The following is a 229427-nucleotide window of genomic DNA, read 5'->3' as shown; positions in this document are numbered from 1 at the left end:
GAAATAAAGTAGAATACAGACACAAAGCGAACGCTGCAACACACATTTATAGATCATTTGAATTTATTAATTAATTAGAATAGATTTTTAATTTATTGTCCTCAATTCTGATGAATTAACTATTTTTTAGAAAAGTTATTAATTAGCAACCTTTATTTATAAATGGAAAAAATCATGTATTAATGAATTACTGATAATTTATAGTCTGTGTTTAATAATCATTAATAAACTGCTTCTAAATCATTTTTAAAAGGTAAATCGATCATATTGCCCTGCAATGTTTACAGAAAAACAAATGAAAGATTTCGTTATAACCTAAAAATCTTAGTTACCCACGGCGCAGAGAGCAAATGAAGGGTCTGTTTAGAATAAAAAGTCTTTAAAATATTCTTTAAATTGCGATGATGATGAAACCATTTTAACCAGCAGGAAAATCTTAACTCTGTTTATCTAATTTCTGCAAGACTGAAGCTACAATCTTTGGTTGTGCGAAGCAGTGAAGGTGTCCCTGAAACATGCAGTCAGTCTTTTTACTGATGATGATGATCAGCATCATATCGATGTTTCTGGGTTTGTTTTACCTGGAGGAGAGCAGGACGATTTTTAAATAATAAAGTTATTTTAGGTTAGACTCTGAAACCATTAATGCCTTTAATGGTTGAGAATAGTTTAAAATGTAAAAAAATCTTTAAGTTTCTTAAGCCTGTTTAAATGACTGATGACATGAAGCCTCTCCTGCTCATTGCTACATGTCTCATAACTAAAGGTTCAGCTTTTTAGATATTTATTGTCTCTGTGGTCAATAAAAGGAGTTAAATATTAGATCATACAAAAGCCTTACGTCTTTACTCTTTAAGATAAAAGGGATTTTAGATGTAGGTTAATGTAGATTCTCTGTTCATAATATTACATTTATTTAACTTCCAGTGTAGTCCTGTTTCTCTGACTGTGACTAACTGGATGTGCTCTCTTCATCCTCTGACATGGGAGCTGGCTCGGAGCTCGTCTGCCTGGCTGTGTGTTTCCTGGACGGGGCCGCCTGTGGAGCTGGTTGACAGTTGCCTTTTGTATCTATGCTTCTTTTTCTATGTCTGCTTCTGTCTCCTTGAACCCCAGTGGGCCTCAGCAGATGGCCGCTCACACTGAGCCTGGTTCTGCTGGAGGTTTCTTCCTGTTCAAAGGGAGTTTTTCCTCTCCACTGTCGCTACAAGCATGCTTAGTGTGAGGGATTGCTGAAGAGTCAATGAGTCGATGCAATCAGCTGGTTTTCCTTAGATAGAAAACTTTGAATCAATCTGACTGGATGATCTGATGAATTGGAAAGTGACCTGAGATGACATGATGTGAATTGGAGCTATAGAAATAAACTGAATAGAATTGAATTAGAAAGACTGGTTTAAATCAAATCAATGTTAGAGCCTGACTCATCCTGATAATCTGGAACCAAGGAAACGGAAGTTTTCCTCCTCTTGAACTTTGCTTTTTGTCATTTTCTTAGTTTTGGGCTAATTCGCCTGCCTTACTCGCTGCTGTGTTTTTCTGGATGCCGATGAAGGTTCTCAGTCATCCAGGTCATAGTCATTCCATAAAAGTTAAAAAAAATATCCACTGGACTTGGTTTCCAAGATTTGAAGACGTTTCGCTTCCCCTCCAGGAAGCTTTCTCCATTCAAATGTTTTTCTGGATGTTCTTGTCTCCACAGCTGCTCCACGCTGACCCGTCTGTAAACGTGTTCCTCTGGTTCCTTTATTAAATCCCCTCTGGGTGATCATGCTGGTTCCATCAGAGGTTAATCCTGACCAGCAGTTATAGATTGTATGTTTTCACTCCTCACCAGTTAAAGCCAACCACCATTTCCAAAATGTTTCTTCCTTCACAGTATTTTCTTTTATGGTTGGAAGGAAATAAGTTACCAGAATAAAGCAGCTCTTATATTTGTAATCTAATATTCTTGTCTGTTGAAGGTTTTCTCAGTGCGCTTCTAGAGGATGAAAGTTTCTCTGAACGGCTGTGAATCCCTTTGCTGTGATCTCATTCACTCACTTTTCCAATAAGAAACAGATTTTTTCCTAACTGTGACTTCCAGCGATGACCTCCATGCACGTTTAATCTAAACGCATGAGAAGTTCATCTTCTGATGATTTCTGTAAAGTTGTAAAGTTGATTGATTACACGTCCTCACAGCCGCTCTTCTTCTTCTGCTGTTCAAATAAATAAAATCAGACGTCAACAGCAAAACAAACACAGTCGACTTAAACTCAGCCAGTGATATTATTATCAATATTAATAACGGCTCCTTCGCCTCCTCCTCCATTGTCCCGGCGGAGCTGCGCCTCCTTTTATTACCCTGCAGGGTCATTTACAAGCCCATCCTGTCCATTCATTGGTGGAGGAGATAATCCTGGGATAAATCCTTCTCCGTGCCCTTCACAGTTGTCATAGCAGGACCATAAACAGCATTTATAACAATGTGAGCCTGGGGGGGGGGGGGGGGTTCTGCTTAGCATGCAGAACAGATTAAGATGGGCCCATGCTTGTAGACCCCCCCCCTCCATCAGTGACAGACGGACTCCTGGGAAATGTTCCTGCGCCGCCCCGTTTATTCCCACCAGGAAAACCGGTTTTCCTTCAGCGAGAGAAAAAAAAGATTTTTACCTTCAAGAAAAAGGGAGAAAAATTCATGTTTGAGGCTCTAAATAAAGCAGAAATTATTATTTGTGAGCAGAAATTATTAAGCTTTGATTATTAGAGAGAAAAATATTTCTATCAAAGCTGAAAATATAGACAAATAAAATAGACTGAAATGTTTATAAATGACTGAAATAGATAAAGTTGATTAAATGAACAGGGATGTTAGGAGGCCTTTGATGCTACTTTAAATCCAATGTTTTCATTATTTAATGTTTTTTCTCTAAATAAAATGACATAAAGCCAGTTTGGCTTTATTCTAATATTTCTCTCTCTATGATGGAGCTGCTGTTGAGCAAACTGGGGTTCTCCACTGATGGTTGCGGGTTTGAATAAATCTTTCAGTCTCATTGGTTCCGGCTGACGTTTCCTTTGTGACGTTCCTGCAGCCGTCCGACTGAAACGGCGGCGGCCTTCAGCTCAGTAATTCATCTTAATTAAAGCAGACGGAGGTTCAAAGCGACGGCAGCTCTGTTCCGGTCCGGATCCCAGCGGGCCAAAGTCCAAACTTTACGTCTCTATGAAGGTGAACATCTGTGAGCTGAAAGCATCAGAACTGCTGACTAAAGCTGCTGGAAGCTTCAATTCACTCAGAAAACACAAAACTTTCCTCTCCTGCTTAAAACAAGGATTACAGAGATTATCAGCTTCAGCTTGTTCTTCATAAGAATAAAGTTTCTTCTTCCCATCAAAGTCAGGAATCTGAAAAATAAAATCTAGATTTGATCATATAGTAGAAAATCCAGCAGACTGAAGCGGTTTTAGGAGTAAACAGAGAAGAACTGTGTCCTCGCTGGGAAGCTGTTGACCCCCATGCTCCAAAAACAAAACTGAGGACGAAAAAGCAATTAGTCTGAGCAGTTAAAGCTAAAGCATCATAACATGCTGCATTAACCATCTATTTAGCTCCATAAATTAACTCCAGCAGCTTCTCAGCCTCTGTGGGCGGCTGGACAGACAAACCTGCGGGAGAAGTTGGGTTGAGAACGCGATCCGCCATCAGATGGTCCAGACAGTAGTGAGTTCTGGTGAGCTGTGGTGAGGTCCATGACTGCTGGGGCTTTGAACCCGGTGGAGCCTGAAACACAGATACATGAACCCAGAATAAAACTCACATTTTAGCTGCAGCCCTATTGGACACATTTAGCTGTTTTTAAAGCTGCTGTAATCAGCTTCAAAGTGATCAACAACAAAAAACATGAAATTTAACATCAAATCAATATTTAATACTTAGCTTTTCTTTTTTTTTTATAGAATCTGGAAATGATGTGTAATCGGGCCTTTGTTTATAAATGCAGTCCAGGGAAGCAGGTTTCTTACGGATCTTATAGCTCCAGAGTTCTTCTTCTTCTCTTTAAATGGATCCGCAGAAGTTAAACTGAATAAACTGATTATTCACCTTCATCTGCCTCCATGAAAGCCAATCAGCTTCGATAAAGCTCAGCAGACCGTCTCTCCAACCAGCAGTCTACAGACTGACCAACTCCATCTATCTCCACTCCACCACCAGTTTCAGGCCTGGGGGGGAAACAGCCCTGTTCTTTACTCTGTTCATGCATATCTATCATATTTCAGCGCTAATGTTTGCTGCCGAGGTCTGAGCGCCAAAGACTAAAGTCATTGTATCAATAAATTTCTCCTAATTGTCGTTTCTCTCCCTGTGAGGTTTTTAGATTGAAATTCTTCCGTCAAGACAGAAAATCCAGGTTAGAAAAATCTTCAGTGTTAAGAACTAATCTTTTATTTTGTCAGAGTTAAATAAACGTTCACCTTACCGTGTCATTCTTATATGTATTTAAATCAGTGGTAATTTACATACTTTTATGATTTTAGAAAATGTAAAATTCATACAGAAAAACAAATTCATAAAGCACTTAGGTAGAGTCAGCTGACCTACGCCGACAAAAGGTCTCTAGTGGAGAAGATGTAGGATGGAACCACCAGGCTGATGAAGCACCAGGATGGTGAACCACCAGGCTGTTGAAGCACCAGGCTGGTGAACACCAGGCTGGAACCACCAGGCTGGTGAAGCACCAGGCTGGTCAACCACCAGGCTGGAACCACCAGGATGGTGAAGCACCAGGCTGGTGAAGCACCAGGATGGTGAACCACCAGGCTGGAACCACCAGGCTGGTGAAGCACCAGGATCGTGAACCACCAGGATGGTGAACCACCAGGCTGGAACCACCAGGCTGGTGAAGCACCAGGATGGTGAAGCACCAGGATGGTGAACCACCAGGCTGGTGAACCACCAGGATGGTGAACCACCAGAATGGAACCACCAGGCTGGTGAACCACCAGGCTGGAACCACCAGGATGGTGAACCACCAGGCTGGTGAAGCACCAGGATGGTGAACCACCAGGCTGGTGAACCACCAGGATGGTGAACCACCAGAATGGAACCACCAGGCTGGAACCACCAGGATGGTGAAGCACCAGGCTGGTGAAGCACCAGGATGGTGAACCACCAGGCTGGTGAACCACCAGGATGGTGAACCACCAGAATGGAACCACCAGGCTGGTGAACCACCAGGATGGTGAACCACCAGGCTGGAACCACCAGGCTGGTGAAGCACCAGGATGGTGAACCACCAGGCTGGTGAACCACCAGGCTGGAACCACCAGGCTGGTGAAGCACCAGGATGGTGAAGCACCAGGATGGTGAACCACCAGGCTGGTGAACCACCAGGATGGTGAACCACCAGAATGGAACCACCAGGCTGGTGAACCACCAGGCTGGAACCACCAGGCTGGTGAAGCACCAGGATGGTGAAGCACCAGGATGGTGAACCACCAGGCTGGTGAACCACCAGGATGGTGAACCACCAGAATGGAACCACCAGGCTGGTGAACCACCAGGCTGGAACCACCAGGATGGTGAACCACCAGGCTGGTGAAGCACCAGGATGGTGAACCACCAGGCTGGTGAACCACCAGGATGGTGAACCACCAGAATGGAACCACCAGGCTGGAACCACCAGGCTGGTGAAGCACCAGGATGGTGAAGCACCAGGATGGTGAACCACCAGGCTGGTGAACCACCAGGATGGTGAACCACCAGAATGGAACCACCAGGCTGGTGAACCACCAGGCTGGAACCACCAGGATGGTGAACCACCAGGCTGGTGAAGCACCAGGATGGTGAACCACCAGGCTGGTGAACCACCAGGATGGTGAACCACCAGAATGGAACCACCAGGCTGGAACCACCAGGATGGTGAAGCACCAGGCTGGTGAAGCACCAGGATGGTGAACCACCAGGCTGGTGAACCACCAGGATGGTGAACCACCAGAATGGAACCACCAGGCTGGTGAACCACCAGGATGGTGAACCACCAGGCTGGAACCACCAGGCTGGTGAAGCACCAGGATGGTGAACCACCAGGCTGGTGAACCACCAGGCTGGTGAACCACCAGGATGGTGAACCACCAGGCTGGAACCACCAGAATGGAACCACCAGGCTGGTGAAGCACCAGGCTGGAACCACCAGGCTGGTGAAGCACCAGGATGGTGAACCACCAGGCTGGAACCACCAGGCTGGTGAAGCACCAGGATGGTGAACCACCAGAATGGAACCACCAGGCTGGTGAAGCACCAGGATGGTGAAGCACCAGGCTGGTGAAGCACCAGGATGGTGAACCACCAGGCTGGAACCACCAGGCTGGTGAACCACCAGGATGGTGAACCACCAGAATGGAACCACCAGGCTGGAACCACCAGGCTGGTGAAGCACCAGGATGGTGAACCACCAGGCTGGTGAAGCACCAGGCTGGTGAACCACCAGGATGGTGAACCACCAGGCTGGAACCACCAGGCTGGTGAAGCACCAGGATGGTGAACCACCAGGCTGGTGAAGCACCAGGATGGTGAACCACCAGGCTGGAACCACCAGGCTGGTGAACCACCAGGATGGTGAACCACCAGGCTGGAACCACCAGGCTGGTGAAGCACCAGGATGGTGAACCACCATCCTGGTGCTTCACCAGCCTGGTGGTTCCAGCCTGGTGGTTCCATCCTGGTGGTTCCAGGCTGGTGAACCACCAGGCTGGAACCACCAGGCTGGAACCACCAGGCTGGTGAAGCACCAGGATGGTGAACCACCAGGCTGGAACCACCAGGCTGGTGAAGCACCAGGATGGTGAACCACTAGGATGGTGAACCACCAGGCTGGAACCACCAGGCTGGTGAAGCACCAGGATGGTGAACCACCAGGCTGGAACCACCAGGCTGGTGAAGCAACAAGATGGTGAACCACCAGGATGGTGAACCACCAGGCTGGAACCACCAGGCTGGTGAGGCACCAGGATGGTGAACCACCAGGCTGGAACCACCAGGCTGGTGAAGCACCAGGATCGTGAACCACCAGGATGGTGAACCACCAGGCTGGAACCACCAGGCTGGTGAAGCACCAGGATCGTGAACCACCAGGATGGTGAACCACCAGAATGGAACCACCAGGCTGGTGAAGCACCAGGATGGTGAACCACCAGGCTGGAACCACCAGGCTGGTGAAGCACCAGGATGGTGAACCACCAGGCTGGAACCACCAGGATGGTGAAGCACCAGGCTGGTGAAGCACCAGGATGGTGAACCACCAGGCTGGAACCACCAGGCTGGTGAAGCCCCAGGATGGTGAACCACCAGGCTGGAACCACCAGGATGGTGAAGCACCAGGCTGGTGAAGCACCAGGCTGGTGAAGCACCAGGCTGGTGAACCACCAGGCTGGAACCACCAGGCTGGAACCACCAGGATGGTGAAGCACCAGGCTGGTGAAGCACCAGGATGGTGAACCACCAGGCTGGAACCACCAGGCTGGTGAAGCACCAGGCTGGTGAAGCACCAGGCTGGAACCACCAGGCTGGTGAACCACCAGGCTGGAACCACCAGGATGGTGAAGCACCAGGCTGGTGAAGCACCAGGATGGTGAACCACCAGGATGGAACCACCAGGCTGGAACCACCAGGCTGGTGAAGCACCAGGATGGTGAACCACCAGGCTGGAACCACCAGGCTGGTGAAGCACCAGGATGGTGAACCACCAGGCTGGAACCACCAGGCTGGTGAAGCACCAGGATGGTGAACCACCAGGCTGGTGAACCACCAGGCTGGTGAACCACCAGGATGGTGAACCACCAGGCTGGAACCACCAGAATGGAACCACCAGGCTGGTGAACCACCAGGCTGGTGAACCACCAGGATGGTGAACCACCAGGATGGTGAAGCACCAGGCTGGTGAAGCACCAGGCTGGAACCACCAGAATGGAACCACCAGGCTGGTGAAGCACCAGGATGGTGAAGCACCAGGCTGGAACCACCAGGCTGGTGAACCACCAGGCTGGTGAACCACCAGGATGGTGAACCACCAGGCTGGAACCACCAGAATGGAACCACCAGGCTGGTGAAGCACCAGGCTGGAACCACCAGGCTGGAACCACCAGGCTGGTGAAGCACCAGGCTGGAACCACCAGGCTGGAACCACCAGGCTGGTGAAGCACCAGGATGGTGAACCACCAGGCTGGAACCACCAGGCTGGAACCACCAGGCTGGAACCACCAGGCTGGAACCACCAGGCTGGAACCACCAGGCTGGTGAAGCACCAGGATGGTGAACCACCAGGCTGGAACCACCAGGCTGGAACCACCAGGCTGGAACCACCAGGCTGGAACCACCAGGCTGGAACCACCAGGCTGGTGAAGCACCAGGATGGTGAACCACCAGGCTGGAACCACCAGAATGGAACCACCAGGCTGGTGAAGCACCAGGCTGGAACCACCAGGCTGGTGAAGCACCAGGATGGTGAACCACCAGGCTGGAACCACCAGGCTGGTGAAGCACCAGGCTGGAACCACCAGAATGGAACCACCAGGCTGGTGAAGCACCAGGATGATGAACCACCAGGCTGGAACCACCAGGCTGGTGAAGCACCAGGATGGTGAACCACCAGGCTGGTGAACACCAGCGGCGGCTGCTGCGTGTTTCTTCGGGGGGGGGGGGCTATAAATTTAAATAGACGTTTTACCAAAAACCAATCAAAGATATTCTAAATTATCACACCAGTATATTTATATGAAAGCCAACAACAAAAATCCTTCTAAAAACAAAACATGATTTCATGTAAAGTGAAAAACCATGCAACCGCTTTTGGCGTTTACTTGATCATATTTAGTTACTTTAACACAATAATTTAATGTTTTATGTCCTAACCTGCTAACAGAGACACACCTTTGTTTCTAGATGTTGGTTGACAGTTGCTTTTTGTATCTATGCTTCTTTTTCTATGTCTGCTTAAAGGCTTTAATGCTTTTTATGATTTGAGGAAATTCTCTATAAATGATTAAAAAGGAAGAGTTCTGGTGAGTTCTGTGAGGGTAACCCTTGTGGGCCTTAAGGGCCCCTTGGGCCTCACAGCCCCCCTCGTTGGTGACCCCTATTCTGAACAGTACTGGATAGAAAGTGCTTTCAGAGTTAATATCACGTTCAAATGATTCGTTATCCGTTACTTGCTGTGTCTAAATAAGGACCACAGTTTCCTGGTGTTGCACGTGTAAGTCTTCATCTTCAGCAGGAGTGCAGAGGAGTGACGATGGTGCAGAGCCACTGATTCAATCAGTGTTCCTGCAGTGAAGCGCTCACTGAAGGCCAAATATTGCTGGGATTTGCTCATTATGTACAGAAACTTCATTGTAATCTAAAGAAGCTGCTCATTTTACCGCTGACTGACAGCTGCTGCCTTGAATCAACACATTTTTTACTTTCTCACACTTTACCTGCATGGTTAACATTTCTCACACAAAAATATTGGGATCATATAGTCCTGCTAATATTTTTTTCTGGAATAGTGTAACGCTTGTTTATTTCTATTACAAAGTATATATATTATTTCTGAAAAGCATAATTTTCATGCATATTAAAGCTCCAAATGAAGGCTGCCTGTCAGGGTTCCTGGGTGCGAGTTAGGCATCTCTACCAGAGAGGATCTTTGGGTAGAACCTGGGCGGCCTGCACAGGTGAAGGTAATGTTTCTAATCAGAGAGCTGGGCTGAAAAGAGCAGCAGATCTTCACTCAGTGGTTGCATTTAAAATTCCAATAAAAAGAAAGTTTTCCAAATTCTTTCAGACTTTAGATCATAAAATGTAATTGCATAGTTACTTTGGCTTATGAGATATTTTCACTGAGCAGTAACTGACTCAGTAACTATAACTAGTTACAACCAGATGACTAATAACAGGAAACATATTTATTGTGTTTAATTATTTTCAGTAAAATTTAATAAAATAACACACCGAGATAAACAGTAGGAGCCATTTAAAATTTCCCAACATTCCTTGGATGGTCCTTGGATGGTCCTTGGATGGTCCTTGGATGGTCCTTGGTTGGTCCTTGGTTGGTCCTTGGATGGTCCTTGGTTGGTCCTTGGTTGGTCCTTGGTTGGTCCTTGGATGGTCCTTGGATGGTCCTTGGTTGGTCCTTGGTTGGTCCTTGGATGGTCCTTGGTTGGTCCTTGGATGGTCCTTGGTTGGTCCTTGGTTGGTCCTTGGTTGGTCCTTGGATGGTCCTTGGTTGGTCCTTGGTTGGTCCTTGGATGGTCCTTGGATGGTCCTTGGATGGTCCTTGGTTGGTCCTTGGTTGGTCCTTGGATGGTCCTTGGATGGTCCTTGGTTGGTCCTTGGACGGTCCTTGGACGGTCCTTGGTTGGTCCTTGGTTGGTCCTTGGATGGTCCTTGGATGGTCCTTGGTTGGTCCTTGGATGGTCCTTGGTTGGTCCTTGGTTGGTCCTTGGATGGTCCTTGGATGGTCCTTGGATGGTCCTTGGTTGGTCCTTGGATGGTCCTTGGATGGTCCTTGGTTGGTCCTTGGATGGTCCTTGGATGGTCCTTGGATGGTCCTTGGTTGGTCCTTGGATGGTCCTTGGTTGGTCCTTGGATGGTCCTTGGATGGTCCTTGGATGGTCCTTGGTTGGTCCTTGGTTGGTCCTTGGATGGTCCTTGGTTGGTCCTTGGATGGTCCTTGGATGGTCCTTGGATGGTCCTTGGATGGTCCTTGGATGGTCCTTGGATGGTCCTTGGATGGTCCTTGGTTGGTCCTTGGACGGTCCTTGGATGGTCCTTGGTTGGTCCTTGGTTGGTCCTTGGATGGTCCTTGGATGGTCCTTGGTTGGTCCTTGGATGGTCCTTGGTTGGTCCTTGGTTGGTCCTTGGATGGTCCTTGGATGGTCCTTGGATGGTCCTTGGTTGGTCCTTGGATGGTCCTTGGATGGTCCTTGGTTGGTCCTTGGATGGTCCTTGGATGGTCCTTGGTTGGTCCTTGGATGGTCCTTGGATGGTCCTTGGTTGGTCCTTGGATGGTCCTTGGATGGTCCTTGGTTGGTCCTTTGATGGTCCTTGGTTGGTCCTTGGATGGTCCTTGGATGGTCCTTGGTTGGTCCTTGGTTGGTCCTTGGATGGTCCTTGGATGGTCCTTGGTTGGTTCCCCTTTATCTCCTTTTTCAAGCATCAATCTTTGTACTAAAATATTCTTCCTATCATGATTTGTGGACATTAAGATCTAAAGAGAAGCGCCATCTGCTGGTCAGACCCTGTAATTCAGTCAAAGGGTGGAATCAGACTAAAAAAAGATGCCAGAGGGGGCGGGGGTCACTGCAGCGGCTGGAAATTGGAGGGGATATTGCTGGGAGTTGCAGGGAAGATGGTGGCCATTCGGCTGGCGGTTGACTGGGGACGGCCATTTTGAACGGCTGCTACTGTAAATGTCCTGTTATTATTATTATTATTATTATTATTATTAGTTTATTATGAGTGTTTTTATTGCCACCATGTTTAAAGCCATTTGTTTGGTAAAAATAAATTTTTTCATGTTACAGATGGGATATTTTTTATGTTCTATTTATAAAATCAGTTTTCTAAAGTTTTATTACTTTATGATATTTATGTTGTTTTTTAACCTTTATGCCTGTTGTTGCTAATTTGCTACATGCCTACATTTCTGTGTATTTTGTTCAATAGTCAAAGGAACAAACTCAACTCAACTTGTCTTTAACCTACAGACAAAAAACCTACATTATGAATGTTGATGTAAATAAATTAAGTCTTTAAATGTTTAAATATTTAGCACTCAGAGTCAAATTTAAACCCTGTTTAATTAAACCTCCCAGATTTTACATCCATTTATTCGCTGATGCTGCAGTTTCCTCCTGAATAGGAAATAAAAGTGAAACTAAAGCAGAGATGTTTCTGTGGTGGAGCAGAAATGTGAAAAGCTCTGGTAGCCGGTCTGAACCAGCGACTCTGACCAGCAGCTGACTGGTCTGACCTGCGGCTGACTGGTCTGACCTGCGGCTCCAGTCTGGCTGTTTATTTTCCCAGTGATGGATCAGTGTATGTTCTGGGTTCCTGGTCTCCAAACGAGGTATTTGCAGCAGAACTTTTGGCTCCACCTCCGAGAACAAACAGCTCTTTAGGAACCAAGCCGCCGTCTCTGATGAATCGGACTCCCGGTCCACGTGCCTCATTTCGGTGGCGTTTGGCCGCCATTATAGCCGCCATCATCAGATAAATAAGCTCCTCTCCGGAGCGGCGCGGCGATTCAGCCGTGGGTTAATTAAACATTTACATACAGATGCGTGGGTATGTATTGTAGCAGGAGATGATTTACACGGCGAGCGCCGGCGTTAATCAGAGGCTGCAGGAGGCCGAGTGCCGGCGAGCTCCGTGCTAATTGGCACCATGCTGCTCGACGTTTCCTCCCCCGTTTCCTCTCTAATGTACCTTTTTCCTGCCCGGGCCTCTCCTGGTCCCCACATGGCCCCTGAATGAACCAAAACCTGCTACTTTCCACATTAACTGTCCTTAATTTCTTCATTAAATCCAGACGGACTCTTCATGGATCAGCCGCCGAGGTGCAGTGGAGCTCCGTCTCCACCTTTCCAAGGGATTTATTTATGGATGCTGCAGCAATTAGAGGAACTTTTCCAGACGTTTTGCTGAGTTATTCCTTCTTCCTGATGAGAGAGGAGGCATTAAAAGAGCCCTGAATGACCTGATGAGCTAAACCACTCACTTAAATGAGTTTAGTTTAATTTGTAAACGAGGAATAATTGTGTTTGAGATCATTTTCCGCCTCAGATTCCTGCCTCCTGCTAATGATCCCGGTTTGATGGGATGTTGGAGGAGCAGCGGCTCAGTGGGCCTCCGCTTCTTGTTCAGGTTGTTTGTTGGCATTTTGCTGTTTTTCTTTGCATCATTCGTCTCACGTCCAACATGACGTTCTGCAGACAGAAAGTTCCCCTAAATGTCCCCTGGAGCTGCTGGTTCTGATGCGGCTGATCAGCGGCGTTCTGATTGGGATGGATTAGGAGGAGCGAAGGTAGGAGATCTGCAGACGAACAGAGCTGGGATAATAACACTCCGTGGGATTAATCTGGGCCTCGCCACGCCGCCGCCGCCGCTCCAACACTACCTGTTAATGATGTTCTGGCATCTCGCTCCATACGAACATCAACAGACGGCGGTGCCTGATTGCTACGCTCTGCAGCGGTGGCGCCTGTGCATTAACCCCCCCCCCTCCTTGGGGACGGCCGGGTGGGATTACAGCAGCGCTCCTCACATGGAAGCGTGCAGGATGCAGGTTGATGGGACTGATCGTGGAGAGAAGCGCTAATGAAGACCTGCCGATGGGACGAACCGTCAAACTGTTTAGAACTTTCAGAATCTGACAGAGAGCAATGAGATCCATTCAGAACAGCAGAACTGACCTGCAGGCTTATGACCCGGACATGCTGGTTCTTCCTCTCAAAGCGCTGAACTCTGGCTGCTACCAGATGGTGTCAGGAAGAGCGTCCAGGGCTTAGATGATTTCCCCTCCGCTGTCCGGATCTAAAACTGAATCTTGGTATGAAACTGGACCCTGATCTGGTCTTGATCTATGGATCTGGGCTTGGCTCTGGTTCTGGGTATGATTGTGGATCTGAGTCTTGATTCTGGATCAGGATCAGGATCTGAGTATAATCTGGATCTGGGATTAGTTTCTGCGTATGAATCAGGGACCAGGTTTGGGTTTAGGGTTGATTTTACTTTGATTGCTTAAGGTGCTGGAAGTTTCTGCAAATGTTGGTTCCAGTACGAAGCCTTCCTCCTCCTCTTCCTCCTCCTCTGAAAGTCTCTCAGATGAATTTTTGATTTTTTCCTGCCTTTAACTCCGACTCTCAGCAGAAAGATTTGTTCTGTAATTCAAAGCGATGGCTGCAGGAAGGAGAATGAAAAAGAATAATGTAGCAGCGCCGCTGCTGCTTCTTTATTCTGGTTCTGTTCGCAGGAGAGAAAACTGTCAAGTGCGTCTCTTTCTCTTTCTTTTTTGATTAGTTCAGTTTCTTTCTCCCCGTCTGGCTTTTTGTTCTTGACCCAGGAGTCCCAGGGAGGCGGCTGTGTCTTCTTCTGTGGTGAAGCTGGGAATAATGATGTTCTCCTCAGGGCGAGATCCACCTTTCTCTTTGGGTCAATGCCACCTCTCCTCTGATCACAGCGCCGCCACTCAGCCGAGCTGCTGCTGGATTAATCCCAATTAGACAGGCTGTCACTTTCCTGCAGAGCTCATGGGGTGGGTGGGGCTCTTTTTAAGGAAAAGGGAGTTTTCCTCGTCTTTTCCTCTGCAGAGATAAACGCTTTTCTCCTCATTGAGCCGTGGTGCGTTCAGGAACCCCAGTGCTTCACACATGATGTTGACCTCAGAATGTGCAGGAAAAAAACCCAACATGCATGAAGAGAACTTCACAGAGATGCTGCAGCATAAAGTCATTAAAACTATTATAAATGTTTTCCCTTTTTACTATTTATTTGTTTTTATTTCAATTTTCCCTCTCAGCCAATCAGGCTTAACCTTCAGTCTGATCTGTGGGGGGGGGGGGGGGGGGGGGGGAGCGCTTCCTGAACCCACTGCATGTGTTAAACCTGCAGAACCAGTTGGCTCTGATTGGATCCAACCCAGAAATAATGAGCACAAAAATGAAGAACATAGAAATAGAAGCGGTTAGAAAATAAAACTAGTTAGAATAAAATCTATTAATGTATTTAAAGGAAGGCAACAGAAGAAAAGAAACCAAATGTTTTCCTGTTTGGGGTAAACAGTCTCCAGATCCCCCTCCTGATGTGTTTACCTCCCCGCTGACGACGCGTTCACCTGCAGGAACGGCGGCTCGCATGCGAGGCATCAGAGCCAAGCCGCCGTCGCCTTTATTTGCCGTCTTGTTTCGGTGTGATGAACTGAGCAGGCGGCCCCCAGCTCAGCTTTCATGTTCCTGCCGTTCCTCAGGCTGTAAACAGCTCTCACTCTTTATTCCCCCCCCCCCCTAAATATTCAGCAGCTTCTGCTCTGAGTCAACAGGCTGTTTGCATTTTAACAGCAACATGGCAAATATTGAAAGCTGCACTCAGACGTGTTAATGAGCCAAACTGCCTCTTCCAGGAGACCCCGGCGTGGGGGGGGGGGGCAGCCTATCGGGGCTCTGGGCTGCTAACCCCTCTGCCCTTCATGGACCCGTTGGGGTCATGACCTCATAAGAACAGGAGAACAGGCCCTGATGGACCCAAACCAGCAGCTTCAGATTCCAGTGTCTCTTATTGAATAGAAAGTGAGGAAATGTGTGAAATTAAACCCTCCTTCCTGCTGAGTTACTCCTGCAGAACTTTGACTCCGTTCATTTTGGAGGAAACCTGCGGTAAAGAAATGTTTCTCTCTTCAGTTTCTGATTTAAAACCAGTGGTTTCTGTGACTGAATCTGAACTTATTCTGTGTGGAAGTTCACATCAACTTAAAGGGAGAGAAAATCTGGTTTTTGTTGCATTTAGGGAAATCTGACTAAAAGTGTCTTTATGCAAAGATTTTAACAACTTCACACAGAGGCTGAGTTTATTCAGAACTTTGTCATATTGAGGACAACTTTTGATCATATATGCTAGCACGCTAGCACCTCTCCTCTCAAACAGATAGGGGATTTGATCTTGGAGAAGCTGGTTTGCTTGATCTTAACACCATAAATTTTAAGTTTCTACTGTATTCCATGCAATCTAATCATAACCACAACCTGACAACGAGTGAAAAGTAAAAGGAAACTAAAAATCTGATTATTTTGGTTCACGCGGTACCGCAGCCGCACAACTAGCGGCCCGCAGGCATGGATGGACTGGGAATCCAGGGCTGCTGGTCAGCCTCCTTCATTACTTATTATTATTACATTACAGGTTAATTATGTTGTTATCTTGAGAAATCAACAACAATTTTCTCGTGATAATGAGCTAATGATCTCGTTATCTCGTTAAGGAGATATTTATGTCATTATCTCAAGAGGGCAAATGAGAAAAAAAAGTTAACTATGACCACTCTCGGCTTCCGTAGAAAAGTTTTAACATTTCTCATTTCTGCTTTGGTTTGATGGAGTTAGCGCTACAGGAGCTAGCATGTGTCATTTACCCAGAATACTTGCAGCTGAAATAACAACTTCTGTTAAAAAATATCGTATTTAGATTTATGAAAACTAAACAGTCTACAGTAAATTCCACTGTGTTTTATTTACATCGAAATAAATATTTCTCAAGTAAAGTCTGTTCATTAAACTAATTGTTAATCTGTTTTAGTTAAAAAAAGATAGCAATTTCCCTTTTTATCTGAAAGCAATTAAATCCTTCAGGTTATTTTTTAAAAGAATATAATCACTGCTGTAATTAATCTGACTATGAGTCATAAGAATAAGAAGACAAATCAATGGATATTTGTAAAACAGCCTGAATGACTATCAGAGACCTTAACCGTCACCAAACCCACTGAACCAAAGAGGTATTAAAGGCCGCATGTTATCAGTCACCACTAGATGGCAGTAACTCCTGACGTCTGCACCTTTAAGGATTTGTTAGAGATGCACTCAAAACATTGTATTTATATGAGAACAGTCCTACTTTTCTGATTATAAAAGATTTTGAATTAATAAAAAGTTTTTTGTGAGCAAGAAATACTGAGCTGATATTAATTTTTGAGGTTTAGAAGAGTCTGTAAGCTGAATTAACCCGGAAGAAAAAACCTTCCTGATAACTTGGGTTCAGATATGAGTTCATCCTTTGCTGCTTCTCTTTCCTGGTAATTTCCTAAAAATGACAAATAATAATATCCTCCGGAGGAAAAACAATTAAAGGCAAGGAAAAGAAGAGCGCATCTTCACGGCTGTCAGTGAGAAAATGAATATTTGTGGAGAAAAAGCAAAGACTGAGGCAGCGTTTCCCATCCATCAGCAGAGCTAATTCTCTGGGAGGCGCGGCAGCTGAAAAACAGCCATAATTTAGAGCGTCCTTATGTATTTATCAAGATGAATAATCAGGAGGAAGAAGCTGAGGAGCCTTCAGCACGGATCGCTCCGCCACATCAATATTCCCGCCATCAGCGGCCCGTGAGCAAACAGGAAGAAGCGCTGGCCTCGGCACATTTCAACGCAGCCAGTTTAACGCGGCAGCTATTAACGGACGTCCCATTATTTATTTCCTCTTCTTGTTATTAACGCCGGACGTGATATTATTCTAATTATATCGGCCCAATCAGCAGAGTGCGCTGTCTCTGGCTCATTTCCATTAGCTTTGTCTTTCACACTGTGATACTAATTCAATGAGACATCAAACATTTAAATGGAGGCGAGATGCAGAGGTCAGGAGTTTCTCTGTAATTGTGTTTGTCCCCCGCCGGATGAGCGATCGCACCGAGACGCCCGTCCCAACACGTCAGCTGCACGCTCATCTGCTCCCTAATGCTAATATGTGTTTAGATGTGGAGCTCCGTGCACGTTGGGGTCGCGGTGTGCGCTGCACGCTGCACGCTGCATCCACTCAGGCAGAAGAGAGAGAAAAAAACACTCTGAGGAATCAGCAAGAAACTCCTAAAGTCCAGCTTCATGATTTGAGCCTGAAAATCTGCAAGAAGTTTCAGCAAAGATCTTAAAGAGAAGCGTCCTAGTCTGCTGCTCTGGGAGTTTGATCCTGTGTGTCCTGCAGCAATGAAGCACCAGAGGAGGAGGAGGAGGCCTAGTTAAAGTGTTTAATTTATCACTGGGAGTGGAGGGCGACCTCTGGGCGTCCCTCCTTCCATCACCTCCTCAGCTGCTCCAGTTAATTGTGGGAGCTCCCAGTAAATGAAAATCAGCTGGGCTCATAATGAATGGAGCTCATTACTCAGAACCGCAGAGGTTCTCCATCAGAGAACGTTGACTGAAACTCCGGAGGACGGAACCAGAGAGCTTCCTGTCGTACTTCCTGCTACAGAACTCAGGAACATTTAAGACAATAAGACAAAGCAGCTCCAGATGGAAACTTGTTCCATATTCCCAGAAGATCAACGTTTTTCCAGGCTGCCAGAATCTGGTGGAGTTTGGAAGAACCAGAACAGGAACATCATGACCCAACTCGGCTTCATACAGTTTCAGTCTTTTATTTCAGGGATTTCTGCTTTTTCATACTAAGTCTTTCAGAACCGCTGGGATGGATCCAGAACTCAGTCCTCAGGGTCTGGGGTGGTCGGCTTCAGGACAAATGATAAATTAGTCCATCCCTCCATCATGTATCTGTTGTCCATCCATCCTCTTCTGCTTATCAGCAGACTAATATCTCCTCCAGAGTTCTGGTCTGTTCCAGAATCTTCTTCAACTTTAAAGTAAAAAACCTCTAAAAACGGAGATCTGCTGATCCAAAGAACAAACTGAGCTGAATCCTTTTAATGTGGAGAAGTTTACCTCAATGAAGGACTCATGGACAACAGCTCAGTAGAAAGAACTTCCTCCTTAACGCTGGGTTGCTGGTTCCAACCCCCACTCAGTCTCTCTGTCTGTAGCTCATTTCCACAAAACCGTGCAGAGATCGGTCCGAGCACTAAGTGAGAGTAAATGGCACACGCAACTGAACCGGACCGCGCCGGACACAACTGAACCGGACCGCGCCGGACACAACCGGACCGCGCCGGACACAACTGAACCGGACCGCGCCGTACACAACTGAACCGGACCGCGCCGGACACAACCGAACCAGACCGCGCCGGACACAACTGAACCAGACCGCGCCGGACACAACTGAACCGGACCGCGCCGGACACAACCGGACCGCGCCGGACACAACTGAACCAGACCGCGCCGGACACAACTGAACCGGACCGCGCCGGACACAACTGAACCGGACCGCGCCTGACACAACCGGACCACGCCGGACACAACCGGACCGCGCGGGACACAACTGAACCGGACCGCGCCGGACACAACCGAACCGCGCCGGACACAACTGAACCGGACCGCGCCGGACACAACCGAACCGGACCGCGCCGGACACCACTGAACCGGACCGCGCCGGACACAACCGGACCGCGCCGGACACAACTGAACCGGACCGCGCCGGACACAACCGAACCGCGCCGGACACAACTGAACCGGACCGCGCCGGACACAACTGAACCGGACCGCGCCGGACACAACTGAACCGAACCGCGCCGGACACAACTGAACCGGACCGCGCCGGACACAACTGAACCGGACCGCGCCGGACACAACCGGACCGCGCCGGACACAACTGAACCGGACCGCGCCGGACACAACTGAACCGGACCGCGCCGGACACAACCGGACCACGCCGGACACAACCGGACCGCGCCGGACACAACTGAACCGGACCACGCCGGACAACTGAACTGGACCGCGCGGGACACAACTGAACCGGACCGCGCCGGACACAACCGAACCGCGCCGGACACAACTGAACCGGACCGCGCTCGACACAACCGAACCGGACCGCGCCGGACACAACTGAACCTGACCGCGCCGGACAGTTGTGAACCGGACCGCGCCGGACACAACTGAACCGAACCGCGCCGGACACAACTGAACCGGACCGCGCCGGACACAACCGAACCGCGCCGGACACAACTGAACCGGACCGCGCTCGACACAACCGAACCGGACCGCGCCGGACACAACTGAACCTGACCGCGCCGGACAGTTGTGAACCGGACCGCGCCGGACACAACTGAACCGGACCGCGCCGGACACAACTGAACCGGACCGCGCCGGACACAACTGAACCGGACCGCGCCGGACACAACCGAACCGGACCGCGCCGGACACAACTGAACCGGACCGCGCCGGACACAACCGGACCGCGCCGGACACAACTGAACCGGATCGCGCCGGACACAACCGAACCGCGCCGGACACAACTGAACCGGACCGCGCCGGACACAACTGAACCGGACCGCGCCGGACACAACTGAACCGGACCACGCCGGACACAACCGGACCGCGCCGGACACAACTGAACCGGACCGCGCCGGACACAACCGGACCGCGCCGGACACAACTGAACCGGACCGCGCCGGACACAACCGAACCGGACCGCGCCGGACACCACTGAACCGGACCGCGCCGGACACAACCGGACCGCGCCGGACACAACTGAACCGGACCGCGCCGGACACAACCGAACCGCGCCGGACACAACTGAACCGGACCGCGCCGGACACAACTGAACCGGACCGCGCCGGACACAACTGAACCGAACCGCGCCGGACACAACTGAACCGGACCGCGCCGGACACAACTGAACCGGACCGCGCCGGACACAACCGGACCGCGCCGGACACAACTGAACCGGACCGCGCCGGACACAACTGAACCGGACCGCGCCGGACACAACCGGACCACGCCGGACACAACCGGACCGCGCCGGACACAACTGAACCGGACCACGCCGGACAACTGAACTGAACCGCGCGGGACACAACTGAACCGGACCGCGCCGGACACAACCGAACCGCGCCGGACACAACTGAACCGGACCGCGCTGGACACAACCGAACCGGACCGCGCCGGACACAACTGAACCTGACCGCGCCGGACAGTTGTGAACCGGACCGCGCCGGACACAACTGAACCGAACCGCGCCGGACACAACTGAACCGGACCGCGCCGGACACAACTGAACCGGACCGCGCCGGACACAACCGAACCGGACCGCGCCGGACACAACTGAACCGGACCGCGCCGGACACAACCGGACCGCGCCGGACACAACTGAACCGGACCGCGCCGGACACAACCGAACCGCGCCGGACACAACTGAACCGGACCGCGCCGGACACAACTGAACCGGACCGCGCCGGACACAACTGAACCGGACCACGCCGGACACAACCGGACCGCGCCGGACACAACTGAACCGGACCGCGCCGGACACAACCGGACCGCGCCGGACACAACTGAACCGGACCGCGCCGGACACAACCGGACCGCGCCGGACCACAACCGGACCGCGCAGGACACAACTGAACCGGACCGCGCCGGACACAACTGAACCGGACCGCGCCGGACACAACTGAACCGGACCGCGCCGGACACAACTGAACCGGACCGCGCCGGACACAACCGGACCGCGCCGGACACAACCGGACCGCGCCGGACACAACTGAACCGGACCGCGCCGGACACAACTGAACCGGACCGCGCCGGACACAACCGGACCGCGCCGGACACAACTGAACCGGACCGCGCCGGACACAACTGAACCGGACCGCGCCGGACACAACTGAACCGGACCGCGCCGGACACAACCGAACCGGACCGCGCCGGACACAACCGGACCGCGCCGGACACAACTGAACCGGACCGCGCCGGACACAACCGAACCGCGCCGGACACAACTGAACCGGACCGCGCCGGACACAACTGAACCGGACCGCGCCGGACACAACCGGACCGCGCCGGACACAACCGGACCGCGCCGGACACAAAATGGACCGCGCCGGACACAACTGAACCGGACCGCGCCGGACACAACCGGACCGCGCCGGACACAACTGAACCGGACCGCGCCGGACACAACTGAACCGGACCGCGCCGGACACAACTGAACCGGACCGCGCCGGACACAACCGGACCGCGCCGGACACAACTGAACCGGACCGCGCCGGACACAACCGGACCGCGCCGGACACAACTGAACCGGACCGCGCCGGACACAACTGAACCGGACCGCGCCGGACACAACCGAACCGGACCGCGCCGGACACAACTGAACCAGACCGCGCCGGACACAACTGAACCGGACCGCGCCGGACACAACCGGACCGCGCCGGACACAACTGATCCGGACCGCGCCGGACACAACTGAACCGGACCGCGCCGGACACAACCGGACCGCGCCGGACACAACCAGACCGCGCCGGACACAACTGAACCGGACCGCGCCGGACACAACCGAACCGCGCCGGACACAACTGAACCGGACCGCGCCGGACACAACCGAACCGGACCGCGCCGGACACAACCGGACCGCGCCGGACACAACTGAACCGGACTGCGCCGGACACAACTGAACCGGACTGCGCCGGACACAACTGAACCGGACCGCGCCGGACACAACCGGACCGCGCCGGACACAACTGAACCGGACCGCGCCGGACACAACTGAACCGGACCGCGCCGGACACAACCGGACCGCGCCGGACACAACCGGACCGCGCCGGACACAACTGAACCGGACCGCGCCGGACACAACCGGACCGCGCCGGACACAACCGGACCGCGCCGGACACAACTGAACCGGACCGCGCCGGACACAACTGAACCGGACCGCGCCGGACACAACCGAACCGGACCGCGCCGGACACAACCGGACCACGCCGGACACAACTGAACCGGACCGCGCCGGACACAACCGAACCGCGCCGGACACAACTGAACCGGACCGCGCCGGACACAACTGAACCGGACCGCGCCGGACACAACTGAACCGGACCGCGCCGGACACAACCGGACCGCGCCGGACACAACCGGACCGCGCCGGACACAACTGAACCGGACCGCGCCGGACACAACTGAACCGGACCGCGCCGGACACAACCGAACCGGACCGCGCCGGACACAACCGGACCGCGCCGGACACAACTGAACCGGACCGCGCCGGACACAACCGAACCGCGCCGGACACAACTGAACCGGACCGCGCCGGACACAACTGAACCGGACCGCGCCGGACACAACTGAACCGGACCGCGCCGGACACAACCGAACCGCGCCGGACACAACTGAACCAGACCGCGCTGGACACAACCGGACCGCGCCGGACACAAAATTGACCGCGCCGGACACAACTGAACCGGACCGCGCCGGACACAACTGAACCGGACCGAGCCGGACACAACTGAACCACACCGCGCCGGACACAACTGAACCGGACCGCGCCGGACACAACTGAACCGGACCGCGCCGGACACAACTGAACCGGACCGCGCCGGACACAACCGGACCGCGCCGGACACAACTGAACCGGACCGCGTCGGACACAACTGAACCGGACCGCGCCGGACACAACCGGACCGCGCCGGACACAACTGAACCGGACCGCGCCGGACACAACTGAACCGGACCGCGCCGGACACAACTGAACCGAACCGCGCCGGACACAACTGAACCGGACCGCGCTAACATGGTAGTAGTTCATTAGTAGGGCTCGGTTCGGTTCAGTTCTGGCTTCGTTCTCAGATAATCAAGAGTGCGTCTTGAAGCCGTGATTAGACGATCGTTTGTCATATCCACTTCCCAAACATCCACTCTGTCAAGTGAATTTACCAAAGGCTGCCTTCATTACCTGACTCTCCATAAAAAAACAACAAAATATCACAATTATAATCAAACTTCATAGATCGCCACTAGGAGGCGAGGAACCGGGCTAGCTTAATGTGGTTACAGTCATAAGGAACAGAGCTTAACTGATCCAAGCTTGAACTCGGCAAGCATCGGTTTCAGAGGGAAGAGGAAACGGTGCTTCTGTGTCCTCGGTCAAAACTCTTCAGTTGTCTTGCCTGCTGTCGTCGGTCTGGATGAAGATCTTCAAACTCCTTAGATTTAAAAAAAAAGAACTATATAATCCATTAAACAGATTTTCAGAAATTCCTAATTGTGGGCGTGCAGTTGGAGCAGTGGTTAGTGAGCACGCCCCACGTAGCCTTAGTTCCCGCTGCGGCCGACCCAGGTTCCAATCCGACCTCTGGTCCTTTGCCGCATGTCTCTCCCCCCCCCCTCATACCAACTTTCCTCTCAGTCCACTGTCCAAAAAAAAAAAGCCTCTAGTGCTGTAAAAACTAAAAAAAAAATCCTAATAGTAAAGTGAAAACCTTTGTCCACAGAAGAAAGCCTCCTGTTACCATCTGCTGCTTCAAGAGAAGCCAAAGCAGAAAGAAACCAGTCTGCTTAAAGTGGCAATAATGGAAACCATTCAGTCCAACTGGAAACAGAAATATTAACCAGTTCATGATGTCGATAAACATTTGGAGCTGCTTTTATTTTCTGTTTCTCTCTGTTGTTTTTTCCATCAGTTGGACCTGAGTCTCATTTCCACAGAATCCCAAAACACAGATCAGGTCCAGATCAGGTCCAGTTCAGAGCCCGGATGGGCCGGTAGTAAAACCTCTGACCCATTTGGACCGGATCCCTGGTCCTGAACCTGCTCTGCTCTGCAGGGTTTGGTTCTGTCAGCTTTAGGGAGGCTGTGATAAAGAAGGCGGGTGTGTTAAGGAGCTCATTACAGGCCGTCATCAATCCTTCGGCTTTAAGAAGACCAACATTCATCAGGAAAATTAAAAAGTGTCATGTCTGCTGTGATTTGTATTCCTCCATCAAAAACACACATGGCAGCGCTGATCCAATCTGCATACTCTCAGGACCTAATAATAACTCACCTGGGCCAGAATCAGGCTGATGAGCAGCGTGACGAACAGACGAAGGAAAGAAGGAACCGGATCCTACGGAACCCACAGAAACCAGCAGAACTTCCCAGAACCAACAAGGCAAGTTTATTTCAGTAGCACCGTTCAGGAAAAAGGAAAATTCAAAGTCTTTTACATGAATTAAACAAAACAAAAAAAAAAATAGAAGAAAAATAAAAACAGAATAAAAGGAAATGAAGATCAAAACATGATAAAAGCAAAACAATTAGACCGCAGCCTGAAACTAATAATACCTCAGTTAACATTTACCTTCTACAGTCAAAGAAACAAATAGATTTATAACTTTGAATTAAAAGAACTTTCAGCTTTTCGTCTTCTGGGAGTTTGTTCCAGATCAGTGGAATCAGGAATTAAACGCTGCTTCTCTGCAGCTGTCTGATGGAGTCTTTAGGCAAAGACACTGTCATCAATTCTACTAAAGATTAATGCATGATTGAGTTTTTTAGATCCTGCCAGACCTCCGTCCTTTAATCCTAGAAATGTTCTTCAGGTGATGAAAGGCGACTTTATGTTCCTCTGAAGGTTCAGGTCCATCAGGACACCAAGATTTCAGCCATAAGTTCTTTCTGGCTGCAGTAGCTGAAGCTGAGACAAACTTCATGGTCATCTGTAAACAGAGTGCATAAAAACTGAATTTGGTTTTATACAGCTCTTATAACATTTCCATAGTGCAACAGGAATCCAATGTAAACAAGACTGAGATGTGATTTACAGTTTTTTCTAAATTCCTGGCGGTGGGGAAGAAGCTGCTGCAGAAGCTGCTGGTCCTGCATTGAATGCTGGGAAGCCTCTTCATGGTGGGGGGGTGAGGGGTCATTGATGATATCACGGGCTCGGGACGCGCAGCGCTGGGATGAAATGTCTTTAATGGAGGGAAGAGGAGCCCCCATGATCCTCTCTGCTGTTCTCACCTTGTTCCAGTCTGAGGCGCTGCAGCCTCCACACCACACAGTGAGACAGCTGTATGGTTAGCTGTGTGGTTAGCTGTATGGTTAGCTGTATGGTTAGCTGTGTGGTTAGCTGTATGGTTAGCTGTATGGTTAGCTGTGTGGTTAGCTGTGTGGTTAGCTGTATGGTTAGCTGTGTGGTTAGCTGTGTGGTTAGCTGTGTGGTTAGCTGTATGGTTAGCTGTGTGGTTAGCTGTATGGTTAGCTGTATGGTTAGCTGTGTGGTTAGCTGTATGGTTAGCTGTATGGTTAGCTGTATGGTTAGCTGTGTGGTTAGGTGTATGGTTAGCTGTATGGTTAGCTGTGTGGTTAGCTGTATGGTTAGCTGTATGGTTAGCTGTGTGGTTAGCTGTATGGTTAGCTGTATGGTTAGCTGTGTGGTTAGCTGTGTGGTTAGCTGTATGGTTAGCTGTGTGGTTAGCTGTGTGGTTAGCTGTGTGGTTAGCTGTATGGTTAGCTGTGTGGTTAGCTGTATGGTTAGCTGTATGGTTAGCTGTGTGGTTAGCTGTATGGTTAGCTGTATGGTTAGCTGTGTGGTTAGCTGTGTGGTTAGCTGTATGGTTAGCTGTGTGGTTAGCTGTGTGGTTAGCTGTGTGGTTAGCTGTATGGTTAGCTGTGTGGTTAGCTGTATGGTTAGCTGTGTGGTTAGCTGTGTGGTTAGCTGTATGGTTAGCTGTGTGGTTAGCTGTGTGGTTAGCTGTATGGTTAGGTGTGGTTAGCTGTGTGGTTAGCTGTGTGGTTAGCTGTATGGTTAGCTGTATGGTTAGCTGTGTGGTTAGCTGTGTGGTTAGCTGTATGGTTAGCTGTGTGGTTAGCTGTGTGGTTAGCTGTATGGTTAGCTGTGTGGTTAGCTGTATGGTTAGCTGTGTGGTTAGCTGTATGGTTAGCTGTATGGTTAGCTGTGTGGTTAGCTGTATGGTTAGCTGTGTGGTTAGCTGTATGGTTAGCTGTATGGTTAGCTGTATGGTTAGCTGTGTGGTTAGCTGTGTGGTTAGCTGTGTGGTTAGCTGTATGGTTAGCTGTGTGGTTAGCTGTATGGTTAGCTGTGTGGTTAGCTGTATGGTTAGCTGTATGGTTAGCTGTGTGGTTAGCTGTATGGTTAGCTGTGTGGTTAGCTGTATGGTTAGCTGTGTGGTTAGCTGTATGGTTAGCTGTATGGTTAGCTGTGTGGTTAGCTGTATGGTTAGCTGTGTGGTTAGCTGTATGGTTAGCTGTGTGGTTAGCTGTATGGTTAGCTGTATGGTTAGCTGTGTGGTTAGCTGTGTGGTTAGCTGTATGGTTAGCTGTGTGGTTAGCTGTGTGGTTAGCTGCATGGTTAGCTGTGTGCTTAGCTGTGTGGTTAGCTGTATGGTTAGCTGTATGGTTAGCTGTATGGTTAGCTGTGTGGTTAGCTGTGTGGTTAGCTGTATGGTTAGCTGTGTGGTTAGCTGTGTGGTTAGCTGTGTGGTTAGCTGTGTGGTTAGCTGTACGGTTAGCTGTGTGGTTAGCTGTGTGGTTAGCTGTGTGGTTAGCTGTATGGTTAGCTGTGTGGTTAGCTGTGTGGTTAGCTGTATGGTTAGCTGTGTGGTTAGCTGTGTGGTTAGCTGTGTGGTTAGCTGTATGGTTAGCTGTGTGGTTAGCTGTGTGGTTAGCTGTATGGTTAGCTGTATGGTTAGCTGTGTGCTAACTCTGGATCTCTCCTCCTTTGTTGCAAAGATTATTACTTTGTTGGTTTTTTCTGTATTCAGTTGTAGAAATGTATCCTGCATCTACATCTAAACATCTAGGCAACACTCTCAGGGGTTCATAGTCAGCGGGTGACATTGTGATGTAAAGCTGTGTGTCGTCTACATAGTGATGGTAACTGATCTGGTTGAGCCTGGGGGAGCATGTAGAATTTGAATAGGAGTGGTCCCAGAATGGAGCCTTGAGGAACCTCGCTGGTCTGGTCTCTGATTTAAACCAGTTTGGTGCGGTCCCAGAAAGGCCGACCCAGTTCTCTAGACGCTCTAAGAAAATCCAATGATAAACAGGGTCCAATAAAAGCACCACTGTCTACATTTATAGAAATGTCAGTGAACAGATTAATCAGTCTAAGTTCTGTGGTTGGCATGGAAACCTGACTGGAAGATATCAGACTTGTTAGGAGGCCATTTAAATTAAATTAAAAACCTTTTAAAATCATTTTACTAATGAATGAGACGTTTGAGATGGCCCTGTAGTTCTGCAGGACCAATCGGTCCAAGTTTCTCTTTTTCAACAATGTTTTAATAATTGCTGTTTTTAAGGTTTGAGGGAAACACCCGACATGAAGGATGATTTATGATTTAATCAAATCAGACTCTAAAAACGGTAAAACCTTCTTTCTAAAACCTGTGGGTTAAACATCAAGACAGCAAGAATAGGAACTTAGCTGATGAATTTATCTAAACTTTTGCAGTATTTTTAGCAGAATTAAGGAAATATAAGGGAGTTTATTTTAATTGGTGACAGCATTGGTATCTGAGTACAGCAACAACAGAGCTAAGACTGTAAACATAGATCTGGTCCATTTAAAAGTGTTCAGCAGCTGTGGTTCTGGTCATTTAAGGTGGTTGGTACTGGTTCTGATCCATTTCTTCTCTAATCTTCTAGGTACACTGTTTTAACATTAGCATTTCTAACATAAGCCAGAGGTTGGATCAAGTAATTACTTCCCAATTTTTTAATTAGTTTTAAAGTCAAGTCAGAGTCCTTATGATACGTTCACATTGAGAGCAGCAGGAGCAGCGAAAACGTGCGCATTGCATGCTTCGTGCTTCGTGCTGCATGCTTCATGCTGCTTCATTTTTTATGCTTGTGTAAGTTTAGTTCTGACACATGGCGGAAGCATCTCTGCTGCTCTAGCTGCGCGGTGGAAAAGTGGGTTTGATGCGCGGTGGGCGGAGCTACTCTATCCTTTCTCTGCCTGGAACAATGGCAGCTATATTAGCTGTGATCAGCGGGTAGAAAGTAGTTAGAATCTATGTTGAAGTGAGAAAGTCCTCCTGAAAACATGGTCAGTGCAGTCAGTTCATCCAGATTACCATCCTGCCTTCAAAGATTATTTCTCTGTGGGAGCCGCTCAGACCCCCACATACCGGCGCTGCGCTGTCACTGGGAATCCCCAGCAGCAGCTGCCTCAGGCCCGCTCGCCTCTCCAGGGTTTTCCCCTCCTGTTGGAGGCGGCTGGAAGTAGATGTTAGCGTTTTTCAGGTCTGTGCTACAAACTGCAGGCAGCAGGATAATAAAAGCCAACATATTCTGCCGGCAGGTTTCTACATTTGAAGTTAATTTAGGCGTTAATAAACTGTTTCAGAGGAGTGATCATAGCGCTCTGCATCAGCAGTGCTGCGTCTGACTCCCTGCCAGCTCCCAGATCAGCTGCTCTCATTGGTTGATGCGGCGCGTCCAGCAGCTAAAGGTCAATGTTTCCAACTCCAGCAGCTGCTGATGGTGAAGCTCCTCAGAAGCTCACGACACGCTGCTCCTCTGCTCTAGATGCGCTGTGGGACCTTTTGCTGCGCCTTGATGTGCATCAACCATTAACTTTGCACGGAAACCAGCTGCTTCTGCAGCCTGTGCCTCTTGCGGTCTGAACGTAGCGTTAGGTTTCAATTAAATTCTATTCAGTTTATTTCTATAGCTCCAATTCACATCATGTCATCTCAGGTCACTTTCCAATTCATCAGATCATCCAGTCAGATTGATTCAAAGTTTTCTATCTAAGGAAAACCAGCTGATTGCATCGACTCATTGACTCTTCAGCAATCCCTCACACTAAGCATGCTTGTAGCGACAGTGGAGAGGAAAAACTCCCTTTGAACAGGAAGAAACCTCCAGCAGGACCAGGCTCAGTGTGAGCGGCCATCTGCTGAGGCCCACTGGGGTTCAAGGAGACAGAAGCAGACATAGAAAAAGTTTTATCTTTCACATTTACTGAAGGAAAGTCTGCTGATGGACACACTGATTCCACACCTATAAAATAATTATGCTTTCCATGGTGCTGAACCTGGAGAACCGTGTCCCGCTGGGGCGACAGTGGCATCGGAGGAAGGAGTTTGCTCTGCAACCAGAGGGTTGTCAGTTCAATCCCCGGCTCTGCCTTTCAGTGCGTCCTGGTTGGAGGGAGTGGTGGTGCCAATGTCCGGCTTCTGTCGGTGAACCCCAGGGCAGCTGTGGCTACATGTGGTAAATGTTTAGCAAAGTCCTCTGACTTGATCAAAGCGCTATATAAGTACAGGCCATTATACTGGGTTATTCCTCCATGGAGGTTTATTCTCCCTGGTTTATCCTTTATCAATGCTTTTTGCTTCCTGGTACAGAAACTGAACTGAACCCGACTGGGACTTTCTGAAGTTTTCCAATATGAACCAATAGTTTAGATTCCTGAAGCTGAGCTCCAGTCTTCATCTGTCAGGTCAGAGGTCATGGACCTGCTAAATAAAGCATATTCTCACCATGATCTCACAATTATCTGATATTGTCCTGCTTTAATGTTTCTGAGCATCAATTTTAGATGTTTTACTTCAATCCTGGACCCAAAAAGCAAATAAAGCATGATCTAAATAATATAAGGAAAATAAACAGAATAAATCTGATATTTGGCCTTTAGAGAGACCCTGCTGACCCCGTGGGGTTCACATCTTCTCTCTGTCGATTGGAGGATTATCTTCAGATTTACTCACCAATATGCAGATTGGAGCGACTGATGGTTTTGGGCGAAGTGTTTCCTGATTATGTGGTGGACTGGAGGCCGGTCCAGGTGTACTCGGCTTCTCACCTGCAGGGTTCAGCCTGGTGTTGGATTAGGGTCAGTCTTTGCATCAGCCGGCAGCTTCTGAAGTGTCCTCGACCATAAATACCTGTGGACACCTGGAGGTGGGTGGGGCCTATGCCCTTTTTAACAGCCAACAGTGTCAGACCCATGGTTTAACGTAGTTTATGATGTTTTCTCTTGAAGCAGCCTGAGGGAAAACCATCCACTGTCAGCTTCAGCCTTTTAAAGCAAACCTTAATCCTGTCTCTTTCTCCATGGAGTTCTGCTTTGTTTGTTGGAACCCCTGCTCCTCCTTTTTCTTTCCCACAATCTTTAAACCTCACAACCGCAACCACAAACCGCAGCTTTATTTGATTGTAAACTGATGAGAAATGTTTGCTCCTCAGGATATTTATTTCTATTGTAGAGACAATTTTGTGAGCTTTGTAAATGTGTAGACTGAGAGCGAATGGTTCTGTTAGGAACATGAGCAACAATCAGATATCGGATATAAGATGAGGCTCCGTTATTTATGTCTTTATAAGAAGGAGGAGTCCAGTTTCAAGCCCCTGAAAAGTGTGGATGGGTTTATAAATAAATATAAATACTAATGGAAGATGACAGATACTGAGCATCATTAAAGGAAAACATTAAAATGTAAAAACAAGAACATATGTTAGACATTTAGTAATTACATAACATGCAGCTTATGTTGAAACAGTTGATGAAACAGGCTGGAGATTTCTGCCTGCAGAAGGGAGATTGCTTCCACAGGGATGTAACCTTCCTGCACTGGTTTCCTGTTGGAGGTGAGTGGATGGGATCTGGACTCATGCATCTGGACCTTTTCTAGACTCAAAACCAGGTCCAGATCCAGTGCGTTCTCCACCACCCTTGCTTTGCCTTCCTCTGTTCCGTCTAACAGGCCAGGAAGTCAGAGATGTGAACGCAGCCCGTTTTTATTCAGAAAACAGACAGTGGAACGTTCTCCTTGCATCCATCGGATCTTAACTTCACTCTTCCTCAGATGAAGAGGAGTCAGACGGTTTTATTCAGTTGCTGGAAGAGCTGACAGGAACATTGATATCATCTCCTTACCGAGGCAAACGGGCAACTGAAGCTAAAGTTGCCTCACGACTTTTCTGCTCTACTTACCTGGAAGTTGGAGCGTCAGCAGGGAGCTGCCGTCCCCTCGGTAAACCGCTCCATCTCAAATGTAAATAAGTTGCTGTGAAATAAATGATGGGAACAAGTGTGGAGATTTACTCTCGCTGAATCAAACTCTGCAGTCTTTGCTCCCAAATATGTTCAATAAAAGATTCCACAAAGGGAACATATGTTTGGCTGTTTGCCTGCTCCGCTTCATCTCTGAGAGAAAAGTACACTTTACAAAGGTTCGTCGCCTTCCAGCCCTGCAGCCGCATCCTGCTCCTGCAGCATGGGGCGACGCGGGGCGCAGCCGCATCAAACATTTATGCTAATTGTTGCAAAACTTCCCACAAAAGAGGCAAGAGGCTTCGGAGCAGAGCTGAGAGCGGAGCTGTCAGGATGAGGAGCAGGAATCAAAGGTCGCAGCATCTTTAGAGGTGCTTCTAACAACGCGCTGGCATCAGGAGCACGTCAGGATACATTAGCAGAGACGGGCGTCACTCAGCCCTGCAGGCGAGCGCCGCCGCCACCCGACTCCTCAATCTCTGCCTGTCTCTGTGTCACAAAGCAGAGGCTGACATGAAAGCCGGATGCAGCTCCGGAAAGTCTGCGTGCTCCCACAACGAAAAAGAGATGAGTGCGGCTCAGTCGGCGGCCATGATTCCAGGCTTCAAAGCTGCAGAAAAGCAACGCTGCTCTTTGTTTCTGCTCACAAACAAGTGTTTTTGGTCTTCATCTGAGTAATGATGATTCAACAAGCTGCAGCTTTCAGCAGGAAATATTTGCTGTGTTTCCTGCTTCTGTCAGTTTTTGGTTGAGCTGCGTGGAGCGCAGCGCTGATCTGCGTTTAGCCACAGGAAACTGGACCGCCGCTGAAGGTCCGACTTTGATCCGAGGCCCGTTGGAGAGGAAAGATCTTCCTTCAGGCCAAAAACACCGACGGCGCTTGATCTCCGAGCTTAATTAGAGAGGCGCTGCTTAATTGTTCATTTTCCAGATCGAGCTGCAGCCTCCTGGTGAGCTCATCACCGCTCGGCTTTGATTGGAGCCGCAGCTGCTGGGAGGTTTAACTGGGGGAGAAAAGGACTGCTGAGCAAAACTTATGACTGATCAGTGACTAATCTTCATTTTCTACTCAGACAAAACCGCACGACACTCTCAGTTCCAGCTGATGGTAGGAAACGCAGCCAAGGGCCTCGTCTCTGTTTAAACCAAACCTAAAGCGGGGGCCATGATGGGGCCCCATCCATCACTATTCTCCCCTGGGTTCACCTGTGGGGTCGGTTAAGTCACTGATCAACACGTTCACAGTGATTTAATGAATTCAGCGTTAATCAGGAAAAAAATGAAAATAATAATTTTCATGGCGGTCTGGGAGCGGCCATTTTTGCCCAAATATAGTAACCAGTACAAAACTTTGTTACTGTACTTAAGTACACTTTTTAGGTATCTATACTTTACTCCATTAATTATTTTTCCTCCTACTTCTGACTCATTACATTTTCACAGAATCTCTACTTTCTATTACTTTCATTTTTAAAACAAACGTTACTCGTTAGGCTTCGGTTTAATGCTGAGGTCACGGATTAGCGGAGCGCGGTCCGGATCCGGATCCACCTGCTGGCTAATCCGGACCCAACCTGATTTAAAACATTTATAAATGACCGCATGTTGTCTGACGACAGTGTTTACAGTAACTTCACTTGTGCCGCTTCTCCTGTTACCCAGAAATCCCTCATCCTCCGTCACTGCTCCGCCTCGCAGCGCTCCGCCCCCACAGCACTCCGCCCCCGCAGCGCTCCGCCCCCACAGCGCTCCGCCCCGCAGCATCCAGACCTCCTGCAAAGCAAAGCCTCCAGCCTCTGCTGTTCCTCCCGTATCGCTGCGCTCCGACTGATCCTCGGAGCTCCAGGAGAGCATGCTCCATATTATCATTAAATTAATAGGAGCAAAACATGCAGAAATGAACGTTTAATTAATATGACAGATTAAAATAATCCCCATCAGCATCCAGCAGATGTTCAGTTTCTGATGGAGATGAGAAATCTGCTTCCTGGTCGGTTGAAGGACCAATAGTTTTGTGTCCGTTTTTTTTTTTATTATTATTTATAAGAATTATGCTCTAATTAGTAGTTACTGATCTGTTGTTACTATATTTTAATTTGACAAACCGGATCTTCTCTCCGTTGTTTCTCCTGTTTGGTGCGATTGCAAAGCAGATCCTGACCTGGCCGGACCGGAGCGGAGCCTGAACATTTAGAGGATGTTTGGCTCAACCTGCTGCTGTGAAGCAGGATTCTCCACCATGAACAGAATCAACAATAAATCTGGATCCAGGCTCAAAATGAGCTCCTTGATATGTGCTTGAGAATGGCTTAGTCTCTGGTTAAACCCAGGTTTAAAGCCTTGCAGGGCAGCCTAAAGCCCACTGCCAACATTAAGACAGAAAAAAGAAAGAAAAGAACAAACCATCAGTTCAGGGGTTTGAGAAAATATGGGAATCAGGAAATTATCTATAAACCAAACTGAACGATTGTTGTTCTTTACTTTAAAAATCACTTTAGATTTACATTTTTATATATATATATATACTACTGTTCAAAAGTTTGGGGTCACATTGAAATGTCCTTATTTTTGAAGGAAAAGCTCTGTACTTTTCAATGAAGATAACTTTAAACTAGTCTTAACTTTAAATAAATACACTGTATACATCGCTAAATTAAAGTCTGTTCCAGAAAAAATTAGAAGTGGTTTTAGTTGTCAGACAGTGAGGATGATGTAAAGCCCTCAGTAGGCGATAACTTCACCCTTCATTCAGAATTCCCCCTGAATTCTGTCTGCTGTGCCTCTGCTGCCCCCTGCTGCTCATCAACGACAAACTACAGCAAGTTTTTACAATATTTATTGAAGAATCTGAATTCATCATCAACAGGTCACATAAAGAAGTGTTGATCAGCTGTGGTTCTGCCGCACTGCCTGCTGGGAAACGTAGTACTTTCAGTCATCTCCTCCACAGAGGCTCAGCAGGGCCTTCTGGTAGTCTCCTTTGGTGTGTTCCTGAAACAGAACCATCAGTTTAGATACAGAAACAAGCTGAATGTTTTCATTTGATTGATAACTCTGACCACTGCAATCCTTAAGCCCTAAGAACCTAATTGATGCTGTTAAATTATGAATTTATAACATTTAAATCATCTTAAAAACAAAACAAAAAGGCTGGAAATGGCCACCAATTAAATTCTATTCAGTGTATTTCTATAGCTCCAATTCACATCATGTCATCTCAGGTCACTTTCCAGTTCACCAGATCATCCAGTCAGATTGATTCAAAGTTTTCTATCTAAGGAAAACCAGCTGATTGCATCGACTCATTGACTCTTCAGCAATCCCTCACACTAAGCATGCTTGTAGCGACAGTGGAGAGGAAAAACTCCCTTTGAACAGGAAGAAACCTCCAGCAGAACCAGGCTCAGTGTGAGCGGCCATCTGCTGAGGCCCACTGGGGTTCAAGGAGACAGAAGCAGACATAGAAAAAGAAGCATAGATACAAAAGGCAACTTGCAACCGGCTCCACAGGCGGCCCCGTCCAGGAAACACACAGCCAGGCAGACGAGCTCCGAGCCAGCTCCCATGTCAGAGGATGAAGAGAGCACATCCAGTTAGTCACAGTCAGAGAAACAGGACTACACTGGAAAACAGGCCAAGCTCCAACATCTAGAAACAAAGGTGTTGATGGCAGCAGCACAGCTGATATTTCTCTCCAGGATGGAGTCACAGCCAAACAGGAACAGACCAGATTAAGCTACTATGAGAAAAAGCAGAGAGAGCAGAACGTTAGAGATTGAACTAACAGATTCTGCAGAGTGGGAGAATAGAGATAGAATGAAGCAGAATGATGAAAAAGGGGTCCCTATGTCCTCCAGCAGTCTAAGCCTATAGCAGCAGATCTATAGAGATAGATCAGGATAACCTGAGCCACTCTAACTAGAAGCTTTATCAAAAAGGAAAGTTTTAAGCCTAGCCTTAAAAGTAGACAGGGTGTCTGCCTCACGGACTAAAACTGGTAGTTGGTTCCACAGGAGAGGAGCCTGAGAACTAAAAGATCTGCCTCCCATTCTACTTTTAGAAATTCTAGGAACCACTAGTAAACCTGCAGATTGAGAGCGAAGTGCTCTGTTAGGAACATAAGGAACAATCAGATCTCTGATATCAGATGGAGCTTGGCCATTTAAGGCTTTATATGTGAGAAGGAGGATTTTAAATTCTATTCTGGATTTAACAGGAAGCAAATGAAGAGAAGCCAGGATAGGAGAGATATGATCTCTCTTTTTCATTTTCATTAGAACTCTGGCTGCAGCATTTTGGATCAGCTGAAGGCTTTTAACTACAGTTTGTGGACTTCCTGATAGTAAAGAATTACAATAGTCCAGCCTTGAAGTAACAAATGCATGGACTAGTTTCTCAGCATCTTTTATCAGAGTGGATCTAAAGGAGGATTCAGATTTGGACTAAAGCCTTTATGGGTGTCAAGATACTGGAACACATAGCTGGCTGCTTCAGAACAAGTATGATTTTTAAGTCATAAACTGGTATTTTACTCAAACATTCTTAAATAGATTTTAAATGTTTGTTTTTATCATTTTTTTAGAGAAACAAAATTAAACAGAACTCCTTTTCATAACCCTTTATTTTCCTGAGGGCAAACGGGAGGCTTTGACTGTATGTATGCAGGTTCATGTAGATGTAGCGTTAGCAACATTAGCAGTTAGCCATGGTTTGTTAACCATCACTTCCTGCTCTTTTAAACAATAGGTAGAAAGTTACATAAGTGTCAATATTTCCTGACTGCCTGCTGTTAAGTCCCTGATTGGTGCAATGCAGGTGGTTTAGGTGATAGCATGGTGGGCTAATGTTAGCAGTGTTTCCAACTACGCCTTGAAATGATTTTCTGCAAAGCTGCTCATCATCCCACCTTAGATTGCAAATTAAATCATGAAAACAGTTTTAACTGAAAGAGTTTTCTCACATAAAATAACAGCATTTTCCCTCTAAAGCCTCATTCTCTGTCCTGCTCATCCAGTCTCTGTGTGTCTTTGCAGTGCTGCTTCTTTCCTCTGGATGGTAAACATCTAACGGTGCGTTCATCAAACCAACTGGAACTAAATGGCTGAATTATATTGATTTTTCTTGATCTGTTCCTGTAAAAGTCTTTATAAAATCCCAACGTTTCTTCTTCCTATCCTCCTGCTCAGCTTCGACAGAGAGCGAATAAAACTACTGGAAGGACTGAGAATCTCCTGCAGCCTGACAGGACATCCAGTTTGGTGATGATGTCATCCAGCGTTTCTATCGTCAAATACAGGGCGACCAAATGAAGTCTGCATTTAATCCTTCCCCTTTAGGAGCTCGCCACCATCAGCGGGTGATTGGATCCATGTCGTCTGCAGTGTTTGATGTAACCCTAAAATCATTGCTTGCTGTGATGCATTCACTGTGCCAGGCTTTGTGTGGGACACTGCAGTGACTTACGGCGATGGTCTGGTATAGAGACTTCTTGTGCTGCCTCTTGAACTCGCTCCTGATCTTCATTAGGTCAACTTCACAGCGGGACACCATGATCCTGGTCACCACCTTCTCCTTGGCTCCTTTGTTCTGATAAAAGCAGCAGCCAATCATCACAAAGGTCCAGAAACGCGGCGTGCTACAGAACGCATCGTTACCTTCATGGCTTCAAAGAGTCTGTTGGCGAAGTACAGCTGGCGGTTCTCGAAGCACTCCACTGAAAAGGCAGGACTCTCATTTACTGCAAGTGATTCAGTTTGAGCCAGTTTTCTCTGACTGAAGCTGAAGCTGAACTGAAGCTGAAGCTGAACTGAAGCTGAACTGAAGCTGAACCTGAACTGAAGCTGAACTGAAGCTGAAGCTGAACTGAAGCTGAACTGAAGCTGAACCTGAACTGAAGCTGAAGCTGAAGCTGAACTGAACCTGAACTGAAGCTGAACCTGAACTGAAGCTGAACTGAAGCTGAGCTGAAGCTGAACTGAAGCTGAACTGAAGCTGAAGCTGAACTGAAGCTGAACTGAAGCTGAAGCTGAAACTGAACTGAAGCTGAACTGAAGCTGAAGCTGAAGCTGAACTGAAGCTGAACTGAAGCTGAACTGAAGCTGAACTGAAGCTGAAGCTGAACTGAAGCTGAACTGAAGCTGAACTGAAGCTGAAGCTGAACTGAAGCTGAAACTGAACTGAAGCTGAACTGAAGCTGAAGCTGAAGCTGAACTGAAGCTGAACTGAAGCTGAAGCTGAACTGAAGCTGAACCTGAACTGAAGCTGAACTGAAGCTGAAGCTGAACTGAAGCTGAACTGAAGCTGAAGCTGAACTGAAGCTGAAGCTGAACTGAAGCTGAACTGAAGCTGAACCTGAACTGAAGCTGAACTGAAGCTGAACTGAAGCTGAACCTGAACTGAAGCTGAACTGAAGCTGAACTGAAGCTGAACCTGAACTGAAGCTGAACTGAAGCTGAACCTGAACTGAAGCTGAACTGAAGCTGAACTGAAGCTGAACTGAAGCTGAACCTGAACTGAAGCTGAACTGAAGCTGAAGCTGAACTGAAGCTGAACCTGAACTGAAGCTGAAGCTGAACTGAAGCTGAACTGAAGCTGAACCTGAACTGAAGCTGAACTGAAGCTGAGCTGAAGCTGAACTGAAGCTGAACTGAAGCTGAACTGAAGCTGAAGCTGAAGCTGAACTGAAGCTGAACTGAAGCTGAACTGAAGCTGAAGCTGAACTGAAGCTGAACTGAAGCTGAAGCTGAAGCTGAACTGAAGCTGAACTGAAGCTGAAGCTGAACTGAAGCTGAACTGAAGCTGAAGCTGAACTGAAGCTGAAGCTGAACTGAAGCTGAAACTGAACTGAAGCTGAACTGAAGCTGAAGCTGAACTGAAGCTGAACTGAAGCTGAACTGAAGCTGAAGCTGAACCTGAACTGAAGCTGAACTGAAGCTGAAGCTGAACTGAAGCTGAACTGAAGCTGAAGCTGAACTGAAACTGAACTGAAGCTGAACTGAAGCTGAAGCTGAACTGAAGCTGAACTGAAGCTGAAGCTGAACTGAAGCTGAAGCTGAACTGAAGCTGAGCTGAACTGAAGCTGAACTGAAGCTGAACCTGAACTGAAGCTGAACTGAAGCTGAACCTGAACTGAAGCTGAACTGAAGCTGAACCTGAACTGAAGCTGAACTGAAGCTGAACTGAAGCTGAACTGAAGCTGAACTGAAGCTGAAACTGAACTGAAGCTGAACTTAAGCTGAACTGAAGCTGAAGCTGAAGCTGAACTGAAGCTGAACTGAAGCTGAAACTGAACTGAAGCTGAACTGAAGCTGAAGCTGAACTGAAGCTGAACTGAAGCTGAAGCTAAACTGAAGCTGAACTGAAGCTGAACTGAAGCTGAAGCTGAACTGAAGCTGAAGCTAAACTGAAGCTGAACTGAAGCTGAAGCTGAACCGAAGCTGAACTGAAGCTGAACTGAAGCTGAAGCTGAACTGAAGCTGAAGCTGAACTGAAGCTGAACTGAAGCTGAAGCTGAACTGAAGCTGAAGCTGAAACTGAACTGAAGCTGAACTGAAGCTGAAGCTGAACTGAAGCTGAACTGAAGCTGAACTGAAGCCGAAGCTGAAGCCGAAGCTGAACTGAAGCTGAACTGAAGCTGAAGCGGAACTGAAGCTGAACTGAAGCTGAACCTGAACTGAAGCTGAACTGAAGCTGAAGCTGAGCTGAAGCTGAACTGAAGCTGAAGCTGAACTGAAGCTGAACTGAAGCTGAACCTGAACTGAAGCTGAACTGAAGCTGAGCTGAAGCTGAACTGAAGCTGAACTGAAGCTGAACTGAAGCTGAAGCTGAAGCTGAACTGAAGCTGAACTGAAGCTGAAGCTGAACTGAAGCTGAACTGAAGCTGAAGCTGAACTGAAGCTGAAGCTGAAACTGAACTGAAGCTGAACTGAAGCTGAACTGAAGCTGAAGCTGAGCTTAAGCTGAACTGAAGCTGAACTGAAGCTGAACTGAAGCCGAAGCTGAAGCCGAAGCTGAAGCTGAACTGAAGCTGAACTGAAGCTGAAGCTGAAGCTGAACTGAAGCTGAACTGAAGCTGAACCTGAACTGAAGCTGAACTGAAGCTGAACTGAAGCTGAACTGAAGCTGAACTGAAGCCGAAGCTGAAGCCGAAGCTGAACTGAAGCTGAACTGAAGCTGAGCTGAAGCTGAACTGAAGCTGAACTGAAGCTGAACTGAAGCTTAAGCTGAACTGAAGCTGAAGCTGAAGCTGAACTGAAGCTGAACTGAAGCTGAAGCTGAACTGAAGCTGAAACTGAACTGAAGCTGAACTGAAGCTGAACTGAAGCTGAAGCTGAACTTAAGCTGAACTGAAGCTGAAGCTGAAGCTGAACTGAAGCTGAACTGAAGCTGAAACTGAACTGAAGCTGAACTGAAGCTGAAGCTGAACTGAAGCTGAACTGAAGCTGAAGCTGAACTGAAGCTGAACTGAAGCTGAAGCTGAACTGAAGCTGAACTGAAGCTGAAGCTGAACTGAAGCTGAACTGAAGCCGAAGCTGAACTGAAGCTGAACTGAAGCCGAAGCTGAACTGAAGCTGAACTGAAGCTGAAACTGAACTGAAGCTGAACTGAAGCTGAAGCTGAACTGAAGCTGAACTGAAGCTGAAGCTGAACTGAAGCTGAACTGAAGCTGAAGCTGAACTGAAGCTGAACTGAAGCTGAGCTGAAGCTGAACTGAAGCTGAACTGAAGCCGAAGCTGAACTGAAGCTGAACTGAAGCTGAAGCTGAACTGAAGCTGAACTGAAGCTGAACTGAAGCTGAAGCTGAAGCTGAAGCTGAACTGAAGCTGAAGCTGAAACTGAACTGAAGCTGAACTGAAGCTGAACTGAAGCTGAAGCTGAAGCTGAACTGAAGCTGAAGCTGAAGCTGAACTGAAGCTGAACTGAAGCTGAACTGAAGCTGAAGCTGAAGCTGAACTGAAGCTGAAACATACCCAGAGTGAGGAAGGACTTCTCCATGTCGCCCTTCACCTCCTTCCTGATGCTCTCCTTCATGTCGTACGGACTGTAGCTCTTATAGCGCTCAAACACTGAAACGCAGAACAGGAAGAAAACCTCAGGCTGAAAAAAGACAAACGCTCACATGGACCGAGCAGAACTGTGTTATCTAGATACGCCACTGGCCATTCCCTGAACAAAGATTAGAAATGTAGATCTGCATCATCAGGTGTTGGCAGCAGGGTAAAGATGATCCTCCTCACCTTTCTGCAGGTGAGGGATGCTCCTCTGGGACATAATGGAGATCCAGGTGGCCACGTCTGTCCCCTTCCTCTTCACGCCGGCTTTGTACAGAGCCTGAGCAGAAAGCATAGAAATACAGAAACAGATGTTCCCACTTAATGGCTCAGAACCGGACTCTGATAAACATGGAGGGTCCAAATAAAACCAAACGGGTCAAAACCGACTCTGAGACAGAAGGTTAAAGTTAGATATGACAAATGATGCTTTTAAACATTAAAATCATAGTAGAAATAATAACATTAAAACTAGTAATATTAATTATAATCAGACTATTACTAATAATAATAAAAATGATAATAATAAAATGAATCCTCGTAGTAAGTGTTGCTGACCTTGGCGTCATCGTCGATCTTCTGGTAGTCCACCACGCTGCTCGGATCGTCTCTTTTGGTCTGTGGTTCGAGAAATAAAGAATAAAGAATCAGAAGTTCTCGGTTCTGTCGGTGCTTCGCAGAAACACGACCCATTTAGAAAAATAACCCCACAGGAAGACTAACAATAATGATACCAATCAGGGATTTCTACCAAGTCTGATCCTCCATTTCTCTCCTTTCTTGTCTCTTCCTGTCATCTTTGCTTTTACTCATTTTAGGAAATTCTCACCTGTTTTTATTCCCTAATGTAAAAGCAAATAACTGAGGAACTGTTAGTCCAAACTACATGTTTCATGCATGATTTGAAAGCAAACACATTCTAGTTTCTGAATATATAAATGAAAATTGGGTGAGTAAAGCACAGCCAAAGCTGCAGCAGTTTTATTTAGAAAATATTGGTCTTTTTTGAACAGCAGTAATAAAAACATTCTTGCTTATAGAACCAAACTTTGTTCTCCAGGAGGGAAATGCTTCGCTTTGTGGGCAGGATTTAGATTTGATTGGAAGCTTGGCGTCCGTAGACCTTTAGTGTTGCTCATATATAATGTTTTATAGTGGGACACCTGATCTTTACCTTGTTTCTTTCACTAAAGTTCCACCTTAAGAACCACTTAGGTCACGGGTCACCAATTAATAATCAGCGGGGTCAAAATAAAGGAAATCATCAACCATTAAAGGTCCAGAGACATTTTTAATTATAATCTGTTATTTTAAAACAATTTAAAATTAAAAATTAAATAGAGAATTTTTCCATTTTAAAATCTACAGTGTTTTTTGAAGTAGAGAGCAACAATCGTTCAGTTTGGTATATAGACAATTTCCTGATTCACATATTTTATAAATCACCTGCCATCACAGACAGAGGGCAGTAAATTAAAATAAAATCTAAATTAAAGCCACAAGTGGCATTGAGCGGCCCTCGCAGCTCGCACCGCCTGGTATGTTGCGACCGCGGGAACCAAGCAACCTCCACCTCCACGCTCCTTCCCAGCCTATGCTCCTGCTCTTCAGCCACGCTTCACCTCTGGACCAGCCGGAGAAAACCACAGCTTTGGTCAGGAAGGGTTAAACTAGGGATAAAATATAATATCTGGGATGAATCTCATCTGTGAGATAGATGCTGCGGCCATCTCAGGAGGTGGGTCAAAAGTATATGTTCAAAAGATGGAGAAACAGCACCGCCAAACTCCTGGGTTAGCGGTAATACACCCTACTCAAAACAAAAAAAATCATTAAAAATCCATAGTTTGCAATAAAATCTCGAAAAAATCACAAATGTCAAGGAACACATCTTGCATGTCCTAGATTTTTTTTAGATGATTTATTAAATAATTTAAAGAAAGAAAAATCTTTAAACTTGAATGCCATATACTGCGGCAGTTGAAAACCCCATAAGATGCTCAAACATGCATAGATTCATGCCAAACTTGGCAGTCTTTTCTATAATCAAAGGATAAATAACTGTTCCAAATTTGGCTAGGATTGCTATAAAACTTTTTGAGATACAACAATTTCCTGTTAACACAAACTTTTGAAAAATCAGAGTGACGGACTTTAAAGAAGCGCTTTGCTATTGTAACCAGCTTACAGCAGGCTTTGTAAAGAACGTATTTTGAAAGTTTTAGCTCATTTGGATAAAAGGCTGATTTTATACAATTTTTTGAAAAGAGGTCCGTGATTTCACAACAGGGTAAAATGTAATTCAAAATGGCCGACTCTACTCAAAACAAAAAAAAATCATTAAAAATCCATAGTTTGCAATAAAATCCCGAAAAAAAATCACAAATGTCAAGGAACACATCTTGCATGTCCTAGATTTTTTTTAGATGATTTATTAAATAATTTAAAGAAAGAAAAATCTTTAAACTTGAATGCCATATACTGCAGCAGTTGAAAACCCCATAAGATACTCACACATGCATGGATTCACGCCACACTTGGCAGTCTTTTCTATAATCAAAGGATAAATAACTGTTCCAAATTTGGCTAGGGTTGCTATAAAACTTTTTGAGATACAACAATTTCCTCTTAACACAAACTTTTGAGAAATCAGAGTGACGGACTTTTAAAGAGAGCTATGCTGTGTTTACCATCAAACAAGTAGCGAATAGAGAAATATATTCCAAAAGTCCTAGCTCTTTTGGCAAAACGACTGATTTTTTAGAAATATTTTAACATAGTGATTCTATTTTCATAAGGGTGCCGTTTGATTCAAAATGGCCGATTTCATGAGAGGTTTAGACCATGGCTCCAATGAAACTTTTTGTAGGTGGAGAGCTCATACAGATGTGTGCCAAGTTTCATTATCCTAGGAACAAGCATGACTAGGGGCTGAATTATTTCCTGGCATTATCTGTCCACTTGACCAACTATTAGGCGAGAACGCAAACTTTTGAAAAATCAGAGTGACGGACTTTAAAGAAGCGCTTTGCTATTGTAACCAGCTCACAGCAGGCTTTGTAAAGAACGTATTTTGAAAGTTTTAGCTTATTTGGATAAAAGGCTGATTTTATAAAAATTTTTGAACAGAGGTCCGTGATTTCACAACAGGGTAAAATGTAATTCAAAATGGCCGACTTCCGGTGGGGTTTAGACCATGGCTCCAAGAGGCGTTTAGTTAGGGCCTGATGAGATGCAAATGTGTTCAAAGTTTCAATATTCTTGGACTAAAAACGGCTTGGGGCTGGTTGTCTGAAGTTTGTTATTTCTAGGGGGCGCTGTAGGAAAATTAAGCCCCGCCCACAAAATATTGCTCTGGATTCCTGTTTGGAGTTGGACTAGGATCATCTCTTGTGATTTTGGTGCAGATCTGATTATTAATGAGGAAATGAGAGCCAATCGTATTTTCATGGCGAAACGCCTCACTTCGCCATGGCGCCACGGCAACACCATTTAACTCAGACTCTCTGTGCTTTAAACGAAGTTAGACCAACATGTTTTCTATCATCTGACAAAGTTTCAAGGTGCTGGTGTTTAAAATGACTGAAAGGGACCCTCCCAAGTGAAAAAAGTTACTTTCTTCCCTTAGGGGGCGGGGCTTAGATGATGTCATCATTTGACCATCCATTATGGTCAAGCACCCAAAGGGGCTCCTTACTGCCAAACTTGGTTTGATTTGAACTTTTTTTGTAAAAGTTATTCCACTTTGAAATTCTTCAAAAGTACCCTAACTTTGGGGCCCCTGGGGACCCCTTAAACATGCTCAAAAACGAAAACCTTTGATAACTTTTAATCTCCAATGCCTTAACTGCATAATGACCGAGTTTGAAGCCGATAGCTCATAATCCCTAGGAGGAGTTCGTTAAAGTTCGACATGAGCGAAAATGAAAAATGGCCAAAAATCGCACTTTGAGCCAAAATGGCTGACTTCCTGTGGGTTTTAGGGCATACCTCCAAGAGACTTTTTTTCATGATTTGATGAGATCTACCTGGGTGCCAAAGTTCAAATCTCTGTGACTTACAGTTTCCCCCAACTCACGTTAGGTGGCGCTGTGGCGTAATTTGGGGGCGGCCATTTTGGATTCCATTACAGTCCGGCTATTTCACGCGGGGGACAATTTACTGCCACGTTTTCCTGAGTTTTTGAATATGCGAAGTCTCCGTAAAATGCGTTCGAAGTGAGAAAAGAATAATAAAAAGAAACTTTCGAAATACAATAGGCTCTTGCAGCCTTCGCTGCTCGGGCCTAATTAGAAAAATTAGAAGTGGTTTTAGTTGTTAGACAGTGAGGATGATGTAAAGCCCTCAGTAGGCATAACTTCACCCTTCATTCAGCCTCTGCTGCCCCCTGCTGCTCATCAACAACAAACTACAGCAAGTTTTTACATTTTTTATTGAAGCATTGATCAGCTGTGGTTCTGCCCCACTGCCTGCTGGGAAACGTAGTACTCTCAGTCTTCTCCTTCTTTCCCATCGCCCGGCTTGCCACAGGTTTGCCTGCTGTGTCTAAAAGTAGCAGCAGCAGCAACCCAGACTGACAGCTCATTGGCTCATTTGGATCATGTGCAGCCTGGAGCCGGACGCTCCCCAGGGCTTTACCGTATTAACAGCAGAAGAGGCGCAAGGGAAATTAGACAACATGCAGGGATTTATAAATGTTTTAAATCAGGTTGGGTCCGGATTAGCCAGCAGGTGGATCTGGATTCGGACCACGGTCCAGTCCGCTAATCCGTGACCTCCAGTATAGACCATTAAGAATCTTCTGAGGAGGAATCATAAATGGTAAATGTCCTGTACTTATAAAGCGCCTTTATTCAAGTCAGGAGACTTGACCAAAGCGCTTTCCACTACATTCATTCAGTCACACACTGAGTCATAGTGGTCTCCTGAGAGAACCTGGTGAGTAAAGACGCTGCAGAGGGAAACCTGCTGGTATACATGAACACCTGGACCAGAGTCCCTGTCTTGGTTTTGTGGTACCTGAACCAGAGCCAGCAGCAGCTTTTCAAAGTTCCCAGACGTGTCTCCTGTGATGTCCTTCTCCAGCTCCTTCTTAAACACTGCAGAGAGGAGAAAGTTCAATATAAACCAACTATTAAAGATGTTAGAACATCAGAGGCTGAGGACAGATGGTCCATCACATCCTTTAGAAAAGGTCTGACTGAAACCTCAATGATCTGAATATTTCTCATTCTAAAGATTTTTGGAGGAATCAGAAACAGATATTTAGTTGCTTCTCCTTTTCCCTCTAAAAACTTAAAACGTCTCCATGACTCACTCTCTCTGTAAACCTTCTTGATCTCTGTCAGTTCTTCGTTGTTTCTGGAGCAGACGAGCTCGATCAGGGCCTCCTCATCGGTTCCCAGACCCTGCAGAGCCAGAAACCGCCATTAAAACACCTTGAGGAGAACCTGCTCAGGCTGCTGGTGGGAACCTTTCATTCTACTGGTTTCCATCCAGTTTGCAGCGCCTGGCTTCATGCAGCTGAACGTTTCATTCCTGGAAGGATCCTTGAACCGCGATCATTGCAAGGTTCCTACGGCTGGCTTTACAAGGAGCCCAGTTTTAGTGGGATGATACAGTTTGACTTGATCTTTCTGATGCCCAGAGATTCTAAATCACTTTAACACGAGCAGCGCCACCTGCTGGTCTGTCCAGATGCAGGACTCTGACCTTCATGGAGGATTTTAGCTCCGATGCATCAAACTGGGCGGTGCTCTTCATCAGACCCAACATCAGAGATTCCAGAGAGCCGGAGAGCGCCCCCTTCAGGGCAGCATTCAGATCCTGAAAGACATCAGCAGACGCAGTTATATTCAGTTCTTTACACGGCCTACAGGGGGCGCCGATTCACAGAATATTTCACGCAGTTATGAGATTTAAAGCTATAGTGGAGGATGTTCTTTTTCTGGGTGGGTCATCAAATAAGTGGTCCTCCTAACTTTCAATCATTCTGACAGTGGAAACATTGCAGTTCGTCTTTTTGGTAGTAAGTTTGTATGAGTGATGCAACAGCAACTTTTAAACAGAGTGTGCACGAGGAGGAAAGGGCTCGTGCACGCCTCGCACGCATTCCCTCTCTAAATGGAGAGCGCAGGTCTTTTCAAAAAAAATTGTGAAGATCATCCATTAAACCTTTAAAGTGCGGCTTAAACTGTGCGATTTTCGAGGTGATTTTCCAGCCGTGTGAGAATCTTTCGTTCGACCTTCAGCCTGATCGTGCGTCATGAGTCATATAGTGTACAGGGGGTTATGAGCAGCGATCAGCCTCTCACGACCACCTCCCCATCAGGAATCGTGAGTTTGGGAGAAAATCAAAAATTTTTAATTTTCTCCCAACCATCGTGGGCAGATCACTCAGGGCGCAAACAAGGATTCTTCTTCTTCTTCCTCTCAGATGTAAACCCAGCAGCATGGCGGGGGGGCAATGAGTGAAATGGAGTTCTTTCTGTCAAACTGTCAGACCGTAGTAGCCACGTTAGCTCAGCCATGTCTTTGTCCAAATACGTCGTCTCCTTTTCTTTTTAGGGCTTTCAGCACTAAATTGCCCAAATATCCAAGGCAGCGCGTTTCACTCTAGTGAGCTTCATGTTCCTCTGCTACTGGTTTGGCTTCCAGATAGACGAGTCTGAGTAGCGCCATCTCACTGCGGAGCTGAGTCCCACCTGGTTTATAGACGTGAGCAGGTAGATTGCATCAGAGCGTCGGGCTGAATATTAATCGTGAGCTGTGAGCTCACACTGTACGACTGAAAAAAATCACAGAGTGTACGCCTGGCTTTAGTGGTCCTCTCTTTGCATTCAAACACAGAGGCTAAAGAGGGACCAAATAGATGACTAATAGGGGCCAAATAGGGGCCAAAGACACTGAGGGCCATCAGTCCCCTAATGAAGTAAAGAGACTTTAAACACAAGAGGAAGAGTTTAGTCAGTGATTGACCTGAGACACGTCTACATGATACTGCTCAACAAAAGGCATATCAACATGATGAACAGAACATTTGAATTCTGATGTGAAGCGTGTGGATCAGGACCGGATGGTTTGATCTGAGCTACAGGAAACCATTTTGTCTGTAATCAAAGGACCACTGATGGTTACTGACAGAAGTTATTGGTTAAAAAGACTAGAATCAGAGCTTTTAAACATGTTTTCTTTCTCATTTCTTTCTCTGGAATCAGTTTTCTACCTTCTTAGCGATGCGTTCGTACTCAAAGGCAATCTCTCTGCGCTGCTCGTAGCTCCGTCTGGTCAGGATGTCGATGATGGTCTGTTCATCCACTCCTGAAAGGAAAAGGTCAGATCAGGCTGATGGAATGAGAAGCATTTTTACTTTGATGGCCTGCAGGAAGGAGGATATGCCTGGCTCATGGGCTCCTCGGTTTCTGCTCTCCTGAAATCCTCACCTTTGGTCTTAATGGCCGTTTCAATCCTGGCGGCGTCCTGACCCGGGTCAAAGTCTTTAGCCGGCACCACGGTGGGGAACTTTGTCTGCTCTTCCTGCAGCAGACAGAGAAACAGTTTAAGAAAAGAAGCTTCTGTGGATCTTATCTATAAAAACAAAGACATCCGTAAGAAAAAGAACGTTTTATCTGGAAGCAGTTGTTGCGGGGAACTGGTCTGATGTGAGATTAGAAACCATGTTGGTTCTGGAGCAGGTCTACCCGTCTCCCATGTAGCTTTCTGGGCTTAGATTCTGGACGTCAGACCCTCTGCTGACCCGACCTGAACGCTACAGGAAACCGATCAAGTCTTGATCTCTTCCTGTAGTTTGCTGATTCAGACCTCAAAGCTCTTCTCTTTGTTTTTAGGGACTTAGTGAAACTTTAATCTGGCAGAAAAAGATTTTGTTCTCCTTTGCAAGGAGAAATAAATGCTGTCTGATTTAAGCACATAAACCTGCAGGAAACAGAAAGGGGCGGGGTCAGACCACGCCAGGGCCGGATTTACCTTCAGGCAAAACTAGGCAGCTGCCTGGGGCCCCTAGTTCCTGGGGGCCCCATAAAACTCCTTTAACATGGTTGATACAGCTATTCTGATGAAGAGTCTCGGTCATCCAGCTCAGAGACGTTTCAAAAAAGTAACAAAAAAATCCTCTGGACTTTGATTCCAGGTTTGAAGACATTTTTCTTTCCATACAGGAAGATTTTTCAGTTCAAAATGAATTAAAACGATTTATTTTGAAATGAAAAAGCTTCCTGGATGGGAAGCGAAACGTCTGCAAACCTGGAAACAAAGTCCAGTGGATGTTTTTTAAATTAATTAATACAGCACAATATTTGTGCACAATAGTGTTTTTGATTAAAAAAAAAACTTTCATTAAAATGCTATCAGAATGCTTATAATATTAGATGTGTCTCTACTTTTATTTAAAAAAAGCGCCAAATCTAGCAACTTTTTCTGTTACTGTCCATTTTCAGACTGCAGTATGAATCTTTTAAGTTTTCATCATAAAGACATAAAGAAACATGCAGGGCTGAATTATTAAACCTTCAGAGGGAAGCTTTTAGTCAGGGGTTTGTCTCTTCATAGAAGTTCTCACACGTTACTCGATTGTTTCATTTTTCTGTCATTAACAAATATTTTAGATCAAATTTGAGGTTGTTTGATAAATTCAAAGAACTTCAGGTGTGTCATAAACAGAGAAATAAACAGAGAAAATGGTTGGATCCTGTCTGGCTACATCTCACAGGCTGATTTTACCAAACCAAACATGATTCTCACCCCTCCATACGACAGAGTCAGCTGACCCAGGAACTCTGACACCAGCGCCATGATGGATTCACCTGCACAGCACAGAACCGATGGTTACAACCTGAGACGAGGTTAGCCGACAACCTGCAGAGACTTCAAGCTTCTGAACACAACAGACTCTGATCCATAGAAACACAATCTGCTTTTAGGACACGTTGTCCTCATGTGTCCTCATGTGTTGGACTTTGTTTCATGTAGCTAATTAGCACACTTTGGTCGACTAATCTTTGCATTCATAAAAGCAGGAGAAACTTGATAGCGAGCTGAAAGCTTAATAAAATAAGTGCAATGGGAGGCGTAAACATTTAGCCTGTTTGCCTTCATTCATAAGTAAACATATGCTGATCATCAGAAAATGCTAAATACTGGGAGGCAGATTTGCAAACGTCTACTTAACACTATGTGATTGATCAAAACTGAAAAAAAAGTATGGGGGCAGTTTGTATATATATATTTATGGAGAGAAATTTATTTCAGTATTATTGAAAGTAAAGAACGCTTTTCAAACAGGAAATGTGAAGAAAATGCATTTCAGAAATGGAATTTAAAGAAAAACATCTTAATCAAAAAAGCTTTTCAAGGTAATATATAATGGGTTTACATCTGAGAGGAAGAAGAAGAATCCTTGTTTGCCCACTGAGCGATTTACTCACGACGATTGGGAGAAGATCCCAACCTCCCGATTCCAGACCAGGAGGCGGTCGTGAGAGGCTGATCGCCGCTCATAATCCCATGTACACTAGAGACTGACACGGGAGTGGATTTTCACTCCTGTCCCGTCCCACTCCCACAGAAAAAAATTGTGTCCCGTGACGATCCCGGGCCAGAGTAGAAATCTAAATCCTGTCCCGTCCCACTCCTGGTGAAATTACTCCCGCTCCCATTCAGAATGACTCCCGCTCCTGCACCACTCCCATTCTTGTTTTTTTTTTTTTTGAGCGCGGGTGAAAAACTCAGAGCAGAAGCACTGTTGGTTTTTGGGTCGTGTAGTTTTTTTGACTCGCATTATAGTGTAGGCTTCAAGGAAAAAAACTACAAAATGGCGGCGCCAGTACTGGATTTTTTTTTCTTTCTATTTTCTTTTATTTTTTGGCATCGATCCTAGTTTTTTTTTTAGTTATTATTGGTTTGCTCCCGCTCCCGTCTGCTCCCGTTAATGTTTAATCCTGTACCGTCCCAATCCCGTGATCGTTACTAATACTGACTCCCATCCCTCGGGAATCCCACGGGAATCCCGTGACCCGTGGGATTCCCAAAAAAATGTCAGTCTCTAATGTACACTACCCGACTCACAACCCACGATCAGGCTGAAGGCCGGCCCGGTCAAAACATTCTCGCACGACTGGAAAATCACCTGAAAAATCGCCCAGTGTACGCCCGGCTTAGCCTCGGAGCTCCGCTGGTTTCCGAGGTCCTCTCAACTTTGCATCCAAAAATTCAAAACACATCTCTGCGTTGTGATTGGCCCGCCAGTTCTAGGGCCTGGGGCACTGATGGAGGCTAGACCACTGAGAGCTAAAAATGATTTTGGCCCCTCAGAGGCAAAAACTAGCCCCACCCACCAGATCAGGTCCTTCAGCTTTAGTCTTTAGCTTCAGAGTTCGCTGTTTTAGTTTTAGTTTTGTATTCCTGTTTCTATCCCTCTCAGGTTTTCTTTACTTCCTGTTTTTCTATTTTTATCTTTGTATTTTAGTCCCCTTTATGTTTAATTCCCTTTGGTCTGTGTTTGATTTCCCTCCATCAGAGCGTCTCTGGTTATCGTGCTGCAGACCCTCATCTCCTGTCTGCAGCATTTCCTCCCTTTAGTTGTTCGGTCTCAGTTTGTTCCTCCTGTCATTCCATCATGTCTCTCCTAGTTTCTCTTTTTCTTCATGTTTTGGATGTTTGACTTCTATTTCTTCAGTGTTGGGTCCATCTTTTCTCCCTGTCTGCCTGGAGCTGAACCTGAACGATCTTTTCTCTGGTGTTAAAGTGGAAACAGTTTAAGGCTAATCTGCCCTTTAAACGTATGGAGTGAACTTTGTTCCATAATTATTGCTTTAATTTTGATTTTGTATCCAGAAATACAACTTACAACCTACAAAAATATTATTCAGAAAATGTTTTGGGACTAACTTTGCTTTTTCTCTCAGATTTTGGTTTTTCAAAATATATTTTCTCAAACTTTGAATATATATATATATATATTTTTATATTTTACATATTCTATCTTCTAAAATATAATCTTTCAAATAACATTTTTTGAAAAACTTGTTTTACAGATTTTAAACTGTTTCTTACAGATTTTTTATATTGAATTGGAAAATAAATGCAATCAATTTTGATTAAAAAAATGTAACTGTTTTCTCAGATATTTTATTTTTTTCTATTATATATATTTAAGTTACTGAAATTTTGTTTTTCAGTTTTTTTAAAGATGTTATTGTTCTAATTTTTGTTTTACAGTCTTTTAATATTGTGTTCTACAATCACCTGGAATGAGGGGCTTATTTCTATTATTTCTAACAGCATTGCATCGGTCGATGCGTTTCTATTGGATCCGTAAATCTCAATTCAAAACAGAAAAGCAATTCATAATAGACATCAGTTTGAAAAATTGACATTTTTCAAATTCTCAGAAAATGTTCTTTTCATAACATTTTTGAAAAATTTCTCACATTCTGCACATTTTTTATGTTTTCTTTTTGTTTTCCAAACTCAAACATCTTCTATAAAAAGCATGATGGTGAGGAGCTGGAAAACAGGAAGAGATTCCAGATAATTCAATGATGGAGACCAGAGGAGTCCAGCTGATGGTGAACTGTGCAGCTATAAGATGAAAACCGAGCGCTTTACTCTACATTCAGACATCCACATGGTACAGGGTCGCCCTGGGTTTTATTTATTGAAGGTGTGTCTGCAGATAAGAAGCAGTGAGCTGCAGGAATGTTAGCAGACACCTTTGACCATGAAACAATCTGTAAACGTCCAGCAGGAAGCGTCATCACTCAGTAACCGAGCTGCAGCTCCGACCGCTTAAAGGCCTCGCCTGCCTTTCTGCAGCGATCAGATTGGATCATCCTTCCGTCTGGAAACGAGACAAACGGCTGAGCAGAAGTTTATTCACTCTGCATTTTTAATCCAGGCAGAAACATTTTTCTCTCATTTAAACCTAAAAGCACCTTCTCTCTCCTGCTTAGTGAGCTCTTAAAAGGAGCACTTTTAAAACTTTTTGTCTACATTCAACCCTCCGCTAAGAACAGATTACATATATACTCTGTGACAGATTATCTATCTTCAGATTAAATCCTTCATGTTGATGAGAAAGATTCAGACTCTTATTTTGAAGGTCTTCACAGACACATTTTTCAGAGTGAAAGGTCACAGATCCACGCTCTGGTTGATTAACTGGTGAAGGATCAACTCTACAGGTTAATGAAAAAGATTCAGAGAGAAATCCTGAGAAACGAGCTGAAGTTTCACAGAAAAGCAGAAGACGAGACGCAGTCCTACCTGTAGAGAAGCAGCAGCTCCGTTATGATCCAGGACTGAACAGGGTGTGGTGTTTATACCCCACCGCTGTCCACACACACACACACACACACACACACACACACACGCTCAGCTGCATGAGTCAGCGAGCAGAGTTTTCCACCTCAGCATCAACAGAGGCAGGAATTCCTCGCCAAGGCTCAGATCAGTCAGAGGAGACTCTGGTTCCTGATTGGCTAACTGTTGGAGTCCAGCTTGTTCCAGAGCCCCGCCTCCTTCTGGAGCAGGAACTTCTCAGATTGGGGTTATGGGCTCTTTCACACAGGTTGGGTTCATGACTCCAGGATCTGTAGAGGATGTGTCTAAACTGATGGAGTTAGAGCTTCTAAAAGTTCTTTCTTTGGACCAAAACACGATCTAAGGATAAAAAGCTGCTGAACGTTGTTCTGGTGGCTACAGCTGCTCCTGATGGACTTTTAGATCTATGAAAGTTTAATTTGAATCACTCAATCCGTACTTCTTCAGCTTGTTACACTTTGAAGAAAAGACTAATCTAACCTGCAAATATTTCAATTTATGTAAGTTAATTTCTAGCCACAACTTCTATTCAGTTTATTTCTATAGCTCCAATTCACATCATGTCATCTCAGGTCACTTTCCAGTTCACCCAGATCATCCAGTCAGATTGATTCAAAGTTTTCTATCTAAGGAAAACCAGCTGATTGCATCGACTCATTGACTTTTTTAGGCTTCACTCCTCCTGGATGAGCATTTAGAGATGCATGGTCATCCCTCACACTGACCATGCATGCACCAACAGTGGAGAGGAAAAACTCCCTTTGAACAGGAAGAAACCTCCAGCAGAACCAGAACCAGGCTCAGTGTGAGCAACCTTCTGCTAAGGTCAACTGAGGGTTTAAAGAGAACGAAGGAGACGTAGAAAAGGAACATAGAAGCAGGATGCTGTCACAGCTAATAATGATCAGACCAGGTGTAGCAAAAAGCAGAGAGAGCATTAAGTTAGGGGTTGAAGTAGAAAATACAACAGAATGGAAGATCAGATAGAATGAAGCAGAATGATGAAAAAGGGGTCCCTATGTCCTCCAGCAGTCTAAGCCTATAGCAGCAGAACTATAGAGATAGCTCAGGATAACCTGAGCCACTCTAACTAGAAGCTTTATCAAAAAGGAAAGTTTTAAGCCTAGCCTTAAAAGTAGACAGGGTGTTAGAGTGAAGCCCTGTAGTTGGTTCCACAGGAGAGGAACCTGATAAATACAGTAGCAGCCATTGAAGATGACCCTTCCGAGTCAAACGCCAGTCAGATACCCATTTCAAAGCACTGGAGTAACTCTGTCCTTTCACTGAATTCCAGGGTCTGACCAGGAGATGGTGCTTCTCTTTAATAATTTATTCTGTGTGTATGAATGGTAGCGCGCCGGCTACCGTTCATTCTTCCTGTCCGCTGAACAGCTGCTAGTTTTCCTCACATGCCTGGAAGATGTCTAGTGCTGCTACCACTGATGATCTCGCTCTCCAGATGAACGATTCAGATGAGCTAGAATGAATAGAAGGGGTAGAGTGTAGCCGCCTGTGGCCCGGGCTGCTTGTCACTACTACAGTCCACTGCGCGGATGATGTCATACACGCGCCGCTTCGTTTTTAAAAGATATAAATAGAAAAAATCTATTCTGGGGGACAGTGATTGGCCTCCATGTTCTGAATGCTGGCGTTCCATAAAGAATAAATGATGAACAGTTTAGTTTGTGCCTTCAAGTCGTTGCCCATAGGAAGACGATACTGGATATAACCTAACGGAATATCTTCAGAACGGCTCCAAATGACACTAAACTAGTTTCCTCTGACATGGGAGCTGGCTCGGAGCTCGTCTGCCTGGCTGTGTGTTTCCTGGACGGGGCCGCCTGTGGAGCTGGTTGACAGTTGCCTTTTGTATCTATGCTTCTTTTTCTATGTCTGCTTCTGTCTCCTTGAACCCCAGTGGGCCTCAGCAGATGGCCGCTCACACTGAGCCTGGTTCTGCTGGAGGTTTCTTCCTGTTCAAAGGGAGTTTTTCTTCTCCACTGTCGCTACAAGCATGCTTAGTGTGAGGGATTGCTGAAGAGTCAATGAGTCGATGCAATCAGCTGGTTTTCCTTAGATAGAAAACTTTGTATCAATTTGACTGTATGATCTGGTTGAACTGTAAAGTGCCTTGAGATGACATGTGTTGTGAATTTGGCGCTATAAAAATAAACTGAATTGAATTGAATTAAACTCAGATGGGAGAGTAGAACATAATGGAATAACAGAAAATCAAGGAGCCAATGGAAAAAAAACGGCGTTCCCCTTTAATCGGAACTCATTTATATCAGAAGTCATTTATGATAAGAAACGTCCTGCAGCTACAGGCCCTCTTTCTTCTTCCTTTGCTTCAGGATTGTATCAGATCTTTGGATTAAATCAGTTGTGGCTCATAAGAAATAGTCCCTGTTGCCGACACCATAGAGGGCAATGTGCCTAAGAAATAGTCCCTGTTGCTGAGACCATAGACGGCAATCTGCCTAAGAAATAGTCCCTGTTGCCGACACCACAGAGGGCAATCTGCCTAAGAAATAGTCCCTGTTGCCATAGAGGGCAATCTGCCTAAGAAATAGTCCCTGTTGCCGACACCATAGAGGGCAATCTGCCTAAGAAATAGTCCCTGTTGCCATAGAGGGCAATCTGCCTAAGAAATAGTCCCTGTTGCCATAGAGGGCAATCTGCCTAAGAAATAGTCCCTGTTGCCGACACCATAGAGGGCAATCTGCCTAAGAAAAAGTCCCTGTTGCCATAGAGGGCAATCTGCCTAAGAAATAGTCCCTGTTGCCATAGAGGGCAATCTGCCTAAGAAATAGTCCCTGTTGCCGACACCATAGAGGGCAATCTGCCTAAGAAATAGTCCCTGTTGCCATAGAGGGCAATCTGCCTAAGAAATAGTCCCTGTTGCCATAGAGGGCAATCTGCCTAAGAAATAGTCCCTGTTGCCGACACCATAGAGGGCAATCTGCCTAAGAAATAGTCCCTGTTGCTGAGACCATAGAGGGCAATCTGCCTAAGAAATAGTCCCTGTTGCTGAGACCATAGAGGGCAATCTGCCTAAGAAATAGTCCCTGTTGCTGAGACCATAGAGGGCAATCTGCCTAAGAAATAGTCCCTGTTGCCATAGAGGGCAATCTGCCTAAGAAATAGTCCCTGTTGCCGACACCATAGAGGGCAATCTGCCTAAGAAATAGTCCCTGTTGCCATATAGGGCAATCTGCCTAAGAAATAGTCCCTGTTGCCATAGAGGGCAATCTGCCTAAGAAATAGTCCCTGTTGCCATAGAGGGCAATCTGCCTAAGAAATAGTCCCTGTTGCCATAGAGGGCAATCTGCCTAAGAAATAGTCCCTGTTGCCGACACCATAGAGGGCAATCTGCCTAAGAAATAGTCCCTGTTGCCATAGAGGGCAATCTGCCTAAGAAATAGTCCCTGTTGCCATAGAGGGCAATCTGCCTAAGAAATAGTCCCTGTTGCTGACACCATAGAGGGCAATCTGCCTAAGAAATAGTCCCTGTTGCCATAGAGGGCAATCTGCCTAAGAAATAGTCCCTGTTGCCATAGAGGGCAATCTGCCTAAGAAATAGTCCCTGTTGCTGAGACCATAGACGGCAATCTGCCTAAGAAATAGTCCCTGTTGCCGACACCATAGACGGCAATCTGCCTAAGAAATAGTCCCTGTTGCTGAGACCATAGACGGCAATCTGCCTAAGAAATAGTCCCTGTTGTTTAGACCATAGACGGCAATCTGCCTAAGAAATAGTCCCTGTTGCCGACACCATAGAGGGCAATCTGCCTAAGAAATAGTCCCTTTTGCTGAGACCATAGAGGGCAATCTGCCTAAGAAATAGTCCCTGTTGCTGAGACCATAGACGGCAATCTGCCTAAGAAATAGTCCCTGTTGCCGACACCATAGAGGGCAATCTGCCTAAGAAATAGTCCCTGTTGCCATAGAGGGCAATCTGCCTAAGAAATAGTCCCTGTTGCCATAGAGGGCAATCTGCCTAAGAAATAGTCCCTGTTGCCATAGAGGGCAATCTGCCTAAGAAATAGTCCCTGTTGCCATAGAGGGCAATCTGCCTAAGAAATAGTCCCTGTTGCCATAGAGGGCAATCTGCCTAAGAAATAGTCCCTATTGCCGACACCATAGAGGGCAATCTGCCTAAGAAATAGTCCCTGTTGCCGACACCACAGAGGGCAATCTGCCTAAGAAATAGTCCCTGTTGCCATAGAGGGCAATCAGCTTAAGAAATAGTCCCTGTTGCCATAGAGGGCAATCTGCCTAAGAAATAGTCCCTGTTGCCATAGAGGGCAATCTGCCTAAGAAATAGTCCCTGTTGCCGACACCATAGAGGGCAATCTGCCTAAGAAATAGTCCCTGTTGCCATAGAGGGCAATCTGCCTAAGAAATAGTCCCTGTTGCCATAGAGGGCAATCTGCCTAAGAAATAGTCCCTGTTGACGACACCATAGAGGGCAATCTGCCTAAGAAATAGTCCCTGTTGCCATAGAGGGCAATCTGCCTAAGAAATAGTCCCTGTTGCCGACACCATAGAGGGCAATCTGCCTAAGAAATAGTCCCTGTTGCCATAGAGGGCAATCTGCCTAAGAAATAGTCCCTGTTGCCATAGAGGGCAATCTGCCTACGAAATAGTCCCTGTTGCCATAGAGGGCAATCTGCCTAAGAAATAGTCCCTGTTGCCATAGAGGGCAATCTGCCTAAGAAATAGTCCCTGTTGCCATAGAGGGAAATCTGCCTAAGAAATAGTCCCTGTTGCCATAGAGGGCAATCTGCCTAAGAAATAGTCCCTGTTGCCATAGAGGGCAATCTGCCTAAGAAATAGTCCCTGTTGCCATAGAGGGCAATCTGCCTAAGAAATAGTCCCTGTTGCCATAGAGGGCAATCTGCCTAAGAAATAGTCCCTGTTGCCATAGAGGGCAATCTGCCTAAGAAATAGTCCCTGTTGCCATAGAGGGCAATCTGCCTAAGAAATAGTCCCTGTTGCCATAGAGGGCAATCTGCCTAAGAAATAGTCCCTGTTGCCGACACCATAGAGGGCAATCTGCCTAAGAAATAGTCCCTGTTGCCATAGAGGGCAATCTGCCTAAGAAATAGTCCCTGTTGCCATAGAGGGCAATCTGCCTAAGAAATAGTCCCTGTTGCCATAGAGGGCAATCTGCCTAAGAAATAGTCCCTGTTGCCATAGAGGGCAATCTGCCTAAGAAATAGTCCCTGTTGCCGACACCATAGAGGGCAATCTGCCTAAGAAATAGTCCCTGTTGCCATAGAGGGCAATCTGCCTAAGAAATAGTCCCTGTTGCCATAGAGGGCAATCTGCCTAAGAAATAGTCCCTGTTTCCATAGAGGGCAATCTGCCTAAGAAATAGTCCCTGTTGCCATAGAGGGCAATCTGCCTAAGAAATAGTCCCTGTTGCCATAGAGGGCAATCTGTCTAAGAAATAGTCCCTGTTGCCATAGAGGGCAATCTGCCTAAGAAATAGTCCCTGTTGCAATAGAGGGCAATCTGCCTAAGAAATAGTCCCTGTTGCCATAGAGGGCAATCTGCCTAAGAAATAGTCCCTGTTGCCATAGAGGGCAATCTGCCTAAGAAATAGTCCCTGTTGCCATAGAGGGCAATCTGCCTAAGAAATAGTCCCTGTTGCCATAGAGGGCAATCTGCCTAAGAAATAGTCCCTGTTGCCATAGAGGGCAATCTGCCTAAGAAATAGTCCCTGTTGCCATAGAGGGCAATCTGCCTAAGAAATAGTCCCTGTTGCCGACACCATAGAGGGCAATCTGCCTAAGAAATAGTCCCTGTTGCCGACACCATAGAGGGCAATCTGCCTAAGAAATAGTCCCTGTTGCCGACACCATAGAGGGCAATCTGCCTAAGAAATAGTCCCTGTTGCCGACACCATAGAGGGCAATCTGCCTAAGAAATAGTCCCTGTTGCCATAGAGGGCAATCTGCCTAAGAAATAGTCCCTGTTGCCATAGAGGGCAATCTGCCTAAGAAATAGTCCCTGTTGCCATAGAGGGCAATCTGCCTAAGAAATAGTCCCTGTTGCCATAGAGGGCAATCTGCCTAAGAAATAGTCCCTGTTGCCATAGAGGGCAATCTGCCTAAGAAATAGTCCCTGTTGCCATAGAGGGCAATCTGCCTAAGAAATAGTCCCTGTTGCAATAGAGGGCAATCTGCCTAAGAAATAGTCCCTGTTGCCATAGAGGGCAATCTGCCTAAGAAATAGTCCCTGTTGCCATAGAGGGCAATCTGCCTAAGAAATAGTCCCTGTTGCCGACACCATAGAGGTCAATCTGCCTAAGAAATAGTCCCTGTTGCCATAGAGGGCAATCTGCCTAAGAAATAGTCCCTGTTGCCATAGAGGGCAATCTGCCTAAGAAATAGTCCCTGTTGCCATAGAGGGCAATCTGCCTAAGAAATAGTCCCTGTTGCCATAGAGGGCAATCTGCCTAAGAAATAGTCCCTGTTGCCATAGAGGGCAATCTGCCTAAGAAATAGTCCCTGTTGCCATAGAGGGCAATCTGCCTAAGAAATAGTCCCTGTTGCAATAGAGGGCAATCTGCCTAAGAAATAGTCCCTGTTGCCATAGAGGGCAATCTGCCTAAGAAATAGTCCCTGTTGCCATAGAGGGCAATCTGCCTAAGAAATAGTCCCTGTTGCCATAGAGGGCAATCTGCCTAAGAAATAGTCCCTGTTGCCATAGAGGGCAATCTGCCTAAGAAATAGTCCCTGTTGCCGACACCATAGAGGGCAATCTGCCTAAGAAATAGTCCCTGTTGCCGACACCATAGAGGGCAATCTGCCTAAGAAATAGTCCCTGTTGCCGACACCATAGAGGGCAATCTGCCTAAGAAATAGTCCCTGTTGCCATAGAGGGCAATCTGCCTAAGAAATAGTCCCTGTTGCCATAGAGGGCAATCTGCCTAAGAAATAGTCCCTGTTGCCATAGAGGGCAATCTGCCTAAGAAATAGTCCCTGTTGCCATAGAGGGCAATCTGCCTAAGAAATAGTCCCTGTTGCCATAGAGGGCAATCTGCCTAAGAAATAGTCCCTGTTGCCATAGAGGGCAATCTGCCTAAGAAATAGTCCCTGTTGCAATAGAGGGCAATCTGCCTAAGAAATAGTCCCTGTTGCCATAGAGGGCAATCTGCCTAAGAAATAGTCCCTGTTGCCGACACCATAGAGGGCAATCTGCCTAAGAAATAGTCCCTGTTGCCGACACCATAGAGGGCAATCTGCCTAAGAAATAGTCCCTGTTGCCGACACCATAGAGGGCAATCTGCCTAAGAAATAGTCCCTGTTGCCGACACCATAGAGGGCAATCTGCCTAAGAAATAGTCCCTGTTGCCATAGAGGGCAATCTGCCTAAGAAATAGTCCCTGTTGCCATAGAGGGCAATCTGCCTAAGAAATAGTCCCTGTTGCCGACACCATAGAGGGCAATCTGCCTAAGAAATAGTCCCTGTTGCCGACACCATAGAGGGCAATCTGCCTAAGAAATAGTCCCTGTTGCCGACACCATAGAGGGCAATCTGCCTAAGAAATAGTCCCTGTTGCCGACACCATAGAGGGCAATCTGCCTAAGAAATAGTCCCTGTTGCCATAGAGGGCAATCTGCCTAAGAAATAGTCCCTGTTGCCATAGAGGGCAATCTGCCTAAGAAATAGTCCCTGTTTCCATAGAGGGCAATCTGCCTAAGAAATAGTCCCTGTTGCCATAGAGGGCAATCTGCCTAAGAAATAGTCCCTGTTGCCATAGAGGGCAATCTGCCTAAGAAATAGTCCCTGTTGCCATAGAGGGCAATCTGCCTAAGAAATAGTCCCTGTTGCCGACACCATAGAGGGCAATCTGCCTAAGAAATAGTCCCTGTTGCCGACACCATAGAGGGCAATCTGCCTAAGAAATAGTCCCTGTTGCCATAGAGGGCAATCTGCCTAAGAAATAGTCCCTGTTGCCATAGAGGGCAATCTGCCTAAGAAATAGTCCCTGTTTCCATAGAGGGCAATCTGCCTAAGAAATAGTCCCTGTTGCCATAGAGGGCAATCTGCCTAAGAAATAGTCCCTGTTGCCATAGAGGGCAATCTGCCTAAGAAATAGTCCCTGTTGCCATAGAGGGCAATCTGCCTAAGAAATAGTCCCTGTTGCCGACACCATAGAGGGCAATCTGCCTAAGAAATAGTCCCTGTTGCCGACACCATAGAGGGCAATCTGCCTAAGAAATAGTCCCTGTTGCCATAGAGGGCAATCTGCCTCCACCTCCATCAGCCCTTTCCAGACCTCCTCTCCCACCTTTCTCAGAGTTATTGATCTTATTCTGGAGGATCTTCCTGTTAGATGTTCTGAACCCAGAGGTGTTACCGGATCAGCAGCAGAGTTGGTCTGACAGTAAACGTGACTGTAGTTGCCGAAAGTATTTATAAGTTTAGTTTGTGCTGCTGTAAATTGTCCTGATTGATTTACTGAAAGAAACAGATCCAGGTTCAGGTTCTACTGAAGGTTGCTGGGTGCAGCGTTCACAGACATGGCGAGGTTCCTCTGATAACATTTATCTGCTCTGTGACTGATAACGCGGGAGTGGAGGGGTGGAGGGTGGCACTCCAACCTTTTATGGATACTTCCATCAAAGGGTTGCCACGGCGATCAGGCCGCACCTGGTTTCACAACCTCAGGTGAGCAACAGCAGGAAGTGTAATCACTGGGCACTGAGGGTCAACAGTTCAGCCTATCAGTGGGTTTGGACATACAAATAAAGCCGCTGTGGTGACACTGAACAGCATGGCCTGTTTCCATGGTAACAGGTCCAGGTGTTATCAGAGAATGATTGCAGATTGGTTTAAAGTCTATCCAGCCAAACTAAGAACCTGTCAATGATCATAACCTGTTCAGGGGGCGGAGCCTTCAGAGGTGGGCCACCTGGACATGTAAGCGTTCTGTCCTCCTTCACACAATATCAGCGCTATTGTTATCAGATTCTTTTTTTTTAATTGTCAGCAAGTCTAAAATGTTTTAGGATTTGATCAGGGAAAAATAATCTGCTCAGAATCAAACAACCCTCCAGCTGCTCAGACAAAAGCTCATAATCTTCCAGTATCACCTGAACTGGTGCTACTGGGAACAGAAGCTGCAGGAGAGCTAAGCTTCCAGTTCTTAGTCAGGGGTGGTTTATTTATTGGTGTGAGAAGTTCACAGACTGTCCACCAGAGGGCAGCAGGAGATCCTACCATCTTATTCCTTTTTCACTTCAGGAAAACCTGGATTATTCTGCCTGCAGCAGACAGCCTGAACTTTCCTCCTGGAAGTTTGATCCTCTGACATTTTTTTCCTCCAAATGTTCGTGTGTCAGAAAGTTTTTTATGCAGGGGTGGGATAGTTCCAAGGGAGAGAGTGTGTTGGGAGTTGCCGTATAAATGAATGTACTGAGCGTTGCCCAGTCAGAGCTCTGTCTGTCTGTCTGAAAACTTTAAATACATTTGAACCTCATTTCTTGCAGGAAATGCTTCTGTCTCAGCTTCCTAACTTCACAAGATACATCTTATTTACATCCTTTTTCTATGGATTAAGACAGAATTTTATTGAGCAGTTTCCTACCTAGACTGTGTTTGTTAATATATCTGCCAGGGAATTTTTCAATTCTTAAAAATTGATACTTATAACAAAAATTACAGCTATTAGCCTGAAGATGCTTTGCTAAAGCTAATATTCCCAGCTAGGAAGAAAAAAGTGTCTCAAGAGGTGTGTTTTCCTGAAAGGTAGCCAATCACAGGCAGTGTATTCATCTGGTTGGTTCCATCCTCAAAGTGATCAAAAGTGGACATTAGTGCACAGAAATCTGTCCACAGGAGAGCAGGAGAGAATCTACAGGATGATAAAAAGAAAGAAAGCAAACAGAGGGAGCAAGAACCCATGCCTGTGATATAGCCCCGTTTGAAGCCATGCTGAGATCGGTCCATGCATGGTAACCTCAGGTTACGCCTACAGACCTGTGTAACCTGATAACTGCTGAGGGTAAATGGAACGCACAACTGAACCGGGCCGTGCCAGACACAACCCAACCGCGCTGAGCTGCTACTAGTTCATCAGAACCATTTACACCAGATTTGTCCTGTTATTCATTTATCCTCCATAACATTTAGTTACCAGAGATTAATCTTTAACTCGTCTGCCTGCTGAAGATATTTAATCTCCCTCAATGGGTTTGATCAAGTTTATCTCTTCCCCAAAATAATAATGAGAGTCAGATTTGAGTGAATCAGCTCTCTGTTCTCTCCATCTTCTCTGCTTCAGACCCTCTTAGGTTCATTAGTTCTCCTCATTCTCCTGAAGTTTCCTAGGATTCCACCCATTTAGATAAAAGTTAAATATTTAAAAAGCCATCAGAGAAATCTGAAGGGAAAAAATTAAAAGGATTTGAGGAAAATCTCTGTTTAACAGCTTCATAAAGTGACGTTCTTAGGAGAAGCTTTAGTGGTGGGATTCTTTGTGAATCTGAAGCCAGGGACGAAGGGTCCTCCAGGAGCAGGGTGGAGCACAGGGTCAGGCTCAGAACGCTGCAATCCCAGGTTTTGCTGACGCTGGACTTAACCTGGTTAGCAGCTAATCCTTGTCAGAGGCCCATTAACAGCTTTAACATGCAGCCACTGATATCATCCTGCAGCTCAGACCTGCAAACAAGGCCAGGTCCACTTCACACAAACACCCATCAGGAAATGCTCCCCAGGCAATACTCAGCTCCAACCCTGAACTTCCCTCAAGGAGATAAAGACTTTGCTCCTTAGAACAGAAACATTTTAACCTTTTCTCTAAACTAGTAGCTGGGTTGACAGGAGAGGATAAACTACAGTAGCAGCCATTTAAAATTTCCCCACCTTCCTTGATGGGTCCCTGGCTGGTTCTTGCCTGGTTCCCCCTTCAGTTCCTTTTTTAACATCAATCTTTGTACTAAAATATTCTTTCTGTCTTGATTTGTGGAGGTTAAGATCTAAAGAGGAGCGCCATCTGCTGGTCAGACACTGTAATTCAGTGAAAGGGTGGAGGCAGAGTAAAAAAATATGCATGAGGGGGGAGGGGGGTCACTGCAGGAGCTGGAAGTTGGAGGGGGTTTCACTGGGAGCTGCAGGGAAGTTAGCTGCCATTCAGCTGGCGTTTAACTGGGAACGGCCATTTTGAATGGCTGCTACTGTAAAAGATCTGCTCCCATTCTACTTTTAGAAATTCTAGGAACCACTAGTAAACCTGCAGATTGAGAGCGAAGTGCTCTGTTAGGAACATAAGGAACAATCAGATCTCTGATATCAGATGGAGCTTGGCCATTTAAGGCTTTATATGTGAGGAGGAGGATTTTAAATTCTATTCTGGATTTAACTGGAAGCCAAAAAGACGCTAGCGCTCACGCATCCCAGCTAAACCTTAACTTTCTCACAGTTAGTCCCGCCCCTCAGAGTCGGTCCTGTTTTCACATGAGGGAAGTTTCCTTTTAGCTTTAGTGAAAGTCCTTCTTTCCTGTTCTACTTACAGCAGTGTCCATATAATCTGTAAAACTCCCTGCATTAATTATAATAAAGCTATTTCTATGCATGAATAAAGCGGAACACGAAGGCGATAGCGGTACTGCTCCACTGGTGACTCCGGGGGAACCAACCCACCCCCTGGATAAAGACCTTTCTCACACTGGATCTCCTCCAAACAGCCGTCCTCCCCTTCATGCCATGAAGGACGCTGTGACTCATTCTGATCCCTCAGGACCTTCGTTTGGAGCCGTGAGGCTAAGAACAGACGTACCTCAACATTTTTTACTCCACAGGTCTTTCTGTGTGGAAGTTAATCTCTGAGTACCTGGAACTAAGAACCTGTAGTTGTTTGTGAGAGTGAACTTGTTCTCGTAAAGTTTATCCAAAGGAAAGATGCTCGGGGTTCCCATTTCTCAGAACTGAACCAAGGTTCTGACCACAGACGGCAGGTGTGTTTTAAAACCTATCGTTTGGGTTTAACATTAAATCCAGAGTTCAGTTCCAGCCTGTCTTTGTTCACTTTTCCTAATGAATAACCTTCATTTTTGCACCGATCAGTAATTATACTCACGAAGTGGATGAAGAATATTTCCATTTTCAGGGCTGGAGGCTTAATGAAGAACAAAAACCTGCATGAGTGAAAGTTTTCTCTGGTCCATTCAGACTTTCAGATCCAAACACATTCAGGTCTGTTTTCGGTCTGATTTGTACCAAATATCATGTTTTCATATTTTCTGCCCCCTGAGGACAGAGTCAGTGTTGGGGAGGGTGTCCTGGTCCTGGCCTCATAAGGTGTAATCCGAGCTCCTGCTCTGTCCGGTTCTGTCCTTCAGCTCCTCTGTAATCCTGTTAGCGCTGTAATCCTCCCACTGCGCTCAGATCCCTGCTGGTCTTTTCTTCGCTACAGCTCTGTGGGATGCTGCAGGAAACCAGCTGAACCATTCAGGTAGGACAGGAAACCCATGAACATCTAACCTGAACCCTCAACCTCTTCTCAGCCCTCCTGTATGCTTTGTTAAACCTTTACAGCTAGAGCCCTCTGTGTTGATCCAAACTGTCGATCCCGTGATGCTTTCGCTGTGTTTAATGGAGGTAAACTGGTAGATTCAGGCCTGGTTTCGTTAAAACGTTGATCAGGAGCTTTTAAAGGTGCGACGCTAAAGCAGGGATGAGGTCCTTAGACTCCAGATGTGGCAGGTTGTGGTTGCAGGATCAATAATGTTCACTGTATGCAGGTCCAGGAGCATTTTGGTTCTGAAGTTCCAGTGTTTGTTGATTTCTTTCTTAATAAACAGCTTTAAATTTGCTCGTCAGGATGTGTGAAAATTGTAAGTTTCAGTTAAAGTTCACATATTCGATCCGAAAACCTTTTAGGATTCATTTAGTATAAAACCAGACAGCAGCTTTTCTAGATCCAATCAGAGCTTCATTCATTCCCAGTTAGAGTGGATTCTGGGGCGGACTGGTGATGGCCTCTTTCTAAACCCAACCTTTCAGCAGAACTGAGCTGCAGGCAGAACCTTTATACATGAAGCAAAGATGGGCAGCTTCCAGAACCATGGCCTGGTTTACCAGCAAAACTCCCAAAGGCCTCGACTGCAGAGGATTATAGAGCTGCTGGTTAAAGCAACACCTCAAATGAAGACTAACCAGTTAGTTTCCTCTGGTTCTGACTCTGCCCAGCTATTCATCTCTGAACCAATTTCCCATCAGTTAGAGCAGCAGGCTATATGGCGACCCATAATGAACTACTGAGCTCCCAGCTTCACAGCCGGTTAAACAGATAAGAGAGAGAAAGTGACCAACTGGGCACCAGTTAAAATGTTTGTATTGGTTTTCCAGTGGCCTCCTATGGAGGATTAGGGTCATGACGAGTCCGTTGTGATTGGGTCCGACACTCAGCCAGACGTGATCCAAACTCCATTAAGTACAGAACAGCAAAGCCGGGGAGTTAAGCTGAGAGGAGATAAAGTTATTTCTTCCTAGATTCCATCTGTTTACGTATCTGGACTCATTTCCATCCGTTTTAATAATCACAATCATCTCTCCACAATTAATGAATCTTTTCAGAGGAAAGTCTGGAAGCAGGATTGAGTTTTAAAGACCCAGTCCAGTCATCTTCACAATGCATGGACTAAATGTGCCATTTGTTCTCAACAGTGACCAGAGAAGCACATAAGATGCTGCAGTATTAATGCCCGGTCCATTGGTGACGCTTTGACAGAGCAAAAACATCCGAAAAAATTTAAGAAGAAAAAAAAGGTTGCAATGACGACTCATAGGAGATGTCCCATACAGCTGAAGGATGTCCGAATTCAACAGTCTGAAGTCCCTTTCCCATCAGGATAGTGTTCTTACTGTTGTTCCCCTGAAAGAGGAAGGAAAAAAGCCAAAAACAGGAGCTGCAATACGATGGATGATGATGAAGTCTGTTCCAGCTGAAACAGGCAGTATAGCAGAGCGCTGTTAGCCTGTTAGCCTGTTAGCCAGATAAAAATGTCTGCAGCTTCAAATTATTCACTCAAAGATTTTAACTAAATCAGTGTTAAGATATATTTTAAATATTATAATATGTTTTGCTGCCAAAAGGAAACTAAATATACAGAAGAAAAGCAAATGCATGATATTAAAATTTTCTTTTGAAAAAGAACTATAAAAAACAAAACTTACACACATTTTGTGAACAAGTGAAGCCCTCCATGATAAAACCAACACTGGAAGGTGTTTCACAGAGTACAGAGAGCAAGAACGGGATTTTCTTAAACTCTGTGAGGTTTGCAGTGTCTATAAATCCTGTCTTGCAAAGCATTGTGGGAACCCGTCTAGCTTCTATAGACCACATAGGAACGTCTGAAATGAAATCAGTAAAAGTATCTAATACTGTAACATATTGCTCTGACGACCCAAAAGTTCAATAGATTGACTTTAAAATATCTGCTGCTAATTGCATTTAAATAACATCAGGAAAGGAGAGAGAAATGTTAATGGACAGACACCAAAATGTGGATAAGGTTAAGTTCAGAAATAAAATCACTAACTGTTGCAGAATCCTGCAGATCTGACAGGCTGTGAGAGTAAATCCTTCGTATGACATGAGGGTTTTATCCAAAAGATCCACAATCAGAACTTACAGGGAGATATATTCAGGTTTATTGATGATCAGGGGACAGAAAATTGGTTAAAGCTGTGAAAGTTGAAAAATGGGCGACATGATCCAAGAATTAGGCTTGAATCACTTGTCAAGGCACAGAAACAGCGTCGCACATGAGGAGAAAGATTGAGATCCAGCAGATCCTGGTGACTGGCATAAGGCAGAAACGTCTGTGTTCAGAGATCTGAAGCCGGAGAATAACTGACACGATCCAGGAAGTACAGGGAAATCAGGAGGCAAAAGCGTGACTGAGATCAGGCATGCGAATAAGGAAGGATGGACATTTGTTGACCAAAAGGCTTTTTATAATCTGGCACGGTTTTTCCACCAGAGAGCAATGTGTTAAACCAGGAAAACTGGTGGATCAGACGAGATCTGATCGAGGTTCTGGCAGGGATCACATTTGTGTAAACAATGAACCAAATAGCCTCAGAGAGTTAGAGCCAGGGCAGACGGTGGCAGACGGTGGCAGACGGTTGCCGACGGTGGCAGACGGTTGCAGACGGTGGCAGACGGTGGCAGACGGTGGCAGACGGTGGCCGACGGTGGCAGACGGTGGCAGACGGTGGCAGACGGTGGCAGTGCGGACAAACGGGCCAGAATCATCAGAAACACTCACCGGTCTGGTTCACATACCTTCAGAGCATCAGAAACATTTCTTAGAGGTTTTGGTTCATGATGACCTGATGGCATCACACAGTTTTTACAGGTTTGTCATCTGATATTAACCATTGGAGATCTGATGACTATAGAGGCCACTGAGGTCCAGTGAATTCATGATCATGTTCCAGAAATTAGACAGAGAAGATTGGAGCTTTGAGATATGAAAATTATCTCAAAGTTCAGCCATCAGAGGATGGGATAGAAATACTCATCAATATTATTCAGTTACGCTGAGAAGTAGTTCTCATTTGGTACTGAAGGGTCCAACATGGGCCAAGAAGACGTCCCCACATTTTACCACCATTTGCAGCCTAAACTATTGATGATGATGAAGTAGAATGGATCCATCTTTTTACAAAGTTTACACCAAGGATCTGACCTGATCGTCAGAACAACAGGAAAACGTTCTCACACCTCTGACCGAGCCGATAACTCTTCAACAATATTGGTTGGAACCAGTTTAGAAAGTTGCATCAGTCAGGTCGTCTGTTGCTCAGTAAATCATGACCGTTGCTGAAGGAGGTACTTCTCTACGCTATTAAGGGTTTTCAAAAACCAAACAAAGATATTAATCAGTTTTATTTGTTATTTCAGAGTCCATAAATTCCCTAAATTCTAAAAACCGTCCAAAGACTAAAAAACGTTGTTAATTCCAAAGTGTTCGTCCTCCAACAGCGACAGCTTCTTTCTCTCTTCCAGGATGTTGAGCTGGGTGGTTAAAGTCGTTCCTCAGCCTCCTGAACTTCCACCTAAAAACACAGAGAACCCAAAGGAAGGAACACCGGCTGCCGCTCCGCCCCCTGCTGCTGCCCCGCCCCCTGTACATGTAAGCCCCGCCCCCATATGTTCTTGTTTATTGTTTTTCGCGTATTCAGACTCACACCCAGCTGCAGCTTACTGAACCTAATTGGTTTGTTTTTGACTTTATTAGTGAAAAATCAGCCTCCTAATGAAACTGGTGCTGGTGCATCTTCAGTTTTCTTTTAAAAAACTCCCAGTTTGGTTCAGTTTTGGTAATGGGGAGCCAAAGCGTTGGTACCACCACGTTTTATCAGGTCCTCTGAGATTTCCTCTGAACACTAAAACAAAAGCTGCTGGGATGGCCTGATGGACCGGCCATGTACTCAGGATCTAAAACAATTAAATAGTAAAAAGGTCATAAAGAGATTTAAAGCAACCAGTAAAAATTAGCAACTGAACAGGCCCATGTAAACAGTGTAAAACAGAGCTAACGACTGTATTTATTGATCTCGCAGCGGAGGAATGTACTCGTTCCATCAGCTGAAATAGTCAAAGAAGGGGCGCCTGCAGAAATGTTTCATAGGGGGGGGGCTAGATGGGGCCACTAAAAATGTTGTTGTGGCAAACTGAGAATAAAAGCCAAAGTTTCACGGTTTGAATCTACTATTGCAGGAAACCTGCATGTAGAAATAATAAAGACTTCAGTAAACACCTACACATATCTTGGCTTATTGTGTGATTGTTTTTAATGTACGAGAGTCTGACCCAAGATTCAACCAAGACAGGTCAGTGACTTTCACACGCTTTATTGAAGGAAAGAACAGGGCATGCAGTTAATGTGCAGGGTGCACTGGTTGCACTCAGACTGGAACACCTGGAGGCAGAGACACAGGTTAGAGACCAGTGGATAACTGAGGAGCTAGGTCGCTAACCTGACTCAGGAGCTCCAGAGCACGAAGTGCTGGTTTGAGGCAGAGAACTGAGTCAGGAGCTGAAGTCTACTTGGAGGCAGAGTTTGCTGGGACATGAGCCCAGAGGCGGCCGTCAGGGAGACAGAAGATTCCAGTGGGGCTTTCCAGAGACGTGATTCAGAGGGGTCCAGATCCAGCAGCAGTACAGACAGGGAAATCCAAGAGGGAAGGTCCAGGTTCATAAACTAATAGGTTTTAGAGATCCACAAAGGCTAGGCCAAATCCAGTATTCGCAGGCAGAGGGGGTCAGACTTACAGACAGGCAATCCAGGATAAACAGGGTCCAAAATCCAGAGACGGATCTGATCAGGTTTCCAGGCAGGCAGATAGAGGCAGAACAGGGACAGGCAGCCTCAGTAACAGAAAGCAGATCAGGTCTGGTAACAGACAGGTTCTCACCGGTAGGTTTGAGATGATCTGGCCCTGGTAGCTGAGCTGAATGGGGCTTATAAGCAGGTGGAAGCAGGTGAAACCAGTCTGGAGCTGATTGCAGGTGAGGTGGAGCTGAGCAGGAGTGCAGAGGGGACAGACAGGCCAGCCCCAGTACCATGATTATTATATTTTTAATCTTACGTTGCTGGTAGTGCATAATAGGTGAAATGCTAAACTGATGAAAATACAATTTACACTGACTGCTGGGGTGGCCAGGATATTGCACAGGTTCAGCCTGGCCACCCCCTGGTGGCGCTACTGCATACAGATCATTAGAGCAGTCAAATCTGGAGCTGATTGAAGCACGATGCTTCTGCTGCTCAGGAAGAGATAATAACGGCTAATTTTAGCCAAAATTTGCAGAAAAAGCTTTTCTTCACAATAATAAGAATTTGACCCTTGGTCTAAAGTAGCTCTATATCTGAACAGTGTTTTTAGTTAAAAGTCAAAGCTCTACCATCAAATAAATGAAAGAAACATTCTGGCCCAAATACTGCTGGACAGCAGCAACAGGCCAGTACACAATGGAGACTATTATAGCGACCAGGCTTCAGAGACGAGTAGATCTGTAGATCTGTAGATCATAGATCAGTAGATCAGTAGATCATAAATCAGTAGATCTGTAGATCATAGATCAGTAGATCATAGATCAGTAGATCTGTAGATCATAGATCATAGATCAGTAGATCTGTAGATCATAGATCAGTAGATCTGTAGATCATAGATCAGTAGATCATAGATCAGTAGATCTGTAGATCTGTAGATCAGTAGATCTGTAGATCTGTAGATCTGTAGATCAGTAGATCATAGATCATAGATCATAGATCTGTAGATCATAGATCAGTAGATCATAGATCAGTAGATCTGTAGATCATAGATCAGTAGATCATAGATCAGTAGATCTGTAGATCTGTAGATCAGTAGATCTGTAGATCTGTAGATCTGTAGATCAGTAGATCATAGATCATAGATCAGTAGATCTGTAGATCATAGATCAGTAGATCATAGATCAGTAGATCTGTAGATCATAGATCAGTAGATCATAGATCAGTAGATCTGTAGATCTGTAGATCAGTAGATCTGTAGATCTGTAGATCAGTAGATCATAGATCATAGATCATAGATCATAGATCAGTAGATCTGTAGATCATAGATCAGTAGATCATAGATCAGTAGATCTGTAGATCAGTAGATCTGTAGATCTGTAGATCTGTAGATCAGTAGATCTGTAGATCATAGATCAGTAGATCTGTAGATCTGTAGATCTGTAGATCAGTAGATCATAGATCATAGATCAGTAGATCAGTAGATCTGTAGATCTGTAGATCTGTAGATCAGTAGATCTGTAGATCAGTAGATCAGTAGATCTGTAGATCAGTAGATCAGTAGATCAGTAGATCTGTAGATCAGTAGATCTGTAGATCTGTAGATCAGTAGATCAGTAGATCAGTAGATCTGTAGATCAGTAGATCTGTAGATCAGTAGATCAGTAGATCAGTAGATCTGTAGATCAGTAGATCTGTAGATCTGTAGATCAGTAGATCTGTAGATCATAGATCAGTAGATCTGTAGATCAGTAGATCAGTAGATCAGTAGATCTGTAGATCAGTAGATCTGTAGATCTGTAGATCAGTAGATCATAGATCATAGATCATAGATCAGTAGATCTGTAGATCTGTAGATCTGTAGATCAGTAGATCATAGATCATAGATCATAGATCAGTAGATGAGTAGATCAGTAGATCTGTAGATCTGTAGATCAGTAGATCTGTAGATCATAGATCAGTAGATCTGTAGATCTGTAGATCAGTAGATCATAGATCATAGATCATAGATCAGTAGATCTGTAGATCTGTAGATCAGTAGATCTGTAGATCTGTAGATCATAGATCATAGATCAGTAGATCTGTAGATCTGTAGATCAGTAGATCATAGATCATAGATCATAGATCAGTAGATCTGTAGATCTGTAGATCAGTAGATCTGTAGATCAGTAGATCTGTAGATCATAGATCAGTAGATCTGTAGATCTGTAGATCAGTAGATCATAGATCATAGATCATAGATCAGTAGATCTGTAGATCTGTAGATCAGTAGATCTGTAGATCTGTAGATCAGTAGATCTGTAGATCAGTAGATCTGTAGATCTGTAGATCAGTAGATCTGTAGATCTGTAGATCTGTAGATCTGTAGATCATAGATCATAGATCATAGATCAGTAGATCTGTAGATCATAGATCAGTAGATCATAGATCAGTAGATCATAGATCATAGATCATAGATCAGTAGATCTGTAGATCTGTAGATCAGTAGATCTGTAGATCAGTAGATCTGTAGATCTGTAGATCAGTAGATCAGTAGATCTGTAGATCTGTAGATCAGTAGATCAGTAGATCTGTAGATCATAGATCTGTAGATCATAGATCAGTAGATCATAGATCAGTAGATCATCTGCAGCAGATGAAGGAGTAACTGGTGCTGAGTTATACAATGTTAAAGGCACAGCATATAAAGGAGGGCCAAGAATGGAGCCTTGTGGAATCCCATATGATGAAGGACATTCCCAGAGGACGTCATTCGTTTTTGTCCTGTTCTGTTTTTAAGATGTTGAACAAGATCTGTTGAGAAACGCTGCTGCAGGGATTTGGCTTCTTATTCTAAATGTGTGTTTTTGGTTTTCAAACAGGAAAAGAAGGTGAAGTTTGAAGATGAGTGCAGAAAAGAAAGTAAGATCGATGAATTATCTCATAGAAACAAACTCCAGTTGCTGCTTTTCATTGCATGTTTTTCCTGTTTTACCAACAGCTTTGAAAACTGAAAAAGCAAAGCAGGAAGTTGAGGTTGCTGCAGGGAACGGGTGAGTCCCGACATCTTCCCTGTGGATCCGATCCGCTTCAGTTGATCTATGATCTCATCTGAGGATCGTTAACGTAAAAGAGCGCAGCTGACAGATTATTCACTCTACCTGTTTCTGTTTACTTAAGCGAACTGATTCTGTAAAAAAAAGAAGTGAAACTGAGCCTAATGTTTTATGTCCTCAGTCCGGCTCCAGGTATGCTAACATGGATCAGCAGCGCCCTCCCTCAGCCAACACCCCCAACCAACCACAACCGAGCTAACGCCACTGCCAAGGTGAGGAGAAACTACTGACCCAGCATCAGGTCCTGCAGAGACCTTCACTGCGTCACAGTTAGCTGTAGCTGCTTTAATCTTTGCAAAACAGTAAAGCTGTAAAGCAGGTTTGTCTGTACGAGAAGTGGGTTAGGTGTTTATTTTTATGTTAGTGCTATAAAATCCTGGATGATCAACAATTTCCTGCTATGTTCTCCTGATGCTTTCTGTTTCCTCTCTCTCATATTTTCTCACAGGAGGAAACTGCAGCAGCCAGGTAAAAAAAGACGAATAAAACTGGGTTCTGGGTCCCTGATCCACAGTATGCATTGGGGGGGGGGGGGGGGGGGGGGGTTCATCAGGTGTCTGTGCAGGTTAAAGCCAGCAAGTCTAAAGTGAAGGAGTTTAAATAAAGATCAAATAAATGTTGAAAAACTAAACATGTGAATCTGGAATTAGTTTAATATAATGTTCTTATGTGTTCTGGCTCATTGTGGACCACAGCAAGCCTGACGATGAGTGAGTATCTATCCGGCCAGGATGCCAGATAGTGAGCTGCTTCAGAAAACATGCATCGGCCAGGATGCCAGATAGTGAGCTGCTTCAGAAAACATGCATCGGCCAGGATGCCAGATAGTGAGCTGCTTCAGAAAACATGCATCGGCCAGGATGCCAGATAGTGAGCTGCTTTAGAAAACATGCATCGGCCAGGATGCCAGATAGTGAGCTGCTTTAGAAAACATGCATCGGCCAGGATGCCAGATAGTGAGCTGCTTCAGAAAACATGCATCGGCCAGGATGCCAGATAGTGAGCTGCTTCAGAAAACATGCATCGGCCAGGATGCCAGATAGTGAGCTGCTTCAGAAAACATGCATCGGCCAGGATGCCAGATAGTGAGCTGCTTTAGAAAACATGCATCGGCCAGGATGCCAGATAGTGAGCTGCTTCAGAAAGCATGCATCGGCCAGGATGCCAGATAGTGAGCTGCTTCAGAAAACATGCATCGGCCAGGATGCCAGATAGTGAGCTGCTTTAGAAAACATGCATCGGACAGGATGCCAGATAGTGAGCTGCTTTAGAAAACATGCATCGGCCAGGATGCCAGATAGTGAGCTGCTTTAGAAAACATGCATCGGCCAGGATGCCAGATAGTGAGCTGCTTCAGAAAACATGCATCGGCCAGGATGCCAGATAGTGAGCTGCTTCAGAAAACATGCATCGGCCAGGATGCCAGATAGTGAGCTGCTTCGGAAAACATGCATCGGCCAGGATGCCAGATAGTGAGCTGCTTCAGAAAACATGCATCGGCCAGGATGCCAGATAGTGAGCTGCTTCGGAAAACATGCATCAGCCAGGATGCCAGATAGTGAGCTGCTTCAGAAAACATGCATCGGCCAGGATGCCAGATAGTGAGCTGCTTCAGAAAACATGCATCAGCCAGGATGCCAGATAGTGAGCCGCTTCAGAAAACATGCATCGGCCAGGATGCCAGATAGTGAGCTGCTTCAGAAAACATGCATCAGCCAGGATGCCAGATAGTGAGCCGCTTCAGAAAACATGCATCGGCCAGGATGCCAGATAGTGAGCCGCTTCAGAAAACATGCATCGGCCAGGATGCCAGATAGTGAGCCGCTTCAGAAAACATGCATCAGCCAGGATGCCAGATAGTGAGCTGCTTCAGAAAACATGCATCGGCCAGGATGCCAGATAGTGAGCTGCTTCAGAAAACATGCATCAGCCAGGATGCCAGATAGTGAGCCGCTTTAGAAAACATGCATCAGCCAGGATGCCAGATAGTGAGCTGCTTCAGAAAACATGCATCGGCCAGGATGCCAGATAGTGAGCCGCTTCAGAAAACATGCATCGGCCAGGATGCCAGATAGTGAGCCGCTTTAGAAAACATGCATCAGCCAGGATGCCAGATAGTGAGCTGCTTCAGAAAACATGCATCGGCCAGGATGCCAGATAGTGAGCTGCTTCAGAAAACATGCATCGGCCAGGATGCCAGATAGTGAGCCGCTTCAGAAAACATGCATCGGCCAGGATGCCAGATAGTGAGCTGCTTCAGAAAACATGCATCGGCCAGGATGCCAGATAGTGAGCTGCTTTAGAAAACATGCATCGGCCAGGATGCTAGATAGTGAGCTGCTTCAGAAAACATGCATCGGCCAGGATGCCAGATAGTGAGCTGCTTCAGAAAACATGCATCGGCCAGGATGCCAGATAGTGAGCTGCTTCAGAAAACATGCATCGGCCAGGATGCCAGATAGTGAGCTGCTTCAGAAAACATGCATCGGCCAGGATGCCAGATAGTGAGCTGCTTCAGAAAACATGCATCGGCCAGGATGCCAGATAGTGAGCCGCTTCAGAAAACATGCATCGGCCAGGATGCCAGATAGTGAGCCGCTTCAGAAAACATGCATCGGCCAGGATGCCAGATAGTGAGCCGCTTTAGAAAACATGCATCGGCCAGGATGCCAGATAGTGAGCTGCTTTAGAAAACATGCATAGGCCAAGATGCCAGATAGTGAGCTGCTTCAGAAAACATGCATCGGCCAGGATGCCAGATAGTGAGCTGCTTCAGAAAACATGCATCAGCCAGGATGCCAGATAGTGAGCTGCTTCAGAAAACACGCATCGGCCAGGATGCCAGATAGTGAGCTGCTTCAGAAAACACGCATCGGCCAGGATGCCAGATAGTGAGCTGCTTCAGAAAACATGCATCGGCCAGGATGCCAGATAGTGAGCCGCTTCAGAAAACATGCATCGGCCAGGATGCCAGATAGTGAGCCGCTTCAGAAAACATGCATCGGCCAGGATGCCAAATAGTGAGCTGCTTTAGAAAACATGCATCGGCCAGGATGCCAGATAGTGAGCTGCTTTAGAAAACATGCATCGGCCAGGATGCCAGATAGTGAGCTGCTACAGAAAACATGCATCGGCCAGGATGCCAGATAGTGAGCTGCTTTAGAAAACATGCATCGGCCAGGATGCCAGATAGTGAGCTGCTTCAGAAAACAAGCATCAGCCAGGATGCCAGATAGTGAGCTTCTTCAGAAAACATGCATCAGCCAGGATGCCAGATAGTGAGCTGCTTCAGAAAACATGCATCGGCCAGGATGCCAGATAGTGAGCTGCTTCAGAAAACATGCATCGGCCAGGATGCCAGATAGTGAGCCGCTTCAGAAAACATGCATCGGCCAGGATGCCAGATAGTGAGCTGCTTCAGAAAACATGCATCGGCCAGGATGCCAGATAGTGAGCTGCTTTAGAAAACATGCATCGGCCAGGATGCTAGATAGTGAGCTGCTTCAGAAAACATGCATCGGCCAGGATGCCAGATAGTGAGCTGCTTCAGAAAACATGCATCGGCCAGGATGCCAGATAGTGAGCTGCTTCAGAAAACATGCATCGGCCAGGATGCCAGATAGTGAGCTGCTTCAGAAAACATGCATCGGCCAGGATGCCAGATAGTGAGCTGCTTCAGAAAACATGCATCGGCCAGGATGCCAGATAGTGAGCTGCTTCAGAAAACATGCATCGGCCAGGATGCCAGATAGTGAGCTGCTTCAGAAAACATGCATCGGCCAGGATGCCAGATAGTGAGCCGCTTCAGAAAACATGCATCGGCCAGGATGCCAGATAGTGAGCCGCTTCAGAAAACATGCATCGGCCAGGATGCCAGATAGTGAGCCGCTTTAGAAAACATGCATCGGCCAGGATGCCAGATAGTGAGCTGCTTTAGGAAACATGCATCGGCCAGGATGCCAGATAGTGAGCTGCTTTAGAAAACATGCATAGGCCAAGATGCCAGATAGTGAGCTGCTTCAGAAAACATGCATCGGCCAGGATGCCAGATAGTGAGCTGCTTCAGAAAACATGCATCAGCCAGGATGCCAGATAGTGAGCTGCTTCAGAAAACACGCATCGGCCAGGATGCCAGATAGTGAGCTGCTTCAGAAAACACGCATCGGCCAGGATGCCAGATAGTGAGCTGCTTCAGAAAACATGCATCGGCCAGGATGCCAGATAGTGAGCCGCTTCAGAAAACATGCATCGGCCAGGATGCCAGATAGTGAGCCGCTTCAGAAAACATGCATCGGCCAGGATGCCAAATAGTGAGCTGCTTTAGAAAACATGCATCGGCCAGGATGCCAGATAGTGAGCTGCTTTAGAAAACATGCATCGGCCAGGATGCCAGATAGTGAGCTGCTACAGAAAACATGCATCGGCCAGGATGCCAGATAGTGAGCTGCTTTAGAAAACATGCATCGGCCAGGATGCCAGATAGTGAGCTGCTTCAGAAAACATGCATCAGCCAGGATGCCAGATAGTGAGCTTCTTCAGAAAACATGCATCAGCCAGGATGCCAGATAGTGAGCTGCTACAGAAAACATGCATCGGCCAGGATGCCAGATAGTGAGCTGCTTTAGAAAACATGCATCAGCCAGGATGCCAGATAGTGAGCTGCTACAGAAAACATGCATCGGCCAGGATGCCAGATAGTGAGCTTCTTCAGAAAACATGCATCAGCCAGGATGCCAGATAGTGAGCTGCTACAGAAAACATGCATCAGCCAGGATGCCAGATAGTGAGCTGCTACAGAAAACATGCATCGGCCAGGATGCCAGATAGTGAGCTGCTTCAGAAAACATGCATCGGCCAGGATGCCAGATAGTGAGCTGCTTCAGAAAACATGCATCGGCCAGGATGCCAGATAGTGAGCTGCTTCAGAAAACATGCATCGGCCAGGATGCCAGATAGTGAGCTGCTTCAGAAAACATGCATCGGTCAGGATGCCAGATAGTGAGCTGCTTCAGAAAACATGCATCGGCCAGGATGCCAGATAGTGAGCTGCTTCAGAAAACATGCATCGGCCAGGATGCCAGATAGTGAGCCGCTTCAGAAAACATGCATCGGCCAGGATGCCAGATAGTGAGCCGCTTCAGAAAACATGCATCGGCCAGGATGCCAAATAGTGAGCTGCTTTAGAAAACATGCATCGGCCAGGATGCCAGATAGTGAGCTGCTTTAGAAAACATGCATCGGCCAGGATGCCAGATAGTGAGCTGCTACAGAAAACATGCATCGGCCAGGATGCCAGATAGTGAGCTGCTTTAGAAAACATGCATCGGCCAGGATGCCAGATAGTGAGCTGCTTCAGAAAACATGCATCAGCCAGGATGCCAGATAGTGAGCTTCTTCAGAAAACATGCATCAGCCAGGATGCCAGATAGTGAGCTGCTACAGAAAACATGCATCGGCCAGGATGCCAGATAGTGAGCTGCTTTAGAAAACATGCATCAGCCAGGATGCCAGATAGTGAGCTGCTACAGAAAACATGCATCGGCCAGGATGCCAGATAGTGAGCTTCTTCAGAAAACATGCATCAGCCAGGATGCCAGATAGTGAGCTGCTACAGAAAACATGCATCAGCCAGGATGCCAGATAGTGAGCTGCTACAGAAAACATGCATCGGCCAGGATGCCAGATAGTGAGCTGCTTCAGAAAACATGCATCGGCCAGGATGCCAGATAGTGAGCTGCTTCAGAAAACATGCATCGGCCAGGATGCCAGATAGTGAGCTGCTTCAGAAAACATGCATCGGCCAGGATGCCAGATAGTGAGCTGCTTCAGAAAACATGCATCGGTCAGGATGCCAGATAGTGAGCTGCTTCAGAAAACATGCATCGGCCAGGATGCCAGATAGTGAGCTGCTTCAGAAAACATGCATCGGCCAGGATGCCAGATAGTGAGCTGCTACAGAAAACATGCATCGGCCAGGATGCCAGATAGTGAGCTGCTTCAGAAAACATGCATCGGCCAGGATGCCAGATAGTGAGCTGCTTCAGAAAACATGCATCAGCCAGGATGCCAGGTAGTGAGCTAGTCGGATATCTGGCGCCCTCTGGTGTCCTGTGCAGACCTTCTTAGGATGAGTGACATGCGTCTCCTCCACAGGAAAGGGATGATAGCCTGGATCTCTCAGGGTTTGGAGAAAGTTGTTCCTCAGCCGGATCTAAAGAGCAAAGAGTCGCCAGCAGCTGAGCAGCAGGCTCAGGTACGTCATCGACATTAGTTTTCTTTACTCTACCTGGTCCAGGATCTAGATCCTCATAGAGAAAATGATCATCCAGCTTCAGCAGAAGACAAATGAACCATATCTGAAGAGGTGAAACATCTTTGACAAACTAAAGCAGAGGTCCTTTTGTCTTCTCCTTAAAAGCTAAGGATCAGCAGTGTGAGAGTTAGTTAGGCTTCTTAAGCTTCACATAAACTGAGCACAGATCATCAATCCACCACAGAACTATCTGCACTGGTTGGTAAATCTGATTATGACCTTTTTTTGCTCTGATGCAGCAAACAGCAGCTCCAGCAGGTAAGAAACATATCTGTCTTCCTGCAACTGAACTTCAACTAAGAGCTTCTGCTTCAACACTTTCCAATGTTTAACCTGCAGAACCTCAGAATAGCGGGAAGGAACAGGAAGCAACGGACCAGACAGCTCCGCCCAGGTCAGCTTCATCGCCGCTCTGTAAGGTCACGGTTAGGGACTGGTGGTTTTAAGGGTTGAATATTTATTTGGTAGGTTGACTGGTTTGCAGGTTGGCTGATTAATTAACCGGTTGGTTTATTGATTAATTAGTTTGTTAGTTCTTTGACCGCTTCATTGGATGGTTGATTGATGACCGTAATTTAGTGGCCGTTTTATCAGCAGAACTTACATAATATTTCCAAAAGTGTTCATCTACTTTGATATCAGCATGAATATTTATGAACTTTGAACCAGGATAATTGTTGTTTTACAGCAGGTTCCTGTTCTGTGAAACCTTTAGAATACACAGATATCCAACATAACATCAGCATATAGAAGAAACACCAGGTAACATGACACATTTTAAGCTAGACATCAGGCCAAACGCACCTACCTCTCAGCGGTGAACGCTGTTTATCAGATGGCAGGCAAAGTTCTTTTTAAAAACCACCCGGGATGAATTAGTCTTTATATTATGCAGACTGACATTAAATGCTTTGGTGCAAACGTAGAAGAATGACCTTTAGCCTTTGCAGTTTTTGAAGGGTGGTCAGTATGGGGTAAGATGTTGTTCAATAAAGACGTTTGCCAGGAATTTGTAAAGGAACATCATTATAGGAGAATAAATGTAACATTTATGTTGGTTCCTTGTTGTCGGCTCCTACATATGTGCAACATAAGATGTTTAATCTCTAAAGCCGGGCGTACACTGTCCGATATTTTCAATCGTTGCAAGAAGCTACGGCTCAAACTGCGCAACGAAACCGCAGGGTTTAAAAGTTCCCAGCTCAGGATGTTTGTTCTTCTGCTGTACAACCCGATGCTCTGATGCGATCTACCTGCTCACAGGTCGCACTCAGCACAGAGGGATGGCGCTGGTCGGACTCGTCAATCTCCAAAAAGAGGAAGAACTCGGTTGTTTGCGCATTCGTGATACAAAAGGTTCTGGTAAATCGGCTCGTAGCTCAGCTTCAACAGCAGGATTTTCCCACGACCGCCTTACGACGGCCGACTGAATTTCAAACCTGTTTGATTTTCTTATAACCTTATTATTCCTGACCTGGAGGGGGTCATGAGAGAACTGATCGCCCCCCCCTGTAAACTACACGATGCAGGACGCACCATGAGGCTGAAACTCGGCCCGATCGAAAAAATTCTCGCACGACTGGATAATCGGCCCGAAAAGGGAAAAAAAATCGTAGTTTATTAACAATACAAGTTATGAAGTTACAACTTTGAAAAACTATAAGTGGAAACAACAAATTTTAACTGAATGAATCACAAACTTATAGGTGCAAATCAAAATTTCCAAGTACTAATCACACATTTATGAGTATTTATGAATTTGCAGGTATGAACCTACAACCCCTGATGAATCTTTAGACTCCTGACCAGTTTATAATGGGAATGGAATTAAATGTTATTTTGATCCCCAGGATTAGAATAAAGAAGACCATGAAAACAGAGCAGTAGACTGGAGGTCATATCTATGGTGAAATGTTTTCAACACATGCCCAAAATAATATTCAATCAACTGCTGAGTTCAGATTCAGCGGCTGCGTCCTCCAAAGGCCAGATTCATCGGCCGATTACGTCATAATAAGGCCTGTTCGGATCGGAAGGGTCGTTGTTATGCAGCCAACAAATGCGTCCGTCTGTTAGCCCGTCTTGAAGGACGGGTCCAGTGTGTCTCATGTAGGATATCCTGTGATTTTTATTGCAAATCCAAACAAGCCGGCTGCTCTGTGCTCAGAGGAATAGCGGATCGGCGCTAAACAGTGCAGTTTAATAAAATCCAGTCTGTGAATAATTCCATCTGAAATTAATGAAAATAGTCGTTTTAAATGGTTATTGAGTCATTTATGTGGCTGATAATGTTTGGTTTTTTTCCTGCCACCAACTGCTAAGGAACGTAGCAGCTTATCAGTGTATATTCCCGCTGGCACTATTTGTACTATTTTGCAACTATTTTTTTAACTACTTAACTTGTAGATTAAACATTTTATGCCACGTGTGAAGGAGCTAAAAAAAACAAGAAACAAACACATTTCTTAAATTTATTCAAATCTATTGACTTACAGTAACAAATTCAGTTATTCTTATTCTTACTCCATACAGTGGTGGTAAATGTCCATTTGTACCAGACCTATTGGGATGTTCATTTCCTGTACTGAGTGCAGACATGACAGGAAGTACATCATTTTTAAATGGTACTATAGGAAGATTGGAAAAACAGATTTGTTCCGCTACATAAAATGTCATTATTAAGACTTAAGGCACGATAGAGAGAGAGAGAGAGAGAGAGAGAGAGAGAGAGAGTCTGCAGTGCATTTTATTATAGAGCTGGCTGTAGGTTCCAACATGTTATTAGTTGTTAGTGACCAAACAGGCAGAAAGGAAAGTAGGAAATATTTGTGTTTGAATCAGAGGATGAATTGTTTGACCTCATTCCTGAATAAGGAAGCTGAGATAAGGTGGAACAGTTTTTGTTCCGCCTTAATACTTTAGGCTCATAGATGGTTGCTGTATTGAAAGCTATAGTGGAGGATGTTCTTTTTCCAGGTGGATCATCAGAATAAATGTTCCTCCTAACTGTCAGTCATTCTGGTGATATAATAACCATGGAAGAATGTTTTTCCTTTGCCTAATTGTGAGATAAAATGTTTGAGTTTTTCCTTTCCTCTGCATAAATAGGGCTGATTGTTCAGAAGTCTGGTTCCAGTCTGTATGCAGGAGTTTAGTTATGGAGTTTAGATTGGGGAAAACAGGAAGCAGTTGCCTCCCTGCTCTAGATATCAGTGAACTATGAGAGATAAGATGAGATCAATCAGCCTCCTTCATGCCGTGAGCGGCAGACCTGCTCTGAGTGTTAATCTGGCTAAAATTTATGTCCTTGATGAATTAAAGGGTTTTTTCTTGGGAATAACCAAATGTCCGTATGTGAGAAAGTTCTTTACGTAGAGATGGGATAGTTCCATAGGAGAGAGAGTGTGTTGGGAGGTGCTGTATAAAAGTACTTAGCTTTGCCCAGTCAGAGCTGTTTCTCTCTATCTGAGGACTTTCAATAAATTGTTTCTTCCAAGAAACGCCTCTACCTCAGCTTCCTAACTCTACATTACGTAAGGCCATCCTACGTTCTCGTCCCCATTTTAACTTAGCAGTGGTGAGTGTGACATAGCGTTAAAACGCCAAATCTTCTTTTGGAAAGTAAGATTTTATGAGCGATGCAAATAGCAATGTTTAAACACAGCGTGCACGAGGAGAAATGGGCTCCTGCACGCTCTGGCACTCGATCGAATAGGCGATCCCTCGCAGGAGCGGTACATGGCTGTGCATGTGCTTCTTTTTTTTTTTTTTAGGTGAAGAGGGCGGATCTAATCGTATATTTGTGAAAATGCTCCACTATATCTTTAAGTCAGTCCATGATAATGTTACGAGAAGTTTTAACAAAAAATGGTTAGAAACAGACTTAATGTATCCAAAAGTAATGTTTTTTTAAATATCAGTAATTAAATGATCACATGTTTGCTAATAGATTAAATATTTGAGCCAGGCAGAAATATAACAGTATCATCAGCATAAAGTGATATCTGACCCATTTCCAGCATGATGGAGTGGATCAAGCACGGCATCGTGAAGGTGGTTCCTCAGCCTGAGATCCCTCTGAAGACGGAGCCTGAACCCCAAGCTCCACCCAAAGGTGCTTAAAATGGATTCTACTGACAGTCCATGAGGTTGCATCATTGGAAAATAAAATCTACTGAAACATTTGTCCTGCTTTTGGATGATTACAGCTCCTCCTGCAGCTCCTCCTGCGGCTCCTCCTCCTCCTGCTGCAGCCATGAAGCCAGCCTCAGAGACAGAGTGAGTCAACCATCTGAAACACATTTATTACTATTTCCTTCTGCTCGCTGTTGATCCTTTTAACTTCCTATTGGTCAGATTTTTTAGATTTGCATTTTTGATTTTTAACTTTAGCAGAGTAGCTGATTCCACCAAACCTGCTGATTCCAGCTCAGATGTTTTCCAGTCTGGACAGTAAACCTTTAGATCAGGTAAAGAGACAGAAGATAACGTCTCTCTTTGCTTCTTCACACCTGTAGGTCTGCAAAGGAAGCAGAGCAGCAGCCAAAGTAAGTGGAAATATTTGTTTTGATTCTTGCTTTTTAAAATCCAAACTACTGAAACCTAAAGATGTTGGAGTTGTTAAGGTTCAAAGGTCACCAGAAGCCTGAGAACAATTTCTAACAGTTTTGGAATCATAAAAAGGTTTTAACCTGAAGGATCTCCTCAGTCCTCGAGAGCCAAAAAGAGACACATCATCCAAATTAAAGGCATATATTCTTTTAAAGGGAAAAAAAGTGGGTAAAAATGACTAAATAAATAAAAGTAAAACATTAAAGGAGAAGTCTGGTCAGCAATGAATGGATCCTTATTTATACCTAAAACTAAAACATTCGCAGTGATTTAATTAATGTAGGATTAATCAGTGAAAAAACTAAAAATAATAATTTTCATCGCGATCACTGAGTCTGTGAGCGGCCATCTTTGGCCAAATCTATTAGCCCCTCCCTCCTGCCATCTTCCAGCAGTGACGTCACGGTGCGGTAAGCCTAGCGCCATTCTCCCCGCTTTCCAAGCTAAATCAATGGGAACTACTAGACACATCTGCAATCAACAACAATTATTGAAGATTTCCAGAGGACTTCACCATTGAAATTCACCAGAGCTATAGTGAAACTGACAATGCCCACGTGCATGGCAGCTGGATGCTGGAATACATCGGGTAAAAGTGGAAAAAAGAGTTATTCCACCTTTCTGATTCCTGATCCTCCACGGACGGGTTGGTCGTTGGATCGCCAACTTGAAGAGGGAGGATTTGCCATCGAACTTCTGGCCAGAGAAAAAACCCGTAATATGTAGCCAACATTTGGAAGAAGAATGTTTTCAAGATGACTTGGATAATAGCGCGTTGTGACAAACACCAGATACAGCACTGGGACTTGATCAACAGCCGATACCGCACCGTGACAATGTCACTAACCAGTAGGTGGCAGTAGTGTTCTTTGACAAACATGGATGCCTCCAGTAAAGCACATTCACATGAAAATTACTCTGAATTAAAAACACTGATCATTTATTGAACAGGATGGAATCATTTCAGATTTAAAGAACTTTCAGAAGTTTGGATTCTGAATATGAGCGGAATTCTCCTTTAAGACCAACGCAGTGGGCTGTTTTCATGAAATGATTTTATAAATCTGTTTGCAGCATGATGGGCTGGATAGTCAATGGCATTGGACGCATGTTGCCTCAGCCCGTCCCAAAGCCGGTGAGTGATCTGTCTCTTTAAAGACGTCATATAACCAACTGGAGTCACCTGACCTTCACTGATGATCTGATTTGTCTCCTCCATTCAGGAGGCAGCGAATGCTGAGGTGCAAAGCAGTAAGTACCCACTAACCTCACTGTAACACACCAGCATCAGTCAGAACATGGTACTAGTTCATCAGCAGTCGGCATGGTTCGGTTCTGGCTCTCAGATAACAAAGAGCGCATTAGCAGACCGCATCATCTCCTCACAGTCAGCCTCCATAATCAGGAAATTTCATAAAATCCTAGCTTCCTACCGAGCCGCATGATTTCCAGTGATGGTTCTGCTCAGCAGTGTGATGAACCTCAACATCTGTCGTTTCCTGCGTCTGGAAGCTCTGATCAGACGATCGTTTGTCGTATCCACTTCCCAAACATCCACTCTATCAAGTAAATTCACCAAAGGCTGCCTTCTTCACCTGACTCTCCTTAAACAACAAAATATCCAAATTATAACCAAACTTCCTGAATGTTACGGGCGCCGCCATGTTGGTTTGCTTGTTTCCCTCTAGAGAGCAGTAGTACCGTAGATCGCCACTGCGAGGCGAGGAACTGTGCTAGCATGGCGTTTAAATGATTAACTGAGCTCAGCAGGTTAACTGATCCCAGCTCAGCATGGATCGGTTCCACAGGGTAGGGGGCCATAGTGTGAGCAGAACCTTACCTGCAGTCGGATTTCCGGTCCAGGTGCTGATTGGTTGGCTGGTTGATGGTTAGTGTCAGAGGTGAGGCGGACTCTAACTGAGCTGCTCTTCTCCTTCTGTTTCAGGGGGGAAAGTCGGACTGAGCCCCTAAAATAAAAGGAGAAGGATGTGCAGGATGCAGGACAGAGTCGCTCACACTGAAAGCAGCAGAGATATAACCGTTGGACTGACGCCATCAGTCCAGTAGTGCTCACAGGAAGGCTTTTATGGACATCAACATGCTTTAGTTTGACACATCCAGCTGAGGAAAATACACCTGACAGGTGATCAGGGACAGGACTGCCTGACTTTCCAGGATATTTACTCTGAAGTTCCTGGAGAGCTGATCAATAACCTTCCTGCTGTCCCTCATAAACTGGCTTCAGTCCAGCTTGTTGTAACTTTTACTGGGAGGATGCCACAGCAGGTCTGGATCCAGAGGTTCAGATTTCTACTTCAGCTTCTTGCTTTTTAGATCTGAGCAGCTAAAATACAACAAATAATGCTGGAAAATAAAAGTCTGATCAAGAAATAAGAAAATGGTTTGGGTCTTTCTCTCCTTTTTTTACCACAACATCCATCAATCCGTCCATCCATCCATCCATCCATCCATCCATCCATCCTCCATCCATCCATCCATCCATCCATCATCCATCCATCCATCATCCATCCATCCATCATCCATCCGTCCATCCATCCATCCATCCATCCATCCATCCATCCATCCATCCATCCATCCATCCATCCATCCATCCATCCATCCATCCTCCATCCATCCATCCATCCATCATCCATCCATCCATCATCCATCCATCCATCATCCATCCGTCCATCCATCCATCCATCCATCCATCCATCCATCCATCATCCATCCATCCATCCATCCATCCATCCTCCATCCATCCATCCATCCATCCATCCATCCATCATCCATCCATCCATCCATCCATCCATCCATCCTCCATCCATCCATCATCCATCCATCCATCCATCATCCATCCATCCATCCATCCATCCATCATCCATCCATCCATCATCCATCCATCCATCCATCATCCATCCATCCATCATCCATCCGTCCATCCTCCATCTACCATCCATCCATCCATCCTCTCCATCCATCCATCCTCCTCCACTCCCTCCATCCACCCCTCATCCCTCCTCCGTCCCTCCATCCATCCTCCATCCATCCCCCTCCATCCTCCATCCATCCATCCATCCATCCCCATCCATCCATCCATCCATCCATCATCCTCCCTCCATCCACCACCATCCTCCCATCCCTCCTCCATCATCCATCCATATCCACATCCCTCCATCCATCCTCCATCCATCCCTCCTCCATCCCTCCATCCATCATCCATCCCGCCGTCCATCCATCCATCCATCCATCCATCCACCATCCCCAACCCAATCCTCCATCCCTCCCATCCCCTCCATCCCTTCCCTCCAACCATCCTCCGATCCTCATCCCCATCCAATCCACCATCCTCCATCCATACCTTCCATCCTCCCTCCTCCTCCATCCTCCTCCTCTCCCCCCCCATCCCACACCCCCCTCCCCACCTCCCAATCCTCCTTCCATATCCTCATCCATCCTTTCCTTCCATCCTCCCCCCCTCCCCCTCCTATCATCCACCGCCGTTTCCTTTTCCTCCCTAAACCCCCAACATCTTCCAAAGCTTCCCTCCCCATTCCATCCATCCAAACCATATCCCAGCCCCTTCCCATCCACCGCCCCGCCCATCCATCCTTCCCCCCATTTCCTTCTCCACCCTCCTTCCCTCCTCCACCACCATCATTTCCCCCATCCATCATCCTCCCTCCAACCTCCATTATCATCCTCCCTCCATTATTTCCCTTTTTCAAATCCATCCATATCCTCCTATCCATCATCCCCCCTATCCCCATCCATCCTTTCCATCATTCCTCCTCCCTCCTCATCCACCATCCTCCTCCATCCTCTCCTCCATTCCCTCCTCCATACCTCCCTCCCCATCCTCCTCCATCCATCCCTCCATCCATCCTTCCCCAATCCCACCTACCCTCCCTCCATCCATCCACCTCACCATCCTCCACCTCCCTCATCAGTCCCCTCCCCCCCACCCCACCTCCACCCTCCCCTCCCCCTCCTCCATCCCATTCCCAGCCTCCATCCTCCTCCACCACCCTTCCCTCCCTCCTCCATCACCCTCCCTATCACCTCCCCCAAACATCCCCCCCCTATCCCTCCATATCCATCCCCCCCCTCCATATCCCCTCCCCCCAAACCATCCATCCTCCATCCATCCTCCATCCATATCCATATCCCTTATCCTCCTCCAAAACCACCTCATCACACCGCCTCCCTCCCCCAACCCCTCCCCCCATCCTCCCTCCATCCAAACCAACCCCTTCCTCCATCCCTCCCTTTTATATAAACCATCCTCACCCTCCGTGTCCTACCACCATCCAATATCACTCCATCCAACCATACCCACCCCGTCCACCAAAAATCCCTCATCTCCCTTTCCCCTCCCCTCCCTCTGCCTCCATATCCCTCCATCACCACCATATCCCCCCTCCTCCTCCTCCTCCTCCATCCCATCCCTCCTCCCTCCGCCGCCGCCTCCACCGTCCGCCATATCCTCCATCCTCCTCCATATCATCCAACCCCTCCATCCATCCTCTCCTCCCTCCATCCATATCCGTCCCCCCATTAAATCCATCCATATATTCCGTCCTCCCTCCCTCCATGTCCCCCCAACCCTCCCCCCAAAAATCCTATCCCCTATGTACATCCACCCATCCTCCAATTCTCCTCCACCAAATATGTGCCATTCCATATACTCCATCCATCCATATATAAAATATATATATAAACATCCATCCCTCCATCCGTCCTTATCCCCTATCCATCCTCCCTATATCCACCTTTATCCACCCTCAATCCCTCCCTCCTATAAAATATCCCCAAATATATAAAATATCATCCATCCCTATATATAAAACCCCCCCTTATAACCAATCCATCCATCATATATATATAATGTGTAAAAATATCCTCCATATATCCATATTTATAAAAATCAATATTATCCATATATATATATCCCTATCCAATCCATATCCCTATATATCATCCATCCATATAATCATATATATATATCCCTCCATAAAATATATACCCATCCATATTAAATAAATCCCTAAAATATCCCTCACCCTATCCCCTCCTCCCTCAACCCCATCCTCCACCATATCCCTCATATCCACCCCCATATAACCCAAACCCTATCCCTATCCCTCATCCACATCCCTATCCATATATATATCAAATCCTCCATATATACCCAAAATATATCCCTCCCCCACCCTATAAAATAATCCATATCCCTACCCTATCATCCATCCCCTATATATATAACCCATATATACCCATCCTTATCCAAACCTCCCCTTCCCTATATATATTATATCCCAAAAATATAAATCCCCCCATACCCATATATATCCCTCCCTATCCCCCAAATATATATATAAAAAATTATATATCCATATCATATAAATACCCTCCATATCCATTCATCCATCCCCCCCCAAACCCATATATAACCCTATATATATTCCCTATCCCTACCCTTATAAACCCAACATCCATAATAAAAAATATCCCTCCTATATCCAACCATTTCCCTCCAACCATATATCCCCCAACCCTCCCCCACCTCCATCCTCATCCATCCCTTCCCTCCAAACCTCCCTACATCCATCCATATCCCTTAAAACCATATATATAAAAATATCCATATATAAAAAATTATCCTCCTCCATCCCTCCTAAAATATACCCAATCCCCCATTCCAATATCCTATTAAATAAAAATATCAAAAATCCCTCCCTCACCTTCCTATATATCTATCCCTCCATCCCTCATCCACCCATATCCATATCTCCTCCCTATCACCTAACCCCATAATTATATAAATAACATATACCATAAACCCTCCCCCATACCATCCCCCAACCTAAAAAAATCCCCAACCTCCATCATCCATCCATCCATCCTCCTCATCCATCCACCCTCCACCATCCATCCACATCCATATCCCTCCATCCATCCATCCCTCACCAATCCATTCCCTCCCTCCATCCTTCCATCCATCTCCATCCCCTCACCCTCCATCCATCATCCCTCATCCCTCCCTCCCCCATCCCATCCCCCATCCTCCCTCCATCCCTCACCATCCATCATCCCCTCCATCCATCCTATCCATCACCATCCATCACCTTTCCCTCCCCCATCATCCATCATCCCTCCCCATCCATCCATCATCCATCCCCTCCATCATCCATCCATCATCCTCATCCTTCCAAAACCATCATCCATCCCCAAAACATCCCCCCAAAACATCCATCCATTATCCTCCCCCCATTCCTCCCCAAACCCTCCCTCCATCATCCACCACCATCCATCCCTCCATCCCTCTCATCCCTCCATCATCCATCCCCTCCATCCATCATCCATCAATCCATCATCCATCATCCATCATCCATCCATCATCCTCTCCATCCACCTCCCTCCCTCCATCCACCCCCCATCCATCCTCCATCCATCCATATCCATCCTTTCCCTCATATCATCCATCATCCATCCATCATCCTCATCCATCCATCCATCCTTTATCCATCCCATCCACACCATCCCTCCATATCCACCATCATCCATCCTCCAATCCATCCATCCATCCATCCATCCCTCCATCCATCATCCCCATCCACCCCTCCATATCCCTCCCTTCCCTCCAAACCATCCTCCATCCTCCCTCACCATCCACCATCCACCATCCATCCCAACCCTCCATCCTCATCATCCATCATCCATCATCCACATCCTCCCTCCCTCCAAACCATTCCATCCTCCCTTTCCCTCCAAACCATCCTCCATCCATCCATCAATCCCCCAAACCATCCATCCATCATCCCTCATCCATCCATCCATCCATCATCCCTCCATCCCCCCATCCATCCTCCATCCATCATCCATCCTCCATTCCATCCATCCTCATCCATCCCCTCCATCCAAATTCCCTCCCTCATCCACCATCATCCATCCCTCCATCCATCCACCCTCCCTCATCCATCCATCATCCATCCATCCATCCATCCATCATCCATCCATCCCTCCATCCATCCCCCATCACCACCCTCCAATCCATCCACACCTCCCTCCTCCATCCATAATCCCTCCCTCCATCCCTCCCCCCATCCACCATCCCCCAAACCACATCCATCCACCTCAATCCATCCCTCACATCCCTCCACCCCTCCCTCCATATCCATCCCCCAACCATCCCTCCCTCCTCATCCATTCCCATCCATCCCATCCCATCCATCCATCCATCCATCCACCATCCATCTCCATCCATCCATCCATCCATCCATCTCCATACCATCATCCTCATCCCCATCCCCCACCCATCCATCCACCTCCATCCATCCCTCATCCACCATCCCTCCAATCCCCATCCATCCCCCATCCATCCATTTCCCCATCCATCCCTCCATCCCTATCCATCCCCCCTTCAATCCATCCCCCCAAACCCCCACCACCATCCATCCATCTCCAATCCCATCCATCCACCATCCCCATCCAATCCATCATCCCATCCCTCCCATCCATCCCCTCACCTTATTCCAACCATTCCAATCCATCCATCCTCATTCCATCCATTCCAACCCATCCTCCATCCATCCATCCCTCCATCCTCCATCCCTCCATTCCACCATTCCCCCCTCCCTCCCTCCTCCAATCCATCCCCATCCCTCCATCCCCCCACCATCCATCCCTCCACCCCTCCCTCATCCCTCCACCCCTCCATCCTCCCCCTTTCCCTCCATCCCTCCATCCATCCCTCCCTCCCTCCATCCATCCCTCCATCCCACCTCCATCCATCCATCCATCCATCCATCCATCATCCATCCATCCATCCATCCATCATCCATCCATCCATCCATCCATCATCCATCCATCCATCCATCCATCCATCATCCATCCATCCATCATCCATCCATCCATCCATCATCCATCCATCCATCCATCCATCATCCATCCATCATCCATCCATCCATCCATCCATCCATCCATCATCCATCCATCCATCCATCCATCCATCATCCATCCATCCATCCATCCATCCATCCATCATCCATCCATCATCCATCCATCCATCCATCCATCCATCATCCATCCATCCATCCATCCATCCATCCATCATCCATCCATCCATCCATCCATCCATCCATCCATCCATCCATCCTAGCCGTAGCGTCAGACTCCGTTCATCTCATCCCGTCATCATGTTCAGACTGGACTCACTAGATGAGATGAATGGTGTCTGGTTCTACTGCTTTGTTAGAAAGAAAACGAGCCAAACATCCTCTAAATGTGCAGGGTCATCTTTGAGCACGCCATTTCACTTTTCTTTCACCAGTTCACCGCAGTTCTTCCAGCAGTCCACACTTTCTCTGCTCTCTTTTTCTCATGGTCTTCTCCTTCTTTCCCATCGCCCGGCTTGCCACAGGTTTGCCTGCTGTGTCTAAAAGTAGCAGCAGCAGCAACCCAGACTGACAGCTCATTGGCTCATTTGGATCACGTGCAGCCTGGAGCCGGACGCTCCCCAGGGCTTTACCGTATTAACAGGAGAAGAGGGGCAAGGGAAGTTAGACGCTGTTGTCGGTGTTGATGTTTTAAATCAAGTTGGGTCAGAATTAGCCAGCAAGACCTGAGTCCGCTAATCTGTGACCTCTGGTTTAGAGGGATGACTGGGTCATCGTAGATTAATAGTAGATAGATTATAGTCTGATGCTCCTTCCATTTAAATATTATCGCCTGCTCAGTTCTCTTTGAGATGTTCAAAGCCTGGAAAATCTTTTTGTATTCAGATCCAACTCTAAATTTTCCCACAACATTATCTCAGACCAGACTGGTGTGTTCCCAGTTCCTTGTGATGCTCTCTGTGCTTTAAACAGACCTCTGAAACGATCACAGAGCAGGTTCATTTATACGGAGACTTAAATACACCCAGGTAGATTCTATTTATCATCATCAGTCATTAAGGTCAATATCTGATCATTTAGAATTACTTCTGGAGAAAGTTTGCTGCACTGAAAGTAAAGGTGTGATTCATTTTGCTCGCCCACTCTTCATTTTTTATTTGTTAAAAAACTTTAATATATCCAAAAACATTTGTTCCCCTTTATGATTATGTCCCACTGCTTGATTCTTTAGAAAAAAAATACAATTTTATATATATTTATGTTTTATGCACGATGTGACAAAAGTTAGAAACATTCAAGGATGCTGAATAGTTTCTCAGGGAACTGCATCTGTTTATCTGTCATCCGATCAGTGGAGCATTTCAACCAGTTCAGAAACATGAAGGTTTTATCTGGAACTTTTAGGTCGTTTTTATTTCAAAATGGAGGCAATGAGATCAGCGAACCAACAAACACACTAACCAGTAAATAAACCCTCCAAACAACCAATCAACCAGCCGACCAACATTGCTTGGTACGTCCTGATCCTAAATTAATATTGGATATCGGTCCAATATTAGCCAAACAAACTAATATTGGGCTTTATCGGATGGATGTTATCTAGCTAATAGAAACACTTTGCTTCTGTTAACCATTTCTGTAACTCATTGGTTAATTTTACGTGTCGGTTGTTTTTTTATCCGTTTTGGTTTTTACTTTTTTAAACAATATTTCAAACAACTGTTTGCCACTGTAGACTGAATACAGTCGTAAAAACTCATGGCTTAAATACACAGAAGCTCTTTCTCTTTCCTTCAATCCTTTATGTACAAAGTCATATCTCTATTATTATTCAGATTATTTGCAAACTGTCTTTAATTTTGATAATTGACATTTACCCGTTGGATCAACCCAAAAAGCTTCTCAAACAAATGCAGACATCATTAGATCGTTTAATAGATGAACGCTGAGACACAGAGACGGTTTAGTGTTTTTATATATCAAAGTGATTTCTGTGATATGAGTCTACTAACCAACCAACTAACCAACCAACCAACCCTGTAAACCACCAATAAGTCAGCCAACCAACCAAATAACATCCAACCAAAAATACAATCAACTGAACAACCGATTGGCTAACTAACCAACCACCCGTCCGACGTACTAATTACTCCAACAACTAAATAACCAGCTGACAAACCAACCAACCAACTAGTTGACCAACCCCCTGATTAACCAACCAAACTACTAATCACCTGATCAACCAACCCATGGACCAACTAATCAATTAGCCAATTAACCAACAAATTAACCACTCGACCACCCAACTAACCAGTTGAGGAGGGACCCACCATGGTTAAGAAAGAGCAGCTTCATTCCAAAAAGCAGGTTTGAAACGTTAACCGGAGCAGCTCTGCTTGTCCCTGTGGGTTTAGGCGGCTCTGCTGAGAAGAAGATGGACCTGGTCCTGGAAGATCTGGAGGAGGTGAAGGAGGAGCCGCATGAGCAGATCAATCAGCAGATGTCTAAAATAGAGGTGGGTGTGCTTTAGCTCAGCAGATACTCTGATTATTTACCACCTGTTCTTATCCACACCTGTTTAACATCTGCTCTGGGTTTAACAGATGTTCATGTTTAAGGATGGTTACGATTTTCCAATTAGCTTTGACTCAATGACACAAACATACATATGAGTGTATTTCCTCTATTAAAAGTTCATTGCTGGTCTGGGTTATAACAGTTAGTTCTAAAACTACTAAGAAAGTGACTGGGCTGAACACGGCTCTGAGGAATTCCTCAACAAAGCTGAACATTGTTGCATTTTCAGTTATTTTATTAAATTGGAATAAAAAAAATGAGCAAGTTGAACTTTTATCTACCAGCAACTTTATTTAGGTACATTTATTCATTGCTTAAGAGGAAGAGTAAATCTTCTGATCACTGGAAGCAGCAGGTCAGTGAGGTCAGGACGTGAAGATGACTTCCTGGAGACCCGGGCAAACATCTCAGGGAGGAAGAAGACGGGTTGATGGAACTTTAGAAGTGGCAGATTAGACATGTGAGCCTCTAAGTATATATAGGAGAGATAGGACAGGTGGGACAGCAGGACAGATGGGACAGCCTGAGGGGAGGGACAGGTAGGACAGGGGACAGATCTGGCAGATAGAACAGGTAGGATGGGTTTCTGGGATGGATAGGTGAGATTTTAATGTCAGTGACTTAAAGGACATCTCTGTTACTGGTTGCAGATGGACGATGCAGAGACGCAGGTAGATGAACTGACCCCACTGATGGACAGTATCAAGAAGGAGGCTGGAGACGCTGTCCTCGCTCACATGGAGGAAAGGTTAGCAGCTCACCGTCTTCATCTTCCTCCCCTGTCTTTGTGTGGTCCAGACCTTCAGCTTTTGGAGACGGTTGTTGGAACATGTCATGGTTTGAGTATTTACAGCATTAAAAACAGCAGAGCAGCTCTTATCTCTGCTCCTCTATGGATCTTCTGTCTGAACCATCTTCAGGTTGTATCCATATTTAGGTTTACATGGATTAGGACCTTTTAACTTTCAAAAGTTTAAGTTTAATTCCTGGTTCAGATTGCAGCTATAAGAGTTCACCAGCAGAACCTTTAATATCAAAGAAATGTACAGGATCCAAAAAAAAGGGTTTCTTCTGTCTGAACGCTGGATCTGGATTCTGGATCTCCCCCCCTGTACCAGGCTGCAGCAGGAGCGTCTAGAGGCGGCCCGGGTCGCTGAGGAGATGGCCAGGAAGGCGGCAGAGGAGGCAGTCCGACAGCTGGAGGTGGAGCATTCAGCCAAGATCGTCATAGAAACGCTCCCGGAGTCCAATGAGCAGTAGGTTGCACTCTGCTCTGTCTGAAGCAGAAGAGAATTTGGGGTCAGGAGCTGATTTCCAAACACTGAAACCAGAGGAGCCATAAAGGATCTGACCAACGTTTCTGGTTGTCCACAGACTACCCAACATCCTGGAGGAGGAAAATGAAGATGAACCAGAGTAAGTCCATAGGAGGTTTCTGCAGATCCAAAGAAGTCAAAACTGTCACAGTTGCTGTTTTCCCTGAGGAAGAATCAGTGAAATCCTGATTAGATGCCCCCACAGACAGGATCCCTCTCTGCTGCTAATCAAGAGACCAGAAGTAGTTTAACGATCATGACGCACTGATCAGTACAAAGAGTAAAGTGATGAAAACAATCAATTCCAGAGAGAATTCCAGTTTTTTATAGGTTTTGTGTTAGAAAGCCAAACAGGCTTTGAGACTCCAATAAGCTGAAGGCTCCAGATGTTCCAGCTGCTCAGATTCACCGCAGCTTTCCGCTCTTTTCCTCGTTCAGGCTGCAGCACCTGCAGGAGGACAGTGAGGACAGCACAGATAATAAAAGCAAAAGCACTGAGGCGAATCAAACGGAGGAGTAAGTTCAGCCACATTAGATGAAGATGAACTCCTGGTGCGGCTCTGGGAGTTTCAGCTCAGCTTGCATGCTTTTTCTAAAGAGCTGAATCTGCATCACACCACTGCAAACCTTCCTGATGGTTCCAAACTGCTTAGTTCAACCCAACATTACCCAACTCTATGTTTGCTACTGCAGCACAATTTAAAGCTTAGAAACCGCCGCTCTCACGCTGCTCAGGTGCATCACTGCTATAACATTTACTCAACTGCACCTCAAACATCACTGCAGCTGGTCTTATTTTCATGCAACATCATGCATGTCCTCCATCTAAGCTGATGAAGATTAATTCATCTTAGTTATCAGGGTGCTTGGAATAACAGAACTTGACCTACATTCTTTCAAATTAAAGCAAAACTGTGTAAATGTTTAGGCACTGGGGCCGCTAGAAACTGGAAACGTCCAGGTCTGGAGCCCTTGAAGCCCCTGGTAGGGCTCCCCTGTAGCTAATGAACCAGCCATGATTAATATAAATCACAGAGTTCCTTGTAAAGACAAGGAAAATTTCACCCCCTCGAATAAAACCTACCTCAGAAAACCAAAAATATGTTTGATGTGGTTTGGGTCAAATCTGGTTTTTGAGGCTAATAACTTTTGGCTTAGGTAGCCCTCCTATTTAAGCTCAGACTGGCCATGTGACTCTGGGTCACATGACCACTAGCTATAACAATTTTGGGTGGAAAATCCCACAGTGTTGCTTTAAGCTAATAATTAACAGGCACTCTGGGACTCACATTTTATTTCCAGCTGACCCTTATAGAGAGTATAACATTGAGGCAAACATGGAGTATCCCATTCTGATGTACAACTGGGAATTTGATACCCTTAATCAAGGGCGTAGGAATATGTTTACAATTGGGGGGGACACATGTCGCAAATCTGAGATTCGTAAATATTCAACAGAAACATGTCTTAAGTACGCTACTTTAAAAAAAGGCTATTTAATCTTTTACTTTATTCCTTTATAAATGTGTCTTGCAAAAATAATGCATTTAAAATTTACATAATGCATTTGTTCATAAGATGTGAGCATATCACCAAACAAAATGACTGGAGTCTTTTATTAAGCAAAGGGAGATGTCTTTCAAGGGCTTCAGCCCTTGGCATATTTAGTGTCCGCATACGCACTAGAAAATCAAATATTTCAGTTGGATTAAAAACAATTCAGTAGGCCACACATGTGCAAAGTTTGATATGTTTTATTTTGTCAAACTTGCAATAATGTTTAAAAAATGAATTTATATAGGTTGACTGACAGAGGGAGCTGACAGTGTGGTGAAGAATTATGGACAGGGCGCTTTGAAGCATCTGGTTCAAAAACGCATTATCAACCTTTGGTAGAAATCCATCTATCCTTCCATTTTCTGTACACCCTGTTCCTTAGTGGGGTCAGGAGGTGCTGGTGCGTCAGTCTGTCCCGACCTTTGGTAGAAATGGCGCCTTTAATTCCAATTTGCAGTACAGAACAGAGAAAACTACAGAGTTGTCAATGTTGTGTTAATCTGTTTATAGTCTAAAAAGAGGAGCCAGCAGTTTATTTGAGGAAATAAAGGTGCAGAAGTTAATTAGTTGGTTAATTAGTGGTTGCACGACCAATGCGGCCGCCGCTGCTAAGAATTAAAATTAATTCTCCCTGTGGTTAACTAACGATCAGGAGCGCGGCAGGTATAACATCTGTCCATTTCGGCGAATCAAAACCATGCAAAAAATAAAAAAATCCTCGTTAAACGCACGCCCAGATCGGGCTAATTTCAACACAAGTTGTGTTAGGTGACTGTTACTCACACTGACGTTTCTCTTTTTAAAAAAATCTGAGTAAGTCCTACTGCTGTTTCCGCCTTTTAGTTGGTGGTGGCATTGTACTGAAATGAGATATATATAAAAAAAAAAAAACATTTTGGCTAGCGTGGCAAACGTCTAGAGAAAGTTAGCAGTTAAATATTGGATGAGTGACCAGCCCAAGACTACGGAAGAGGATTAGGGCCACTGAAAAAAAAAAAAAAAAGTTAAGTGATTTTTAAATTTCATTTCAGTTTAATACGGGAAAAAGGTCAGAATTCTGACTTTTTTTTCTCAGAATTCTGACTTTAATCTCAGAATTCTGACAGAATCTGACAGAATTGTGGATCTTAATGTAGATGGGCACCATGAAGGCAGAGATGTGGAGCACTCAGCTTCACTGACAAAGAAGTGAGTTGTTTGAGAGAGCCAGTGACACATTGGTGGAAAATGACAGAATTAGGCAACTTTTTACGTGCCCGAGGGGTCCCCTCATTAATGGAGGAGCAGAAGGTCATTAAACAAGAGAGCTAGTCTCTAAAATAGACATGCCTATGGCTGGATGCTAACATGTTTGTTTTTAAACATACTTTTGTTATATTACATTTGTGTTGTGTTTTCCAAATAATGTAGAAAATGGATGGTGGGTTTATAATGTTTACCTTTTATGAGCAGGACAGGAAGCAGAGAAGTGTAGCATTACCTCCAACTAGTTAAACTCATAATTATGAAGTTATTCAACAAATTCCTCAAGTAAAAAAGTGCAACTTTTATTTTTTATTTATTTATTTTTTACCAGATTTGTTGATTAATTTCAAAATTATGTATTCCTTCCAAATTTCCAAATCTGAAGAATTTTTTAAACCAATATCTACATTATTTAACATTTAGTTTATGTTTTAGCAGTACTTCCTGTTATATTTCTTTATACGTATATTTTACATTTTCTTGCACAGCAAGCTCAGCAGATTTGAAATTGTGTGCTTGTGTACAAGTAGTAAATCTTTACTCTAAACATATATTCTGGTTATTTTTTTAGTTAGACCTTCTTGTTTTTATATATCTGTATAGTACAACCCCCCCCCCCAAAAAAAAACAAACAAAAAAAAAACACTGTAAATTGATTAGAAATATTAATCATCTGTCAGATTTCTGAGAAAAAAGTCAGAATTCTGAGATTAAAGTCAGAATTCTGAGAAAAGTCAGAATTCTTACTTTTTTACCCATGTTAAACTAAAAAAAAATTTAAAAATCAGTTAACTTTTTTTTTCCAGTGGCCCTAATCCTCTTTCGTACAAGATTAAGATGACTAAACCAAAAAGATTCAGTTTCTATATATGAAAGTGAACTGACAACAAAGACGTTTTAAATAGGCAGCATCCCGACAGACCATTTTACCTCTTTCACAAGTTTCTGACTTCTGTATCGCTGTTTCCCTCCCTTCTGCGTGCTCAAACACTCTCACTCAGCAGTTCAGAGAGGGGAGGGGGAGTACAATGACGTAACGCTATGCTGCGCCTTCAAAATAAAAGCACGCTAGTTAAAAAATGTCAAAATCTAATATTTTGCGGTACAATTTTTTGGGGGGGACATATCCACCTGGCTTTTATATTGGGGGGGACATGTCCCCCCCGTCCCCCCCGCTTCCTACGCCGCTGCCCTTAATTCCAATAGACATGCACTGTTCAATCTGGATGTGTGCCTCTGTGCATCTGCCTCTGTGCACAAAGACAGGCACAGAGGCAGGCTCAGTGGTTGGGGGAAGCAGAGAAAAGACGTGGTACCAGGATTTCAGCAGGACTTTAAACTGATCTCCTATGAGCAATAAGCATCTCCCTGAAATTCCTTTTTTTGGACTTGGGATGTCTGTTAAAGGAGAAGAACATACCTCAAACAGGTGTCAGGTCTTGATGTTCCACATAATTTGCTACGTTTTCTCACATTTCGACCTACTGCGAACATTTATATGACACCAGATAAGGTCAGCATTCCAGGGTGGACATGTGTGCTAGCCTGGAAAGTAGGGTGTTAGCAAACAGTAACCGAATAAATAGCTGGTTAGTTAAACATTTCATCAATTTGTTACCAGGATCAAGTTTGGAAAATAGTCACTGCAGCCAGTTTGACCACTTACTGTCATGTCAGGTCATGTTCTTTTTTTAGGCAGTTTCTAGTGTTTTACAGAATAATTACGAAGTTTGTTTAGCTGTCATTGGGATTGGACATCTGCTTGGACTTGCAATGTTCAGGGGTTAGGACAAGGGTTCTAGACAATAAAGAAGTAGCCTGGTCCCCTGAGTTCAAGATGGTGGTCTCTGCTTCTGGTAGATGAGTTGGAGGGATGTTGGTGAAGAATTTCAGTCATCAGGTCAGTCATTGCAAAAAAAAGAAAGTTAAAAACAATCCACTGGACTGTGTTTCCAAGTTTGTTCCAAGTTTCCACCACTGGATAAAACCTGGAACTAAACGCTATTTCTGACATTTTGAATTGAAAAATCTTCCTGGATGGAAGAGAAACGTCTTCAAACTTGGAAGCAAAGTCCAGTGGATTGATTTTAACTTTATTCTTTTGAGTTGGATGTTGGTCCAAGATGAAGGCAGGATAGGAACAGAGATTAGAACCCTTTCTGCAGTACAGTGTTTCTTTCTCTGGGGAAAAAGGAGCTGGACTTTAAGGAAAACACAAAGCTCCATTTATTTTCCAGTCTGGTCCTACAGTCATGGATCCAGAACCATATCCATTATATGAACAAATAAAAGGATCTGACTGTGTAAGATGGTGTCTAAAAGATAAGCAGAGGAGCTCCATCGTCTTGTGATGAAGCTCTGTGTTTCTCTACTATGAGTCAGCCCAGGAGGTTCATCTGAACAAAACAACTTCTAGATGCCTCCACTTGGTACTTCTTCAGTCATATTAGATTGAGAGGAAACTGCAGAGAATGCCAGGAACTTTCAGGGCGAGTTTTGTGGGTGGCAATAGATTTCTAAGCAACCAGAACAAACATTCCTGGTTTGAGACCTCTAAGCAAAATATGATGATCTCCAGGAGGACGTGGAGAGTCTCGCTGGGCGGTTTACAGGATTGTTTCATGGTTATAACATCGTCCGTTTTGGTCCACTGCACTTTTTACTGTCCAAAAACAATGTTATGTTACATTACACAGAAATTCATCGATCACTAGGACCAAGAGGGAAAACCGCAGCTCCAGTTGAAGCCTGCTTCTCTGAGTTTAGACCGCCCACAAGCTCCTGATTGGCCCTCTGTGATTGGCTGTCACCACTGTCTCCTGAAAAGCTCACTGTACAAGTATTTGATGCGCCACTGAACTAGGTCTGTGATTGGATGATCACAGACCTAGTTCAATAAACCCCCCACCCACCCCACACACACACACTTATTCTGAAATCAAAATTTCATCCATGGGAATACCAAGGTTCTCCTTATCTGCATCAGTACGCCTGTAGGGTAACCACTAACTGTTCTTTGGAACACGTCAGCCTGCTTCTTCACGGGTCTCTGTGGTTGCATAAAACTTGTAGTCCATCTTGCTGGATGTTAGGATACCCACCCTATCCACAGTACCTGGATGTTAGGATACCCACCCTATCCACAGTATCTGGATGTTATGATACCCACCCTATCCACAGTACCTGGATGTTAGGATACCCACCCTATCCACAGTACCTGGATGTTAGGATACCCACCCTATCCACAGTACCTGGATGTTAGGATACCCACCCTATCCACAGTACCTGGATGTTAGGATACCCACCCTATCCACAGTACCTGGATGTTAGGATACCCACCCTATCCACAGTACCTGGATGTTAGGATACCCACCCTATCCACAGTACCTGGATGTTAGGATACCCACCCTATCCACAGTATCTGGATGTTAGGATACCCACCCTATCCACAGTATCTGGATGTTAGGATACCCACCCTATCCACAGTACCTGGATGTTAGGATACCCACCCTATCCACAGTACCTGGATGTTAGGATACCCACCCTATCCACAGTACCTGGATGTTAGGATACCCACCCTATCCACAGTACCTGGATGTTAGGATACCCACCCTATCCACAGTATCTGGATGTTAGGATACCCACCCTATCCACAGTATCTGGATGTTAGGATACCCACCCTATCCACAGTACCTGGATGTTAGGATACCCACCCTATCCACAGTACCTGGATGTTAGGATACCCACCCTATCCACAGTACCTGGATGTTAGGATACCCACCCTATCCACAGTACCCTGGCTTCTGCAAAGCGTTTCCCATGCTCAGTTGATTATCTGGTCTGTGGAGGTTTCTGACCTTTCTGTTCCCTTCTTTCTGCCAATCAGGACCGAACTGAAGAGGTAGGTTAGGCCTTCTGATGTCAGTTGTTATTAAGGAAATGTTGGTTTGATGGTTCTCTGTGTTTCAGCTGGAGTTAGATCCTTATGTCACGTCACACTCCATGAACACAAAATGGTTTCATGTTTTCTAAAGCAGCCTTAAACACTGCCGTGATTAGACCACATCTGTTGATAGTCCTGTAATGCTGCTATGAATTTGCACCAAAGCAGAGAAGAAGGCATGGAGTTAATTATGGATTCATACCAAATATGATTCCAGTTCATTTTTAACTAATTTGCATTTTGTTCCTCACTTAACATTTTGGGAGAAAAAAGTGTGGCCAATAGGGCCAATGGAGACAAAGCCCGACTTATTGCGCTGTGTCATCAAGTAGAAAGAGCTTCTATCTGTTGCTTGCTTGCTCCAACGCAACTTGGTGGACCAGGATGTTACACAGCAGTTACAGTCTGGTAACTAATGCTGAAGCCGAACAGAGTCACTGGCGTCCGAGTCCTTCAGATTCTCCATAGGGGCTGCCAGGTTCCGGGGTCCGGGAGATATGGCTGAATCATGGTCACTTTCAGTGTTGGTTCCATCTGTCCAGGATCTGAAACTTCAACCAGACATCAGAGGTTAGGAAATGAGGCCCTCTGGTACTAAGGGAGGACAGCAGAGATCAGAGAAAGAGGCCGGAGCTGGATGCAGAGGCGGTTCCTGGCCGAGAATTACAAAAGCTTCATCTCGCTCTGCTCTTTAAACTTTAACAACACCCCTGATTAGGTGTGATGCAAATTGACAGAAAATTCCAGATTTTTTAAATCTGGCTAAATTTAATATGCATCTAACGTTGGTTTTGCTTTGATCTCTTAGTTTGCATCACTTCTGTTTTAAAGGATAGTACACCCAAAACATGATTAGCCTTCATTTTCTACTCACCCCCATGCTGAACAACACTCTGGAGTACTTTTTTGATATCTCAAATGCATCTGGAGATCTGGGAGGCTTCTTGCTGTCTGCTGACATTCAAATAATGGAGGTCTATGGCGCCCGAGGCAGAAAGGTCCATAAAAGTCCACAAAAAACGTGTCAATATTCCTCCATACTGCTCGTCCAATGTATTCCAAGTGTCCTGAGTGGGTAGCGTCCAGAATTTACTCGAAACGAAGTCATTTAGAATGTTTTCAGAGCATAAACAGTAGTGTATAGGATTTCCTAAAAGCGCGTTCACGAGTCTACGGAAACCGCGGCAGACCAAACCAGATGAAAGTGCGCATTCAGCTCGGCAAAGAACTCATGCTCTTCCTCAACACTGAAGTCCTCAGACATTTTTCTTCCGTTGTTTCTTTCTTTGCACAGCTAAACAGCACATTTCTTCTTCTACGCTTGCATTATCGGCAGAGCAGACGCTGAATGCGCACTTTCATCTGGTTTGGTCTGCCGCGGTATCCGTAGACTCGTGAACGCGCTTCTAGGAAATCCTATACACTACTGTTTATGCTCTAAAAACATTCTAAATGACTTCGTTTCGAGTAAATTCTGGACGCTACCCACTCAGGACACTTGGAATACATTGGACGAGCAGTATGGAGGAATATTGACACGTTTTTTGTGGACTTTTATGGACCTTTCTGTCTCGGGCGCCATAGACCTCCATTATTTGAATGTCAGCAGACAGCAAGAAGCCTCCCAGATCTCCAGATGCATTTGAGATATCAAAAAAGTACTCCAGAGTGTTGTTCAGCATGGGGGTGAGTAGAAAATGAAGGCTAATCCTGTTTTGGGTGTACTATTCCTTTAAACAGGACTCTAGAGAACATTAAATCCCTCGCACCAGTCACATCATTCACAACATAAGGCAGAGGTGTTCCTGGGTTCACCACTGGTGGTTTCAAAGCTATTATGGATGCAAAAAGGGAAAGATAAATGTATTTATTTTTTTTTTCATTTTTACCAAACTCTTTTATTTCTATGGGGGCAGGCCTTTGAGACAGGAAGCAGTTTAAGCTGCGTTTGCCACAGGGTTCAGCGCAGCAGCGTGCTGCCTTGGTACTGTGCTGCACTGGCTGCTTGATGCTGTTGCTGGCTGGGTTGGTGGAGCTCGGGTTCATTGTGCTTTGCTAAGAAGCAAGTTTCAGCACTAATCCTGCTAATTAGGAGCAGCAAAGAAGAAGAGGCAGTGCATAAAACCCTGAGGTCCATCAAGCAGCTTGGGGAGTTCAGGCTCGTAAAAGGGCTTCATTTCACAGCAACCATTTCCACATCTATTTTCCACAGTATGAAGCAGTTGGAACATTTTGCAGACAGTTGGACCAATGATAACAGGAATCAATGCAAATCTGACAAGCATTAAATAAGCTTCTCCTCCATTTTCATCTCCAGTCCCCCGCCTCAAGCAAAGGTTTCTATTGGCAGAGATGAGGTTTGACCATTGGTGGACGTTGGAGCTCCCTTGGACCAATGTTTTGCTCCACAGAGTATGTTTGTGCCCTTGCACAGTTCACTCCTTTATAAATGGTGGGTTTGGGAGCAAAGCAGTGCGTATGCAGCATCCTCTCTGAAAATCCCACTGGTCACGCCGATAAACCAGCATCTTAGCTTGGTCCAGGTCCCTTAGTGTCATTTTATCGGTACCTTAGGCCCGTCAGTCACCCACCTATGGTCCAGTGACTCAGGGAGATGGATCCATAAGGCCAGCAAACAGGAATTTATAGATTCAAGAAAGTAGAATTTAGAAACTCCTACTGTTATGTGACTCCCTAGCCAATCAGTGATCAGCAGCCTCCTGATGTCACATTTTCAGCCTAGAAATGCATTTAAGTAGATACTAAACATACTGTATCTAAATAACCGTTACTGAGTTGGTAGTAGTGGTTAATGGCCATAAGAACTTTTTAACTTTGGTTGCTGGTCTTCAACTACTGACCGTTGGTGATTAAATGCTGTTTATCTGTCTCTGAGAGACACTATGGACAGATCCCAGAAGAACTTTGGGTTCCAGGACAAGATGTCATCTGCTTAGCTTTGCTCCTGTTTTTAGGGGAGGACCTCTGGGAGCCTCACAGAACCGCTCCTTCACTCCTCTTTTCATTCTCCACCTCATCTCAGGTGTCTGGTGGATATCTGTCCAGCTGAAGACGAACCTGAAGCAACAGCTGAAGGGAACCAGCCCACCGAAGCTGAACATGAAACAACGGAGCAGGTCACTCCTTCTTCAACTGATGTAGAACCAGCATCAGAGAGGAAAGACCTGGAGAGTCCTATAAACCAGCAGCCAGAACCACCACCCCCCTCCACAGAGCAGGTGACTTTCCATAAACATCTGACTTATCTGTCCTCTTGCAACATGAAGAGTGTTTCCTAAAGAGTCAGAACCAGAACCTGAGCAGCCTGATGAAAGTTTTTAGTTAGTTCTTGTTTGAGATTTGAAGATCCTCTCACAGAAAGTTCTGGAAAAACCCTGCAGGATCCATCTAAGATTTCATTAAATCTTGTCCCATTTGATTTATTTTAAGTTCTGATTCCCTTTGTTTTGGTTTACTGTAGCAAAAGCAATGGAGACATCCTGCCTCTGCACTTTTTCAAATGTCCGTTAAGGTCCCCTCTATTGTCCAAGAACAATGTTAGGCTACCGTACACAGACATCTGTACTCCGACCATGCAGATAACCGCAGCTCAATCTGAGCTCGCTTCCCTGAGCTCGCTTCCCTGAGTTTAGGCCGCCCACAAGCTCCTGATTGGCCCACCGCCGCCCACAAGCTCCTGATTGGGGCGCCGTCTTTTCTTGTGTGATTGGCTTTAACCGCTGTCACTCCTGAGAAGCTCATTGCCACTGAATGTGATTTGATGGTCAAACATGCTGGTTAGTTATATTAGAAAATACCTGCGTCCCCCCCACCTCTGAAATCAAACTTTCGTCAACGTGCCTCTGAGGGATGGTTTTTGTTCAGAGCTCCAATCAGCCACATCTTCTTCTCTTCTCAGAGCGAAGCTGCGGCAGCATCTGCAGAAGAAGCAGCAGCAGGTGGAACCGGAGGTGAGAGCAAAAAAAACCTTTGACCAAAAAGTGCCAGTGATGTTATGTTGGTGTTGGTCCAGTCTTAGTTCACTCTGTGGTTCCCGCTGGTCGTTAAATGGACAAATACCTGTTTCAGATGATCTTATTGATGTTTCTCCATCCAGTTTTCAGCAGCTGTGCTCCCATAAAGACTTTCCTGCTTCGGTTCCCGTTTGCAGCAGATTGCATGGAGCGCTGCAGGAAGCTAATGCATGAGCATGACCTAACGCCAGCCACGCTGTCCATGCTGAACCCCTGCAAAGGGCTCAATGAGCTCACCCAGCAGCTGTGGCAGTTCCCAAAGCAGGCGCAGCAGCACTGCAGCAGCATCACCAGCCGTTTCACTCTTCCCAGCTTCCTTAGCAGCCTTAACCGCTCCACCCAGCAGCAGAGCTCCCCAGAACCCTGATGCACCCAGTCTGCAGCTCCAGCCTATAAAGTGCCAAATGCAGCTGCTGCAGCTCCCTGGAAGCTGATCCGCTCCAGACTTTCCCCTCTACCACATGCAGTAACCTCCGGTGGCCATTTAACTGGAATGCACATCAGACAGCCTCCTGCTCTGAGAAGCTGGACTAATCAGAACCGAACTTATTCCTGTAGTTTCATGAGTTGAAGGTGCTTTGGATTTGATTGTATTTGGGAATTTTTATTGACATAAAAAACATAAATTCAGTAAATTATATAAACAATGAATATTTTATTGTCAATTGAATAAATCACAGAGAAATAAAACAATAAAAAACCAAATAATGTTAGAGAAAGACAGAAGCAGCTGGAATGGTGTCCATCAGCAAATGATCTACCTGTAGCGTTCAGGCGGCTGAGGTTCTGTTTCAACTTGTTTTCCCCACAAAGTTCTTCCCTGAAGATCCGTGAAGGGTGGGGTAAGGAGAACCCAACCCCACCCAATTACTCGATAGAAATAAACTTTATGAAGATGAAAAGGCTAGCTTTCTGTTAAACTGACTCTATTTGGTCTGAAGATGTGAATATCTTAGTCGCAGAAGCAACAGATGAGTCTCACATCTGTTACTATGGAGACAGGGATGGTTGAAGTAGAGAGAAGGTCCATCATCTCCGCCTCTGTTGGACATTAGGACAGAGCCAAAGGATTCGACTTCAGTTTCACTTCGCTCTAATTGAAGACATATGATTTCAAATATTTAAAAGGAAAACGAGGATAAAAGTGTCTCTAATGTAAATTTGCAGATTTACAGTTTTGACTCTATTATTGTTAAGAGACCCATCTTCTGTCAAACGTCCATTAGAGAGACAGCCTGAGGGAAGAAGCTGTGCCGGATGTTTTACCTGAAGCTAAATGTCTAAATAGGTTGTGTCCAATATGTCTGGATCGAGGAGATGTTAGCCAACCTTTGCCCGACCCTTCCTGTGCGGGTCCATGATGGAGGAAAGGATGATCAACCTCTCTGTATTCATTTAATCAATAAAATTTGTTTTTTTATTAGGAGACGTTTGGATTTATGTAAACGAGTGTTGAACTGATGCCGTATTTCTGGCCCAGATACCCGATACCTGGCTGTGCAGTAGCTGCCGCTACCATCTGTTTGAAATGAATGTGTGTTTATATGAAGAACTGCAGATTACTGGGATGTTAAATAATCACCATCATGGCTTCAAGCTGCTGCCTTCCTTTGTGAAGCAGGAAAAAGACTAAAACAGTGAATCCAGTAGAACTTTTTATTGCCTACCTGGAATGGGTGACAATAGGTGAAGAAACTTTTGGCTCTCAGAATGGTACCGGTGCCCTATTGGTTGGTACTCGCCGATACCGATGGCACCATTTTAGTGCTGGATCGGGGCACCCCCGATACTGGTATCAGTATCGGTGTGACACCAATTTAAACAAACATTTATTTTATAGACTGAGGCCAACATCTTAGGGGGATTGGTGGCCTAGTGGTTAGGGCATAGGACTTAGAATCCTGAGGTTGTGAGGTAGAAACCCACTCTTAACCCCCGATTGCTCCCTGGGTGCTGCACAGTGGCAGCCCACTGCTCCCCAAGGGGATGGGTTATATGCATATGAGTTAATTTATCCACTGTGAGATCAATAAAGTTCAATTTATTTATTCATCTCAGTCAGTCCTTTGTTGTTATTGTTTTTTTTTTAAAGATAAATATGTCCAAACTCTACAGAACTGCAGGTTCTGACAGACCTTCAAGTGTTTATGGGATATTTATGGGAATAATCAGGTTTTATCGCATGCTTGGTCAAACCTACAGAATGTCAGTAAAAAAGTTATTCCTGTTCATCCAATCAGCTGTCTGATGTTTAACTTTTTATGCTATAAATGCACCAAACTGCTGCACAATCCTGCACTTCCTGCCGCTGCTTTTAGATCCCTAAAAGAAGTGCCTTCACAATGAGGCTGGTAGTAAAGCTTCACAGTGAGGCTGGTAGTAAAGCTTCACAATGAGGCTGGCAGTAAAGCCTCACCATGAGGCTGGTAGTAAAGCTTCACCATGAGGCTGGTAGTAAAGCTTCACAATGAGGCTGGTAGTAAAGCTTCACAATGAGGCTGGTAGTAAAGCTTCACCATGAGGCTGGTAGTAAAGCTTCACAATGAGGTTGGTAGTAAAGCTTCACAATGAGGCTGGCAGTAAAGCTTCACAATGAGGCTGGTAGTAAAGCTTCACAATGAGGCTGGTAGTAAAGCTTCACAATGAGGCTGGTAGTAAAGCTTCACCATGAGGCTGGTAGTAAAGCTTCACAATGAGGTTGGTAGTAAAGCTTCACAATGAGGCTGGCAGTAAAGCTTCACAATGAGGCTGGCAGTAAAGCTTCACAATGAGGCTGGTAGTAAAGCTTCACAAAGAGGCTGGTAGTAAAGCCTCACCATGAGGCTGGTAGTAAAGCTTCACCATGAGGCTGGTAGTAAAGCTTCACAATGAGGTTGGTAGTAAAGCTTCACAATGAGGCTGGCAGTAAAGCTTCACAATGAGGCTGGAGGTAAAGCTTCACAATGAGGCTGGTAGTAAAGCTTCACAATGAGGCTGGTAGTAAAGCTTCACAATGAGGTTGGTAGTAAAGCTTCACAATGAGGCTGGCAGTAAAGCTTCACAATGAGGCTGGCAGTAAAGCTTCACAATGAGGCTGGTAGTAAAGCTTCACAAAGAGGCTGGTAGTAAAGCCTCACCATGAGGCTGGTAGTAATGCTTCACCATGAGGCTGGTAGTAAAGCTTCACAATGAGGTTGGTAGTAAAGCTTCACAATGAGGCTGGCAGTAAAGCTTCACAATGAGGCTGGCAGTAAAGCTTCACAATGAGGTTGGTAGTAAAGCTTCACAATGAGGCTGGCAGTAAAGCTTCACAATGAGGCTGGCAGTAAAGCTTCACAATGAGGTTGGTAGTAAAGCTTCACAATGAGGCTGGCAGTAAAGCTTCACAATGAGGCTGGCAGTAAAGCTTCACAATGAGGCTGGTAGTAAAGCTTCACCATGAGGCTGGTAGTAAAGCTTCACAATGAGGTTGGTAGTAAAGCTTCACAATGAGGCTGGCAGTAAAGCTTCACAATGAGGCTGGCAGTAAAGCTTCACAATGAGGCTGGTAGTAAAGCTTCATAATGAGGCTGGTAGTAAAGCTTCACAATGAGGTTGGTAGTAAAGCTTCACAATGAGGCTGGCAGTAAAGCTTCACAATGAGGCTGGCAGCAAAGCTTCACAATGAGGCTGCTAGTAAAGCTTCACAATGAGGTTGGTAGTAAAGCTTCACAATGAGGCTGGTAGTAAAGCTTCACAATGAGGTTGGTAGTAAAGCTTCACCATGAGGCTGGCAGTAAAGCTTCACAATGAGGCTGGCAGTAAAGCTTCACAATGAGGCTGGCAGTAAAGCTTCACCATGAGGCTGGCAGTAAAGCTTCGCAATGAGGCTGGTAGTAAAGCTTCACAATGAGGCTGGTAGTAAAGCTTCACAATGAGGCTGGCAGTAAAGCTTCACAATGAGGCTGGCAGTAAAGCTTCACAATGAGGCTGGTAGTAAAGCTTCACAATGAGGCTGGCAGTAAAGCTTCACAATGAGGTTGGTAGTAAAGCTTCACAATGAGGTTGGCAGTAAAGCTTCACAATGAGGCTGGTAGTAAAGCTTCACAGTGAGGCTGGTAGTAAAGCTTCACAATGAGGCTGGCAGTAAAGCTTCACCATGAGGCTGGTAGTAAAGCTTCACAATGAGGTTGGTAGTAAAGCTTCACAATGAGGCTGGTAGTAAAGCTTCACAATGAGGCTGGTAGTAAAGCTTCACAATGAGGCTGGCAGTAAAGCTTCACAATGAGGCTGGTAGTAAAGCTTCACAATGAGGTTGGTAGTAAAGCTTCACAATGAGGCTGGCAGTAAAGCTTCACAATGAGGCTGGTAGTAAAGCTTCACAATGAGGCTAGTAGTAAAGCTTCACAATGAGGTTGGTAGTAAAGCTTCACAATGAGGCTGGTAGTAAAGCTTCACCATGAGGCTGGTAGTAAAGCTTCACAATGAGGCTGGCAGTAAAGCTTCACAATGAGGTTGGTAGGAAAGCTTCACAATGAGGTTGGTAGTAAAGCTTCACAATGAGGCTGGTAGTAAAGCTTCACAATGAGGCTGGTAGTAAAGCTTCACCATGAGGTTGGTAGTAAAGCTTCACAATGAGGCTGGCAGTAAAGCTTCACAATGAGGCTGGTAGTAAAGCTTCACCATGAGGCTGGCAGTAAAGCTTCACCATGAGGCTGGTAGTAGAGCTTCACAATGAGGTTGGTAGTAAAGCTTCACAATGAGGCTGGTAGTAAAGCTTCACAATGAGGCTGGTAGTAAAGCTTCACAATGAGGTTGGTAGTAAAGCTTCACAATGAGGCTGGCAGTAAAGCTTCACAATGAGGCTGGTAGTAAAGCTTCACAATGAGGCTGGCAGTAAAGCTTCACCATGAGGCTGGCAGTAAAGCTTCACCATGAGGCTGGCAGTAAAGCTTCACAATGAGGCTGGTAGTAAAGCTTCACAATGAGGCTGGCAGTAAAGCTTCACCATAAGGCTGGTAGTAAAGCTTCACAATGAGGCTGGCAATAAAGCTTCACCATGAGGCTGGTAGTAAAGCTTCACAATGAGGCTGGCAGTAAAGCTTCACAATGAGGCTGGTAGTAAAGCTTCACAATGAGGCTGGCAGTAAAGCTTCACAATGAGGCTGGTAGTAAAGCTTCACAATGAGGCTGGTAGTAAAGCTTCACAATGAGGCTGGTAGTAAAGCTTCACCATGAAGCTGGTAGTAAAGCTTCACAATGAGGCTGGTAGTAAAGCTTCACAATGAGGTTGGTAGTAAAGCTTCACAATGAGGCTGGTAGTAAAGCTTCACAATGAGGTTGGTAGTAAAGCTTCACCATGAGGCTGGCAGTAAAGCTTCACAATGAGGCTGGTAGTAAAGCTTCACAATGAGGCTGGTAGTAAAGCTTCACAATGAGGCTGGTAGTAAAGCTTCACCATGAGGCTGGCAGTAAAGCTTCACAATGAGGTTGGTAGTAAAGCTTCACAATGAGGCTGGCAGTAAAGCTTCACCATGAGGCTGGCAGTAAAGCTTCACCATGAGGCTGGCAGTAAAGCTTCACAATGAGGTTGGTAGTAAAGCTTCACAATGAGGCTGGCAGTAAAGCTTCACCATGAGGCTGGCAGTAAAGCTTCACCATGAGGCTGGCAGTAAAGCTTCACAATGAGGTTGGTAGTAAAGCTTCACAATGAGGCTGGCAGTAAAGCTTCACCATGAGGTTGGCAGTAAAGCTTCACAATGAGGCTGGCAGTAAAGCTTCACAATGAGGCTGGCAGTAAAGCTTCACCATGAGGCTGGCAGTAAAGCTTCACAATGAGGCTGGTAGTAAAGCTTCACAATGAGGCTGGTAGTAAAGCTTCACCATGAGGCTGGCAGTAAAGCTTCACAATGAGGTTGGTAGTAAAGCTTCACAATGAGGCTGGCAGTAAAGCTTCACAATGAGGCTGGTAGTAAAGCTTCACAATGAGGCTGGTAGTAAAGCTTCACAATGAGGCTGGTAGTAAAGCTTCACCATGAGGCTGGCAGTAAAGCTTCACAATGAGGCTGGCAGTAAAGCTTCACCATGAGGCTGGCAGTAAAGCTTCACAATGAGGTTGGCAGTAAAGCTTCACAATGAGGCTGGCAGTAAAGCTTCACCATGAGGCTGGCAGTAAAGCTTCACAATGAGGTTGGCAGTAAAGCTTCACAATGAGGCTGGTAGTAAAGCTTCACAATGAGGCTGGTAGTAAAGCTTCACAATGAGGCTGGTAGTAAAGCTTCACAATGAGGCTGGTAGTAAAGCTTCACAATGAGGCTGGCAGTAAAGCTTCACCATGAGGCTGGCAGTAAAGCTTCACAATGAGGCTGGTAGTAAAGCTTCACAATGAGGCTGGTAGTAAAGCTTCACAATGAGGCTGGCAGTAAAGCTTCACAATGAGGCTGGCAGTAAAGCTTCACAATGAGGCTGGCAGTAAAGCTTCACAATGAGGCTGGTAGTAAAGCTTCACAATGAGGCTGGTAGTAAAGCTTCACAATGAGGCTGGCAGTAAAGCTTCACAATGAGGTTGGCAGTAAAGCTTCACAATGAGGCTGGCAGTAAAGCTTCACAATGAGGCTGGCAGTAAAGCTTCACAATGAGGCTGGTAGTAAAGCTTCACAATGAGGCTGGTAGTAAAGCTTCACAATGAGGCTGGCAGTAAAGCTTCACAATGAGGCTGGCAGTAAAGCTTCACAATGAGGCTGGTAGTAAAGCTTCACAATGAGGCTGGCAGTAAAGCTTCACAATGAGGCTGGCAGTAAAGCTTCACAATGAGGCTGGCAGTAAAGCTTCACAATGAGGCTGGTAGTAAAGCTTCACAATGAGGCTGGCAGTAAAGCTTCACAATGAGGCTGGCAGTAAAGCTTCACAATGAGGTTGGCAGTAAAGCTTCACAATGAGGTTGGTAGTAAAGCTTCACAATGAGGCTGGTAGTAAAGCTTCACAATGAGGCTGGCAGTAAAGCTTCACAATGAGGTTGGTAGTAAAGCTTCACAATGAGGCTGGCAGTAAAGCTTCACAATGAGGCTGGCAGTAAAGCTTCACAATGAGGCTGGCAGTAAAGCTTCACAATGAGGTTGGTAGTAAAGCTTCCCAATGAGGCTGGTAGTAAAGCTTCACAATGAGGCTGGCAGTAAAGCTTCACAATGAGGTTGGCAGTAAAGCTTCACAATGAGGTTGGTAGTAAAGCTTCACAATGAGGTTGGCAGTAAAGCTGACCAGATCATCTTTTCTTCTGTTGGTTCTGAGCCGTTGACTCTGCAGCATCGCGACTGTTGCTCATGGACACAGTGGATCAAAAACGGAGAAAACTTCCTGTCATGTTTCTGCTCCTTTAACAAACTAGTGCGTCGTTTTAAAAAAATCCAGGAGGAATCTGCTGCAGACAAAAAGGCACAAACATGACTTTTAAAGGAATAAAATATGATTAAAATGATTCATAATGATTAAAATGAGTAAACTAAAAGAATAAAACTTTATATCTGAGACCGAAGGCTTAAGAAGATCATGTAGATGGTGAAGTATAGAAAGTGGTTAGGATCATTGCATATGTTTAGACCATAAGCAGAAAGCTGTTTCAGAACAATCTGCAGCCAAAGTCTTACATCAAACAGTCAAACAGTCTCTAATGCTCCTGAGACTGATGTGAAAAGCTAAATATAACTTGCAAAGCGATGTCAGATGAATCAACAGTCTGATCTCTGAAACAGTTCAGGTCCTTCAGGAGCTGAAGGTCGTCCACAGGCTGGATTTACCTTTTAAATGCCACAGATTAGTCAATCTGTATTTCTTTTAATTGTCAAAGAATTGATTTAGCAGAATAAAGAAGGCCGTCTTCATGATCCCAAAAATATTTCCAACAGGAAAAAGATCCAGATCCAGCTTTTGAAGCCGCATCCCTGGGATTTGACCATAATGAGGTTTGGAATAACTTCTCTAAAAACACGGCGCCGTGTTTGAAGCACCGGGAATCTGGGCTCCTCCTGTGGATGAGAGGATTACGTTTCCCTGTTAATCAAGTTTCATTTGGATGCAAGCTAAACGTCAAGCTGTCGGCAGAGTGAACTTCCATGAGAACATGTAAATAACAACGTCATCTGCATAGAGAATAATTAACCCTTTAAAGCCCGATCCAAGAATAAAACAAAACAGAAAATTACTTTTTTTTTGGTTTGAAGTCCTTATTTGGCCTTTTAACAAAATATTTAAAAAGAAAAAACAGAAATACATTTTTGATATTAATTATTTATTAAGTCAATATTATTTTTTGTGTAGTCTTCTGCCATCTGTTATCAGGTATATCTGATTGTGTACAATAGGATTTTGAGGAAAGTTTTTACCAATAAATTATGCAAAAGGTGTCAGACGCAAAACATTTTAGAAACCGTATGTATCAAATATGATACATTTGGCATTACAGGGTTAAACAGAGAAAAGTTATGTCATTAAGTAAAGTATTCGGTATTTGATTAAAAATATTCCAAAACACTGTTTTTTTCTTATGAACCTTTTGACACGTTTCAGCTTCAATATGAAAGATAAACTTACTGACAAATTATATTATTGATCCCCAAATTACAATTATTACACACACCGACATCATTCATAATGAGGAATACCAAGTTTAGAAATTAACAAAACCTAAGGACATACATATTTGTTACTTAAAGAAGTTTCTGTTAAACAAATTTAATCCAAAAATGAACTCTAGATGTACAATATACTTTCAAAATTAATTAAGTTCAAGATTATTTAATTTAAAAAAACAGGGTCTTAGGATGGGACCAAGTGGAACACCTTTCATGATAATAAGATGGAAACTGTGAAAACTCAAGCAGACGGTAAATATGGACCATAAATGGATCAAGGATTTTCAAGTAGTTTAACTTTTTGACAACAAAAAACAAATTAGTTTTGAATGACATCAGGTTTAAAAAAATAAAGAAATATAAACCCAGACTAGAAGTTTGGAAAAATGTAATTTGGCATAAATAAAGAGTGACTTTTTATTGAATTGTAAAACTAAGATGTTTCTGCAGCTTTTGGCGTCTTTAAATCTCTTTAAACATTTAATAAATTCAATAAACAGAATTTTGCGTTCATTAGGAATAATCTATGGACCCCCCCCCCCCCCCCCCCCGTTCCTAGATCCTCTCAGTCATTCTAAAACTGCCTGTAGTTTAATTAATTCTTTCTTTATTAAATTGATTTTGTTTTCCTTCAGCTTCTCTACAGCTTTTCTGTGATATTTCCCCAGATTTCCTTCCTGTTGGAATAAATCTATCTGAGAAAATCCAGAGTGCCTGTCATCCTTTCATCTGGTTTTTATATTTTTATTGTTTTTTGAGGAGATTATTGTTAATAGTTTAACTGATGTAAAAGAAGGAAACAGCTGAATTAGATGAGATCAGTGGATGATATTGAGACATTTTATATTCTAATGCTGTGTCTATAAACCAAATCATAAAAGGTAAATTACTTTAACTTGCATTTGATCATTTTTTAAACATTTTATCAGATTAAAAATCTCCTGGAGGCTTAAAAAGCTCCCAGTGCTTCAGAAGTGTTTGCTGTAGAGGTTTGATGAAGCAGCAGATGGTCTGAACAGCTCAGATCCAGTGTTTCTCTGATTTCACGCCGTCTCTGCGGTTCGCCGACATTCCCTGAAGCACCAACACTTGTTTTGTGGTCTGCTCCTCAGAGAGCTGCAGGAAAGCTGAAGCTTCCAAGGTGAAGGTGGCGGGTCAGGAGGGGCTACACGGACACAACCTGAACATCCCGCAAATAATCACCACCCCAGAACCCGAGGCCAACACTCTGATGGTCCCAGAGATCAGGTAACAGCAGGCTGGCCTCAAGGGGGCGCCGTTGCAGGTGCAGGTAAAATGTTTCATAGGTTTATACATGAGGGCGTTCAGAGTAAAACGAAAGGCGATCATTTCATGCCAAAGACATGAATTTATTGACAGGATCATCTATGGGTCACATATCATTGAAAGAAAAGTTTAAATAATGATTTAAAACAAATTAAAGAACCCATAAAATGACAAAAAGGAAGAGAAAACAGAGAACTTTCCAAAAAGATCAGAAGAAGGCAGAAATATTTCTGTAGTAGTAAAGCTGGACCTCTGGTTCAGAACTGTTCTGGTTGATCTGAAGAAAACTGATGAATAAAACCAGAAACCTTAGATTCACCTTGTTCCTCTTATCAACTGAAGATTGTTAAGTTAATCATGGCATCCAGTTCCATGATCCCTGGGATGAGAGACCGGTCCCTGGGATGACAGACCGGTCCCTGGGATGACAGACCGGTCCCTGGGATGACAGACCGGTCCCTGGGATGAGAGACCGGTCCCTGGGATGACAGACCGGTCCCCTGGGATGACAGACCGGTCCCTGGGATGACAGACCGGTCCCTGGGGACGGTCCCTGGGATGACAGACCGGTCCCTGGGATGAGAGACCGGTCCCTGGGATGACAGACCGGTCCCTGGGATGACAGACCGGTCCCTGGGATGACAGACCGGTCCCTGGGATGACAGACCGGTCCCTGGGATGACAGACCGGTCCCTGGGATGACAGACCGGTCCCTGGGATGACAGACCGGTCCCTGGGATGACAGACCGGTCCCTGGGATGACAGACCGGTCCCTGGGATGAGAGACCGGTCCCTGGGATGACAGACCGGTCCCTGGGATGAGAGACCGGTCCCTGGGATGACAGACCGGTCCCTGGGATGAGAGACCGGTCCCTGGGATGACAGGACCGGTCCCTGGGATGAGAGACCGGTCCCTGGGATGACAGACCGGTCCCTGGGATGAGAGACCGCGTCCCTGGGATGACAGACCGTCCTGGGATGAAGAACGGCCTGGATTACATGACCGTCCCTGGATGAGAGACCGTTCCCTGGGATACACCGGTCCTGGATAAGACCGTTTCCCAGTTTGACAGACCGTTCCCTGGTATGACAGAACCAGTGCTTCCCTGATTGGTTTATATTTTTATTGTTTTTGAGGAGATATTGTTACTAGTTACTGATGTAAAAAGGAAACGCTGAATTGATGATCAGTGGTGATTGACTTAATTCTAATGTGTGTCTAAAACCAAATCATAAGGTAAATTACTTAACTTGGATTTGATCATTTTTTAACTTTATCAGATTAAAAATCTCCTGGGGCTTAAAAAGCTCCCAGTGCTTCAGAAGTGTTTGCTGTAGACGGTCCCTGATGAAGCAGCAGACTGGTCTGACGCTAGATCAGTGTTCTTGATTCACGCCGTCCCTGCGGTTCGCCGACATTCCCTGAGAGCACCAACCTTGTTTTGTGGTCCTCTCTCGAGAGCTGCAGAAGCTGAAGTTCCATGGTGAAGGAGCGGGTCATGGAGGGGTACACGGACACACCTGAACTCCCGGAATAACACACCCAGAACCCGAGGCCAACACTCTGATGGTCCCAGAGTAGGGTAACAGCCAGGCTGGCCTCAAGGGGTGCGCCGGTGCAGGTGCAGGTAAATGTTTCATAGGTTTACTGAGGGCGTCAGAGTAAAAGAAGGCGATCATTCATGCCAAGGACATGAATTTATGACAGGATCATCTATGGGTCACTATCATTGGGAAGAAGTTATATGTTAACAAGATTAAAGACCCCATAAATGACAAAAGGAGACGGAAAACAGAGAATTTCCAAAGATCAGAAGAGGCACGAATATTTCTGTGAGTAGTAAAGCTGGACCTGGTCAGACTGTTTGGTTGACTGAAGAAAACTGAGAATAACCAGAACCTTAGATTACACCTGTTCCCTTATCAATGAAGATTGAAGTATCATGGCATCCGTTCCATGATCCCTGGGATGAGAGACGGTCCCTGGGATGACAGAACCGGTCCCTGGGATGACAGACCGGTCCCTGGGATGACAGACCGGTCCCTGGGATGAGAGACCGGTCCCTGGGATGACAGACCGGTCCCTGGGATGACAGACCGGTCCCTGGGATGACAGACCGGTCCCTGGGATGACAGACCGGTCCCTGGGATGAGAGACCGGTCCCTGGGATGACAGACCGGTCCCTGGGATGACAGACCGGTCCCTGGGATGACAGACCGGTCCCTGGGATGACAGACCGGTCCCTGGGATGACAGACCGGTCCCTGGGATGACAGACCGGTCCCTGGGATGACAGACCGGTCCCTGGGATGACAGACCGGTCCCTGGGATGACAGACCGGTCCCTGGGATGAGAGACCGGTCCCTGGGATGACAGACCGGTCCCTGGGATGAGAGACCGGTCCCTGGGATGACAGACCGGTCCCTGGGATGAGAGACCGGTCCCTGGGATGACAGACCGGTCCCTGGGATGAGAGACCGGTCCCTGGGATGACAGACCGGTCCCTGGGATGAGAGACCGGTCCCTGGGATGACAGACCGGTCCCTGGGATGACAGACCGGTCCCTGGGATGAGAGACCGGTCCCTGGGATGACAGACCGGTCCCTGGGATGACAGACCGGTCCCTGGGATGACAGACCGGTCCCTGGGATGACAGACCGGTCCCTGGGATGACAGACCGGTCCCTGGGATGACAGACCGGTCCCTGGGATGAGAGACCGGTCCCTGGGATGACAGACCGGTCCCTGGGATGACAGACCGGTCCCTGGGATGACAGACCGGTCCCTGGGATGACAGACCGGTCCCTGGGATGAGAGACCGGTCCCTGGGATGACAGACCGGTCCCTGGGATGAGAGACCGGTCCCTGGGATGACAGACCGGTCCCTGGGATGAGAGACCGGTCCCTGGGATGACAGACCGGTCCCTGGGATGAGAGACCGGTCCCTGGGATGAGAGACCGGTCCCTGGGATGACAGACCGGTCCCTGGGATGACAGACCGGTCCCTGGGATGACAGACCGGTCCCTGGGATGACAGACCGGTCCCTGGGATGACAGACCGGTCCCTGGGATGACAGACCGGTCCCTGGGATGAGAGACCGGTCCCTGGGATGACAGACCGGTCCCTGGGATGACAGACCGGTCCCTGGGATGACAGACCGGTCCCTGGGATGACAGACCGGTCCCTGGGATGACAGACCGGTCCCTGGGATGAGAGACCGGTCCCTGGGATGACAGACCGGTCCCTGGGATGACAGACCGGTCCCTGGGATGACAGACCGGTCCCTGGGATGAGAGACCGGTCCCTGGGATGACAGACCGGTCCCTGGGATGAGAGACCGGTCCCTGGGATGAGAGACCGGTCCCTGGGATGACAGACCGGTCCCTGGGATGACAGACCGGTCCCTGGGATGAGAGACCGGTCCCTGGGATGACAGACCGGTCCCTGGGATGAGAGACCGGTCCCTGGGATGACAGACCGGTCCCTGGGATGACAGACCGGTCCCTGGGATGACAGACCGGTCCCTGGGATGACAGACCGGTCCCTGGGATGAGAGACCGGTCCCTGGGATGACAGACCGGTCCCTGGGATGACAGACCGGTCCCTGGGATGAGAGACCGGTCCCTGGGATGACAGACCGGTCCCTGGGATGACAGACCGGTCCCTGGGATGACAGACCGGTCCCTGGGATGACAGACCGGTCCCTGGGATGACAGACCGGTCCCTGGGATGAGAGACCGGTCCCTGGGATGACAGACCGGTCCCTGGGATGACAGACCGGTCCCTGGGATGACAGACCGGTCCCTGGGATGAGAGACCGGTCCCTGGGATGACAGACCGGTCCCTGGGATGAGAGACCGGTCCCTGGGATGACAGACCGGTCCCTGGGATGAGAGACCGGTCCCTGGGATGACAGACCGGTCCCTGGGATGACAGACCGGTCCCTGGGATGAGAGACCGGTCCCTGGGATGACAGACCGGTCCCTGGGATGACAGACCGGTCCCTGGGATGACAGACCGGTCCCTGGGATGACAGACCGGTCCCTGGGATGACAGACCGGTCCCTGGGATGACAGACCGGTCCCTGGGATGAGAGACCGGTCCCTGGGATGAGAGACCGGTCCCTGGGATGACAGACCGGTCCCTGGGATGACAGACCGGTCCCTGGGATGACAGACCGGTCCCTGGGATGAGAGACCGGTCCCTGGGATGAGAGACCGGTCCCTGGGATGAGAGACCGGTCCCTGGGATGAGAGACCGGTCCCTGGGATGACAGACCGGTCCCTGGGATGAGAGACCGGTCCCTGGGATGACAGACCGGTCCCTGGGATGACAGACCGGTCCCTGGGATGAGAGACCGGTCCCTGCGATGAGAGACCGGTCCCTGGGATGACAGACCGGTCCCTGGGATGAGAGACCGGTCCCTGGGATGACAGACCGGTCCCTGGGATGACAGACCGGTCCCTGGGATGAGAGACCGGTCCCTGGGATGACAGACCGGTCCCTGGGATGAGAGACCGGTCCCTGGGATGACAGACCGGTCCCTGGGATGAGAGACCGGTCCCTGGGATGACAGACCGGTCCCTGGGATGAGAGACCGGTCCCTGGGATGAGAGACCGGTCCCTGGGATGAGAGACCGGTCCCTGGGATGAGAGACCGGTCCCTGGGATGAGAGACCGGTCCCTGGGATGAGAGACCGGTCCCTGGGATGACAGACCGGTCCCTGGGATGAGAGACCGGTCCCTGGGATGAGAGACCGGTCCCTGGGATGAGAGACCGGTCCCTGGGATGACAGACCGGTCCCTGGGATGACAGACCGGTCCCTGGGATGACAGACCGGTCCCCTGGGATGAGAGACCGGTCCCTGGGATGACAGACCGGTCCCTGGGATGAGAGACCGGTCCCTGGGATGAGAGACCGGTCCCTGGGATGAGAGACCGGTCCCTGGGATGACAGACCGGTCCCTGGGATGAGAGACCGGTCCCTGGGATGACAGACCGGTCCCTGGGATGAGAGACCGGTCCCTGGGATGAGAGACCGGTCCCTGGGATGACAGACCGGTCCCTGGGATGACAGACCGGTCCCTGGGATGAGAGACCGGTCCCTGGGATGACAGACCGGTCCCTGGGATGAGAGACCGGTCCCTGGGATGAGAGACCGGTCCCTGCGATGAGAGACCGGTCCCTGGGATGACAGACCGGTCCCTGGGATGAGAGACCGGTCCCTGGGATGACAGACCGGTCCCTGGGATGAGAGACCGGTCCCTGGGATGACAGACCGGTCCCTGGGATGAGAGACCGGTCCCTGGGATGACAGACCGGTCCCTGGGATGAGAGACCGGTCCCTGGGATGAGAGACCGGTCCCTGGGATGAGAGACCGGTCCCTGGGATGAGAGACCGGTCCCTGGGATGAGAGACCGGTCCCTGGGATGACAGACCGGTCCCTGGGATGAGAGACCGGTCCCTGGGATGAGAGACCGGTCCCTGGGATGAGAGACCGGTCCCTGGGATGACAGACCGGTCCCTGGGATGACAGACCGGTCCCTGGGATGACAGACCGGTCCCTGGGATGAGAGACCGGTCCCTGGGATGACAGACCGGTCCCTGGGATGAGAGACCGGTCCCTGGGATGAGAGACCGGTCCCTGGGATGAGAGACCGGTCCCTGGGATGACAGACCGGTCCCTGGGATGAGAGACCGGTCCCTGGGATGACAGACCGGTCCCTGGGATGACAGACCGGTCCCTGGGATGAGAGACCGGTCCCTGGGATGAGAGACCGGTCCCTGGGATGAGAGACCGGTCCCTGGGATGACAGACCGGTCCCTGGGATGACAGACCGGTCCCTGGGATGAGAGACCGGTCCCTGGGATGACAGACCGGTCCCTGGGATGACAGACCGGTCCCTGGGATGACAGACCGGTCCCTGGGATGACAGACCGGTCCCTGGGATGAGAGACCGGTCCCTGGGATGACAGACCGGTCCCTGGGATGAGAGACCGGTCCCTGGGATGAGAGACCGGTCCCTGGGATGAGAGACCGGTCCCTGGGATGAGAGACCGGTCCCTGGGATGACAGACCGGTCCCTGGGATGACAGACCGGTCCCTGGGATGACAGACCGGTCCCTGGGATGAGAGACCGGTCCCTGGGATGAGAGACCGGTCCCTGGGATGAGAGACCGGTCCCTGGGATGACAGACCGGTCCCTGGGATGAGAGACCGGTCCCTGGGATGAGAGACCGGTCCCTGGGATGACAGACCGGTCCCTGGGATGACAGACCGGTCCCTGGGATGACAGACCGGTCCCTGGGATGACAGACCGGTCCCTGGGATGACAGACCGGTTGTGTTTGTCTTCTTGGAAAAATGGCAAAGTGGAGGATGAGAGGATTGTTACCCTGTTAACAGCATTTAATTTAGGGACAAGCTAAAAGTCCAGCTGTCGGAAATATGAACATAAGAACATGTAAATTACAGAGTCGTCTGCATAGAGAATGATTAAATAATGAAAGCCTGGCTTCAGGGGGGCTTCAGGGGGGGGTCCCTGCTCCGCCATACTGGCTGACGTCATGTGCCTCAATGTTTCCGTCATCATGGGGACATAGTGAGTCTTCAGCTGTAAGGAGACGGAGGCTTCGTTTTTCTTTGCTCTGCAGTGTCTGTAACTGTGACTGGTTTAAATTTGCTATTAATATGTTCCAAAGAAGTGAAAAAAGACAATCCACAGGACATTTTTCTTCCCATCCAGGAATCTTTCTCAACTAAAAATGTCTGGATTAGCGTTGAGGTCCAAGCTTTATAGAGTAGCCCAACGAAGCCTTGATATGGCTGAGAAAACATAGAAACTCAACAATAGAAGGTCCACTCCATTGCTAAGGGGTCAGCCTGCAATACTGGCCTATGCCTCTGAAAGGGGAGTGGTCAGGGTCATCGTTGGACTGGCTGAGCTGCTTCCCTGCAGGGCGATGAGGATTGAGACGATAGGAATCAAATATGCTTAAATAATCCTACTATAACTTAACTTCCTTATTTCTGTTGTTTTCTACACAAAGTGAAATTAGTTATAAATCTGTATAGATTTGTTTTTTTTTTATTATATACTGAACAGCTACTTTAACAAAGTAATTAAAAGACACACTATGTTTAATTCCATATAAAATAATAACGCTGTCCCCATAAAAGCTCTGAGGGCCGCAGCGACGTGTTGAGATGAGTGGCGGGAGTTTAGTGAGGTCATGATGACATAAAAAGGCAGCCAACCTAGCATAGCTTATCTATAGAAGCATGGCGAGCCGATAAAATCCCTGCCTAGTTTTCCTTCATCCTGTCCGCATTAACCCAGTGATTTTCTCCCAGTCTGTGCTGTAAAGACGGACATTTAAATGGTTGAAACTAATCTCTATTCATGGTTTTACTTCCATGATTATCCGCCTCTGATGGAAGCTTAGCATAGAGAAGCTGGAAGCTCCTCCATGAACAGATCTTTTGAAGTGAAGCATTTTTCACTAAAAGGATATGACATAAAAATGTTTAGAAGAAGCAGAGTGTAGAAAAAAAGCATCACATAGATCCAGTTTATGCAGTTTATCAATAAAATAAATGTGATTTTGGGGTGAACTACACTAAACTTCTAGGTGTTCTAGGTCCTACTTCCCAAAGCTCTTTTCTGCCTGTATAGTCAGAGAATCTATGGGAGATGAAGATAAATTATCTGCTTGATGCGTTTTTCTCCACCAGAGCTGATCTGTCTGCAGGCGAGGATGATGAGGAGCTACTGAAGGTGGATTTGAAGACCTGGTCAAGTCAGGGAGACCTGCTGACTGCAGACGACGAGTAAGAAATACGAAAAAAAAAAATAGATTCCTCCTCCGGCTCTGTCTGTTATCCTCATCATCATCCTCTGCTCCTGCAGGATGCGTCCTCTCTCTGCCGCCAGCATCGGCAGCGTTGTGATCCAGGAGCGCCTGAATGAGCTGGTTAAGCTTTTTAAAGGTCGGACTGAGAGACAGAAGGACCGCCTGGTGGATCCGGATGAGTCTGAGGAGGAGAGTCCCTCAGCATGTACGTCACCCTGGATTCAGATTATTTATCTGGAGATCCAGTCACAAAAGCAGTGCCTAGAAAGTTCTGAATTTAACCTGTAGAGAAGAATGCAGGGTCCAGATTATTTCCAAAGGATAAAGAGACTTTACTGCTGTGTAGAAAGTTTGAAGTCTTTTAAAGTTCTAACCCTGTTAGAGGTTAAAGGTTTAATCGATCTGAAACTGAACGCTCAGCTATCAATGCTACCACTGACATTTAAGTCCTGGTCCCTGCAGCTCCTAGCAAAGCTCCACCACCTCCTCCTCCACCGCCTCCTCCAGAAGAAGAGAAGAAGGAAGAAGCAGCAGCGCCAGAAGAAGAGGAAGAGCTGTTCCAGTTTGAGCTCCTGGGGCATCCAGTGAAAATACCCCATCTTCCCCCGATGCCTGACTGGCTGCGAGCTATCCTGGAATATCGCTTTCCCTCCAGCATTGACCCATTCACAGGTGAGAACTTCCTGACCGTACTTCATCAAGATTCCCCTTAGCTTGCTGTTATTGCAAAATGTGTCTGGTTGTGCTCAGTCAAGCTGGGCCTGATTAGCAGAACCAGAACCAGAACCAGGGCTCAGCTTCTGGTGACCTTTCTGACTAATCATGAGGTAAAGGATAAATCCTGATTCTTTAAAACCGGAATCAGAGCTTTATTTGCCAGTTTGCTGGTGAAGGTTCTCAGTCATCCAGATAATAGTCATTCCAAAATATCAGAAATAAAAACACACTGGACTTTATTTTCCAAGTTTGAAGACGTTTGGCTTCCCATCCAGAAAGCGAAGCCATGAAGTCAACGCTGCTCCAAACGTTAGAGTTGAGAAAGCTTTCTGGATGGGAAGCCAAACATCTTCAAACTTGGGAAACAAAGTCCAGAGATTGATTTTGCTTTTTTTAAAACCTTTTTGGAATTTGCAAAGCTTGTTCAGAAAACCATTTGGTTCTTATTGGGTCTCAATGAAAACATTTAAGATATGAATATTTAAAAATCTGCATTTTGTATGTGTTTTACACCAGAGGAAAACTGATTCATCTGGATCCTCTGACTCTTATTCACACGGAACCACCGGAGCAAACGATTATCCCTGCGTTATCCCCGTGTAGAGGCACATTCAGGAGTGAGTTGATGTGCAGGCTGCATAGTGATGGTGTGATCAGGGTGTATAGAACAAACCAAAACTTGCAGTTGACACAAAGCAAATTTCTTGTCAATCCGTGTTTCCTCAGGCAGTAAGGGTCTGGAGGAGGATGTGATGCAGGGTACAGGAGCATAGGGCACACTAAAGGTGTTATCCCAATGTAGAGGGCGACCCTGGGGTGATGCAGAGCAAAGCAGAGTGAGGCAAGCAGAGAGAGGTGAAGAGTCCCACTGCGTCTGAGAAGTAGACGGACCGCTTTTGTGTGCGTTTACATAGCCAAACCCAGTGCAGAAGAAACAAAATATTGTTGGCAAAGGATGAAGTAGGGAATTCTGCCTTGAACGCTCTGGCATTCTTTCTGCCCGCTGGGCTTCTCCAGTGTACAGCCGTCCTCTTTTAATCCTCCACAGTTAGCTTCAAGAGGCTAGCCTCTCCCTGCTCTGGCGCTCTCTGCCCAGCGAGCGTCTCTGATCGGCCTCTGTCCTCCTCCAATCTGCCGCTGTGGTTACTTAGCTCCAGAGGGGGACATGGTCAACTGGTTTTGGTGCTCTCTCTGCTGGTTTTCTTACTCTGATTTCCCTGCTGCTACAGTCTGAGCTCCAGAATATCTTCATACCTTACCTTAAGGTTGCAGGGATCCAGCCACCTCTGGACACCCTGAACTGGGTATAGGACCAGTATAAATACAGTTACACGACTCACTCCGTTAAATCGTTGTCCACCATGTCGAGGTGAAACAGACAACTACCAGACTGAATGCCAAATTTACCGACTGTGAGAATAGCTTTCATTGGCCAGGCACATTTCTGGTACAATGAAAGGCGAGCTGTCAACTGTAAGAATATTTAAAGTAGGAAAGGAGGAAAGAGAAGAGAGAATGTCTCCTTGAACCCCAGTGGGCCTCAGCAGATGGCCGCTCACACTGAGCCTGGTTCTGCTGGAGGTTTCTTCCTGTTCAAAGGGAGTTTTTCCTCTCCACTGTCGCTACAAGCATGCTTAGTGTGAGGGATTGCTGAAGAGTCAATGAGTCGATGCAATCAGCTGGTTTTCCTTAGATAGAAAACTTTGAATCAATCTGACTGGATGATCTGGTTGATCTGGATCTATAAAGTGACCTGAGATGACATGTTGTGAATTGGAGCTATAGAAATAGATTGAATAGAATTTAATTGGAATCCATCTCAGTAACAGTGGAATTCTGTTTCTGTCCCAGAGTAAAATGTTGGTTTTCCATTGTGTCGTTTTATCAAAGATGATTCTGTTCATGAAGTTAGCAGAACATTCCTTATTCTATTGAATATCTGCTTTGCTAAGAGAGATAAAACTGAACTCTCCTGTTTGCTTCATGACCAGACCAGTCCAGTTTCTGCTCCTTGTTTGTGTCCCGGTTGGTTTCCACCATCAAACAGCGTTGAAATAAACTCAGCTTTTCCACACTTCCTCCCTCAGATCTGATCTATGTCATCTGGCTGTTCTTCGTGGTGGCGGCCTGGAACTGGAATGTGTGGCTGATCCCTGTCCGCTGGGCGTTCCCCTATCAGACACCTGAGAACATCCACCTGTGGCTGCTGATGGACTACACCTGTGACTTCATCTACATCGCAGACATCCTCATCTTCCAGCCCAGGCTGCAGTTTGTCCGTGGGGGAGACATCGTGGTCCGTAAACAGACAGAGAAAAACGTCTTTCTCATTCTGTCCTTGCATTGCATGCACCTTTAACTGGTTTAACTGGTTTTATTGACAGTGTGATAAAAAGGACATGAGAGAACATTACATGACCACTGAGAGGTTCAAGGTGAGAACAAGTTTGTCTCTATCGTCTCTTTTATCTTCTTTGCTTATTGCTATTTAAAGTAAATCTCCTGAATCGGTAAATTAGGGCATTCTTAGTAGTTTGGTTGTGATCCACTGAGCAGACGGCTTAATGTTTGGTTCCAGATGGATGTCATCAGTCTATTTCCCATGGAGATATTATACTACTTCACTGGGGTGAACTCTCTGCTTAGATTCCCTCGTCTGCTGAAGGTGAGATCATTTCCTTTTGCTTTATTTGGTTCAAAATGTCCAGATAAAGATTTCTCAGTGTTGCTTCTCTTCCAGTACATGGTGTTCTTTGAGTTCAACGACAGAATGGAGGCCGTGATGAAGAAGGCCTACATCTACAGGTGAGGAACCAGAGAAATCCAAAACTCATCCATCTATCCTTTTTCCTTTAGCCCACTTGACTCTTATTTAATCACCTCTTGCAAGGCTCTGTGACGCTTTTATGTCAGTTAGATCACAAGAACCAAGAAGATCTTAATTAGCAACCATGATCTGAAAGCTTAAATACCCAGAAGGAAAATCCTTTAGGAACCCCAGCAGCTGTTACCTGCTGTACCTTTTCTTCAAACGTGTCCCATTGTTTCACCTGTTGTTGTGTGTCAGGGTAATTCGGACCTCTACCTACCTGCTGTACTCTCTGCACATCAACGCCTGTCTCTTCTACTGGGGCTCCGACTATGAAGGCCTTGGATCCACCAAATGGGTCTACGATGGAAGAGGCAACGCGTAAGACCGTCTGCAGCGATGAGCTTCTGCTTTTTTCATTCAGTTATTCAAGCATTGGGTCACACATCCCAATATCTACGACAAATACAGAAACCCAGGAGTTCCTGAATGTGTGCGATTAGACCAAACGATTAACAATGAGGTCACATTTCTTCACCCGAACACTTCATCAAACCATTTTTATAATAAAGAGATATTTATTCATCAATTCTGCCTAACACTGAAAAAACCCACTTTGACTCTAGCTTAAGGTTTGAGGAATGAAACAATAAAAATTTTGATAGTTTCTGAGATGTTCATTTGTGATAGCGTATAGGGGCATGCCAAAAAAATGAAAAATCAAACCACTGGACTTTGTTTCCAAGTTTAAAGACGTTTCTCTTCCCATCCACAAAGCTCTCTTAATGAAAAATGACAGAAATATTAGAATCAGATTCTGATATCAGAAATACTTTAATAGTGTTGAGTTCCAGGTTTTATACAGTATTCCAACAAAGCCTTGTTTTTGCTTAGAAATAATTAAAATTGAACCGGACAAACGGGTCCCCCCCTTTGGAATGGGGGTTGGTTTGGCTTCTTTGTTAGCCTGCAATGCCCCATACCTGTCTATGTCTCTGAAAGGGAGCGTATAGGGGCATGTATTGGGACAACACTAAGCTTCATCTTCTTCCTAACCGTTTAGCTGATGGTAAAAACACCACATCAAGTAAAACCTGAAGATCTTCTCCAGCCACAAAACAGGCCTAAATCAGACATTAGCTTAGCTTTCCTGACAATGTTTGGACACCTATCCAGCAGTCGTTGTTAAGTCTCTGCTCGCATTAGAGCTCCAGCGATTTAAGCCTATTTTGTGCTTACCGTGACCCAAATGAAGACGAAGACACAATGAAGATGTTCTGGCTTGTTTTTGGACTTCCTGTCAGTGATGAGAGGATTTCATGTTTACAGTTACATCCGCTGTTACTACTTCGCTGTAAAGACGCTAATCACCATCGGCGGACTGCCAGACCCAACAACTGTCTTTGAGATCTGCTTCCAGCTCATCAATTACTTTGTGGGCGTGTTTGCTTTCTCCATCATGATCGGTCAGGTTGGTCCAACAACAAACTGTTTAGGAGTTCTGGTTCTGTTTTGACGGGTTGGTTTGGGGAGTATTTTCTTACATTAATCTTGGCTCACTTGTTTTTGGTTTGATTTCTCCGTCACAGATGAGAGATGTAGTCGGAGCAGCAACAGCGGGTGAAAATTACTACCGGGCCTGTATGGACAGCACTGTCAAGTATATGAACTCCTACAACATCCCCAGAGAAGTCCAGAACCGCATCAAGACTTGGTACGACTACACCTGGAAGATCCAGGGCATGCTGGGTAAGCAGCAGAACGGAGATACTGAAAACAAGAAGGCAATCCAGAAAGTTCTGAACAACTGTCCATGATGAGCATCGAAGTTCGAGACAATCAGGCAATGATAATCTAAACCTCAGTTTTCAGGCAGTGAGTCCCGTATCACTATACCCATGGAGGGGTAATTTTTGCAGAACTAGACGGTTCTGTTGCATTCAGGCAGGTTTATGTCAGTTTATTTTCTTTCTATGGTATCAGATAGTCATCGTATTCTTCAGGAAGCAGTTTCTATGATGTTGCACTAATCAGGAGGCATTCAGTCTCCCTGAAGACCTCCTCACAATGGACCAATAGTTCACCATATGACAGAAAGACTACATGGTTTTCTGGGTGCTTTTAGAAACCCAGGTGATGGTGCAGGTTATCTGAGCATTAGAAACAAGACTAGACTTCCTGTGGGGAAGTATTGGTGCGGCCATCATGGCCCCGGGTGGAGTTTAAAGACACCAGAGGCAGGTGCTCCACCCATGTGGATTCCGGCATGCACAGATGTGACTTGGTCAGGACCGGAACAGTTCATTATGAACATCATGATGTTCTAGAAATTTTACAGACAGATTGTATGTGTTCTTAGCATTCTGCCTCATAGTCTTATAACCCTACAGCCAATAGGTTGGTGTCATGTGGCTACATCAAACAATCCATGCAACCACAAAGCTATAAATGCCAGGCTAACAGGTTTAGGCAGAACATCTTAGCCAAGGGGTGATGGTGGTGGAGCTCTGGTATGTAGGAGATTGGACTAAACATCTATTAAGTTGGTAACTAAGCAAATAGGAGCAACATAATTGCTTTCTTCCTGAAGTAGCTTCAGTTTTGTTTTTGTTTTTTTCATCTGATCTGGCCTCAATCTTGGGGCGACGGTGGCACCGGATGCCGAAGGTTGCCCTGCAACCGTAGGGTTGTTGGTTTTAAGCCCCAGCTCTGGCTTCTAGTGTCACTGTGTCCTTGGGAAGACACTTTACCTGCATTTCCTACTGATGGCGGTTAGAGGGCCCGGTGTACGGCAGCCTCACTTCTGTCAGTGGAAATTTAGTTTGCCACAATCAGTGTGTCAGTGTGTGAGTTAATGGGAGAATGACTTAATTTGATGAAAAGCACTTTGGTCAAGTCTCCTGATTTGATAAAGTGCTATATAAGTACAACCCAAGCCAATCTGCCAGAAAGGCGAGAGAAATCTAATATGGAGGGATCCCACCTGAAGAAACCACTCTGCTTTAGCTTCCATTCTCTGCTGACAGAGCTGCCAGGATCCTGAAAGCAAAGGAAACCTACAGTATTATGATCTCTGACAAATCTAGAGAGACCGTAGGGTGAGGATAAACGTCAACAGCGTTCCTGAACGCCCCATGGTGAGTTCATGGTGACTGTGTGTTTCCAGATGAACAGGAGCTGCTGATTCAACTACCTGCTAAAATGAGGCTGGACATTGCTGTAGACGTCAACTACTCCATCGTCAGCAAAGTGGCACTTTTTCAGGTGAGAAACTAAGAACCGCTGGACCAGCGTCAAACAGCTGCTACAGAGAACAGCCGAGCATGAAAATCTGGCCGTGTTTGTGTCTTGCAGGGCTGCGACAGGCAGATGGTGTTCGACCTGTTGACCAGGCTGAAGTCTGTTGTGTACCTGCCTGGAGACTTTGTGTGTAAAAAGGTCAGAGCTCATCTTCTGTGTTGGTTTGGGAGCTTCTGCTGAGCTGAACGTGGCACTGAAATGGCGTCCGTGTGTTTCAGGGGGAGATTGGAAGGGAGATGTATATCATCAAGCAAGGGGAAGTTCAGGTGGTTGGCGGTCCTGACCTGCAGACCGTGTTCGTCACCATCAGAGCTGGCTCTGTGTTCGGAGAGATCAGGTCAGAAACTCTGCAGACTCACAGAAAGGCTTAAAGACTGCAGATAAAATTTGAGTTTAAAGTTTGCTGATCAATATCCTGACAGACTTTCTCTCTGATTGGTTAGTCTGCTAGCCGGGGGTGGGGGAAACCGGAGAACAGCCAACGTGAAGGCTCATGGATTCGCCAACCTCTTCATTCTGGATAAGAAGGACCTGGCAGAGATCCTGGTCCATTATCCCGAGTCCCAGAAACTCCTGCGAAAGAAGGCCAAGTAAGATCCGGGGACACCAAACTGGACCTGGTTCTGTGATGTGATTGGTTACTATTGATGGGGGTTAAAGAGAAGCTTGGTTCTCATTTGGGTTTTATTACTTTATAAAATATTAGTTTGAATATTTTATCATACAATGCAGAAGACATCAGTTTGATCCTTGAAGGTCTACCGGAACAGCAAATGAACCTCAGGAAATGTGAGGTCACAGTGGCTCATTGGTTGGACAGTTTAGATGATGTCACACAGCATCATCAGATCCGGTCATTGTACTTCCTGGTTCTGTCTCTTAAAGCTCACAGAGACCGAAGCGTTTAATGTGATTAGTTTGACGGATTCATTAGTGACGCCCTGTGTGGATCAGACTCAGCATCACCCGCCGCAGGTTCTAGAAGACGTAGAGGGACATATCAGCGGGTCAGAGCCACCAGAGTCCAAAGGAAGCGGACGATTTGGCAAACTTCTATAAAAGTTCTGGATTCCAGCCTCAGACATTTATACTGGTTTCCTCCGTTCTCCTTCCTGTGTCTGATGTGTCCTCGACAGGATTACTCCCATCTCTAATCAGCTCAAGCTGCTCGCTCTACTTTGTCCAGGAGAACCAGGTCACATGATCTCTGTGATCCTCCTCAGGTTTTCTGCTCAGTCAGACAGAATGTGACGTCCCACTTTGGGATGCAGACCTTAAACGTGTCGGTTGGACCTCAGTGTGGTCAGGCTTCCTGTCTGCCTCTCTCTGCGCAGGAAAATGCTGACCAAGGACAAGAAGCCGGAGGAGAAGGAGACACGTAAGGAGGCAGCGGAGGTCATCCCGCCCCGACCAGACACCCCCAAACTGTTCAAGGCTGCTCTGAAGGTGACGGAGCAGGCGGGCATTGAGGGGACCTTCGCCAAGCTGAAGAAGGTCTACAAACCATCTGAGGCCCAAACAGAGGTACAGGAGTTTAAGGAGGGGAGGAAAGGAAGGAGGATAGGAAGCTTAACAATCGATAAAGAGAAATAAGTGACATGAGGAGAAGTTATTGTCAGGTCTATGGGGGGGTGTTATCTTGCTCTTTCCTCTTTATGGAATTGTTGAGTTTTAACCAAATAACTGCCTCCTCTCCTCCATCTGTGTTTAATCAGGCTCCTCCCCCAATCTCTCCGGTCCCGCCCCCTTCTCCGATGCACCGCCGCTCTCCGGTCCCCCGGAGCCCGGCTCCAGAGGACAGAGACGAGTCTGTGGCAGAGACAGCGGACAGCTCCGTCATCATCAGGATGACGCCACGCAAGGAAGGGGAGGAGCTTCTGACTGTGGAGGTGACAGCAGAAGCAGCGAAGAAGGAGACGAAAGAGGAGACGAAAAAAGAGGATTAATGAATCAAATTCAGCACTTTTTAATTTTTTGCTTTTCTTCATCACCATTTGAGTTTGTTTGGGAAACTGCAGCAGCGCATGGCCACATGTGACACGCCTGAATGAGGGGCTTCTGCTCCCCCAGGAAGACAAAACATCCTATTAGGAGCCGTGATGAAAGAAACTCCATTTCCCAGAGTTCCTTGCAGCTTTAACATAATGCTTCCTTCACTGAACTGAAGCTTCTAGATGCAGCGCTGTGTTGTGAGAGGATGATTGATCTGCTCCGTAGCTCCAACAAACATAAAGCTTTCAGTTACAGTTTCTTTGGAAAAAATATTTTTAAAATTGTTTCTGACTCATCTATGTCTCTGAGGGATGAACTTGCTTATGACTTGAAATTCTGTTAAACTGTAAACTGATGGCCATTGTTCTGACTAGCAGCCATGAAGGTCAATAAATATCCAGAAACAAAAAGCAGACATTTGTATGTTTCAGGGTGATTCTAACTGTTTTCCAGTTGTAGCCTCTAGGGGGCGCCATTTATCCTTTTCTCTCTATTTCCATCTTTGCCACCTTTACATCCAACACTATTCAGCTATAAGGAATTACTGAGTCTGAAAAATATTCCCCAATATGAAAAATGTCCAGTTTTATTGGAGCTCTGTGTTTCTAAAAGATTAAACATGCAGCTTTGTTAAAGTTTGCTGTTTGAGCAGAAAGCATCTCCTAGATGTTTTTATTAGGATGAATCCCTGAACTTAGAGCTTCAGGAAACAGGAAGGGCTCGCTGTTCCGCTCAGAGCTGCAGAGGAAACATGGACAAACTAGGAAAGGAGGAAAAGATAAACAACCTGGAACAGGAAGCTGCTGATTAGTGGGAGAGAAGAAGACTGAGGAGCTGCTTTAATCATGGCTTTGTCTGCAAGGGTTTCTGGCTGTGCTGGAAAAAAAACACAAGCTTCTGATGACTAATAAGGTCGTTAATCATCAGGCATTCGTTAATAAACTGTTTATAAACTGGTTATTCTCTGCAGAGCTCAGGATGGCACACTGGGAAAAGATCCAGGTCTTTGATAGAACTCGGTTTCCCAGAGTTCAGCTCTACAGCTATGGAGTGAACTTTGTTTCAGTATTGTTGCAAGAAAAAAACACATTTTGCAAAGGAAAAAAAAGTGCAATTCAGAAACTAAACTTTGAAAAAAAATGTTAATGAAAAAAATGTTTTGAAAGTAGGATGGATATTAGGGCCAGGGTAAAGATTTTTTTTTCTTCTATTTAGAGGATAAAGTTAAGTTACAAGAATAAAGTCGTAAAATTACAAAAATAAAGTGGTAATATTACGGAAAAAAAAGTCACAACGAGAGTAGTCATAAAATTACGGGAATTAAGTCATAATATTAACAGAATAGTCCAAAATTTACGGGAAACCAGTAGTATTTTATGACAGCTCTCAGAAGAATCCCTTCTTCCCTAAAATGAGGAATGTGGAGCATCATGGGAAGTTCTACTTTAGCATCGGTTTGACGAATTAGGAAATCTTTAAACTGGGCAGGATGTCAAAGTGGACTCTGGCTGCTGATTGGTGGAGCGGGTCGGCCATCATCTGCTGGGCGGAGCTCCAAGCTTTCTTTTCTTGTGGTATGATGACTTTATCCTAGTAATATTACGACTTTATCCTAGTAATATTACGACTTTATCCTAGTAATATTACGACTTTATTCTCGTAATGTCACGAATTTATTCTCGGAATATCACAAGTTTATTCTCATAATATTACGACTTTATTCTCGGAATATTACAAGTTTATTCTCGTAATGTGATGACTTTATTCTCGCAATAGTACGACTTTATTCTCAAAATATTACAAGTTTATTCTCGCATTGTTACAACTTTATCCCCGGAACATTACAAGTTTATTCTCGTAATATTATGACTTTATTCTCGTAATGTTATGACTTTATCCTCAGAGTATTACAAGTTTATTCTCGTAATGTTACGACTTTATTCTCGCAATAGTACAACTTTATTCTCAAAATATTACAAGTTTATTCTCGCATTGTTACAACTTTATGCTCGGAACATTACAAGTTTATTCTTGTAATGTTATCACTTTATTCTCGCAATGTTACGACTTTATTCTCGCAATAGTACGACTTTATTCTCAAAATATTACAAGTTTATTCTCGCATTGTTACAACTTTATTCTCGGAACATTACAAGTTAATTCTCGTAATATTATGACTTTATTCCCGTAACTTTATCCTCAGAGTATTAATAGTTTATTCTTGTAAAGTTACGACTTTATTCTCAAAATATTACAAGTTTATTCTCATAATGTTACAACTTTATTCTCGCAATATTACGACTTTATCCTCAGAGTATTAATAGTTTATTCTTGTAATATTACGACTTTATTCTCAGAGTATTAATAGTTTATTCTTGTAATATTACGACTTTATTCTCAAAACAAAAAAAAAATCTCTAACCCGGCCCTAATACTTAGTACTACAACAACCAGTTTCAGAAAGAAAACTTGGAGCTCCGCCCAGAAGATGATGTCAGACCAGCTCCACCAATCAGCAACCAGAGTCCACTTTGACATCCTGCCCAGTTTGATGCTGCCGCTAAAAGATTTCCTGATTCGTCAAACCGATGCTAAAGTAGAACTTCCAATTCAATTCAGTTTATTTATATAGCGCCAAATTCACAACACATGTCATCTCAAGGCACTTTACAGTTCAACCAGATCATCCAGTCAGATGATTCAAAGTTTTCTATCTAAGGAAAACCAGCTGATTGCATCGACTCATTGACTCTTCAGCAATCCCTCACACTAAGCATGCTTGTAGCGACAGTGGAGAGGAAAAACTCCCTTTGAACAGGAAGAAACCTCCAGCAGAACCAGGCTCAGTGTGAGCGGCCATCTGCTGAGGCCGACTGGGGTTCAAGGAGACAGAAGCAGACATAGAAAAAGAAGCATAGATACAAAAGGCAACTGTCAACCAGCTCCACAGGCGGCCCCGTCCAGGAAACACACAGCCAGGCAGACGAGCTCCGAGCCAGCTCCCATGTCAGAGGATGAAGAGAGCACATCCAGTTAGTCACAGTCAGAGAAACAGGACTACACTGGAAAACAGGCCGATCTCCAACATCAACATCTCCAACATCTAACTTCCCATGATGCTCCACATTCCTCATTTTAGGGAAGAAAGATCTTCTTCTGAGAGCTACTGGTTTCTCGTTACAACTTTATTCTCGAAATAGAAAAAAAATCCCCTGGATCCTCGCTCTTTTTGGCCCTCATGTCCCTCCGTTGTCTCACAAACTTGCCCTCACTTCCTCACCGCCTCGGCCGTATCTAGACCCACAGCTAGTTCCTGATTGGCCCTCTGGCGTTGTGGCGTGGAATAACATAGCGCAGACCACGCTTCAATACTGGGCAGAAATCAAAAATATCTGCGACACGCTCACTGCGACACACTGCTGGGGGAGGATAACCAGGCCTTTAGGCCTGTTTTTTTGGTTGCCACAAACTGAATAACCAATAATTTACACAGGCAACAATAATGGGACAGAATTAACTCCATAAATGTCTCCCTTTAGAACCAGCCTGGAGTTCTGCAGCGACTGAAATGATCTCTGAAGGTTCCTCTGATTCATCTGATTATGAATGATTATAGAAGCTGCAGACACTGATAGAGCAAAGATACTCTGAATAAAGTGACTGTCTGATCTGAACCCGTCGCAGCTCTGATTAAACCTGAGAATGATTCCATGATTAATCGGATTATTACTCTGCCATAGTGGTAATAATAAAACTCTCTCATACTCTGGTTGGTCTGCAGAGGTTTGTAAGCCTGTAGGTCGTCCTTGCAGAGGAACTCTGAGCTCCTCCAGTGTCTGCAGCAGAACTTTTCTAGGTTTTCTGCCAACAGTCAGAGAGATAAAAGAGGCTGTTTGTGTTCTGAGGACTGATATGAAGGAGCTGCAGCTGACTGGACGTCCTGAGAACACAAGCAGACTGAAACAGTTCCAGGAGAAAACACGCAGGTCAGAATCACATTCTCAAAGTGTTTTTATTCCTCTAGAAATAAGAAATTAGAGCCTGAGAACAGAACTCCCACCAGGGTACGGTGGGCGGAGCCTGCAGCTGTCTCACCTGGACAGGTAGGCGCTGCAGATGGAAGCAGCAGCAGATCTTCATCCATAAAGGAGCTGAGATCAGTTCCTAAGAGACAGAAACAAGGTTTCCATGAACAGGTGGATCATCCAGAGTTAGAAAGAGAATAAAATAAAACTTAATGTTTTCTAAAAGTCTGCTGCATTCAGGTTCCATTAATTAAGAGCAGAGCTTTTAACATTAAACAGTTTAAATTATCAGCTTTGTTTAGATGTTGGAAAAACATGATCAAGATTCATGAAACTTTTTAAAGTAAATGACGTAGATTAGACAAAAAAACTGTGAAAATGTTCGAGAATTCATTAGAAAATGAAAGTTTATCTTTAAAGCGACATTATTTTAACAGCATTTTAGCTTTTATTGTTTCGCATCCGGAAACTTCTGGTCTGTTTAGAGGCTTTTATGTAACTTCGCACAAACTTCTGGTTCAAACTTCTTTATTATTTAATCCTTTTATTGTTTGTCACGTGACCCAGAGCTGCGACCCGCCCTCATTTCTATAACAGCGCCGCTTTATTCCCGCCCTCACTCATTTGTCCGACGGTCTTTGAATTCATCGCCGTCAGTCCCACAGCTGAGCGGCTCAGCGCTCTGAACTCCCGCAAACACCCGCAAACTGACTGATTTTATGCGGGAGCCTCCGTCCGGACAGCGGAGCAGCCAGCGGGAGGAGGAGGAGGAGCAGCAGGAGGAGGTAAGGAGGAAGTTGCAGCTGCTGGGTCTCCGGGTCCTGCGTGGGGCTCCTCCCGCAGATCCAGCAGCTTCCACCGCTTTCATTCGGGACAAAAGCTCGCGGCCTCACCTGCTCAGCTGGGGACCCTCCACGTGTTGGTTTCCATGGAGACGGTGACGGCAGCCCTGCAGCTGTCAGTGAGGGCCCGGTTCAGTTCAAAGGGTTCCGACTGAGTGCTTAGATCTGACCGCTCAGCGGAGGGTTTATGATGCGGAGCAAGAGGCAGGGGCGGATCTAGACCAAGTATACCAGGGGGGCCAGGAGGGGCCCGGCCCAGAAAAACATCAAATAAAAAACGGAGCAAGAGATTCAAATATATAAAGAGACCTGCATGAAGTGAAATTTCTATTTAATTAGGTTTAATTAAAATTCTATGTCTTATTAAGTCAACATACATTCAGAATTTAGGAATTTTACATATTTTTTACTTAATTTAAAGTCGTAGGGAAGCGGCCGTTCCAACCGTTGCATTCCTGAATTCTCCCAGTGGCGCCCGACTTTACACCAGTGAATAAAGTGAATGTGATTGGTCCATTATCAAGGGGGCGGGATTGTTGTGGCAGAAGGTTCGCAAGCAAGTTTGGTTGTGGCCGGTTTGTGGGAAGCATCTTGCTAACCAGTTAGCATCTTAGCGCTAGCAGGTTCCCAATGGGAAATTCCATTGGGACCAAGTAGCACTAAATTGGTGACTTAGAAACGACGCTGTCAGGGAACGCTATGGACAGCGGAAACATGCAAGAGGAGGAGAGTTTAGTGTCGGAGGTCGTGGATGAGTCTCCTCCGTCATCCATTTTTTATTTAGAGGAGGAAAGCGGGGACGAAGATGTTGTGGAAGAGGACGCCAGGGCGGCAGAAGCTTGGTTTGGTGTAGAAGGCTTCCAGCCGTACATGTTTGAGCCCTTGCCTCGCAACGCTGCCAGTTCTGTTAGCTCTACGCCTGCCGAAGACACAGACCAATAAAGCCTTATTATCACCTTATTGTTTTTTAAATAATTAGTAAAACAGAATTTGTAAAGAAATAAATGAAATAGATCTACAAATTCCGGTTTTTAACACTTTTAGCCCATTTTCTGTAGTGTCCAGGATGAAATTGAATGATCGACACCAAAATTTTGACAATTGGTCCTGTCTCTGCTATTTGGCTCATGCAGAATCCCCCCCTGGCTGCTTCAGAATGGCTAGCATAGAGCATGTCCGATAATGTCCTTAAAACAACCTTAAACGTTCTTTTTTTAAAATATGCTACTCATCGGGTCGTCAGCGCTGTTCAATGACGTTCCAAAAAAAGTTTCGTAAAGAAAAAACGTTCCTGTAGTGTTTTATTTAGCATTTTGTAAATCCCATTGAGTTCTGTTGGAATAGTCAATATCCCTCCGCCACCGGAAACGGAAATGGGGCCTGTTTACACAGTTGTAGTCTTTTCGCAAGGCCCAAGTGTTTCTGCTTCACTCTGTGTACTCCGACGTCGAGGTGCTAACGTCTCTGTTAAACACTTTAAAAAACTCTGAAAATGGAATACGAAAGGTGGATTCTTCTCCTACACAGTGGTCCTACATTCCCAAAGTATAGAGACATTGTCACCAACTAGTGGTCTGGAGTGTGAAACGCTTCAGATTCGAACCGGAAGTTTATAAGCGTTTGTGATGTATCGGAAAAAATAGTTCTGGGATTTACAAAATGCTAAATAAAACAACACAGGAACGGTTTTTCTTCACGAAACTTTTTTTGGAACGTCATTGAACAGCGCTGACGACACGGTGAGTAGCATATTTAAAAAAAGAACGTTTAAGGTTGTTTTAAGGACATTATCGGACATGCACTATGGAAGCCATTCTGAAGCAGCCAGGGGGGGATTCTGCATGAGCCAAATAGCAGAGACAGGACCAAGTGTCAAAATTTTGGTGTCGATCATTCGATTTCATCCTGGACACTACAGAAAATGGGCTAAAAGTGTTAAAAACCGGAATTTTCCTTTAATACAACTATTCCTTATTTATTTACATTAATTATGTTTTTGATAAAAATCCTTTGGCTAAAATGCCATCAGAACGCTGATAATATTCAGTGTGTCTCAGCCCCCCCCCTTCAGTGTCCACCATATTGGATCAGTCCATTTGCTGCACATGTTCAGAAAGGTCCAAACAGACAGCAGCAAACCATTTGAAAACAAACCATGCAAAGAGCAGTGTTGCCAACTTAGCGCTTTAGTCGCTATATTTAGCCACTTTTCAGACCCCTCTAGCACTTTGATTTCTAAAAAGACTTTGGAGACAACATCTAAAAGCAGCGAACTCTGCTCTCCAGAGCGAGTAGATTGGTAACCCCGCCTCCTGCTCTCCTCTATCTTGTCTGCTGTCATGATTCATGCAGCTATTATTTCATCCAAATGGAAAATGGAGAACAGATAAGCAGATCATGGCTTGTCTACAGTGAAAAGAAGGACTGGGTTATTTACTTTGGCCTTTTTGGAAACACAGGAAGGAGCAATCAGCTAAGTGAGCTTAGTGCTTGGAAACAATCTTTCATTCCTTTAGAGACAGCATGAAAAGTCAGCTGAGTACAAAACATAGAGAGGAAAACAAGAAGAAAAGGGACAAGAAGAGAGGGACACAACCCAGAACAGATAATGGATGTCTATTCTATTAACATTTCTACATCTGGAGAATGGGGCTGTTCTATGCCTTCTCCATTCAGAGGGGCCCCTGCCTGTCTTCGCCTAGGGACCCAGATTTCCTAAATCCGCCCCTGCTACTGGTAATGAAGCCCGTCTCTCATTCAGCACTTTGGACCCATGTGAGATAAATAACGCTAAATGGTTTCTGTTACGGTTCCAGTGAAGTTAGAACCGGATCCTTTCGGAGTTCCACCTGGACCAGAACTGGGTTTCCTGCAGCTTGATGAAGGGGTCAGACGGGGTCAGAGTCTCACCTGCTAGAGGAGAAATTGATGGATTTAAAAACTATTCCTCTGATTCATTAATATTTCCAATCTGCAACTTTTAATTCCTCCAAAGTAGAATTATTTTAATGCTGCATAGAACTGGGAACACTGGGAACCAGAGCCCTAGATCTGTTGAAAGCATGATGTATGATGAAGGTTCTGTTATCTTGGACATATTATTAAAAGCAACGGGACTGATTGTCTCATTCTTTGCGTTAATAGAACGGGTCCCTAAAGCAACTTTACGTTGACCAACAGTTGATGGAACTGATCTGCTGCTTCATTCATGGTTTGAATGGCGCTCATTCATTAGCAGATATTGCTTTCTCTATTGGCATGATTTATAAAAAAAGTTATGCATGTGTCAATTTAAAAAGAAACCTTTATTAATACGTTGAAGGAAACATTAACATTAGACGGTGGATGGAGGAAGCAGTGAAGCGAGCGCCTCAGGTGATCTGAAAATGGCTGCTGGAGGCAATGATGAATATAGGCGTATATTCTGCTGTACAATGAGGCCTACGATTCCGTTCTTTACTGGAGGATTGAACCTATGCTGTTTCCCAGGATGCACTGCTTTCAGTGGTAACTAGGCGACTGCCAGAGAGGAACCAGAGAAACTTATCAGATCCAATCAGCCCCCCCCCCTAGTTGTGTCTGAACAATCGCAGTAGATCTAATCCTCGCATGTCTAAAATCCGGGATAATTTATCCGACTCGTGAGCATCTGGAAATAAATATCTATACCAGGGAGACTTGTTATGTCTGCATATTGCTTCAGGTTAATAGACCACATCAATTAGGCTTTATGCTTCCAAAAACAAAACAGGCATTTATTTTCTCAGGAAATACGTTATTAACCTTTAACACATTATATTTTAGTACGTTTACTATTGTAGGGAGGGAAGAACGTCAATTAGGTCTTTTTAACAAAATAAAATCGAGGGTGACGCGGATGTAGATCTGGATACGCGAATGAGCTGATGGCGCGGGCACGGGACGGATCATTGTGCTTCCGGGACGGATCATTGTGCTTCCGGGACGGATCATCGTGCTTCCGGGACGGATCATCGTGCTTCCGGGACGGATTGGGCTTCCGGGACGTATCGTGCTTCCGCGGGACGTATCGTGCTTCCGGGGGACGTATCGTGCTTCCGGGACGGATCGTGCTTCCGGGGGACGGATCGTGCTTCCGGGGGACGTATCGTGCTTCCGGGGGACGTATCGTTCTTCCGGGACGGATCGTGCTTCCAGGGGACGTATCGTTCTTCCGGGATGGATCGTGCTTCCGGGGGACGTATCGTTTTTCCGGGACGGATCGTGCTTCCGGGGGACGTATCGTTCTTCCGGGACGGATCGGGCTTCCGGGGGACGTATCGGGCTTCCGGGACGGATCGTGCTTCCGGGACGGATCGTGCTTCCGGGGAATGTATCGTTCTTCCGGGACGGATCGTGCTTCCGGGGAATGTATCGTTCTTCCAGGACGGATCGGGCTTCCGGGGGACGGATCGGGCTTCCGGGGGACGGATCGGGCTTCCAGGACGGATCGGGCTTCCCGGGGACGTATCGTGCTTCCGGGGGACGTATCGTTCTTCTGGGACGGATCGTGCATCCGGGGGACGTATCGTTCTTCCGGGGACGTATCGTTCTTCCGGGGGACGGATTGGGCTTCCGGGGGACGGATCGGGCTTCCGGGACGGATCGGGCTTCCGGGGGACGGATCGGATCGTGACAGACACCTTTCAGCCGAGCTGCTGGAGAAGAACAGCCCAACTTCTGGTCTAAAGGAGACGCCTGAGGAGGGAGTTTGTTGTGTTTGTGGCAGAATTACCCATCATGCAACAGTGCTTTTAGCAGTCTTAATGTCGGTTGCAGCAGAGAGAATGAGGTCCTGAATGAGCCGGACCTGTGGTTCTGATGTTCCAGTGATCCGTAGCGGGTCTCTGGCTGCAGATTCTGGATGTTTGTGTTGAACAGGAACAGTTTGATGTTCTGTTAACATCTAAAGCTTCCTGGCTGCAGAAGCAGCGGCGCTGACATCACAGCAGAGCTGCTTTCTGTCGTCTCCTTCTGTTTATTGCAGGTTCTGTGTTTTTGTTTCCGTCTGCGTGGCAGAACCCGCCGGCTGCAGACGTCTCTGGGGGACGGTTCTGCTGGATCCTGGTCTGCAGACTGAGGAGGAATCCTGGCAGGAGAGACGTCCTTCCTGGTTTTATCCCAGGACCTCCAACATTTGCTGATGAGCTTTTCAGATCTGTCCCCCCCCCCCCCCCCCCCCCCCCCCCCTGAAGTTCAGGTTGTTGTTCTGCTGTGAGCAGGGCTGCCAGTGAGGCGTTCAGGGGTTTCAGGGAAAGCTCAGTGTCACAGGGGGAGCTGGAGCCAGTTTGGTTCCTCAGAATTTTCCTGAATGTTGGAGCTCGTGGCAGTAAAACCAGCAGCAGTAACCCCCCCCCCACCCAGATGTTGAACAGCTGCAGCTCTCACAGCTGACTGGAAGTTTTCTGCTGAGGATTTTCCGTTGCTAAGTGAAGACCTCTGGCTTCCTGTTGGGCTGGAAGGAGGCTGCAGGGTGTGTCTGCAGACCGACCGCTGCAGCTCAGCCCTCTCTATAAATAACTGAGGGCTGCAGCCACATCACAGGAAACCTCAGCGCTCAGCGTGGAGCAGAGCTGCGCCGTTAACCGTTTACTGCCACATGGAGCAGCGCTGAGGAAAAGCTGATGGAACGACTGGAAACAAGCCGGCTGTGTCTGAGCCTTTAGCTCGTACTCTAGCAGCAGGTCGGTCTCAGACGGACAGACGGGGAAAAATTATAATCCAGACATGGTGGAAGGATCAACAGTTAGTTATGTTCAGAACCTGGAAAAATAAAGCAGGAATCAGGAGCAGCTGGTGGTCTAGTCAAAGGGTTTTTACATTTTTGATTCAGCATTTTGAAATGTTTCTCTCTTTATTTTTTATATTTTTTATAAATCTTTTTATTGAAAAGTCAGAGCTAGAAACAATAAATCATCATGGTTACAAAAAATTTTTAGTTTTTCAAAGTTTATACACACTCGACAGTGAACCTTCAGCAGACTTCAGATTTTGTCTGTTAAACGTAGGTTTGCATCAGAATAAACAAATGAATCCAGTAATCGATTAGATTAGATTAAATTAGATTAGATTAGATTAGATTAGATGTAGTAAGTAAGAATAGTTTGATCTGCATTCCAAGGTCTTCATGGTGATCAAAGGATTTTATTACTGAAAACAAAAAAACATTTCAGTCTGAAAAACTCAGACAAAGAGAAAAGATTAGGAGAATTTATTGATAAAATGACTTTAGTCTTTGGCGCTCAGACCACGGCAGGAAACATAGCGCTGAATTTAGATAGATATGGATGAACAGAGTAAAGAACAGGGCTGTTTCCCCCCCCCAGGCCTGAAACTGCTGGTTGGAGTGGAGATAGATGGAGTTGGTCAGTCTGTAGACTGCTGGTTGGAGTGGAGATAGATGGAGGTGGTCAGTCTGTAGACTGCTGGTTGGAGTGGAGATAGATGGAGGTGGTCAGTCTGTAGACTGCTGGTTGGAGTGGAGATAGATGGAGGTGGTCAGTCTGTAGACTGCTGGTTGGAGTGGAGATAGATGGACTTGGTCAGTCTGTAGACTGCTGGTTGGAGTGGAGATAGATGGAGGTGGTCAGTCTGTAGACTGCTGGTTGGAGTGGAGATAGATGGAGGTGGTCAGTCTGTAGACTGCTGGTTGGAGTGGAGATAGATGGAGGTGGTCAGTCTGTAGACTGCTGGTTGGAGTGGAGATAGATGGACTTGGTCAGTCTGTAGACTGCTGGTTGGAGTGGAGATAGATGGACTTGGTCAGTCTGTAGACTGCTGGTTGGAGTGGAGATAGATGGACTCGGTCAGTCTGTAGACTGCTGGTTGGAGTGGAGATAGATGGAGGTGGTCAGTCTGTAGACTGCTGGTGGAGTGGAGATAGATGGAGGTGGTCAGTCTGTAGACTGCTGGTTGGAGTAGAGATAGATGGAGTTGGTCAGTCTGTAGACTGCTGGTGGAGTGGAGATAGATGGAGTTGGTCAGTCTGTAGACTGCTGGTTGGAGTGGAGATGGATGGAGTTGGTCAGTCTGTAGACTGCTGGTTGGAGTGGAGATAGATGGAGGTGGTCAGTCTGTAGACTGCTGGTTGGAGTGGAGATAGATGGACTTGGTCAGTCTGTAGACTGCTGGTTGGAGTGGAGATAGATGGACTTGGTCAGTCTGTAGACTGCTGGTTGGAGTGGAGATAGATGGAGGTGGTCAGTCTGTAGGCTGCTGGTGGAGTGGAGATAGATGGAGGTGGTCAGTCTGTAGACTGCTGGTTGGAGTGGAGATAGATGGACTCGGTCAGTCTGTAGACTGCTGGTTGGAGTGGAGATAGATGGAGGTGGTCAGTCTGTAGACTGCTGGTGGAGTGGAGATAGATGGAGGTGGTCAGTCTGTAGACTGCTGGTGGAGTGGAGATAGATGGAGGTGGTCAGTCTGTAGACTGCTGGTTGGAGTAGAGATAGATGGAGTTGGTCAGTCTGTAGACTGCTGGTGGAGTGGAGATAGATGGAGTTGGTCAGTCTGTAGACTGCTGGTTGGAGTGGAGATAGATGGAGGTGGTCAGTCTGTAGACTGCTGGTGGAGTGGAGATAGATGGAGGTGGTCAGTCTGTAGACTGCTGGTGGAGTGGAGATAGATGGATGTGGTCAGTCTGTAGACTGCTGGTTGGAGAGGAGATAGATGGAGTTGGTCAGTCTGTAGACTGCTGGTGGAGTGGAGATAGATGGAGGTGGTCAGTCTTTAGACTGCTGGTGGAGTGGAGATAGATGGAGGTGGTCAGTCTGTAGACTGCTGGTTGGAGTGGAGATAGATGGAGGTGGTCAGTCTGTAGACTGCTGGTGGAGTGGAGATAGATGGAGGTGGTCAGTCTGTAGACTGCTGGTGGAGTGGAGATAGATGGAGTTGGTCAGTCTAGACTGCTGGTTGGAGTGGAGATAGATGGAGGTGGTCAGTCTGTAGACTGCTGGTGGAGTGGAGATAGATGGAGTTGGTCAGTCTCTAGACTGCTGGTGGAGTGGAGATAGATGGAGGTGGTCAGTCTGTAGACTGCTGGTGGAGTGGAGATAGATGGAGGTGGTCAGTCTGTAGACTGCTGGTGGAGTGGAGATAGATGGAGTCGGTCAGTCTGTAGACTGCTGGTGGAGTGGAGATAGATGGAGGTGGTCAGTCTGTAGACTGCTGGTGGAGTGGAGATATATGGAGTCGGTCAGTCTGTAGACTGCTGGTGGAGTGGAGATAGATGGAGGTGGTCAGTCTGTAGACTGCTGGTTGGAGTGGAGATATATGGAGTTGGTCAGTCTGTAGACTGCTGGTGGAGTGGAGATAGATGGAGTTGGTCAGTCTGTAGACTGCTGGTGGAGTGGAGATAGATGGAGGTGGTCAGTCTGTAGACTGCTGGTGGAGTGGAGATGGATGGAGTTGGTCAGTCTGTAGACTGCTGGTGGAGTGGAGATAGATGGAGGTGGTCAGTCTGTAGACGGCTGGTGGAGTGGAGATAGATGGAGGTGGTCAGTCTGTAGACTGCTGGTTGGAGAGACGGTCTGCTGAGCTTTATGGGGAGATCCAGTGGACTGCGTGAGCTGATACTAGAGCTTCACTCAGGGACCTGGAAGATGGAAGTCCAGCTGGATAACACAGGATGAGAGAACCTGTCCATGATGAGCAAGCATGAAGCGACAGTGGAGAGGAAAAACTCCCTATTGGATAGAAACCTCTGGCAGAACCAGGCTCAACATGGCGGTCTGCTGCCGGACCGGTTTAGATGAGACAGGGAACGCAGTGAGAGTCCAGGAGGAATGACGCTCTGATGAAGCTTTAGCTACGATGGTGGAGGGGGGGCTGGAGGGGGGAGGAAACGGCGTCATCTGAATGATGTCACAGCGCATCGCCGCCTGCGTACAGGAGCAGACAGGAGCGGATCGGAGGCCTTTAAATGAACTCTGGATGCTGATTGGCTTTCATGGAGGCGGGGTTCAGAGCTGATTGGCTTTCATGGGGGCGGGGTTTAGAGCTGATTGGCTTTCATGGAGGCGGGGTTTAGAGCTGATTGGCTTTCATGGGGGCGGGGTTTAGAGCTGATTGGCTTTCATGGGGGCGGGGTTTAGAGCTGATTGGCTTTCATGGAGGCGGGGTTTAGAGCTGATTGGCTTTCATGGAGGCGGGGTTTAGAGCTGATTGGCTTTCATGGGGGCGGGGTTTAGAGCTGATTGGCTTTCATGGGGGCGGGGTTTAGAGCTGATTGGCTTTCATGGAGGCGGGGTTTAGAGCTGATTGGCTTTCATGGAGGCGGGGTTTAGAGCTGATTGGCTTTCATGGAGGCGGGGTTTAGAGCTGATTGGCTTTCATGGAGGCGGGGTTTAGAGCTGATTGGCTTTCATGGAGGCGGGGTTTAGAGCTGATTGGCTTTCATGGAGGCGGGGTTTAGAGCTGATTGGCTTTCATGGAGGCGGGGTTTAGAGCTGATTGGCTTTCATGGAGGCGGGGTTTAGAGCTGATTGGCTTTCATGGAGGCGGGGTTTAGAGCTGATTGGCTTTCATGGGGGCGGGGTTTAGAGCTGATTGGCTGATAGGATGAAGCTAAATAATCAGTTTATTCGTTGAATTTCTGCTTCGGATCCATTTCTGAAAAAACAATATTTGAAAATCCATAGAGGGGCCAGTGGCCCTATAGACGTGGCCCCGCTAGCAAAGAGAAAATATAGAATAAATTTATGGGAAATAAATTCTGATTTTCAATGAAACAGAAACTAATAAGTCACCTGGACTAATTATTTTCCTTATTTTGACTGTTTTATTTTATTTCTGAATTTAAATTGAGGTTTTTTCACTTTTAGCTTCGGTCATTTTGAGATTTTTTTCTTTTAGATCTAAAGATTCTAGAGCAGAAAAGGGCATCTTGGTTCTCATAATCTATCAAGCGATGAACTTTTCCTGTTTTTCTAGTTTGTTGTTGTTGTTTACTCTTAAAACCAATTTTTACTTTATTTTTTTTAAAGTTCCATCCCCTTTAAAATCCATTTTGTGAATCATAATCTTTGTTTTCAATCATATTGGAACAAATTTCTCTTCAAATTTAAAGCAAATCCAGAAAGGAAAGGAAAAGCTGCCGTCCTAAAGCTCTGGACGGTCCAGTGCTGCATCTGGAGCCGTAATCCAGTTTAATCCAGTTTAAACCAGTTTAATCCAGTTTAATCCAGAACCGGGAAAGAAAGACGCTCCTTCAGCTTTAGCTGCAGAAGGTTTGAAAGGGAGATGATCAGGAGGAACAGTCCTGCTTCTGGTAGCGTTCATATGATTGATGGATGGAGCTGCAGAAGAAAAGCATCCCCTCAGCATCATGCAGCCCCCACCGTGCTTCTTTTTCTGCTTCTCTCCAGTCCTCCAGGTGAGGATGACCCACCTGAGGAAGCTTTAGAAACTGACCTTACTTTAAAGCAGAACTTCATCCTGCTGCTTGTTCTCTAACCAGAACCAGAACATCCCAGTTGGACTGGGAGTAAATCCCACTGTTGGATTTAGATTTTCCCTCTTGGACTGAAGAGGGTTTTATTTTTGCCAGAACCAGCTAACGGATCCTCCCTGTATCAGAGGACTGAAACCTGATCTAATGGGTCCTGAACTTTGTAGAATCTGTGAGGTTCTGAAGCTGGGCTCGGTTCTCCATCATGCCCAGACATGTTGGAGCGGCTCCAGGTTCTGAAGAACCGTCAGACCGATGCCATGTTGGATCAAACTGATCCGATGGGAAACGTCCTTCCTTCACCTCCGGTCAGCCAGAAGTGTGGCGGCGCTGGTTCCTCTGACCGGTTCTCTTTCAGCCATCCTGTCTGTCGGATCAGAACCAGCCACTGTCTAATAAACTATACCCAGTTATTAACAGAGTAATGACGTGTCTGCTTTGCTGTTGGTGTCGTGTTTAAACGTCTCACCATCGTGGTGAATCTGCCGTGTGTCGCCGTATAAACGGTCCGGTCAGTCACACTTATATCAGATAAATATTTTACACCATCACATCTGCAAAGAGACGTCCTAGTCCAACATTGGGTGGGGGGCCCCAGGTGTCAGTGACGGGGCCCCTAAGAGGTCGGGGGCCCCTAAGCAGCTGCAGTCTCTGCTTACTGATAGTTACTTCATTAGATCCTGAATATTTTTACCTGCTGAGCTCTGCAGCGATGGTCTGCAGCCAGCAGGGGGAGCCAAGGAGCAGGAACACATGATCAGAAGAATCATTTCAGTTTTTTCTGATTCTAATTAAAATAGACAGTCTGCAAAATTTAGAAAGTTCAATTTCAATAATTTACTTTAGTCTACAAAAAATACATGATGTAGGAAATTCAGTTTAAACATTATTTTGATATAATATGATCAAAAACTCATAAATTTAAGATGCAACTGCTTTCCATTTACAGCAATAAATATTTGAAAATAAAAAAGGACCAACTTAGATTTTCTGCATAGAATCTATGAGTTAATTTAAAACATAAAATGTTGTCAGTCAGGATCAGCTGTTTTATTAAGTAAGAGTAGAAAACTTAGAAAATAGAAACAGGAAATAAAAGCAATTCGTTCCTTTTATTTCAACAAAATTCATCTAATTGAATCTCTTCTTTAAAATTAATTGCATCTATTTAGTTGGTTTGGTTTTTAAAATGGGGTTTATTGGAGAAATGGGTTATTTGATCCGTTTAAAGTGAGAATTACTGTTAAAAAATGTTGGATTTTTTCTATAAAAGCTTCTTAATTGAAACAACTGAATATAATCGATTTTACTGAAGGATTAATTATAAACCATACATTTAATATCAAGTATATGTAATAAATATTTCTGTTTCTTTTCTGAGTTTAAGAAAATGTGATGAATTTAAATTATTATTTTAAATAATAATTATTAATTGAATTTAAGGACTGTGGTTTAGCTTTGCATATTTAATTATACAGGTCCATCTTAAAATATTAGCATATTGTAATAAAGTTCATTATTTTCCATAATTTAATGATAAAACTTGAACAATCACCTGGATCAACAGATTAACTGGTTCATCACTCAGACCCCATCATGGGTCAGACTGCCGACATGCCTGCTGTCCAGAAGGCCATCATTGACCCCCCCCCCCCCCCCCCCCCCCCCCCCTCAGGCCAGAGGCTCAGACACAGAGAGATATTTCTGAAGCAATAGTCTGTTCCCAGAGTGCTGCTGCATCACGCCGCCTCAGAGGGAAAACGCAGCTTCTCCACCTGTACCTAATATTGTGGCCGGCTCCAAGCTTAAAAAAACGCAACATGAGGAACTAGAAAACTCAGCTGTTGTAAAAGAGCATTTTGTTTCTATTCAGTTTATTTCTATAGCTCTAATTCACATCATGTCATCTAACTTTATAGATCCACATCAACCAGATCATCCAATCAGATTGATTCAAAGTTTTCTATCTAAGGAAAACCAGCTGATTGCATCGACTCATTGACTCTTCAGCAATCCCTCACACTAAGCATGCTTGTAGCGACAGTGGAGAGGAAAACCTCTGGATCATCATGGGCTAAATGACTCGATGTCTCTAGATGTTTATATTCATCAATACTCGCTGGTTGGAGCCGTGGCTCGTCCACCATTTTGTTTTCTGCACCATATTTACACGCTATACTAGATGCTCGGTGCAGAAATTCTGTCTGTGCGAAGCGCCTTACTGTCGACGCCATGACCGATGCAGGAACAGATCTAGAAGCTAAAATCTACCTGAGCCTGGCTGGTGAATAAAGACAGAAGTAAAGAGGCGCTTCATAGCGTCAGCTCCTCTACTATCCTGCAGCAGCTGCTCCGACAGCAGGTTCTGCTCCTTCTTCATTTATTCGTTTCTTTCAGCCAATCAGAGTGAGCTGCTGACGGTTCGTCTCTGTGGTTCCAAACAGACGCAATAAAATGAGCAGAATGGAGGAAATGAAACCAGAGGATCCGATCCATGATGGGATGGAGATCAGGTTCAAAGTATTTATTTTAAAGTTTTATCGTCTAAGAAGCATTTCTCAATCCTAAATAAAACGATGAATTTGCCCTGATTGTCTGTGGCGTTCCAGATCGACAGCCGGACCGACATCAGACTTCCTTTGATGGATGCTGAAGGTTAGAGTCAAAACCTGAAAGCTGCAAATATGAAAACTGGTTAGAACTGGTTGGGATTGATGATTGGGATCAGAGGGTTCTGATCAGTAGGTTCTGTGTGATTCTGATCCACATCGTTGGTTCTGTGATGCCTTCAAATAGTTCAGCACTGAACTGGAAGATCCGGTCTGATCAGAACCGTGAGTCTTCAGACGGATTGAGGAGGGATGGGTAAAGCCAACTGGTTTAGGAAGTTTATTTACTTATTTATTTCCCCCAGAGAGTCCAGAACCCGCAGATCTGGGTCACATGTGAGGAGATGAAGAACAGAGCTCCTCCTCTTCCTCCTCCAGTCTGCATTCGGATCTTTCCCTCCTGGAATAAGATCCTGTCTGGTTCTGATCCGTTTGGACTGAAACCATCAGCGTGGTACCGTTGTGTTTACAGGGATCTGGTTCTGTTTGTTGGTTTAAAATGTGAGCAGCTCGCTGCTCTGGGTTCTGTTTGAGTCCCGGTTTCTGCAGGTCCGGATCAGAACCTGCGGTGTGAAAGAGGAGCGGTTCTGGTTTTATCAGCGGAGCTGGTTAATGTGTGACCTGTGGATAAACCGGGTCGGTGACCCGCCATAATCCAGCTGTTTTTATGGGCCGGCACGACAACAGAAGGTTCTGGTTGTTAGGGTGGAGCAGCTGGAACAGAACCGACCCGTTTATCAGGATGGAAGGTTTGGTTCTGCTGATACCCGAGTCTGCATCAGTTCTCTGGTTTGGCAGACTTATGGTTCTGATCCAAACTCAGAAGTTCTGTGTTCTGCAGAACCCTCCTGCTGAGCTGTGACCTCTTTGTAGATTGGGTCGGTACTGCTCCAGCCCCTCCTCTTGGTGAAGGTTCTGAAAGGGCCCGGTGGGCCACACACTCTGCCCTTTGTTCCTGTTCCTGGAATCTTTCCAGCCATGTTTTACGGTCCAGTTCAGAGCGGGTCGGCACCGCGAGCCGTCGGCCAATCAGAACTCAGCAAAGCGGGTTCAGCCGACTGAAGCTGGCGGCCCCCATCAGGTTCTGGACGGGGGGGGGGGAGGGGTTCTGACTGCAGAGAAAAGTTCCCTGAGCAGCTGGGATCAGTTCTGACCCGTTCCTGGTGATGCAACTCGGCCCGTTTATCCTGCAGCAGATGGTCCTGGGGGGGGGTGACGTTTTAATCCGTTTCATTCAGAGGAAACTGAGCAGAACCGCTCTGCTACAGGAGGGAACATGGATGGATTCGGACCGCACTCGGCTCCGGTTCTAATGTTCAGCTGATGCTTCGTCTCTGAAGGAGGAACTGGAGCCTGAATCGGTTCCTGTCAGCAGAACTAAACCTTTGGAACGTGTTTCCTTTTTTTGTCAGAACCCAAAGGTTCTGCTCGTTATGGGATCAGTGGTTCTGGAACCTTTCTAGGTTCTGTTCTAGATCTGGGAGGTTCTGTGGATGCTGCTGCTGCAGGGATCCGATGTGACGCCTGAAAGCTGAAGCTGGCGGATCCGGTTACCTGAGGACACCTGAAGACGTGACAACAACAGGGACAAGGTCCAGACGTCTTATCAGTTCTGCTGAACCGGGACGTCAGAGCTGAGGGGGCGGAACCGGGACAGGGGTGAAACGGGTCCCGCTCGGCTGTGAAGAGTCAGAGGAGGATTGGATCAGGATCCAAACGGACCCGGTGAGGGCAGCGCTGATGGAGCCGCGGCTGGCCGGACTCTGAGCCGGGCCTGCAGGAAGGACCGGGTCATGTACGTCCTCTGCACCCTGGCTGTCCTGACGCTGCACAGCCTCCTCAGGAAGCGGGTCACCGGCGAGCCCAACGGAACCGCTGAGGCTGCAGGGAAGGAGGATGTGCCGGTCTCCCCGGGTCAGGGGGGAGGCGGTACCGGCAGGAGACCGGTCCAGGTGAGAAGGACAGAAACTGATCTAAAGCAGAGAAACGTTCTTCCAAACGGGTCAGAGCTCATTACCGGGTTAAAACCAGCCTGTTCTGATTCTGCTTGGTTCTGTCTCAGTTCTGAATGTTTACTCAGTATTTGGGTCAGCAACCCGTTCAGAACCCGCCCTACCGGACCGGTTCTGCCCAGATTACAGAAGTTTTAGTGTTTTATTCCAGATCCCCAAAAAATTCAGTCAACCTTTTGGTCTGTTGCCATGGAAACCGTTTTCTACTTCGGATCGGACCGGTTCTGATCCATAACCCAGGCTGGTCAGTGGGAGGAGCTCTGCAGTGGTTCTGGTGGGGAAGCTTCAATCTCAGTTATGTCACTTCCTGTCAGCGGGCCAAACCTCTGGCTCTGCTGTCAGGCCGTTATGTAACGACACGACGATGATGATGATGATGATGATGATCTTCAGCTGAGCGGTTCTGATCGGACCCTGACTGGGTCGGTGGTTCCACTTGGCGCCGTGAACCTAAACTCAGACCTTAAGAAAATTAAAACCTTTTTGGTTCCAGTGATGCGTTCAGGGAAAACCTGTAAAATATATCATCTAATCAGAGGAAACCCAAACTGAACAAGGAGTAAAATCATTGAAATAAGATTTTAATGAGTTTTATCTGAGCAGGAATTAAAAATCTTATTTCCAGAGGTTCCCTCCTGACCCAGAAGAACACGGAGAAGTTCTAGGTGACGTAAACCGGACCTGAATCATTGGGGGGGTGGGGGCAGACGGAGCGGTGCCGCCGTGTTTTCCGTCATGCAAGCTTGAGCCCAGCAGCTGCTGAAGCGTGACATCACAGAGTCCGATCAGCCAATCAGAGGCATGCTGTGGGGGAGGGGCCGCTCTGCTGAAATATTTATTCATCATGGGGAGGGTGGGATTTCGGGGGGTGTGATGCTGCTCTACTGTTGCTAGGGAAACGAAGGGAGGAAGCAGTGTGTTTTGGTGAGGAGGGGGGGGGGGTCATTGGATGATTCTGTGTGTCGCCATGAAGCTGCAGCGCTGAGGAAGATGAGGCTCCAGGGAGGTAAGGATGGATGGATGGAGGATGGAGGATGGATGATGGATGGATGATGGATGGATGGATGGATGGATGGATGGATGGATGGATGGATGATGGATGGATGGATGATGGATGGATGATGGATGGATGATGGATGGATGGATGATGGATGGATGGATGGATGGATGGATGGATGGATGGATGATGGATGGATGGATGGATGGATGGATGATGGATGGATGGATGGATGATGGATGGATGATGGATGGATGATGGATGGATGGATGATGGATGGATGGATGGATGATGGATGGATGGATGATGGATGATGGATGGATGATGGATGGATGGATGGATGATGGATGATGGATGGATGGATGGATGATGGATGGATGGATGGATGATGGATGGATGATGGATGGATGGATGGATGATGGATGGATGATGGATGGATGGATGGATGGATGGATGGAGAGGAGGATGGATGAGGAGGATGAGGAGGAGACGCTGCTGCTCTGTAACCTGATGCAGCAGCTCATGTTCCTGCTGCTGAGCTGAATCCTCTCAGACGGCAGCAGGACGTCTCTCTCCGTTTGCGTCTGAGCATTTTCCTCTCCAGACGGTTCCTCTGAGCCTTTCTGAAGCTCCTGCTCTGTTGCAGCAGGTGTGGGCGGAGCCTCAGTCCGGTATTTTAAGCATTAACGGCTACGATCTGCTGGTAATAGAAGCTGTAGGTCGGTGGAAGTGGGTCACTGTGCTGGGGGGGGGTATCGATTAGGCTGGGAGGCTTGGAAAACGGAGCAGAGCGATACTGGTTGACATCAGATGCTTTAACCAGGGGGGGGGTCAATGGGAGGACGTCCTCCATCAGACGGAGGGTAACGGGACCGACCCGGATCTCATCTCCATCTACAGCTGCTTCTGCTCTAATGCTGCTCTGCAAAAACTCAATTATAAGGAGTCAAGTTTTCTTTAAATGTATTTAAATGTGAGACAATTTGCCATTAGAATAACATTATTTACTGAAAGGATAGTAAACTAGCTAACTCTGCTTAAATTAAGATCCGTTTTTATTTGTTTTTGCAGTAAAAACATTTGATAATCCTCCTGAGAAACGTACGACGATATGTTCAGACTGAGGAGCTCCATCTGCTGGAAAACTACAGATAAAAACTCTCCATGTTGGAGAAATCTGGAGGATGATAAACTTCATCAATCATCCAATAAATATGTTATTTTAATCATTAATAAAATCATTCATGAAATTCATGTTTTAGTCCTATTAAGCATAAATAACATTAAAGGTCTGATTTCTGTTGGAGACTCAGAAATCAGACGGAACCTAAAAACCTTTCAGTGTTTTTGGTTTTTCTGTGATCCTTGCATCTAATCCACACAGATGATGAAGAACCAGAGATTAATACAGAAGATTTCCAATAAATCTTTGTTTTTGGCTTAGATTTAGTTTTTATAGAGCTCACAGCGGTCAGTGAAGGCAGCACAGCCTGGGATCGATTGGTTCTGCCTTCTGTGATGTCATCAGAGACAGGGCTAATGATCTATAGGGTTAGCCAGGCGATGACTCTGTTGACATGGCAACGATACAGAAGCCTGCCTTCTTTCTCAGACTGATCCAAGGTCGGGTTCAGGAGGGACGATTCATTCAGGGGCGATTCCCAGGTGCTCCCAGGCCAAACCGTCCCCCCTCCTTCTCTCAGTGAGATGCCCCCAGAACTACTACAGCCGACCCCTTCCATACAGAAGATGATGAAGCTCCTCCCCTTCTCCAGACCCCAGCAGCATCAACCCATAGCGCCATTATTGAGGTTCAGAAATTAGATTGTTCTGATCGTTCTTCACCACCAGACTGGATCAGAACCAGAATCACTGCAGATAAACCGCAGAGCTGTCTGTCAATCACAGGATCCATCAGACCCAGATACCCCACCTCCTCCCCCTGCCGGTGTTCTGTCAGACCAGCATGCCCACAGTCAGACCAGCATGCCCACAGTCAGACCAGCGTGCCCACAGTCAGACCAGCGTGCCCACAGTCAGACCAGCATGCCCACAGTCAGACCAGCATGCCCACAGTCAGACCAGCATGCCCACAGTCAGACCAGCGTGCCCACAGTCAGACCAGCGTGCCCACAGTCAGACCAGCGTGCCCACAGTCAGACCAGCGTGCCCACAGTCAGACCAGCGTGCCCACAGTCAGACCAGCATGCCCACAGTCAGACCAGCGTGCCCACAGTCAGACCAGCGTGCCCACAGTCAGACCAGCATGCCCACAGTCAGACCAGCGTGCCCACAGTCAGACCAGCGTGCCCACAGTCAGACCAGCGTGCCCACAGTCAGACCAGCGTGCCCACAGTCAGACCAGCGTGCCCACAGTCAGAGCAGCATACCCACAGTCAGAGCAGCATATCCAGTCACACCAGCATACCCACAGTCAGAGCAGCGTGCCCACAGTCAGAGCAGCATGCCCACAGTCAGACCAGCATGCCCACAGTCAGACCAGCGTGCCCACAGTCAGAGCAGCATGCCCACAGTCAGAGCAGCATGCCCACAGTCAGAGCAGCATGCCCACAGTCAGACCAGCATGCCCACAGTCAGACCAGCGTGCCCACAGTCAGAGCAGCATGCCCACAGTCAGAGCAGCATGCCCACAGTCAGAGCAGCATACCCACAGTCAGAGCAGCATATCCAGTCACACCAGCATACCCACAGTCAGAGCAGCGTGCCCACAGTCAGAGCAGCGTGCCCACAGTCAGAGCAGCGTGCCCACAGTCAGAGCAGCATACCCACAGTCAGAGCAGCGTGCCCACAGTCACACCAGCATACCCACAGTCAGAGCAGCATACCCACAGTCAGAGCAGCATGCCCACAGTCAGAGCAGCATGCCCACAGTCAGAGCAGCATGCCCACAGTCAGAGCAGCATATCCAGTCACACCAGCATACCCACAGTCAGAGCAGCGTGCCCACAGTCAGAGCAGCGTGCCCACAGTCAGAGCAGCATATCCAGTCACACCAGCATACCCACAGTCAGAGCAGCGTGCCCACAGTCAGAGCAGCATGCCCACAGTCAGAGCAGCATATCCAGTCACACCAGCATACCCACAGTCAGAGCAGCGTGCCCACAGTCAGAGCAGCGTGCCCACAGTCAGAGCAGCGTGCCCACAGTCAGAGCAGCGTGCCCACAGTCAGAGCAGCATGCCCACAGTCAGAGCAGCATGCCCACAGTCAGAGCAGCATACCCACAGTCAGAGCAGCGTGCCCACAGTCACACCAGCATACCCACAGTCAGAGCAGCATGCCCACAGTCAGAGCAGCATATCCAGTCACACCAGCATACCCACAGTCAGAGCAGCGTGCCCACAGTCAGAGCAGCGTGCCCACAGTCAGAGCAGCATATCCAGTCACACCAGCATACCCACAGTCAGAGCAGCATACCCACAGTCAGAGCAGCATACCCAGTCACACCAGCATACCCCCAGTCAGAGCAGCGTGCCCACAGTCAGAGCAGCATACCCACAGTCAGAGCAGCGTGCCCACAGTCAGAGCAGCATGCCCACAGTCAGAGCAGCGTGCCCACAGTCAGAGCAGCATACCCACAGTCAGAGCAGCGTGCCCACAGTCAGAGCAGCATACCCACAGTCAGAGCAGCGTGCCCACAGTCAGAGCAGCGTGCCCACAGTCAGAGCAGCGTGCCCACAGTCAGAGCAGCGTGCCCACAGTCAGAGCAGCATACCCACAGTCAGAGCAGCGTGCCCACAGTCAGAGCAGCGTGCCCACAGTCAGAGCAGCATACCCAGTCACACCAGCATACCCACAGTCAGAGCAGCGTGCCCACAGTCAGAGCAGCGTGCCCACAGTCAGAGCAGCGTGCCCACAGTCAGAGCAGCGTGCCCACAGTCAGAGCAGCGTGCCCACAGTCAGAGCAGCGTGCCCACAGTCAGAGCAGCGTGCCCGCAGTCAGAGCAGCGTGCCCGCAGTCAGAGCAGCGTGCCCACAGTCAGAGCAGCATGCCCACAGTCAGAGCAGCATGCCCACAGTCAGAGCAGCATGCCCACAGTCAGAGCAGCATACCCCATACCTCTTTAGTTTATCTCTCTGGTTTTGTACGAAAGAATACTTTTTGAACTAAAAAAACGATGTAACACTTGGTGTTTTTGAAGCGTATGACGATCTGACCTTAATTAGTTTTTTTTGTACAAAACTAAAGGGATAAACGCAAATCTCACGCCTTACGCATGCGTGTTGACTGTAGGTATGCTGGTCTGACGGGGTATGCTCACCTGACAGGACCTGCCGCCACCTAAAGGGGGCAGTCCAACGATCAATCAAAGAACGTTTCTTGGAGCAAACGTATAAAGATGAAGATGTTAGCGTTAACCCTAACCCTTTTCTTCTAGCAGATTTTGCATGATGCCGTATATTATTATACTCTCTGTGCATCAGCCTTTAAATCTGACAGATTTAGAATAGAGTTAAATTAATGAAGCAGTTTAAAAACCCCACAGAGCTTCAGTTTCTAAACCAGCAACAAAATAACAGGAAACATGAAGTTGATATTTTGCTGTTTGCTCTAAGTTACACTGAGAATCTGATCATTTACATCCAGCTCTGTACGCACAGACTGACGGGGAAATTAGTGTCTTCCTGCTAAGGTTGTCAAAAGTGTCGATACTCAAAAAAGTATCGATACTGAAACATTGTATCCGGATACAATACTCATTTTCAAAAGTATCGATACAGCCATCTAAAGTGCAAAATAGAGGAAAATGCACTTTCTGAACACTGTTTGATAGAATAATTCTACGCACTTTTCAGTTTCAGACTAATTTTTTGTAACAGGTGCAGCTGCTGAGAATTATTTCTGCTTAACTGGTTTGGCTAGCGCCAAGGAAGGAACACTTAATTTTAATTTTGTACGTTTTTTTATCAAACTTGCTTAATATTGTGCGCAGCAAACAACCTCAAAATATTATTTCTTGTATTTTTTTACTAATGAAAATATTTCTGTTGAATTTTAGAGTCTTTTTTTCTTGTGGTATTGAAAATGGTATCGAGTATCAAATATTTTACTCAGTATCGGTATCGAGTTGAAAAGTTTAGTATCGTGACAGCCCTACTTCCTGCAGCCAGAAATCTGCTGCTTTTTACAGCCGATGCTGCACAGGAAGCCATTTTTACTGCGTGTCTAAGTGGGGAGTACCAACATGGCGGACGGTTGCTTCACTTTGTATTTCAGTGAGCTTGCGTTTAAAAGATTTCAGCAAAGATGTGCGTTTTGTTTTTATTCCTCTTGTTTAATGGCAGCTGGTAATCAACCCTCAGATGCATTACTGCCACCTTCTGGTTAGCAGAGTAACTGCTTCATCCAGCTTTAGACGCTCGTATGACGCTCTCATACCTTTTATGTTTGGTAATAGTTTGTTTTCAAAGTTTTAACTTTTGTACTTGTATTCTCATCAATCATCTGAATGTATATTTGAGTTGACGACGGCAACAAATCTAAATCAGAAATGATTTTTTACATTTATTGACTAACTGGCAGCATAGTGGTCAGGGCATAGAGCTTAGAATCCTGAGGTTCTGGGTTTGAGTCCCACTCTCACAGACTGCCACTCTGGGTCCCTGAGCAAGACCCTTAACCCCACCCTGCTCCCCAGGCGCCGCACCATGGCCGCCCACTGCTCCCCAAGGGGAGGGGCTAGATGCAGAGAGGGAATTTCTCCAATGTGAGATCAATAAAGTTTAATTATTATTATTTAAAAATTCTGAAAGCATTTTATGGGTCATTGTCCCAGTCTAGACTACTGGTTCCAGTTTGGATTCCATGCTGTCTGGTTCTGGTGATTCTGGAACATGATTGTTTTTATGCTTTATTCAAAAAGAAAATGGATGATTAGATCCTGAAGTCCAGAAACATCTGCAGTGATGGAACCTCACAACCTTCAGACGGTTCATGAACTCAAAGAATGTTTTTTATTGGTTGTAGAGCGTCATCATTTCAGCGTCCCGCCCCCGCTTGTTGCTGCTCCATTTACTGATCCGCTGCGTTGCCTTTATGTCGGGTTCATTGGTCTCCGTTAACGACCGACTGTCACTCATCTCCTTTATACTTCCTGGTTCAACTGATCTTTATTCTTTTTATATTTATCACCACAATCTGTGTGTTTTACTGCTAATTGGAACATCTGGCCATGGTTTACCCACATTGTGAGGACTCTGCTCTTCCTTTGGTGAAATATTATGTTGGATGAGTTTAGGGTGATGAAGATGAGGATGAGGATGAGGTGTGTACAGTGTGTAAGAACCTCTGGTGTCAGCAGCTGTCATGGTGAATAAAGCTGAGGTCAGAGGTCAGAGGTTATAATCCGCTCTGCTCTGAGCCTTAGGTGTCTGTTTGTGTTTGAAACACAGATGAAGGTGATTTCCTGTCCGACTCTGAGGACCAGGCGTTTGGTTTGCATCTTTCTATGTCAGCCTGTTTCATCTTGTTCTTCTGACCAGAGATGCTGACACATCCCCCCCCCCCATCTATCTCTGGTCAGCTCACTGTCAAATAAAGGCCAACGGTGCCAAAAACCAACAAAGCTGCATCATGTGGATCAGTGTGAAGGTCATGGAGGCCTGAAACAGAAGCACAGAAACTCAATGAAAGACAGAAACTGATCTTCCTTTGCTTTGACCTTAAAGTAGCCTTTAGTGTGTTTTTACTGTTAAACATCAAATGTTAACAGCCTCTTATGTTTCTTTACAGTTAAAACAGAAAATAAAGACCCAACAGATTCCCACCTTCAGATGTTCCAAAATGATTTTTACCATTTGGGGGGGGATCCCACTCTATGACCACTTTTAGATGGAAAAAATAGCTTAAAACAGGATAAAGATAATTAGGATTAACGTACCAGCTAATAAAAAATAGAGAATAAAAACACTAAACGATAATTAAAAAACAGTTGAAAAATGTAGTTGGGTTTTTTTTCATCAAAATAAGTCATTTCATAAAAATAAGTCTTAAAGTATTATGTGCTAACCCAGCAAAGACAAACCAGTTCAGATGTGGGAGTAGATGGCATTAAATGAGCTAGGAGTTAGTTCAAGCTAATTCCAAAAAAGTTCAAATCAATCGACCGACTTTGTCTCCAAGTTTGAAGACGTTTCTCTTCCATCCAGGAAGCTTCTCCATCCAAAAAAACAAAGATCTATTCTTGACCAGCTCAGGCCAGATTTAACCAAACCAAGCAAATAATGAAGAATTATTAGGTGGTGAATTTATCCCGTTTATTCTTTTGTCTGAATGACTCCGTCATGGAAAACTCAGACCAGAACTAAAACCCACCTTTTATTTTCCCGGTTCAGATTGACGGCTGATTTTGTCACCATAGTTGGCTGTCCATGTTGCCGCGGTAACCACCTCATTTACTGTCTGTGTAGCAGTGCTAACTCCAACTTGGCTAGCTTCTGGTAACCCTGCTCCATCTTTTTGTGTAGCCATGGTAACCGCAGTCTGTTCCTTTGATCTGAAACATAGATATTTGCACTCAGAAGTTTGGATACTGGATACTTATCATCTAGAGACAGATTGATGGGAAAGCAAAGCCACTTAGGTGTTGTTCTGGTGTTGTTCTGGTGTTTGCTTATTTTGAGGTGGTTGTTGCTGTGAGAAGCAGCTGAATCATCGCGTTGAAACGGTTCTGCTGAGGCAACTTTCTGACCTTTAGGTCGACGTTCAGTCGATGCTGCTGTAGCTTTAAGGTAAAGTGAGAGTTCCTCCTTACGCTACTTGTTCTGTCCTGCGGCGGTTAACTGACCATCTGCTCTGGGGATTATCAGATTACCTTCATCCCGACCAGCTGCTCTGCCACCAGTTTTGGTCCTCAGGTGGGTCTCCAGACTACAGGTGGAAGGAGGTCCTGAAGGTGGTCGGTGGTTCTGGGTGAATGGCTGGAGGGCAGCATGCTGAGCTGGGTGGGAACACTGGTCAATAAGAGCTGGCTGGAGCAGCGGCGGATGGGACATGGTGCTGACAGGAAGTCTGGCTGTGGAGCGGTAAGGTTCTACCAGTTGGTCCTTTGGAGGAATTAGAGATGATCTGATGTTGCTTAATAATAGAAACTGAACTTTATTGATCTCCTATTGGAGAAATTCCCTCTCTGCATTTAACCCTTCCAGTGGGGAGCAGCGGGCTGCCATCATGGGGCGCGATCGGGGGTCAAGGGTCTTTGCTCAGAGAGGCAGACTGTGGGAGTGGGTTTCAAACTCACAACCTCAGGATTTAAAGCCCCATGCCCTACCGCTACGCTGCCGCTCTGCACTGAGGGTCAATATCAGGTGAAATGGGATCTAATTGGATGGTTCTGATGCGGGAGAAGGAACTTTCTCCCGGGGGGGGGGGGGGCTTCTTTCTGCTCCCCACAAAGGAAACTAAGCTGAGGATCCAATCTGATAGAACTAGAGCTAAGTAGATCTCTTTTCTCTGCCTGGGGGGGCCAGGCGAGGCGGACAGATGGCGTCTGTTTAAAAGTTCTCCGTCTGTCTGACCTTCAGCTGCTAAATGAGATGAAAACACCTTCAGGTTCACGTCTGTCTTCACCAGGTGAGCCCATCAGAGGCCTGAGGTTCAGTCTGCTGGGAACCTCCGACCTGAAGCAGCCGATTAGCTCTGCAGCGCTAACCAGCTCAGAGACGCATCTCCATCACGGACTGGAGTCTGACCCCACTGGATCGGATCCAGTTCTGTTCATACATTTAGAGCGACAGAAGTATGCGTGAACCAGTGGGGGGGGTTGTGGGTTTCAGGTATGACCCCCCCCCCTTGTGTTTTGGGGTTTTTAATCTATTTTTCTTTCTTTTTAACCTTTTTTTATCTAAAAGTTGTAACATCAGAACTTTTGATCTTCAAAAGGAAATATTGCTGTACTTGTTCAACAGGAAGTGATGTCATCATTCCAACTTGGGTAAAGATTCTACCAGGTCTAAATCTTTTTGTAAGGCTCCTGTCACACCTTAGCGATTTCTCCAGCGTCTGCCTGACGTCCCAGAATCTCCTAAACTCTGCAGACGCTGAACTTTCTATGGATTTTATTTTATTCTGGGCGTAAACATAATTATTCATAAAGAGGCCAGAACTTCAGCCTAACTTCTGCATAACGCACAGCAGCGTAATGCCCAGGAAATGATGCACAGTGTCCTGAAGGGGGCAGCGATGCGCCCAGAGGCGCCCGACCTGCAGAAAAAGATGTCTTTGATCGGAGTATTAACCTGGCTGCTGTTTACTGTTTAAATAAATTCATAAAAATAAAAACGTTTCTGGTGGCAGCAGATTGAGCGTCATGTCTGCTAGGAAGTGTGTTGGTGGTGGGCGGGACATAGGGAGGATCCATCAATCACCTTCTGGCTCCCCCTACCATCAGATAACCGACCTGGAACTGATGGCCCACGGATGGCAGACGCTGGCAGACGGCGGGACATTGTTAGCATGCTCGCCGTACTCGCCACGTCCTTCAGCGTGTTCATAGCTTATAAAAACGTACTCATAACTTATCCATCGTATGGCAGCGTTTTGGCCATTTTGACTGATTGGTTTTCAGGTCCAGTTTCCAGAGATCCGCCTTTTGTTCTTGGTTTAGTTAGAAACTGAGACCATGTGACTTTTAGCCGCTCTTTTGTTGGAGGCGCCGTACATGAGCCGTCTGCACATTTCTCCACTGTTTCTGTGGTGGTGTCACAGCGCCACCAATGGGTCTGGCATGCATACCACAGCATCTTCAGCGTTTTAGAAACCAAGCCGTGTCTGAGAGGACAGGAGCTGCCAGGTGTGGAACGTGTTTGTGAAGATGTTTCCTTTAATCAGTGGTTTCATTCCCATTTTGGCTCATGGGATTTTCTTATAGCTCATCCAGTTTATCTAAACCAGCTGATGCTGTTTCTCTCCTGGCTTAGAGATGATTTGTGAAAACTTTCAGATTTCAGCTCCTTTCATACGTTTTAAACTTAGAAAATGGCCAGCTGGTTCAGGACTCGTTTAACCCCCAGGATTTAGATCACTTTTGGTATTTTAAACGATTATTCCAAACATTCCCACCAAATGCATTTAATGAATTTCCCAGAAACATTCCCTATTTTATCCACCAGGGGGAGCTGTCAGTCTGCAGTACAGACCGGACTGTTTCTGAACTTGAGGAAAAGTTATAAACCAGATGCAGTCATTTTGTTTTTCCTGCCAGTTTTCCTCTAACTTCCCGTTTTTTCCGGTCTGCAGCCGGTCCAGCGGTCCAGTGCTCTGTTCAACCCGGCGGTCATGTTCGGGACCAGAAAGACCTGGGACATCGGTCAAGCCCCGTGCCTGCAGGAGCTCTGGAAGAAGGACATCTCATTGGACGGTGAGTCAGAGGGAGGGGCCTGTAAATACCAGCATGGCTGCATTTTTTTCCTGACAGACAGGACAGGTGAGTCACACCTGAGCAGCCGAAGGGAGAAGGACTGTCAGAGGAACAGGTGAGCTGAAAATGTGGAGTTAGTTCGCTGTGAGCGTCAGCTGATCGCCCTCCAGTCTCTGGAGAGACTTTCAGGTGAACAAACACTGGAGCTATTGTCTGCGTCTGAGCTGCACATTCCAAGCGCTCGGGTTCAGCTGGCTGTGTGTGTAGGTGGGTGTGTTTATGGGATTTAAAAAAGTTTCTAAAGGGTTTCAGATCTGTGCCGACTGTCAGAGGGAAACGCTTCCTGCTGTTTGGCTCCACACTTCAAAACAAACAGAACATGGTTGATTGGAAGGAAAAACTGATCCACTAACTGCTGTTTAGACCGAAGCCCGGCTGCTTTTAGCTGGTTTATTAGTCAGTCTGTCTACGGCTCCGATCAGCTGATCACCGACTCACCATCAGGGTTTTTAAAGTCATCCAATGGTTCCTTCTATCTCAGACAGAAGGAAGCAGGTCTGTCTGGGGGGGGAAAGCAGTAAGTCTTCCCCCAAAACTCTGTAGAAATACATAGAATCCATGGTTCAGCCAGCTGTGGTGCAGTGCACAGCAAAAGGAGGGGCAGCTACGTGTTACCTCGCATGGTAATAGGAAAACGTAATATTGATCAAGACTAAAGCATGTAGTTATTTATTTATTTGACATCTTTATCACCTCTCTGCCGTCTTTTATTCAGCTATAAAGGAAAAGTTGGGTCATACTTAGAACTCTGGATCACATGACTTAGAGCGCCGCTCACATCCAGACTTTAAACTTCTGAAAGTTCTTTAAATGTGAAATGATTCCATCCTGTTCAATAAATGATCCGTGTTTTTAATTCAGAGTCATTTCCATGTGAATGTGCTTTACTGGAGGCATCCAGATCAGGAATCAGAAAGGTGGAATAACTCTTTTTTTCACTTTTACCCGATGTATTCCAGCATCCAGCTGCCATGCACGTGGGCATTGTCAGTTTCACTATAGCTCTGGTGAATTTCAATGGTGAAGTCCTCTGGAAATCTTCAATAATTGTTGTTGATTGCAGATGTGTCTAGTAGTTCCCATTGATTTAGCTTGGAAAGCGGGGAGAATGGCGCTAGGCTTACCGCACCGTGACGTCACTGCTGGAAGATGGCAGGAGGGAGGGGCTACTAGATTTGGGCAAAGATGGCCGCTCCCAGACTCAGTGATCGGAATGAAAACGATTTTTCATTAAATCACGGTAAACGTGTTTGTTTCAGGTATAAAATCCTCCATTGATTATTCGTCGCTGACCGAACTTTTCCTTTAAACGGTCGTCGCATATTTAGGCACAGAGAGCCTGAAAGCGTGAGTTTAACCAGCTAGGATTGGGTTTAAGTTCAGGTTTAATTCATCCAATGATGCTGTGATGCTCTATTTGGCTCAGGAAGAGCTTCAGAGGGAGGAAGGCTTAGAGCTGCATCTAGAACATCTATAGGCAATGAGATGTTCTCCTGCGTGCTTCCATCTCTCTGGGACCTTCATCCCTGTTGGACAGATGTCTGATGTCAACATCTGCTGCTCAACTTCACATTAGCCTGGAAATGGGAAGAGAAACAGATTGGTTCCAGTATGAGGTGGTCTGCTGATGATGATGATGTTCAGGAGGCTGAAGGTCCCAGGAGACGCTCAGTGACGGATGAAGCCAGGAAGGCGTGGCTTTATCACCGGTTAGCAGTGAGTTAGCATCACAGGATGTTAGCCCGTCTGAGGAGCGTCTCTCTGTTCATTTATGGAGTCAATTTTATTCCATTATTGTTGAAATCAACAAACGTATTTTGTATAGATAGAAAAAAAAACACACAACGTATTAATCAAAAAAGGTTTTGAGAGAAACTTTGCTGTTTTCTAAATTGTTTTTGCATAATTTTTTACAAAACAAAGAACGTAAACTACATTTTTTTCAAATTCTGTTTTTGTTCTCATTTTTTTTTTGCTTTTCTATTTTATAAATTTTATATTTTCCAATTTAATAAAAAAAAATTTAAAGTGTCACATTTTTCTTTTAAATTGATGTTAGTCTGTATTTTTTTTGTTTTACGTTTTACAGATCAGATTATTTTCGCTTCAAGCCAGACATGGAGTCAACAAGTCATCTCCATGTCATGTCTTTGTTCTATTCAGCCACTGCAGCAGGTGAGTCCAATCTTCACCATGAATTAACCTGTGCAGATTGGACTCACCTGGTTAATTGGCTGGGTAGATTAAATACATGACATGGAGATGACTTGTTGACTCCCATGTCTGCTTCAAGCTAACTACAAATGTTCGTTCTTGACCAATAAAAAGCTTTGGTTCACATCAGCTGACCAATAGAATCCCTCCTCACACCAGAGGAACACCCCCCAAAAATAAAGAGAATGTGATCTTGAAAAGAAAACGACTCCCAAAAATAAATCTGAAAAATGGAAAGTAAAGAAAAATATTTAAAAAATGTGGTATTTATATTTTATAAACATATAAATTAAAACTTGATCAACTCCATTAAAGTTGCCGTTGTGCTGCAGAGGAGATGAAATGCAGAGTTAAAGCGTCCCACCATTACTGGGATAACGGTACGATAGTTATCATGTTTAATCAAACATTTACTCGGAGCTTCATGCGTTCAGACGTTCCTCCGCGGTTTGGAAAGAATCGCAGTAAAACGTCCGTCGTTTCAAACATCCTTTCCACTTCCTCCTAAAACCTACTTGGAAAACCAAATTCTTTGTCTTAAATGAGAATCGCTGAAACTGACTGAAAGCATAAAAGCGCAACCATCTGGATAAAGTTAACGTTTATGAAATATAATAATCACGTTTATGCAATAATCACGTTTATGCAATAATCACGTTTTTGCAATAATCGCGTTTATGCAATAATCGCGTTTATGCAATAATCGCGTTTATGCAATAATCGCGTTTATGCAATAATCGCGTTTTTGCAATAATCGCGTTTATGCAATAATCACGTTTATGCAATAATCACGTTTATGCAATAATCACGTTTATGCAATAATCACGTTTATGCAATAATCGCGTTTATGCAATAATCGCGTTTATGCAATAATCACGTTTTTGCAATAATCGCGTTTATGCAATAATCGCGTTTATGCAATAATCACGTTTATGCACTATAATTAGCAAAAATTAATTTTCTCAGGTGACAGAAACACACTTCCGTAGAAAACAGCTGTTGTTGCTGTTTTCATCTCTGGATTGCATTTCTTTTGTATTTTTTAATTTTTCTTTCCATTTCTAAGACGTGTTCTTAGCAGCGATCGTGGAGCAATATTCCGCGTTAATCCTGCAGGGTCGGTTCAGTATGGCAGGGGGAGGGACGCGTCTGCAGAGCAGCGGGCTGAAGGTCGTTCCTCTGCCGTGTTTGAACAGTGAGGCCGTCTGCAGACGCTTCCCTCTGAATGTTTGTCTGGTTAAACTGGTGAAGGCTGCAGCCTGTCCCACACAGAGGGGATTGTTCTCCAGTGGGGGGGGGGTAAGCGGTCCCGTGCCCTCAGGGAAACATGTGATTAACAGGTTAATCCGTCACCGGCTGCTGGTCCTTCAGAGACCTGCACAGACTCTGATACAGAGACTCGCTTCATGTGAGAAGATGAGGAGAACTTCCTGGAGGTTCAGTTGGTCGACTTGATTCTGGAAGAGAAGCTGTTGCTTCTGGTCCCCAGGTGTGTTTGAACTTTGAACTTTGAACTTTGTCTCTAAATCCTGTTCTCTGTGTTTGACAGCGAGCTCAGTGGACTTCCTGATGAGTGATGGTGAAGACGAAGGCTCCTTCCTGTCTCTGCCCAGCGCCGCCTTCTCACAGCGCCCCTCTCTGAATGCTGACTTTAACAACACTAACTCGTCCCACCACCAGCTGCTCATTCAGGTAAATACTCCAGCAGGGGGCGCTGTGAGGTTTAACAAACCAGAACCAGCCTAACAAAATGATGATAAAGCAACTGAGCGCTCGGTTGGCTCAGAAACGCTGTGATGTCAGAGGACGTGGGTCTGAGGAGGAGCTGACTCGCTGCTGATGTCGCTGCTGATGTCGCTGCTGATGTCGCTGCTGATCTCGCTGCTGATGTCGCTGCTGATCTCGCTGCTGATGTCGCTGCTGATCTCGCTGCTGATGTCGCTGCTGATCTCGCTGCTGATGTCGCTGCTGATGTCGCTGCTGATGTCGCTGCTGATGTCGCTGCTGATGTCGTTGCTGATGTCGCTGCTGATCTCGCTGCTGATGTCGCTGCTGATCTCGCTGCTGATGTCGCTGCTGATGTCGCTGCTGATGTCGCTGCTGATGTCGCTGCTGATGTCGCTGCTGATCTCGCTGCTGATGTCGCTGCTGATGTCGCTGCTGATGTCGCTGCTGATGTCGCTGCTGATGTCGCTGCTGATGTCGCTGCTGATGTCGCTGCTGATGTCGCTGCTGATGTCGCTGCTGATGTCGCTGCTGATGTCGCTGCTGATCTCGCTGCTGATGTCGCTGCTGATGTCGCTGCTGATCTCGCTGCTGATGTCGCTGCTGATGTCGCTGCTGATGTCGCTGCTGATGTCGCTGCTGATGTCGCTGCTGATGTCGCTGCTGATCTCGCTGCTGATGTCGCTGCTGATCTCGCTGCTGATGTCGCTGCTGATGTCGCTGCTGATGTCGCTGCTGATGTCGCTGCTGATGTCGCTGCTGATGTCGCTGCTGATGTCGCTGCTGATGTCGCTGCTGATCTCGCCACTTTTAGCTGAATGAGGGTCAGTCGGGCGGCGCTTCATGTTCAGGACGGATGAAGCTGTTCTGCATGCGGCTCTGATCCGTCCGTCTGCTTTAATCAGCGTCAGTCAGGGAAGAATCGATTATTGAAATAATCCTCAACTAATTTAGTAATTAATTAATCTATACTCCAGTTAACGATTAATTGATTAATTAGTTTAGTCATCAATTAATCGTTAATTGGAGTATAGAGTTTGTAAAACATGCCTTTAGCTGACAGAGGAGCAGGAATTAGATGAAGATTTAAAATAATATAAACATTTTGCATTCAAGAAAATAACTTTTTCATCCATTAATGTCCTTCATCCAGAACTCCTCTATTGGAAACATTTTAATTATTCCTTATTTAATTTTGTAAAAGTCTTCTTTAAGGAACCTTCTGGCTCTCAGATTTTTTAATAGAATTTTTTAATAAAAAAAAAATCCCAGATAAGTTGATTTGCAAAATAATGGTTAGTTGCAGCCCTGTTAAAGTTATAAAAAGGGTTTATCCTCTTCTGTTATTAATGTTTCAGGAATTCTCTTCTCTGCCTGTAGGGGGCGATGTTTGCTAATCTTAGTGTCAAACTGTTCACAGGAAATGATTGTGAGGCTGTTTACTAATATTAGCACAAGATGATAAATATAATGAAGGAATCTGCAGCAGAAAGATTAATGACTCTATTAATACGATTCAGTTCATTCCTATGGAGCCAAAACACTTTCCAGTTCACCAGATCATCCAGTCAGATTGATTCAAAGTTTTCTATCTAAGGAAAACCAGCTGATTGCATCGACTCATTGACTCTTCAGCAATCCCTCACACTAAGCATGCTTGTAGCGACAGTGGAGAAGAAAAACTCCCTTTGAACAGGAAGAAACCTCCAGCAGAACCAGGCTCAGTGTGAGCGGCCATCTGCTGAGGCCCACTGGGGTTCAAGGAGACAGAAGCAGACATAAAAAAAAAAGCATAGATACAAAAGGCAACTGTCAACCAGCTCCACAGGCGGCCCCGTCCAGGAAACACACAGCCAGGCAGACGAGCTCCGAGCCAGCTCCCATGTCAGAGGATGAAGAGAGCACATCCAGTTAGTCACAGTCAGAGAAACAGGACTACACTGGAAAACAGGCCAAGCTCCAACATCTAGAAACAAAGGTGTTGATGGCAGCAGCACAGCTGATATTTCTCTCCAGGATGGAGTCACAGCCAAACAGGAACAGACCAGATGAAGCTACTATGAGAAAAAGCAGAGAGAGCAGAACGTTAGAGATTGAACTAACAGATTCTGCAGAGTGGGAGAATAGAGATAGAATGAAGCAGAATGATGAAAAAGGGGTCCCTATGTCCTCCAGCAGTCTAAGCCTATAGCAGCAGAACTATAGAGATAGCTCAGGATAACCTGAGCCACTCTAACTAGAAGCTTTATCAAAAAGGAAAGTTTTAAGCCTAGCCTTAAAAGTAGACAGACACGGAGGCAGACACCCTGTCGGACGGCGTCTAAAATGGCGACATCCATTTTAACCTGAACCGGTAAAACAAAAAATCATCTATTTTATTTTCCAGTTGGTAAAATGTTTCCATCTATGGAGATTGCTGATTGCATCGGCTTTTTAGCTTTGCAGTAACCCCTAGCAGCAGGCTGGCATGTAGAGCAAATCAGAAAGAAACGTCCAGCAGAACCAGAACCAGAACCAGAACCAGCCTCTGTGGCCTCCTGCTGATGGAGGATTCCAGAAGGCAGAGCAGAGGCAGAAAAGGAGAATCAGGGCCCTGAACCAGGCCTACTTTCTGTTTCAGTAGGAGATGAAGGATGAGATGATGAGAGGCAAACTGACCATGTGCTGATAGACAGCGTTTATCTTCCTGTTTCCATGGTAACCCAGGTTAGCCACATCCGTCTGCATTTCTGAGTTCAACTTTTTAGACTTAATTTTATGAAACTTTCTTTCCACAGAAAAAAAAAATTCTGATTCTTTCAGCAGGAAATCGGTTTCAGGTTTCATTCTTCCACTGGTCTTAACTGTCTGGTGTCTCCATCCTTTCATGCCGTCTCCACCTGCAGAGAGTCACCTGGTCCTGCTGGTGGACACCTGTCAATGTAAAAACCTTCATCATTTTCTGCTCCAGCTCCTAGTCCTGCGTAGACGTGGTTCTGCTCCAGCTCCTAGTCCTGCGTAGACGGGGTTCTGCTCCAGCTCCTAGTCCTGCGTAGACGGGGTTCTGCTCCAGCTCCTAGTCCTGCGTAGACGGGGTTCTGCTCCAGCTCCTAGTCCTGCGTGGACGGGGTTCTGCTCCAGCTCCTAGTCCTGCGTAGACGTGGTTCTGCTCCAGTTCCTAGTCCTGCGTAGTCGTGGTTCTGCTCCAGTTCCTAGTCCTGCGTAGTCGTGGTTCTGCTCCAGCTCCTAGTCCCTGCGTAGACGGGGTTCTGCTCCAGCTCCTAGTCCTGCGTAGACGTGGTTCTGCTCCAGCTCCTAGTCCTGCGTAGACGTGGTTCTGCTCCAGCTCCTAGTCCTGCGTAGACGTGGTTCTGCTCCAGCTCCTAGTCCTGCGTAGCCGTGGTTCTGCTCCAGCTCCTAGTCCTGCGTAGCACTGGTTCTGCTCCAGCTCCTAGTCCTGCGTAGACGGGGTTCTGCTCCAGCTCCTAGTCCTGCGTAGACGGGGTTCTGCTCCAGCTCCTAGTCCTGCGTGGACGGGGTTCTGCTCCAGCTCCTAGTCCTGCGTAGACGGGGTTCTGCTCCAGCTCCTAGTCCTGCGTAGACGGGGTTCTGCTCCAGCTCCTAGTCCTGCGTAGCCGTGGTTCTGCTCCAGCTCCTAGTCCTGCGTAGCACTGGTTCTGCTCCAGTTCCTAGTCCTGCGTAGTCGTGGTTCTGCTCCAGTTCCTAGTCCTGCGTAGTCGTGGTTCTGCTCCAGCTCCTAGTCCCTGCGTAGACGTGGTTCTGCTCCAGTTCCTAGTCCTGCGTAGACGTGGTTCTGCTCCAGTTCCTAGTCCTGCGTAGTCGTGGTTCTGCTCCAGCTCCTAGTCCTGCGTAGTCGTGGTTCTGCTCCAGTTCCTAGTCCTGCGTAGTCGTGGTTCTGCTCCAGCTCCTAGTCCTGCGTAGACGTGGTTCTGCTCCAGCTCCTAGTCCTGCGTAGACGTGGTTCTGCTCCAGCTCCTAGTCCTGCGTAGCCGTGGTTCTGCTCCAGCTCCTAGTCCTGCGTAGCACTGGTTCTGCTCCAGCTCCTAGTCCTGCGTAGCACTGGTTCTGCTCCAGTTCCTAGTCCTGCGTAGTCGTGGTTCTGCTCCAGTTCCTAGTCCTGCGTAGTCGTGGTTCTGCTCCAGCTCCTAGTCCCTGCGTAGACGTGGTTCTGCTCCAGTTCCTAGTCCTGCGTAGACGTGGTTCTGCTCCAGTTCCTAGTCCTGCGTAGTCGTGGTTCTGCTCCAGCTCCTAGTCCTGCGTAGTCGTGGTTCTGCTCCAGCTCCTAGTCCTGCGTAGACGTGGTTCTGCTCCAGCTCCTAGTCCTGCGTAGTCGTGGTTCTGCTCCAGTTCCTAGTCCTGCGTAGTCGTGGTTCTGCTCCAGCTCCTAGTCCTGCGTAGACGTGGTTCTGCTCCAGCTCCTAGTCCTGCGTAGACGTGGTTCTGCTCCAGCTCCTAGTCCTGCGTAGACGTGGTTGAGACCATTTCTAGAGCTCAGTCCCTTCACAGCGCTTCCTGTTGCCGTGGTTTCATGAGGACGGTGTGTCTTTTTGCAGACTCTGCAGGACAAGGTGTGCGAGTTTCAGGCTCGGTTCTGTTCGGAGGAGGTTTCCCGTCAGCAGCGGTTGCAGCAGCAGAAGGTGGGAGGAGCTCGGACGCTGCAGGAGGAGCAGTTCTTGGCCACGCCCAAAGGTGAGACCATCTTCCACTCTTATCTTTTATAACTTATGAGGACCTTGCTATGACCTGACCTGACCCCTAAACAAAACCAGGACCAGTTCAAACCAAACATAACCTCCGACCCAGGAACAGAAATCCTACTTATAGGAACTTTTCTCTGTCGGTTGGTAACTTTAGGTCAGAGACCTGGAATCACATGAAGGGTCCATCGTACGCTACGCTCACAGCATGAGCAGCAAAACGCCGTCTGCTGCTTCATTTCTGATGCTTTTCCACATTAAGGTCCGTCGCTCCTGAAGCGCAGCCAGGAAAGTCTGCAGAGACGCTTCTGCTCCGGTGTTCAGTGGCAAAGAGCAGCTCTGCTGAATCTGCTGCGATCAGCGGCTAAAAAATGGTTTGAATCTGTTTTTAAGGGAGAAATTCCTCCTGAAAGCATCATCTGTTTATTCAGTTCATCCAGATTATGATCCTGCCTTAAAATATTATTTCACAGTCGAATCGCTCAGACCCCCACATACCAGAACCGGATAGAGGTCTGCGCTGACACATTTTCAGTCCCGCACCTGTAACAGTTTGTTCGCTCCCGCCCGCAATTCCCGCATGATTCCGACGTTCGCCTACTGCTCAGGGCATTTCCTGTCACTAGTTTGAGGAATTAAACACACTGAGCTTAGCTGAGCTCATAACTGGCCGATCCTTCACCATATGCCGCTCATCGTCACGTTCACGTATGAAATAGAAATATAATAAGTTATAATCAATCATTTTAAACACCATATGATGCCCCCCTCCCGGGTGCATTTGAGCATAATAGCCGTCTACAGCTCAGCTTACAATTGATTTAAATGCAAGTAAAACTGGAAAAAATATTAGCCTACCGTTTCTGAATCCAGAATATTGAAAATATAAAATGTTATCCTAATAATAATTATTATTTAAGCGGGCTAGCCGTGGCCTGCCCCCCCCCGTGGTGCATCTCCTGAATAAAAGGAGAGATGGATCGCGCTATGGAACCTTCTCCGTGGTTTTTAGCAGAAAGTGTTTGATGTCTTTTCCAGTTTCTATAATAATAACAATAGGACATTGCTGTCAGGACATTGCTGTCAGGACAGTGCTGTCAGCAGCTGCAGCGGACAGGTGGGCGTGGTTCACACCTGTGGCTCGTTCAGCGGCGTGCGGCCCCACTTCATATGTCAAAATGTGATGTGTATATATATGATAGACTGATAATTTATGATTTTATTTTACATTTTAAAACCCGTTTTTAGTTCGTGGGACTGCTGCTTATCACCGCTCCCACCCGCACTGAGCTTTCAATATGTGTCCCGCGCCGCGCCGCGCCGCACTGCTTTGCATTGGGTCCCTCTGGAGAGCAGGGCTCTAGTACCAGATCTGCTCGGGGCCCCGCCCCTTCTTATGACGTCACCATATGGCAACTCCACTCGGACAAACTGTATCGCATCCGTTTCTAAAGGATCAAATCTCTTTTGGAGTCTCAACATATTATTACCTTTATTTTCTATTATTTTACATTTCATCTGTGATCTAAAGTAGCTGAAAGTAGAAAACAATCATCAGTCTGCTATTTAACAAGGGGACACAAAAAGCCTCCGCTGATTTTATTCTTTTATTTAAACGGTTATTCTACTTGTAGAAAAAGAACAGTTGTTTTTGACACAAATTTAAAGTTAGTGTAGCGTAACATGGCTAACTGAGTGAGCTAAAACAGGCTAATCTGTTAGCTGCTGAGCACAGCTAGCCACAGCGCTACTAGCTCTCCTGCTTTATATCATGGTCGAACAGTTTCTAACTATAAACTTTTTGTTATCGATCAGGTAAAACTTCATCGGTCAGTAGACACGCTAACGCTACAGATGCCGACTCGGCAAACTTGATGCTGTGTGATGTTATTATCGTTGTCTAGGCAACCACAATGTTTACATCATTTGTCAACGTTCATCCAATCCTGTAACTGGCAGGAAGCCGGACCCGAGCAGTTTCCCAGTGCGCTGTCACTGGGAATGCCCAGCAGCAGCTGCTGCAGGCCCAGTCGCCTCCTGGGGGTTTCCCCCTTCTGTTGGTGGCGGCTGGAAGAAGATGTTAGTTTATTAACCCCTAAATTAGCTAAATTATCTGGGTAAAGCACCTGATCTGCTGCTTCAATCACAGGAGGTGTGAACGTAGCATTAGGGTCCCTTTTTTATTATTTTTTTATTATCCCTGGATGGTCCTTGGCTGGTCCTTGGATGGTCCTTGGCTGGTCCTTGGCTGGTTCTTGGCTGGTCCTTGGCTGGTCCTTGGCTGGTCCTTGGATGGTTCTTGAATGGTCCTTGGCTGGTCCTTGGCTGGTCCTTGGATGGTTCTTGAATGGTCCTTGACTGGTCCTTGGATGGTTCTTGAATGGTCCTTGACTGGTCCTTGACTGGTCCTTGGATGGTCCTTGACTGGTCCTTGGCTGGTCCTTGACTGGTCCTTGGATGGTTCTTGAATGGTCCTTGACTGGTCCTTGACTGGTCCTTGGATGGTCCTTGGCTGGTCCTTGGCTGGTCCTTGGCTGGTCCTTGACTGGTCCTTGACTGGTCCTTGGCTGGTCCTTGGATGGTCCTTGGATGGTCCTTGGCTGGTCCTTGACTGGTCCTTGGCTGGTCCTTGGATGGTCCTTGGATGGTCCTTGGCTGGTCCTTGACTGGTCCTTGGCTGGTCCTTGGCTGGTCCTTGGATGGTTTTTGGCTGGTCCTTGACTGGTCCTTGGCTGGTCCTTGGATGGTCCTTGGCTGGTCCTTGGCTGGTCCTTGGATGGTCCTTGGCTGGTCCTTGGATGGTTCTTGAATGGTCCTTGACTGGTCCTTGGCCAGTCCTTGGCTGGTCCTTGGCTGGTCCTTGGATGGTCCTTGGCTGGTCCTTGACTGGTCCTTGGCTGGTCCTTGGATGGTCCTTGGCTGGTCCTTGGCTGGTCCTTGGATGGTTCTTGAATGGTCCTTGGCCAGTCCTTGGCTGGTCCTTGGCTGGTCCTTGGATGGTCCTTGGCTGGTCCTTGGCTGGTCCTTGGATGGTTCTTGAATGGTCCTTGGCCAGTCCTTGGCTGGTCCTTGGCTGGTCCTTGGATGGTCCTTGGCTGGTCCCCTACAATACCTTTTTAAACATCAATCTTTGTTCTAAAACATTCTTTCTGTCGTGATTTGTGGACATTGAGATCTAAAGAGGAGCGCCATCTGCTGGTCAGACCCTGTAATGCAGTGAAAGGTGGAGTCAGATGCCAGAGGGGGGGTCGCTGCAGTGGCTGGAATTTAGAGGGAATTTCCCTGGAAGTTGCAGGGAAGATGGCGGCCATTTAGCTGGCGGTTGATTGGGAGCGGCCATGTTTAACGGCTGCTGCTGTATCTGGGAAAATGCAGAAAACTGCAAAAGCACTGAGAGGTGTTTTAAATCTAGATTAAAGGTCTATAGATTTTCTTTCTTAGAGTGGTCTTTGCTGGAGCTTTCTAAACATCATTAAAGTTTTCAGTCATTTTATTATCGATCATTTTCTTTCAGGTGTGAAGCAGCTGCAGGCCTCTGCAGCTTCAGGTTCTTTCAGCCGTGCAGAAGAGGAGCAGCTGGTGTTTCGGCTGCGTTCACAGGTACGTCTGCGACCCGAGGAACAGTTCCCCATGTCGAGTTCTGACTCGGCTCTGACCTTAGAATGCGATGACTGGACCCGGTCCGAACGCGCCGACTGTTCCTGGAACCATCCTGGGTAGTAAGCGTGTCGCTGCCTTTTGCAGGTGGAGGAGCTGGAGGAGAAGCTGTTGGATCAGACCCAGGAGGTGGAGAGACTTCGCTCTGAACTGGTACGGGCCCGTTGGACCGACTGGGAGACTGGGAGGCCGTCCTTAGAGTCCCACAGCTACTGGACCTAAACCAGAACCTCAAAGTTCTGACCCAGCTGGGTTTTACTTTTAACGCTAGAGCTCCCACTGGCCGTCATTTTCCCATGATGATGTCATCACCTGAGATGGTCCTAGTGTGCGATATAAACCCATTATGGAAATTTAAACCTTAGAAAATAATCTAAGATATAATTTTCAAAGGCTTAATTGTAAGCTATTTTAATTTGTGTTCTAAATTTGTATTAAAATAAATTAAGTTTGAAATTAGAATTTTATTAACATAAATCGATTGATTCCGCCCAAACAAAGCAGATCACTTTTTCACATTTTCACAACTTTTTACCAGTTCAAGGATAAAATCCCTTCAAGCTCCTGAACCAAACCAACTGGTTTATAGCTGATATTTCCAGTAGATCATAAATATCAGCCTCCTTCATGTCGGAACTTTAACAGAATCCTTTCTGACCATCTGATCAAAAACCTCCAGCCTACCTGTGTGGTTAGACTGGAGCACGGACTCTGGTTTGGCTTCAGGTGGATGTGGACCGGCTGAGGTGTGGGCGGTGCTTGAACAAAAGTTTCGCTATTGTCTGCTACGTCTGCGTTGGTTGATCATCCTCGGAGCCGCTGTCAGAATCGGAGCCTCTTCCTCCTCATCGTTCCCTCCCTCTCCGCCCGAATCGCTATCATCAATATTTTGAAGCATTTTTAAAACCTGTTTCGCTGTTAGATTTCCTCTAAAAGCCATTTTTCTATATTAGCTAAAGAGTTCTAGGTTGACTGTTGGTTGCTAGGCAACGGTACCGAACGTCAATCAACCGCGGGAAGAATTTACAATGCAGCTAATAGAGCCATAAAAATGACGACTGTGGAGGATCGAGGTAGAATTAACCATATTTATTTTTTACATTTTAATTTTATTAAAAATATATAAAGTGAAGGAAATATAGAAACAGGAAAAGTCAGTTAACATGAGCAACATAAGTTTTAAATATATTTCTTTCCCTTTAAAATCTCAGAACCGTCAAAATGGCGGCTGTTCCAGTGTTAGAAAGTGTGTTTTAGCAGAAATGTCTGATGTAAACGTTTGGTTCTGGTTTCACTTCATCTTAATTCTGTTAGTTTAAAACCACGGCGCCCACCTGTCCTGCAGGGGGCGACGGACCTGGAGAAGCAGCTGGAGCGGCTGCTGGTGGAGAACGAGCGTCTGAAGCAGGAGCTGAAGTCATGCAGGGGTTCCGAGGGTCAGAAGCTCGACGCCGCGGCCGACAGCTGCAGCCGCTGCCCCCACGCTCAGGTGAGCTTCCAGGTGGGCGTGGTTCTGATGGACAGCGCCTCGCCTTCTGCCTTTCACATTTAGTCGCTTTGAGTTAGCAGCTCCAGGAGAGTCTGAGCCCCCTACCCATGTGTCTGTGCTGCAGGAGGTGGAGGCCCTGCGCAAGGAGGTGTCGCGCTGGGAGAGCCGGGCCCAGCAGAGGGAGCAGCGGCTGGCGGAGGTAGAGGAGGAGCTGAAGGAGAAGAGCTGCAGGCTGGAGGCTCTGCAGCAACAGCTGGACGAGTCCAGGAGAAGACGGACCGACAGCGAGCGCCAGCTCCATCTCCGTCTGCAGGAATGTGAGGATGAGCTGGTCAGACGTGCAGCGGCGCCCTCTAGAGTCAAGGTGAGGAAAAGCAGGTCAGGGAAACGGGGATGAAACTGTTAGAATCCAGCAACTGATGAAGCCGCTTCTGTTCTCCCTCAGTTTGTGACCCAGACGGTGGAGGTGGAGTCGGCAGACTCTCAGAAAGCTGTGGTCGAGATGCAGTTGAAGAACGGCGCCCTGCAGGAGCAGCTGTCTGCGCAGAAGCAGCTGCTGCGGGAGCTGGAGACGCAGCTGCACGAGTCCCAGCGGACCTGCACTCAGCTGCGGACTCAGGTGAGTTCAGGGACGCACCTGCAGCTCTACCTCCGTCAGAAACATGCAGCCTTCCTGGGGTGGGTTGGTGAGGGATAAACAGGAAGGCTGCAGGTGTGACTTCACCTTTAGGTTGATATGAAGAATCCGACCAGGTTCAGGTGATCTGATCTTGTTTTATTTTTCTACACTGGTTCGGCTGCAGCTCCGTCTCTGTGACCTTTTATCCCAGACTGTCAACAATGGAAAGAGCCGCTTGGATCCCAGGTTGTCCAAGGTTGGACCCCCCCCCCCCCTTTGGGTCAGGCTCCAAAGCTCCCTGATAAACCTAAAGCTATGACTCTGTCATTCTAATCAGTTATTATCTACAACCAGAAATATGGATCATCTAAATAACCTTGAGTGCATTTCGGGTTTTACCGACACGCCTTTCAATCTGTGTTAGATTACTCCAGTGTTTTTATTTAGTTCTTTCAAACATTAATATACAAAAGAAAAAAATACTTTTCTAAATGATCTATTCAGTATTAAATAAAGATTATACTTCTTCATATTCTCCAAAAAATAAATGACATCTTAAAATGTGTCTTTAATTGGATCAATATCGGTTCATTAAAAGTGTTTTTGATTTTTTTTCCTTTGGGGAAGCTCTGGACTCTGACCAGTCAGTCAGGAAACCATTACAGTAGATAAACCAGTGTTTAGTGTCGACGTTTGTTAGATTCAGCTGTTTAGAAAACCTGTTTCTGTGTTTTTACGTCTTCTTCATGTTAGCATAGAAACTTTGCATTAGTTACTGGAACCAAAGAAAAAAACAGAAGTTTTCCAAGTTTAGTAAAACTAACCTGCAAAGTTTGGCTTAATGACTTTAACCAGAGGGAAATGTTAGCTTAGCTTAGCTTGACTTCCACTAACATAAACGTTAGCTTAGTGTAGCCTAATGGCTAATAGCGGACGTGCCGCTACCCGATCCGTAGCACGATCAGTAATAGAAATAAGTGCTTTTAGTACCATAATTACATTTTTTATGGAGACCCGGGTGTATATCTTTAACTCACTGGAGAATGCTAATTAACATCTTTAAAAAATGTTTTATGAGACAATTTTGATGCTTTTTACGTTCAACGGCTTCTCTGATGTCATCATGGCGCACGCTCCGAGCATAAACCATCTTTATCTGCATTTTCTTTCTCTACGCACTACTGTATATACCATAATGTTAACAGGAAAGGGGTTAGGGTATTAAAAAAGGAAATTTAATTTAAAACTTCGTTTAAAAATTTCATTGTTTAAAGTTCAGCCTTAAACAGTAATAAAGACATAAAAAATAGTAATGTAAACTCATGACTGTATATTTATAGTTCTAACATGAATTTTTTAAATTCTATAATCATATTCAGCCATCCGTTTGTTTTTTATGTGTATCAATCAGTTCTGTAGACATGAACTGCTGCTGGAGTTAAACACAACGGATGGAGATTTTAAATACGCGTCAGCAGCTACGTTCGAACCGCGCGTCAGCAGCTACGTTCGGACCGCGCGTCAGCAGCGGCTACGTTCGGACCGCGCGTCAGCAGCGGCTACGTTCGGACCGCGCGTCAGCAGCGGCTACGTTCGGACCGCGCGTCAGCAGCGGCTACGTTCGGACCGCGCGTCACTTCAGCAGCTACGTTCGACGCGCGTCACTTCAGCAGCTACGTTCGACGCGCGTCACTTCAGCAGCTACGTTCGACGCGCGTCACTTCAGCAGCTACGTTCGACGAGCGTCACTTCAGCAGCTACGTTCAAACCGCGCGCAGCTTCAGCAGCTACGTTCGACGAGCGTCACTTCAGCAGCTACGTTCAAACCGCGCGCAGCTTCAGCAGCAGAAGCAGCCAGTGATGTGCAAAGTCTCTGGTTGACGCGCATCAAGGCGCAGCTTGAAGCAGCAGCGCCTCATTAGGGTCTGAGGCGCGTGACGCGCTTTACAAGCAGCAGATACTGGAAAAGATGAACTTTAGCTGCTTGACTCACCAAATCAACCAATCAGAGAAGCTGATGTTGGAGCCTGCAGAGAGATGGTGCTGCTCATGCAGAGAAAGGGAACCGAACATCAGTGGTTCTTTATGTTAATGTCCTCTGGATGCTCTAAATAACATCGGCTAATGAGAGACTAAGCTGTGGCTGAAACATGTCGTTCAGATCCATGTTTACGAAGGCGAGATGCAGCGAGCTCAGGGTCAGCTGGAGGCGGAGATGCAGAACCTGGAGGAGGAGAAGAACCGTGTGATCGAGGAGGCCTTCATCAGAGCTGAGAGCGAGATGAAAGCCGTTCATGAGAACCTTGCAGGTCGGCTCCATCTGCTCACTTGATGTTGCTGTTGTGGAGTCTGTGCTTGCTGACAGGATGATGATGATGATGATGATGTGTGCAGGTGTGAGGATGAACCTGCTCAGCCTGCAGCCGGCTCTCAGGACTTTGACGTCGGACTATAACTGTCTGAAGAAGCAGGTTCAGGACTTCCCCTCCATGCTGGATAAAGCCATCTCTGAGGCCAAGCAGGAGGTGAGGGGCGCAGACGCATCACAGAATCGCCTCCTGGCGGCGAGAAGCGAGGAAGAGGAGCACCAGTGGGCGGGTTCTGATGGCGTTTCTGCTCCACCTGTTTCCAGATCTGCCAGGTGATCAGTGATGTGAGCAGCACCAACCAGGAGCTGCTGCGGAAGTACAAGCGAGAGATGAACCTGAGGAAGAAGTGTCACAACGAGCTGGTCCGATTAAAAGGTTCGACAAAACCTTGGTGTCAGTTTAGAAAGGAAAAGCAAACCTAGATTAAAGGCGTGTCTAAACCAGAACCTAGGTCTGGTTTTAACTCAGTGAACCTGACTGATCCTCTGCAGTACCGGCTCTACCAAACTGACCCATCCTCTGTGTGCTCCAGGTAACATCCGGGTCTTCTGCCGGGTCCGACCCGTCAGTCAGGAGGAGCAGGACTCTGCAGATAACAGAACCATGCTGAGCTTTGACTCGGACGATGACGCCATCCTCTATCTGTCCAGCAAGGGGAAGATCATGACGTTTGAGCTGGACAAAGTCTTCCCGCCGCAGGCCTCACAGGAGGAGGTTAGTCCTGGAAACCATCCTCTCCCTCTTAGATTTACCTGAATCCGTCTCACCTGTCTGCCTGCTATCTGATTGGTCCATCAGGTGTTCCAGGAGGTCCAGGCTCTGGTCACTTCCTGCATCGACGGCTTCAACGTCTGCATCTTCGCCTACGGACAGACGGGCTCAGGGAAAACCTACACCATGGAGGTATGAGGCGGATCAGAACCTTTAGTTATCCAGCTAGAAACTAAGCTCTGATAGGAGGAGTCCTGTATGATGTCATACCTGTAAACCCGCCCCCTGTGTTCTCAGGGTGTGGCTGATAATCCAGGCATCAATCAGCGCGCGCTCCACCTGCTGTTCTCGGAGGTGACGGAGAAAGCTCCGGACTGGGACTACAGGATCATCGTCAGCATGGTGGAGATCTACAACGAGACGCTACGGTGAGGAACCTGGTTCTGGATCCAGACTGGATCAGGACCAGAAGGTCTGGAGCAAATGTGTCTTCAATGCTGTGTCAGTGTTGCATTGTTCAAAAGACCAGACGAAAAAACGGAACCAAAGTACCGATGGAAGCCCTGCAGTGAGAATCATCTGGGTTCATCTGAAGCAACGAGGCAAAACTTCTGACCGAAGCTTTGATTCAAATAACAGATTTTCATTTTCAGGTCGATATTCAGGCTCCTGGTAGAAAAGGAAAAGTTCGCTCAGCCAGGAATCACCAATGGATCATTATTTATACTTAAAACTAATACATTCATTTAATGAATGTTGTGTTAATCAGTAAAAAAACAAAAAATTATAATTTCCATTGCGATCACTGAGTCTGGGAGCGGCCATCTTTGCCCAAATCCTGTAGCCCCTCCCTCCTGCCATCTTCCAGCAGTGACGTCACGGTGCGGTAAGCCTAGCGCCATTCTCCCCGCTTTCCAAGCTAAATCAATGGGAACTACTAAAATGGAGATAAGAGACGTTATTCCAATGGAACAAGACAATATACATTTAAAATAAGAAAACAGAATAGCATTGTCTTATTTCAAGCATAATATCTAATTAGCTTATTTTAAGAGTAAAATTACTCATTCCAGCGGCAACTAACTCATTTAGCTGCTGAAATCAAGGTTAAATATACTTAATTAAAAAAATGTACTTATTTCTAAATCATTTTTCAGTGTCGGGTGGGTGTCTCTGCCCCCGGGTGGGTGTCTCTGCCCCCTGCTAGGTCCCTCTGCCCCCTGGTGGGTGCCTCTGCCCCCGGGTGGTGCCTCTGCCCCCTGGTGGGTGTCTCTGCCCCCTGGTGGGTGCCTCTGCCCCCTGGTGGGTGTCTCTGCCCCCTGGTGGGTGTCTCTGCCCCCTGGTGGGTGCCTCTGCCCTCGGGTGGGTGCCTCTGCCCCCTGCTAGGTGCCTCTGCCCTCGGGTGGGTGCCTCTGCCCTCGGGTGGGTGCCTCTGCCCCCTGGTGGGTGCCTCTGCCCTCGGGTGGGTGCCTCTGCCCCCGGGTGGTGCCTCTGCCCCCTGGTGGGTGTCTCTGCCCCCTGGTGGGTGCCTCTGCCCTCGGGTGGGTGCCTCTGCCCCCTGCTAGGTGCCTCTGCCCTCGGGTGGGTGCCTCTGCCCTCGAGTGGGTGCCTCTGCCCTCGGATGGGTGCCTCTGCCCCCTGCTAGGTGCCTCTGCCCTCGGGTGGGTGCCTCTGCCCTCGAGTGGGTGCCTCTGCCCCCTGCTAGGTGCCTCTGCCCCCTGCTAGGTGCCTCTGCCCTCGGGTGGGTGCCTCTGCCCTCGAGTGGGTGCCTCTGCCCCCTGCTAGGTGCCTCTGCCCCCTGCTAGGTGCCTCTGCCCTCGGGTGGGTGCCTCTGCCCTCGAGTGGGTGCCTCTGCCCTCGGGTGGGTGCCTCTGCCCTCGGGTGGGTGCCTCTGCCCTCGGGTGGGTGCCTCTGCCCTCAGATGGGTGCCTCTGCCCCCTGCTGGGTGCCTCTGCCCTCGGGTGGGTGCCTCTGCCCCCGGGTGGGTGCCTCTGCCCCCGGGTGGGTGCCTCTGCCCCCGGGTGGGTGCCTCTGCCCCCTGGTGGTAGCCTCTTCCCCCTGGTGGTAGCCTCTTCCCCCGGGTGGGTCCCTCTGTCCCAGGGTGGGTCCCTCTGTTCCCGGGTGGGTGCCTCTGCCCTCGGGTGGGTGCCTCTGCCCTCGGGTGGGTGCCTCTGCCCCCGGGTGGGTGCCTCTGCCCCCGGCTGGGTGCCTCTGCCCCCTGGTGGGTGCCTCTGCCCCCGGGTGGGTGCCTCTGCCCTCGGGTGGGTGCCTCTACCCCCGGCTGGGTGTCTCTGCCCCCGGGTGGGTGCCTCTGCCCCCTGGTGGGTGTCTCTGCCCCCTGGTGGGTGTCTCTGCCCCCGGGTGGGTGCCTCTGCCCTCGGGTGGGTGCCTCTGCCCCCGGGTGGATTCTGAAAATCTGTTTTCCTGCAGAGATCTGCTCAGGGACAATCCTACGGACAAACTGGACATCAAGTTGAATCCTGACGGCAGCGGACAGCTTTACGTCCCCGGACTCACCGAGATCACAGTTCAGAGCCCCGAGGACATCAACAAGGTAGGAGCTTCCTGTTTGTCCTTTCAGAGTAAAACGCTCTGGAAAGAACCTGTCGATGAAATCAGAACAAACTTCAGCGTTCGGTTCTGATGAGCGTCTCACCCGTCCTCAGGTGTTTGAGCTGGGTCACCTGAACAGAGCGACGGCGTGCACCAACCTGAACGAGCACAGCTCGCGCTCCCACGCCCTGCTCATCATCACAGTGTCTGGATTAAACAGTACGACTGGAACCAGGACACAAGGTGTGGACCACAGGATGTTTCTGACTGCCGGCGGTTCGGATGTGGCGTTTTCAGGCCGCAGAGGGCCTGGAGATTGGACTCTCTGGTTCTGATGGTTGGACTCGTTTTCTCAGTCGGCGCTTTTCTCTGTTCGGCTTTAGGGAAGCTGAACCTGGTGGACCTGGCGGGATCGGAGCGGATCGGGAAGTCCGGAGCCGAGGGCAGTCGGCTCAGAGAGGCCCAGTGCATCAACAAGTCGCTGTCGGCGCTGGGCGACGTGATCAGCGCGCTGCGCAGCAGACACGCCCACGTCCCCTTCAGGAACTCGCGGCTCACCTACCTGCTGCAGGACTCGCTGAGCGGAGACAGCAAGACCCTGATGATGGTCCAGGTAAGTCCGGCTGGAGTCCAGGGCCGGGTCTTCTTGGTGCCGGTGCCTTTCTCACACTTCCATGTCCCTGCAGGTGTCTCCGTTGCCAGGAAACATGAGCGAGTCAGTCTGCTCGTTGAAGTTTGCTCAGCGCGTTCGCAGCGTGGAGCTCAGCTCGTCTTCGTCCAAGAGGCACGAGAACTCGTCCACCTCGTCCTCGCCAACGCACGACAGCGTGGAGGTACAGTGATCCCCGGCCAGCAGCCCGATCTGGGCCAGAACCAACCAGAACCCGCTGGTCTAATCTAGAATAACCATGAAATAAAAAGCGTAGAAGAAGAAACTGTTGTGACTTCTTCCACAGCTGGACTCTCCCCCCGTGACGCCCGTCCCCCTCCCCATCTCCCGGGCCAGCAGCGCTGGCTCAACACTCTCCTCGGCCTCCAGAACTCCCAGTGGCTCCCGCAGGAGGTCCCAGTCACAGCTGTCTGCAGGTAAACGTGCACACTCATGCGCACGCTCACGTGCACACTCAGCCGTCATGGCGTTGACCTCCTGCTGCAGGTGTTTGATCCACCCCTTCAGTTCGGTTTGGTTCTGATGGTTCATCCATTCAGACGGGAATTTTCTGATTCCTTCAGGTTTTCTGGAACCAGGCCAGTTTTTTTATCTTAAGCCCTATTTCCTGCTGAGATCGGTCCGATCACGGTAACCAAGACAACTGTTAAGTGTAAATGGTACGCACAACCGAACCGGACCGTGCCGGACACAACCGGACCGCGCTAACATGGTACTAGTTCATCAGCAGGGTTTGGCGGCGTTCAGTTCTGGCTCAGTTCTCAGATAACAAAGAGCGCATTAGCAGACCGCTGACCGCCTCATCTCCTCAGTCAGCCTCCGTAATCAGGAACGCACGATTTCCAGTGATGATTCTCACAACCTGATCCGTCCCGAAAGCACGATCCGCCCTGCGCCAACAGATATACGTCTGGGTGTCCATCAATTAAACAGCTTCTTTGACATCATCATGGGACACGATCAGAGCAGTAAATCTGATTAAACCATGTTTATCTGCATTTTATTTGTTTATTTCTTTAGATTAAGCACTATATATCATAATGTTAACATTAAAGGAAAACACAAAACTAAAAAAAGACTAGATTAATGATTAAAATCGTAAGGAAGCAGAAATTCCAAACGTTATGATTCCGAATTCTCCTGATTGGTGCCCGACTTTACACGAGTGAATAAAGTGAATGTGATTGGTCGATTATCAGTCAATGTGGCCGGTTTGTCGGAAGCATCTTGCTATCCAGTTAGCAACTTAGTGCTAGCAGGTTCCCAGCCGTACATGTTTGAGCCCTTGCCTCGCAACGCTGCCAGTTCTGTTAGCTCTACGCCTGCCGAAGACACAGACGTCCATCCCCGTGAACACTGGGACGCAACTCAATGGGAAAGGAAAGGATTCTGGTTTCAACCGTTGCGTATATTAGCTGCGACACATGAATCAAGATGCTATGGCCGAAAACATTTGATTGACAGATGACCGTTGATATATGATTGGATGAATTTAGGTGTTCAGGCTGACGTAGAACTAACTGGCCTGCAGGAGATAACGGAAAAAAACACAGATTTTAAGACAGGATTTGTTTTTTTTGTAAAAAATGTCTACATTTTGGGACAATATGGTCTGATAAAGAGAACATTTATATACCTGTTTAAGCCAGAATGATTTGACATTTAAATCTGACTTCGCTACGACTTTAAATCAAAACTGAAAAGTTAGCTCCTGGAAGTAGCGTAGCATCCCATTTCCTGTGCAGATCAACCAGAGACCAGAGATAAACAGAAAGGATTTTAAAGCATTTGTTTTCTTAGGAAATGCATAATTAACCTTTAACACATTATATTTTAGTATGCTTAATATTTTGGGGAGGGAAAATCATCATTTAGATCATTTTAACAAAATAAAATCGAGGATGTAAATCTGGAAGCACAAATGAGCTGATGGCGTATGAACGGGTCGTGCTCCAGGATTGATCGGATGGTGACGATGATTCTTTAGTGGAGTGATGAAGCTAAACGTCTGTCGTTGTTTCCTGCGTCTGGAAGCCCTGATCTTCTGCCTTCTTCGCCTGACTCTCCTCATACTTCCTAAATGTTACGGGTGCCGCCATGTTGGTTCGCTTGTTTCCCTCTAGAGAGCAGTAGTACCGTAGATCACCACTAGGAGGCGAGGAACCGTGCCAGGGTGGCGTGTAAACGTTAACTGATCCTAGCTCAGTCCGGATCGGTTTTCAGGAGTAGAAATGAGGTTTTAGGGTGAAGCTGAATTATTTTGGATGTTTAGGGAGCAGCTGATGTTTTATTTCATCCATTCCTACAGAACCTCAAACTTCCTCCTGATGTTCCATGAATTCAGCGCGGAAATAAAGCGGCAGAAAAGCTTTTATTTTGTTGTCTTCAAACTGAATAAAACCTGCAGCCTTCTCTGGCTTACTGCAGTGCATCATGGGAACTGCGGTCCTTCAGTGACTGAGCTGTGCCTCCTAAACGCTGCAGGTCGGAGCTGTCCCAGAGACGGAGCGCCATCGCTGTCAGTCTGTCCCTCTACCTCTGTGTCCTCATTCTGTGCTCTGATTGGTTGGTTTCCAGACAGACAGGTAGACAGAGCCGGCCCATTGGTGGGGGACGGTGGGCAGGTAGGTGGGGTGGGGGGGTTGCTGGATATGTTGGCATGGCGCTCTCAGCATGGCATGGTGACCCCGTGTTGTCTCTAACACCCCCTCCCCCCCAGCTGTCACTTCTGAGCTTGTGTTTGTGCTGCAGAGTCCTGAACGGGCCCCGCCGAGGCTGCCGGACCTGAGCGGGCCCCGCCGAGGCTGCCGGACCTGAGCGGGCCCCGCCGAGGCTGCCGGACTTGAGCGGGGCCCGCCGAGGCTGCCGGACCTGAGCGGGCCCCGCCGAGGCTGCCGGACTTGAGCGGGGCCCGCCGAGGCTGCGGGTCCTGAGTGGCCCCCGGCCCCTGAGGGCTTTAGGCTCTTCTGGGTTCTTACACAGTTTGATTCCATATAGATAGAAAGTTTCTGAACCATCTGGACTCTTCTATCTTCAGGAATGAGTCCAGATGTTCTGTCTCTTTCCTGGTTCTGGTTTCATGGATTTTTCATACTAAGGTTTATGTTTCTACATCAGTAGACGACACATTAATTATAAAGGTTATTATTTTATTTTTTTATTGATATTTTAACAAGCACCTAAAGGAGAACTGTGGAAAAGTCAAGTCAGACATGAAAGCTGTGTAGGAATCCTGGAAACCTGAACTCTGACGGGTCAAAGGTGTTTCCTGTTCGGACCCGTGGCCGCCTTATGGACCAGAACCATTTAGTGAGACACCAATTATTACCCAAAGCAATGGGGCAGCGGCGCGGCGCCCTCTGCTGGCTGACTATCAGAATGCAGGTCCAGCAGAGCTGTGTGGAACCTGGAGGTTTCCCTTCCCGCATGCCGGTACCCCCCCACTCAGGGCCGAGGAGACGCGGTCCAGATGTTTCTGTGATCTTTCTTCTCACTGATGTTTCTTCCTGCAGGACGACTGAAGCTGACGGCCTGAGGGACGCTGAGAAGTCCAGGGAGACGGCGGGGTGTGGGACATCACCCAGAGGACCGTCCTCTGGAATCAACGTTTCTACCGTCAGAAGACTGGACCTTACAGAGCGGGTCAGAATTGATCTGTGAGCGGAAACCATGATGATGACGATGATGATGATGATGATGACGGACCGCTGAGACTCTGAGGACGCGTCTCCTAAACTGAACCCCCATTGCTCTTCCTATTCTCTCATGTTGCACTTTAATTTAGGTCGTTTTCTGAGTGACAGGTTTTTCTTTGAGGCCGACGGGCGGACGGACGGCGCCCCCTCCCTGTAGGCCGACGGGCGGACGGCGCCCCCTCCCTGTAGGCCGACGGGCGGACGGCGCCCCCTCCCTGTAGGCCGCCCCCTCCCTGTAGGCCGCCTGTCTGAGGGCTTTTATTTTGGTATTTTAGTTGAATTTTGGAGGAGAATCAAACTTCTGATAATCTTTAGGTGTTCAGATCAAAGGTTGAATCTAAAGCTTCATGATGTGAGGTTCTCCGCTGTTCGGTTGGACCTTTCAGCAGACTAAAGATGTGTGGACAAATTCTGGACCTGCAGCCTGTCTGTCCCCCCCCCTCGTCCAACAGGAGGTCATAAGAACGTTTGTTTCCTGCAGAGCTGCGGTTCTTGGTACCAAATGGATCATCTGGTAGTTCTGCTCTGGACGCTGCAGGGTTCTGATCCAATGTTTGTCTCCTGATTGTTTTTTCTAAATGTTTTTATTAAACTTTCCTGAATCGAGTCTCTGCATCGTTCATCTTGATTTCCAGAAGTTTTACCTTCGTTCCACAGGAAACGGACATAAAATCATTATTCTCCTACTGATGGATGCAGGTCAGAGGTCAGGGGGAGAACCCCCCCCCCCCATGTGCAGGTTCTGTCAAACCGTTTCACGCTTAACTCCGAACTCATTTAGGACAACTTCCATTAATGTAAGAAATTAAGAAAAATGAATCGACTTCAGTTCAAACATTTCAGTAAAAACCAACTAAGCTAATAAAACCAATTAGCTGCTATAGTTCTACACAGGAAATGTTAAATGATGCAACAATATCAGTTCTGCATGGATTTTATGTTTGAGAACCAAAGTTTCTGTCAGTTTGGAAAATAAGCTTTAAAGGAATAATCAGTAAAAAATAAAAAACATTTTCATTCCGATCACTGAGTCTGGGAGCGGCCATCTTTGCCCAAATATAGTAGCCCCTCCCTCCTGCCATCTTCCAGCAGTGACGTCACGGTGCGGTAAGCCTAGCGCCATTCTCCCCGCTTTCCAAGCTAAATCAATGGGAACTACTAGACACATCTGCAATCAACAACAATTATTGAAGATTTCCAGAGGACTTCACCATTGAAATTCACCAGAGCTATAGTGAAACTGACAATGCCCACGTGCATGGCAGCTGGATGCTGGAATACATCGGGTAAAAGTGAAAAAAAAGAGTTATTCCACCTTTCTGATTCCTGATCCTCCACGGACGGGTTGGTCGTTGGATCGCCAACTTGAAGAGGGAGGATTTGCCATCGAACTTCTGGCCAGAGAAAAAACCCGTAATATGTAGCCGACATTTGGAAGAAGAATGTTTTCAAGATGACTTGGATAATAGCGCGTTGTGACAAATCTTTTTAAATGATTTTCCTAAATCAGAAATCAATAGTTTAGATGGTGGATTCCTAACCTCATGATTGATCCAGAGGTTATAACCTTTATGGCAGAGGGGTTAGCATTTGGCGAGCTAGCATGTCGTCACCATTAGCTTTGCTGGCTGGTTTTTCTAATCTAGATCCAAGGTCACTGGTCAGGAAAGACGTTCAGTGCTGAGGTGAAAGGATCACTGATCTCTATTCACTGGGTCGCCTGTTGGTGTTACAGGGTTGAAATGAAGCCACCGGCTGCCATATTGGTACTCCCAACATACAGGTGCTGGTCATAAAATTAGAATATCATGAAAAAGTAGATTGATTTCAGTAATTCCATTTAAAAAGTGAAACTTGTATATTATATTCATACATTACATACAAACTCATATATTTCAGATGTTTATTTTGTTTAATTTTGATGATTACAAATGACAACAAATGAAAATCTCAAATTCATCATATCAGAAAATTAGAATATTACTGAAGACCAATAAAAACAAAGGATTTATAGAAATGTTGGCCAACTGAAAAGTATGAACATGAAAAGTATGAGCATGTACAGCACTCAGTATTTAGTTGGGCCTCCTTTGGCCTGTATTACTGCAGCAATGCGGCGTGGCATGGAGTCGATCAGTCTGTGGCACTGCTCAGGTGTTATGATAGCCCAGGTTGCTCTAATAGTGGCTTTTAGCTCTTCTGAATTGTTGGGTCTGGTGTATTGCATCTTCTTCTTCACAATACCCCATAGATTTTCTATGGGGTTAAGGTCAGGAGAGTTTGCTGGCCAATTAAGAACAGGGATACCATGGTCCTTCAACCAGGTACTGGTAGCTTTGGCACTGTGTGCAGGTGCCAAGTCCTGTTGGAAAATGAAATCTGCATCTCCAAAAAGTTGGTCAGCTGCAGGAAGCATGAAGTGCTCTAAAACTTCCTGGTATGTGGCTGCGTTGACCCTGGACCTCAGAAAACACAATGGACCAACAACAGCAGATGACATGGCACCCCAAACCATCACTGACTGTGGAAACTTTACACTGGACTTCAAGCAACGTGGATGAAGTGCCTCTCTTCTTTTCCTCCAGACTCTGGGACCTTGATTTCCAAAGGAAATGCAAAATTTACTTTCATCAGAGAACATGACTTTGGACCACTCACCAGCAGTCCAGTCCTGTTTCTCTTTAGCCCAGGCAAGACGCTTCTGACGCTGTCTGTGGTTCAAGAGTGGCTTGACACAAGGAATGCGACAGCAGAAACCCATGTCTTTCATACGTCTGTGTGTGGTGGTTCTTGAAGCACTCACTCCAGCTGCAGTCCACTCTTTGTGAATCTCCCCCACATTTTTGAAGGGGTTTTGTTTCACAATCCTCTCCAGGGTGCGGTTATCTCTCTTGCTTGTACACTTTTTTCGACCACATCTTTTCCTTCCCTTCGCCTCTCTATTAATGTGCTTGGACACTGAGCTCTGTGAACAGCCAGCCTCTTTAGCGATGACCTTTTGTGTCTTGCCCTCCTTGTGCAAGGTGTCGATGGTCGTCTTTTGGACAACTGTCAAGTCAGCAGTCTTCCCCATGATTGTGTAGCCTATAGAACTAGACTGAAAGACCATTTAAAGGCTTTTGCAGGTGGTTTGAGTTAATTAGCTGATTAGAGTGTGGCACCAGGGGCCATCAATTTTGAACCTTTTCACAATATTCTAATTTTCTGATATGATGAATTTGAGATTTTCATTTGTTGTCATTTGTAATCATCAAAATTAAACAAAATAAACATCTGAAATATATGAGTTTGTATGTAATGTATGAATATAATATACAAGTTTCACTTTTTAAATGGAATTACTGAAATCAATCTACTTTTTCATGATATTCTAATTTTATGACCAGCACCTGTAGAGCATCAGACTTGGACAGATGTGTTTGTCATTTTTTTTTACACAAGTGTAAAACAAAAATAAATTTCGTAGAACAGCCCTCTGGACATTTTTTTAAGTGCAGCCTTGAAAATGATAATATAAAAACAGTAATATAAACAAATGACTGTAAATTAACAGTTATAACATTTTCAGTTGTTTTTTTTATGTAATACTGAATCCAGAGTGGAATAAAGGTTCCAACCAGCGGGAACCAATCAAATCAAATGTAATGATTTCTACCTTAGTCAGTTAAATAACCTGCTGCTGTCATTCTGCACATCTCTGATGTTGCTGCTATTTTCAAATTACTGTAAAAATGTCCATAGCTGCATATTGGTTATTAATTCTCCAGGTTTATATTGTTAAATTGTTCTATTCAATAAAAGGAGTAGAAAGCTATAAGTAAATCTAATCAATGTATGTATAACAATATATCTCTAATATTCAACAACAAAAAAACTTAGTTAAGCAAATTGTGCAATTAAAAAATAAAATCCTATCAGATTTATAGTCCCCCCCCCCCCCCCCCCTGCAGATCTATTAGAATCTGTCCTTAAATTCCAGCCAAACCCATTTAATCAGTAACGGATTAAAACCTTTAGATAAATCAAACATTACCGCCACATATCTGACTCTATAACCATTAAAACAACTATTTTCATTCATCTCAGACGGAACTATTCACTGACTGGATTATATTAATCTGAACTTCCAATTTTCACCACTGGTCGGCGCCATTTCCCTTTTTCCTCTGATCACAGCTTGCTTGGTCTCGCAATGCATCCTGGGTAAACCAAGGATAGCGAGGATACATCGAACCCGTCCTTCGAATCAGGCAAAAAGAAGGACGCATTTTAAGGACGCATAACGAGGAGCCTTGGAATCCGACCAGACCTCGGCGCCGCGCTATGACGTAATCGTCCGTTGAATCTGACCTTCAGAGGACGCAGCCCAGGAATTGGAACTCAATATTTGTGCTTCATATTTTTAGAAGCAGACCAATACGGTCAGATAAGCAATGTTTGCCTCAGGTGAACAATTTTGATTCATTGATTAATAACCTTTGATTTGAATAAAATATTTATTAGTTTAATTAACAGGATTTAAACTTTGCTCTGAAAAAAAACAAAACTGTTTTCTTTCAAATCTTTTAGGAATTTGAACGATCATAAAAACCTCCTTTGATCCCTTCATTAAAAAGACGCTGATGAAAATAAAAGTTTAGACTGAACTTTAAGTAAAAGGCCACAAAGTGCAGATTCTGAAGTACAGAAATAAAACTTAAAGTTTTATTCCAAAGTTATAAATTATGATTATAGAAAATTTTCCTCATGTTGGATAAGAGAAAATAAAAAATACAGAAAGTTTAATTTTGTTCTACATTCTGATCCAGACTGACGTCCTGAATAGATCTCTGATATTAACGGCATTAAAGCTTCAAACGGCATCAAAATTAAAACATAATTAACATTTAATTTAAATCTAATAAATGTCTCTGAAGTTTCCTTTCATCACGATTTTCTCCGTTTGTTTCCGTATTCCTGTCATTGGGTCAGAGCGGTACCATGAGGAGGTTCCCGGTTCGATCCCCACAGACTGCCACTCTGGGTCCCTGAGCAAGATCTGGTTCCTGAAGCTCAGCTTGAAGTGGAGCCGATGGTTCCCCTTCCATACCTGCCGCTCATAGCGGAGCAGAACCGGTTTTAACCCTAAAGGCAGTAGGTTGGTGCCTGAGAGGTTCTGCTCACTGGGTCTGTGGTTCTGGAAGAGACACATTAGACCCAAACTGGATGAAATCATCTAAAATTCTTCTCCGTTTCCCTCAAGTCCAAGTCCTGGTCTTGATTTAGATCCAGGTCCGGTTTCCGGTCCAGTTTTCAAATCACTCAGAAAAGGTTCTGCTTATTGAACAAACTGGAGTTTTTATTAAATCATCAAAGTTTCTGTAAAATCGAACAGAACAAAGCAAAGTGATTCTGGGATCGCTCCACCGTGGGTTTGGACCTGCAATGGTTCTGGAGGCTTTGTTCAGTCCAACCGTAGAACCAGGATCCAGAGTTCCAGGAACCTCAGCCGCTCCCATCAGCGGTCAGAGGCCGTCGTCCAGCGGCGCCATCAGCAGCTGCAGCTCCTTGAAGCTGCTGCCATGGCGACCGACCTGCCCCGCCCTGCTCTTCACCAGGTTGCCCAGGTTCTTCAGGTAGCGGCAGCACTCCCGGCACTTCTGGTGTCTGCAAAGAGGAGGTCAGGGGTCAGAGGTGAACACGGAGCCCAACTTCCTGAGAACCGGGCAGGGTGCTGCCCCCTGCTGGCCGCGCTCACCGCTCCTCCCGCGTGATGTCGACTCCGACGGCAGGCGGAGCCTTCAGCGTCTCTGAGATCAGCGTCCAGAAGTGCTTCATGATGAGCTTCAGGGACGTGGAGCCGGTCTGCATGTAGCTGAGGAGGAAACAGAAGCCAAGGTCAGGTTCTGACTCCCAGTCAGGGGGTTCTGGTTTGAACCGGTTCTGATGGGATCTCACCTCTCATATTTACTCTGCAGCAGCTTATCGATCTGAGGGAGGACCATGGTGCACAGGTCCAGCTTCCACAAGGAGCTGAAAAAACAACCCAATCAATTCACAGAAACACAGAAAGCTGGCATGTGCAGCTGGGATCCAATCCAAATTAAATCTGAAATGATTCCATCCTGTTCAATAAATGATCAGTGTTTTTAATTCAGAGTCATTTTCATGTGAATGTGCTTTACTGGAGGCATCCATGTTTGTCAAAGAACACTACTGCCACCTACTGGTTAGTGACATTGTCACGGTGCGGTATCGGCTGTTGATCAAGTCCCAGTGCTGTATCTGGTGTTTGTCACAACGCGCTATTATCCAAGTCATCTTGAAAACATTCTTCTTCCAAATGTTGGCTACATATTACGGGTTTTTTCTCTGGCCAGAAGTTCGATGGCAAATCCTCCCTCTTCAAGTTGGCGATCCAACGACCAACCCGTCCGTGGAGGATCAGGAATCAGAAAGGTGGAATAACTCTTTTTTCCACTTTTACCCGATGTATTCCAGCATCCAGCTGCCATGCACGTGGGCATTGTCAGTTTCACTATAGCTCTGGTGAATTTCAATGGTGAAGTCCTCTGGAAATCTTCAATAATTGTTGTTGATTGCAGATGTGTCTAGTAGTTCCCATTGATTTAGCTTGGAAAGCGGGGAGAATGGCGCTAGGCTTACCGCACCGTGACGTCTCTGCTGGAAGATGGCAGGAGGGAGGGGTTACTATATATGGGCAAAAATGGCCGCTCCCAGACTCAGTGATCACCATGAAAATGTTTTTTATTTTTTACTGATTAACACTGAATTTATTAAATCATGGTGAACTATTAGTTTTAGGTATAAATAATGATCCATTGATTATTCCTGCTGACCGGAGTTCTCCTTTAATGGTTAGCATCGGCACTGATTGGTAACGGTTGGGTTTGGGTTAGCGTCAGGCTGAGGGCATTAGGCCGTAGATCAATGGGAGTCCACTGCTGGTCCTCACTACATGCAGGAAGATGAGAAATGTGTATGTGTACCTGTCTAGCCATCAGAGTGAGGACCAGTTGTTGTAAAGTGAGGACATTTCACCGGTCCTCACAAGCTGTTTTGGTTATCTTAAGTGTTAGCTTAAAGGTTAGCTTAAAGATTAGCTTAAGGTTTAGCTTAAGGGTTAGCTTTAATGTTAGCTTTAGGGTTAGCTTTAGTGTTAGCCTTAGTGTTAGCCTTAGTGTTAGCCTCAGTGTTAGCCTTAGTGTTAGCCTTAGTGTTAGCCTCAGTGTTAGCCTTAGTGTTAGCCTTAGTGTTAGCCTCAGTGTTAGCCTTAGTGTTAGCCTCAGTGTTAGCCTTAGTGTTAGCCTTAGTGTTAGCCTTAGTGTTAGCCTCAGTGTTAGCCTTAGTGTTAGCCTCAGTGTTAGCCTTAGTGTTAGCCTTAGTGTTAGCCTCAGTGTTAGCCTTAGTGTTAGCCTTAGTGTTAGCCTTAGTGTTAGCCTCAGTGTTAGCCTTAGTGTTAGCCTCAGTGTTAGCCTTAGTGTTAGCCTTAGTGTTAGCCTCAGTGTTAGCCTTAGTGTTAGCCTCAGTGTTAGCCTTAGTGTTAGCCTTAGTGTTAGCCTCAGTGTTAGCCTTAGTGTTAGCCTTAGTGTTAGCCTCAGTGTTAGCCTTAGTGTTAGCCTTAGTGTTAGCCTCAGTGTTAGCCTTAGTGTTAGCCTTAGTGTTAGCCTCAGTGTTAGCCTTAGTGTTAGCCTTAGTGTTAGCCTTAGTGTTAGGTCATAGAAAGGGTTGAAAATGACTGAAAATCAATGGAAGTCAACGGCAGTCGACGCATGGTGCTAACTACATATAGCATATAGCTGTGTGTGTGTGTGTGTGGGGGGGGGGGCTCACGGCAGTAGGTTGAGGATGTTCAGGACGTCCACAGTGATGGACAGGTCATTCATGGAGACGGCAGCATCCATGGCGTTCTGTGGAGACAAATGTAATCTGATTACTCCACCGAGGAGCAGGAGTCGTCCATTAATGACCTGCAGCAGATCGCAGCAGCTCACCTTGACGCCCTCGCGGGCCCACGTGGATCGCACCGTCTGCAGGTTCTTGTGGCGGCTGCTCAGGATCACAGACATGGTGTTGTGGCCCTTGCTGATCTGGGACAGAACGTCGTCGTCGCTCAGAGCGCCGCCCTGGTGGCTGGCTGTGGACTGAACACAGAGACGCTTTAAGAAACGGCTGCAGCTTTCAGACCGGAGAGCAGGAAGCAGGAAGCTCACTGGCAGGAAATCGGCCACGTTCAGTCCGAGCGGCTTGTTCCTGATGCCTGGGATCATCCTCTGCTGCTGGACCGCCTGAGGGGGAGGGGCCAGCTGGCTGGAAGGGGCGGGGTTACAAGGCTTTGCACTGGAGTTGACTTTGGGTTCAACCCTCTGAGCAGGAGTGGAGCTGGCGAGGGGCGGAGCCTGGGACAAACAGCATCACATGGTGAATGTGTGGAGCGTGCAGCCCGTTAGCCTGAGCTAAAGCTTTAACCCATCAAACCTGTAGAAGAAGCAATTGCTCCACCTCACTGAGGTTGCTGCGTTCGCTGACTGGCTGCTTGTCCGGAGACGGCGGCATCAGGTCCTTCAGCTGCCGCCCGATGGCCGCCACACCATCTGACAGGAAGAGGAAGCAGCAGCGTCACAAACAGACAGGAAGCCAGTTTCAGAACCAAGCAGGTGGACCTAGCAGCTTTTATTTTGAAGGCCTGTGACACAGCTGCAGCAGATTCATGATCGGGTTAAATTCCCGACTGACTCATAAAAACCGATGTATTACCTATGAAGAAGAAATGAGGCGTCACACGTTCCTACTGATGAAATTCTGTTACAGTCAGACGTTCCCCAACATTTCAACCAATGGTTGGAAAGAGAGTTTTTCCTCTCCACTGTCGCTACAAGCATGCTTAGTGTGAGGGATTGCTGACGAGTCAACGAGTCGATGCAATCAGCTTGTTTTCAGGGAGGAAATCACAATGATTGTGAAAGCCATCTTTAGCCCGCCCACTTGGGGCCCTTCGCCCTGCAGGTGGTCCCGCCCCCCCACTTTAGGAACCCCTGCCCCGCCCCCATCAGGTCACTCTTTATCTGATCACTGAGCGGGTGCTGTGGCCCCCAATGGGCCCCTGACCTGCTGGGATTCAGGAAGACTCACCATCATCAGGAGGAGCAGGAAACGGCTCCGGGATCCTGGGGGGGGTCCGAGCTGGGGAGACAAACACATGCCGTTAGCGGGCTAACGTTCAGGGTTCAGCAGGACGACCAGCATCAGAAACCTGAGCCGCCGTTCCGCCCTCCACCTACAGATGGCGCGCTTCGGCGTGAAGATCTCTTTGTAATCGGCCGCGCAGTGGATCTCTGCCGACGACTGCTCTGCCTCGTCCTCGCTCTGGCTCCGCCTCTCTCCGTCGGGGCTCCGCCTGTCATTGTCGGAGCGCTTCATCCTGATGACATCACAGTGCCCGTGAATAATCGTGCGGATGACATCACCACCCAGGCAGCGTGCTGTGTGCCAACCTGTGGGAGCTGCAGTTGGTGGCGGGACTGTCGTAGTTCCGCCGCAGCGCCGCCGCTCTGGGTTGCGCCGGATCTTGGAGCGGCTTGTTATCCTGGATGATGTCCTGGATCACGGCGGCGGCGCTTTTCTTCACCCTGCTCAGGTCCACCACGTGGGACGATATGCAGGACAGCTGGTGGGACACGCCGATCTGGGCGGGATGGGGCGAGGAGTTTACCGTGGAGCGGTCAGATTACTACATGGTAGAAAAGGGGGAGGAGCTTCGTACCAGCTGCTGGCCGATCACGGCGAGGTCGGACGCCTTCCCCCAGCCAACAGGAACCACGTCGAAGCAGCGGTCGGGCTCCCAGCCGAAGACCCGCAGGGAGTCGGACGCGCCGCTGTAGAGACAGGAACCGTCCGGACTGAACGCCAGGCACCTGTGGTGAGAGGGGGGGGTCAGAGGGGTTGCTATGGAAACATCGGTGGAGGTCAAAGGTCACTAACCTGACCACAGCCGTTTCTCCTTCCAGAGAGCCGACCATGGAGAACTTCTCCAGGTCCCACAGCTTGATGCTCCTGCAGGATTCAGGACAGACATTAGTGACGTTCCTCCGGATCCGGTTCTCCGGATCAGGACCTCCGGATCAGGTTCTCTCCAGTTTGAACCGGTTCTGCCGGTCGGGATTTTCCAGACCAACAGAAGAGGAAGGAGAAGATTCCTGGTTTTCAACATTTGACAAACTTCCAATGGATAAAATCAGTGGATCGGTCCAGCTGTGGGTCACTGCAGATGTTCTGTTCCTCAGAGGTTCTATAGAGGAAAGATGTTCTACTGAGAACGTTGAGGAACCCAGCTGAGGTCTGGGGGGTTCTGGATATTAATCGTTTAAATTTCTTCCTCCCAACTAGATTCTGACCCAGTGACATCACAGCCAGACCAGACATGGAAGGACAGGAAGTCTGTTTGAGGATGAAGACTTTGTGGAAATGATGAAACAAACCGACTAAAGGTTCAATGTGTGCAGAAGGATATATGTTAAAAAGAATCAGTGTGTGAAGTTCTAGTCTACATAGTGTTATATAAATAAAACAGAGAAAAGGAGAAGCTGTGTGGAGAAGTTCTATTATTTACAGTGTTGACTAAAATGAGCAAAATGTGACTAAATGGAAGCTGCTGCTGTTCAGAAGCAGCTTCCATCATCAGAGGAGACCAACACTGAACTTCATGGCCTGAAGTTGCATTCATCTCATCTCTGTGGTGAGACACGGCGGCGGCAGCATCATGATGTGTAGGAGGCTCACATTCCAGCAGGAGACACCGTGTAGAGTTTGGATCAGAGCTGATCATTGGTTAGAGTGGCCTAGTTAAAGTCCAGACCTAGATGTCCTAGATGGGTCAAACCCGTCTGATCTGGAGAAGATCTACTAGAAGGACCGTGATCATTGAAGCTGGAGGAATAACCTGCAGGACTGCAGCCAGAGGAGGTTCTACAGAGTTCTGACCCGGTGAGGCGGAATAGGAAGCGGAGCACATGTTGAAAACCAGGAAGCAAAGTTCTGAGCTTCCTCCTCCTCCTTCAGCTGAACCTGAACTCTAAGCAAACCCATTTCAGGAAGGCTGTGGAAGCGGATCAGACCTGTCGGAGCTGCCGGACGCCAGCAGGTACTCGTTGGGATGGAACTGGACCACGTTGACGGCTGCAGAGTGGGCCTTGAACTCGGTGATGGTTTTCCCCTGAGAAAGATCCCAGAGCTGCAGGAACCAGAGACAGGAACTTTAGAAAGGCCCCTGGCAACAAGCCAAGCCAACCAAGCAATTACCCAGGGCCCCAAGCTGCCGGGGCCCCCAGAAAATGGCTGACCTGGTTATAAACAGCATCTACTGACTAACAGTAATCTTCCCTTAAAGCTGCGTGATCGCCAAATGACTCGCTGCTTTTATGCTCTTGGCGAACAATAGATTCAGACGAGCATCAGAACTAAACCGGTAGAAACATCAGAAATGAAGCATCAGGCGCGTTTTTGCTGCTTTAGCTGTGAACGTAGCATAGCAGCGGCTAGCTTCCAGCCGTGGCGTCCTGCACGAGCATAATTAATTGATAAATAATGAATCAATTAATTAATTAAGAGTCAGATTAGCCTGAATATGTGTAATAGAACATCAGTGGTTCAGCAGCGTCGTTATTCAGTGTGTGAAAGGTCTCTACAGTAGGGTGACCAGACGTCCCCGATTTCCGGGGACTGTCCCCGTTTTGGACCACCTGTCCCCGGCTAAAGCTGTCCCCGGAAATGTCCCCGATTTTACCGAGGCGAAAAATGTTGCGTGTAGACTGTTATTACGGTAGAGCTGTTGCGCGCAAAAATAGGTATTACGGTAGCTGGTTGCGCTGCTGATAACATAAAGATTAGGAACAGAGCGCACCACTAGAAGGGCGGTAATGATCCGTTTGGATGTCAGCTGCCATTAAAACACAAAGAAGAAGAAGAGCGCATCACTTTTAAAACAGAAGAAGAAGAAGTGGAAGTTCGTTTTTTACAACCTGTGGCAACTGATGGGGAGCTACGCTGAGTGATGGTAAGTGTGTTAATCAATTTATTTTATTCTGATCGGGCTGATCTTGTGATAAATGTTTGGTTTGTGTCCAGTTTAAAACAATAATAAAAAGTAAGACAAGACCACGAGTTGAGCATGAGTAAAAGACGCTGGGTTAAAATGTAGCAAAATGATTGAAAACTCCTTGTAAGGCGCTAATCTGGTACGCTGGTTCTCCAGGGATCAACAAGGGTTTGTTTAAAGATGTTTTAGAATGGATAGGTGACCTTTAGTTTATATTTCAGATAGTTATTATAAGTAGAGTTATTTCAATTTTTTTGATGATTTATGGTTGTGATTTATGAGCATAGACTTCCAGTTTTTGGTGTGCTTTTTTACTGCTCAGTTTGGATATATATGAAAGTTCCTTGTGAAAAAATAGGAGTCAGTAACAGGAGAACTGAATAAGACAAGATCTACATGATCTGAGAATGATGGAGGAAGAGATAACCACCTGTTTAATGTCCATTTATTATGTGGTTTTTGCTTGTAGCTCCTAATATTGTGGTAATTAGCATTTTTAGTATTTAGATGAGATATTAATAATAATAAGTTTTCATGTTGCACATCCTAATTTTTTTGGAGGTGATTTTGATTATACAATGTCTCTGTTTTAGAATAATGTAAGATTGATGCTGGAGGAGTGAGGAAGAAGATAGAAAGACAGAAAGGAGATTGAATGAGAGAGGAGGAAACTAGGAACTCTGATAGAAAAAACGGTTGACAAGAAGGGAGAAAAATTTACTTTGAGGAGTAAAGCAGAGAGCAGGAAACATAAGAGGAAGCCTTAATGCACAATACAGAAGCTGTGAAAAGAAGGAAATTATATATGTATATGTTATTGCTGTTTATAATTATGGACTATTCTTGGATTATATACATTGTGTTGATGTTAAGCCTATTCTGCTGTTCAATGGTTAAACTTGTTTAAGATATTTAAAAAGGTTATTTTGCTTTTTACTTGCTATGCCTTCTCTTATATTATTTTACCCAAATTAGCAGGGCCACTGCCTCAGACCCTGTTCAGTTAATATTTCTGTTTCAAACATTTAAAATGTATAATATGTATTAATACAGTTCAAGTGATAAAGCGTTGACATGATTTGAGTGATAAACTAACATATTGAGTGATGTAGTGTACAAAGTATGCTGTGGAACACAGAGTGGCTGTATACTCAGGTTAGTAGGAAAAATGAACCTGCTACTTTGAGACACACAGGCCCCTGATGTGGCTAGGTGACAGTAAGAAACATATATGAACCTTTACCTGCAGGCTTGACTACTACTTGCTTTTTTTTTTTATGTTAATAAAGAAAAAAAATATTTCTTATAGGTATGTACAGTAGATGTAAACAGAATAAGTATTTGTTGCACTTTTTTGAAGAGGTGGGGGAACTCTGTCTCAACAGACAGCCACAGGCATAGAATAAATGTTTGTATTTACTTTTCTAAATTTCTTTTCCTCATGTCACTCTCCCCTTAGGAGGCGGTGGAGCTCTTTGGGCCCGACAAAATTGGAAAGCCCTGCTAATGACCCTTGACCCCTCCGCTCCCACCCCCACCACTTTGCCCCAGCCCAGAGACACAGTTCTAGTTTTCTACTAATAACACTATTCATGTTATTAATCTTAGGATACACTAAACGTTTGGAAAGGCACATTCCTGGCTTTTACACTTGATTTTTGTTGTTTAAATATTAATAAATATGTAAAAATATATGAAACCATTACTGTCCCCATTTCCTAATTTCATCTCAATAAAATGTATTGATTTTTATCCACGAGCAAGAAATGTCCCCAGATTTGATTTCAGAAATCTGGTCACCTTACTCTACAGGCAGTGGCAGATGGCCAGCAGAGGGCGCCAGAGATACCAAACTGCCCCCCCCCACCCCCCCCCCCACAGGGTTCTAATGGATCCTGTGATTTTTTCCAAACATCTTTTCTAGATTAGCTTGTGAGCTTCTGATGACATCAGGACGGTTCCGCCGCGTTCGCTCAGCACTGACCTTCACCGTGCAGTCGTCGCTCGCCGAGGCCAGCCACTTCCCGTCCGGACTGAACACCAAACTCCTGATGGCGTCCGTGTGACCCTGGAACCCAAACAGAACCACTGTGAACAGAACCCTGCTTTCTCCCTTCTTCATTTTATTATTTATTCATTTGTTTTTTGGGTGGGCGGTAAATCTTTTTATGCAGACGGGGCATCATGAATACTAAATGAAAATAAAACTGAATAAATCCACAGAAAGTTGATCGTCTGGCAGCGTTTAGGAGGTTCTGGGACGTCAGGCAGATGCTGCATAAATCGCCACGGTGTGACCGGAGCCTAAGATACTCTGGGTTTGAAGGTTTTCCAGGTGGTTCTGGTTCCTTGGTGGAGGAGGACCTTTTGGACCTGACAGGGAACCAATGATACCGAGCCAAAGTTCTGACCTTGTAGCGGAACACGTATCCCTTCCTGCGGACGTCCCACAGCTGGAAGAGAGAGAGGCCATGTTGGGTTAAACTCAGACAGCTCCAGACCCAAACACACAACCAGGAGGCGTACCTTGATGTTGGTGTCCATGGAGCTGGAGGCCATGAAGTTCCCCAGTGGGTGGAAGCCCAGACCCGTCACCCTGGCCTTGTGTCCCATCAGGGTGCGTAGAACTGAGGACAGGAAGCAGCAGAATCAGAACCGAAGCGCCTGCAAACTTTCCTCAGTCTGGTTCCAAACGCTCCGCAGGTCCGATTCAGAAGGTGGGAGAACTTCCCTCCTGAGCGTTCCCAGGTTCTGATTCAGACCCGTTTCCACTGGATGAGGAACAGTTTTCCATGAGCAGGAAGTTCAGACAGAACCAGAACAGGTCTGGGAGAAGAACCCGATCACCTGAGACGGTTCTAGAAACGAGTCTCTGATTTTAGTCACACAGACCTTCCTGAGCAGATCTGGTGGGTTCTGCAGGTTCTGGCTCCTTAGAACCTTCTAGTAGAGCGTTCTGGTTTAGGGCCCTGTTCTGGTTCCAGTTCTCTCCAGAACAAACGGGTCTGGAGGACAATCAGGAGTCTCCTTCCAACTGAAGGACGGTTCTCTGATTAGCGACCAGCTACTGGAGGAATCAGTGGGATCCTGATCCAGTTAGAGTCAGGTTCCCTGGTTCTGGTTCATGAAAAGGACAGAACCAGAACCAAAGGTCAGGGTCTGGCTGCAGAGCTGCATGTTAGCCCAACAGCTAATGGCTGAAACCGTCCCATTTCTTTTAGGCTCCAACATTCTGGATCATTTTAAAGATAAAAAGATGAGAATATGTTAACAGACACGTTTTTAAACCCAGCTTAGTGAGTCAGTAACAGCTGGATCGGTCACATGACTTCCTGGAAACCAGACGCGCAGCGATGCAGCTCTATGGGCGCCACGCCGCCCCCATGCAGCGCCCATAATGGACCATCACTGGCGGCTGGTTTCCAGCTCAACTCAGACACCAAATGAGGTACGGCGAAAAAAGGGAGCGAGCAGAGGAGAGCCGCAGTTCAGGATTTGGCCACCGGTGGCAGTATGATTAGAAAACTCCTAAACATAAGAATGATAAAAATAATAATAATAAACTTTATTGATCCACTGGAGAAATTGACCTCTGCATTTAGCCCCTCCCCTTGGGGAGCAGTGGGCTGCCACAGTGCGGCGCCCGGGGAGCAGGGTGGGGTTAGGGGTCTTGCTCAGGGACCCAGAGTGGCAGGCTGTGGGAGCGGGACTCGAACTCAGAACCTCAGGATTCCCATCTCTATGCCCTGAACACTGGGGACGTTTACTAAGGTAAAGGACGGGGTCCGCTGGACCAGGACCAGACTTTGGTCTCCTTACAGCCTGGAGGACAGCCTGGGGGACAGCCTGGAGGACAGAATGGGGGACAGGCTGCAGGACAGCCTGGAGGACAGCCTGGAGGACAGGCTGGGGGACAGCCTGGGGGACAGCCTGGAGGACAGGCTGGAGGACAGGCTGGGGGACAGCCTGGAGGACAGGCTGGGGGACAGGCTGGGGGACAGCCTGGAGGACAGCCTGGAGGACAGGCTGGGGGACAGGCTGGGGGACAGGCTGGGGGACAGGCTGCAGGACAGCCTGGAGGACAGGCTGGAGGACAGGCTGGAGGACAGGCTGGGGGACATTCTGGAGGACAGGACAGGCTGGGGGACAGCAGGGAGGACAGGCTGGGGGACAGGACAGGCTGGGGGACAGCCTGGAGGACAGGCTGCAGGACAGCCTGGAGGACAGGCTGGGGGACAGCCTGGGGGACAGGCGTGGGGACAGGCTTGGGGACAGGCTGCAGGACAGCCTGGAGGACAGGCTAGGGTACAGCCTGGGGGACAGCCTGGAGGACAGGCTGGAGAACAGGCTGGAGGACAGCCTGGGGGACAGCCTGGGGGACAGCCTGGAGGACAGCCTGGAGGACAGGCTAGGGGACAGCCTGGGGGACAGCCTGGAGGACAGGCTGAGTGACAGGCTTGGGGACAGGCTGGAGGACAGCCTGGAGGACAGGCTGGAGGACAGCCTGGAGGACAGGCTGGGGGACAGGCTGCAGGACAGCCTGGAGGACAGGCTGGGGGACAGCCTGGGGGACAGGCGTGGGGACAGGCTTGGGGACAGGCTGCAGGACAGCCTGGAGGACAGGCTAGGGTACAGCCTGGGGGACAGCCTGGAGGACAGGCTGGAGAACAGGCTGGAGGACAGCCTGGGGGACAGCCTGGGGGACAGCCTGGAGGACAGCCTGGAGGACAGGCTAGGGGACAGCCTGGAGGACAGGCTGAGTGACAGGCTTGGGGACAGGCTGCAGGACAGCCTGGAGGACAGGCTGGAGGACAGCCTGGAGGACAGGCTGGAGGACAGCCTGGAGGACAGGCTGGAGGACAGGCTGGAGGACAGGCTTGGGGACAGGCTTGGGGACAGGCTGCAGGACAGCCTGGAGGACAGGCTGGAGGACAGCCTGGAGGACAGGCTGGAGGACAGCCTGGAGGACAGGCTGGAGGACAGCCTGGGGGACAGGCGTGGGGACAGGCTTGGGGACAGGCTGCAGGACAGCCTGGAGGACAGGCTAGGGTACAGCCTGGGGGACAGCCTGGAGGACAGGCTGGAGAACAGGCTGGAGGACAGCCTGGGGGACAGCCTGGGGGACAGCCTGGAGGACAGCCTGGAGGACAGGCTAGGGGACAGCCTGGAGGACAGGCTGAGTGACAGGCTTGGGGACAGGCTGCAGGACAGCCTGGAGGACAGGCTGGAGGACAGCCTGGAGGACAGGCTGGAGGACAGCCTGGAGGACAGGCTGGAGGACAGCCTGGAGGACAGGCTAGGGGACAGCCTGGGGGACAGCCTGGAGGACAGGCTGAGTGACAGGCTTGGGGACAGGCTGCAGGACAGCCTGGAGGACAGGCTGGGGGACAGGCTGGGGGACAGCCTGGAGGACAGCCTGGAGGACAGCCTGGAGGACAGGCTGGGGGACAGCCTGGAGGACAGCCTGGAGGACAGCCTGGGGTCAGCCTGGGGGACAGGCTGCGTCCCCAAAGAAGTTTCTAGAAGTTTCTGTGATTCTGATGACTGAGCAAAAACCTGTTAATCAGCTTTTTATTAAAATCAGCTGAGCTGGAACCCCCCCCCCCCTGCTGGAGGTCCTCAGAAGGTTAGTAAATATAGCAAACAAACACACAGCTTACCCTTAGCCGCCTCCAGGTCCCAGACCCGAATGGATCCAGACTGGGAACCAGCTGCTACCTGCTCCTCAGACACGTTGAACTGGACACACTCCACCGGGTTCTTGTGACCCGTCAGGCTCTGAGACCAAACAGAGAATCGGGTCAGAACCGAGCACCGAGGACGTGAAGAGGTCCGTGTGGAAGCGGTCTCACCATGACACAGTTGGGTTTGTTGACCACCCAGATGTTCACCCTGCAGTCCTCTCCTCCGGTGACCAGCAGGCGGCCCGAGGTCTTCCCCAGAGACAGGCAGGTTCTGGGATGAGCCTCGAACTCCTCTGAGGACAAACAGGAGAGACCAGCGTCAGTCTACGATCCCTCGGAACCAGCAGGAGAGTCGGAATGACGCCCACCGGCTCCCATTTCAGGTAAAACACCTGGAGTCTAAACCAGAACCCCTCCTGAATGAAAATCCAGAAGCTCCGTCCACACGGAACCAGAACTTCCTCTGTGGACAAACATCTACTCACGCAGGCGCCATGAGATCTTGGTGGTGCTGGCAGCAGCCATACGGCTCACGGTGGGACAAACTGGACCAGCGTGGAGCTTCAGTCAGGAGGATCTCTACATCCTGCAGGAGGAAAGAGTCCAGATTACAGACGGAACCAGCAGAAAGTTCAGCTTAAGAAGGTTAGAAGGTTCTACAAAGAATCCGGTCCAGCAGACTCATCAATCTGTTGATTAGTTTTTAAACGGAGAGCCAGAGGTTCCTTAAAGATCTTTTTAACTAAATTAAACCAGAATAAACTAAAACTTTTCCACTCAGAGTTCTGGATAGAAAAGATTGACCGACGGAAAATTAGTTTTTATCTTGGATGCAAAATGTTTATATATTTTTTTACAATGTTGGTATAATTCCTGCTGGAAGTGAGTCGCTCTGTCAGCCATTATTCTCCCCTCTGGGGCAGCTGGTTCTGACCACAGCTCTATAGAAGCACTGCTGGGAACTGGTCCCTCATCCTGGGAACTGGTCCCTCATCCTGGGAACTGGTCCCTCATCCTGGGAACTGGTCCCTCATCCTGGGAACTGGTCCCTCATCCTGGTTAACTGGTCCCTCATCCTGGGAACTGGTCCCTCATCCTGGTTAACTGGTCCCTCATCCTGGGAACTGGTCCCTCATCCTGGTTAACTGGTCCCTCATCCTGGGAACTGGTCCCTCATCCTGGGAACTGGTCCCTCATCCTGGGAACTGGTCCCTCATCCTGGTTAACTGGTCCCTCATCCTGGGAACTGGTCCCTCATCCTGGGAACTGGTCCCTCATCCTGGGAACTGGTCCCTCATCCTGGGAACTGGTCCCTCATCCTGGTTAACTGGTCCCTCATCCTGGGAACTGGTCCCTCATCCTGGTTAACTGGTCCCTCATCCTGGGAACTGGTCCCTCATCCTGGTTAACTGGTCCCTCATCCTGGGAACTGGTCCCTCATCCTGGGAACTGGTCCCTCATCCTGGGAACTGGTCCCTCATCCTGGGAACTGGTCCCTCATCCTGGGAACTGGTCCCTCATCCTGGTTAACTGGTCCCTCATCCTGGGAACTGGTCCCTCATCCTGGGAACTGGTCCCTCATCCTGGTTAACTGGTCCCTCATCCTGGGAACTGGTCCCTCATCCTGGGAACTGGTCCCTCATCCTGGGAACTGGTCCCTCATCCTGGGAACTGGTCCCTCATCCTGGGAACTGGTCCCTCATCCTGGTTAACTGGTCCCTCATCCTGGGAACTGGTCCCTCATCCTGGGAACTGGTCCCTCATCCTGGTTAACTGGTCCCTCATCCTGGGAACTGGTCCCTCATCCTGGGAACTGGTCCCTCATCCTGGTTAACTGGTCCCTCATCCTGGGAACTGGTCCCTCATCCTGGGAACTGGTCCCTCATCCTGGGAACTGGTCCCTCATCCTGGTTAACTGGTCCCTCATCCTGGGAACTGGTCCCTCATCCTGGGAACTGGTCCCTCATCCTGGGAACTGGTCCCTCATCCTGGTTAACTGGTCCCTCATCCTGGGAACTGGTCCCTCATCCTGGGAACTGGTCCCTCATCCTGGGAACTGGTCCCTCATCCTGGTTAACTGGTCCCTCATCCTGGGAACTGGTCCCTCATCCTGGGAACTGGTCCCTCATCCTGGGAACTGGTCCCTCATCCTGGTTAACTGGTCCCTCATCCTGGGAACTGGTCCCTCATCCTGGGAACTGGTCCCTCATCCTGGGAACTGGTCCCTCATCCTGGTTAACTGGTCCCTCATCCTGGGAACTGGTCCCTCATCCTGGGAACTGGTCCCTCATCCTGGTTAACTGGTCCCTCATCCTGGGAACTGGTCCCTCATCCTGGGAACTGGTCCCTCATCCTGGTTAACTGGTCCCTCATCCTGGGAACTGGTCCCTCATCCTGGGAACTGGTCCCTCATCCTGGGAACTGGTCCCTCATCCTGGTTAACTGGTCCCTCATCCTGGGAACTGGTCCCTCATCCTGGGAACTGGTCCCTCATCCTGGTTAACTGGTCCCTCATCCTGGGAACTGGTCCCTCATCCTGGTTAACTGGTCCCTCATCCTGGGAACTGGTCCCTCATCCTGGGAACTGGTCCCTCATCCTGGGAACTGGTCCCTCATCCTGGTTAACTGGTCCCTCATCCTGGGAACTGGTCCCTCATCCTGGGAACTGGTCCCTCATCCTGGGAACTGGTCCCTCATCCTGGTTAACTGGTCCCTCATCCTGGGAACTGGTCCCTCATCCTGGTTAACTGGTCCCTCATCCTGGGAACTGGTCCCTCATCCTGGTTAACTGGTCCCTCATCCTGGGAACTGGTCCCTCATCCTGGTTAACTGGTCCCTCATCCTGGTTAACTGGTCCCTCATCCTGGGAACTGGTCCCTCATCCTGGTTAACTGGTCCCTCATCCTGGTTAACTGGTCCCTCATCCTGGGAACTGGTCCCTCATCCTGGGAACTGGTCCCTCATCCTGGTTAACTGGTCCCTCATCCTGGGAACTGGTCCCTCATCCTGGGAACTGGTCCCTCATCCTGGGAACTGGTCCCTCATCCTGGTTAACTGGTCCCTCATCCTGGGAACTGGTCCCTCATCCTGGGAACTGGTCCCTCATCCTGGGAACTGGTCCCTCATCCTGGTTAACTGGTCCCTCATCCTGGGAACTGGTCCCTCATCCTGGGAACTGGTCCCTCATCCTGGGAACTGGTCCCTCATCCTGGTTAACTGGTCCCTCATCCTGGGAACTGGTCCCTCATCCTGGGAACTGGTCCCTCATCCTGGGAACTGGTCCCTCATCCTGGTTAACTGGTCCCTCATCCTGGGAACTGGTCCCTCATCCTGGGAACTGGTCCCTCATCCTGGTTAACTGGTCCCTCATCCTGGGAACTGGTCCCTCATCCTGGTTAACTGGTCCCTCATCCTGGGAACTGGTCCCTCATCCTGGGAACTGGTCCCTCATCCTGGGAACTGGTCCCTCATCCTGGTTAACTGGTCCCTCATCCTGGGAACTGGTCCCTCATCCTGGGAACTGGTCCCTCATCCTGGTTAACTGGTCCCTCATCCTGGGAACTGGTCCCTCATCCTGGTTAACTGGTCCCTCATCCTGGGAACTGGTCCCTCATCCTGGGAACTGGTCCCTCATCCTGGGAACTGGTCCCTCATCCTGGTTAACTGGTCCCTCATCCTGGGAACTGGTCCCTCATCCTGGGAACTGGTCCCTCATCCTGGGAACTGGTCCCTCATCCTGGTTAACTGGTCCCTCATCCTGGGAACTGGTCCCTCATCCTGGTTAACTGGTCCCTCATCCTGGGAACTGGTCCCTCATCCTGGTTAACTGGTCCCTCATCCTGGGAACTGGTCCCTCATCCTGGTTAACTGGTCCCTCATCCTGGTTAACTGGTCCCTCATCCTGGGAACTGGTCCCTCATCCTGGTTAACTGGTCCCTCATCCTGGTTAACTGGTCCCTCATCCTGGGAACTGGTCCCTCATCCTGGGAACTGGTCCCTCATCCTGGGAACTGGTCCCTCATCCTGGTTAACTGGTCCCTCATCCTGGTTAACTGGTCCCTCATCCTGGGAACTGGTCCCTCATCCTGGTTAACTGGTCCCTCATCCTGGTTAACTGGTCCCTCATCCTGGGAACTGGTCCCTCATCCTGGTTAACTGGTCCCTCATCCTGGGAACTGGTCCCTCATCCTGGTTAACTGGTCCCTCATCCTGGTTAACTGGTCCCTCATCCTGGGAACTGGTCCCTCATCCTGCTGGATCACATGCAGATCATCAGGATGATGGAGGAGACTTTCCTCCAGCAGACTTCCTGGACATAAACAACAGGAAGTCCAACTAATCAGGAGGAGGATCTCTGCTCCCTCAGCAGATGGCTTTAAGCTGAAGGTTCTGGACTTCCAGGACCCTCGGCCTTCCAGGACCTTCGGCCTTCCAGGACCTTCAGCCTTCCAGGACCGTCAGCCTTCCAGGACCATCAGCCTTCCAGGACCTTCAGCCTTCCAGGACCTTCTTCTCTGCCACTGAGGCCGTTGGATCCAAAAGAACCCAGTGATTCAGAACCTGTACCGGTACCGATGGTGGAGTCCTGCGGCTCAGGCAGAGATGCTGCATCCATCGGGCTCTGAGGGCCGGTTTATCCCCGCTAGACTGGACTCTGCAGCGGATAAGACGGACCTACCTGAGCCAGCTGGTTAGCATCTGCTGGTTAGCTTCTGCTGGTTAGCTTCTGCTGGTTAGCTTCTGCTGGTTAGCATCCGGTAGCTAGCAGGTCCAACCGGTCCGGTCTGGTTGAATCCAGCTTAGCAGCCGCTCTTCGTGTCTCCAGGTGGGTCTGAGTCCAGAGGTCTACCTGCTGACAGCCTGTTGAGCTCTGCTGTAGCTTAGCAACCAGACCACATACGTCACTTCCGCTCATTTCACGTCGGTCAACAGAGTTAACTTTAAAATAAAAATGTAAATCAGAAACATACATGTGAAAAATATAAATAACAATAATTGAGTTATAATAATATAACTCAAATTAAATACAATAAATCAGAAAATTAAAGATGAATACCTGAAAACATTAATAACTGAAGAATAAATAAAGGTCTGCTCCTTTTTAGGCCTCTGTCGGTAAAACTTATTAACAATAAAAGAAACATCTGATGTAAAATGAATGAATAAGTGAAGGTTTGAAAAAACATATTTATGAAACTATTAGTTAAATCATCATCTGATATACAGACAACTTAAATACTTAAAAAATGTCTCCCGCTTTTTATATATCTCTGGGGTTTTCTTTCTCTTTATATTTTCACATTAATTATGATAAATAATATATTAATGTTTAAAACATGGGAGGACAGGTCAGACATTAACCGGAAATAGCGCAAATCCGATTTCAAAATAAAAGACCTGCTGCGTTCAGGAGCTCCTTTTCCCTAATAAAAGTTTACTAAATGTGCTTTTAAATATAAACTTAGAGTTAAAAGAGTAAGCTCAGTTCTAGAGTAAAACTGCTGAATGTGAGTTAGAGACAGGAGAGTCCCATAGGTTCACAAAATGAATGTTTTAGTTTTATATCATTCATTAGAGCAGATATCAGCAGTATGGCCACTGTTCACTGAGCAATAGAAGTCACCCATTATTTCAGCCAGTAGTCTCTGGTAATAAAAAAAGGGGATGGTAGATTTTGTTGATTATTGTTTCTTTTGAAAGCATACATAGCCTAATGCAGGGGTGTCAAAGTGGTTCCAGAAAGGGCCAGGTGGCTGCAGGTCCTTTCCTTTCCTACATAGTTACCATGGCTATCACTGCCCCTACATAGTTACCATGGCTATTACTACCCCTACATAGTTAGCATGGCTATCGCTGCCCCTACATAGTTAGCATGGCTATCGCTGCCCCTACATAGTTAGCATGGCTATCGCTGCCCCTACACAGTTAGCATGGCTATCGCTGCCCCTACACAGTTAGCATGGCTATCGCTGCCCCTACACAGTTAGCATGGCTATCGCTGCCCCTACATAGTTAGCATGGCTATCACTGCCCCTACATAGTTAGCATGGCTATCGCTGCCCCTACATAGTTAGCATGGCTATCGCTGCCCCTACATAGTTAGCATGGCTATCGCTGCCCCTACACAGTTAGCATGGCTATCGCTGCCCCTACATAGTTAGCATGGCTATTACTGCCCCTACATAGTTAGCATGGCTATTACTACCCCTACATAGTTAGCATGGCTATCACTGCCCCTACATAGTTAGCATGGCTATCGCTGCCCCTACACAGTTAGCATGGCTATCGCTGCCCCTACATAGTTAGCATGGCTTTTGCTGCCCCTACATAGTTAGCATGGCTATTACTGGCCCTACATAGTTAGCATGGCTATCACTACCCCTACATAGTTAGCATGGCTATCACTGCCCCTACATAGTTAGCATGGCTATCGCTGCCCCTACATAGTTAGCATGGCTATCGCTACCCTTACATAGTTAGCATGGCTATCGCTGCCCCTACATAGTTAGCATGGCTATCGCTGCCCCTACATAGTTAGCATGGCTATCGCTACCCTTACATAGCTAGCATGGCTATCGCTGCCCCTACATAGTTAGCATGGCTATCGCTACCCCTACATAGTTAGCATGGCTATCACTGCCCCTACATAGTTAGCATGGCTATTACTACCCCTACACAGTTAGCATGGCTATCACTACCCCTACATAGTTAGCATGGCTATCGCTGCCCCTACACAGTTAGCATGGCTATTACTACCCCTACATAGTTAGCATGGCTATCACTGCCCCTACATAGTTAGCATGGCTTTTGCTGCCCCTACATAGTTAGCATGGCTATTACTGGCCCTACATAGTTAGCATGGCTATCACTACCCCTACATAGTTAGCATGGCTATCACTGCCCCTACATAGTTAGCATGGCTATCACTGCCCCTACATAGTTAGCATGGCTATCGCTGCCCCTACATAGTTAGCATGGCTATCGCTACCCTTACATAGTTAGCATGGCTATCGCTGCCCCTACATAGTTAGCATGGCTATCGCTGCCCCTACATAGTTAGCATGGCTATCGCTACCCTTACATAGTTAGCATGGCTATCGCTGCCCCTACATAGTTAGCATGGCTATCGCTACCCCTACATAGTTAGCATGGCTATCACTGCCCCTACATAGTTAGCATGGCTATTACTACCCCTACACAGTTAGCATGGCTATCACTACCCCTACATAGTTAGCATGGCTATCGCTGCCCCTACACAGTTAGCATGGCTATCACTGCCCCTACATAGTTAGCATGGCTATCGCTGCCCCTACATAGTTAGCATGGCTATTACTACCCCTACATAGTTAGCATGGCTATCACTGCCCCTACATAGTTAGCATGGCTATCACCGCCCCTACATAGTTAGCATGGCTATCGCTGCCCCTACATAGTTAGCATGGCTATCACCGCCCCTACATAGTTAGCATGGCTATCACTGCCCCTACATAGTTAGCATGGCTATCGCCGCCCCTACATAGTTAGCATGGCTATCGCCGCCGTTACACAGTTAGCATGGCTATCACTGCCCCTACATAGTTAGCATGGCTATCGCTGCCCCTACATAGTTAGCATGGCTATCACTGCCCCTACATAGTTAGCATGGCTATCACTGCCCCTACATAGTTAGCATGGCTATCGCTGCCCCTACATAGTTAGCATGGCTATCACTACCCTTACATAGTTAGCATGGCTATCGCTGCCCCTACATAGTTAGCATGGCTATCGCTGCCCCTACATAGTTAGCATGGCTATCACTACCCCTACATAGTTAGCATGGCTATCACTGCCCCTACATAGTTAGCATGGCTATTACTACCCCTACACAGTTAGCATGGCTATCACTGCCCCTACATAGTTAGCATGGCTATTACTACCCCTACACAGTTAGCATGGCTATCACTGCCCCTACATAGTTAGCATGGCTATTACTACCCCTACACAGTTAGCATGGCTATCACTGCCCCTACATAGTTAGCATGGCTATTACTACCCCTACACAGTTAGCATGGCTATCACTGCCCCTACATAGTTAGCATGGCTATCACTGCCCCTACATAGTTAGCATGGCTATTACTACCCCTACATAGTTAGCATGGCTATTACTACCCCTACATAGTTAGCATGGCTATCACTGCCCCTACATAGTTAGCATGGCTATTACTACCCCTACATAGTTAGCATGGCTATCGCTGCCCCTACACAGTTAGCATGGCTATCGCTGCCCCTACATAGTTAGCATGGCTATCGCTGCCCCTACACAGTAAGCATGGCTATCACTGCCCCTACAGAGTTAGCATGGCTATCGCTGCCCCTACATAGTTAGCATGGCTATTGCTACCCCTACATAGTTAGCATGGCTATCGCTGCCCCTACATAGTTAGCATGGCTATCACTGCCCCTACATAGTTAGCATGGCTATTACTACCCCTACACAGTTAGCATGGCTATCACTGCCCCTACATAGTTAGCATGGCTATTACTACCCCTACACAGTTAGCATGGCTATCACTGCCCCTACATAGTTAGCATGGCTATTACTACCCCTACACAGTTAGCATGTCTATCACTGCCCCTACATAGTTAGCATGGCTAACACTGCCCCTACATAGTTAGCATGGCTATTGCTACCCCTACATAGTTAGCATGGCTAGCGCTGCCCCTACACAGTTAGCATGGCTATCGCTACCCCTACATAGTTAGCATGGCTATTACTACCCCTACATAGTTAGCATGGCTATTACTACCCCTACATAGTTAGCATGGCTATCACTGCCCCTACATAGTTAGCATGGCTATTACTACCCCTACATAGTTAGCATGGCTATCGCTGCCCCTACACAGTTAGCATGGCTATCGCTGCCCCTACATAGTTAGCATGGCTATCGCTGCCCCTACACAGTAAGCATGGCTATCACTGCCCCTACACAGTTAGCATGGCTATCGCTGCCCCTACATAGTTAGCATGGCTATTGCTACCCCTACATAGTTAGCATGGCTATCGCTGCCCCTACATAGTTAGCATGGCTATCACTGCCCCTACATAGTTAGCATGGCTATTACTACCCCTACACAGTTAGCATGGCTATCACTGCCCCTACATAGTTAGCATGGCTATTACTACCCCTACACAGTTAGCATGGCTATCACTGCCCCTACATAGTTAGCATGGCTATTACTACCCCTACACAGTTAGCATGGCTATCACTGCCCCTACATAGTTAGCATGGCTAACACTGCCCCTACATAGTTAGCATGGCTATTGCTACCCCTACATAGTTAGCATGGCTAGCGCTGCCCCTACACAGTTAGCATGGCTATCGCTACCCCTACATAGTTAGCATGGCTATCCCTGCCCCTACATAGTTAGCATGGCTATCGCTGCCCCTACATAGTTAGCATGGCTATCGCTGCCCCTACATAGTTAGCATGGCTATTGCTACCCCTACATAGTTAGCATGGCTATTACTACCCCTACATAGTTAGCATGGCTATCACTGCCCCTACATAGTTAGCATGGCTATTGCTACCCCTACATAGTTAGCATGGCTATCGCTGCCCCTACACAGTTAGCATGGCTATCGCTGCCCCTACATAGTTAGCATGGCTATCGCTGCCCCTACATAGTTAGCATGGCTATCGCTGCCCCTACATAGTTAGCATGGCTATTGCTACCCCTACATAGTTAGCATGGCTAGCGCTGCCCCTACACAGTTAGCATGGCTATCGCTACCCCTACATAGTTAGCATGGCTATCCCTGCCCCTACATAGTTAGCATGGCTATCGCTGCCCCTACATAGTTAGCATGGCTATCGCTGCCCCTACATAGTTAGCATGGCTATTGCTACCCCTACATAGTTAGCATGGCTATTACTACCCCTACATAGTTAGCATGGCTATCACTGCCCCTACATAGTTAGCATGGCTATTGCTACCCCTACATAGTTAGCATGGCTATCGCTGCCCCTACACAGTTAGCATGGCTATCGCTGCCCCTACATAGTTAGCATGGCTATCGCTGCCCCTACATAGTTAGCATGGCTATCGCTGCCCCTACATAGTTAGCATGGCTATTGCTACCCCTACATAGTTAGCATGGCTATTGCTACCCCTACATAGTTAGCATGGCTATCACTACCCCTACATAGTTAGCATGGCTATCGCTGCCCCTACATAGTTAGCATGGCTATCGCTACCCCTACATAGTTAGCATGGCTATCGCTGCCCCTACATAGTTAGCATGGCTATTGCTACCCCTACATAGTTAGCATGGCTATTGCTACCCCTACATAGTTAGCATGGCTATCACTGCCCCTACATAGTTAGCATGGCTATCACTACCCCTACATAGTTAGCATGGCTATCGCTGCCCCTACATAGTTAGCATGGCTATCGCTACCCCTACATAGTTAGCATGGCTATCGCTGCCCCTACATAGTTAGCATGGCTATTGCTACCCCTACATAGTTAGCATGGCTATTGCTACCCCTACATAGTTAGCATGGCTATTGCTACCCCTACATAGTTAGCATGGCTATCACTACCCCTACATAGTTAGCATGGCTATTGCTACCCCTACATAGTTAGCATGGCTATCACTGCCCCTGATCAAACTTTAGATCAGGGCTGCCCAATCTTTATTAAACCAAGATCTACTTTTGAGGTTGATGGCATGCCGATTTATTTATCTTATCACTGTTGCCTGTCATGTCCCGCACTTCATGTCAGTCTGTATATTCTAGAGAGTAAATGTAATTTCTGTTCCCTTGTATGTCTTGTACATATGAAGAAAGTGACAATAAAAGCTGACTTGACTTGAGTTCTACCAGCCAAACCAAGAAATGGCAGTATTTGTTTTTTATTTATAAACAGTCCAACAAACGGGGAAATGATCAATTGTGTCAAAAAATAGGTTTCAAAACCAGAACTCACTCGCTCCCTCACTCACTCACTCACTCGCTCACTCGCTCACTCACTCGCTCACTCACTCGCTCGCTCGCTCGCTCGCTCACTCGCTCACTCCCTCACTCACTCACTCGCTCGCTCGCTCACTCACTCACTCACTCACTCGCTCGCTCACTCGCTCACTCACTCACTCGCTCCCTCACTCACTCACTCACTCGCTCACTCACTCACTCACTCACTCGCTCACTCACTCACTCGCTCACTCACTCACTCACTCGCTCACTCACTCACTCGCTCACTCACTCACTCGCTCCCTCACTCACTCACTCACTCGCTCACTCGCTCGCTCACTCGCTCACTCACTCACTCGCTCCCTCACTCACTCACTCACTCGCTCCCTCACTCACTCACTCACTCGCTCACTCACTCACTCGCTCCCTCACTCACTCACTCACTCGCTCCCTCACTCACTCACTCACTCGCTCACTCACTCACTCACTCGCTCGCTCGCTCACTCACTCACTCACTCGCTCGCTCGCTCACTCGCTCACTCCCTCACTCACTCACTCGCTCGCTCGCTCACTCACTCACTCACTCGCTCGCTCGCTCACTCACTCACTCACTCACTCACTCGCTCACTCACTCACTCACTCGCTCGCTCGCTCACTCGCTCACTCCCTCACTCACTCACTCGCTCGCTCGCTCACTCACTCACTCACTCACTCGCTCGCTCACTCACTCGCTCACTCGCTCACTCGCTCACTCGCTCACTCGCTCACTCGCTCACTCACTCGCTCACTCACTCTAACTATAGAGCAGCCAACATCTCCAGACAAAGGCTGTTCAGTCAAAACATCTAAATAAACCAGTTGATAAACACAGTCCATTAGAGATAAAAAACAACAAACATTAGAACTATAAATTTACAGTCATGTTTATATCACTGCACTTTAAAAAAAGATGAAATTGTCCAGAGAGCTGTTTCCAAACTAAATTTCTTTTTGTTTTACACTTGTGTAAAAAAAAGGCAAATAAAATCAAAGTCTAAGATGACTTGAAAGCAGGAGGAAGGAGAAGGGAAGTCCTCTATTTCAGGATGATAAAGGTCGCTGGGCGTTGGCAGAGAAACTGGCAGATGGATTAAAATTCAACAGGAAACAGATAAAAAAAGGGAAAATACTGAGAACAAACTATGTGGATGTGAAGATGTAACATACAGCAGAATGGGTTGTTGACTTTCAGAAACTCTTTAATTTTGGCAAAAGTCCCAAAATTCTTTCTAAGAATCTGCCGCGGCTCGGCCGCCTGACGTCGGCGTGCAGCAGCTGATCAGTGCGGTGTGCTCCTGCCTCCTCCAGCTGGGCGGAATAAACGGGAAAGTTTCAGCTTGAACAGAGCAACCAACCCAGCAGAGCGTCCAACCATAGATGGAGCCCCATCATTTCTGATAGATGTCATTATCTCTGCAGATTGCTCTTCGCGCTTCAGAGTCCCTGGTAACCTAGCAACCGTGGCACTTCGCTCTCAATCTGCAGGTTTACTAGTGGTTCCTAGAATTTCTAAAAGTAGACTGGGAGGCAGATCTTTTAGTTCTCAGGCTCCTCTCCTGTGGAACCAACTACCAGTTTTAGTCCGTGAGGCAGACACCCTGTCTACTTTTAAGGCTAGGCTTAAAACTTTCCTTTTTGATAAAGCTTCTAGTTAGAGTGGCTCAGGTTATCCTGATCTATCTCTATAGTTCTGCTGCTATAGGCTTAGACTGCTGGAGGACATAGGGACCCCTTTTTCATCATTCTGCTTCATTCTATCTCTATTCTCCCACTGCAGAATCTGTTAGTTCAATCTCTAACGTTCTGCTCTCTCTGCTTTTTCTCATAGTAGCTTCATCTGGTCTGTTCCTGTTTGGCTGTGACTCCATCCTGGAGAGAAATATCAGCTGTGCTGCTGCCATCAACACCTTTGTTTCTAGATGTTGGAGCTTGGCCTGTTTTCCAGTGTAGTCCTGTTTCTCTGACTGTGACTAACTGGATGTGCTCTCTTCATCCTCTGACATGGGAGCTGGCTCGGAGCTCGTCTGCCTGGCTGTGTGTTTCCTGGACGGGGCCGCCTGTGGAGCTGGTTGACAGTTGCCTTTTGTATCTATGCTTCTTTTTCTATGTCTGCTTCTGTCTCCTTGAACCCCAGTGGGCCTCAGCAGATGGCCGCTCACACTGAGCCTGGTTCTGCTGGAGGTTTCTTCCTGTTCAAAGGGAGTTTTTCCTCTCCACTGTCGCTACAAGCATGCTTAGTGTGAGGGATTGCTGAAGAGTCAATGAGTCGATGCAATCAGCTGGTTTTCCTTAGATAGAAAACTTTGAATCAATCTGACTGGATGATCTGGTGAACTGTAAAGTGACCTGAGATGACATGATGTGAATTGGAGCTATAGAAATACACTGAATAGAATTTATTTTCTACTTTTCTTTTTATTTTGTTAAAACTTTGTCAATTTGATCAAATGACAGTAAAGTCTGTCTATATCTTAGTCCTGACCTAATGACCCATCAGCAGGGAGCAGAACCTCCAGCAGATACTGAGCTGCAGCCTGATGAGTGAAGAGCTGAGGGAAGGGAGCCCCCTGCTGGAGGATGAAGGGACTGTTTGCTAAGGAGGGAACAGGAAGCGGATCCGCTGCTGAACGCTGAGCGGTTTCCTGCTTCTCTGTCGGTCCATCGCAGCAGCAGCAGCAGCAGCAGCAGGGCGGCTCCAGCAGAGCTTCCTGGACCAGAGCCGGACCCCCAACATGGCGAAGACCTACGACTACCTGTTCAAGCTGCTGCTGATAGGAGACAGCGGCGTGGGGAAGACCTGCCTGCTGTTCCGCTTCAGTGAGGACGCCTTCAACACCACCTTCATCTCCACCATCGGTGAGTGACGCGCCACAGATGCACCCGCTTACCTGTGTCCCACCTGTCCTGGTCAGAAGATGCTGTTCTCCTCAGTGACGTCACTTCCCGTGGTTCTGAACGGGATGCATAGAGCAGATGGTTCTGGAAGATTTTCCGAACCGGATTCGGTTTGCTGCAGCAGAACCAAATGAGGGCCGAACCTCCAGCCAGAACCGATTATTCAGACCGGATCCTGATGTCGCTACAAGCATGCTTAGTGTGAGGGATTGCTGAAGAGTCAATGAGTCGATGCAATCAGCTGGTTTTCCTTAGATAGAAAACTTTGAATCAATCTGACTGGATGATCTGTTTGATCTGGATCTATAAAGTGACCTGAGATGACATGATAGGAATTAGAGCTATAGAAATAAACTGAATAGAATTTAATTAATGTCAAAGAGACGGATGGGTCCGAAAAACATCACAGCCAGCCATAAATAGACACATCAATAGAAACATCAATAGAACCGTTAATAGAACCATTAATAGAACCATCAATAGAACCATTAATAGATCCATCAGGCCTGCTGCTTTTAAATATTGATTTTATTCATCAGAAGGAAAAACTGTCTTCCAACCATCCAGATCTGGATCGCTGTCAGAACCAGTTAAACAGAACCTGTCTGACAGCTGGAAGTAGGCAGGTGGATCCCATGAACCAGGATGATGAAGTGAACAGAACCAAAGGTTCTGCTTCATTTCTCAGGCTTTGGACTCCATAGAACCACCATCAGAACCATAGAACCACCATCAGAACCATAGAACCACCATCAGAACCATTGTCCACCCTGGGAACATCTGAGCCAGGAGGTTCTAGAAGAACCCAGGAGTTCTGCAGGCCTTGTTACCTGAGTTTGGGTCAGGGTTCTGGGCAGATCTGGACTGGTTTTGGATCAGCGCCAGTCCTGCTTCATGCTTCTAATCTGGTACCATTCGGTTCTCCTTAGGGTGGAGCTTATTCTAGAACGTCAGCTTCTAACCGTAGCATAAAGGGTTAATTATTGAAGAAGCAGAAAATAATCCAGATGATCCTAAAAAGTGTCTTTGGTGATGAGACCAAATCAACCGTTTCAGAACCAGAACTTTCTCCCTACAGTCAGACATGGTGGAGGTGGAGTGATGCTGGTTTGAGACCTTCAGCTGGTCCATAGAATCCCCTTCTGAAATGTTTGGGAGCGGCCTAGTCAAAGTCTGAGATGTTTCAAATGGGTCTGAACCGTAGAACTATAACCTACAGATGAGAAGCGCTTCAGGAAGGCGCCGTTCAGACGGAGACAGGAAACAGCTCAGAGTTTCATTTCCTGCTCAGAGAGGCGAAGTCAGAGCGGAGCAGAACAAACCCGTCTGACTCAAACTGGATCAGACCAGCGAGGGATTCAGCTGACTGGGTCAGTCTGGTTCTGTTAGTTCTAAGGTACAGGAGGGCTGTGACATCACAGATCAATGATGGCGCTGAGAACGAGGCCGCCGCTCTGCTGGGAGCTGATTGGTTCTGCCTTGGTCTCTGTTTCCTGTCAGAGGTGCTTCTGACTGTCCGTCAGGTTCAGTCATGTGAGCTGCGGTGCGGAGGGGGAGGGGTCAACAGGAAACAGGAAGCTCGTCATCAGAGGGAGGAAGTGATGCTTGTTCACATTCGTCCTTTAAAAATAACAAAGAGGGGATTTTTTTCATCACAGAACCACAGAAGAAGCAGCGGTTTTCCTGAACAGAACCTCCACTCCCATTTCTCCCAGTATAAAAAGACCAGTTAGATCAAAGTTCCTACTGTTCAATCAGAGGCTGCCCCCTGCAGGACGGAGGCTGAACCACAACCACTCAGATTTCTCTCTTATGTTTCAGGGATTGATTTTAAGATCCGGACGGTGGAGCTGGACGAGAAGAGGATCAAACTCCAGATCTGGTGAGAGCCGCTCAGGAATAGTTCTGCTTGGTTAAAGAAATAATCAATCGATCATTATTTACACCTGAAACCAAAACGTTTGCAGGGATTTAATGAATTTAGCTTTAATCAGTAAAAAACTAAAAATAATTTTCGTTGTGATCACTGAGTCTGGGAGCGGCCATTTTTGCCCAAATATAGTAACCCCTCCCAGCACTGGGACTTGATCAACAGCCGATACCGCACCGTTATGTCACTAACCAGTAGGTGGCAGTAGTGTTCTTTGACAAACATGGATGCCTCCAGTAAAGCACATTCACATGAAAATTACTCTGAATTAAAAACACTGATCATTTATTGAACAGGATGGAATCATTTCACATTTAAAGAACTTTCAGAAGTTTGGATTCTGAATATGAGCGACTTTTCTTTTAAAGGATCCATTTTGATTTTGGACGAGTTCTTCCTCAAGTCGCCGTTACTGAACCCTAAATAAAATATTTTTTACTCATTCAGTTAATCTTAGGTTTGGTTTCTGTCTGCAGGGACACGGCGGGTCAGGAGCGCTTCAGAACCATCACAACTGCCTATTACAGAGGTGCCATGGTAGGCCACGCCCCCTCACCTTTCACCATTGGTCAGTACTTAGAAGTCACTTCCTGTTTGTTTTGTGGCAGGGCATCATGCTGGTTTATGACATCACTAACGAGAGATCCTTCGACAACATACGGAACTGGATACGCAACATAGAGGAGGTAGGCACCGCCACGGCCACGTCATTACCTTCAGATGATGTCATCAACAGCCTGACCAATCAGGAGACTTGTTTGTTTTCCAGCACGCGTCGGCAGATGTGGAGAAGATGATTCTGGGAAACAAGTGCGACATGAACGACAAGAGACAAGTTTCCAAGGAGAGAGGAGAGAAGGTGGGAGGAGCTTCCTGATCACATGACCACAGATCGATCACATGACCAGGAACTTATTACAGGAAGTGATTACATGTTGGGTTCCATTACGTACTGCGCTGGGCCGAGTCTGACCGTCCGCTCTACATCCCTCCATCACTATAAAGCTATAGTGAACTTTATAGTGAACTCGTTAACTGACCGTTCAGACAGATGATCACTGCTTTTGGCTCCCAGTTGGTCACGTAACTCTGCCTCCCCGCACGGTGCCTGCACCATCTTTATTATTTACCGCTGCTACAACAAATCCTATGATGCTTTGCGAGGAGAGCTCCCACAAAGCAACCTGGGATCCTGCTGGTCTAGTGACCAGGTAGGATCACTAGTTTTCAAGGTGCGACTAGATGTTTGGACACTCATTTAAAAATGGCGTAACCACTATATAGCGCCCTATAGAGCGATTGGAGCGGACGTTCGGACACAGCCATGGAATCTGATAACATGACGGAGGTAAGTGGACGGCGTGTCCTGGACCGGATCAGATGACGTTCCACCATCATCTCTAATGTTTGGTTCTGCTCTCCTCCAGCTGGCCATTGACTACGGGATCAAGTTCCTGGAGACCAGCGCCAAGTCCAGCATCAACGTTGAGGAGGTGAGTCTGGTTCCTACGCAGCCGCTGGGACTGCGGTAGAACATCAGGGTAACTTTCTGGAGGTCTCCTCAGGGCTTCCTCACACTCGCCAGAGACATCATGAGCCGACTCAACAGGAAGATGGTGAGTTGGACCCGTTTCCTGGTTTAAGTTTAGATCTAATACCTAATAAAAGATTGGTTAGATCCATAGTTCTAGATGTTCTGTTCAGGATCTGGATCAGCTTCTGTATTTTTGCTCTCCAGAATGACAGCGGCCCTGCAGGTGGAGGAGGGCAGGTGAAGATCACAGAGTCTCGCTCCAAGAAGAGCCTGTTCAGATGCCTGCTGCTGTAGGCGGAGCCTCCTGCTGCCGACCAATCATCTCTGGACTCTTGAAGAGACTTAATTGGCTCCTCCTTCGGTTCCGAAGGGGGAGGGTCTTGATCCAACAGAAGCTCTTCGGTAGCAGAACTGGTCTCATCAGTCGGGCTTCACGGATGGTCAACAGAGCGCGCTCAGTTCATCTTTTTCTACAATTATTTTCTTTTAATTCAGCTGCAGAACATTTGGGAGGAGAGAGTCGCCAGGAGGTTCCAGAACCCTGGAGGTTCCAGAACCCTGGAGGTTCTCCCCTAGAGGTTCCAGAACCCTGGAGGTTCTCCCATAGAGGTTCCAGAACCCTGGAGGATCTCCCCTAGAGGTTCCAGAACCCTGGAGGTTCTCCCATAGAGGTTCCAGAACCCTGGAGGTTCTCCCCTAGAGGTTCCAGAACCCTGGAGGTTCTCCCCTAGAGGTTCCAGAACCCTGGAGGTTCCAGAACCCTGGAGCTTCTCCCCCAGAGGTTCCAGAACCCTGGAGGTTCTCCCCTAGAGGTTCCAGAACCCTGGAGGTTCTCCCCCAGAGGTTCCAGAACCCTGGAGGTTCCAGAACCCTGGAGCTTCTCCCCCAGAGGTTCCAGAACCCTGGAGGTTCTCCCCTAGAGGTTCCAGAACCCTGGAGGTTCTCCCCCAGAGGTTCCAGAACCCTGGAGGTTCTCCCCCAGAGGTTCCAGAACCCTTGAGGTTCCAGAAACCTGGAGGTTCCAGAACCCTGGAGGTTCTCCCCAGGAGGTTCCAGAACCCTGGAGGTTCTCCCCTAGAGGTTCCAGAACCCTGGAGGTTCCAGAACCCTTGAGGTTCCAGAAACCTGGAGGTTCCAGAACCCTGGAGGTTCTCCCCTAGAGGTTCCAGAACCCTGGAGGTTCTCCCCTAGAGGTTCCAGAACCCTGGAGGTTCCAGAACCCTGGAGCTTCTCCCCCAGAGGTTCCAGAACCCTGGAGGTTCTCCCCTAGAGGTTCCAGAACCCTGGAGGTTCTCCCCCAGAGGTTCCAGAACCCTGGAGGTTCTCCCCCAGAGGTTCCAGAACCCTTGAGGTTCCAGAAACCTGGAGGTTCCAGAACCCTGGAGGTTCTCCCCCGGAGGTTCCAGAACCCTGGAGGTTCTCCCCCAGAGGTCCCAGAACCCAGGAAGTTCCAGAACCCTGGAGGTTCTCCCCCGGAGGTTCCAGAACCCTGGAGGTTCTCCCCCAGAGGTTCCAGAACCCTGGAGGTTCTCCCCCAGAGGTTCCAGAACCCAGGAGGTTCCAGAACCCTGGAGGTTCTCCTCCAGAGGTTCTCCCCCAGAGGTTCCAGAACCCTGGAGGTTCTCCTCCAGAGGTTCCAGAACCCAGGAGGTTCCAGAACCCTGGAGGTTCTCCTCCAGAGGTTCTCCCCCAGAGGTTCCAGAACCCTGGAGGTTCTCCCCCAGAGGTTCCACAGAAGAAGTTAGTGCGCCCCACCAATTAAGTGATTTAGTAGGAACTGTTCCCAGAATGCTTTACTTGGTTAGGTCACCCTGCCTCCAGATATCTAGTCATGTCTTCTTTTTGAAGTAAGTTGAGAGAGAAGTTTGGACTGAACTGGAGTTCCTCCAGTTTCAGCCAGTTCACCCACAGCTGTGGCCTTTGACTAGGCCCAGTTAGAGAGGCCTTTGGCTCCCATAAATGTCTGAGTCCAGTTCTGCTTCAGCTTGGATACTTTGTCACCGACATTCTTCAAACTCCTAATAGAACAGATCCTGGAACATCCCCCAACCATGACACTTCCCCCTCCGTGCATCCCAGCCGGTGTGCTGTTTGGTTTAGGTCCCAGAACCTCTAGTCGTCGGGGGTTAAACCTGTTCAGCCTGGTACTGTCTGGACAGACGTGGACCATAAGAACCCGCCAAAGGTCCCGAGATGACATTAACCCTTTAACTGCCAGGCCAAGCAAATGGCTTCCTAATCAACATAAATACAGGCTGGAGGTTCACAAGGCAGTTAAAGGGTTTAGGAAAACCTCTTAGCATCTTAGGGTGAACTTACTTGGACAGTCAGACTGTCATCTGAGCAGCAGAACAGCTGATTTCCTCTTTCTGAAGTCCTGAAGGTCTCTGGGACTAGTCCCAGACCCAGACTAGTCCGGGTGGAAGAGCACCAAGCTAAATGTCTGAGTTCTAAACAGGAGAGCTCCTCCTTAGTGCCGAGTCCTCCTGTCCACCTCAGCAGACACCCAAGGGTAACTCTAAGCTTCTACTGACGGGGATTAAAGGGTTCCAGCCCCCCCCCAGATTTCTGGTTCGTAGCGATTTCCCGTAGGTAAAAAAAAGTCAATAAAATCCCTCAAGTGTTTGTCACGCTGAGCAGCAAAACTGGGTATCAGAAATGTGGTTCATGCAGGCGGTAGATATAGATGCACTTCTGCCATCTTCTGGCCGTTTTTGGTATTGGATTTTCAAAAATCTAATTTCGTCTTCAATCATTAATGCAATCCCTGATCCAAGGCCCCCACACACCCCCGGCATGGCTTGGAAATACACACGTGTGTGTGTGTGTATTTTCAATGTTTCTTGCCAAAAAAGTTCAGGCTCAGGATTTATTTTTTTTGCTTTAATCCCTGTACTGAGCGCGCTCAGATCGCTTTGACCCCCCCCCCCCCTTTATTGGCAAAGATATGCAGCAGACCTGTTAGTTAATTGGTTCTCTACCTGATGACAGCCATGTTGGATCTAAATACAGGTGCTGGTCATAAAATTAGAATATCATGAAAAAGTAGATTGATTTCAGTAATTCCATTTAAAAAGTGAAACTTGTATATTATATTCATACATTACATACAAACTCATATATTTCAGATGTTTATTTTGTTTAATTTTGATGATTACAAATGACAACAAATGAAAATCTCAAATTCATCATATCAGAAAATTAGAATATTACTGAAGACCAATAAAAACAAAGGATTTATAGAAATGTTGGCCAACTGAAAAGTATGAACATGAAAAGTATGAGCATGTACAGCACTCAGTATTTAGTTGGGCCTCCTTTGGCCTGTATTACTGCAGCAATGCGGCGTGGCATGGAGTCGATCAGTCTGTGGCACTGCTCAGGTGTTATGATAGCCCAGGTTGCTCTAATAGTGGCTTTTAGCTCTTCTGAATTGTTGGGTCTGGTGTATTGCATCTTCTTCTTCACAATACCCCATAGATTTTCTATGGGGTTAAGGTCAGGAGAGTTTGCTGGCCAATTAAGAACAGGGATACCATGGTCCTTCAACCAGGTACTGGTAGCTTTGGCACTGTGTGCAGGTGCCAAGTCCTGTTGGAAAATGAAATCTGCATCTCCAAAAAGTTGGTCAGCTGCAGGAAGCATGAAGTGCTCTAAAACTTCCTGGTATGTGGCTGCGTTGACCCTGGACCTCAGAAAACACAATGGACCAACACCAGCAGATGACATGGCACCCCAAACCATCACTGACTGTGGAAACTTTACACTGGACTTCAAGCAACGTGGATGAAGTGCCTCTCTTCTTTTCCTCCAGACTCTGGGACCTTGATTTCCAAAGGAAATGCAAAATTTACTTTCATCAGAGAACATGACTTTGGACCACTCACCAGCAGTCCAGTCCTGTTTCTCTTTAGCCCAGGCAAGACGCTTCTGACGCTGTCTGTGGTTCAAGAGTGGCTTGACACAAGGAATGCGACAGCAGAAACCCATGTCTTTCATACGTCTGTGTGTGGTGGTTCTTGAAGCACTCACTCCAGCTGCAGTCCACTCTTTGTGAATCTCCCCCACATTTTTGAATGGGTTTTGTTTCACAATCCTCTCCAGGGTGCGGTTATCTCTCTTGCTTGTACACTTTTTTCGACCACATCTTTTCCTTCCCTTCGCCTCTCTATTAATGTGCTTGGACACTGAGCTCTGTGAACTAGTGATGGGCTATCTGAAGCCAGGCTTCGAGGCTTGTACCGAGTAATAAGGGGGCGTGTCAATGAAGCCCCGCTTCGAGGCCTGTGTTGTCTTGTTGAAAACCACGTGACTGGCAACAAACCAGGCCTCGCATTGCATTGGTCACGTGACTGCTTCATTTTGCGTGTCGGTTTTCAAAATAAAAGCGCGATGAATCCTGTTTATCGTGGGTTGTAGTAGGTGGTTTAGTATCAGCAGAACTGTTTTCATCAGCAGTGGTTGAAATGGAGCTGTCAAAAAAGAGAAAAACCTCTCATATGTGGGAGTATTATGAGATGACAGATCACAACCTGAAACAGTGAAAAAAGTCCTATTCCTAAATAAAAACAATTAAACCTAAAATCCAGAAATTTCTATATTTTCTTTTGTTTAATCAGGAGATGCATCAGAATCACACATCAAAACCAGACTAAAACCCATTAGAAGAGGCAAACTCTATGTGTAACTTAATATTAAGAATCAGAACTAGAACTCCTAGGAAGAGATGATTTTAAACAAATTCTGTCTTTAAGGAAGCAAGTTTCAAGCTTAAAGTATACAGAGTCTGCAGCAACAGTCACTCAGTTCTCAATACATTAAAGTAACACATATCTTCATTGTCTAATAAGTCCATGACATAAAAGAAAACCACTGATGGTCAAGGATTAGATTGGCTACAAATCATTTTAATCATTAAAACATGATAATTAAATAGGATTCTCCTCTTACTAAACATGAGTTTGATGAAAACTTTGTGACAATATTGCATTTCCTAATATTTGGAAGTATGATCCAACTGAGTAACAAGGCTGTTACAGTTTCACCAGCAGATGTCACTAGTGAGAGATGAATGAAGCATCGAGTAATGAACTTTTTTCAACACTTTGCGTTGGAAAGCTTCATTGCTTCATGAGGCTTCACTTGCCCATCACTACTGTGAACAGCCAGCCTCTTTAGCGATGACCTTTTGTGTCTTGCCCTCCTTGTGCAAGGTGTCGATGGTCGTCTTTTGGACAACTGTCAAGTCAGCAGTCTTCCCCATGATTGTGTAGCCTATAGAACT

General features: G+C 46.9%; 6 protein-coding genes across 24 annotated transcripts; 4 read left to right on the top strand and 2 right to left on the bottom strand.

The window, feature by feature from the left end:
- Positions 1 to 34217: 34217 nt before the first annotated feature.
- LOC119796098 (annexin A2-like) lies at positions 34218 to 52827 on the bottom strand. Its single transcript, XM_038304502.1, has 13 exons — positions 52730 to 52827; positions 49208 to 49269; positions 47890 to 47983; positions 47673 to 47767; positions 46160 to 46273; positions 45765 to 45855; positions 45467 to 45546; positions 41006 to 41065; positions 40634 to 40727; positions 40367 to 40462; positions 37052 to 37110; positions 36861 to 36983; positions 34218 to 34388 (listed from the first exon to the last, which is right to left on the bottom strand). Exons 2-13 carry the CDS (start codon positions 49256 to 49258, stop codon positions 34329 to 34331), a joined length of 1017 nt encoding a protein of 338 aa, XP_038160430.1. The 5' UTR covers positions 49259 to 49269; positions 52730 to 52827; the 3' UTR covers positions 34218 to 34328.
- Positions 52828 to 65112: 12285 nt separating this feature from the next.
- cngb1a (cyclic nucleotide gated channel subunit beta 1a) lies at positions 65113 to 134280 on the top strand. Of its 10 annotated transcripts, XM_038304490.1 has the most exons (40): positions 65113 to 65255; positions 68823 to 68949; positions 72954 to 72993; positions 73073 to 73124; positions 73309 to 73399; positions 73636 to 73655; positions 73883 to 73897; positions 79341 to 79440; positions 79740 to 79758; positions 79840 to 79894; positions 83520 to 83614; positions 83709 to 83778; positions 84018 to 84047; positions 85186 to 85246; positions 85335 to 85362; positions 94424 to 94524; positions 95237 to 95334; positions 95705 to 95842; positions 95961 to 96002; positions 96341 to 96418; positions 102591 to 102605; positions 105691 to 105886; positions 106567 to 106618; positions 116379 to 116514; positions 124289 to 124384; positions 124464 to 124612; positions 124870 to 125079; positions 127212 to 127420; positions 127509 to 127559; positions 127703 to 127789; positions 127865 to 127929; positions 128192 to 128314; positions 129263 to 129404; positions 129523 to 129682; positions 131100 to 131197; positions 131288 to 131371; positions 131452 to 131570; positions 131677 to 131823; positions 132568 to 132757; positions 132949 to 134272. In XM_038304490.1, exons 2-40 carry the CDS (start codon positions 68824 to 68826, stop codon positions 133177 to 133179), a joined length of 3819 nt encoding a protein of 1272 aa, XP_038160418.1. In that variant the 5' UTR covers positions 65113 to 65255; position 68823; the 3' UTR covers positions 133180 to 134272. The 10 variants fall into 10 exon arrangements, with proteins under 10 accessions (XP_038160418.1, XP_038160420.1, XP_038160419.1 ...); XM_038304492.1 differs by lacking the exon at positions 73883 to 73897 and having other exon boundaries at positions 132949 to 134273; XM_038304491.1 differs by lacking the exon at positions 102591 to 102605 and having other exon boundaries at positions 132949 to 134273.
- Positions 134281 to 137874: 3594 nt separating this feature from the next.
- kifc3 (kinesin family member C3) lies at positions 137875 to 189618 on the top strand. Of its 8 annotated transcripts, none has more exons than XM_038304485.1 (24): positions 137875 to 138035; positions 164432 to 164552; positions 168376 to 168518; positions 171437 to 171472; positions 173105 to 173240; positions 176763 to 176848; positions 176993 to 177058; positions 178251 to 178394; positions 178519 to 178758; positions 178840 to 179013; positions 179198 to 179269; positions 181175 to 181322; positions 181408 to 181538; positions 181646 to 181757; positions 181915 to 182096; positions 182181 to 182285; positions 182391 to 182521; positions 184524 to 184647; positions 184760 to 184889; positions 185030 to 185259; positions 185333 to 185479; positions 185603 to 185732; positions 187801 to 187940; positions 188829 to 188972. In XM_038304485.1, the coding sequence occupies exons 1-24, from the start codon at positions 137970 to 137972 to the stop codon at positions 188835 to 188837; spliced, it is 3003 nt and encodes a 1000-aa protein (XP_038160413.1). In that variant the 5' UTR covers positions 137875 to 137969; the 3' UTR covers positions 188838 to 188972. The 8 variants fall into 8 exon arrangements, with proteins under 8 accessions (XP_038160413.1, XP_038160409.1, XP_038160410.1 ...); XM_038304481.1 differs by lacking the exon at positions 137875 to 138035 and adding an exon at positions 152568 to 153118; XM_038304487.1 differs by lacking the exon at positions 137875 to 138035 and adding an exon at positions 154038 to 154184.
- Positions 189619 to 194325: 4707 nt separating this feature from the next.
- katnb1 (katanin p80 (WD repeat containing) subunit B 1) lies at positions 194326 to 211702 on the bottom strand. Of its 2 annotated transcripts, none has more exons than XM_038304500.1 (20): positions 211468 to 211702; positions 207275 to 207375; positions 206958 to 207082; positions 206766 to 206883; positions 203632 to 203732; positions 203517 to 203558; positions 203090 to 203173; positions 200126 to 200241; positions 198993 to 199064; positions 198775 to 198925; positions 198506 to 198696; positions 198293 to 198432; positions 198144 to 198194; positions 197490 to 197605; positions 197225 to 197410; positions 197006 to 197155; positions 196845 to 196921; positions 194949 to 195023; positions 194749 to 194865; positions 194326 to 194657 (listed from the first exon to the last, which is right to left on the bottom strand). In XM_038304500.1, the coding sequence occupies exons 2-20, from the start codon at positions 207312 to 207314 to the stop codon at positions 194516 to 194518; spliced, it is 2094 nt and encodes a 697-aa protein (XP_038160428.1). In that variant the 5' UTR covers positions 207315 to 207375; positions 211468 to 211702; the 3' UTR covers positions 194326 to 194515. The 2 variants fall into 2 exon arrangements, with proteins under 2 accessions (XP_038160428.1, XP_038160429.1); XM_038304501.1 differs by having other exon boundaries at positions 197514 to 197605.
- An 8814-nt stretch (positions 211703 to 220516) lies between these two features.
- LOC119796092 (ras-related protein Rab-8B) lies at positions 220517 to 224506 on the top strand. Its single transcript, XM_038304480.1, has 8 exons — positions 220517 to 220640; positions 222501 to 222561; positions 223086 to 223146; positions 223218 to 223295; positions 223379 to 223468; positions 224037 to 224102; positions 224175 to 224225; positions 224348 to 224506. The coding sequence occupies exons 1-8, from the start codon at positions 220517 to 220519 to the stop codon at positions 224435 to 224437; spliced, it is 621 nt and encodes a 206-aa protein (XP_038160408.1). The 3' UTR covers positions 224438 to 224506.
- Positions 224507 to 224511: 5 nt separating this feature from the next.
- Positions 224512 to 226082, top strand: LOC119796091. 2 transcript variants are annotated; one of them, XM_038304479.1, is made up of 9 exons: positions 224512 to 224721; positions 224815 to 224862; positions 224925 to 225113; positions 225193 to 225223; positions 225275 to 225291; positions 225385 to 225559; positions 225622 to 225700; positions 225732 to 225793; positions 225839 to 226082. In XM_038304479.1, exons 1-9 carry the CDS (start codon positions 224581 to 224583, stop codon positions 225886 to 225888), a joined length of 792 nt encoding a protein of 263 aa, XP_038160407.1. In that variant the 5' UTR covers positions 224512 to 224580; the 3' UTR covers positions 225889 to 226082. The 2 variants fall into 2 exon arrangements, 1 of the variants encoding a protein (XP_038160407.1); XR_005282417.1 differs by lacking the exons at positions 225275 to 225291; positions 225385 to 225559; positions 225622 to 225700; positions 225732 to 225793; positions 225839 to 226082 and having other exon boundaries at positions 224512 to 225113; positions 225162 to 225215.
- The last annotated feature ends 3345 nt before the right edge of the window (positions 226083 to 229427 follow it).

The sequence above is a fragment of the Cyprinodon tularosa genome, unplaced genomic scaffold, assembly GCF_016077235.1.
Source record: "Cyprinodon tularosa strain WSP-4 unplaced genomic scaffold, ASM1607723v1 ctg534, whole genome shotgun sequence".
Classification (NCBI taxonomy): Eukaryota; Metazoa; Chordata; class Actinopteri; order Cyprinodontiformes; family Cyprinodontidae; genus Cyprinodon; species Cyprinodon tularosa.
Note: the sequence above shows the minus strand (reverse complement) of the source record. Positions and strands in the feature narration are given on the sequence as shown.

Coding starts and splice junctions, on each gene's coding strand:
- LOC119796098 (XM_038304502.1), bottom strand. CDS start 49,258: ATGGCGCTGGTGTCAGAGTTCCTGGGTCAGCTGACTCTGTCGTATGGA. Junction 46,274..47,672: donor ACGAACGCATCGCTAAGAAG/GTAGAAAACTGA, acceptor GATGTCTTTCAG/GATCTGAATGCTGCCCTGAA. Junction 37,111..40,366: donor GAAGTCCTTCCTCACTCTGG/GTATGTTTCAGC, acceptor CTGCCTTTTCAG/TGGAGTGCTTCGAGAACCGC.
- cngb1a (XM_038304490.1), top strand. CDS start 68,824: ATGTTGAGCTGGGTGGTTAAAGTCGTTCCTCAGCCTCCTGAACTTCCA. Junction 68,950..72,953: donor CTGCCCCGCCCCCTGTACAT/GTAAGCCCCGCC, acceptor GTTTTCAAACAG/GAAAAGAAGGTGAAGTTTGA. Junction 129,405..129,522: donor TCTCCATCATGATCGGTCAG/GTTGGTCCAACA, acceptor TCTCCGTCACAG/ATGAGAGATGTAGTCGGAGC.
- kifc3 (XM_038304481.1), top strand. CDS start 152,960: ATGTACGTCCTCTGCACCCTGGCTGTCCTGACGCTGCACAGCCTCCTC. Junction 176,849..176,992: donor TGTTTCGGCTGCGTTCACAG/GTACGTCTGCGA, acceptor TGCCTTTTGCAG/GTGGAGGAGCTGGAGGAGAA. Junction 182,286..182,390: donor GGAAAACCTACACCATGGAG/GTATGAGGCGGA, acceptor CTGTGTTCTCAG/GGTGTGGCTGATAATCCAGG.
- katnb1 (XM_038304500.1), bottom strand. CDS start 207,314: ATGGCTGCTGCCAGCACCACCAAGATCTCATGGCGCCTGC. Junction 206,884..206,957: donor ACAAACCCAACTGTGTCATG/GTGAGACCGCTT, acceptor GTTTGGTCTCAG/AGCCTGACGGGTCACAAGAA. Junction 198,697..198,774: donor CCGTGATCGGCCAGCAGCTG/GTACGAAGCTCC, acceptor CATCCCGCCCAG/ATCGGCGTGTCCCACCAGCT.
- LOC119796092 (XM_038304480.1), top strand. CDS start 220,517: ATGGCGAAGACCTACGACTACCTGTTCAAGCTGCTGCTGATAGGAGAC. Junction 222,562..223,085: donor AGGATCAAACTCCAGATCTG/GTGAGAGCCGCT, acceptor TTCTGTCTGCAG/GGACACGGCGGGTCAGGAGC. Junction 223,296..223,378: donor GGATACGCAACATAGAGGAG/GTAGGCACCGCC, acceptor TTTGTTTTCCAG/CACGCGTCGGCAGATGTGGA.
- LOC119796091 (XM_038304479.1), top strand. CDS start 224,581: ATGGTCAACAGAGCGCGCTCAGTTCATCTTTTTCTACAATTATTTTCT. Junction 224,722..224,814: donor CTGGAGGTTCTCCCCTAGAG/GTTCCAGAACCC, acceptor TCTCCCATAGAG/GTTCCAGAACCCTGGAGGTT. Junction 224,863..224,924: donor GAGGTTCCAGAACCCTGGAG/GTTCTCCCCTAG, acceptor TCTCCCCCAGAG/GTTCCAGAACCCTGGAGGTT.